We start from the raw sequence: 288,358 nt of genomic DNA, 5'->3' as shown, positions 1-288,358 counted from the left end.
ATTTATTCCATTTCTTTTTTAAAGGGTGGGGCTAGGGGCAGGGTTAGGTGGTGAGTAGATTTTTTGGTTCGGCAAGTAGATTTTTGGTTAATTTGTCAAGCACTGCTTATTTGTACTGTAATTTTTGTATCTGTATAACCCTGTACTGGTGTGTGGGTACTGCTGTGTATTGTGTCCCTGTGTGTGTTGTGTCACTGACTGAGTTTCACCCACCAGCCCTAACTTAGCCTATCGGCAGCCTACCAGCTGCGGGACCCGCCCGTGCCATACCACGGGCCCCTCCGTAACCAAACCCCCCCCCCTCACCGGTCCCTAACCGAGCAGACAACCAAACCGCCCCCCCCCCCCTGTGTCCTACCTTCCCAGCACGCTACCCTGTCCACTGCGGACCATCTGGAGCAGGTTCCTCCTCTGTTGCCGCCTAGTACAGCAGGCTGCAGGCCCCCCACGTGCCTAACAAAGTATATCATCCAACTCACCCCCCCACTGGGCTCTGCTACTGGCAAACACCGGTACAGGCTGCGACCCCACGTATTACAATAACAAGAAAACAGTTAAGTAAAAATAAAATTCATGGTATGTGCGCTATGGGTTGAGGAGGGGGGCTGCTCCTTTCATTTGTCCTGGGCCCCATGATTTCTGTTGGTGGCCCTGCTTGAGACCAAGTGGATCCATACTATCAAATCGTTGGTTCCACTTGGTCTCAATGTAGATACAGTATAGACCTGGGAGATTTTTTTCGTGTAAAGCACCTTAAGAGCTTGCTGTGATTTCATTTCTGACTCATACAGTAAATATCTATTAATTGTCTCTTCATTCTGATGCACAATGTATAAATGTATTGGTGAATTTGCCCAGCTTGTTTCACACATATCTTTTCTCGTATTGAAATCTGTTACCCATTTGTGTTGATATTCTTTGCACTACTTATTTTAAAATATTTTATTGTATATTATTGTGTCTATTTTATAATATAATGTATAATGTAATTATGCTATTTTCTATTTTATGTATCTTTTTTTTGTTCAATTGTAATGTTATCCAGTTTAATCGTAATGTTATGTATTTGCAGTGCAAGTCATCATTGGTCAGACAATTCACCTATCAGTGGTTGGGCTCACCTATATAAGATTTGGATTTTTATGTAATGTTATACCCCTGATGAAGTCTTTCTACAAGACGAAACGCGTAGGGCTGAGGCTATTATGATACAGTTGGTATAGCCTTCCATTTATAACTCTTTAAAGTCAGCTATACATAGCATTCAACTGGAGAGGACATTGTTTCCTACATGCTCTAATAATCTGCTACTCTGTAAACAGCTGTATTTGTTTTGCATTGTAGCCTAATACAAACATAGTTCACCATACCTGCTTCTCTGTTTTATTTTATAGGATCTTCATCAATTTGGTCATCTTATTATTGATACAATCATCGTTGTGTCTGTATGTATTGATTTAATCATAGTCAATTTTTAACCATATCTGCGCCTGTGTTTTCTCTTTCCCTATCTACCCTTAACTATTGTGTATAGTTTGTGTACTGTGGCAGTATTTATTGTTACCTTCTAACACCTATTTTGTTACATTTTGTGCACTTAAAGCTGCAGTTCAGTCTTTTTTTTTTTTTTTGTTTACATTTATTTTTTTACTTCAAAAGTTTTATGTGTGCAATCTCTAATTACCTAAAGAACTGTATAGCTGCAGGTCAATTCGTTCTCCATGTATTGATAGGTCGAAATGTGGTGACATAATTAGTGAAGGGATCTGTTTATATTCTGCTTGTCTGTCAGTGGAAGCTCATGAATATTCATGAGCAATTCTGCACTGACATGTGCTAGAGGGAGGGCAGGACTGACAAAGGGGTGTGCCAGGGCTTGTGACAGGACATGAAGGGGCAGTGCCTTAGCAAATGGCTGTTAAAATAGAATACAAGAAAATTGGTCTTTCAAAGTTGTTTTTTTTAAAAACAGAAAATGCTAAAAGTATTTTTTCTTACTACAGAACTGATTTATTTAAAAAAACACACATGCAGGATATTGACTGAACTGCAGCTTTAATTATCTTTTCTTGCTATATACTATAATACTCAGTGGGGTGACAGCAAACGTATGTTTACGAAACACGTATCTTCTGAGGGAAGATAATGACTTGGCGGAGGTGCTGAATCCACTCCCAACGATGACAAGTAGGATATCTAAAAATATAAAAGACAAAATCGTTCAGAGTCATTAACAACCAACTGTAAAGAGGACATGGTTAGATCAGAAACCTCAAGGATCCTTCCCACGTGGAAGGTGTAAGGCATGCGCCTTTATGACCCGACGAAATCATTTTCAGACTCTAAAAAACAGAATATATTGTGTGAGTAAAGGTGTTTTCTATCTCATCCACAGCAAATGTGCTAAACTTTATGTGAGAAAAACGCATAGACAGCTAAAGGTTTGTGTGTTAGAGCATATTGGGACAGTAAGGAATAGCCACGATACACCAGTGGCAAGACATGTTAATGGCGTCCATCATGGGAATTGTAATGTATTGCGATTCTCAGGTATCGAGCAGCTACCTTGGGGACCACGCAAAGGGGACTGGGACAGGCACCTGCTACAAAAAGAATACAGATGGATTTTCAATCTGCAAACCCTGAGTCCCCTTGGCCTAAATGAAGGGTTCATTTAATCTCCATTTATTTAATCTAAATACCGGTCCGATTACCTTAGACAATGAGTAGAATAACCAAGTGGTCTGTATTGTCTCTAGAGGCAGACTATTCAGCTATAAGGCACTCCTACACATAATACACTTAGGCAGAGAGATTTGGTTAATCTAAGATGGACCGTATTGACCTTAGGGGTGGCCCACCTAGTGATAGCACACACCTACATATCAACATCACACTTTTATACATTGGAAGTACCCTGATCATAACTCCGATTTATAATATAAGGAAGAAAATAATGAAATCCATGGGATAACCATACATTATACATTTATATGTCAGGTGCCCCATGTATCTTTATATTATCTATTTCTTTCCAATTGGCACATACAGTATATGTGCAATACAAATGTTCTGTCGTGGCCGAGTTTATTCTTGCCTTTACCCGGTCTCGGCCGCGACAGTAACCGGGAGTAAGCCTCGGAGGAGCGGTCCTCCGATCGGGGCTTCCCCCTCCCCTCTCCGGGTCCGCCAGGTCCCCCGGAACCCCCCACCGCCGTCCCCCACATCGCGGGACACCAGGGCTCCCTCGGGGAGCCCTGGGCACGCGTGCATGGGGCGCAGGCACCCGATGAAGCGTGACCACGCATCAGTGACGCGCGGCACGCCGAGGGGATTTGGCTAGCAAGCCGGGAAATCTCCCGGCTTGCGGAACTAGCCAACGAAGATTAAAACGTGTCGCCAGTGTATGAGATTAGTTCTTTCACTTGCTCTCATGGAGTTACAAAAATGTGCTGGTATAATGGGCCGGACTATTCAACTTATTAAACTAAACAGATCCCTTGACTAAATAGATTTGTCTACATTCCTAAATACCAATAGATAGAGATGGAGAAGCGCTCAAATGCTAGGTATAATAACTAATGATAGGCAAAGCCAATGTCCAAGTGTAATCCAGAAACAATAATAGTGAGTAAAAAATAATAGCTATCAATATTGGGTAATAAACCTCCTGAAGACAGGTGATGGGCAGGAATAACCCCCCCACGATCAGTCTCATTGGAAGCAACCCTGTAGCAATAATTAAGTACTCACAAATCCTTGGTTTGGGGCTGGCAGGATGTGCAGCTTCCAGGGTAGTAGATGCAGGAAGTGGAAAGGAGCGCACGATCCAACGGAGCAAAGAGAGGACCTAATTCCAAAAAATATGAACTTTATTGTGTCATAAACCTAAAATCCAACGCGTTTCGAACGCCTGATAAACAACGCACCAGCATTCGAAACGCGTTGGATTTTAGGTTTATGACACAATAAAGTTCATATTTTTGGGAATTGGGTCTTCTCTTTGCTCCGTTGGATCGTGCGCTCCTTTCCAGTTCCTGCATCTAAATACCAATAGGAATCATCACGAGGTCCAACCAATTCGGCTGCATAACCTGTGCAATATGCCCCCCGCTCCACCTCTAAGAAGGGGTATTGAAACCCGACTTACCAGTAACAGGTACAACTTCTCCCCTTTGAAAAAGCGCCCTCGGTTGCGCAAAACGATCGTCAGGGTTCTTGCGGCATCTTGACGATGACATCAGCCGTATGAGATGAATGCCGCAGTGTTGACAGGTCCACTAGTTTCCCGCCCAATTGGGCTATTTTTAGTCCCAGTTCCACGGGAAATGTTAGCTTGTTGTGGGTTGCGTTTTTTTGGGCTACTTAATTTTCAGCCGCTATTTTTTGGGCTACTATCACGATGTCACCTGTACAAAAAACTTGACAGCTATAGTGACACCCAGTGGCCACTGTGAACATTGCAGAGAAGTGTACCAATACACTTCCCATACAGTACATCTCCCTACCTTCCCCCTCCAAGAACTCCGTTCTGTATCCTGCACAGACACAGTTAGATTGTCGGAGGAGTGCTTCTCTACATGGGGTCTGCATAGCTGTAGATAATCAAACTCTCTCACCTTCGCGGCGCCGCATCTGGAGGGAGACTGCAGGAGATCTGGGGGGGATGGAAGAAGCCGACTGGTCAAGCGTACTGTAGAGGGGAATACAGGAGGACACAGACAGTCACAGCAGGACAGGAGGAAACACTTCATTTCAATAACTTGCCCGCAGCTGTTCAGTTCCCCGAGTCCGACGGAGACCACATTTCAGACTAACAGGTGAGTTCCCTCTGCCCTGTCTCCCCTCCTGGCTTGCTAAACAGCCGGCACCCCCCTTTGTCCCCCCACACTCCACTCAGCTGATTGTGGTAGCGCTCGTTGGTTCACTCTGTCCTATATGTGTGTGTGTGTGTATATATATATACAGTCTGTCACGAAGCAGCGCCAAGATACAGTAGGTAAATCAAGTATAGTCCAATCCTATGCGTTTCATCAGATAAACTGACTCCGCGACAGACTGTCAGAGACTTGCACTCATTTCCATTGGAGCCACACAGAATTAATTCCCCAGCCGGAACCACATACGCTTGTGGTGTGTTGCTGGAGGATACCTATACAGAGGACTAACATCACAATTTCCAGTTTGGTGTGGAGACTCATGGTGTGCAGTTTTGATGACCAGCAAAGACACAGTCACTGATCGTTGGAGCATGAGTATATATTCATAATATGCCTGTTTTTAACGTTTGTTTGTGAGTGTTCATTTGTTATCTGGGACATTAAATTTACATATATTTTTAAACATATTGCACTAGGATCGGGTGCTTTTCTTTTTTGTTTTTATATATATGTGTGTGTGTGTGTATATATGTGTGTGTGTGTGTGTGTGTGTGTGTGTGTGTGTGTGTGTGTGTGTGTGTGTGTGTGTGTGTGTGTGTGTGTGTGTGTGTGTGTGTGTGTGTGTGTGTGTGTGTGTGTGTGTGTGTGTGTGTGTATACACACATACACACGCGCACTTTGGCTTGAAGAAGTATTTTATTTTGCATATATAGGATACAGTTCGGATGAAGGTTAGATTAATGATCAAATGTGCAAAAATTAAAGTGCGAATAAACTGAAGCAATAAAACATTCTGTTTGATGCGGTATTATTTATTAAGCTTCATTAGACGTTTAACACATTCGAACGAGCGTCAACTCCCATTCAAGTCAATGGGAGTTAACGTTCTTTGGACGCGTTAACCCGTAACAGATTTGGTAGCGCTGGTTCCCTCTGTCCTCCCTTCTGGTCTCTCTCCCCCCTCCTGTGAGGTGAGGTGCAGGCGAGTGATGTTTGGTGCAGGGGGGGGATTCAGTAGTCATTTATTATTGGGCTACTTTTGGGCTATTTCCGTGATGTTATTGGGCGATATTTTTGGGAACTATCTGGCAACACTGGAATGCCGACACAACTACAGACGCCAAGAACTGGTTGTATGAATCTCTTTCCTTAAATGAGGTTTTCTTGACTTTGCCCGAAAAACCAAAACTTTGATGCTGCATTTTGTCCTGCTTAAATTGTGTATGCAGTCACCGGACTCCTGAATGTAGTGAGTGATGGTTGCTATTACAGCATGGCTGCACTAGCAGGACAAGACAATTTGGCTATTATAGTGTGAATATACTCGCCATGTAATGCGATATTGCAGCCTACAATCATGATGCAATATATGTCATTTGTAAATATAGGCTACAATGTGCATTATCACTTAATCACATTAAGGGTGTTGTTGTAACACATTTGTACAAAAGCATAAACAGTTGCTAAATGTGCCATTCTGGTTGACTGCCTAGCTTCAAAACCACCCAGCTGATTTTGAGTGTGATTAGCCTATTTCTCTATGGCGTCTGGTTAAGGAGCTTGTGTATATTATCAGTATGTGAATTGATCACCTTAGAGAGGGTATTGTGAATGACTGAATCCCTATTCTATGTGACACCCTACTGAGGGTACTGTACACTTCTTATTTGATCTAATCCACATAGCTACCTTTAAGATCTGTGCTATTTGTGAATATATATAGGATTCAGTCCCATGGTACACATCCTCATGTATACCAATCGGCATTCTATCTCATCGTGAGATATTTTAATCATTTTTACTCTTAGCACTTATTATGCACCTAGAGGAGTTATTTAATAAAACTTTTTTTTTGTTTGGGTTTTACCCCTCTTAGAAAATAATTCTGTACACTCAGTATTTGTTTAAAATAATTCAATGTTCATTACTTATCAATGGCAGAGTGAAATTATCTGGGGTTTCTTTTATGATCATCTCTGATCATTTGGTATTGCTGTAAAAAGTGTAATAAGAGTTTGGAACTACACCATATTGTATGGATATGCTCTGCTGTGTTAGAGATGTTTGCTGACATAGATAAATGAATTACTACATTCTATTATGATTAACGCCCTTCGGTAACAAACTGGGACAGAAGGATATATTTCCAATACTAAATGGCTACCAACACTGCTCCTACTAATCACCGCCATGACAGGATATTTTTCACTATTGAGACATCAATACTGACATAATTTGAACTCATAAGATTATTTATCTGCTTACCTTGATACAAACAAGCAGTTTGTGACTATTACTCTCAGGGGATATTGTTATAAAACAGGTGATTTTCTTATATCTATCTGTATACTGACATTGTTTCAATATATCTTTGTATTCCATCACCAGGGATTTTTAACCATTGACACGGCGTGTATATATGTTGCACTTGTGAGTCTATTTGGTTAATAAAATGTTATTTTTTTGGTGTTTTTAAACTTTTTGTTGTGACCACATAGTTTTTGGCTCTCAGTCGTATCAGACAGATCTCTGATTTATAGCCCAGGTGTATTAAAACCAATTAAAAACAACATTATTTGAAGACTATCTGTCTGCTTTATTGTATTATCAGTTATTTATTATTTGGTTGTCTGGGATCAATTCTTGCCACTCTCACCTTCTCTCTGAGGTACCATTGGAGGAATTTTGCAGTGAGGAGACCCTAGAAGATTCGCAGACACAGTCTACAGGAGTATCCACACTGATTCAAGCATCCCAGGAAGAAGATTTGACGTTCAAGAGTCGTGAGTACAGCAGTGACGATATCAGAGACAATTACAGTATACTCTGCAACAGATGTGACTGTCACTCACATTTGGCCGTGCGAGTGTCTATTTATACAGTATGATCCTTTTCCAACACCCTATTCTAACATTTCATTTATTTTATCACCAACTCATTATCATTATTATCATTTTGTTTTTTTATGTGCGCTCGCTGTTATCTTGTGTACATCTTTCATTCGAGGATCCAGGGAAGGTTCCAGGGAAGGTTGTCCTTCAGCTGAGCAGCAGCGACAGTTTGGGCCAGTATAATTTCTAATACTTTCGGCCTCTCACTGCCGTTCACCCAATATCATTTAACTGCGTATCTCACGCCCTGTTATATTTTATGTGCACATTTAGGTAGCGCCCCAGTGCCCCCACTTTGAAGTGTGGAGAAAGCATGATTGTAAATGTAGCACTACTGGGCATTATAATGTGTTTCTGAGCCTGTGCTCCCTCAGTAAGGCCCCAATCTGCACCTTAGCATGAGTGGTAAAGCTGTCCATTACAGCAGGAGCTTCCAAAGTTTCTCCCCACAATGCTTTGCATCCACAGTTGCAAGGAATTGTGAGGTGTACCTATGAAAGCATCCGCAGTAATTAACAGCTATACCACCCATGCTGTCTGCATACATTGAGGTGCAGTTTATGGCATTATTAAGTATGTGTGTCCCCCACAAGCTCAGGACACAAGCCTGCCTTGGATTTGTCACACAGTTTTCTTAGCAATAGTCTGATGAGTAGGCAATAAGATAAGGGGGCATAGATAAATACATTGGCAGTCAATGGGCAAGCAAAAACATAAAATTGAAAAAATACAATTAAAAAACCCGAAAAAGAAAAATTGCATACATTCAATGTTTTTCTTACCTTTAGATGTCTTCACCCTCCTATTCCCGATGTATTAAGAAGCTCTCGATCAGCTTGAGGTAAGTTCTTCTTTTCTTCTTTCTTCTTCAATCTTCTGTACTTGTAATCCATTAAATACATCGGGAGATGTTGTCTCGTTGTCTTCTTAAGTTAAAATGAGACGGGAAAGGCCTTATATAAGGCCTGTGATGTCACATTTTAGTGTCAGATGGTACAGCTCCAATCCGATTGGATGTGACAGGCTTCATTTTTTTTTTTTGTTGAAGAATGTGACATCATCTTCAAGGGAGGTACGTCACAACCTTAAAACCACATGGCTGCCATCACATGGTCTACAACCAATCAGATTGTCCACAAAGGTTGAAGTACCATGTGACGTTCCATTTTTTTTAAAGGATATGACATCATCTTTAAGGGATGATGTCAGGTCCTTTGAAAAAAATGGCTGCCATCACTTGGTGCTGGAACCAATAGGATTGTGAGATATACTACTCCCTCTCTCTGCCCCCAATAAGCAGGTCTAACCCCTTCGTTGCTTTAGCGGCTAGCCACTAAGGTAATGAAGCTGATATTTTTATTTTTATTTTAATACTAGTGTGCAGGAGCAGGGGGTCTCCGGAACTGAACCGCATTGATTTCAGGTCCAGGGGACCCCCTGCTTCCCGAGTTACAGACCCCGTTATGGGGTGCCGGCGTCTCCATGCAATGTTTAAATTTCCTGTGTCACGTGATCGGGAGATTTAAACACATAGGAGATACCGCACTCCATACCGGGGCCCGTATCCCGGGAAGCAGGGTGTCCCCAGACCTGAAATTAATGCGGTTCAACTCCGGAGACCCCCTGCTCCCGCGGTGTTCAAATTAAAATAAAAACACTGCGATTGCCTGTGAGAGATGTGCAGGGAGAGGCGGCTCTCCATGTGCAGCTCAGATTGCGGGAAGATCGCATGGGGAGAACTTAGAAAAAGGCTGAGATCACTTTGCTGCTATGCCGAACGGTATTAGCATTTTCCTACCTCACGGTTTGAGATGGTTTCAGATTCTTACTGAATACTGTGATAAACACACAGATACCCAACAAGCTCTCCGAAACCCCCCAAAATTACCACAATATATATATATGTATATAAGTGTCGAAAGGAGTGCTCCTGGGCGAGGCTAATTGTATAAAACAAGAAACAAAGAAGTCCAGAGCAACGTCCAATGTGACAAAAATACACAGTTAAATAGCTATATATCTCTTGAAAACAGGGTCATTTAGTTAACCCTTTGGCCAAAGCATATAAGCCTGCGAGCCACGACAAGGCATGACCATAATATCGCAGGTCTGGACTTCTTTGTTTCTTGTTTTATGAATACTGTGATATGAAAAACCATTCGGCGGGGTCATGCCAAGCCATTAGAGATGGAAGTACAGTCATTAAACCTACTAGAAAAGACCCCTTTATTTCCTAAGTCATGCTGGAAGCTATTTGATGGAGGAGCACTGCTTAGACAATACAGCTCATAGTGAAAAGATTTGAGAACTTTGCAAAACGGTGGCAGCATTTTATTTCTTAAATATATATGTCCTATACAGACAGTCCCCGGTTATCCGACACAATGCGTTACTCAAAATGGCGTTGAATAGCGAAACGTTGTAAAGCGAAACACGTTTTCCCATAGGAACACTGTTTAAATTAAAGGTTCCATTCCTGAAGGCATTTTTAATGCTAAAATACACAAAATATTTTACGCAGACAATAAGATATGCAGTACACACATAAATTATATAGTACTTATATACTGTATTATATATAATATAATATAAAAATATAATATATTATATAGTATAATATATATATTATATACACATAAACAACTTTGCAAAGCGCCGTAAGAGCGTTGGATAAGCCGTTTTGGCGTTGTAAAAATGAACATAGGTATGCATTGCATAGCGTTGGATAAGCCATTCGTTGTAAAACGAAGCATTGTAAAACGAGGACTGCCTGTACTGTAGTGTAATATTATACTGTATACTGTTTTCACCGTCGTATTTTTTCACTGCTCTCTGTTTTTTTGTTATTTAAACTGTATTTAAAAAAAATAATTTGCCCCAAACCTAAATTAACATGGCATGTGATCCCTCTCAATTAGTGACATTATTAGACTTTAAAGAACCTTATTTGAGAAGAAGAAAATAGGAATTTTTTTTCTCCGATAGAAGCTTTTGTACTTTGCATGCAAAACAGCTTTATACTGCCTGGTGAAGTGAAGAAAGTGAGAATAAACAGCAGGGATGGTTATCTAAACACTTTACTGCGGGCTTTGGACTTTTTAAATAAAAATCAAAGACATCAAAATGAGGTTGGTAATCTGTTTTAATCTGTATCACAGGAAGCTCACTTTCAAAATAGGTCATGACCTGCACAGGCCAGAGAGCCCCCTCTCCTCTCTGTGAGTAAAATAAACACACAACACTCCTTTGGGAAACAAAGGCTACCGCTTTATTAAATTATATCAACAACCGGGTGACCTTGCTGGGCCGCCGGGCAATGATCTTGAGCCCTGTAGCTTATGATCCCAGATCTGCAGAGTGGCAAATGTATTATTGATCATGGGGGAAACTCCACAAACCGAATAGACCCTAAGGGGGTTTGATCCAAGGAAAGCAGTGTCCAGTGCTGCTACCTCGCCAACCTCTCTACATCAGCTGTTTCACTGTGCAACGCCCTACACTGGATAACCATGTACAGCAGAATCAAATTCAATATGGCGGGTTTCGTGTTTGGGTCTCTGGCAGAAGACCCCGGGTCCCTTGTCTCACCGGGTCAAGGGTAGCAGTTCCAACTGCCCCCCTTATCAGCAGCCCTGCTAAATATGTATGTGTGTGGATATCTGGATACGTCATTGAAGTAGCACCGGACACAAATACAACTGTATAAAAAATAAATACACAGGCATTTAACTACAAAGAATTATAATACAATACTGGAAAAAGAACACCCAAACCAAACAATAGATTGCCTGTTTCCAAAGTGCATTCAGTTTAAGAATGTTAAATATTAACACAATAATATATTCCAGCCTTTCAAAATGTAATTTCATGAAAAGTTCTTAAAGATCCTCAATAAATATATCACATCAGAGACCAAATATAGTTATTTTTTTTGTTTTTGCATCTATTCTTGGCACCATGTTGAGATTTTACCATGGAAACAGAAACAGTTTGAGACAAATAGGCTTGCTTCTTTTTTCTGTAGGACTTTATCAGTTTGAAAGGCATATAAAAGCTACAGGTTGTCTGATTACTCAGAGCGGAATCTTACCATTTGTTTTACTGTACCTGAGAATAGCTTCAGGGACTGAAGATCACAGATATATAAGTGGATATTTCTTAAGGCAGGGGTGCCCAAATCCAGTCCTCAAGCTCCTCCAACAGGTCAGGTCTCCAGGATATCCCTGCTACAGCAAAGGTTGGCTCAATCAGCCCCTGCATCAGCACAGGTGGCTCAATCACAGGCTCAGTTTTCGACATAGCCTCTAATTGAGCCACCTGTGCTGAAGCTGGCATATTCTGAAACCTGACCTGTTGGGTGGGCTTGAGGACTGGAGTTGAGGACCCTTGTCTTAAGGATCTGTCATTGACAAATGTCTTTATAGACTCACTAAATGGGGGGAAAAAACATTTGCATGCTCCTTGTTCGCCATGGCAAAATTGAATCCATCTATAGAGTAGAAGTAGACACATACGAAGCATTCACCAAACATCATGATTTAGACAAAATGTGCCCTTTTAGCAGCAGCGATAACAACCTCGACCCACAGTAGTCAGAGTTTGCAAGCGATCTGCCAAGTATTCAATGTGCATTGCAATTTTACTGAACATGCTCATTTTCTAAATTCACTTAAATAACTCAGTGAAGCATTGAAAATATAAATATGTGCTCCTCACCGAGGTCGCATTGACTGACGAGATTGTCCGCGGGTCACATGATCCATGGAGAGTTGCGCCGACTGGTGAGATCAGCTCCGGAGAGAAAGGAGACTGGTAGTGAGTGATCAGCCACCAGTTAAAGTTACAGGTTCTGAGGAGGGGAGCTGGGAGGGGAGGATACAGGACTACATAGACAAATAGATCTTGCCATATCTTACCATAGCCTCACTTTGTGAGGTGCTCTGAAAGTAAAACAAAGTATTATCAGTGACAATCTATTGATCATAGATTTTTTTAAATAAAAAACCCACAACCCATTAAAATTATTTGGAGTGGGATGCGTGCGCGGTCGTTGATAGAAACAGAGGGGAAATGCCATAGCTCTGCTGTATCCAGGACAATGGTAAGCACAATCCTACAGTTCTCCTGATTCTCACCCCAATAGTGCTGATTCCAACTGCGGATCCACTCATGATGGCTCCAAAGTAACTGAAAAAAAAATATTAGCAATGTAGGATCTTATTTTAAGAAACAGGAAGAATCCCGTTCTTCTCAGGCCTCTGAGACGCTATCACGGGGAGGTACGGACTCAAAACAAGAACTCTCTGTGAGGATCATCAATCAACTCTCAACCAAACAGGATATATTAGACTTGTATGGAGGCTTGAAGACCTTACTACAGGCAGCGTTGAAAGAAATGAAAAAAGATATCTCCTCTTTGGGGGTCAGAACGAACGCCCTAGAGAGGAAACTGGATGAAACTATCACAAAACAAAAAAGCTCCACTCAAACAACAGATTTCCTCAAGACCCAGATGGAGGAGCTGATGGAATGCCAGGAAGATAGGGAGAATTGGAATCAAAGGAACAATCTACGTATCAGAGGGATTCCCAAATCCATCACGGAGACTGAACACTTTATCTCAAAAGGCTGACGGTCATGCTCCCAGACTGCCAAGAGGAATCCTTTATGCTGGATCACTGTCACAGAGCACTGCGCCCCCAGCCCCAGCCAAACTATCGTCCTCGAGATGTCATCATAAGAATACATTATTTTGTTCTACGCGGCGGCTCTAGTGTCAGGAGAACTTTCTTTTGAAGATATCAGACTTCAGGTGTAGCAGGATCTCTTCCCCTCCTCCCCCTCCACACTATCCAGACACCGGAGCCTACAGCCCATAACAGCTGAACTAAGGAAACAAGCCATAAGGTACCATTGGGCCTTCCCATTTCGATTGCTTGTAATTAAGGGTGGAACATCATTCTCACAAAAAAAACTAAAATGACGGCCCGGCCTTCCTGAGAAAACTAGGGCTCATCCCAAATGCTTTGCTAATCTACCATAGATACAGCAGACCCAGACAAAAAATAAGAAGAAGGGAAATAAAGGTACATGACAAACACAAACGGTAGCAGTGACACCGCCCTCCCCCCCCACCCACCTATTGCTGACCGGTGCCTCCCCCCTGGTCTTCCTGCTCCCCCACCTTCACCTTTCTACCTCCCCCTGGCTCTCGGAAGGAGGGAATCTTCTCAATCACATTCTCCATAACCTTGATATTCGGAACAAAGTTCTATCCTGGATCTCATCCTAACTCTCCCATCGTACTTTCAGTGTCTCTTCTGCTAACACCTCCTCCTCTATTGATCTCTTTGTGGGGGTACCCCAGGGCTCTGTCCTGGGACCTCTTCTCTTTTCTCTGTACACACTTTCTCTAGGTGACCTAATAGCATCTTTTGGGTTTAAATATCACCTCTATGCTGATGACACACAAATGTACTTTTCAACACCCGACCTTACACCTGCTGTACAAACCAAAGCTTCTGAATATCTCTCTGCTATATCATCCTGGATGGCCCTCCATCGCCTTAAACTCAACATGGCAATAACAGAGCTCCTCATACTTCTTCCCAAACCTGGCCCTACTACCTCCTTCCACATTACTGTTGGAACTACGGTCATTCACCCAGTAGCCCAAGCACGCTGCCTTGGGGTCACACTCGACTCCTCTCTCACATTCACCCCTCACATTCAAAACATATCTAAAACTTGTCGCTTTTTCTTCCGCAATATAACAAAGATACGTCCTTTCCTCTGTTGCTTGACTGCTAAAACTCTAACTCCGGCTCTCATTCTCTCCCGTCTTGATTACTGTAACCTCCTGCTGTCCGGCCTTCCTGCCTCTCACCTGTCTCCCCTACAATCTACCAGAATCACTCTACTCTTTCCTAGATCTGTCTCAGCATCTCCCCTCATGAATTTCCTCTCCTGGCTTCTGATCAAATCCCGCATCTCACACTCCATTCTTCTCCTCACTTTTAAAGCTTTACACTCTTCTGCCCCTCCTTACATCTCAGCCCTAATTTCTCGTTATGCACCTTCCAGACTCTTGCGTTCTTCTCAAGGATGTCTTCTTTCTACCCCCTTTGTATCTAAAGCCCTCTCCCGCCTTAAGCCTTTTTCACTGACTGCCCCACATCTCTGGAATGCCCTTCCCCTCAGTACCCGACTAGCACCCTCTCTATCCACCTTTAAGACCCACCTTAAGACACACTTGCTTAAAGAAGCGTATGAATAGCACTGGGGTAATACTGGACACATGTTACATAAAGCTTGGCCCCCTGCAGACGCACTTACCAGAATTCCCTCCTACTGTCTCTGTACGTTCTCCCTACCTACAAATTAGACTGTATGCTCCTCGGAGCAGGGACTCTTCTTCCTTAATGTTACGTTTATGCCTGTAGCACTTATTCCCATGATCTGTTATTTATATTATCTGTTATTTATTTGATTACCACATGTATTACCACTGTGAAGCGCTATGTACATTAATGGCGCTATATAAATAAAGACATACAATACAATAGTCATAGGTAAGAGTCCTGGATGCGGCCGAGTATGCTGTGTTGTCATTAGTGACCCACAATGCGTCCCATAGAGGGCGGTACTTCTAAAGGTGCAAGCCCTATTTTGTCTCTTGACCCCTATTTCCTACATTTTTTCCAAAGGCACCTGAGTTTAGGATTTGTAGTAATCCTAATTGCTCTCCCCCCCCCTCCACCACCGCCCCTTAGCCCCCTTTCATTTTCTTTCCCAGGCACAGTTCACATGCTAAGTACAAACTGACAACCACCTAGGCTGAGCACAAAAGACCCCCACTGGGGTCAACGCGTATTCACGTTTCCTTTTAAATGTCATTAAAAATCCTCTCCCACATTATTAAGGGATTCAACAGTCCCTAGAAAAAACGACTTTCCCTGGCTGACTACAAGAGACTGAAGTTGACAATACTTCTCCAAGAGAAACACTTTAAAAAAACTGAGAACGCCAAATTACTTTGACAAACAATGTAATCAAGATCACCATTCTACAGCTCTGGTGAAAAAAAGGGGGTTATCAACAATAATAAATAATAAGATTCCCTTTAAGCCAGACAACACGATGGGTCCACCTAGAATCATCCTTGGTCCACCCAATTCCACTAAAAAAATCTGATTTGGCTCCCGCCAACACAAAGAGCACAGGCAAATGTAATATTACCAACAATAGCACATACATTAAAATTATGGGAATTAGTCAGTATTAAATCTTCTCTCACTTCTTAGAATTCTCAAATGATCCCCTTCATGGACAATCCAAACTTGAAACCAGGTCTCTCAAATAAGAGTTTTGACAGTTGGATCACAGCGGTTCTTATCCCAGCTTTACAGCCTCTTAATTAACTCTACACCCATATCTCAACAATTTTTTTTTAAATATGTTACAATCGGAACAGGACTTGGGCGAGGAGTTGGAGAAGGAGGACAGGGAAGATATCCTAGAGGCAGCGGCCAAATGCTCCATCAGTACCACAATAAAAGAAAACGCTTACAAGGTACTGATGCGATGGTACCTAACCCCACTAAAATTGGCAGAGTTTATACCGGGTTACACCCCAGTCTGCCCAAAGAGGTGCGGAGGCTTGGCCTAATCTATCCACATGTGGTAGCCATGCCGTGAGGTCTCGGCCATGTGGATTGAGGTGAGCTCATGGGTGGGGAGGATACTAAATAGGGATATTCCCCTAGATCCTTGGCAGATTCTCTTAAACAGATCCCACCAGGACCTGTCTAGGTCTGAGAATAAACTGGTGTTTCGTATCTCAACAGCCACAAGATGTGAAATCGCTGCAGTCTGGAAGAAACATTTCCTGCCCTCCTTCTCCAAAATAAAAAATAAAGTCTGGTTTATTTGTCATATGGAGAAGCTGACCAGTCTCCTGAATGATGCCGACCCTAAGTTAGAGAAAGTTTGGCTCCCATGGATTCTAAAGTTGAAATTCAGGGATTAAATCCACATACTGTACAATTATGATATGAGGGCTCTCTAGACATGTCGCCAATTAAAAACCATAAGACTCAACAAAGATTATTAAAACTAAAATATTATAAAAATAAGGGAAGGTAGCCTCTCAGGTCGGGTCCTCTAGGGCCCATTTATTTAGAACTTGGAGATACATGATGTACTAAGATGTCTTAATTGTATTGTATGTCTTTATTTGTATAGTGCCATTAATGTATATAGCGCTTCACAGTAGTAATACACATGGTAAACATATAAATAACAAATAATAAATAAATATAAATAACAGGTCATGGGAATAAGTGCTTCAGACAAACGTAACATTTAGGAAGAGGAGTCCCTGCTCCGAGGAGCTTACAATCTAATTGGTATGTAGGAGGAACGTACAGAAACAGTAGGAGGGCATTTTGGTAAGTGCTTCTGCAGGGGAACAAGCTTTATGTATCGTGTCTAGTTATATCTACGGTGCTACTCATATGCTTCTTTACGCAAGTGTGTCTTAAGGTGGGTCTTAAAGTTGGATAGAGTGGGTGCTAGTCGGGCAATTAATGTGTCGGCCTGAATTCTGCTTTTTTTCCTGCTTTCAAAATGTTAATGCGTCAATACATTGAATTGTGCCCCCCACCCTCTTCCCCCACTCCCTCTTTTTCTTTTGTACCCCCCTATCCATCCCTTGAAAAAATGAAGTGAAAATTAAGTGCAGTATAGCGCTCGCATGACAACCTAAATAAATTAACTAATTGAACAAAATGTGACAATACTATGAACCTGTGTGGTAGAGTCCAAAAAAGAGGCCTGAGAGCTGCCCAAAAAGTTTCTCTTGTTATTTCACAACCAGTGATGGATACGAGAGTGGTAAACCTCTTGTGGCGCTGAGGAAAGGAGTGGCCTAGGAAATTCAAATGGACTGTGGAGATTGTCCTGTTTCTTGAATTGTTACCTCAAGAGAAGAGAGACAAAACATGGAGAAACACTACAATAGTGCGTTACCCAAGAACCATAAACATAAACTATGTAAACTGAGCAATTTAATAATCCAAAATGGAATAATAAAAATGTGTACAACTGTACATCAAATTAGTAAAACATCTGAGTGCTGGGACACTCTGAAAAACTTTGCTCCGCCGATAAGAAAAATTGGAATCCTACTCGAGGAGATCCGCCTTCTGTGCTCAAAGTCAAATACTTCCAGAGTCTCACCGTTCGGCTCCTCTGCTGACGTCACCGCTGGTGTCCACTGCTACGGTGTCCTCGCAACGCCAAAATTGTCCAACGCGTTTCGAAACTCCTAATTGTGGGTTTCTTCGTCAGGGATGGATACTAGGTGGGTATGTGCTCCTATATATACCCCCAAAACTTTAGAATCAAACAATTAATTAAATAGATTATTGGTTAACGGCCATTAAGACCGTTATAGTCTTAAGAATCATGAAATTGATGGAGTTAAGAATAATTATATGTACGTGCATTCATATTTACAACAAAGGATATCATTAATAAAGTACTTAGAATCTAATCGTCCTGTTAACAGAACCCGAGCGTATATCGGTTATAGGATCACTTACATCTTCCTTGTCACAGTTTATTGATCATCACTTGCAACAATATGTAATTCAATTACGTTCCCACTTACAGGACACAACGCATATCTTGCAGATCTTAAGAGACATTCGGTGGCATCAAGACTTTATTATGGTAACAGCAGATGTAACATCACTTTACACTGTAGTATCACATGAGAAAGGTTGTGAAGCAATTGCCTCAACCCTTGAACAGGACAAACCAATTTCTGTCCAACTGGCTAAATTTTTAATGGAATCAATTAAATTCATTTTGAATCATAATTATTTCTTGTTTAATGAACAGTTCTATTTGCAGATATGCGGTACCGCCATGGGACCAGATTTGCCCCCAGCTATGCAAACCTATTTATGGGTAAGTGGGAAGATGACGTCATCAGGTCTGATTTAGAGCTGGGGGTGAATCTGGTGCTATGGCGGCGCTACATAGATGATGTAATATTCATATGGAGAGGTACTCCATGTGAACTAGAGCTGTTCAAATTACATCTAAATAGGAATGATATAAATCTAAAATTCACATTTAAAGAAAGTAAGAACTGTGTTGAATTTTTAGACCTGCAGCTGTACAGTACATCGAAAACAATACCCTTCAAACAAAACCTACTACAAACCAGTACAAGCAAACAATTACCTCCTGGCCAGCAGTCATCATAATCCCAATTGGATTAAAAATATCCCCAAGGGACAGCTGGTCAGGGTAAAACGGAATTGTTCAGACCCTCTGGTTTTTGATACACAGGCAGAAACATTAAGGCAAAGGTTTATTGATCGAAATTACAACAGACATCTGCTTAATAGAGCCATTGATACAGTAAAGTTCATGACAAGATGTGATCTATTGGAGTATAAGCAAAAAGAAACGAGTGACAGCAAGACAGACACAGTGGCTTTTATTACACAATATAGTTCCCTGGCACCACAGATAACAAAGACATTTGGGAAATACTGTGGTCTTCTGAGGCAGGATGAACTTCTTAAAGGTTATCTGAAAGACAAACCAGAGTATACTTTAGGAAAGCAAATAATCTCAAAATTAAATTATCACCTAGTTGTCCTTTTAGTAGAAGCCCGCCGAAGACAAGAGAGGTAGTTAAGGTCTACTTCCCCTGTGCTTAATGTATAGCGTGTCAGCATAGTATTAAGAACAATAGGTTTATACCCAATGTCTCAAAGAAAGAGTATCCCATCAGAACACTTATAAATTGTCATAGCCAGTTTGTGATATACTTATTAGAATGCCCATGCGGCCTACAGTATGTAGGCCACACGAGCAGAACATTGCAAAGAAGATTAGGAGAACACATACAGTATACAATATCAAAAGGGGATTTATGTCCCACAATGTGTCTCTCCATTTCAAATTGGAACATTCACAGAGCCCCGCAGGGCTCAAATGTCATGCCATCGAATGTCCCACCTTCTGCAAGAGAGGAGGAGATAGAATTAATCTGATCTCCAAAAGAGAATCCTTTTGGATTTTCGAATTTAAAACTTTGAGCCCCCAAGGGTTGAATATAGAATTTGACTTGTCAGCATTTCTAAAATGATCAACAAGGTATATGTTTGGACAATAGAATTGTAGGTCAATAGGTATTATACATCTGACTGTTAGTGTCCATCACAATATCTTGATCTGCTTGTTTCCTCTAAGATCACCTTCTTCTATGAAGGTTTACAGTATATTGTGACCATATATGAGGTTCTACATAAGTCACTTATTTATGTCATTTTAGTGGCTTCATTGTTTAATACTATTCACTTTTAGATTTTTATTTATACAGTAAGTTATAGATATTATTAAAAATTATTTTTAATTATTTTTGATTATTTTTGGTTATTGTTGGTTATTATTATTCCTTTGAATGTATTATACAAAATCATATTGTATTATCGTTATATTTGTATCTGTTCGCCAATTACTAATGTATAATTCTGTCTAAAATTAATTGATATTCGTCTGACTCAGATGAATTTAGCCGTCTGTAGTTGGCAATCCGAGCAATATATATATTGGATACTGTTTGCCATGTAATTTATATTATATTGAGGTGGGTTAAATTACCCTGCCTCTCTTAGATTGGTTAACCAATGAGCCATCAATAATTAATGTCTAGTGTAATTGTTACGCTCGGGTTCTGTTAACAGGACGATTAGATATCTAAGTACTTTATTAATGATATCCTTTGTTGTAAATATGAATGCATGTACCATTTAATTATTCTTAACTCCATGAATTTCATGATTCTTAAGACTATAATGGTCTTAATGGCCGTTAACCAATAATCTATTTAATTAATTGCTTGATTCGAAAGTTTTGGGGGTATATATAGGAGCACATACCCACCTAGTATCCATCCCTGACGAAAAAACCCACAATTAGGAGTTTCGAAACGCGTTGGACAATTTTGGCATAGCAAGGACACCGTAGCAGTGGACACCAGCGGTGACGTCAGCAGAGGAGCCGATCGGTGAGACTCTGGAAGTATTTGACTTTGAGCACGGAAGGTGGATCTCCTCGAGGCACTGGCGTGTTGCACCTCACTGCGAGCGATGTTGATCAGCTAAAGACCAATTCATTTATGGCGTATGTCCTAGTCACCTTTGGTGAGTAGGATTCCAATTTTTCTTATCCGTGGAGCAAAGTTTTTCAGAGTGTCCCAGCACTCAGATGTTTTACTAATTTGATGTACAGTTGTACACATTTTTATTATTCCATTTTGGATTATTAAATTGCTCAGTTTACATAGTTTATGTTTATGGTTCTTGGGTAACGCACTATTGTAGTGTTTCTCCATGTTTTGTCTCCCTTCTCTTGAGGTAACAATTCAAGAAACAGGACAATCTCCACAGTCCATTTGAATTTCCTAGGCCACTCCTTTCCTCAGCGCCACAAGAGGTTTTACCACTCTCGTATCCTTGAAAAAAGGAAATAAACTTTGAGTTGAAAATAAATAAATATATAAATATGTTTAGTTGTCTTGGCAAAAGAGGGGGTTGAGGAAATAGTGCATCAGCAATTGTACTTGACTCCCAGCAGCCTTTTACTACAAAAGTAAATAAAGCTTCTATAACGCCACATAGACCCTCAGTAGCAGCAAAATGTAGCCCTCTCTCACAAACTCCAGCTGTTGTATGTGGCGTGTTATTGCGAGACTGGTGAAAGCAGGGGCTCATCTAGGTACCCCTTTATTTATTAGGCACAATAACAATTATCATGGGGAAGACGACAGAAGGGAACTAGCAGTAGGGGGGCTCAATTCCTAGTAGTCCCAAAGGCAACTCAGAGGTTTTTGATGGTGGGGAAGATCACTGTAATGATTATGATCTACTGATGGGGGATACTCTTAGTAATAGTGACAATAATGATGGTGATGAGGCTGTGGGTGCTGTGAAAATAACAGTGGGCAGCTTAGACAAAGGAGAAAGGTGCCCTCTAGCATTAGACAATCGCAGTTGATTTTCTATCCTTTATCTTTGTAGAGGGAAAAGGATTTAGGGAGCAACTCAAATTTGCTGAGCCTCTCTGGAAAGCGCACGTTTCTCCTACTACTGCTGCACCGCACCTGTACCAAGAGGTCAAAGCCAACACACACCCAACACAGAGGCAAATGCATTCGGTCACATAACTGTTTATTCTTGCCGTTTCATGTAATTACAGATGCAGCGGCCGTTATTCGAACATTTCACGCGATGTATACCTCGGAATACCCATGTCATCGTGCGGGATGTCTTCCAACCTTCCCGCCTTAAGACGCGAGTGCAGAAAACGGCATTTTAGTGTTCTTGTTTTTAAACACCTGAAATTAACACAGTAGCACAGTAGCACAGTAGCACAGTACTGTACACATTAGAATTCATTCATTTCTGCCACGGATACGAAACAGAATCCTTGAAATTCAAACAAAGCAACCACGATAAACACGAGTGCCTGGGGTGATTGGCGGCGTGAATGCCGCGTGGAATACAGCAGAACACAAGAAAACAGCTCCATGAAATGTTCAAATAACGGCCGCCGCATCTGTACTTCATTTCGCATAATTACTTCCGTTTTGGCAAAATTCCTCATGCTGCCATTTCTACTCACTGACTGGCGAAATAAGACAAAACTTAGCATTTTTATAAATTCTAATACTGATTTTAAAAATAAAAAGTAATGAATGGTCACTACTCCTCCGCATCAACACACGCTTGTAAGGTTAAAAAATAACTTTTATTAACAAAAACGAATGGACATCGTAAAAGAGACCACTCTGACGCGTTTCATCCCGCCATGGGACTTTATCATGATTTTAAGATATTCTTAGCCCATTGGGTGTGGCAAAATGTTTCGCAAGAATAAGGAAGTAACCATAACATTATGCACTTGGGACAGTTTTGCACATCTGTAATAGAAATGTTATCTTAAGTGATATTCACCCAGTCTCTTTGAGGATAAGCAAAGTCATATATCTCTACAATGTAAGTAGGTACTAGTAGGGAACCCCCGCAACTGTCAAAATATAATGTAATATAATGGTGATGTAGGTGCTCCCTAGGTAGGTAATATGAACAACGAACAGAGAAAGAAACCTGGTTTTGGGCACTCAATACATCTGATTGGTGAAATATGAGGAAATTAAAACAAATTTTAATAAACCACTTTAAAATGTTGGGGGATAAACGAGTATTAAACGCTTGGATCCTAAATTCTGAACATGCAATGCAAGGTTCTGGTTCAACAATAAAGATGACAGGAACACTAAAGGAGTGTCTTGCAATCAGGACAGGTGGATATGATGAACCACCTGTAAGAGTAACCAGAGGTGTGAAACTCAACTGTCGTTGTAAGTATCGGTGCACATACCCTGAATACACAGTAAAACAACGGCCACAGAGGTTGACCCTAGCCTGGTCTGCCAGTAGCCAAGAACAGTAATCGTGGTACTGCGACACTGATGACTAGCTAGGTAAGTACTACAAGGAGTAGAGCAAGTGGTGGTAGAAATCCTCCCCCTCTTACTTGCCTTGAGGAAGCGTTGTTACACGAAACGTGCGCGTCGGCATACGGGCGCACGCGCATGACTCAGACGCTCACACGCGAGTCAGCTGGCGGCACTGTCAACCAGCATCTGCAGCGTGCTTACAAACTATTAAGTGGCTTCTATATTGGATTAATGAATAAAATAAATTACATTGCAATAAAATAAAGATTAATAATGCCAATATTGGATAATGCCAATAAACCAATTGATTGGCACAGTCATATAAGGCCTATGTCATCACATTTGAGTGTCAAATGGTACACCCCCAATCCGATTGACTGGTGTACCATTTTACAGATTTTTTTTTTTTTAAAGGATATGACGTCATCAAAAGGAAGGGAAGCCAATCAGGAAGGATATGTGTCCCTCCCTTTAAGATGACATAAACAAAAAAATGGCTGCCACCCCATGTAACGCCAACACATGGTACACCCCCAATCTGACTGGTTGTAGTACCATCTGACAGCTTCCATTTTTTTTCAAAAGATGTGATGTCATCTTAAAGGTAGGGATAAAATACTGGTAAAGTAAGTCACAATTTTGCCGCCTACATTTATACAGTATGTTATTTTTACTATAAGCCCCTGATTTTTTTTTTTTATAAACTCCCATCGTCCCTATCTCTATGGGGTTTTTTTTATCAGTATCGAGAGCAGCGACATCAACCTTACAGAATAATAAATGGAATATCTCCCACTTGGAAAGTTATTTATTGGTGATCACACCTCTAACTGCTGTTGTTAAGAGCAAATACAATGTGAGCAAGATTTCTTCAATATATAGAAATACTAGCCTTACTATGAAAAGTCTCCATTAAATATGTAAATATATATCTACAATACTGATGTTGTATTATAGATAGTAACATTGGAGAGAGAGGGAGTAGGTGGTGTGATGCCTTTTATTAGACCAACAAGTAGTAGAAGAAAGGATCAACACGACTACCAACCCTTCTTACTGTATAGATAAGCTATATATATAGCTATATGTAGCTATATATAGCTATTGTATATGTATAGCGCCAACCTGTATTACTGTATAGATTTAATGTAATTACCAATTGCACAAAAGAGTGCGCATGTGCTGTACATGATAGAAATGAAGAACACTAAAATACTATGGTCTAATGTGGCAAAATACACATTATTGCTCATTCACTCGACCATATGATGTCTTCTGGGACAAAATGTGTTTTATGGCTTAGCAGTGCATAGAAAACATTGGGACATATACTTTAGTTGTAAAAACAAAAAGCCCATTCAAAACATTATCTAAGTGGACATATAAAATATAAGATAAATTAAACTATGCATGTTTAGGAAAATGTAACCACCAACTTACTTATATTGTTTAATCAAAAAGGATTATGGCCCATTTGTACTAAGTGTGGTATTCCGTAAGACACCGTACAGCTCTTTCCCTTGAATGGGCCTTAATGTGTCTTCTGGTGCCAGAAGCTGTCTTTTGGAGTAGAACAGCTTGGTAACGATGGGCCTACAGTATGTCTTTCAGTCCTGTTTACAGTTAAGGCCGGAACTGGGATACTACTGTACATTCTGGGTGATGGACTATTACTGTCAGTCATTTTTACCACTTGTATCCCTTTTTATCTAGTGTCACAGTTTTCATACGGACACATACGATTGTTGTTTCTACACAGACCATTTTGCTTTCCTGTGTTCTTTATTATGTTTTTAAGTTGAGTAATTATGTGATTAATATTGTTTAAAAAAAAATGGAATTAAGTGTAATGAAAATGACTAAATTCCAAACAACAAATATGTCCTTTAGGTAATTGAATGTGTTTAAGCTAATTAAAAGGGCACACAGTAAGAAGAATAGAAAGTTATACGTCGACTCTTTACTTTGATTTAATAAAAGAATTATAGAAAGATTAAAATAACCATTCTATAAAGTGGCCTTCTTAATTTAATATATGAGATGAGTCATCATAAAAAGCTAAGAGCTGGATGTGAGGGTATTTATAAATGTTTCGTTGCAATTTCAACTTGTGCAAAAATATAATAAATTAGTAAAATGTGCACAATCAAAACATTTGTATATCTGGTGTTTAGAAATCATGATTTGTGTCTCACAGAGATGTTTAATAGATAGATCTGACTTAGTAGATACCATAAATAGTTTCCGTAGTCCTACAATGATCCTGTTTTTTTTTATATCACAGAGATTTTCTCATCTATGTACAGTACCTTGTCCACATTTCTACTAGCTCTTTAACTTTGAATGTGTCACTGTGGAATACAAGCTCTGTTTATCACACAGTTTGGGTTTCAACTACTGTACCGTTCTTCCCTCTTGAAATTCTTAGCTGTATCTTAAAAGCTGATTCCTCTTCTCAAGTTGATCACATCAAAAGCCAACAACTATGATCTAGCTTGATGGACCCAAAGACATGGCCGGATTGGCTACAAGCTAGCCAATTATTTAACATTCAGACTTTCTTTGTCTTATCCTTTATTTTTTTTCTCTCTCCTGACTTTCAGCATTAACAAATAACTTGTCAATGTCTGTACAGCGGGGTAATTAGAGGCTGAACTCCAGAATCGGATCAAAGTAAAAACAGCTTTGCATTAGCTAAGTAGACAAAACAACAAAAAATAAGTATGTAGCCCTGGCTGGCTTTAGGCTATAGGTTTGCCCTCCTCCTGGCGGCAAGCCCTGGTAAGGGCAGGTTAGCCAGGAGTAATCATGGGTTTTCCCCACACCTTGCAGCTCAGTGAGTCAGAGAAGGTAGTGTAATCAGGCCTGCTGTCAAATCAGGAACAGGGGGCTGGTTCTTACTGGAACTGACTTAAGGAGCTGCACATCCTCAATTTAGTAGAGCAGGGCTCTGCTTACTGAGGCCTTCCCTACGGGACAGGTGGAAGACTATTCCCCTTACTCCACAAGGGGGTAAGGGAAGAGCAAGGACTGCTCCTGGTGGCTGGTGGCCGAGAGTGAATTTCCAAGGACATCCTAAAGATGAAGACCTGAGTGATAAGAATGGATTCAGTGTAAGCTGTGCAGGGCTGTGATTAAGAGTCAGAGACTGAATAAAGATCACCTGTTTCTACGTTCTCCTTGCCTGAGAGTGAAATCTATCAGGGAGGAGAAGAGGTAGGTGTCCTGCAGAGATTTCTCCCCACACATCTGGGGGATGCAAGAGATGGAGGCGCTGTCACCGTGAGTACGATTCGGGCAAGACCCAAGAAGCCTGTCCTGACATTCCCCATACCACCATGCGTTGTGCTTTTCAATTTTGAAAAAATAAATAAACTTTATTTTTCCATACATTTGTATTATATGTTTATAATCAAGTACAGTACTGTATAGAAGTCTTCTGAGGGTGTGATCTGGTGTAGTGGGGAGAGTGATGGAAAAGAAACATTCACAGCACAAGTAATGTTTATAACGACCACATAAAGTTTAAAAAATACTTATGAACACATTAAATAAAGTTAGTGTACGTATACATTACTTCCTTTAGTTTAAAAAAAACACCTCGGTATGTCAAAGTTATTAGGCAATGTCTGCCGCTGTGTCAATAAAGCAATTAGTTCCCTAATCAATGTTGATTAATTGATCACACATCCTGGAGCAGTCTCCCCTGCCCCACACAAACATTCAGGCAGAGTAAGTGGTACACGGAAACATTTCGAAGATCTTCACTCTGTGAATATGGATGATCGAGGGTGTGTCGGTGTATAATGATTTAAAAAGTAAGTAAAAACGTATAAAGCACAATTTTTTTATTGATTGAGTGTATGCTGACACGCATGCGCACAAAACTGTTAAAGCCAATTATGAAAAGGGCGCAAAACACTGCTCGGATAATACATGCAGTACATAAAGCAGTTACGCATTTCCCTGGAATTTACAGCCACTAAACATATTCACAGTGCAGAGCCATCAAGTACAGAAACATCAACTAACCATAGAATGACATGTAGCTGCCTTCTAGAAGCTTCCCACAAAGTTTCCCCGTGGGTGGACTTTCACTCATTGACATGGCACTGGGAACAGTACGACTTGCTGCATCTGTAGGTACAGAATTTATCATCCGTAGAGCAGCATGGGAGACCTAGGATATACAGTTTGTCCCATAGTTTATTAGAAGTAACAAAGACCTGAATTGGAAATGAGACAGGTGGCTTATTTTTATATACAGAACAGAGAGGCTTCTTTCTGTCTCAATATAAAAAAGAAGTTAGAAATGAAGAGAAGTTAGAAATAGTGTGTAAAACATATCTTTTTATTTTATCATTATTCTGCATACTTTGCTATAAATGTATAGCATTTCAGTGAAATTCTAAGTGTAGCGCACTTTCTCTCACCCCCTGGGAGATATGGTGGCTTCTGTGTATGTGGTGTGTTACCTGCGGCTCACAAGAGGCCTGTGCCTCCGCTGCTGGGAGCCTGGGGTGTATCTGAGTCTTCTGATGCCAGCGCCTCAACCTGCGTGTTGGATAACCCGTCACAGGACAATATAAGAAATATACACACTGATGATAATAACAGTTTATTGCATGCATAAAAAGAGTAAACATATACAGACCCCACCAACTAGACCACGCACGGTCATACCCTCACCATGCCCTCCACCACAATGTTCACACTAGGTATATAGTCCCCAAAGTACTGAGCGTCCCTTGGGCACCCAACCACCCTGGTGTCCTAAAGGAGTAACACACCCAATGTGTGAGACAGTGCTTCCCCCACTAATGTGTGTAGCGTTGGTGCACTTGTTGGTACCTGCCGGGTGCTCCAACACCCAGTGAAGCAGACTGTAGATAATGTGGCCTTCCGGTCCCACATCGTCGTCGTCAGCAATGAGTCCGCCTCCGCGTTGGATGGTGTCCAGCTGGAGGGTACCACACTGAAGAGAGTTTCTCATATATAGTTGATGGTCTGGTCCCAGACCACCAGAGGCCAGGAAGCAGCTGTGTCCTGGCTCTGTCCCTCACACTGGTACTACAGGGGCAGTGTCCCTAACAGATGGGCCTGTCCCTGCAGAACCAACAAGCTGAGGTGAGTCGGGGCCTAGCTGGGGCCTAAGGGGGTCTCTGGGGCCTAAGGGGGTCTCTGGCCTAGTGCAGAAGTCACAGACGTCCTATCCTGGTCCCAGCTCCAACTGGCGTGACTGCAGGCGCGCCAAAATTAACAATATCAGGGAGCAGGGGATTGCTGCAGCCCTATTGGCTGGTTCGCGCCCTGTGACTTACAGCCCCTATGCACTATGGGGCTTGTAGTTCCCCTTCAGAGCATTTTGTGTAATGGCCGCCGCTGCTGATGAGCCTCTGCGTATGCGCTAGGTGAACCAACATGGCCGCCACAACTATTGGGCCATTTCGCATGCGCCAGAGTACAAACATGGCCACCGGGCTCTTCTGCACATGTGCACCATCTCGCCCATACGTGGCCGTAATGAAGATGGCGGCGCCCTGCAAAGGGAGCCGCCGGGAGCCTCCAGCGACTCGGTCGCCCACCGCAACTGCCCGCAGCCCTCCCCTTCCTCCGCTGCGTACGCAGCCACAGCGGAAGGTAAGGGGGGGAAGGGGGAGCCAGGGGCGGCCAGGCCACATTAGTATATTATATTACACTTTAATTTTTATCCTTTTTTACAGCTATACAAATACTATAAGTTTAAAGTAGGCATATTGTTATTTTATCTCTAACATTAGTTACTATTTGAGTGGAGAAAGATTCTGATTGACAATTCGTTTTTTTAGTATTTACGTCAGTCAGATCCTCCTTGACAAATAATGTCACTGAAGGCAAAGAAAGGTAAGTAGCCACAGAATCTATCTTAAAAACAAGACTGACATACAGTAGAACAAACAGATACATGCTCAGATCATGCCAGGAATATGACTGGAATAGAAGGATGGTTTTGGATAGTTAGTCGGTACAGTTCCGATGTAGCCAATGTTATTACAACCGTTGGTGTGTCGCTGTGCGACATACACAACGCACTAGCAAGGAAACGGCCATTGTTTTCAATTAGCCCCATGTGAGATGGAGGAGTAGGAGTGATGTGCCATTTCACCCATGGGAATGGCACATCATTACATATTACAGTGGGTGTAATAAGGTTGGTTACATATATTGTATGTACAGTATGTATATCTTTATTTATATACAATACAATGAACTCAGAATTTTACAGGAAATTATCATTCATTAAGTCAATAAGTGCCACAAACAAAATCCTACAATAGGATATGGCAGGCCTCTCTTTCGAGGAACTGGGGGATGGCTGGAAGCTAAAAGTAATGTCTTTCTGTTTGTCAGTTTATGATATATTATAGGGCCAAGATGTGTATTATCTTTGAAAATAGTTAAGTCAAGAAAATTGATTTATGAACAGCTGAACGTGGAAGAGAATCGAACGGTAGAATCAATACTGTTCCGATTATCAATAAATTGCAATAACTCTTGTAAAACAAAACATGTTTTGAAGATTCAGTATTACATTTTCATAGTAATCCATGAAAAAATTTGCAAATAAAGGGGCCATTTTTAACGCAGCTATCACTACGCTGACTGTTACTGGTACTATCTTAGGCCGCTGGTGCAGGTTACAGACTGCTCACCACACACATTGGCAAAGGCCTACAGACATCTACGGTAGAAAAAAAGATCCTGGCACTCGGTCTTAACAAAATGAAGATTTAATCACAGCCAAAAGGTCCAACGTTTCAACTGCACATGCAGTCTTTCTCAAGGTGAGGGCTAGACACCTACAGCATGCCAAAACTCAGACCCTCACAAGACGGTCTGACCCTCATGCATCAGATTGAACACGCAGGTGTTGTGTCCTCTACACTACCGCAACTGACGCAAGAGATTGTAAGGTCTAAACAGACTGTCACACTTACACAGAAGTCCAGGTTTTTTTGTCGGGGATTGCAGAGATATGTGAACCAAGAAGAAACTCACAAAAATAGTGCAATATGTTTCAAATAATTAATGGTTCTTGGTGTTTAAATCCTGCAGAGTTTGTACTCACAGATTCCCAGTTCTTTAAAGCAAAATAAATTGTGATTTATTTCCTTGCTAGGCAAACACATGAGAATTTCAGAATACACTTAATACAACACTTTATTAAAACATCATGTTCTGGGTGTACCACAACTGTGTTTTATTTGTGTATACTTGCACACCAAAAATTAGGGTGCTGGGTGCCTCCGTTCGCGAGTTAGCCGCCTTAATTGAAATGCTTGCTGGTGGGAAGCCAAGTTCACCTACTTCCCACGTCAATTGACACACTTCCCACGTCAATTGACTTTCTGCCTTTCAAGTTACGCGGCAAACAAGGTACGGATACATTTTATCGGTAAAAGCCCTTCAAGTCTAACCGCAAGCCACTTATTCAATTGACTTGCGGTTATGGTCAAGAGCTTGAAATGGATACCCATATGATACAGCAGACCTCCCATACATAGCCCTGGCTGTGGCGCTCACAACACCATCTTGTGCCTTAAAAGAATATAGCAGACATTGCATTTACTTCTATTACAGCAGGCAGGGCATAGCCTGCAAATGGGGGTTAAGAAGGCTGGGACAGGGCAAATACAGCAGTGCAGTGCAAATACTTTTAACCCCTTCATTCCCAATGCGAGTTGGGGTTAATCAACCGGTATAATACCTTTATTTAGGCCTGATTAACCCTCTCCTTGCCACATACAGATGTAATACCTTTGTGGGATAAGGCAAAGAGAAGCCAAATAGTGCAGACGGTAAAAAACTTTTTACCCAGATAATTAAAAGTAGGATACTCACATGGTGTCAGATACATAAAAGCACATCTCTACACGTCTGTCCTTATTGTCTTTGGATGGGACATCAGCTTTCAGCAAAACATACTTAGGTCCTAATCTATGAGTGGGTTTGGAATAATCGTTATTAGTTAAAATAATAATAATGTTTTAGATCAAACTGATGTTTTGTTTTATCGCTGTTCTCAGGCTGTAATAATTTCCCATAGATTTGGTTCATGGGCAGTCACCAAACTTTATTCCAATTCTATGTATGACTCAATAGTAATTTGAAAATTAGTTTTGACATGAAATATGTGGGGATGTAGTTTTATAACATGTACAGTAGTAGTGTCTGAATTGTTTTAGTAGTATTGAGTTATTTTCATATTATTTATGTTTACTTGCTCATATACCTAAGACACTTTTATTGTTAAGATTTATGACTACAGCTGAGTTTATATACTCGTGTATATATATACTGTAGTATTACAAAAATAATTTAATTGCATGTGTAGCCAGGTCTCCCCAGCGCTACCGCACCCCCCTCACCTGACTGCCGATCGCGGGGGCCGCCGCGTCCAATGGCGGCTCCGTTCGGCAGTGGCAGGGGAGAGGGCGGTCAGGTCCCGGCTCGGGGGTTGCCGGGGACGCGTGCGGCCGGTTGCCAAGGCCGCACGCGCATCTCAGGGCCCCCGGCGCTCCCGGAGCTGGGCGGATAGGGCGCCGCCATTGCGCTTCAACTCGCGCATGCGCAGTGAGTCCCCGGCGGCCCAGTTAGCTCGCGCATGCGCAGGGAGGCTGCGAGAGACAGGGCAGAGTCGCGCATGCGCAGGGAGGCTGCGAGAGGCAGGGAACAGTTGCGTGAGGGCAGGGAAGGCGCAGGAGAGTCGCGCGAGAGTAGGGGAAGTTAGTGAGAGGTTGCGGCGGCCATTACAGGTTTGTGTAGGCAGAGGGAAGGCACGCACGCGGCCTCAATGTTATTGTAGGGGCCTCGGGACTACAATTCCCATGAGGCATAGCGAGGCAGGCACCAGGTGCTTGATAGGAGCCAATAGGGTTGCAGGACTGCCCTGGAGGAAAGAGATACATTTTCCCGGGCTTTGCATGAGTCACGTCAGTTGGAGCAGCGGAGCAGAAGGGGAAGGAAGGATGCAGGGAGTGAGTGCAACTCCTGCATCCAGATAGGTACCCTCACCCTCCAGGTAGGCCCCAACTCCCCACCAGGTAAGTGGGTAACTGATAAGGGACGGCCCCAGTTAGGGACTCTGCCCTTAGTGTGAGTGCTGTCTTGTCAGAGTCACAGCTATTAGTGCTGTGAGGTCTGACAGGCAGGCACTGTGTTTGTGCAGCACGGTTGCTGCACGGACCAAGTAAGTGGCTGTGCGTAGTGCAGGTAGCTAGTTATAGGGAGGATTAGGGACTAGGGTAGAGGTACACCCCAGGGCCCAGTTAGTCCCCTATGACACCAGAGGAAGCTGTATGGTATAGGGTTGGCCTTAGGACAGAGAATCCTTCACCATAGTTAGAGCAGCAAGAGGGTTGCTGTCTGATCGCGTGTTCAGAGACTGTGTTAAAGAAGCACTCCGGCTGGAGATTCCTTTCGTGTGGATGCAGAGGTGCACCCACTCCTGCAGAGAGCAGTGCAGCACGCCGTGGGATCACTGTGCGGTGTTGCAGAGCTCCAAGGATTTTCCTGACCAGGACTGGTCAGGGAGGTATTATATATATTAAGTGCACCACCGGGCCCCAACACAGGGAAGCGCTATCCCTCACACTCACACTGGTCTTTATTGCTATGGACACTCAAGAGACTGAGGGGAATGTGATGATGGACATGTGGGTGGGGGATGGTACACAGTTGTATTGATGCACTGTTATTGATATAGTGTTTTGAAGTAAGGTGTTGTCATTGTTCATTCAGTAAACCTGTTATCCATAATACTGTGTATGTGGTTTCTGAGTGGGTTCCTATGTTAGGGTCATTCTACACGTCCATAGAATCCTAAATAGGTGGAGGCGCTGAACGAAGATCCGTTCCAGAGGATTCACCCCAGGCTCTCATTAGCGGAGGCTCAGACTGCCTGTGAGCCTGCAGGTATACGCACCACACCGGTAACAATACATGTTCTACTCACCCACACTACATATGAGATTGGGTGGGGTGGAATACCCGTTACACATGCTTTTATTCCGTTCCACAGTGATAGATATAATTGGGGTGCTCTGGATAATATAAGAGTTCATTCAGAAGTGGAAATTTGGCAGAATCGAGAAGGTCAACCATTTAATCTATTAAGTCAGACAGTATTTTTCTCATTGGCGTTGTGCTAATAATATTTAATATTAGGAAAACTTAAGTTAATTCCCAAATATCATTCATGTCAAGACCAGACAGGAGAATTAAGATACACATATCCCCACACTTACATCCTGCACCATTCCATTTTTCCATCCACTTCATAATTTAGTAGCATTATTTCACTCTTCGCATAACTTTGTCAATAAAAGCCTTTATTGTAATGCAAAATATCTTTTGTTTAATACATATCTTTTTTAACTTACATTTCAATAATAAACCTTTTTTTCTGTACAGTGAAATTCTGCTTGTATATTCATGTACTGTATATACATAAACATATACAATATTGACAAGCCAAGGGGTAACCTTTCAACAGATCTGTATAATTCTATATAGTGTATTTACATATGGGCATTTATGTGTATGTACATGTATATACAGTATAATCACATTTTCTTCAGCATCTTCAATTGTTCAGTTATCATTGTTTTATGCTACTTAAAAATAATCTGTTGAGGATTTTAATGTTCCCGTAGAATTGTACAGGGAGTTGGCATTTCTACATTCAGTTACAAAAGAAACAAATATACATTTGAAGACATGCCATAGGGTGTTCTTTTTTAATGAAAAAAAAAATACAAAAGTGCATTATTATACAACACTGCAACAAATGATTTTCCTCTTTTAGTAAATATATTGTAAAATATATACAAGGTTGCTTAGTGCACTCATTACAAAAGAACAATGCAATCCCTTGTATATTTTACACATTGCACATGGGTTAAATATCTAGTAGACTTGTAAACATTAGTGGTAACGTTTTCATTCATTTACTGTATGCTGAAATATCTTTTCATTCCCTTTCATAGCGATATATTGCTACAGGACTACATTCCAAAATCAGACTGATGACAACATTTTAGCAGATCAGGCATAAAGACTATAATGTACCCCGCATTAACACACGCGATGGGTTCAGAGCATGTATGTAAAGCGAAAATGTATTTAAAGTGAAGCACTAACTTCTCCCACTTATCGATGCTTCGGTGCAGGTAGGGAGCCGGTTTTGCTGTCCAGGACGTGCTAACAGGCACATGCGCAAGCTGCCGTTTGCCTATTGTGCGTCACATGAGTGCGTCACTACTACGGCGGCCTGTAGGGCAGAATAAGTGTCCGTACTCGCGAAGCGAGCGTACGGACACAGGGGTATGGGGCAATTGAAAATATGTCCTTACTCGCGAGTGAACTTAAAGTGAGTGTCCTTAAACTGGGGTATGCCTGTATAAGGATAAATTAGTCAGCAATCTCACCTATCTCATGTATTATTCTATTGAGTTGATGTAAACTTGTAACCAGCCTTTTTATCATTTCCATAGTTATTCTTAACTGTCTTTATTAGCCCACTGTTGTGTGACGATATTTTGCTTTAATTTGTTGTGTTCACTTTATGCTGTACCAACTCACAGAAGAATAGAAAAAAACAAACAGCACATTGCTGAATATATAGCAGTGTTTTCATGCTGTGCTTTTCCTATTCAAGGGACTTTTTGTTTTTAGCCCACGAGAAAATGCACAATACTAAATGGAATATTTAGTGCTGACAATTAACCATTGTTTTGCTAGATCAGCAGAGCAACAAACAAACACACAGGCTTGGCAGCATGGTGATACAGAATGTACAAGTGGAAAAAGCAAGGGCTTACACTGCACATAGCAACAGTTTTTACAATATTATTGGCTTGCTTCAGACAGACATTACTTACAGCAGGTCATTGATTATTAATCGATTTATTTTCCTTTACCTACATACTTTGAGGCCTATCAAAAAATGGCCGTTAACTACAGGATTAATTTGAAGCATGTGTTTGTAGCATCAAATGACTTCATACCCTTCTTTCTCCCACCAATCAGCAATTTGAGAGCCATCTGATACTACAGTAGGTGTTTAAAATGGTAATCTGGAAAACAGGTGTTTTTCTGTCATGTATTCCCAGTCTTGCTGTATCAATAAAAAAAAAAAAGTATGTCTGAAGTGGGGTAAGCCAACAAGTCTGTGTCAACCGTAAATAATTAACGTGATTAATAAAACTTGGCTTGCATGCATATGGGCAGTGTAAGAAATACAGATGTAGCAGACCTTGCCGCTCACGGAAAGATGCCCCATTTGGGGATATGTTTGCAAAATCACAATATGTTGTTACCAGTAGCTATTTGTTTGAATGAAGCCACGGTAAATCTCACGTTAAACATTGTGGTATCGTGCTACAAACAGGAGATGTAACATCTGCTACAGTACATGCGTGAAGTAGTTGCTACAAGCACACATTTCTGGAAATGTATTACTTATGTATACACTACACAAAGTGCTAAATATAATTTAAATGCAATGACCATACTGTAGCAATTTCATGTATTATGATTGAATTTTAATTTGCAGAAAATAAAGCAACTGCTGACATTAAGTCTTTGTTTCACACATTGCCTGCTGCCTGCAAAGTCATTCATTCCAATACCTGCTGCCTGCTGCCTCAAGGTCACACATTGCATCGCCGGCTGCCTGCAAGGTCACACATTGCATCGCCGGCTGCCTGCAAGGTCATACATTGCATTGCCTGCTGCCTGCAAGGTCATACATTGCATTGCCTGCTGCCTGCAAGGTCGTTCAATGGATATCCCTCTGGCAGGGCATGGATTAAAGGAGTAATGTTGTTCAAAATAAAGAAATATGATTGTTTGGTGCTTGGAGGAACAAGAGACCTTGGTTCAGTACTTTTGCAATGCATTGTGCGGCATCGGAACAAATTATGATTGACTATAAAGTGTAATCCCTGATACTACAGCTTGAAAAGTTCTAAATCTATCCCAGCACTTGCTATTTTAGGAGCTGGCTTTGTAATGCAGATACAACATTCTTATCAAATTAGAAAAAAGCCAATGTTAAAGTCATTGAATTCGCTTACAGGTAAATGTACAGTTTGTAAGTCCCCTCTGATGATTTCCACTCTAGTTACTTGCATAAAGAGCAGCATGTGTGGCACATTGAGTTGTAACCCTGAGGATTACATATTAGGCTCTGAATAAAATAATAGTCTTAAGTGCACTGCAGCTACAGTAACTTGATGGAATTTTTTCTCTTGTCCTTGTATTTAATACACAAAGAGCGCATTTTCAGGAAACATACTTTTTTCTCATTACACTATAGAAATGAAAAAGTATGAGCCCAAATATGTGTCATGAAAAAGATATACCACATACTGTACATTATGCATTACTAAAGATGTGAAATTAAATGGACCTTTTTTACACGTGTTATGTACAGTATGGACATTACTTTTATAAGGGGTCCACAGGTTTGCCACATTGTAAATGTAATTTGGCAACCTGCTTAAAATGTAATTTACTTCACATCATACAGTATCTATAAATACCTTAAGAATGCTGTTATTGTCCTTATCACATACTTGGAAGCAAAAGATTATAAAAGCAAAAATAGGTTGAGATATTCTAAATAATGGTATTTAATAGTTCTCTTTGATATATATATATATATATACATATATGGTGGTTTTGATATATATACATATATAATATATATATATATATATATATATATATATATATATATATATATATATTATATATGTATATATATCAAAACCAGCTTTGCCATTACAACCAACCTCACACTGATGATACCCATCAAGGTTGAAACATGTCTGTGAGTGGGTTTAATGGCTTTGCATCTCATCCCAGCCTCTGTCTAAAAGCTGTGTTTAAAGCAGCATGCATTGGCTTGAGGATCTGCTTGTGTAATACGAGCTTGAGACAAAAGGTGGCACTGAGTGCTCATTTGCATGTCATTTCCCAGAATCCCTTGCTGCAGTGGAAGCGCTGTATGCTGGGCGATAATGGGGAAAGACAGGGTTGCAGACCTGTCTAAAACACGCAAATGAGTGTAGATAAAGGTAAAAGACAGGCGCTACTAGTCAGATGAAACCAATATGAAGTAAAGTAAATGGAAAAGTGATTGAGAGAAATGGGTAACCCAACCCCTTGCTCAAACCTCACTGGTGGGACCTGTTTCACGGGTTCCAAGGATTAAGTATCGCTCAAAACATCCAGGGGGAGCATAGGGGAAGATAAGAGAACAAAATATACATATAAGTGCAGACGTTATGTGATTAAATGAGTATTTCAGCAGTGTCTTGGCTCGTATGGCTATTCTACTCACAGGAGCAAGGTATATTCAAAGCAGTTGGCAAAGCCGAGAAACAGTTTGGTAGCTGGGCGAAACGCGTAGAGTTTACCTGCGGACCAATTTTGGTCTTGGAGAGGATCCGTAGAAACCAGCTCTGAATGCAGTGACGTCACACCTTGCAGACGGGCGCGCAGAAGGAAGCTCCGGTCCAGGACACAGAGCCGCGGAAGCCAGCAGACTGACCTGAAGGAGGCGGTGAGCTGTTTCGGGACATCCTCCATTCACATTATGTGATACATGCTTTTTATCTTTGTGCAAATTGTAAGTGCGCATTTTTATTGTGTTTTCTATATATAAACTTTTTTCATACTGATCGCACTATGTAGTCTTTCCCTCTCTCTATACACATACCGCTGACGGAGTATCGCCAGGGGGGCACAAATCACAGACATCTTCAAGGGTGGCAACCCAATTTGACAACTGCTTTGAATATACCTTGCTCCTGTGAGTAGAATAGCCATACGAGCCAAGACACTGCTGAAATACTCATTTAATCACATAACGTCTGCACTTATATGTATATTTTGTTCTCTTATCTTCCCCTATGCTCCCCCTGGATGTTTTGAGTAAAACATGCAAATGAACATACAGTAATATTTACAGTTGCTATATATATATATACACACACATATATATTATTTTTAATTGAATTTGTGCTAAACATACCTTGTCTATTCTATTGCAGTAGATGGGTTATGTTATCATAATTGTATACAGCTTAAGCATAGAAGAAAGACATTGCACCTTTAAGAGACAGTATCCTCATTCAGTTGACTTTCTGGCAAATGTTTCAGGAAACTGTACCAAATGTTCTAGATATTAAGTTCATCAGATTGGATGATACTACAAGGCCGATGACAACATACATAGGAAAATAATTGAATGAAGCGAGCTTAAGAATAATAAAAAATGAAATGTATGAATTATGAAATGAACTTTTATAACTTTGTTACATTTTTACTTTGTTAACTTTTGTTACTTTTATAGCTTTGTTACATTTTTTGCTCTGAATAAAGAATTTGACTGGCAATACGTTATACCTTGCTATTGCAATTTATATATTTTTTTCCACTATATGGAGCAGCTGGTATATGTGATATGTGTATATATATATATATATATATATATATATATATATATATATATATATATATATATATATATATATATATATATAAATAATGTTTTGTACGTGGGGCATCTCATAGCCATTTCTATGACCTTTTAAACCAAAAGCTAATAGCTATGCTTCTAGATATTTGAATAATATAAGGATAGTAACCACATAACATATAGGAAAAACATCAATTTGACCTGCAAACAGGCACCGGGCCTAAGGTTCCATCAGAAACGGTTTATAGTTTACTATCATGATCCCTCCACACTTACTAGTTATACAACCCCCAGCATTGCTTGTGATTGACTCAATGTCCTCTGTTTTTGAAAAAGTGGTATAGTTCTGAGATATAGCTACAATGAAGAAAGTGATTGATCTAGACTATTTTTCTTATTCTTGTTGCTAGTTTCAGGTAGGTAGGAACATCGCAGAGTGATGACTTTTGCACTATATAAATGGCTTCCTGCCAACAATACCTACACATTCAATTTCCCAAGTGTTCCCTCCCAAGTATGCAAAAGTCATATTGGCCCTAAGGCCGCGTACATAGTACTGGTGCGACCACGTGTGTGGCTTCGTACACGCCTGGACTTGCCGCCGATCTGTGTCCCGCAGGTTTGCAAGATGGGGGACATGGCAAGGGTGTGCCGGTGCGTGCCCGTGACGTCACATGAACGGTTCGTCCTCATTGGCTGAACCGCACACGTGACCGGGCCATCACGTAGCAAATTCAAACCTGTTTTAACCATGAAAACTCAGTTATTTCAGTGTGCTCAGGTACAAGACCTTCAATATCTGAGTGTTAAACATTGTGTGATGACGGTGGAACAAGCATTATAGACATAGTACAGTACTGTAGGTACACTTCTTGATATATATTTTGTGTTTTATGCCTTATTTACTTGTTCAAACACTAACATTTTGTCAACCTTCTCATTGTTGGCTATCAGAGTAGTGAGAACTTCCGCAGGCATCACAGACATCAATCGCTTTGCTGTCATTACCAAGCTGTCAAGGAACTCTACTCCTATACCAGGAATCACTTTACAACTCTCAGTGTTGGATAAATCCATTCTGATACACAGTTAGAAAAATCACAACAGACATAACTTTTTTTGACAGCTATAGTATGAACACATATATGCTATATTTTGAATTCTGCTGAATGACAAGTAGGTGGGGATATTTTGTCAGGAGTCAATCTAATGCAGATTTAGTAAAAATTGGTACTGTACAAATTCCATCTATGTTTAAATCATCCATCAATTAAAGATCTAAACTCCCGAAAGCCACATCACTGCCAAATAGATAAAACATGCTCATTTTAATGCATCAAATACTACAAAAACCTAATAATCTGCGACATTTCCAGCCTACAGTAAATGGCTCTTTGTCAAGCATATCAATTACAGATCTCCCATAGTAAGTGTAAGGAATCGGGGGAACACGTCCTTTGCGATGTGTTCCCTCTTTACCGAGTGCTGCTGCTTCCTCTGCTCCACTCTCCGCTCATGCACGCAACCCCGCTCTGATTACAGAGCGCGCGCGCACCCGCAGCTCTTCAGCCCGTGCCACGGAGCTTGGCTCTGCCTCCCGGACACGTGACGATGTGCAACGATCCCCAGCTGCGTGTCAAGCATCATTTGTTCCTCTTGTCTCCTGCAGCCTATCCCAGCTTCCGCTGGGGCCGCGCCTCTGCTCCACCCCCTGTCCCATTGGTTCTGTGTGCCTACTTATACCCTGTTCCTGCTCTCAGTCAGTGCTCAGCATAATTCGGTGTAGCCTCGCTGCTTCCTACAGTTGTGCCTTGCCTTGTTCCAGTCTTGTCTTTCAGCTTAACCTCTTGTGTACTGACCCGGCATGTAAGTGAACCCCTCTGGATATTGACCTCGGCTTACCCTCGATTACGATGACTTCTCTAACCCCTGATCACGGCTAAACGGACCTGGACTATTCTACCATCTATAATCCCAGACCACGGCTAACGGACTTCTACGATTCTACTCTCTCCAATCCCAGGACCTGCAAGTATACCGGTTAACCCACTCTCTCCAACCCAGACCCGGCAACGCTAGACAATCCGCCTTCCAGACACGCTTCTGCTGCTGTGTGTGCGTGGTTTCATACCTTTGTTTCCTCAGGGTAGGGCAGACCCTGAGGAAGGTCCCGTTTGTGGGTCCAAAACGTTGGTGATTTGTGTCTTTTCTACAATATATATTCTACAAATCTTAACCTGAGTGCTGTCTGCTGATTCCCATGTGAACAGTATCGTATGTTTATCTACTTATTATGGGACATGCACCTACCCTATTGTGCTTCATTGGAGTGCCGGCTGTTCATCTTTCTCTATACATATATACAGTGTATATATATATATATATATATATATATATATATATATATTTATATATATGTGTGTGTGTGTGTGTGTGTGTGTGTGTGTCAGGGGTTCACCCCCCCACCCCTGCCTTTTCTCCCTCACTGCTCGCGCCCCACCCTCAACTTGTATCAAGCGTCAAATGACGTTGCGAGGTCATGTGATGCCACGTGACCCCACTGCATCATTTCATGCGTCATTGCCATGGCGACGGATCACACCAGCCATCTGAATCAAGGTAAGGGAAGTTACAGAGGCTTCACGCGATCCCTCGGCATTTCATTTAAATGCCCTGGGGAAGAGCACAGTGCCTCTGTAACCGCTGTGCCACCCCACCCCCAAAATGTCACGCCCCCCTGGCCTAGGTTTCCATCTTCCATGAGTTAAAAACTGCAACTTTATTTGCTTTATAGCATAACTGTTACAATTCTAAATGAATAAACAACCTACAGGCAGTCCTCGGTTATCCAACGGAATCCGTTCTGGAAGTAGCGTTGGATAGTGAAACCGTTGTAAAGTGAGTCCCATGTTAATCAGTGGTGATGAGTGTTGGATAATGCATTCAGGCGTAGGATAACGCATTTCGGCGTCGAAAACCACCCTATAGGGTTGCATTGTAAAGCGTTGGTATGCCATTCGTTGTAAAGTGAAACGTTGGATAGCGAGGACTACCTGTACTATAAAATATTATTGATGATTATGATTCCAAATCCTGATTCTTGTGAAGATATTAGTACAGTAAGTACAGTATGTGCGAATTTCTTGGGCCGCATTTGCAAACCATGGGAAATATACAGTTTTTGTGCTTTGTGAACGATCTAACTATCGCATGCAATTTGAAAAGTAAAAATCTCTACCTTCTGAAGTATGACTCTTCCTCTCCCTCTACAGTATCTTGCTCTCCCTTATCCCTTCCCCTCCTCCTCCTCCTCCTCGTGTGGCCCATCTCTCCCTTTCTCCCTCCATCTCTGCCTCCCTCCTCCCCTCTTGCTTCCCCTTCTTCTCCTTCTCTCTCATTCTCTACTTCTCTCTTCCCTCCCTCTCTCCCTCTTTCCATCATCCTCTCTCCCACACCCTTCTCTCCCTATCCCTATCCCATCTTCTCTCACACAAATACTTCTCACCTCTCACCACTCCATGCTGTTTCTTCCTCTCTTTGGCCCCAACCCCAGGCTCCTGACATCTCCTCCTGATTGTCTGCATTACTCAGCAGCAACCAATCAGGATGGATGAAGTTGCCCAGCCCCCTAGCAACAGCCCTGCTCTCTCCCTGCTCTGGGAAATCCTGCGGCCCCCCAAGCCGGACAGGTCACTAAGTCCAGAGAGGTACTACCGGACATGTCCTGTATTACCTCTATTTTTTTTACTGGACAGAGTGTCTAAATACAGGACAGTTGGGTTCAATACTGGAACGGGTCCCACCAGGAAACAAAGTCTTGAGACGAAACGCGTAGGGCGTGGCTAGATTGCGGCCGCCATTTGCCATTTGCCCACGAACACTGCTGTTACTTGCACAGAGATTTTGGGCTCCCGTGTGCGCTTGTTGCGGCCATTGCTCAGCTGTACTGAGGACTCTCAAGACTTTGTTTCCTGATGGGACCCGTTTCGCTCTATACATTGAACACCAAAGGCGAGGGATTCTGTTTCCGGTTCCTGCTGCATGAAGGAGGTCCACGTGACGACGCCACTGATCTAAGCCGGACGCTGTTGTGGGAGCTGCTGGCACATGAGAGCCTATCTCATACACGCTTATTATTGCTGTACCTTTGTGAGTGGGCATTTTATAGATTTTATGTTCCTTTAATACATTTTTATTATGGTAATGCACTAGGTGTGCGCCTGTTTCTTTCTTTTCTTTTTTCTATATATATATATATATATATATATATATATATATATATATATATATATCATGAGTAAATCTGTATGTCTTCCACAGGTCCCCAGAACGGCATCATTCACCCCATTTTCATGTCATGCAGTCGTTACGTTGCAGATAAGGACCCTGGGTAGTGACGTAAATTAAGCGACAAGACCATAGTTTAAATGCATACAATATTTTAGTTATAATTCTAGTTTTCAGGGTACATATTTGCCTTTTGCTGATCCAGTGTGGGCTTGTTTGTTATGCTATATGAAATTGAAAATTGCCCCTCTTGTCAGAACAATTATAAATCAATTGTAAACCACAGTTAATGTATTTGTTCTGTTATTTCTGTTTCAATTAGTCTTCTTGACTGAATGAACATTTCTAAAGGCAATAATAATGTATAATTCGTAAGCTTGTACTAGTTTGATTTCCTTTTGGCAGCGTGAGAAGCCTGCTCGGGTTTTCGGGGGAAATCAGCATCAATACAAGTCTAATTATTATTTGCAAAATGCTTCTTTCTAATCACAATACACTATCTCTTTACAACAAAAGGAACGGGTGGTGATGTAAAAGTATAAATGAATACAATCCGGGACACTTCTGCAGGGGTTTACTTTCGAGAGAAAAAAATCATGGAAATTAAAAATGTAACAGCAGGCATTAAAATGTAAACGAAGATGGCAAATCTTATTTACATACATTTATAAATGAAGCTAAACTTGGTTACCTATACCCTATTTTATATTGCGGTTCAATAAAGTGAACATTTTATTTTATGGACATTTGTAACGTTTCATCATTGACGTCAACATTATTTTCACTTTATTTCCCTTTGTTGTTTTAACATTATTCACATTTTGGCCCAAATCCTACTTTCAATAGAGCAATGAAAAAAAAAATCAACAGATGTACATGGATATATATATATATATATATATATATATATATATATATATATTGTAAATAAATGTGCAGTAACAGTGGCACTACAGTAGATTAACTGTCTGGGTGCCAACTGCAGCAAAGATTAGCACAAATAGGTAATAGAAAGCAGGCACATCGGGTTGTGTAGAACAAATATAACATTTATTTAAACATATTAACGTTTCGTGACATGAGAAAAGGTTCCCAATGCACAGAAACATTGATGTGTTTAAATAAATTTGATATTTTTTATTGAATCCCTGGTATGCCTGCTTCTTATTACCCTAGTATTAATAAATATATATATATATACTGTATAGAGCACAGGTGCGCTAACTTTTCCCCTGCACAACCCTGCCTGCTCTCCTCCCCGGCGTCGGATGACACGTGGGGTCATGTGACGTCACACTGCCACGGCAACGTGACGTCTTGAGACCCTGTGGCGTCATTTGATGCCGGGTTACCATGACGATGCGTCGCTGAAAGCAAAGGTAAGTTAGTTGCAGAGGCCACGCACGGTTCCCCGGCATTTAATTTAAATGCCTTGGAGGAGAGCGCGATACCTCTATAACCTCCACTCCCCCAGAAAATCTTGCGCCCCCAGTTAGCGCACCCCTGATATAGAGTATTTGAGCAGGGCACTCTCCAAACTGCAGTAACGTTCAAAGTTACAGTTTAGCGTGCAATCTAGTTCAATACAGTACATTAACTATTCAGAACAAGCTGAAGAAGCAGGTACTCAATGTTAGAAGGAATATGTTTTTATTTAACATTTTGGCTCCCGACAGGGACTTTGTCAAGATAAATACACTTTCCTTCTATTCGCTCTGAAAGTCTCCACTAAATGTTACTTTTGTTAAAGTAGCATATCAATTGTTTCAAAGATCTGGTTATTGGAAACATTCATGCCTTTGTCCCTGAGTTTTATAGTGTTTGCATAGCAATTATTTCTTCTACTTGATGTATAAAAAAATATATATACATAATCACACAATTGAATCCTAAAGCACTACATTACTAAATTAACATTAGTGTAAGTATTATTTATTCCTGTACGTCATTCTAAACTATCTCTTCTGCTCAGGACTAGTGAAATATTGATACCTACGGCCTTACTTCATGTATATCCCCACAAGGACCTATATACAGTACTGTATCTTGCTCCAATGGTTCCAGCAAGCTTGCAGTAATTTGAAGACCTGACCAGTAAATATTGCTTAGCAATGGTCCTAAAGCAATTATATTTAGATTGCTGGATTGTAAATTATTACAAGAACAAAGACAGCAATTTTGTATTTAGCAATATTGTATGTAGAGCTTTGCCTGACCACATAGGTGCCTAGAGTAAGTACCAAAGATATTTTTGAACAATGTGAAGTATATACTATATATATATTTCATCTATTAGGCTAATGGGGGGTGGGGGGGCGTATCACGGTGTATTTTGAGTGAAATTGATGCATTTTGTGTCATTTTCATTTTGTGTCTCTTTGCATCAATGTATCAACGTCTTTGCTCCATTTGCATCAGCTTGTGATTTGGGTAATGACAATAGGAGGAGTTAGCGAAGAGTGACATGAAGCATTGTAATGAGATGTAGCAATTTTTGCGTCTCTGTTGTGTCGTGTTTTTGTGCCAAAAAAATCAACCAGGTCTTTGGAGGGGTTTTTAATGTGCGTCAAATATAAGAAGCACTTTTTCATACATTTAAAGCAACCAGAAAATGGAGCAATGCGTCAAAACAAACTTATATGTGCACTTTCTTTATATAGCCATGGCTGGTCCTGCTATCGTTCTGCCACCCTGTCATGTAAGATCTGATAGCTACAGACAGTGACAGGCTATCCTGTGGAGTTTACCCCCCTCACACAGCCTCCCTGAGTGGCAGGAGAGGTGGTGATACTGGGTTTGTGTTGCAGCCAATCATGGTGCAGACCTTGTGCCCTCCCCTTTCGCATTAGGAAGGATGCCTTCCAAATTATTAGTCTGAGTAAGTGTGCCTTCCCACCTGGGGAAGGGAGAGGAGCTCAGACTCTCCTGGGGCTGAGGGAACCCAGATCTGTGCATAGCACATGGCCTCAACATTATCTGCTGTCCAGCACCATCCAAGGGCCTGAAACCCATTCTTCACTATATGCAATACTGTTATACCATCTGCAGTGGTCAGATCAAATAAAGATCCTTTTATATATTTCTGGCTAAGTCGCAGTCTATTGGACAGAAGTATACGAGAAAAGAACTATCATGGTAGGGACTGTCTGCAGCTCTGCTGTAGCCTGCTATGACTGGAGGCGATGTCTCCGAATGAAAAGAACCTGAGGATCACCTAAAGCCTATCCTGGTCCCCACAACATCGAGGACGCTCATCTCTCCTGGACCCTCACAGATAACCAGCACCACATGTACCTGTAGCCTAGGCAAAATCTCCCGGGGAGAGGGGGGGTTGGAGGGGGGAGGGGGGGGGGTTAAGCAGTGGTACATTTACATTGATATATCTTTCAATATATATCAAGGGAAGAATTCGGTGTTTCTATGCATTATTTTGTTTTGGGGATGGTGGTGGGGGGGGGGGAAGTTGTTCTTACATTTCTTGCTAACTTTGATCAAAATTTTTAGCATCCACTTTTCAAGTAGAAATATGTGTGTGTGTGTGTGTGTGTGTGTGTGTGTGTGTGTGTGTGTGTGTGTGTGTGTGTGTGTGTGTGTGTGTGTGTGTGTGTGTGTGTGTGTGTGTGTGTGTGTGTGTGTGTGTGTGTATTTGTGGAATAATTTTTATGGTAACACTATATTTGGCAATAAGTGCTTCATGAGTTAAACTGTTATTAGCTGTCATTTGCTGTTTACACCTAAAGGATAAATAGAATACTCTTGCTTATCATATTGCTATCAGTCACTGTCCCCCATCCACCCAGCTGTGCCTCCTCCAGGCACCCAATACCATCCCACTGATCTTTGACATACTAATCTTTTGGTCCCACACTGATTGGTTGGCCACTAGGTTGCCCCATAATTCTAGCATCCAGATACCACTCTTTATGTGGCCACCTTAATCTTACCTTTGTTGTCTTCACAAGTCTACAGTACTCTTAAAAGGAGCAAAGAGTTTTTCTAATTTTCTCACATACTGTACAGTACGTCCCTACGCACACTATACAGAGAGACAAACACACAGACACATATGTAAATGCACGCAAACTCAAAATATTAACCTCTAATAAATTCAACACAAACTGTTCATACTATTCTGTAATATCTTTAAGTGTGTCATGAATATGGTGATATCTGTTTTTCAGCAACATAAGCCAGTATCACTTTTCAAGTAAATTCGTGTAGACCAGGGGTGGGGAACCTTTTTTCTGCCAAGGGCCATTTTGATATTTATAAAATCATTCGAGGGCCATCCAAAATTATCAACTTAAAAATTAGCCTGCTATTTTTGGTCAAACATTTAATGAACTCACCACTAATGTGATGGCTGGAACTGCTTCTCTTTGGGTGACTGACTGACTCTTGGGTGGTGGGTGACTATGACTGACTGTGGGTTGGTGTCTGTGCACACGCACACGCGCACACGCACACGCACACGCACAGAAATCGGGCAGGGGGTAGGGAAATCAGACTCTCAGACCCACTCTCTCGCTCAGACTCTCAGACCCACTCTCTCTCTCAGACTCTCAGACCCACTCTCTCTCAGACCCACTCTCTCTCAGACTCTCAGACCCACTCACAGACTCAGACCCACTCACAGACTCTCAGACCCACTCTCTCTCAGACTCTCAGACCCACTCTCACTCAGACTCTCAGACCCACTCTCACTCATACTCTCAGACCCACTCTCACTCAGACGGTCAGACCCACTCTCACTCAGACTGTCAGACCCACTCTCAGACTGTCAGACCCACTCTCAAGACTCTCAGACACACACTCTCAGGCACACACTCTCAGACACACACTCTCTCAGACACACACTCTCTCAGACACAAACTCTCTCAGGCACACACTCTCTCAGACACACACTCTCTGAGACACACACTCTCTCAGGCACACACTCTCTCAGGCACACACTCTCTGAGACACACACTCTCTCAGACACATACACTCTCTCAGACACACACTCTCTCTCTCTAAGACACACACACTTTCTCTCCCTAAGACACACACTCTCCCTCTCTCAGATACACACTCTCCCTCTCTCAGACACACACTCTTCCTCTCTCAGACACACACTCTCCCTCTCTCAGACACACACTCTCACTCTCTCAGACACACACTCTTCCTCTCTCAGACACACACTCTCCCTCTCTCAGAAACACACTCTCCCTCTCTCAGACACACACTCTCCCTCTCTCAGACACACACTCTCCCTCTCTCAGACACACACTCTCCCTCTCTCAGACACACACTCTCACTCTCTCAGACACACACTCTCCCTCTCTCAGACACACACTCTCCCTCTCTCAGACACACACTCACTCTCTCTCTCAGACACACACACACACTCTCTCTCAGACACACACACTCTCTTTCAGACACACACACACACACTCTCTCAGACACACACACACACACTCTCTCTCAGACACACACACACTCTCTCAGACACACACACACACACACTCTCTCTCAGACACACACACACTCTCTCAGACACACACACACACACTCTCTCTCTCAGACACACATAGGGGGAGGGAAATCTGATCTGGCGGGATCGGAGCAGGTGCCCTCTGCAACTGCTGCTCGGTGTGGGAAGAAGGAGGGCCGTGTAAGTGCGCAAGGGGGGGGAATCTGAGCAGGGGGGATCGGAGCAGGTGCCCTCCTCCGCAACTGCTACCCGGTGTGGGGAAGAGGGCCGTGTAAGTGCACGGGGGGGCGGAGCAGGGGGGGATCGGAGCAGGTACCCTCCACAACTGCTGCCCAGTGTGGGGAGGAGGAGAGGCGGTAGTGAGGTGTCTCTCCCACCGCAGACTCGTTCTTCTATCCCCCAAGTCTCTTATACCCCCTCCCTACCCCATCCCCCACTCCTCTTATACCCTCTCCCCCCCGGAGCGTTGCTTACCCGCGCCACCCTGGTGATACTCAGGTCCTTAATCACCTCAGGCGGCTGCTGCCACACACAGACAGTGACACACAAACACAGTGACTGTGACACAGACAGTGACACACACACACACACAGACATAGACAGTGACAGTGAGACACACACACAGTGACAGTGACACACACACACAGAGAGAGAGACAGTGAGACACACAGAGACAGTGAGACACACAGAGACAGGGAGACACACAGAGACAGTGAGACACACACACACACAGTAACAGTGACACACACACAGACAGACAGACAGGCAGAGACACACAGTGACAGTCGCACACAGTGACAGTGCCAGACACAAACAGTGACAGTGACAGACACACACAGTGACAGTGCCAGACACACACACACACACAGTGACAGAGACAGACACACACACAGTGACACACACAGTGACACACACAGTGACACACACACACACACATACACAATAAGCCCACCTCTGCAAACACACACAAAAATAAGGCCTCTCCCCCCTTGGGGTGGGTAAGGTGCATGGGAGGGGGGTATAAGAGGGCATGTGGGTTACCTGGGGCCCATGATGGGCTGCTGGAGCTGCATAGGTAGTCAGTGCAGCTGAGAGACTGGCAGGCCCACGGAGCCTAAAGGGAGGGACAGAGGGGTGGAGCCTAAGAAGCCAGCATTACTGGAGGAGAGAAGGGAGGGGGGCAGTGCTGTAGGAAGAGACGGGCCAAAAAAAAAATATCTTGGCAGAGTGACAGCACGGGCAGCCAATCAGGAAAGGGGGAGTTTTTTTTTTTTAAATTATTTATTTATTTTATTTTTTATTTTTTAAACCATTCATGCAGGCTTGCTTCCCGGGGGCCGGACCAAATGATTTCGCGGGCCTTGACGCTGTATAAAATTGGACCCTTTTAAGCCTTGAAGACGTTTACTGGACTAACGGTGATTTTGAAGGTAGCAACATACAGTATCTGAATGGAGCAACATAAAGAATCCTTTATAAATACAGGTGAAGAACATATGCTGTCGAGACCACATGTCTTTTCTTTAGACTATACTATAATTGCACTATCGTCATTATTATTGGCATACTGTATGTCATTCTATTTAATTATTTACTTTCTTGACTGGTATGGACACAAATACAGTGTGCTTTGATACACATGTACAATCAATAGCTTACGGACCATGGTCCATATGTACTACTAACCAGTCTTTTGAATTTTATTGAATTGGCTGTAAGGTACAGTAGATGATACCTTTAGATTAGAAGGTTTGGACAATGTCTCTTGGCAGAACACTGCTTAATAAATACAGTATGGGCAGTGATTCTTGAAAATATGGCAAATAAGGGGCATATCTTTATACATTGTAGAGATTCATGAAAGATCCATGTGAATATGCATAGAACATTGTTTCAAAAAGTATGAATTACCATAGGAGAGAATTTAAACCAATTAGTCAAAACAACATAGGTAAGAAAACAAGTAAGTTAAGCAAGATAACCAACACTGGCTCATAACATGTAGAAACCGCAATATTTCCAATAGGACCTGTTAAAGATTACTCCAAAGTCTTAATCTATGGGGGTGGTTCAGTAAGTCCATTACAGGGTAACGCATCTGATGCAATATTGACTGTCATTGACTTGAATGTCAGTTAATTCTGGATCGGAATTCTTCATTACCCGAAACAGACCTTTTGTGGATCTCCTCCTTAGAGTTATAATGAAATGTTGTCTTATCTTGACCCCTTTTCTGTGTCTTCACCCCACTGTTGCACTTGTTAATGAAGTTGGTAATGCTGAGCTCAGCTCAAGATTTCGCTGTGTGCTCATTATTCAGCACTGGGTCTAATTAATTGTCTGCCGAGTTCATAAGAAAAACCAAAGCCTGAGCTGATAACCACATAATGTCAGAGCAGTCACTGAGTAAAAGTGACTCTAATTGAAAGGGTCAGCAGATCAGACCGTGGAGTCAAAGTAGTTAGAAAGAATACAATGCATATTAATGCTTAACAAATATACATTGCATAAAATGACACATATTTTAATAGTATGGCTTATTGCAAGCTGTTTGTTTTGTTCCACTATCTTCCCGTGAGAGGCAAACTAGTTCCAAGTTATATAGTTACATAGTGACACAGTAGATGAGGTTGAAAAAAGACATGCGTCCATCAAGTTCAACCTATGCTAAATTTAGACGTGGCAATTACTGTAGAATCAGCTTTGCGAGGATGCCTGCTGCAGGAATGCAGGACGTTTACCACTGTATTTGTAATTAACTGGAGCAGAGGGAGGGTGTCATTTATCTGACGTGGTCAGACACAAAGATTAAAAAGTTGCCCTTCCAATTTCCTACTAAAGTTAAATACGCGGTCACGAAACGAGGTCATGTAGATGACACTGCAGACTCTGCTGCTTTCATCTCTGGTTTTAGCCTGCCGTGTATATGTATCTGCAAATTAATACTGTGCCAGGAAGGTGTTCTTCACTTGCTATTATTAAGCATTTAGATACTGCCGCTTCCAGCCCTGCTGTAAATTATACTGCATACTTTGAGCAAGTCTACAAGTCTGTGGACTCCACTAAAATTTTAATTAAGTGTCTGCAAAGTCGTTTATAAATGTAATAATTATCTTCCAGTTTTGTACATACAGTATTTATTTTATTAAATGGCGGGCACATTTCGGAGAATTCACATATCTTGGATTAGGTTACAACAGATTATTTCCGACACACATAAAATAAACCTGAAAGCTACAACACATATATTGCTTTTATTCTTAAAGTTTCAAATTACCTTTCTACTTTTTTTTTCTCACTCAATAATGATATAGATGTTTAGGGGGATATTCCAGTAGCCGTCTGTTTGTCCTTGTAAAATTGCATGGCCAGACATGGGCATAAGTCACGGAATAAGATTTGACCCCTTCCCGCATTCTGCATTTCCAATCGCATCGTTTAAACTGCGTCTTTAAAAAGTGACAAATCGCATGGATTGTACTAGGGGGAGGGGAAATGGAGAGAAAGGGGAGTGGAAGGGGAGTGGAAGGGGAGGGGGAAAGGGAAGGGGAAGGAGAGGGGGAAGGGTAGAGGAAGTGGAGGGGAAAGGGAGAGAAAGGGGAGAGAAAGGGGAGAGAAAGGGGAGAGAAAGGGGAGAGAAAGGGGAGAGAAAGGGGAGAGGAAGGGGAGAGGAAAGGGAGAGGGAGGGGAAGGGGAGAGGAATATGAGAGGGAGGGGAAGGGGAGGGGAAGGAGAGGGGGAAGTGGAGGGGAAAGGGAGAGAAAAGGGAGAGAAAGGGGAAAGGGGACAGGAAGGGGAGAGGGGAGGGGAAGGGGAGAGGAAGAGGAGAGGGAGGGGAAGGGGAGGGGAGCAGAAGAGGGGAGGGGAAGGAGATATTAGCATATGTCACAGGTTCTCAAGTGTGCTCTATGTTGTGCACACGGCACATTGAACTGGCAACCATGAAGTGAAAGGCGCCTGCTTTTAAATGAAGCCAGGGCAGGAGGGTACAGGTGTGAGCAGTAGAGCTCAAACTTATGTTGTGACAATAGACCTTCCCAGCACTTGGTTAAGTTCAATGCTAGAGCTACTGCCATGAATAGCAGAGGCTGTGGATTCTAGTCCTGTTGAATCTGATACCAGGAACCTGTTCATTACAAGGGGCCTTAGACTTGTCAGTATAATTCTTATAACAATCTTTTAGGAGGAGTGGAGCGTGAATCATTGAAATAGGCTTTTGCATATTCTATTAGCATATCTCCCAGACGTGCTCCTTTTTCAGCACAGGTGCCTCTCCATCTGTTATTTCTAGAGACGTTTGAGGGGATAGATGTAGAATTTGGAACACTACTAAAGTTGGTCTCTCAGTCGTCTTATTATTTCAGGCTCTGGAGGAAGTTGGGTGTCGAGAACAAAACAGTGAGTTATTTGAAGTGGTTTAGGCTTTTTGAGTTAACGGAACTACTAGAATCAATGGGAGTTTGAGCTCTTTGATCAATCCGCTTGGATTTGCAGAGTTGGAATGGAAGCGCTTCTAAAAAAACAAAAATGTTTCCACATGGTTTGGACATGGGAGACGGGCTTACAGAAAACCTGCAAATCTGGGCGGAAAGGGCCCTTTATGCACAGATATGCACAATGGCAGCTACTAGAATAACCCGCTGAGTGTTCACTAAATCTATTAATTTAATTAAGGAAGTACTGGAGTCATTATCTCAAGTGCAGAATGACTATGGCTCCAAATGACCTGTAACCAGGCCAAAAAATATTATGTTTAAGGTGAATTTAAGTATAGGGCAGATGTGGCTGGAGTCGTGGAAAGCATTCAGTTAAATGAGAAGGTTGTTGGAGAGGGGTGGAGCACAAAAGAAAAACGAGACGTGAGGAAGTGAAAAACTGTGCTTAAGTTAGGAGAGTGGACAATTTTAGAGAGAACTGTGTGAACTCATTAATTGCCACCCATCAATATAAATGATTTGTTCCTGGAGCTGAGCAGTTGATAACAGTCAATTGGAGGCTGTGGCACCTCCCCCCAGAGCTCACTCCTCCTCCTTCACCTTTTTAACTTGGGAGGTAATTTCATTTGCTGCAGGAACAAGATCTATAATGGTTCTTCCCCTCTTACAGAGGTAAAAGGAAGGGTTCACAGTGTAGTGTAGGACCTGCATTTATTTGATTATACCTTGACGTTGGTAGGCTTATGACGCTTTGGCCAAAGGGTTAACTAAATAACCAAGTATTTAATATTATTATTATTGAAGTATTTTACTTTATACTTTTCATCATATATGTTTTGTCAATTGGATGTAGCATTGGGCACCCCCTGTCTCTTGTGGTAACACCCTCAAATCTGCCCTTAAAATAACAGAATAAAGGTTAGGTAGGATGTGGTAAGATAGGGAGTAGCAGCTTTTATGGAACAGGGACCTCTAGTTTGGCAAGCATGTTTCTTCCTTTGTACAGATGTACAGTAGCAGCTGTTATTGCATTGCAGCGAGATATAAAACACACAACACGCGGAGCAGCTGACACTGTAATGCAAGTCCAGTAGCTGTGGGCAAAAAAAGGGGTGGGACTGGCATGGCAGTGCGTGCAATAACGCCTGCAACATCTGTATACTACGTCATTTTGGATTAATGGCTACGTTTCAATGTTTTAAATAATGAAACCAAAAAAGTGGAGACAAATAAAATAATAATAAATAAAAATAAAATGAAATGCTGGGTGTTTTGATTGATGTCACAGCAATAGAAGGAACTTGCCAGATGAAGGCACTAATTTCAGTGGGGGAGAAAGGAGGCTCTGTCCCGCATGGACTTGGTGCATTGGGAGAGACACTGCTATGGCCCACGCCAGGTGACAGGGTGTAATGATGTCTTCTCATGGTTGGAGAGGCGGTGCTAGAGTCCATGCTTGATGGCAGAATTTGGTGCTGCCCTCTCAGGTAGATTCGGCGCTAATACTCCATGGGGGTTGACAGGGCATGGTGTTTTCTTCAAATGGGGGGAGAGGCGGTGTAACAGACCACGCTTGGTGGCAAGGTGTGGTGATGCCCTCTCATTCAATGTTAGTAATGTCTTTTGAATTAAACCACGAGCAGGTACAGACGGTGGCTGGTGTACAGTACATGTTTGTTGGAACTCTCCATAAATGTGGTGCTGGCAAGGTCCTCAATGTATTTATAAAACTATGAATAATATTAGGTGGCCATGTTCACCCACAATTGTGTTGTGGTGTTTTTTACGTAGGAGTAAATCACGGGAAGGTATGTGGGGTGGTATGGCCATAAATTAAAGGGGTAATTGTGGATTCCTCCAGTTAATATAGTCACTGTTTTGCAGACTGGAAGCTTACTTTGTAACTCTGGTTCAACTTTTTTCTCAACTGCTATAATAATACAAGTCCTTTTACCTAATATGTGCCAGGTATTGCTTTGCCCATTTTGGATGTAGAAAGAGTTCCTGTACTGCAACTGTCCCATTACATCCGAGTACAGGATATTCTCTTGCTTGTCACTTTTCATTGCTTGCATGTCACTGCACTAGAATGGTATCAGTTTTCACAAAGTCAAACCAGAGTACAATTATTGTATGAATCACAACTGGAAAATGATCCAATATTTTAGAGTTTACACAGATTTAATTTGCCAATTATCTCTTTGCATCATATTTAGCAAATAACAAGGTCGGCAGTAGAAAAATTAAAAATATTATTTCTACATCCCTCCTTATGTGTGTGTGTAGAGTAACGATTGTTTAATACAAGTCTACAGTATGTATGCTGTTTCAAAAAAACATGTTATCACATCCTTTAACCAAATGTTTTCATTCTTCGCATCCTTCAGAAACCTTACACAATTAAATATTGTATGTCCATGACAAACTACATTGTGTCCTAACATCATGACAGTATAGGCTAGTCGGATAAAAGGCACCCTTTGTTTCAATTTAAATGCATGTCCATTGAAGCACAATTTTATTGTTCATAAGTCAGAAGAGTGGACAATTTCAGAGAGAAATGTGTGAACCCATTAATTGCAAACCCATCAGTATAAATTATTTGTTTTGAGGTATGTAGCTCAAGAAATTAGTACTTAATTGCTAAGAGTACTGGACTGGCCTTGTGTACATACAACCAGTTGGAAATTCTGCTACAGTATGTTCGGACCAGCTTTTCAAAAGCAAACAGGCGGCATCTATTATAGACACTAATCAGATCCATGGAATCTGCATTCTAAGCCTCGCTTTGCTCTGCAGTTCCACCTCCAGTTTAAATTCAGCAATGAGGCAAAAAACAGAGGACTCTTCCCCAATTTACCAATATGGCATCTGTGGGATATGCAACCTTTGCCAGTTACTGAGAAGGTCAATAGAGAGGATACTGTCCCTTGAACTCTTCATGAGACCAACAAAGGCTTACCATTATTTACACATCAAAAGCAATTAGAGACAATCTTTTGTAATACATATAACACATAATGTTCTGTCACTATTTTATTGAAAAAAGAAAATGTACATCCACCGTAGTATAGCCATCTTTTGTCAAGCATTCCCAAAAATATAAATCTATTCATGCTGGTGGTTGCTGCACCAAAAATATGTTTTTTTTTGTTTGTTTGTTTTTTTAATAGAATCTCAATTTAAAAAAAGAAAGATCCAATTTAAATCAAACAATTGCCCCAGTTTCTAAGTGTCCCGGCAACGTGCCAAATTCCTGGAACTAAATGGTAAAAGAAAAGAATTCTGGTAAGAAACTGAGAATATTATTTGCTTTTGATTAATTCCATGTTGTGTGTGTGTGTGTGTGTGTGTGTGTGTGTGTGTGTGTGTGTGTGTGTGTGTGTGTGTGTGTGTGTGTGTGTGTGTGTGTGTGTGTGTGTGTGTGTGTGTGTGTGTGTGTGTGTGTGTGTGTGTGTGTGTGTATGGGTGTGCGTGTGTGTGTGTGTGTGTGCGTGTGCGTGTGTTTATAATGCATACCAGTTTGACAAAGTGCATGCTTTTTAAAATTTGAACTGGCAAGCTAGAAAGATCCATTGTTTCCAAAAAAAAAAAAATTTTATCATCATTTTATTTTTTATACAATCTATCTAGCGTTAGAAAAATGTATCATGATATACCTGGCATACAGGCTGCCCAAAGCACATGCTTAGTCTGCCAAAAAAAAAAAAAAAATGATATATATAAATAAATTTGTTATTATTATTTTCTTTTGTTTATCTCTCTTCTGGGAGCAATCTAAAGATCAAAAAGCAATACAATTGCTTCAAGAATATAATACCTGATATTTGAATTTTGTCACATTGCACTTGTTGTGGGATTGCACAAACACTCGTATGCACACCCATGATCTGCTCCTTTTTGTAGGACAACAAAGCGTTCATAATGTCAGAAGTGTGAGCAGAACACCAATGCCCCCCTGCATGTGTGCAACTTTGGATTTGGTACCCACTTCATATCATTTAAACAAGAATCCTCTGAAATCCACCCAGGGGGTAATGTAAGGCATACTTTGCTGGAGTAGTAATATTCCATGCTTCATGCTCAGTAATGAGTCTCAGAGAAGGCAGGCTGTATACTGTATTTTTTTTTTTTTTTTGTGTCTCTCTCTGTCATAGTTAAGAAAATGAGACTTGAAGGACAGAGAGAGAATGATGAGCCGGCAAAAGAATAAAAGTGACCTTAAATTGACTTTCGCCTTTTCATTAGCCTGTGGTTATCTGTAAAGCTGTGCAACCCAGGGGACATGGAGCTAACAGGGGATGGGAAGAGACTGTTTTTTAATGTGCTTGGTGAGATCTCTTCGATCTTGTAGGATATGGAATGAAAGTACTGAGGGTTCAGCTTGGAGCTGAATGAATTCTGGTGGGACACCACCCGGCTGGTGTACTCGTGGGATCTGTAGCACATGCAGGAACAAACTGACTGAAGATCTGTTACTTCGGCCTTGTATCGCGGCCGACCGTGTTGTGAGTCTTCTTGGATATGAATGATCATGCTGTTCCGATTTCCCGCTAGGGATGCCCGCTCCTCTGCATCTCTCCTCTCATCCTCACTGTTCATGGTCAAGAACCTGAGAACAACTAGGTTTAGAAATGCCCCAATTACTGTCAAACCGACTAAAATGTACATAAAGCTAAAAGCCACATATAGTGGCCTCCTTTGGAGGGCCCTGTTTTTTTGCAGTGCCACGTAGTCTCCAAAACCTATTGTAGTTAAAGTTATAAAGCAGTAATAGTACGATTGGAAAAAACTCCAGTCCTCATAGTGGGAAAAGGCGGCAGCTCCAATGCAAAGGGTACCCATGCAAGAAAAGAACCCCACTGTGACCATATTCTCCATTGAGACATCTGTGCTCCGCATTCCACAGCATTTCTTGATTCGTTTCAGGAGGTACTTTACGAAGGTGTTCATTCGCTCACCAAGGCTCTGGAACATGACCAGTGTAAGAGGGATTCCAAGGACGGCATAGAACATGCAAAAGGCCTTTCCCGCATCAGTGCCTGGAGCCGCATGTCCATAACCTAAGGGGGAAAAAACACACTTGAATTACAAACTGAAATGTCAAAAGGTATCAACAATAAACCATTGCTAACTATCTCCACTATTACTCAGCATGTGCGAATGTTTGCAAAATTCCTTGTGAATGTTCCTTACATTTTTCAATTATTTGCAAAAATGTCCCATTGATTGAAAATTTGCAAAACGTTGCCAGAATTGTGTAAATAGGGCTAGATTTGCAATGATCCCATTCAATCTCTGCTGGAGGGGAGATAGGAGAGAGAGACCTATTTAGTAACAGGCCCATTTACCTACTGTATATATAACTACAACAAGTCACCTCTCCATCGCTCTCTCTCATACCGTATACAAACATTTAACTTCTTTTTTTCTCACATTATCTATCTTCCGAATAGTTTTTATTTGTCCCGATGTCACAATAATAATAATAATAATAACTCCTAATGTCAGACAATAAGAGTAGCTACATAATGCACTCACTGACCCCCATTAAGCTTGACCCCAAATAATAATTGACACATTTCAGATAATTCCGAACAAGCATGGCTGCTGTTACCGCACAATATTGCTTTGTGGCAGATTTGCAATGAATGCTCCATTCAAAAGTTTTCTGATATTATGAATCTCACTGTTTAGTCAGCTCAATGTTTTTTTTTTTCAATTAGGAATAAAGCTGCCTGAGGATCCAAAAGTCTCTACTACTGTGAATGTCTCTACTCAACCATTTATCACTTAAAATATTGGGGCCACCACCCAAACACTTCCATCCAACGCAGGTTAGGAAACTAGGATGATTGATGTAAAGGTCCAGTTGGCTCAACCTTTTCATTGTGAAATGGAAGATAGATTAGCCGTCGCAGTTTCAAATGTTACACTGTCGGACATCTCCATGTAATCAGGGGCCACCTGGCAACCATATTATGTTCATCGAGGGCGAAAGCCTACAAAAGGAGACACTATTTCAAGACCCAGTTGCAAGTCACTGAGTTGCTTTATCTTTCTGTTCTTAAGATACCATCATTATATTGTTAGCTATTAAGAGTAGATATTCACATTTTTATCAAATAGTTTTTTTTTTTAATAAATATTATTCTTAAAGTTGCAAATGTATAAATGTAGATGAATCATAACTTTATAACAATAACAGAATATTGTACTAGGTCAAAGTTGGAGAAAATACCTGTCTTTATAACACTAAAACTAACACTGCTGTGGAGAAGTACTGTAACATAGCAAGGAATCTGGATCCATGCAGAAAATGCAGATGTCAAGACTTGGAGCTTAGATGACTCGGATTTGATAAAAAAATGTCCCGTCCCCATAAAAGGTTGATGAAAATCATGAACATTTTTAACTTATTTTCTTCGCAAATTATATAATTTATATTTCATCAAGAGACAGCTGAACAACATTTTTGTATGTGAAACTACAGTATAGCCACTGCCCCAAAAAATAACACATGTAAGCAGATATCTTATACTACAGTATAAAAGGCTGTCTATAATGAACCAACAAAAGGTGTTTTATTAGCTACTGTACAGCTCAACCCCGTTATAACGCTGTGCTTGGGGTCCAAAGAATCACATCGCGTTATAAGCGGATCGCGTTAGAAAAAATGTACAATTGTATGCATTGTACAATAAAGTATTTAATATACCAATAATCATATACACGAAAATTGGGAGCCACGCTTGCATCTCGTTATAAGCGGTTTCGCGTTGTAACGAATCGCGTTATAACGGGATTGAGCTGTATTTATTGGTGACCATTTTTTAATTTTTTTATTAAACGTTTTAAATAAACTTACCAAGTTAATTAAACTACAGTATTCAATTAAAGACAGTTTCTGTTAAAGTACGAATATGTATTTTATTTTATTTATTCCATGGCACCAAATCAATAACAGGTTATAATGTAACCAATCCAAAATTCTGGCTCCCAAGTCAAACATCTTTTCTAGATACCATACGATTATGTTAATTGCGGGATTGATGTTATTGAGATCATCAATTTCAAGTTCAGAGAAAGCGTCTGTGAGTTTAAACAGTGGATTATGTCTATGGAACAATATTGTGACTTCCTTGTCCTTGAAAAGAAACATGCTTCACTATTTAGTGATCCTACTGTATGTCTCGCCAAGCATTTTAAGACCAAATGTTATTTCCTTTAGAGAATGTTCATATTTACTCAGTACATCAGTGTTACTCCATAAGACAAAGGTGGCCAACTCCAGTCCTCAAAGGCCACCGACATGTCAGGTTTTAAGGATATCCCTGCTTCTGTACAGGAGGCTCATCCAGTGGCCCAGTCATTAACTGAGTCATGGACCACTCATTGAGCCACCTGTGCTGTAGCAGGGATATCCTTAAAACATGACCTATTGGTGGCCCTTGAGGACTGGAGTTGGCCACTCCGGCCATAAGACACCTCCCAGAATATCTGAGTAAATGTGGCCCACTCAAAAAATTGGACTGTAAGGTGTCTTCCAACCCAGAAGGAGTCAGAAGCCAGGGTTGGCTGAGATGTTCGCAAGTCTCGATGCAGGGAAATGTGCAGGGCTTCTTACCTGCAGCATCTCCTCTTCAGCGTCCCATCATCATGGTGCTGTGCTGCCACGATGGCGCGGCATCATGTGGCATCACATTGTTTTTGCCACAGGGCGTCCCGTTGTCATAGCAATGTAGTCATGCATGGAGGTGTGATGTCACATGGTGTGCCATTGTCACGGCAATACGATGCCATTTGACGTCGCAGCATCATGATGAGGAACCCTGCAGCAGGAGATGTCGCCGGAGAAGGTAACTGTGTTACAGGGGCCCAGCGCTCTTCCCCGGCAATCAGTTTAATTATTGTTGGGAAGAGCGCAGGGCCTCGGTAACCACGGGGCTCTGTACGACTGCACCGACGGCACCGCAATGAAGCTGGCCCTGATTAGTGAATATCTACAACACAGACTCTTGCACAACTTTCCAAATTTATTTTGTGTATTACACACCACTTTAGGCCACAACTCAAAGTAAGAAACAGGAGAGTCCTTATGTACAGCAACCCTGAGGCCAAAGCGAGGGGCCATTATGACCGGGGGAACAGGCTCCCAATTCACCTTCTAGTGCCCCCTGCCCTCCTGGAGGGGCAGGGAAGGCATAAAGTCTGGCTGGCAGGATGCACAGTCAGTTGGCGCCTGCCACCAATTTCCCGCCCACCCGTCCTTTTTTTATGAATATTGTTAATGATGTTGTTGTTACAGTTTGACGTTCAAGATATACAATTTACGAAGAAATATATGAAAAATAAAGACTGAAGTTCCTTGAAGGATGTTCCTTCAGGTCTCTTCCTTGAGGGAGGAGACTTATTACAAAATAAGTCTCCGTTTTGTTACACCTATGGGGTCGAGTTTTGAAGGTTGTTGCCTCTTTCGCGGCGGCAGTTGCGGGGTAAGTCTGCTTATCCTTGCCAGATGGGGCTCCGTGCTGGGTCAAGACTAGTGGGGCTGGGAGTGGCTAGTGGGCAGAGGTCATTTAAACATGACTTCCGGGAACCCACTCGTATTAACGGCCGGGTCACGTGGGCCCGGCTCGGGGGTCACAGGGTCATTGTTTTAAAGGACCTTTGACCTTTCACCCTTTGAGCGAGCACTCTGGCAGGGGGTCGCAATTACCCAATTATTCAATGGTTAAATAAAAAGCAGAATACCTGCAGACCTGGGTTTTGTCGTTATTTATTTGTTATTTATAGGGGGTACCGGATATTTAGGGGAGGAGAGATCTCTCGCAGTCTCCCTGGTCAAGTAGTAGATTATATTGTTGGAACAGTGTTGAGGATAGAAATGGGGAGAATATGTCGTACTGTATTTTATTGTTAGGGAGTGCCACTTACACTTCATATTCTTTTATTCTGTGGCAGTTTTGTGTTCAGTCGTTATTGTGGAGGCCCGAGTATAAACTATTGCAGTCAGATAAAAAGTATTCTACACACACTGAGTATGGAGAAAACTACAATTTTCTGGTAAATTCTTTAAAATCCTGGAAATGCATATACGGTATTATGACTCACAAATATGACTGTCTTATTATTTTTTCCAGCATGACGTGAGCTCAATATTTTCTAAATAGCTATTATCCCTAGGGATATAATAGTAACTAAATTATAGTGTGCACCATGTAGGTAATGGCTAAATTAACGCTGATATGCTAACAGTCCTTTCTGTCTATGGCGGTTATACATTAAACTGCACGTTTCTGTGCGATAGTGCCCTCACGACTTTGAACCAAGGGAGTCTTGATCAATTCCATATTTCAGCTCCGTGTGACCTTGCACAAGTCATTTTATCTCCCGGTGCCTCAGGCACCAATGTTACAGATGCAACGGCCGTTATTCGAAGAAATCACGGCGCCGTTTTCGTGTGCGCTGCTGTACTCCACGCGGCATTAACGCGGCCAATCGCCCCAGGCACCCGTGTTTATCGCGGTTGCTTTGTTTGAATTTCATGGATTGTGTGCAATTAAATGCAATGAAATGAATGAATTGTAATGTGTACAGTAATGTGCTACTGTGTCAATTTCAGGTGTTCACTACCCGGTGCCTCGCCGAAACAGTTGGGCGTGACACTTGATCTACGGACCAGGAGCGGAGAATATCGTACATCAGAAAGGATTCCTCTGCCCCCTCCCCCTCCCCCTCCCTCCCACCCCCCCTTCCTATCCCCATACCCTCCTGTCTCCCCTTTCCCTTGTCGGTATGAATGTCGGTATGAATGTTGTTTGTCCCATGGAAAGCTTTTTTATTCTGATAATGTGACAACTGTATGTTATACTTTGAAAAACACAATATACAGAAGGTTGAAAAAAAAAAAAAAAAAAAAAAAACCAGAACACTAAAATGCCATTTTCTGCACTCGCCTGCACTCGCGTCTTAAGGGCGGTACGGTTGGAAGAAATCCCGCGCCATGACATGGGTATTCCGAGGTATACACCGCGTGAAGTGTTTCAAAAACGGACGCTGCATCTGTAGATTGTAATCTCTATGGGACAGGGAGTTTTTGTGCTGGCAGAATTCTATGTACAGAACTGCGAAGACTGTCAGCGCTATATACCGTTAGAAAAAAAGGTTATTATGAAATGACACAAAAAAATATTTTGAGAGCGGCCCCTTCCACTTTCCCCGATATTGATGGCTCATGTAAACCTGTCCTGAATGAGCCTTCCCAAAATTTGGTAGCCTTATTGTAATTTTCTCTGTGCCTATATTATATTTCCACTACACAGCGCTATGTCTATTAAGAGCACTAGTGTTTTAATAGTCTTGTTCCCCCCTTGAGTGCCTGACACGACATTCCGTAAACATCACGAAGACTCACACTTCCGGTGCCCGCGTGACATTCAAGGAATGTCGTTGTACAAGTGGAGATCGCGTTCACTGCGTCACATCTGTTCACGTCACTGTGCGGCTGGTCGCACCTGTTTGATCGCTACCTCAAGCGGACAGAAAATCATTTGTAAAGATTTAAAGACGCAGTCCGCGTCGCACTTTAAAAAATGTTTTATATATGTTTTTGTTTTGATACATGCAGCCTTTGATTACCTTTAATGAAAACTAATTACCTAAGTTGCCCATCGTTTCGTTCTCCCGTGATCAATCAGCAAAGATCCTGCTTCCCAGGGTTCACCAAATGGCGGCCTTTCAGTTGCAATCCTTCAGTCAGTGTAACTCTGCAGCTACAATGTATCCGGATATTACTAAGGTAACATTATCTATTGTTACAGTTTGCAGCTCACACCGCTGGGAATATTGGCAACAAATTATCTCAATTGTCGCACGGAGGAAACTTACATCTTCAGGCGCCTAAAGTTCAACGCAAGACAAAAAGCAACGTACTGCACCGTACCCAGCCCACTAATCTCTGGATATCAATGCAAGAAATGGAAGTCATAGATGCACATCACTGTTTCTCATAACTCTTTCTGGCAAACATTAACTACAGCAGTAAACACAGACGCCCCATGCACCGCCAATATGACAAATTATTTAATTTATTTCTGTATGTTTTTCTTCACATAAGTATGGGTCATTTTGTTCAATCCTTTGGCCAAAATATGTCAACCCTGCAGCCATGTCAAGGTCAGACCCTACCAGCAGGGCCTACACGACCAATTGTATAGTGTGTCCTTTTGTACTTCCTCCACTGCTGAGAGAAAAGAGGAAACAATGACATAGCCAATAGCATCGGATGCATGACATGTACGGTACAGTATGTGGTGCCTATGGGGTTAAATTTAGGAGCACTATATGTGCTATGTGTATATTTGAGGTCACCTTCCCAGTAACACACAAAGTTGCATAATTCATTCTACACATATATAATACTGTGGGCTTGTGATTTGAGCGTACTAAGATTGTGTACCTCTGAACATTAACTACTATTTGGAAGAAGTACCCGATTACCTTTCATGTAAATGACACGCATGCTCTAAACAGACACCCGTTTAAACAACCGTAATACATTATTTAAGTAACAACAATATTCTATTAATATGTAATTAAGCAGGAAAACTCCACCGTACGTTCAGACAACACTCAATATATTGCATTTAATTCGTGTCAACTTAAAATAGATTCCTAACAAGTTCTTTATTCGGTGAAACTATGCAGATGTGGCCCACAGGACTGGGGCTCATTCATTCAGTAAGAAGTCTTTTTGAAGTAGTGACTTTGTTTGGTCTTTGAGATTCTATGTGATATTCCAATGTATGCAAATGAGTAACTCAGGCTACATTAAGTAGTTACATCAGGGGCGGCCAACGCCAGTTCTCAAGGGCCACCAAAGGGTCAGGTTTTCAGGATATCCCTGCTTCAGCACAGGTGGCTCAGTCGAAGACCCCTGATGTAAATAATCAGTCGAACACTGAGCCACCTGTGCTGAAGCAGGGATATCCTTAAAACCTGTTGGTAGCACTTGAAGACTGGAGTTGGCCACCCCCTGATTTACATGGGATTCAATAAAGTGGCAGACAGGATTAGAACGCCAGAAACATGCTCATCTCTCACCTCCTGGCTGGCAAGAGTGACAATACTCGCCTGTGGGAGTGGGCGAGAAGTTCATGCAAATTAGCTTATTAGTGGCAATATCTCATTCTTATTGAATACACCTAGAACTCCAATTTTATTTTACAGCTGCAAACAATCATGTTTAGGTGCATGTGCATGGCTAATCTGCCAGATTAATGAGTGGGCAATGCAACCCTTGACCCTTTTACCCAAGTACTGTAGGGCCCCGTCCGTACGGCAGATTCCTTTCCAGGCCGCTGCCATAAAGCGGAAATCGCCGTAAAGCGTGGCCCTTACTGTATTGTACTTTTGGAAATGGAGATGCAGAGCTGTAACCCGACTGTTTAGCTGACAAATGATATCTGACAAGGAGTTGCGCACGCGCTGAAACTGTTGCTTAGTGACTGCCGGATACTCAGCTGCTGAGCGCGTCATGCTGAAAATCGCCGGAAAAGCGAAACAAGCGTCAAACCAAATGATTATGGGTATACATTGGGAAACGCTGTATGAGCGGAACGCCGTAAAGCAGAGCGCTGTAAAGCGGGGCCCTGCTGTACTGTAGATACCTCAATAAATTGAAACCAGTGTTTTCCTCAAAATGTGATGGAACGTTTAGCAAGTCTCTATTCAGAAGCAGTTATTTTCATACAGACATTGGGTTAAAGATTCTAATTTTAATGCTGCGTTTCTGTCATTGTGCCATGTTCTTCCTTAAAATGTTAAAGGCTGGCACAAAACAAAGGTTTCTTCTGACAGTTATTACTAAAATGCTAATAAAAACAGCTGCTTGCTGGTTCAAGCCTGAACATTTTCCAGTAGCGTGCATGTACTGTGCACTTCAATGCAGGAATTAAAAAAAAAAATAATAATAATAATAATAACATTTTATATGTCTAACACAGCCCTGCAAAGAAATGTGTCACCTGCAGTTGCTTCAAAAACACGACCACACTGCTGAATCCTGAGCTGTTGCTATGTATGGAAAAAACTCAAATGATGATGCATTCTTGGGGACGTTGCATCAAGCTCCCAAAAAGTATTTCGATATTATTATCCATTATAATGCCTTATTATTAGCCAGTCCTAACTGTTAGAAGTTGCGGAGAAAGTAAAAAAAAAAAAAACAATGGCAGTCGCATTGGTAAAAGGCGATATTCAGTACATTATATATATTCAGTATTATGGGCGCATCGTGACACTCCCCGTGACTCCCATTTACCAACGTCACTGCTCGCAAAAACCCCACAACGCTCTGTTAACTCAGTGCTAATAACGGGACGTTATCAAAATCATTACTGGACATTATTTTTTCTAAAGGAAAATAAGGCGAATAAATAAAGCTAATTATATGCAAAAATAATGACCATTGTATATCTCAGGGGTGTTTTCCCCCTGTGCCCTGTTGCCTGCTCTCCAGCTCGCGCCCCCCTCCCTGCTCGGCTCCAGTGTCACATGATGCCTTGGGGTCATGTGACGTCACGTTACCCCGTGGCGTCATTTGACACCGGGTTACCATGGCGACGCGTCGCCGAAGACAACGTACATAGGAGAAGTTACAGAGGGCTGGCGCGGTCCCCCTGCATTTAATTTACATGCCTTGGGGGAGAGTGTGGGACCTCTGTAACCGCCGCGCCCTCCAGTTTGCGCACCCCTGTATATCTCATTAGCATAAGCTTACTGCCATGTTAATAGCACTATCTTGCGTTAGCTTGAAATAACATGGCTTGTGTTACTGTATCTCTCACCTAAAGGTGGCCTTCTCCCATTCAGACCAAGACATGTGGAGAGACTCCTGTGCAAAAAAAAAAAAAAAAAAGAGCGCACCTGAGATATTCTTATTTGCATATGCAAATATTACAGGTATCTCAGGTAAGCTTCTTTCTCGCTCTCGCTCTCTCTATGTCACTATGTGTGTATATGTGGTACGCAATGTGACGTCACAATGTCCCGTTGGCATGGCATCGAGATGCCATGTGCCGTCACGTTGGTGACATCCGTGGCGTCATTTGACACTGCGATTCAGGAGGCGAAGGAGAGCGGCAGCAAGGAGGCGGCCGCCACAGGCAAGTGCGTTCCCATCAGGCCAAACAGACAAGAGAGCGCGGCATCTGTATATGGGGGTGGACATTTTTGCCGACCCCAAACTTTGCCGCTCTAGGCTCAGGCCTAATGGGAAATCCATCACTGGGTACTCCAGAGGTCCAGCCTCCCAACTCACGTCATCATGGAATTTGTGGCGATTATTCAGACTAATCTAGAGTCTAAAATACACATTATTATAGCTATCCCTCCAATGATCAAACTACTCTAAACTTCCTTCCCATTTTTAAGGGCGTATTGCGGATGCATAAATGTTACACAGACGTAATTATTACGCACAGCTGTTTGACTGTAATTTAAGACACGTTGTTTTGCGCCCAACTCTAAATCGGGGTCCTACAGATGTAGCCAGCCTTAGGGTTCTAGGTGCCGAAGGAACCCACAGCCCAGATCTCGTGGCTTCCCCCCCCAACAGCAATACATTCTTTGTTTGCCATGACGTCCAAAACCTAAATCCAGCCCCAAATCTCTACCCTACTATTTAAATCAGCAGTATTTTAATTGCTACAGTACTTTTCATATAAATCATTTATTTTTTTTACATAGCAACAAGGTCTATAACAGTACAAGACAAATGTCATTTTACATTCTTCTCACAATAGCTAGGTGACACAGGGTGAATCATTCTTTCTACATGAAATTCAGTTTTATCTGCCATCATAAATAAATAAGCACTTTTCTGTGCGATATTTCCTGAAAACTCCTCATATTACCGTTCAAAATGACTCTATTTTCTAGGAAGTTTCTTTAATAATGAAGTGACTAACAAAGTGAGCGTTGACTTCAAAATTGCAATTCATATACAGTATACAGCAGGAGATGATTGGCTCGTTATGGATGATTTTGCTTTATTAAACCAGTGGTGCTCGACTTCAGTCCTCAAGACTCCCCGAATAGGTCAGGTTTTAAGGACATCTCAGCTTCAGCACAGGCGGCTCAATCAGTGGCTCAATCGATAGCCTTAAAACCTGACCATTGGGGGAGTTGAGCACCCCTGTAGTAAACTGAACATTTTGCAGCAATCATTCAACCCACATTCAGTGGAATGGAGCTCAAACATATCAGAGCAAGTGAGAGACAGCTTGACAGCTTATTTAATAGGGTCCTTGATGTCACTTTCTCATCCACTTTACCATTTTTATTTCTACTATCAAATGCGATTCTTTTTAATTGAAATAAATATGTTGGGAAAATGTGTTTCTGAGATTTGGAATTTGGGGCAAATCTGTGCTTGTGGTCTGAGAAAAAATAAACACATCGCACCTTATGCTCCCTGGGTTTGCATCTGGTTTTGCATCACAATAAAGTTCTAGTTTGTGCATGTTCTATACAAAATTAACAGAAGCCAAACATGTAACATGCTGTATTTTAGCATCAATGCTTTTAGCATTTAGCTTGTATTTTAGCTGTATTATAAATTAGCCACGCTGTGGAGATGCAATTATACTGTTTTCTGTAGATCATTTGATTTTTAATATTAGTCCCTCATGGTCAGTCCCAGACTCTTTACTATTTGACACACGAAAATAGGTACACTTTATTTGCTATGTTAATGCAGGATAGAGGAGCATAAAAAGCAAGTGACATGTTCTATGGGGGCTCTGTAACACGTGCAATAAAGGATATGCATGGATCATATTATCCATAAATTGTGTATTTTTAAAATGTACTTGTACTGTATTTAGTTATAGACACACACACAATATAAAGGGTTTTAAATCCCTCACGAAAATTATCCGATATGTCATCAATTTCCCAGCTGCTTTAATTAGTTGAAAGTTCTGAGCTCCAACCACTGGCAGAAATAGATACAATAGGTACAGCGAAATGAGTAGGTACAGGGCAGTAGTACATGTAGGTACAGTACAGTAAATACATGTAGGTACAGTTGTAGGTTATGCAGTCAGCCAGCCAGCAAAGTCCTAATTGTCTTTGCTGTTCCTGCTGCTCTGTTACCTGGTTGCTAAAACACTCACTTGAATTCGCCTAAAACCATAACTGAAACTGAGGGGGTAAATCATTAAACTGTGACAGTACCACTCAAGGCTTTAATTGAAGCCAATGGGAGATTGTGTATGAAAATGTCCTGATTATCATAGGTTCATGGGTGGAAAAAACCTGAATCTGAATCTCTTAGGCTTAGATTAAGTAAACTTCGATATTGATATCGCTGTGCATTAATGTTAACAAGATATATATTTTTACTGCTGCATTTACTAGTAGTTTAATACATAAATAACAAAGTGATAACTCTCATATAATGCAGCTATAAGTGTGGGCTACATTTGATGCCAGCATCGCTAAATAGCATGCAAATGAGTATGCACCGCCTAATTGCATCTGCAAGAGCGTTACCTTTAACCCCCGTATCTCAAATGAGCATGCAAATAACATGTTAAAGACTAATTACCTGTTCACATGCTACTCAGTAAACTCCAATATCTGATAACATCGAGCTACACCAACAAATATTGCCAATTGTTATAAACTACCCATTGCTAGCCTTAGGCCTACCTTGCCCATGCATATAATGGCTACTGTAGACAGGGGCAAGATAAGACTAGCCAACCCAGAATGGAAAATAAGAATACATAATAATAACAATGTAGAACTTACTAATATATTAACCCCTTAGAAACTCATGGATAGCCACAAAGGATATTCTTTGTTCCTTACTACCCATTGCCAGTAATTGTACTGTACACTCTTTTTGGCTCATTATCACTATAACCGGATTCATCATTCAGTTATTGCAGACATAACATGCACACGATATCAATGAAAACTTTTATGATAGACAATCACAAATGCAGTAAAAATCCCAGTAGGTCCTGGAAAAGAAATGCCCCCCCACCCAGTGGTGTAACCTATTAAAATATGTTAATAGTATATATTTGCGCTTTTTCCACCACTACTAAAACCGCCTGGTGTTCACTGTTGGAGACTTGCATTGTCAGCCATTAGTTATGTTAGCGTGAGACAAACATACCAGGCGGTATGTGCAGTAACATGCCCTGCTTCGTGCTTTTAACAGAAACAAAATGATATCTACTTTGTGCGCGTCATTTTACTCTAATACATATTCAAAGAAAATGTATACCCTGATTAACAACAGTATTTTGTTCTGTTAGTTTTCTAAATATTCATGATACATTACAGACCAAGCTTTAAAGCACTACTAGGATTTTCACAATCCACCTGTCAGATCTGCGACACACTTTCTCATAACACAGAGAATTTATAAGTATTTTACTGTGTATTTTTGTCATATTTGATGTAGCATTGGGCTTCTCTGTTTCTTGTTGTATACATTTGCCACGCTCATAGCTCTCCTTTTTGACACTTATATACATATTTATTGTGTGGGTGCTCAGGGGTTCCCAAAAGAGCTTGCTGGGGTTCTGTGTGTTGTTTGTTAACTTATTTTCAGCTGTCTCAGCTATTGGAGGTTAGTGGCTTCTCCTTCCCAGGGTTTTAAGCCCGCCCCTCCCCACTTCCCAAGTCAGCAGGTCCTTTTCATTTTACTGGATATAGATCCAGGGTTGGTCTTTCTCCCTCCTAATAGAGGTAAATGAGAATTTTAATCCTAATACAGGTATATTAGTAATTTATCTGGTAGTGTTAGGACCTGTGAACTGGGTCTGCCTTTTCGTGGCTCACAGGCTTACAATGCTTTAGCCAAAAGGGTTAAACTAAATTACCCCTTTTCAAGAGAATATATAAGTATTTTACTGTGTATTTTTGTCATATTGGATGTAGCATTGGGCTTCTCTGTTGCTTGTTGTAAAAAGTAAAGAGCATGTCAAAATGGAGGGGAGAAAAAGACTCCTCATAACTTGCACTTAAACCAAGTTAAAACTTAACTTTTACTGTATTTACAATTAAAATGAATCATTGAGAAAGTGAAAAAAATGTAAAACTGAACTTTTACTATATTTGCATATATAAAAACATGAATGAGCAGTCAAAACCAAAACAAACAAACAAAAAGAAATATATATACTGTAATAAGTTAGATACAATTAGGGGTGTTAAAGCGTAGAAATAAAATCAATGAGTCAAGGGTTCAAAGTAACAGGTGAGTTTATCAGCACCATGGCACCATTGAGAGAAAAGAATTCCAACAAGGAACTCAGGCCTCTGAAAACATATTGCTTGGATCACATTTTTATACATTTCAAAATGAGTAATACACCCCTTAAGGGGGCTGGCTTAGAGATAAATAATAATATGATGACATACAAAAATACATATTGGTTGATACATAAATATGCTGCATACGCTATATTCTTTTCTATAATTTACTATAATGTGGGCCTCTTAACCTTGTGACATAAGGGAGTTACTCTGTCCAGCCCTGTGTGTGTACTGTAGTTGTCAGATAACAGATCCTACGGTCAGCAGAAATATCTAATGCAGGAGAAATCGCTTACGAATGCTATTTCAATTTTTTACATGTCTCGTAGGAATTACACAAGGGTGGGTTACATCCAGAAGCGATACTCTGCAGAATCAAACATTCACAGTTCATTCATTCACGAATGAAACAAATAAACATTCATATAAGCAAACACTCAAAATGGCGGTTTAGGCCAAAATGGAGGTGATGATAGCCACACACATCTCAATCTTCACAGGGGACACAAAAATAGCCACAGCCCAGTTATAAGGTCTCTATCACCACTCATAGTGACTACCAAGTGACATATATAGATAAAGTACACTGTAGCTTAATAGGCAAAAAGTGGTAACAGAGAAGCTAGCAAAACTCGAAATCATCACACTAGTAGTAACAGTGTTTTCAGCTCATAATCTGCAAATGATACAACACTATCAGAAGTCCCTTAATACTTCCATTTCCTCTGTAAGTTGTAACAAAGTAGTGAAGAGAAATGTGGAAATTTGGGGACTGGGGTAAAAGTGATAAAATTGCTAGAGAGAGATGGCAATAGATATACAGTAGGTGTAAAGAACACCCTATGTTACTGTGCAAAAACCTCAGAAGTAAAGAGCAATAGCTAGTTATACAAAGTGATAACAGTCTGAGTTGCCCCATGCACCTTTGACTTAGTACACCAAGTACCTAAATGGGTTGGTGCAGCCTCATAGGCAGTTAGTAGTAATAGGGCGGCTTGACACGATTCATTTAGTGTACAGTAGCGACATTGTTTATTGAAGCAAAAGCCGCCGGCTCCATGCGGCTGGGAAGCGGGTAGCCGCGGCGCGTGGCGGCGCACTGTGACGTCACAGTAACATGCGCGCCCGGCTTCCCCGTCTTCCCCGGCTTCCACAGGCTTCCCCGACACCCCTGGAGATCAAATGAATGTAAGCGGGGGTGCGGGGAAGCAGAGGGGCAGAGCAGGAGCCGGGTACGGGGTCGGGAAGGGAGGTAAATTGCGCGCGAAGTGGAGGGGGGGTGCGTGGGGGAAACGTGGCGGCGCGCGGTTGTTACTGGCGGCAGCTGGGGTAGATCTCGGCGTGCCGTCGTGATTTAGTGCAATAAACAATGTCGGTGCTGTAGTACTCAGTTGTTTTCTATTTCCCTTCTGTAAAACCCATAATTGTAACACAAATCCCTTATAACTATCCCTTGTTCTGTAAATAGTAACAAAAGGGTTATGAGAATTGTGGAATTTGGGGGATTAGAGTTGAAATCACCAGAGAGAGAAAGTAGCTAAATATATTATGGTATATGAGTACCAATTGGGAATCCCCTATTGGTCTCGCGAGGATCCTAGATTTTCTCTAAGTCCCGCACCTCGGTCCTGTGTGAATTGAATAAAAACGGAGTCAGCGTATGACTCAAAGTGGGGGGAGGATGTATACAGTAGATGCCTAGCATATAAAAAACTTGGGCGTGCTTCTACACACATGTCCTCTGTTGATAAATGATAGTCATCAAAATAAATCATCAGAATTATTAATGGTGACCAGTGTATAACATTGTTAGATTCATTGAAAAAGACTATTGTGACTCTGTGCAGTGCAATAACATCCAATAAAAATGAACTGAGATATCCCAAATGTAGCTTTTCCCGTAAGATAAACAAAAGGGAAAGACATTAAGCTCTCATTTAAGCCAGCTGGGCAAAGAGTTATCAAGGCATAAATCTATTGGGACTGTTTCCTCAGAAGTACACTGTCCCAGTCACTCTTCCTAGCTGTACGTGGTGACTATCAGCCTGCTGTTTGTTCTTATGAAACTCTCACTATTACGTGAAATCTTCAGGTCCAGGAAATGTACTTCATCCTGCCCTATCTCATGGGTTAGTCTGAGGTTGATATTGTTGTAAATTAGCTTTTCCCACAAATTCACTAAACAGTTCTCTCGTGCCCCGTTACAGGATGTATCTCGACCATAGTTCAATGTGGGAGGTGTATGGGTCACTATGTTCAGTGCAAGACACCTTCTTTTTCCCACCAGCCCAGATACAGATTGGCATAGAAGGGGGCACATGTGGTCCCTATGGCGATACCCGATATCTGGTGGTATATTTGGCTGTTAAATAGGAAGTCATTTCTAGGGAGTATGAAATTTAGAAGTGTAATGAGGAGCAGTATAAATCTTGTGTCCCTAAAAACAACTAAATGGATGGGATGCCTATGCTGTGGATAATGCTTGTGTATAGGGCATCGACATCCATACTAATCATGGTAATTTCATTGTAAATGGTGACTCCCTCGAGGGACGATGTCTTTTGTACCCTTCAAATACTGTAGGAGGGTAACACCCCCACGAATGGTGTGAGATTCTGCAGTATACAGTATATTCTAGCTGTGTCTGTAATGCTGCCGATTTCTGAGACAAAAGGTTGTCCAGGGGGTGGAATCCTGTTCTTGTGGATTTGAATGTCACTATCTTGGGTTTAGTAACTAGCATAAACACATATTCACTTTGTGCAATCACTGTATTATTTAGGCCTGACTTCACAATACCGTTAAGTTCTCTAACAATATGGTGGGATCATTTTCAAGTCTTTCATATCATGTTTTGTCGGATTTTCGGCAACATACAGGTAGTCATTACATTCATAATAATTAAATGACCTTCTTTATCAGAAGGTTTAAAGACTATGTTTTTTTTGTAACTCTGAGAGAGCTTTGTGTTCACTGATCTCCAGATTGTCATGAGCTTTTACATGCCGTCATTTTTCAATGTCCGCAGTAAAGTAACTATTCTGATAAAAACCTCCACGTTAGCACTGGTGTGAAATGAGATCTGGGTTTGAGGTGAGAAAATGGACCTTCCCTCTTAATCTCTGTGGAGTCCTCTAAGAGTGACATTAGGTCTTGTTAACAGTTGGCATTGTGTGGCTCCAGATTACTAAACCCTAGATTCTTAATACTATAGTGATCTCTCATATGAAATATTTGTGAAGAAGTTGTCTTTTACCCATTCAATAATGTAGAAGTCCATGGGGGGTGGGGGAAAGGACAGACCCCTGTCCAATACAGGAATATGAAACACATATAGGACAAATTGAGACAGGTTAATTACCTGTGGATTAGTGTCTGAATTCTCTAATTGTAGGACATGTCCGTCTTTTTCCAGCGACTGCAATAGCCCCACTCTTCTCTGTTTCTTAGTCCTCCCCACTTTTCCCCTTCTGGTTTTCTTATTTTGTGGGGAAGGGGAGAAAGGAACCTGCCTGGGTCAATACAAACACTGTGTTCTCTCTGGGCTCAAGTTGGAGTAGGTCATTCTTTCTCACTGTCCGAAGCTTCCTACTTAGTGGAGGAGTGATCAGTGCCTGGTCTATGTCTGTTCCTAACAAATGTGTGCTTTATAGATCCTGCTTTCTCTATAGTCTCTCGAATCTCTCAGAAACTATTTCTGTTGCCTCTCCTTGAGTTCAAACATAAATGTATCTATATTCTACTGTAGTTTTATGTTTAAGTCTTTACATTTAGGATGCACCTTCCATTTATAAACTTCTGCCAGTTTATTGCTGAGATCATCATTAACAGCTTTTATTTCTATCAAAAGTTTCATAATGTCTCTTGAGCACTAGGATAAAATAGTATCCTAAGCTTTAACAAAAGTGTCATTGTGAATTTGATGTGAAGGGGCTAGATGTACTCTGTGACCTATGGGAATGAGTTTTGTCTTGATGTAATTTTCCAAGCTAGAAATTCCCCACCAAAGTTTCGACTGTTACTTGTATAATTTATCAATAATTTGGAAATCATTTTTTTTTTATGTCACTTGGTGATGGATACCTTTTTACTAGGCTGTAGATATTTTTGTGTCCCCTATTTTTATCTAAGGGTATGTATATATAGATATATATAGTTTTGACTAATCATTCATATATTTTTCATATGCAACTATAATAAAATTTCAGTTTGATATTATTTTATCTTTCTCACTGATTCATTTTAATTGTAAATACAGTACAAGTTAAGTTTTCACTTGGTTTGAGTGCAAGTTACGAGAAGTATTTTTCTCTCCTTCCGTTTTGACTTCCCTGTGTGTTATCCGGCTTCTCACGTACTGTATTATGCTGGGAGTTTCATAAGTTCCTAATACTAAATCATGACAATTCAAATCAGGACAACTTTTCACATCTTAAATTGAGATTTGCTCACCAGTTACTTGCAATTTGATCACAAATGATCCCATTTGGGGGGCTAGGACATTGTCATGAAAATAAGTGTTCTGGTTTTTAAACACCTGAAATTAGCACAGTAGCACAGTAGCACAGTAGCACAGTAGCACAGTACTGTACACATTACAGAAACACTCATGAAAGGGTAGAGCCCCTTCAAATTTCCCTGTGCTGCAGAGATTCACTCCAGGTATATGAAGTCCATTTAAATCAGCCACATGATAACAGACCATAAGGGGTTAACACATATGATGAACTTACTCAGTTCTTTCATTGGTCTGTTCCAGTTGACGTGCTCCAGGCTTGTGAGCAATAAAGTAGCAGGATATCCTCTCCATAGGAAAGTAATCAGCGGGCACAGCTTGGACAAAAAATGGCAAGAAGGCTGGACTGTGCAAAAAATATATATAAGCCTTTATTGATTCACGGCAAACATGGATAAAAAAGGGGAGAAGGAGTCCCCCCTCAGCGCTCTGACGCGTTTCGTCCGCACAGGGACTTTGTCAAAGAGTGCTTTCACTCGTGTTGCATTATCCTGATATAGAAATCAAAACAGGAAGTGACGTCACGCTACTCACTCAGTTGTCCCGCCCACATTAATCAGTGGGGAGTGTATTGTGCAAGAGAGCCGACGTCACGCCCGATTGAGACTAATATATGCACCCACAATCTATCACAGAGAAAGGGAACATGTGTAAAGAGTGATGATTAAAAAAAAAAAAAAAAGAAGAAAATAAATAAATGATAGGGCTCTATTGGTAAATATGCTCACCCACATGTATAAACATATGTGTAAGAACACCAAATAGCAACGTTCCTCTATCTGCAACAAATTCATGATGAATCATGACAAGTAATGTTTTTAATGTTTAAAAATAATGATAATAATGGATAATATTAAAAACAATTAAATGCTAAAGGGGACAAAAAAATATATGTATATATAGAAAATATATATAAATAAATAACCATAAAAAATGAAAATAATAAAAATCATATATGTGAAAAACGATAATGGTAGTAAACAATATATGCATTATAACAAATCAAAAATGAAAAATGAAATAATATATCTGTATTCATTTAAAATACATATACACAAACATAAATGATGAATAATACATATATAAATAAATAACACACATATGTCTCTAAATACCTTAAAGGAACCTATAGACATGATATGTAAATGAAAGGTAATAATAATCTTATTACTTATGACTACTGGAGTATCCCAATGGGTGATAATCAATCCGAAGGAATCACAAAATATCTGCAAGATGTTGAAACAACCTTTGAAAAATAGCTCTATGCAAAAGCTCTATATAAAAAGCTCTGAAGAAAGCTCTAGGAAAGTTCTGAAGAGAGTTCTAATTAGAATCTTTCCCGGAGGCGCATGCGCGGCAGGAGCAGAGATGGCAGCCTAACCTGAACGCTCCGAGCCCCGCCGGCATTAAAACCACACAGCGCACCGCAAAACTCAACCAATTCAAAAAAAAACTACAGGAGCTGTTGGCCCTACACATCAGGCATACGGACATATGGCGGCCACAAGGAAAAAATCTAAGCAGAAAGTGGACGTGCGCACATATTTTGTGGGAGCAAAGAAAGTGCAGGAGACAGATAGCATGGCGGCATCTGATTCCGACTCCGCTCAGGAGCCAGACCTGACAGCGGTAAGCCAGACGGGAGCCATGAAAAAAGAGATAGCCAAACTCCTTACAGATTTAAAAACCTTCTTTCGTGGGGAGGTGGACACTTTGCGTAAAGACATACTCAGCATTGGAACACGCACCAACGACCTGGAAGAGAAAATGGAGGAAGCTGCCCGCTGTCAAACAGAGACAGACTCCAGAGTTACCGCCCTGGAAAGGAAAGTGGCAGACCTGGAGGAACGCAACGAGGACAGCGAGAACAGAGACAGGCGAAACAACCTGAGGATCCGGGGGATACCTGAGGAGATTTTAGACCCTGAGCTCCTCATCAACCGCTGGATGTCATCTATAATGCCAGGAAAAACTGAAGCAGAACTAGTCATGGACAGATGCCATAGGGCACTGAGGGCACGACCACTTCCCAATAATCCTCCCAGGGACATAATCATGAGACTGCACCACTTCACAACAAAAGCGGAAATATGCAAAATTACAAGAGCCACCCCCATAATAAAATTTGAAGACATAGAGATGGCCGTTTACCAGGATATCTCACCGATCACGCTAGCAAGACGACAGGCCCTCCAGCCGATCACCAGGCTGCTCAGGGAAAAAAATGTCCGATATCGCTGGGCTTTTCCCTTCGCCCTGATTGTGCTGCAAAATGGCAGGTCACACGCCATCAAACACATCGCAGATGGTCCTGAGTTCCTCACAAGGCTGGACCTCCCTAATACCTTACCGCAGCCTGAAGCCATGGACGGTCGTCTACCCCGCCGAACCGAATGGGAGAAAGTGAGACAGCCACCAAAACAAAGACACGCTAAAGCGGGCCCCTCAGGATCTGGATGAAGGCCTCACGAGACGGTCCACAGTTACTCCAGAATAGCCAGTTATTGTTGTTCACCGGTTTAAACTACACTGTCTACCCTAACACGCTGCGGTCCCATGCAAGAAAGACGCTACAACGCCGCCCCTCGGAGATTCTCTACCCTACTGAGCCGACAAAACCGACAAGGGAGGGGGGGGAGATTAAGTAAAGAAAAGACGCGGCAAAAGTTCTTCCCTCTCTTTTTTCTTTCTATCTCGCTCTCCACTTACCAAAATGGCCTCACAAGACGACGGGCGGGAGAATCCGAAAAAGAAGCGCCAATTCAGCATGGCGGAGGACGATCTGGCGCGCACTCGAGCTGAGACGGAGGACTCCGCCCCCGAGAAACACCAGCCTCCTCTGCTACCACCAGCAAGAAATGCGTGCGACTCGCAGAGGATGTCGAGAGACAAACTCTCGCGAGCACTCGACACCAAGACTCTGACGTCAGCGAAAGCGTCCAAGTACAAGGGCAAGAACAGCGCCAGGCTGAGAGGCGACGACAGCTACCGGAAGATACACAAAGAGGACCAGAGCTCCCCAGAGGGGTCCGCGCATTCCCCTACTGGGGAGAAAAGCTAAGAATAGCACACAGCCGCAGGGTAGTCACCTAAATACTTCACCATTGAAAGGTTTAAACTAACCAAAGTTTTCTGTTTCAGAGACACAAGTTGAGTTGCAGTTGAGTTCTGTTATAAGTGCATACGCGCTGTTTAATAAAAATTAACGTGTTCGCTGCCGGCGGGGGGGCGGACATCTGCCCTACCTGTTGCCTGTTGGCATGTACCTCTCTGGTTGGACGGTGGCCTTAAGCCACGGCCTAACCAAAGACCTGGGCTTCCGCGACTTCAGTGTCCTCCCACAGCCTTATTTGGGGCACTGGGACGCGCTGGACTCGGAAAAGTGTCCCCGGGCAGCAAACCATGGGTCTTCTCAGACCAAAGTGGTTTTCCTTGTTAATATAACAAGGCTATATGTTCCCTGTCACTCCCCTATGTGTTTCCCTCCCCCCCATCCAGGTATCCCTAGTAGAGACGACTGGGCAACAAAAGGCCTGCAGCTCTATCTCCAACACCCTCCGCAACAACATGAACCGGGTAAGCAGAGAGCACTTGACATCCATGAGAACTCACAACACACACAAAGATGGCTTTAACGTTCATCTCCCAAAATGTAAAGGGATTTAACTCCCCCCGAAAGCGCAGGATAGCTTTCGCTGACTTCAAACGCAAAAACACTGATGTTCTCTTCCTGCAAGAAACACACTACTGTCTTAAAAACAACCCAAAATTCATAGACAAACACTTCAGAAAATTCTACCTAGCCTCAGCCAAGGATAAAAAAAAGGGGGTAGCCATCTTGATCCACAATAGAGTCCCATATGTGCCAGAAAAAATAAAACGTGACCCTGCAGGGAGATATATCATACTAGTAGGCACAATGCAGCAAACCCGGGTTACCTTAGCGTGTGTGTACGCCCCCTGCGATAACAATCCCCAGTTCTTTACAGAATTCTTTCTGAAACTACAAAAATGGGCAAGTGGCAACGTGATATTAGCAGGGGATTTTAACAAAGCCCTCGACCCTCGTATTGATAGATCTCCGAGACAGGAGAAAGGGAAACAGGCAGGAACCAAAGAGCTACTAGAAGGGCTACGAAGGGGAGGCCTGGTGGACATATGGCGAGAACAACACCCTGGCGAACACACATATACATTCTATTCGCACCCACACGACAGCTACAGCAGACTTGACCACTTCTTTGTATCGGGTAGAATGGTCCCACAAATCTCCAACACTCTGATTCATGACATTACATGGTCGGATCATGCATCGATCGAGCTACGATGCACACAAATTAGGCAGGTTAGCCCAGGAGCAAACTGGAAACTAAACGAATCCCTTATTAAAATACCGGAATTGGCACAGACAGTTAAAGACGAGATCAGGAATTTTTTTATTACAAACACAGGCACTGTGGATTCCCACACTACATTGTGGGAGGCTCACAAGGCCACAATAAGAGGAACTTTGATTAGCCTCGCAGCAAGACGCAAAAGACAAAGGGAGGCGAAATTGACACAACTATATAAGAGGTTACATGAGCTCTCTGCACTACATAGCCGATCAGGCGGAGAGGACATCCTTAAGGAGTTGAAAGATGTAAGAATTGAGCTTAATCTCCTCCTCACATCCCAGGCCGAGAGAGATATCAGTTGGACTAAGCGGAAATTCTTTGAAAAAGCCAATAAGCCGGACACTATGTTAGCCAACAGGATCCGAAATAGGCAGCCGAGTTATAACATACAAAACATAAAAACAAAAACAGGAGAGTTGACCTCCAACCCCAAACGCATAGTGGAAGAGTTTAGGCTTTATTATGAACAGCTATATAATGGGGAGAAAGTATCACAAAACCCAAAAACAAAAAAACTTTTACAGTCCTTCCTAGACGAAGCGGCCTTACCAGAGGTGAGCAGGCTGGAGAATGAGGCAGTTCAATCTGACTTCACGTTAGAAGAACTGACAGCGGTAATCAAACATCTCAAACCCTCTAAGGCCCCAGGCCCAGACGGGTTTTCAAACCTATATTACAAGAAATTTATAGGGGTGCTAGCGCCACACATGCTCAAATTATTCAATGGAGTTCTAGCGGGAGAACCCTTCTCGGACCGGATGCTTCAGGCGTCGATATCCATAATTTATAAAAAGGACAAAGATCCTACAAATTGCCAAAGCTACAGGCCAATATCCTTAATCAATTCGGACGTAAAAATTTACTCCAAATTATTGGCCAATAGATTGAGTACGATCCTGCCACGGCTTATACACCCAGACCAAGTTGGCTTCATTAGAGACAGACAAGCGGCCGATAATACAAGAAAGATAATTGATATTATTAACTACATTAACGCCAACGGGATCCATGGAGTGATTCTAAGCTTAGACGCAGAAAAGGCCTTTGACAGGATCGACTGGCCATATATGGAGTCCACGCTTGAGGCATTCGGGTTCGAGAACAAAATTATAAGGGCAATAAAAGCATTATACACTACCCCGACCGCCAGGGTGTTACATCAAGGCTTCCCATCAGATCTGTTTAAAATTAAAAGCGGTACCAGACAGGGATGCCCACTTTCTCCCCTGTTGTTCGCCCTATGCATGGAACCGCTGGCAGCACACATGCGGCGCAATCCAGATATTACGGGAGTGCAAATAGGTTCCCAAGAGCATAAAATCGCGCTATATGCAGATGATATTATATTATCTTTGACAAAACCGCTCACCGCATTACCCAATTTGTTCGCTCTACTGGATAAATTTGGCAGAATCTCCGGATTTAAGATCAATCAATCAAAATCGGAGGCGCTGAGTCTAAATATCCCAAAGGCGACAGAGAAACTAATCGAGATAAATTTTCAGTTTAAATGGCAGACCAGAGCTATAAAATACTTGGGAATTTTTCTAACCAAACATAGCCATAATCTCTACCAGGAGAATTACCCGAGACTTATAAAAACCCTCATAAAGGAACTCAAAGACTGGTCTGCATATGGGATATCCTGGATTGGTAAAATCTTTTGCGTAAAAATGAACCTCCTCCCCAGGATACTATACTTGTTCCAAACTCTTCCGATACCCGTAGTAAGATCAGATATTATAGAACTGCAGAAAGCAGTCACAAACTTCATTTGGAAAAACAAAAAACCACGGGTAAAAAGGTCAATCATGCAAAGGCCTAAGGAAACTGGGGGACTGGCAGTGCCGTGCTTGATGGCTTACTACAAAGCGGCCCAACTATGCCAAATTACACAATGGCACGGGGTTCCGGAGTAAAGGCAATGGGTGGCACTGGAGAGAGAGGCTTGCGCCCCGCTGGAACTGAAAGACCTTATATGGTACCCTAAATCCAGACTAAAAGATCTCAAGAACCCGCTTCCCTCGGTGCTGAGCTCTCTCTCGGTCTGGGAGACGGTTAAACATAGTTACTCACTAACCTCAAAACACACCCTAATGACTCCCCTTTATGGAAATCCGGATTTTGCTCCGGGGTTAACCGACAGAAATTTCACACTCTGGCAAAAAGGGGGATTAAGCAGACTAAAGGACCTGGAGGGTAGAGACACAATCAAAACATTCGCTAATCTACAGTCAGAAACGGACATACCTAATACAGAATTTCTTAGATACCTCCAGGTCCGGGCATTCTATACCAAACACCCAAATAGACCACCCCTAACCAATTTTGAAAAGCTCTGTGATCGGGGAACCGATACACGGGGACTCATATCTGCTCTGTACAAAGTGGTGGCCAACACAGACTCCGGTGACGCACACAGACCAAGCTTCATGATACAATGGGAGACTGATCTGAATGGACCGCTAGAAGACAAAGACTGGGAAGCGATTTTTAAAGCTGCGGCTAGCAGTTCGATCTGTACGACGCTGAAGGAGAACTCATATAAAGTATTATTACGGTGGTACCTCACCCCAGTTAGACTGGCAAAATTTGTCGCGGGCGCTTCCCCGCTCTGTCCTAGGAAGTGCGGGGAACGGGGAGATCTGGTACACATGCTGTGGTCTTGTCCGCGAATCATTCCCGTTTGGACTCAAATTAGAGATTGGCTACAAAGGGTTTTCTTGGGCCTCAAAATTCGACTAGATCCTTGGGTTTTCCTACTAGGTAAGCCCACAGAACAGGTGTCTAGATCGGGAAACAAACTTATAGCACATTTTGCTACGGCAATGAGGTGCGAGACCGCAGCACTGTGGAATCAGGATGCAATTCCATCAATAGATAAAATTCGGAATAGAATCTGGTTCGCTTGCCAGATGGAAAAGTTGACAAGTCTAGTCAACGACACTGGCCCAAATTTCCAAAAAGTCTGGTCATTATGGCTTGCACAGACCGATATCCCAGGGATGAGCAATGCCGCCATCTGGCTTTGATAGTGGCAGGTGGGTTCTCCTTCGACGGCGGAACAGACATAAGAGAGATAGAACAATAGAGAACCTGACGGACAGGACCAGTTAAGGAGAAATATCCCTTTCCCTGATTATTAAACTAGGTGGGACGTTGGACGAGATAGTAAAGAACACACAGAAAAGAGCCAGGCCTACGGGAATACGCGGAAAAGTCTATACTCCACCCAGTCCCCTATGCCCTTTCCCCTAACCCCCCCTTACCACCCCCTTTCAAGTCTCCCCCCCCCATGTTTGTTTTGATGTTGTATGTCACAATGAAAAACAAGTGACATTACTGTGATACTGGTATGTACTATCATTGAAAAACCCAATAAAAGAAAGTTATAAAAAAAAAAAAAAAAAAAAAAAAAAGAATCTTTCCCAAAAATATTTTCTAAAACAGACGTTAGAAAATAACATTTGAAGAGAACATGCTTTTAAAGATATATGTTAAGAAAACAAGATATCTACAAAAGATATGAAAATAATGCAAGATGTTGAAACAACCTTTGAAAAATAGCTCTGTGCAAAAGCTCTATATCAAAACTTACTCTTTACACATGTTCCCTTTCTCTGTGATAGATTGTGGGTGCATATATTAGTCTCAATCGGGCGTGATGTCGGCTCTCTTGCATAATACACTCCCCACTGATTAATGTGGGCGGGACAACTGAGTGAGTAGCGTGACGTCACTTCCTGTTTTGATTTCTATATCAGGATAATGCAACACGAGTGAAAGCACTCTTTGACAAAGTCCCTGTGCGGACGAAACGCGTCAGAGCGCTGAGGGGGGACTCCTTCTCCCCTTTTTTATCAATGTTTGCCGGGAATCAATAAAGGCTTTTATATATTTTTTGCACAGTCCAGCCTTCTTGCCATTTTTTGTCCAAGCAGTGCCCGCTGATTACTTTCCTATGGAGAGGATATCCTGCTACTGTACACATTAGAATTCATTCATTTCTGCCACGGATACGAAACAGAATCCATGAAATTCAAACAAAGCATCTGCGATAAACACGAGTGCCTGGGGGTGATTGGCCACGTAGAATACAGCAGAGCACACGAAAACGGCTCAGTGAAATGTTCGAATAACGTCCGCTGCATCTGTAAGATTCAGCATTCCACACACTCCAACCAGTTCTCTGGGACCTGTGAAAAGCTGTTGTCCAGCCTAAATAAGTTATTCTCAAACAATTTATATTTAATAATATCAGAAAAATAATTTATCAATACATGTTTTATGTTGTAACCCATAATACCCTATTTCACAAACTAATGAAGGCTTCCGCTGCCTTCCTTTGCTTTTCTATATGTGTTGTAGGACTGTAATTATATCGGCTTGCCATTTGTAATGATAATAATAACAACTTCATATAGCAGTTTTCTCCCAATGGGACTCAAAGCAATACACAATTACAGTATAGTGCACAGTAAGCAGCATTGTACATAGAATTATTACGGACACTGTCCCTGCCCAGATGAGTTTACAATCTATGTTTTAGGGCCAGAGGCACAGGGAGACAAAGTGACTTGCCCAAGATCACAAGTTGGATGCTGGGATTGGAACGAAGTTGCCCTGCTCAAAACTCTGTGCTGTTGTCATGAGTCAGTGCCTTTTTTCCTCACTGAGCCGCTCCTTCTTGCATTTACTGTAGACTTTCCAGAAGTGTGTAATGTCACTGTTTTGTGTGTACTGACAGTGTTTTGAAATTCCATGTCATTGAAAAACTTGGGGCTACTTACACCACTATTCTTAAAAACAAAAAAACACACCAACTAATATACAGATCTCCTATTTTTTTATATTGCACATTAAATCACGCAGAAGAGGAATCATCATCACAGCACTGGAATTTTTCTATGGCAATATACAGTGCTGTTGTGCTTACTTATTAAGTACAATTACAGTAGAGGAAACACTAGACGACTGCTACAATTTTACATTTTATCAGCAGGTTGGATGAGTAGTGGGTCAAACAGCACCACTTAACATTCGCTTGACCTTGAACCACGGTTAATAACCCCTTTGCCTCTTACGATCATTTCGTAATATCCGTTCTTTATTCTTATATCTATTTATAGCGTCAACTTTCTAGGTGCTTCACTAGATTAACTCACTAATAATTGACCGTTTAAGGAAGTAAAGCTTTTAAAGGAATACCATTTCTTGTAATTATTATTAATGTACTGTAATGGCTCGTTTCAAGCCTATATCTGCTGAAAAGTTGACAAGAGCTAGAATTTCCCAGGGCTATTATGGTATTAACATTGGAAAGTGCAATTCCTCAGTTCTGACTTCCGGCTGTTAAAGCCTCCTTTCAAAAGCTTTTAAAGAAAGAGTTTGCCTAGTTATATAATTCTTCGCAAGGCCCATTGTACTAGACCTCTATTTATCAATGCTATTGTATCTACAGTCTGTTTAAAGTAAGAAAGGTTCAGGATAATTAGCAACAGTGTCAATGCTCTACAAGGTGACAAGGGAGTAATTTGCTACAATAAATAACACATTCGCTTGCCACTTTCTTTGTTTACAATGGTAGGATAACAAGGTATTAAAGAAAACAGTGGGTGGTTTATTTTAATAGATAAGGGGACATATTTTTCAAGAAGTGTACCCATGAGATACCTTCCATGCTGAAAGACACAACTGAATGGGTAATAAAGGGCCATATTTACTAAGTAGTCTAACTCCATAAGACGCCTTCCATGGTGGAAGATATCTTGCAGCCCAGAGCCATACCAGGCCATGATTGCTACATGTACGCTGTGCTGGAAGAAGTCGTATGGAGCCAAATGGCTTAGTAAATATGACCCAAGGTGTGGTGTAGGGCAGGGGTGCGCAAACCTCTCGAGCTGCGGCCCCCCTGCTGGGAGTCGCAGCGTTCGTGCCCCCCCACCCCCACCCCTCTCCTAGTGGGTCATGTAACTTAAAGTCATGTGATCCCGCCGCGTCATTTGACTCACGTTACCATGGCGATGCGTGATGTCACATGACACCACGTTGCCATTTAAATGAAATGCCGTGGGGAAGAGCGCGGGACCTCTGTAACCGCCGCACCTGCCCTAGAGATTCCCAGGGGGGGCGCGCCCCCCACTTTGCGCACGCTGGTGTAGGGAAGAGTTGTGGGATATTATTATTATTATTATAGTTTATTTGTAAAGCGCCAACATATTCCATAGCGCGGTACAATGAGGGTACCATCAATTACATAAGCAGAATGACATAGCAAGGAAGGACAAACAAGTGCAAACAGATACATAAGGAAAGGAGGGCCCTGCTCATCGTAAGAGCTTACAATCTAGAGGATAGGTTTCAGATATATCTCAAACAGGGTTTTTATGTTACCCAATAGAGCCATTAGGTTTACATTGTAATTTTAAATTGAAAATGTATTAGTATCCAGCAATTTGTACAATTTTATAGAAACGTTGGGTTGAATCAGAAATTGGATCGTACAGTATACATATCTTTGCTGGGAAGAGAAACATTGATTGTTAGGTGTTCTTCTGAAACACACACGCTTTTTGGTTTGATTCCATCTTCAACCTTGGGCTAATCACTTTGGGCCATATTAATACTTGAGTGGGCTGTAAGATACCCTGCGTCTTATCACTGCTTATTAAAGACCCTCTATCTCCAAGTGTCTCTTCTTTCACCAAGGAACAGATATTTGAGGATAAGTATTATGCTTCAATTCTCTGAATATACTCATTGTTCACTAGTAACACTATATAATATTAATGTAGTATATTAAATTATGACACAGTGTCCTTATTGTAGCGTATCGGTAATAGTATCAGCTTTCAGCAAACCTTAGGTAAAGTCCTCATTTATTATTGACTCATTCAATGACTGCCAACATGTAATTTGTCTAATTAAAAATCCCAATATTCAGGAAAAGTAAGTGGAAATTTGACATGGATTAGGGCATCCTGCAATAAATACATTAAACACCATATTTACTAAATTGTGCTAATTAGAATGGGTCATTAGGTTTTCTGTGGCTTACCGCCAATTAGTAAATCTTGGTCTCAACCTTACAAAGCATGAGTCCTGCAGGCCGCAAGAACCGACATACTGCCAGTTACATATGTAGCCAACAGGACATTCCCTGGAGCCTCTGGGGGGGAAATTCAATCTTCCGCGGCTCTGTGGTTTCTCCACTCGGGCGGGCCGCTGTCACGTCTTAGGAGTCATTTAGGTATTTTACAGTATACAACAAACACAATATTTCAAAGCTGTCTTTTCATTCCATGGCCCTTATTCAATATCGCCAGAGGTGGCATAATAAACATGCAACAATGCACTGAATTCCATTTAAGTGTTCCATCTATTAGACTCCACCTTCTGTAGATGGTAAAAACGTTGCTAAAAGATACAGCTTTAAACCATAGATTCCATTCAAAGCAGTAGGATTTTCCTTAAAAATATAAAGCTGTTTTGAACCAGCCTGGTTTCTGCTCTGCTGAGCAGTTCCCTGGAGGTGTAGGGACCCTCCCTTCAGGACAGAGCCACTACCAATTCTCCAATTAGCATAAAGGTATAATACACATCAATATCAGCCTACACATCACCATCCACTGAAGAGTGCATGAGTGGTTATGGCTGACACATGTGTGTACGTTTTAATATTTTACACTAGGGTATTTGTGCACCCACAGTTCACCTTTACAATAAGGTAACTCTGATACTGGCTTTGGCCAGCTTTTAATTGCACTAAATCACAAAAGCATTTGTTTCGTTTATTTAACCCCTTCATGGCATTTTCACACATTTCACAAAGTTTAGTCCACAGGAGAATAAGAAATTACATATATTCCGGCAGGTTTAGATCATGTTTTTATTTAAAAAATGCAACCAAATGACTCCATTGTTACACAGACGTAGGTTCTAAATGTAAATATGGCACTAGTATATGCACTAGTATATTATAGCCCAAATTGGGAGGAGTGCAGGACCTCACCTTTGGTATTGAACCAATGATGACGTAATTTTCCAGTAGAGACATTCACTGAATGATCCCCTTAGTGACCAGCAATCCAATGAAAGGTTCACACCCCAGAATCAAAGAAGTCTAGCGCCTTAAAAAATCCATAAGACATTCGGGGGGGGGGGGGGGGGGGGAGAGATCAGAAAGTCATTGCACTCTGTAAGCAAGTTACAAAATCAAATAAATATTTTTTTATACAAAATGTAGAAAAATTCCCTCAGCAGGATTTTGTTTACATACGAACATTATTTTTAAAATATATATCATTTACACAGATAATGGAACTCCCACGTGTGCCCCAAATTCCTAAGCTTCATGGTAGGTTACAGCATGAACAGGAAACCAAATAAATTTCCAAACAGGAAATAAAGTGCTCAGTGCCGGCGTATCTCCATACAGAGCTTAATGCACGCTCTGACGCATGGGGTGGCCAACTCCAGTCCTCACGGGCTACCAACAGGTCAGGTTTTTGACCGTGCCATTGATTGAGCCACCTGTGATGAAGCAGGGATATCCTTAAAACCTGACCTGTTAGGAGCCCTTGAGGACTGGAGATGGCCAGCCCTGTTCTGACTCCTATTTTCTAGAGGAGAGTATTCACAGCTACAATGCAAGAGTATAATAACCCCACCTAGCCCATAAATAGACAGCATGTACAGTATGACCCTTTCCCTTCTATCAGCATTCAAGTTTAACAGGCAAACGTGGGGTACAGAAACTGCACAAGATGTATCAAAGAAGAAAATCAAATCCATTTGAATGGGACTTTTTTTCTTTGATACATACTGTATAATGAAGATATTTTGCACTAGAATTGCATTATTTTTGCCTTGATACACATCCCTATGCAAATACTTTGCAGATGAAATGCCCCTGTCACGTGTGTGCCAGTTTTGCCATTCTCTTCATACTGCAGCTATAACATGATATAATGTCTCTGCTATGACAGAAACCTTGACATCTTTTTCCAAACACAGATGTAAGAATTGAAAATCATATCAGCTACAGTATATCTCCATCAGTCATTACATTTGTGCATCACACCCGGGGCTTTATCTGATCAATGGACAGGTTCGGCAGATAAAGGTTCCGATGGCTACCTGGGTTCTCAAACAGTGCAGCATTTTTGGTGTTCCCTTATTGAAACTATGTATTAGTGTTTGTTAATACTAATGCTAATATAGAATGTGTCGTTTAAAAGGGTGGCTGCTTGTAATATACATTCGGCCCTCTAATTTCTATGATGGCTGCCCGTATATAGAACAAGAGAAAGGTATAGATGTTATTAACCCCTTCAGTGCTGAAGGTGTCTCCCGTTCATAGCAGAGCAATGTCACAGAGGATGCTTTTCCAGTTAGATGGAGCACTTAATATTTAGCTGTTACTTTCACACTTATTCACGTGTTGTTGATGTAATCAGTTGCGCTATTCCATACGCAAGACTGTAAACCTACCCCTGTTAAAACAAATAAATCATTTGGTTGTATTAAAGATAAGTAATATTGATCTGCTTTGTTAATAACAATATAATCTGCTACAGTTAATATTTAGATGCACCGATAAATGTTTTTTTTATTATGGGTTCATCTTTCTTCGAGTGCTTTTCATAGACACATTATGAATTTGGTAGCATTGTGACGTCTTTATACTGCATTAATGTTCCGAACATGCTCAGTATGATTAATGACACGTCATTTAGCTTAGTTACAAACGATAGGAAACAAACTCTTGCCTCTAAGCATATTTCCTGACAATTCATAATTGCAGTATGAATGCAACACACAATACTTATTCTGTATTCAAGTTGAGAATTGTAATATACCGTTAAAACGGTAAGTACTGTACGTATCAACTGAATAATCCTAAAACAATAATTTTCCATACACTGGGGCAATTGATTTTAAGACATTAGTGCTGCTTCTTATATGAAGACCAAATAGAACTGTGGGTAGAAGAAGTTTCTGAATGAGTTGTGGACACAACTTTTTCAGGTAGCTTCGGTAAGATCACTGCCATATCGATCGGATTGACATGTTACTACTACATGATACAGTACTACAAAATGAGTGTGAATCGGCACCAGAGACCCCCAGATTCAATCCGATGTAGTAAAGATACGTTGATACGCACATCACGATTCCAGTCTCGCAGGCCTTTAGGTAGCGAGATCAGAATGTGGCAGGTTTAAGCCGCGATGTGCATATCAAAGCTACCTGAATAGCAGTTACTGGCAGCAAAAAATGCGACTTTGGACAGCTATCGCTGGGTTGGTCTGAGCGGGAGCGCTATCGATTGGTAAGAAGCTGTTTTAAAGCGGGGATGACATGTTATCGGAGCTCTCTGAATAGCTACACATGCAAACTCGCTTAAAGTGCTCTTACCAGTCGATAAGTCACTTATCGACGTTTACTGAATAGGCCCCAATTGCTCATAATAACTAAATTGTACTATTCCAAAAGACCCCTGCGCTTCTGGAAGACAATTTATGGCCCATACAAGTAAATGGTAAGATGTCTACGGGCACCAGAAGTTGGCTTAGGAAATCACACATCTTAGTAAAATATCTGTTACTATCTTGGTACCCTATCCGTTTTAAATTGTAAATGTCTTCTTACACTTTTTCACAATACTTATTTGTATGCAGTGTATACATCCCATAAGGTACACTAAAACACTATTAACTTATAAAAGGTACACCTACTTTTTTGTGCACTTAAAAATATTTTGAGACGTTCATCTCATTTTCTAGTATACAGTATGCTGGGGTACAGTAAAAAGATAGAGACAGCCCTATAACTATAATCAACAGTTCAACACATGTAACTCGGACAGAAGAGAGATCTTGAATTGCCTGTGCAGCCCTTGGAATTGTAAGTAGGACAGGCTTGTGTTGATCACTGTTGGACTCATCTTCAGGAGATTAAAATATCAATTAGTGAGCAGTGAAAACAAGACACCTACTGTACAGTGTGGTGAAGAAGTCTTTAGAAAAAATGCACAGGGCGTACTGTGTTTTTAAAATAAATTGCTTGGTACTTGTGTGCACTTTCATGAATCTTTTTGGCACTTAAATGTCTCAGAACCAGAGTACTAATCAGTAAACACATTTCAATTACTCACTTATATTGTTTGCGCGTCACTGAACCAGTAACACCTGTTAGCAAATATTAAATAGTTGTAACAAAATATTGAAATCAAATTAAAATGCCTTTTCTAGCAAGACATGATGCTTTAAGCTTTATAAGGTGAGCAATGAGTTTGATTAAAAGTATGTGATACCAAAAGTGACCCCCTGTACAAGAGCCCCAAGCTCTCTAACAATCTACTTTAGATCAAGGGATCAATCAGTCAGCAGCAGGCAAAAAGAAAGAGCACGGAATGCTGACATAGCTGTAATACATCGAACAAAATGTACAGTGCCCTTCAATGCTGGTCATTTAGTTTGGCTAAACGGTGTGTAGATACAAAGATGTTTATAGAAGGCAGCTGTTCTTCTATGGATGGATTAACATGGTTCCACAATAGAATACAGTCTAACCCCTACCAACCTAGAGTGGTCTGATCGTATTCATTTACTAAGTATTTTCCATCCTTGTGCCCTTTGCCTGGCAGTCACATTTTACAATCTGCCAAATGTATGTATGTATGTATGTATATCGTTATTTATATAGCATCCACAACTCCTCTCAGCACTTTACAAATAGACAATAGACAAATAGAGAATGATATTACAGTAAGTGCAACAAACAAAATCAGACGATATTAAAAGAAATTTCTGCCCCGGAGACCTTACAATCTAAGTAGTATTGTGGGAGACTTACTGAGTGTGAGGGCGTGCCACCGGTAAGGGGCAGTGGAGAAAAAAGTTTTAAGGCGAGAGACAGCAGTACAGTTGGAAGGGGTGCAAAGGAGACAGTTATGGGTAGAGCGCAGGAGACAAGCAAGGGCCCAACAAGAGATCAAATCTATTACATCTAGCCAAAAAATTAGAATCAGAGTAAACAATCATTACAATGAAGGACGTATGCTGTCTTCCAAGAACATTTATGTATTTTTAAGGCTCAATAAGAGTGCATATCAAGTTTTCACAAGTATGACTACTAGAGCAAAAGTAATCTGGAATCCCAAATTACTTTAATCTCACTGCGGTCATCTTAAAGAAAGGATGGCCAACATGAAGGCAACATGTACTTCCTTACCTGTCTCATCCTACACACCCTCATATGTTTGATACATACAAATTGGTATACTTTATTTGCTAGTCGGGTGGGATAGAGGAGCTTCCACCCAAGTGATACCACAAAGGCAAAATAACACGTACTGTACAATTTACTATCAATGAAATATGTGTATTTATAGATTCATTTGTATATACTTATATACACACAAAATAGAAATGGTATTAAATCCCCCCCAACCCACTGATCATTAGCAGATTAAATTACCCGGTTGCAAAAACACCTAGTGACTCCCCTGTCAGCCAGACTTACTTATTCTAGTGACATCCAATCTATAACACAGCACATTAACAAAAACAAATAAATAATGCTGACACCTTGCTTGTGCAGTGCCTATTATTATAACCGTGTAATACTTGCCTTTTGTAAGACGTTATGAGGATATGTAACAGTGCCCAGGACATACTTGAAAATGAGAGGTAACTCTCAATGTATTACCTCCTGGTAAAATATTTTATAAATAAATAATGCATACATAAAACATGCCTTTTTGGGATTCCCATTTGCAACCCTATTGTTATTAGGTCACCTAGAGAAAGTGTGTACAGAGAAAAGAGGAGAGGTCCCAGGACAGAGCCCTGGGGTACCCCCACAGAGAGATCGATAGAGGAGGAGGTGTTAGCAGAAGAGACACAAAGTACGATGGGAGAGGTAGGAGGAGATCCAGGATAGAGCTTTGTTATGAATACCAAGAGTATGGAGAATGTGAAGGAGAAGAGGGGGGTCCATATTATCAAATGCTGCAGATAGATCGAGTAATATGAGCAGAATGTAATGACCTCTGTCTTTGGCAGCATGGAGGTCATTAGTTATTTTAGTGAGGGCTGTTTCCGTGGAGTGAGCAGAATGGAAGCCAGATTGTAGAGGGTCTGGGAGAGAAGAGGTGTTGAGAAAATGGAGCAAGCGAGAGAATACAAGATGTTCAAGGAGTCTAGAGGCAAAAGGCAGGAGGGAGACAGGATGATAGTTAGAAAGACAAGTAGGGTCAAGCTTGCTGTTTTTGAGTAATGGTATAATTGTTGCATGTTTGAAGGAGGAGGGAAAGGTACCACAGTGGAGGGTGGAGTTAAAAATGTGTGTGAGCGTAGGGATTATAGTAGGAGCAAGAGGTTTTAGGAGATGGGAAGGAATGGGGTCAAGAAGGCAAGTGGTAGAGGGAAAAAAGGAGATCAACAGTGACACATCCTCCTCTGAGACAGCGGAAAAAGAGTCAAGGAAGGCAGGAGTCGAGTTAGGAAGTGGTGTAGGATGGGGGGAGGAAACAGAGGGGATGTTCTGACGTATGGATTCCACCAGGAGATGGAGGAAGAAAAAGATGCAGCTGAGGGTGGTCTGAGTAGAGAGTCAAAGACAGAGAAGAGTTGGCGTGGGTTACATAGTTACATAGTTACATAGTAGATGAGGTTGAAAAAAGACATAGGTCCATCAAGTACAACCTATGCTAAATTTACACAACAGATACTTTATCCTATATCTATACTTACTTATTGATCCAGAGGAAGGCAAACAAAAAACCCCAGTGTCATATCATCCAATGATATCTCATAAGGGGAAAAATAAATTCTTTCCTGACTCCAAGAATTGGCAATCAGATTAATCCCTGGATCAACATCCTTCCCATGTATACAGCTGAACCCCCTTATAACGCTGTGCTTGGGGTCAAGAATCACATCGCGCTTTAAGCAGATCGCGTTAGAAATAACGTACAATTGTATGCATTGTACAATAAAGTATTTAAGATACCAATAATTGTGTTGTAAAGCATTTAGAAATACAAAAATTGGGAGCCACGCTTGCATCGTGTTATAAGCGGATTCGCGCTGTAACGGATCACGTTATAACAGGGTTGAGCTGTACTTATTTGGTATATCCCTGTATACCTTTCCCATCTAAAAAGATGTCCAACCTTTTTTTGAACAAATCTATTGTATCTGCCATCACAGTCTCCATGGGTAATGAAATCCACATTTTAACTGGCATTACTGTAAAGAACCCTTTCCTTTGTTGCTGGTGAAATTTCCTTTCCTCCAACCTTAAGGGATGGCCTAGAGTCCTTTGTACTGCCCGTGGGATGAATAGTTCTTTTGAAAGCTCCTTGTATTGTCCCTGAATATATTTGTATATAGTTATCATATCCCCTCTTAGACGCCTCTTTTCTAATGTAAATAAATCTAATTTAGCTAGCCTCTCCTCATAAGTTAGATTGTCCATCCCCTTTATTATTTTGGTGGCTCTTCTCTGCACTCTCTCTAGTTCCATAATGTCTTTTCTTAAGATTGGTGCGCAAAATTGTCAATTGGGTTAGAGTTGTGCATATTGATTAGTGAAGAAAAGTAGGTTTCTTTAGACTGAGAGAGATTAGAGTTGAACAGGATAGCATCAATTTTTAGTGAAGGAAGTTTGCGAGAGTGTGAGATTTCCTTCAGAGGCTTTCAGAGGAATGAGTGGAGGAACGCAGCATGCGCGTGTGGGAATTTAGCCAGAGTCTGGGGTTAGAAGGGTGAGGACGTCAGACAGAAAGCGGGCATGTAAATCAAGAGAGGAGGATAAGGCAGAGTTGTAGTTCCTGACCTGGTTGTCAGGGTCTGGAGCAGAACTGAGAGAGGAGCGGGAGGCACGTAAAGTGGAATCAAAAGCTGGTAGGTTAATAGAGCGCAGGTTTCTGCAGAAATTAGGGGTAGATGGAGGTGGAGAAGGGGAAAAGCGAGAGAGAGAAAATGAGATGAGGTGATGGTCAGTGAGAGGAAATTGAGAAATCAGAGAGAGAAAAGTGTTTAGTAAAAACCAGGTCTAGGTAGTGGCCATCCTTGTGGGTGCTGGCTGAAGTCCACTGTTGAAGGCCAAAAGAAGAAGTTAGAGAGAAAACAGGAACCCCAAGGGAGTGAGGGGTAATCAATGTGGCAGTTGAAGTCCCCAAGGATAACAGGAGAGAAAGAGAGAGGAGAGAAAGAAAGAGAGCCAGGATTCAAAGTGAAAGAGAAAGGCAGAAGGGGGATGAGTAGAGGTAGGAGGGCGATAGATGACTGCCATGTGGACAGGGAGAGGAGAGAAGATCTGGACAGTGTGAGCCTCAAAGGAGGGAAAAGCAAGCGAGGGACCAATAGGAAGCCTATGGTAACAGCAGATAGAGGAGAGGAGGAGTCCCACGCCTCCAACCCTGCCATCACAGCACAGAGTGTGGGAGAAAGAAAGGCCACCATAAGAGAGGGAAGCTTACAGCGCAGAGTCAGACTGAGTGAGCCAAGTCTCAGTTATAGCAGAGCAGAGAGTGAGAGAGAAAGAAGTCATGCATAGAGAGGAACTTGTGAGAGAGGGAGCGAGCATTCCAAAGGGCAAAGAGAAAGGGAGAGAGGAGGGAGGGTGGCAGGGGATGGGTATGAGGTTGGAGGGGTTGCCCTATGCTATCTTCAAACACTGCAGATGCAGCTTCACGCAATAGACTAAATGTTCCTTTGAGGCATCATTTGTATGCCAGTGTAGCCAGGTCATCTTTTTCCCCCTGCGACCCCCCCGGGCGCCTCCGTGGCCACGGACGCTGTCGGGTACTGCCAGCGGCAAGAGGCAGACCCGACGGCCATTCCGGAGGGTGGGGGCCAAGCAGGGAGCAGCGCGGCTTCTCCTGCCTGTGGCCGGTTGCCAGGGACGCGATCGGGCCGTTGCTAAGGCCGCGATCGCATCTCTAAGGTCCCGGCGGCCGCAGAGCAGGGCGCCGCCATTGCGCTTCAAGTCGCGCATGCGCAGTGATCGCGCGAGGGCAGGAGAGCCCCAGATAGGTCGCGCATGCGCAGATAGGGGTAGGGAGCTAAGGCAGCTCTTAGGAGGTCGCGCGAGAGTAGGGAAGCATAGGGAGAGATTGCGGCGGCCATTAGGAGTTAGTGTAGGCAGAGGGGAGGAGCGCACGCGGCCCCAATGTTATTGTAAGGGCCTCGGGACTACAATTCCCATGAGGCATAGCGAGGCAGGCACCAGGTGCCTGATAGGAGCCAATAGGGCTGCAGGACTGCCCTGGAGGGAGATAGATACATTTGGCGGGCTGGAGCTGCGTGGCAGTCAGGAAGAAGCAGGGCAAGGAGACAGACAGAGGAAGGAGGTAGGGTGCAGGAGCCGGAGACTCCCTGCACTAAGGCCCTAGTTAACCCTGTATTACCCCAGGTTAGGGAGTGTTGCCAGGGATAGTCCTAGAGAGGTTCCCTGTCACTCATGGTAGTCAGAGCTGGGGGATAGCAAGGGATAAGGGGTTTGAGGTTAGTCTGCAGAGCGTTGCGGCAGGCGTTTAGGTGAGTTAGTGGCACGAGACAGCTGGGGGGTTCATAGCGGTAACCAGTCCGGGGAGCCATAGCCCAGGGTCCGTGTTGCGAGTGGCGAGGCCACTGGGGGGGTTTCATAGCGGTAACCAATCCGGGGAGCCATAGCCCAGGGCGGCGTTGCGCGTAGTACGAGGCAACTGGGGGGGCTTCATAGCGGTAACCAGTCCGGGGATCCATGGCCCAGGGCCCGTATTATGAGTAGGGTGGGTACAAGACCTACCTATATAGGATAGGCAACCCCGAAGGCCCTAGGAGATTGACCCTTAAGCCACCATAGGTTGCTGTATTTATAGGGACGGCCTATAGTGCAGAACGTGTCCCTTAGGTAGGTAGGGACACAGAGAAATATCGTTGTTCCCGGGAAGCGGTGGGACCCTCGTTGGGGTCCCCGGCGGAAGTACCTGAATAAGGATCAGACGGACGTCTGACCCTTTGAGAAGTGTGTTGCGGGCCCGAGCATCGGAGTGCTCGGAAGGTATTTCTACACATGTGCACCAACAGGCCTAATAGATAACTTAGTGACTGCGCAGTCACCCACGACCTCCGTAGGAGTACGGGACATGTGGGTGGGGGATTACAGGACACTGGGTGGGAACGTCAGACATTGGGCCTGAGATGCATAAGGTTATGTAATGTGTTATATGTTCATAGTAAAGCCCTTAGTATATATATATAATCACTGTGTGTGTATTTTCTTATTGGGTTCCTATGTAGGGTCATTCTACATTTCCATAGAATCCTACATAGGTGGAGGCGCTGAACCAAGAAGATCCGTTCCAGAGGATTCACCCCAGGCTCTCATTAGCGGAGGCTCAGACCTCCTGTGAGCCTGCAGGTATACGCACCACACCGGTAACACTACATGTTCTACTCACCCACACTATATATGAGATTGGGTGGGGTGGAATACCCGTTACATTTGGAGGCGCTGCTGAGATAGACCTGGGGTGCCCTGTTCCATTTTTTTTTCAAATTGTCCAATTCCCATTTTTCACCATGTGGGCGCTCTCCAGACAGGAGGTCTCCACCTGGGCCTCGAAGCTTAGTGCAACTCCTAACCACATGGTTGCCGTGGGGGCAGTCCCTGCTGGCGTGTCTCTGCTGGACGTTCAGGCGCAGGTTCGGAAGCTCCCTGGCCTGGATTGTACATGGGTCAGAGGACGAAGGTATGATATCACCTGGCAGTGGAGTACTATACTGATGTATGTAGACCATGCCATAAGCGAGGAAGATGGTCCTCAATTCTTGAGTCTGTCCGAGGGTCCGAACGAGGGGTGCCCCTTTATTTACCCTGAATCGGCCGTTCCTGCATGCAACGAGAGCCCTAATGTAGTTAGCAGAACTGTGATCAAAATGGAGGCTCCTGTAGCAAGGGAGGCTAATAGTGAGTCCCACCTAACATGGCGGCTCCCGCCAACTCAAAATGACACACGTGCTTCTGACTGCCAGGCTGCTCAGAAAAGGGTTGCAGAAAACCCTCCTGGACTGGCGGGAAAACCAGAGCCCCGCCCCCGTAATGTGAGTGACTCAGTGCAGAGCCAGAGCCACTCAGTGATAGAGCACACCCCTCCTTTAAATTCCACCAGGGGGAGTGAGCACAGTGAACAGCCATTAGACCCTTCTGTTCACCAGGAGGAGGAGGGCATTGTCGTAGACATAGAATATTTTATTTCTGAGCAGGAAACCGAGATAGACTGTCAAGGGATACACCCTAGTGTGTATGTGGCCTGGCGCGCGCCAGGAGTAGATTCTCTTCTCTTCATATGCTCCTGCCTGCAAGAAGCCCACGCTCAGGGAGCCAACGTGGCTCAAGGACCCCTCGACTTCAGTACCGTCGAGGTGGAAGGAGAAATGGGCATACAGTGTTTTAGCCCCACTTGTGACTGTTCTAGAGAGACATTGACATGGTGGTCCTACTGTGAATGTTGCGGTGTGCGGTTATTGAAGTCTATTGTACCCCAGCCTACAGAGCCAGCTAAGGAGCCAAGTGAACCCTTGGCGGAGAAGAGCGCGACTGCAGTGGAGGTACCGGAGCACACCAGCTTCGTACCCACAACCACTGGCTGTATTACAGAAGGATCTGGTGACTACCTTGCAGAGGATACAGAGTCTGCTGTGGGTCCGTGTACCCTGGAAAAGGTGTATCCCGATGTTGCGGACCCTGCTGTGGGCCCGTGTGCCCTACAATGGTCAGTCCGACCTACTACAGAGGTACCATCGGTCCTAGGCATGGGACCAGTACCAACAGACGACCAGGGTGAGTCAACTGCCCCAGGGGTGTCGGGGGTGAGACTCCAGGTGACCGCGGAGCACGATGGCTCCTTAAGTCTGGTCGCCCGGGCGAAGGGCTCCCCTCTGCATCGCGTCCTGGTGGAGGTGTCCTCATTAGAAGGTAGCTGTCCAGAGATGAGAGTGGACCAGTATCTACCGTCGATCCTTCCGGAAGAAGGGAAGCCCATCGTCAGCCAGCAGAATGGTAAGGAACCCTCTTGTTCCCCACCGACTCCGATGGAGGTGGCCGTGGAGAAGGCCCAAGCTACGGTTCCTGAGCGGAGTGTGAGCCCGTGTGCTCCGACGCAAGTGGTCCCAGGACTGGGATCCAACGCTACCGAGTTTTCAGCGCATAAGTGGACTGCTCCAGAAGGGCCGGGGGCAGGTCCCGATACCACCAAGGTGGGAACTGACAGCGTCCCCGAGGACCTGTTGGCCACCGTGAATCACCGCAGGGGTAAGGTGTCTACTTTTTCCCCCCTGCCAGGTGAAACCGAGACATTGTTCAGTGCTCGCTTCTCAGTGGAAGCCTCGCAAACTTATGTGGACAAGGACTGTGTAAAGGAAGATCCAGGGAGACTGGCCTCCTTTAAGCCCAGAAAGGAGCGTGCCATTCGCCAGGTGGTGGACCGCGGGAAAGGTCCTGGCCTCCTGGTCTACCGCATCCCTGCCGCGGATGACCGGGTAAAGGCCAATTCAGAGACACTGTGCTACTCCTTCCACCAGGGGGAGGAAGTAGCGAAGAGCCAGTAGCTGTCGCTTTAGGGTGTACTCTCCGAGAGATTCACCCCGGGGAGGCTCACGGACGCAAAAGTGAGGTACCCCCATCTGATCAGTTAGGGGCACCCCACAAATGGTCTCAGCAAGCAGCTGATACTCAGCTGGCCTCGGGTAATAATGGGTGTGATGTGTCCGGTTTCATGGATGTTGCAGCCGATCTGTTAAGTGTACGGGTTATGCCATGTCATTTTTCACTGTGTAAAATTGTGCCATGTGATGCCGTTCCCCAAGCGAGGGCGTTGGGTTTTTCACCAGGGGGAGAGTGTAGCCAGGTCATCTTTTTCCCCCTGTGACCCCCCCGGGCGCCTCCGTGGCCACGGACGCTGTCGGGTACTGCCAGCGGCAAGAGGCAGACCCGACGGCCATTCCGGAGGGTGGGGGCCAAGCAGGGAGCAGCGCGGCTTCTCCTGCCTGTGGCCGGTTGCCAGGGACGCGATCGGGCCGTTGCTAAGGCCGCGATCGCATCTCTAAGGTCCCGGCGGCCGCAGAGCAGGGCGCCGCCATTGCGCTTCAAGTCGCGCATGCGCAGTGATCGCGCGAGGGCAGGAGAGCCCCAGATAGGTCGCGCATGCGCAGATAGGGGTAGGGAGCTAAGGCAGCTCTTAGGAGGTCGCGCAAGAGTAGGGAAGCATAGGGAGAGATTGCGGCGGCCATTAGGAGTTAGTGTAGGCAGAGGGGAGGAGCGCACGCGGCCCCAATGTTATTGTAAGGGCCTCGGGACTACAATTCCCATGAGGCATAGCGAGGCAGGCACCAGGTGCCTGATAGGAGCCAATAGGGCTGCAGGACTGCCCTGGAGGGAGATAGATACATTTGGCGGGCTGGAGCTGCGTGGCAGTCAGGAAGAAGCAGGGCAAGGAGACAGACAGAGGAAGGAGGTAGGGTGCAGGAGCCGGAGACTCCCTGCACTAAGGCCCTAGTTAACCCTGTATTACCCCAGGTTAGGGAGTGTTGCCAGGGATAGTCCTAGAGAGGTTCCCTGTCACTCATGGTAGTCAGAGCTGGGGGATAGCAAGGGATAAGGGGTTTGAGGTTAGTCTGCAGAGCGTTGCGGCAGGCGTTTAGGTGAGTTAGTGGCACGAGACAGCTGGGGGGTTCATAGCGGTAACCAGTCCGGGGAGCCATAGCCCAGGGTCCGTGTTGCGAGTGGCGAGGCCACTGGGGGGGTTTCATAGCGGTAACCAATCTGGGGAGCCATAGCCCAGGGCGGCGTTGCGCGTAGTACGAGGCAACTGGGGGGGCTTCATAGCGGTAACCAGTCCGGGGATCCATGGCCCAGGGCCCGTATTATGAGTAGGGTGGGTACAAGACCTACCTATATAGGATAGGCAACCCCGAAGGCCCTAGGAGATTGACCCTTAAGCCACCATAGGTTGCTGTATTTATAGGGACGGCCTATAGTGCAGAACGTGTCCCTTAGGTAGGTAGGGACACAGAGAAATATCGTTGTTCCCGGGAAGCGGTGGGACCCTCGTTGGGGTCCCCGGCGGAAGTACCTGAATAAGGATCAGACGGACGTCTGACCCTTTGAGAAGTGTGTTGCCGGCCCGAGCATCGGAGTGCTCGGAAGGTATTTCTACACATGTGCACCAACAGGCCTAATAGATAACTTAGTGACTGCGCAGTCACCCACGACCTCCGTAGGAGTACGGGACATGTGGGTGGGGGATTACAGGACACTGGGTGGGAACGTCAGACATTGGGCCTGAGATGCATAAGGTTATGTAATGTGTTATATGTTCATAGTAAAGCCCTTAGTATATATATAATCACTGTGTGTGTATTTTCTTATTGGGTTCCTATGTAGGGTCATTCTACATTTCCATAGAATCCTACATAGGTGGAGGCGCTGAACCAAGAAGATCCGTTCCAGAGGATTCACCCAAGGCTCTCATTAGCGGAGGCTCAGACCTCCTGTGAGCCTGCAGGTATACGCACCACACCGGTAACACTACATGTTCTACTCACCCACACTATATATGAGATTGGGTGGGGTGGAATACCCGTTACACCTACAACTATAACTAAAACATCTGCACTGTTCACCCTGTTTCATGATAAACATATTGGAACATTAGTATTGTAAATACTACTGGCTTGTTTCTAAACTGCATTATACAGGAAAGAGTTTCACACATTTTTAGTCAATGATACTGTATACTCTTAATGGTTTGAATTAAAAAAGTTAAAACTTAAAAAGTTTCCCAAGCGTGCATCTAAAATGTGAAATTGGTAGTGTGAAGCAGTAGTCCAAGCCGCCGGTTTTTATTTTTTACTTTTAATATGTGTATCAATTCAATCCACACAATGATAAGTAATTAGCCAAATTGACAATCGATCAGTTCTCCTGTGATCGATCGCCGAGGATTCAGCTTGGCGGTTCAGTAAATAGCTGTCAGTGCAGCAGAAAAGGACCAAAGATGCAAAGTTCTGTGGGAAAGATCATGTGACCAGGCAGTCACAAGATAAGGTGCATGGCTAGAGAGAATGCAGGGCTCAAAAAGGGGTGTGACAGAGCCTGTTCCAGAAGAGGAAGGGGGTGTGACTTTGTAAATGGTGGCTATAGCAACAAACAATTCTTGTTACATTATAATACATTAAAAAGTCACAAAGTTGTTTTAAAAAAAAATGCTACAAGTATTTTCTCATAGTACAGAACTGATTTCTTAAAAAAAAAAAACATGTAGGATATTGCTTGGTCTGCAGCTTTAACCTTCACATTGTTTACAACCACGATTTACAATAGTTTATTTTTTATTTTTTGGTCGCAAAACCATTTAAAGAAATTCCCTGCTGTATTTCTACCTGCCTAGCTGTGGAATAATATTACAACGATATTTCCGTAGGCTATTAGTGACTGAATGTAGAAAATGGTGCCCAATCAATTAGAAGGATTCTGGACTCTTAAATTATTGACAGAAGAGCAGAGTAATGGCTTGAAATGCTTTTAGCTTAATTGACTAACCTTTTAATAGGCCTTTAAAGTTGGCATGTTTCCATGATTCTTATAAAAAAAAATTTAGAGGAAGAAATTGCTGAGGTGATCAGAACACTTATGGAATGTTAAATAAAAGTGGTGCTGACTCCTTTCAATGGCAAAAACATGACGAAGTAAAAGTAAAGTATGTTACACGCACACAATCGAAGATCCACAAAGCTCTGTTAAGTCCGGGCTCATAACATCACGTTACCTAAACCGGTGATGGACATTATTTTCACTAATGTTAACTCCTATAAACAAAGCAGATTATATGCAAAGACTACTACCATTTTTTATCTCGTTGGCATAGGCTTACCATCACATTATTGTAGCACAATGTTGCGTTGGCTTCCAATAACATGACGTTATGGAAGCGTTACTCCCATCCAGACCCTGAACAAGAGCTCTTTCTCACTCTCTCTCTCTCTCCTCCTTCTCCTCCAGGTCCTCCTCATCTTCTAGATCAAGGGTGGGCAACTCGAGTCCTCATGGGCCACGAGCAGGTCAGGTTTCCAGGATATCCCTACTTCAGCACACGTGGCTCAGTCTTTGACTGCACCACCTGTGTTGAAGCAGGAATATCCTTAAACGGACCTGTTGGTGGCTCATGGTGACTGGGGTTACCCACCCCTGTTCTAGATCATCCACCTTCTACCCAAGTACAACCTCCTTGGCCTTTTAAGATGCATGTTAAGGCATAAGGTTAACTTAGGTTACCATCACGTTAAGTCAGTTAATGCAGCTTTGTTGAAATGGCCCACTGAGAGCAGGTGGCCCATGGACATTTCAAATTAGATTCCTATCCGAAGTACAAGATAAGAGGTTGTGAGATGGATAAGGCATATTAAGGTTTTCCTTGCCTGCAATCCCATTATTTCACTATCATGCACTGTACAGAAGAAGTAACACTCTGTGGCTCATACAGTATGTATCAAAGCCACATTGGTGGGTGCAATTCTGGTGCAAAAACACTGCCCCACAAAACAAATCTATTGGTGTTAATAGTATATTTTTCTTTAATATGTATGCTGCTGATTTTCTTGCCCCACAATTGCATTTTCGCCATGATATGTAGACCCCTGTACATTTGAGGAAAACTCATACATTATGTAGCTGTGGAGTCCACCTGGTAGGATAATCTTCCATTAAGATGAAAGTGATATATGATCACGACACACATTCTACTAGTACAGCTACCTGACGTAAAGTCCTACTGTGTACTAACATGATCTTGGATTTTATATCTTTTGTGTGTCAAGATTGTAGAGCTAGCATTGTCATTTGTCTGGTACGCGTGACTTTTAGTTTGTTGTCTGAAATGACTTTTTGACGCATTGTGTCATGTTGCGTACCTGGTACAATTTAAATGAAAACAGAATTACAGTATGTGTATTTTTTATTTTCTGAACAATATTATTAAATATCAATTTGCTAGTTTAACATACTTTATAATAGTAACAATGTAATCCACAGTGGAGAGATGCGGTACACAGCATGCATGGGAGAAAAAATGGAGTACAGCACCTCCAAAAGGAATAAAAATGATTTATTTTGTGGGTGACATAGGAGACATCAATGGCAGATGTGTTAAGGAAAAAACTCTGACGCATTTCGGGCATAGCTTGCCCTTTTTCAAAGAGTATATTGCTCCCTTATGTAATCACCTGTTTTATACATCACCGGATTCAAAGTGTAACCCAGAACTGGAAGTGACGTGACGTCCGAACGGGAGCGCCTCCAGGATCATGTTGCAACATGGCACAGAGCCTGGAGACAATCTATCCATCGGTAACAGCACAACCTACAGTGTGGGAGTCCACATGAAATGTATAATAGCTGACGCTATTTGGAAGAAGCCACACCACGATCAGTGATGACATGTCCATGGAGAATACAACTCATCAACACATTCCCCCCAAAAGTGGGAGTGGTGATTGAGAAATATCAGCCACTAGCAGGTCCCCTACAGAAAATGGCTAGATAACGTATAAAACAGGGTGCATGACATCATACTAAATAGACACTTCTCAGTGTCAAAAAATGGTTACAGTAATAACTGAAAAACATAATGAAATAAAAAAACATAACAGGGAGGTAATTAAAATACATAATCCAATGTATATAGTTCTAATTGAATATTTGTATGATCCGATTATTAATATATATATATATATATATCTTATAAACATAGTGCTAATCAACAGTAAATATAATGATATATATATATCTATATATATAATATAAAGTAATAAACCGGAAATAGCCGTGTTAGTCCAGTTGCGATAGTGCAGAATAAATGAGTTTTTCAGTATTAGGTGATACCTTTTTTATTGGGACTAACAATTTATGTCATAGGACAAGCTTTCGAGAGTTTTCCTCTCTTCTTCAGGTCTGCAATACTGATATACAAAGGTTTCTACGACTCAGACTAATATAAAGTATATACAATATAGCAATAAAAATGTATAACTGAACCATGGGTGATGGATCAAACATGAATAAGGCTTGTATGATAAATGTCACGAGGTATCATATTATTGCACAATCAAAGGGATACTAATGTGTGAAGTTATTATAAACTGTTCTCAACAGTATATAGATACAATCAGACACGAATAAACATAAGCCTATGATCATGTAGATATAATATGAAGAGAAACTCATAGTTTAAACAACAAGTAAGAGAATCTGTATGACAAACATTCCACTCAAAATCACTCTGTTGATATCCAAGTTAACATTAGATGAATAGTATATATAATATATCTAAGATGTTAATTTGCCCAAAGCGAATAGTAATCTAACGTCTAGGATCAGGAATCTATCATCTTCTAGTAAGAAGAACTGGCATGGATTTGTATAAAGAGTGGAAATTTGCTTGAAAATAATGACCTGTGAATACACATAAGTGACTATACATGAGTGAATATGCAGATCTATTACTTTGAAGTTTTGTAAATAAACCATTATAATGAACTGAAATGACTAGTATATAAGTCACAGGAATGTCTATAAAAATAGTAATAATAATAATACATGTGGAAGCGAGCAGAAGTTACATGATGGAAGCTTAAAGCCCAAGGGAAATCAAACAAGAAAAGGCTTGAGTTCCCAGTCAATATTCATCCCTAGAGGGGGACAAAGAACCCAGGGTGTATATCCAAAACATTTCTCTACGGTTTAGTATAGTTTCTCTGTTTCCACCTCTAATCTGTACATTTGTCTGGTACGCATGAGTTTGTTGTCTGAAATGACTTTTTGACGCATTGTGTCATGTTGCGTACCTGGTACAATGTAAATGAAAACAGAATTACAGTATGTGTATTTTTTATTTTCTGAACAATATTAAATATCAATTTGCAAGCTTAACATACTTTGTAATAGCCATACTATTTTGTTGATGAATATAATTAAAAAATCTGTGCAGCATCACATTTTTTTAATAATTGTTATTAATGTTGTGGATTTGATTTGCCCGTTTTCCCCCGAAAGGCTGTTTATTGTGTCTTTATTGGGTAACAATGTTAACGCCTGTAATATTTACTGTGTTATTTCTTGCGTTATTCCACATGAATGGGGGAAATAATGCTTGATACATCTGCATGAAGCATTCATGGAAGGTCTTCTCCAGCTCTTGTACATTGCATATAGTACTACAATTTTGCCTCGCCTTTTTCTTTGCCATAACTGGATATTTGTATTGGTAACCTTTGCAATCTGTTTGGAGCAAAACTATTAATATTTTTTTCCTTCTGTCTCTCGGTTGCTACTGTATGTGACTATGCTAATAAAATTAAAATATTCTTTGAATATTACTCTAGCTATTGCAATTGGATAACCACACTCTCGAATAAACACTATGCTGAATGACGATCTAATTCTTCTCCACATGCATTACTATCTAAGCTGTTCGATCCCACACTAGATACCTGATTCTTTACTTTAATGAAGAAGCACATTGAATAATGAGTACGTTGCCCGACACTCAATCACTCAGCAGGATATTGGTTGTGATTTCATAAATGCAACACAGTCAATTCCAATCAACACTTACTGGCTACTATTCCTCTCTGTACTGACAGCAATACAGCAAAACCATTCCTACAAGTACACTTAACATCAAGACATGATTACAACACTTACCAAGCATTTTAACACTTATCTGAGATGTAATTGTACTGATGGACTGATATTATTAATGACATATTCAAAAATTACATAATTACATTATCACATAAATAGTTGCCACGGTGTTGTAAACTTTCCAGTTTTCTTTTAAATCTCATAGCTAGCGCTTCATATATCTAAAAACTAGTCGTTGGTGTTCTGTCTAGTTCAGTATATTCTTTCCATTCATTGAATACATCAGAGTTGCTTCTATTTGTCTTCTAAGTATTAACCATTAAGAACCAAAGCATTGCCCAGCCTTGTGTGTCCACTTCCAAACTGAGATGCCAAAATAGACTACTATGGAATTACTACCAAAGAATGACTCTTAAGGACCAGAATTAAGTTAATCCTGTACATGGTCACACTGTCCCTATTATTTATTTATGGACAAAATGGGTTTCATTTCACTCCTCGGAAAGTTCTGTCACTGTATGTTCCATCACTTGTAAACCCGGGTCTTTTTCTTTGTAATAAATGACAATTCTGCCTCTACGGTAGTTCTGAATGCCATAATGTGCTGACATTTTAAAGCCAAGCCAATCAGCAAACAGACAGATATTCCCTGAATGCCAATCATCTGAATATCCTTCTCAATGAGATGCTGTGTTATGTACAGTTCTTTGATTTAGTACCAAATCTATAACGGTTTCATTTTGGCATTTTTTTGCCCCAATATTCAGTGCCCATATAAGTACGGTTTGTGCTGCTATGAGTGTGCCCTGTATATAGATCTAGACATATGATCTTTAAAACTTAGATGATACTTTGGTCAGTCATCTCTTTTATGCCTAGAATCCTAGTAGTGTGACTTGAAAATGTATAGCAGTACACCTTGGATATAGGGCCTTTAACACACACATACAGGCATACACTACATACATCTACCGCACTCACCGCTCCACTTCTGCTGCGCCATTATGCAAATCCCTACACTGGCTTCCCATATCCTGTAGAATATAATTTTAAATCCTAGCTCTGATTTACTGTACAAAGTTCTCAATAACGTTGCTCACTCTTAGATCTCAACCCTCTTAGTTACGTAGTTACAAATTTACATAGTAGATGAGGTTGAAAAAATACATCAAGTTCAACCTATGCTAAATTTAGATGACAGATACTCATCCTATATTTGTATTTTATAGTAGTTTGATCCAGAGGAAGGCAAAGAAAAACACCCCAGTGAAATATCATCTAATGATAAGGGGGAAAATAAATTCCTTCCTGACTACAAATATAAAAAAGACCAATAGCTGATAGTGAAAATATTAGGTACTGTGATAAAATAATGGATCTCAATAGTGGTATATTACCCTTAGGAAATCACATAAAATTCAGCCAGCACTCAAATCCCCACAGATTAACTAAAATCAATGTTCAAAGTATTTAATGACAATAATAAATGTTTAGACCAAAAAAATAAGTCCAAAAGATATGTAAGTATGCAGTCCAAGAGAAAAAAAAGTTAAAGAGCAAAAATATGATGAAAAAATATTAATGTTAGCAATCAGATTACTCCCTGGATCAACATCCTTCCCATGTTAACTTATTTGGAATATCCCTGTATACCTTTCCTTTCTAAAAAGAAAGATGTCCAAACGTTTTTGAACAAATCTATTGTATCCGTCATCACAGTCACTATGGGTAATGAATTCCACATTTTAATTGCCCTTACTGTAAAGAACCCGTTCCTTTGTTGCGGATGAAATCTCCTTTCCTCCAACTGTAGCTGGGTCCCCCTGTCCTTTCCTCGGAAGCGGGATTGGGGCAGGGGGAGGCTATGGGCGATCAGCGGCGCTGCGGCGGCTGAGTGCAGGCAGGGAGAGGGAGCTCCGTTAATCCGGAGCTCTGCGGCGGACGCCCAGGCAGGGCGCCGCCATTTATAATGTGCCGCGCCTGCGCAGAAGAGCCTCGGAGGCCATTGGAGGAAGCTGCGCATGCGCACTGGAGAGATAAAAGCGGCGGCCATCTTCAACATAGCTCCGCAGGGAACTACACTCCCCAGAGTGCTTTGGGACATATATCCACGTAGGCAGTGTTAGCCATTAGGGCTCCCCAATTCTCCTGAGGTAAAAGTGATCCATTTGGCGCACTTAGAGCGCGCGGAGGCAGTTGGAGCCAGGACAGAGAAGGGGAAGGTAGGGTCTGGGTGTCAGCGACCTTTCCCCAGTAGCTGCTAGTAGTGAGGATAGGTATCAGCGAAGACGCCACACGGTGTTTTGCGGCCTTCGTTCTGGGACGAGACCACCTACATTAAGAGACTCTTAAAGGTAGGACCCTCCTACCGGAGCTCACCCCACGCAGAGGCGGACGCCATCGCTGACGACGACGTCGCTGGATCAGCGGATCCCTGTTGCTAGTCAGCCGCACCGGATACTGGAGTAACTGGCAGGTACCTCAATAAAGTGCACCAACGGATCAAGGGTAGCGCAACCATACACACTTTTGGGTGGGCCTGGACATTGGGGAAAAGGACACCAGGGTATTGGTGCCAAGCACCCTTTGTACTGTGGGGACACTCATTTGGTGCATTGGGATTGGGTGTGCTATATATTCAGAAAAGAGTTATTATATACCAGCGTGTGTAATTACTGTTTGGGTTCCTGTGAGGGGTGTATCCTGCTACGCTGGGCACCCCGCAGGTGGTGGCACTGCACAGAGACGAGCAAGATATCACTCCTGGCTCCCAGTGGCGGAGGCTCAGGACTGGTAGCCAAACAGGTAAGGGCAGTACCGGTAGTCTCTTTAGTCAGGGGGATAGAGAGCTACAACAACCTTAAGGAATGACCCTGTGTTGTTTGTATATCCCAAAATATATCACTAAATGCCCCTTATGTTCTACCCATGACATCTGCCTTTCCTCCTGCCTTATTATCTTGTCTGACTGCCACATACAAGACTTCCCCCGTGCTGCACCCTGTATCTGGAATTTCCTACTAACCGCATACCATCAGACTCCCCCCCAGCTTTCCACATTTGGAGACAATGAGGAGTTTACTTTCCACACAAAACCATAAAATATATCAAGTTCTATATTTAAGCAGCACTGTGTACATTTCTGTTAAAAAGATCTGTGAGGTGTAAAATGACACAGAACTATCTTGCTCACACGTCCACAAGCTCCTTACAATGTATTAGATACCACTGCACACTAAAAGAAAGTATTACAAATGTTTGGAGAGCTTCCAAGGTGCCACTGCCAAAGACTTGATACAGAACACAACCCCCTTCATCCTAACATGGTAAAGTTAAATCATAACACACCAGGCTAAATTCACAAAAACAATATCAAAGGATTAATCTTGCATACAAGTAGATATTACCTTACATTGATTTGAGTGTGTTGCACATATTTATTTATTTAGCAAATGTTTTACCAGGAAGTAATACATTGAGGGTTACCTCTCGTTTTCAAGTATGTCCTGGGCACAGAGTTAGGCTAAGTCCCCGCTGGCGCTGAGCGCGCTCATGCTTGGAGAGCGCTCCAAGCATGAGCGCCGGGTGTCCGGCTTGTACGCGCGCGGGGGAGGGGCACTGCGCGTAGTTCAACTCGCAGGTAAGTATAGATTTTTTTGCTTACTTACACGCCGATCGCGGCTGAGCGTGTGTGCACGCACAACGCGCGCCGCGCGCACTGCGTGAGCAGGGACTTACATATATCTATATATGTAAGTCTCCTCCGCTAGCGCCGCTCGCTCAGCCCGATCAGCGCTAGCGGGTTCTTAGCCATATGATGACAAATACCTGGTCACAAATACGTAGTGAACTTAAAGTGATTTGTTACCGGCGCTAACCACACCCAATCTGTGATAAAATAGTGCACAAAATTAAAATTCAAAATAAAATGTGTCAAGGTGATCACTGATCAAATTCTCAACCTTCCAGGAATGTGTACAGATTCCTTTCAATAGTAGCTTGTCCGGGATGGGAAGGGAGCGAAGATAGCAGGGATACACCATGAAAAATAAAAAATAAATGCATACAATAGTGTAATAAGTTCTTTTCAATCTGGATAAAACATGTATGTCTTGGCTCTATAGCAATGCCTACTTACAGCAGGTCAAAAGGTAAAAAGCATTGATCTACACAGCAGGTAGAAAGGTGTTAGGATCTTCAGGAACAACAGCCGTTCCTGAAGATCCTGACACCTTTCTACCTGCTGTGTAGATCAATGCTTTTTACCTTTTGACCTGCTGTAAGTAGGCATTGCTATAGAGCCAAGACATACATGCTTTATCCATGCTTTATCCAGATTGAAAAGAACTTATTACACTATTGTATGCATTTATTTTTTATTTTTCATGGTGTATCCCTGCTATCTTCGCTCCCTTCCCATCCCGGACAAGCTACTATTGAAAGGAATCTGTAGAGCCAAGACATACATGCTTTATCCAGATTGAAAAGAACTTATTACACTATTGTATGCATTTATTTTTTATTTTTCATGGTGTATCCCTGCTATCTTCGCTCCCTTCCCATCCCGGACAAGCACAAATACGTAGTTACATTAAGTGAGCAGTGTTACACATTATATACAAGACACAGCATGCACAGTTACAGATAATATATATTATAGGCATATGTAATAGTTACAGACAGATTAAAATGTGAGACAGCTTTAGTTTTGAAAGAATTTAGACAGGTGACGGCTGCAACGAGAGTGTTATTCAGCAACTGTTATACAGAAAGAACAGCTTCTGCTCAGCTATAATATATTTTGTGTGTGAGGGGTGCATACAAGGATAGAATATGACAGCAAAAGGGTAAAAAGTATACCCATGAAAGAGATGCACTCAACCTCTTCAATTTCTGAACTCTATTTCATACTGGAAAGAGATGGACTCCACTAATACATATCTTTATTATTATAGTATTTAGCAACTGCTCCCACTACGGAGAAACACAGTCATTTTCATTCGAGTTATTTTGGGGTCAAAGGACCCCATTTAATAAATTGGGACAACATAATCCCTGCACTGCAGAAGATTTTAGCCCCATTGATTTGAGTTGAGCTGCACTTTTCCCAGCGTGAGGTACAGTAGACGTGTATTCACAGCATATTGACTAGGAGCCGAAGTATAAACGTTAGAAAAGTGCTTCTATGTGAACCAAGTTCTGTGAAGCGTCTGGTTGTAGGTTCGCAGAATGCGCAGACTGCAGGAAAGAAATGGCATATTGTTAGTCTGAGAGGTTTATGCCACACGGTTCTATTTGATGTTTTTCATTGAGAAAACTGAAACAATAACAAATATTCCGTACACAGAATGAAAAAAATCCAATGATATTATCTTGCGTCATTCATTAAGATTGGTCATCTTTGAAAGTGGTTCAAATCACTTTGGTTCACTGACACTATAGATCAGGAGTGCGCAAACTGGGGGGCGCAAGATTTTCATGGGGGGGTGCAGCGGTTACAGAGGCATTAAAATTAAATGCCGGGGGATCGCGCGAGGCCTCTGCAACTTCCCTTTCCTTGTCTTCGGCGATGCGCCGCCATGGCAACACAGCATAAAATGATGCATCGGGGCCGCGTGACATCACGTTGCCATGGCAATGTAACGTCATGTGACTGGCAGCATCATTCGACGCCGAGTGCAGGCAGGGGGGTGCAGACTGAAAAGTTTGTGCACCCCAGCTAAAGATGATAGTTCCATTGGGAGCAAATTCTACTTACTAGTTATTTACTTACTTACTTGAGAGAGAGACTGAGGAGGGGGCATGGAAGAGAGAGGCTGAGGAGGGGGCATGGAAGAGAGAGGCTGAGGAGAGGGCATGGAAGAGAGAGGATGAGGAGGGGGCATGGAAGAGAGAGGATGAGGTGGAGAGAAGATGAGGGGGGAGGGTGAAAGAATGGAGCGATAGAATGGGGGGGAAGGAGAGAGAGAATAGGGGAGGGAGGTAGAGAATGGGGGGGGGGAGGGAGAGAGACAATGGGGGAGGGAGGTAGAGAATGAAAACAAAACTCGAAGGTTCAGTGGGGAGGGGACGGCGCACAGATGAAGGTTAGCCTAGGGTGCCAAGTACCCTTACACCGGCCCTGCTTATTAGTATAACATTACCAGCATCATCCAACTTATCGAGGGGTTCAAACTAGCTGCACACTGAAAATATAATTTTTTGCCCTAATATATAGTGCCGCTCATATTTTTACTCCAAAGCTCTTTCTCCCAGTAAGATTATTTAACAAATTGGAAAATTAATACTTATTAAGTAACCCTAAAGAACTAAACACTTTTTAGATATTTTAATACATCATTATTTATATTTTATATATGGTATTAAGACATCCCTTTTTGTGCTGCTTCAAATCTTTACTGCTGTGATGAAATGCTCAGTAGTCATTACATTTGTTAGAAAAAGTGTGAGTACGGGTATGGCTACTGTAAGTAATGCACACAGTGCCTCTTCCTTTCTAGCATTACATTAGGAATATTTACTCAGTCATGTTAAATATTAAATCAGGAACAAGCATATGATTCACTTCTAATCATTTCAATTAAATAATATTTGTGTCCCCTTTTCAGCATGTATAGCTTCCAGGCTCATTAATAACAGGTCATATACACAGGGACATAATGTAGCTACAGCTGTGCATAAAGGAACTTGAGTTCTTATCACTTATTACGACACTGGCTGCTTTCAGTACTCAGAATGCTGTGGATCAAATTGACTAGAATTTTTATGGGATGTTAACAAAAAGTCTCGGAACAATCAAGATTCCCCCTTTCTTCTCCTCACCAATATACTGTACCAACCATCATTCAACCAATAAGATAAACACAAAGAACACCAAACAGGAGTCTAAACAGCTAGAGCTTTTACTATATCATAACTTAAATACACTTAAAGAATTTAACTCCAATTTACCAATCCATTTTACCAGGATAGTGGAGCACAACAGTGCCACCATCTACACTGCCAAGTACTGCCCCCACACTCTGGTTCATCCCAATTTAACCATAACCCAGCTGAGGAAGATCCATGTACCCACCACTTCCATCCCTCCTTCCTCCTCCCTCCTCCCTCCCTTCAATAGCCTCTCAGCAGCCCCCCTTCCCCCCACCCCCGCACCCCCCTCCCCGGTACGATAATCCTGGGCCCTGGGGAGAGTAGAGGGAGACCCCAAGAGGAAAGGGTAATGCTCCCTCTCCCACTCTGAAGGGAAAATTTCACAAGTCGCCATTGTTTGGTTTACAGAGATCAGTTTGTTAATATCTTCCTATACAACACATTACAACTACTATATGTTGTTTAGATTTCCTCCCCGGGGGATATTTCCTCTCTTCTCAGTCAGCAATAAGATAATGGTTTCATTGGGAGCATAAAACTTACTTCTGTAATTGGATGATATTATGGACATCTGTGTTCTCTCATTATTAACTGAAGAGCATGTGAAGGTTCTTTATTGTATTTTCCAATGTTCTTGTGATTCCTTTATTGTTTTTATTGACTAAGGATAACACTTCACTAAGCAAGCATTGCATGAATAAATAGTACTCAACAGGCACTGCGTATCAATGCAATGAAAAGTACGCTTCAGTGCACATCAATAATTATTTTTTATGTCCCACGTGGGTCCGTGTCAATTGTAGAAAGTATATTGTATCTAAGGTGTACAGTAGCTTTGCTGCAAGTATATTTGAGAAAGATTCATTCATAAAGGACTCCAAAGGTGATGCAAATTGAAGCTGCACCATTTTGACTGTGTTCCCTTTTTGCGTTGATGGGGATTATTTCTTAAACTGTAAAATTCTGTGTGATGGAGCCCCTATCAGCACTAACAGAGCATATTGTCATACAGTACAGTCAAAATGGTGCCATTTCTGTTTGCCTCATTTTCCAAGCAATACTTCAATTACCTACGCTTGATACAAATGATATGACCCCCAGATCCCTGCTCATGAATTCAGGTTTTGCATAAACTTTACAATATGGGTCAGATATACAGTACTAAGACGCAGGGTAAAGTGACATTCAAGTCAGTGGGAGTTAACGCTGGAGCAGTGTGTGATACCGTGCAACGGACCTTAGTGAATCCCGGCGTAAGTGGAGAATGTACCCCAATTAGGCGTATCAGCGTTCTATCTCGCATTCACTGCTCAAGTCAATGACAGGTAACATGTGATCGACCTCAGATACCCCTTAGTGCAGTGTTTTTCAAACAGGGTTCATAGTAACCCTTGGGATCCCCAGGTATCCCTAAAGGGTTCCCTGCAATTTTCTGGTCAATTGAAAATTTGTTTCAAATACAGAAGAATGTACAATGCAGCTGATCACAGAGACGCTATAAGAGATGGTTGGGGGTTGCTCAGAATTTCACTTAGGGTTCCTTAACCAAAAAAAGGTTGGAAACCACTGCCTTTGTGATTACTGACCTTAGTGCAGGGTTTCTCAACTCCACTCCTCAAGACCCCCCAACAGGTCAGGTTTTCAGGATATCGCTGCTTCAGCACAGGTGGCACAATCAGTGGCCGTGCTTCAGCGCAGGTGGCTCAATCACTGATTGAGCCACCTGTGCTGAAGCAGGATATCCTGAAAGCCTGGGGGGGGGGGTCTTGAGGACTGGAGTTGAGAACCCTTCTCTTAGTGAGTTATATTTCAAAATCATGTATCCAATAAATGCAATGTTATTTTTTTTCACAAGCTGTTTTTTGCCACAGTTAAGTGAAAAAATGAAGCGCAACAGAATGCTAACTATATACAGGCATACCCCACATTAACGTAATGGGACCGGAGCATGTATGTAAAGTGAAAATGTACTTAAAGTGAAGCACTACCTGTTTTCCACTTATCGATGCATGTACTGTACTGCAATCGTCATATACTGTACGTGTTTAACTGATGTAAATAACACATTTATAACAGGTTCCATAGTCTCCCCGCTTGTGCACAGTTTCAATACAGGTAGGGAGCCGGTATTGCTGTTAGGGACGTGCTGAGAGGTGCATGCGCGAGCTGCCGTTTGTCTATTGGGCGATATGTCCTTACTCGCGAGTGTACTTAAAGTGAGTGTCCTTAAACTAGGGTATGCCTGTAAATTATTAAAAAAAACAATAATACCAAGTGAACAGTGTGCTCGTGTGTTGTAGTGAACAAATCATTCAGATGGATGGCAATAGGAGAATAACTGGTCACTTGCAACTCTCTCTTAAAAAACACATTATGAGGACATAGCGTGACACAGTTTAATGCACATGCAAATGAGAATAAAATGGGGAAAGGACACACTCACATTCTCCCAAGTATCAAAAGCATTGAGTGCTTTAAAGGCACACTCTCGCCATTCTGGATCACCCGAGATCCTCTGGCAGGGAAAGTCCTTAGGTATACCGGCCCGTGAGTCAGACTTGGATCAGCCGATCCTCGTGGTCAATGGCGCCTTTGTCTGCACTCCGCATCTGCGCGCACATACAGGTTCAGTGACACGTCAGGGACAGGACTCTTTCTCACTGGCTACGGGATCCTCGGAGGGTCAAAAACCCTACGCGTTTCGCCTGCTTCCGTTTCGGCTTCGGTTGTGGAACCCCTGAGGAAGCCAAAACGGAAGCAGGCAAAACGAGTAGGGTTTTTGACCCTCTTTATGTATTTCTTGAGAGAGTTGCAAGTGACCAGTTATTCTCCTGTTGCCATCCATGTGAGTGATTTGTTTACTACAACACATGCAGTACATGCACTTGGTATTATATTTTTTTTAGCATTTTTATAGTTAGCATTCTATTGCGCTTCATTTTTTCACTTAACTTTACTGTATACAGCCCTCTAGAGACTGTTTTTTTGGAGCTGCACAGGATAAGTCTAATGAGATATATTATTGTTGCAATCTTGCGCTTTTATCAATCACTTCACAGTTTTTTGCCACAGGAAGACAAATAATAAACCTCCTTGTCCTGTATGAGATAACTAGTGCCTGACAAGCATATTCTCAGTCTGATGGACACCTTTTCTTAATTACTTTTTAACTACAGAAACCTTTAAGCAAGACACTCGACTACACATTAAAAAGACACAGCAAAGCAGACAGAGATTATTTTAATTCCACATACCAACATCTTGGTAGTTTGCAAACCAGGAAATCACTAACCAAGCTAAAATATCTTCTTAGGATTTTCTGTTGTCGATACATTTTTAACATTCTCTTTTATTTGCTCAGTGCAAAAGTACAGTTTTCAGCACTCGATGCAGGCTGAAAGAAACCAGTTCATCATATTACTGTTAATCTAAGACTAAATCCGGAGACCTGACCCCAACCCCTGCTCACAAACCAAGCAAGCTCTCAATGCACCTAACCATAATGTTCCAACCTCTACCCACCAACCAAGCAAGCTCTCAATGCACCTAACCATAATGTTCCAACCCCTACCCACCAACCAAGCAAGCTCTCAATGCACCTAACCATAATGTTCCAACCCCTCCCCAACAACCAAGCAAGGTCTCAATGCACCTAACAATAATGTTCCCACCCCTACCCACCAATCAAGCAAGCACCTAACAATAATGTTCCCACCCCAACCCACCAATCAAGCAAGCTCTCAATGCACCTAACCATAATGTTCCCACCCCTACCCACCAACCAAGCAAGCTCTCAATGCACCTAACCATAATCTTCCAACCCCTACCCACCAACCAAGCAAGCTCTCAATGCACCTAACCATAATCTTCCAACCCCTACCCACCAACCAAGCAAGCTCTCAATGCACCTAACCATAATGTTCAAACCCCTACCCACCAACCAAGCAAGCTCTCAATGCACCTAACCATAATGTTCCAACCCCTACCCACCAACCAAGCAAGCTCTCAATGCACCTAACCATAATGTTCCCACCCCTACCCACCATCCAAGCAAGCTCTCAATGCACCTAACCATAATGTTCCAACCCCTATCCACCATCCAAGCAAGGTCTCAATGCACCTAACCATAATGTTCCAACCCCTATCCACCATCCAAGCAAGGTCTCAATGCACCTAACCATAATGTTCCCACTCCTACCCACCAACCAAGCAAGGTCTCAATGCACCTAACCATAATGTTCCCACCCCTATCCACCATCCAAGCAAGGTCTCAATGCACCTAACCATAATGTTCCAACCCCTATCCACCATCCAAGCAAGGTCTCAATGCACCTAACCATAATATTCCCACCCCTACCCACCAGCCAAGCAAGCTCTCAATGCACCTAACCATAATGTTCCAACCCCTATCCACCATCCAAGCAAGGTCTCAATGCACCTAACCATAATGTTCCCACCCCTACCCACCAAGCAAGCAAGCTCTCAATGCACCTAACCATAATGTTCCAACCCCTACCCACCAACCAAGCAAGCTCTCAATGCACCTAACCATAATGTTCCCACCCCTACCCACCAACCAAGCAAGCTCTCAATGCACCTAACCATAATGTTCCAACCCCTACCCACCATCCAAGCAAGGTCTCAATGCACCTAACCATAATGTTCCAACCCCTATCCACCATCCAAGCAAGGTCTCAATGCACCTAACAATAATGTTTCCACCCCTACCCACCAACCAAGCAAGCTCTCAATGCACCTAACCATAATGTTCCCACCCCTACCAACCAACCAAGCAAGCTCTCAATGCACCTAACCATAATGTTCCAAACCCTACCCACCATCCAAGCAAGGTCTCAATGCACCTAACCATAATGTTCCAACCCCTTTCCACCATCCAAGCAAGCTCTCAATGCACCTAACCATAATGTTCCCACCCCTACCCACCGCAATGACATCTTAACAATTACTCAATAATCTAATCTATATGTAACCACAACTTTTGTTTTATTAACTAATGTACAGCGCTCTGGGTAAGAGCGCTATAATAATACCATTATAAATAAATATTATTCCGTATAATGTAAAATAGTGGTTTTAGTGCATCAAAAGGAATGGCGTAATAGACAGTATATTATCCCATATAATGCAAGAAAATGAATCCCCAGCAGGGGAAAAACGCCAAGCACTGCTGTAGTGGAAATCCCAAATGAAAAGCTGATGCTGCTGGGTCACTAAAAATGATTATTTATTAGTAGCTGGACATGTACAAAAAATAGCGGGCACCTCGCGGAGGCGCACTCTGACGCGTTTCGTACCTCTCGGGTACTTTGTCAAAGCCTTTTCAATGCCTTGATAAAGTGCTCTGTGTAGCATGTTGGTAGGGTAATGCCTTGCCCCCTTTTTTCCATGACTATTAAACCCTTTTATGAATAATGCACTTTCCTCTTTTTAATTCCTTTTTTGGATAAATTCCGGTTGTGCTCTACCATTTCTCTCTTCTATTGCAGGTTTTCAGGACAGCCAAACTTCAGCACAGGTGGGTCAATCAGTCCCTGCATCAGCACAGGTGGCCCAATCAGAGGCTCAGTCATTGATTGAGCCTCTGATTGAGCCACCTATGCTGAAGCTGGGATATCCTGAAAACCTGACCTGTTGGGTAGGGGAGGCGGGGAGGGGGGGGGCTTGAGGACTGGAGTTTACCCCCCCTGGGTTAGAAGGTATGTTATTTCCTGCCATGTACAGTATAGTGTGCTGTGCTCCAATTGTCACTTGCTTTTGTCGTGAAGAACAGGGATTCTCAACTCCAGTCCTCAGGAACACCCCAACAAGTCAGGTTTTCAGGATATTCCAGCTTCACCACGGGTGGCTTAATCAGTGGCTCAGTCATAGCAGCCATTTACCAATGAAACTCAACTTTTAAGAATGAGTTAATTAACACCCAAATATTAAAAGGGAGCACAGAGTAATAGATATTTGAGGTATAAGACCAATTTTCACAAAAGTGTGCTATGCTCTAGCACAGCCTAACTCCCATTAAATGTTTTATCTTCTGTGTTATATGCTTAAAGTAAGTTAACAATATACATATATATATACAGAGAAAAATAGAAAAAGGACGAGCAACCGAACTGAAAATTTAAAATTCAGGAACCTGAGAGGAAAAACTATATAGGCTGTATATTTAGCAAACACATGGTTAAAAGCCAACCAATTCTCCAACGCGTTTCACACCGCTAGGGTGCTTCCTCAAAGAGCATGAAACAGATAGGTCTGGTGTCCCATAAAGACAACACCTACCTGTGACATCACAAGAGGGTAATTACAGTAGTAAAACACACATACAGTACAAGGTGTGTAAAGAAAAAAAAAGCTGTGTGTGCTGTGCACGCGCACAGTAAGTGAAACTTCTTTGTGTGTTGACAGCAACATATAAAGTAACAATAGTTACACATAGTGTGTGTGTGTGTGTGTCTGTGTGTCTGTGTGTGTGTGTGTGTGTGTGTGTGTGTGTGTGTGTGTGTGTGTGTGTGTGTGTGTGTGTGTGTGTGTGTGTGTGTGTGTGTGTGTGTGTGTGTGTGTGTGTGACAGGGTGTGTGATACAGGGGTTGTGGGTGGGTGGTCTGCGATGCACTGCCGAGCTCCAGAAGCCTCTGCGCATACACGCCGGAGAACTGAGCGATGCCAGCCGCTTCTGCGCATGCGTGGTGTCCGTCATCGGCACCATCACTACTGCGCATGCGCGGCATGTGACAGCAGGCGTGTGGGGCGGCCGTTAGGAGCGGCACCGGCGGCCGTTAGAGGCGTGACGTAATTTCCGTTTCACAGTTTCGTCTCCATGAAGGAGTTTTGTTCCATCAAAATTGACTAGGTGCCACTTCAAAAAGCCTCACCATTGCAAGACTTGTGACCAATGAATCAATTACATAATAAAATAGATGAATGAAGAACACGGAATAAGACTTTGATAAAGCACAAATGACATATGTATACAACTGTATAGAAAAATAATGGTAGACTTTACAAAGTAATGTCAAATAATTAAATAATCAGTAGAGACTGCGTAAGGACCTGCTCTAAATGGATAACTAACTAATTATTACAAGGATAAAACTAGGAACTTTATGTAATTGCGGCAAAAGAACAAAGCGCTAAAACCAGGAAAAGAGAATCAAATGGGACGCAAATAACATCACCATGTCTCAGACTAATTCCTGGTTTAGCCATAAGTTAGATCAGGGGTGTGCAAACTTTTTTGCCTGCGCCCTCCTGACTGCTCTCCACCCCTTCTCGCGCCTCACCCCCTCCCCCCTTTCCTTTTCTCTGGCATTTTCTGACGTTGTGATGTCATGTGACCCCGCGACATCATTTGCCATGGTGACGTGTCGCCTGAAGCCGCCGGAGACAAGATAGGAAACGTACAAAGGTCTCGCGCGCTTCCCCGAAATGTAATTTAAATGTTATGGGGAAGAGTGAGGGGTCTCCGTAAGTGCCACGCCCCCTCCCCCCCAAATAAAAATTCACGTGCCCCCCAGTTTGCACACCCCTTTGTTAGATGCCAAAATATAACGAATCATGATGAGTAATGAATGAGTCGCATGCAAACAGATGGAGAGGGATTATAAAATGTAGTAACAATTTGGTAACAATAAAGTAACCAATTAAAGTAACCAATAAAATATGTTACTAAATCGGTGTGTCCCAAAATAACAACAGAGTAACTGGGGTTATTGAAAAGCATCATATATAGAATTAAGGAAAATATTGCATATAGAAAAATCCCTGTGCATAATGTAACTGTTAAAATAGATAATCACAAGAATATATGTAGTTTGGATTAACACGTGGTGCAAACTACAACCAGAGAAACCCACAACATCAAGAAATTACAATAAATTGTAACAATATTAGGTTATATCACATAATGCGCGACGGACTCACAGTCGATGAATCCCTAGGTATTCAATAACAAAGTATTTGTCATCGTGAATGTGTATCACATTTTTGGTAATAAATTGTATACTACTACAGCAAAACAAGCACTGGTGAGGAACAACCTCAGTAATGACAATATAGGTCCACTGTTCGATGAGGTAAACAACCACATATCGATCCACACTTGGGAAAGAATGCCTCTAATAATATGTCTTATATCTAGACATGAATGAACAATAAACTAATATATGTAGATAAACAAAAATGAAACCAATAATGCGAACATAAAAAAACATAAAACATATACATAAATCAATATGAATAGGAATAAACATAAAGATAAATATAAACATACATATCGATGGAGACCTGTATTTGCACTCAAGAATTTCCGGTGATATTGCCCCATGAGGTAAAGAATAGTGGTCTAATAATTCTGTAAACTTTATTAAAAAAATTTGAGATCCCATTCAGTATTGAGACCCTTGGGTAGAGGGTGTCAAGCGTGAATATCCAAAAGGCTTCGCGCTGATATAATAAGCTTGTCCTGTTACCACCTCTGCATGGTAACTTGATATGGTCAATGGCAATGCATCTAAAGTTCCTAAGGGTACCCAATGGGCAAAAGGAGAAATGTATAAATGCAGGATACATAATGTCTCTATGTACAATTAATCTCGTGTGTTCAAGTATTCACACTTTCAGGGGTCTTGTGGTCAATGCTACATACTGTTTATTTCACCCACAACTAAGGAGATACTGTATATGACAATGTTCGGGTTGAATGTTATAAAATAATTAATTCTAAATGATTTATGTCCATCTTTATCATGAAAAACTGTTTGGTTTTTTTGTACTGTATATGAGGGCAAATTTTGCAATGACCACATTTAGAGGACCCTTTTAGTAGAGGAAAGAGTCCCCTTGTTCCGTTCACAGTGATAGCTCTCCGAAACATGCTCAGAGAAACGATGTTACCTACAGTATAGTTTGCGACTTCCTGAAAAGCAATTTGAGATCAAAGCCGGTAATATTTTGAATAAGTGGATTCAGTGAAAGGATGGACCAATGTTTTTTCACAATGGAGGAAAAAGTGACAGCCTGTCTGCTGTATTGGGTAATGAAATATGGTAAATCTACCTGTAGTGCGTTGCCACCAAGTCTACCACTGCGGTACTTATCCCTGCCCATCCTCCTCTTAATGTAATGAGTTTCAGTTTTCAGTTCGGTTGCAGTGCTCCGTCCTTTTTCTAATTTTATCTGCTTTTCACCTTCCAGACGCACACACACAGGGATGGTCTCCTATCCATTGGCTTCCAGCTGCAGCCAAGCAATTCTGCTAACAGCCGCGAGCAGCAACCAACAGTAGAAAGTCCTTGACACCAGCAATCGAGAGATTTAATGAAGTAAGCAGATTCTAATTGCTCTCCTCAATACATATGTCCAGGATGGGTGCCTTCTTATTGAAAGGACGACCATATGGCCTACAGTCCCGACCTATGATCATTATATTGTTATATCTACTGCTCTCGTTTGCTCCAGTCCCTTGAGCACAAAACAGCGATTTTTTAAATTTCTTACATATATTTACAGTCTAAACCTAAAGACGTAAAGAAAATATAGTACAGGAACCCGAGAATTACTTAAGTGTATGTGATTTAAAAAATAAATAAAAAATGTTATTGTAATACAGATTTAGCTTATAGTCCTCAATTAAAATTGTACGGTCCAGCAAGTATGCCAGAAAAACTCATCCGGAACACAGAACAAGTAACTGTTATTTCTAGTGGCTTTAAAAATACATTAAAAAAAATCCTGTGGCATTCATTGTATGTGAGGAGACGTGTGGAAAATGGAAAAACTATACTAGGGATAAAATACTACAGTATATAATTTTACATGGATATATATGTTATATTTACATCTTCAATAAACTCATCATGTTGCACATTTAAAGATGATATATATATATATATATATATATATATATATATATATATATGAACAACAAAAAAAGAAAGCGCCCGATCCTAGTGCAATATGAAAAAAAAACACTTTTAATACAATCGATTAGGTCCAACAAAAATACACTCACAAACAAATAAAAGGTAAAAGCATGTTATGAGTATACTCATTCGCCTCCACGTGCTGCTGTAACTCCGTTTGTAGACTGCTCGGGTGTAGACTTCCGGGTCACGGTTCCAGAGGCTCTCACAGTTCCTGCACCGATAAGGGCTACTGGAGAAGCAGACACTTCACCCAAGAGAGAGCAGTCTACAAACGGAGTTACAGCAGCACGTGGAGGCGAATGAGTATACTCATAATATGCTTTTACCTTTTATTTGTTTGTGAGTGTATTTTTGTTGGACCTAATCGATTGTATTAAAAGTGTTTTTTTTTTCATATTGCACTAGGATCGGGCGCTTTCTTTTTTTGTTGTTCGCAGATTCCTGGGAGGTCGTTAGTCCTTGTGGAGAGCTGCCAGATCCTATTTTTGAATCCCTTTTTTCATTTTTCATTTTTTATTTTCATTTTTTATTTTTAATTTTTATTTTTATATATATTTTTTCTTTCACAGAAATTTGTATTTTATTATATTATTATATCACTTATTTCATGTATTTGTATTAGTGATTTAGGGTTTTAGCTATTTTAGTTTAATTATATACAGGTCCACAATTACACCCATTGATTTTAGTTTAGCATGTATAGAAAATACCAGTAATAATTCAGCTATTTTATTAGAATTTATTTTATGTATAGTCAATCATTTATGCTAATCAATACTGTTTATTAACTACATTTAGATCTTTATTACCTGTTGAGCGCAGTCTTTTTTCTGTCTATATATATATATATATATATATATAACAAAAAAGAATATATGAAGTAGCGCCTGTTACTGTAGGTACTCAGAATATAAAGCTGTATAAATATAGAGGACTAGCTAACTATAGGCTAATTGAATATATACCTATCAGGGCAATGCAAGATTAATACAAGGTAACGTGTGAATATAACCTCTAGTCCCTAAATTACATATATTAAACCATCTAAATAATATAACTCATATATTTAATAAAAATAAGCATTAAAAAATCTGAAAAAATACATATTAAAAAAAAATCTCTTTAAAAGACCAATAGAGGAGTACAGTCCATTTCCAAAATGTATTCCACTGAGGCTTCTGCAGCCCGAATAAGGGATCACCGATCCCTGACAAAAATCCGTAGAGAGATAAGAACAAACAGGCGCACACCTAGTGTATTACCAAATAAAAAATATGTATTTTAAGGAACATGAACTCATTCAAATGTCCACTCACAAAGGTAGTATTAAAACAAGCGTGTATGAGATTAGATCTCAATCGCCAACAATGCGGTCCTCTCAGCATAAAACGAGATCCCGGCGTTCTCCTGCGTCGCTCCTCCACGTGAAACGGAAGCGGAACCTGCTACCGTGAGCACCCGGCAAAGGTGTTCCTCCGGACACAAGTAATTCAAGAGTCCATACAGGCCAATGTGACTGTGAATCAGGCAGTCAATACGAAATCCACCACGGGATCGGTCTGAGCATGCGTGTGCTCGCGGACGCCTAGCAACCAGACATATGGGTGATCAGGATTAACACAGCGGGGGTCCCTGCTTCTGAATGGGACTCATGCTGTGTGAATCCTACCGGGCCTCATCTGTCTGGAAGAGATGCGCAGTGAGAGTAGACAGAAGCAGTCCCTCTCCCTGCGCACCTCCAACAGGCGATCACACTGCTTTTATTTTACTAGCACAGTATTGAAGCAGAGGGTCTCCAGAGCTGAACCGCATTAATTTCAGCCCCCGGGGACCCCCTGCTTCCCGAGTTATAGGCCCCGGTATGAGGTGGCCTGTAACTCGGGACCATGAAAGGGAAATAAATAGTTTGGTGTCATTTTTGTAATACATATATATATATTACCCCATGGTGTGATATCCCCCCGCCCCCCCCCCACACACTCTCACAGTTGCATCGCAAGCAATGATTGATGTTTATTTTAACAGTTAGCTTATTTACCTCCTAGTTAATGCATTTTTCTTTTTGCCGCCCATTTATAATGAAATAATTCTAATTGAATACAGCGGTTTACATTAATATTTATGCGTATCCTTTTATTTTTACCGGGTGCCATATTAACATTTATTAACCTAGGGCTATGCTCGGATGTAGAAAGGGATATTTATCATTTAGATTTTGTAATGGCCACATACCTGTATATCTAAATATTATTCGGTGCGCTCACTCCAGGACTACAGTATGCATTATAGTAAACTGTCTTAAGATAAATGCAATTCCACTTTTTATAGCCTTTCCTTAGAAACTGGAGACTAGAAGTCTGTAACGATAAAGGTCGGGTGTTCTCCCCACATTCAATAAGAATGATCTGTTCTGAAATATTGCTAAAGAAAAATTATTTGAATGCCGGTCTTGTATTAAATTAAATCTGTGTGACTCGATTTGTCTTTGTATACAGTAAGTTGTTGCCACAAGCAGAATGTAAGGTAAGGTAATGTAGGTAAGCCAGTGTCGGCGTTAGAAATGTAAGAGACTGGACATTAACGACTTTCAGAACATTGTATTACACCTACAGCATCAATGAAGAGCTCTCCTGCTGGTCCACTAAAAATGTTCAATGTCTTTAATAAATTCACTGGAGCAAACTGTTCCCTTGATCACTATGACGCAGTACAATGTAATTGCCTATAATTGTTGGAGGTTATGTACTTACTGTATATAGTGTCTTTACTGCAACTACAAAAATTGTCAAAAACAAAATTCAGTTTACGTAAGAAAAAATCCATATCTTTCAATGGAATTTTCTTTTCTTTAATAAATCTGATACAATTCAATTGTCTTTTTTTTTTTGCAGCTGTGAGCTTTCATACAGAACCTCACAGGTCTGAGGCATAAATCTCTCTGGATAATTGTTTGCATCAAATCAGTTTTCTTGGCCTTGAAGAGCTTTCTACAACATAGGTTAAAATCCTTATATAATATCAATAAACAAAAAGACTTCTGGAAATGCCTTTTTGTTGTTTTTTTATTAGTCCCCAAAGTATGTTTCACTTTTATGGTTGAAAAACTAATTGATCGGTTCAGTATACAAATAATTGTCTAAAGCTAATATTAGAAAAGGAAGAACACACAGTGCCAAATCTAATACTTTTTATATGGCAGTGGTGGCTGCAGGCACCAGATGGCTATCTGACACATGAACAAATGCTGCCATAATGGGGTGGGTCTTATTCACCTGTGTGCAGATTGCATAATAACTTCATCTGCCCAAATTAGGATGTTCAGTATACTCTCGTGTGTTCCAAGTTGAGATTTGAAAAACTGTCCCAACTGCGTTTCGCAATTTTTTTTGCACTTTTCTTTTTTTTTTCTCCTTCAGATTGATTGTTTCATGAGATATTTCCCCAAACGAAAGAGGGCTAAAAACAAATCACGACTCAGTCTTAGCTGGTGTCGGAATCTGCAAAATTGAACAAAACTGAGAGAACCAGACCCTGGAATAGGGTTTTTTCAGGAGAGGGGCGAAAAGAAACAGAGTTTGCTTACAACATTTGTTGGGTAAAACCAAGGGCCAATTTCACATGGTTAGTGTTAGAATAATTTCACTTATTCCCTGTTCATAAAGATTCCAATACTTCAGAAGATTGTTGTTCAGCAGACAACGTTATGGTTTATTCATATAGCGTTACTTAAAGATAGATCAATCAATAATGATAACATGTTCTCCTCCTCTCAGATGGTAATGATAGAACAAAGAGACAGAGAAACTTTAGTCTCTCACGTTGCAGCTTAGGTGTTTCTTGCAGAGAGTGGTCTTAAGAAGAGAGAAAGCTGATCAAGATACAACTGTATTTATTGATCACAAACTCCGCCACCCTTTCACCTTGTGATTTCCAACACAGAACTTTACTCCATGTCAGACTAGGCCTGAAATCCTATCCCTGAGCCAACCTCCAACATCTGTTATGCATTGAACCTTAACTGCAATTCATCTCTTTTGGCTACATTTCAATTCTAAACCCTAAAACATATTCTCATTCAATTGTCTTGATATAAGTTCTCATTCATACATTTTAAAATAATAAACAGATTTCTAAAAGTTAGCAAAGTGCTGTAAATTGTTTGCACGTCTCTAGTTCTGAGTGCTGAGTGAGTTAAGTATATGGAACCAGCTGACTGAGGTCTGGACCTGTATTGATCTTCCCAAACTTCAAATCTGGGACAGATGCTACTCTTTGTTTCTTGTGTGCGTGCGCAAATATAACTGAGGACAAAACTTGTAAACAGCTTTATATGATCCCTGCTTGACTCTACATTTTTAACTGCTGATGCTTGTGAGATTTTTTCAGTAGCTCTATGCACACTTAACAATCTTCATATACTTAATTTCATTCAATGGACTTTGCGGCGGGAACATATGTTTCTTACACATTGCTTTTTTCCAAAATGCATTGCATATACAGATACACATTATTATTACCAATTTACAATATTTACTCATTTAATCTGAAATGGTATAAACCTATGGTTATAATTGATACAGTTATGCATCTCAAAAGGGTGACGTGGGTTACTTTGTAGGGTTAGAAATGTTTTTCCAATGACTTTTCCGTTTTAGTTTATATTTTACCAACTGAGGAAGAATGCACAACTGAGGCAATCTTGCAAAGGTCTGCACAGATCTAACCCATGTCGACTTTTATCTGTCTTTGACTCTCTACTCAGACCATCGTCTGTTTTTCTTCCTCCATTCCACCTCAGAACTTTGCTGACTATTTAAAGAAAAAGGTGGAATCCATAAATCAAGACATCCCCTCTGTATCCTCCTCCCATCCTACACCTCTTCCTAACTCTCCTCCTGCCTTCCTCGACTCTTTTTCTGTTGTCACAGAGAAGGGTGTATCGTTGCTGATTCCCCCTTGTCCCTCTACCCCTTGCACTCTTGATCCCATTCCCTCTTATCTCTAAAAACTTCTTGCTCCTACTCTAATCCTTACACTCACACATATTTTCAACTGCTCCCTCTACTCTGGTACTATTCCCTCCTCCTTCAAACATGCGTTATACCATTACTCAAAAACATCAAGTTTTACCCTACTGGTCTCTCTAACTATCATTATGTCTCCCTCCTGCCTTATGCCTCTAAACTCCTTAAACGGTTTGTATTTTCTCGCTTGCTTCATTTTCTCACCTCATATTGTCTCCTAGATCCTCTACAATCTGGCTTCTGCACTGCTCACTCCACTGAAACAGCCTTCACTAAAATAACTAAAGACCTCCATGCTGCCAAAGACAAAGGTCATTTCACTCTACTCATACTGCTTGACCTCTCTGCAACATTTGATACTGTGGACCACCCTCTTCTCCTTCACATGCTCCATACTCTTGGTATCCATACCAAAGCTACAGTATATACTGGATTTCCTCTTACCTCTCCCATTATACTTTCAGTATCTTGTTTGCTAACACCTCATCCTCCTCTATCGATCTCTCTGTGGAGGTACCTGAGGTGTCTGTCCAGGGACTTCTTCTATTTTATCTTTACACAATCTCCCTAGGTGACCTTATCACATCTCTTGGGTTCAAATATCACCTCTATGCTGATGACACACAAATTTGCTTTTCAACTTCTCATCTTACACCTGCTGTACAGACCAAAGTTTCTGAATGTCTCTATGCTATAGCCTCCTGGATGGCCCTCTGTCGACTGAAACTTAACATGTCAAAAACAGAGCTCTTCATACTTCCTCCTAAACCTGGCCCTACTGCCCTCTTCTACATTACTGTTGGAAGCACTATCATACACCCAGTATTACCAGCACACTGCCTAGGTGTCACACTTGACTCCTCCATCACATTCTCTTCTTACATTCTGCTCTTACATATTATTAATATTATTGTAATAATAATACTGATTATTATTATTATTTATTAGCTTTGAGTATAAGCATTAACCTCAGGGAACATAATGTCCGTTCCTGTTTTAAAATTAATTGGGCTTAAATGTGTATTCACTCAACAGAGGTGTGTTTTTGGATCAGACACTGGAATTCTCATATTTCCTACTCCAGTGACCACTCTAGGAAGAACCTACAGTAATACATGTGGTAACATATAAGGGATTTCCATTTAATTTTGTCACAAACAGATGTACTGTACACTTACAATGTGCAGTATCCATGAAATCAATTTTGAACAAAAACGTATAGCTGCAATGAATGCATGGTCTCACCACCGCTATCCGTTCTAGCATCTCCCTTGGTAGTCTTTGGGATAACAGATTTTTGTGTGGGAAGTGCATAGGTTTTCTTTAGTAAACAGGGACCAAAGACCCTGGCAAATATCGTTTTTGTATTATCTTTGGTGGTGGAAGTGGGTTAAAGAGAGACTCCAGTAATGGTAATCAGATTACTCCCAGGATCAACATCCTTCTCATGTTTACTTATTTGTTATATCCCTGTATACGTTTCCTTTCTAAAAAGATGTCCAACCCTTTTTTGAACAAATCAATTGTATCTGCCATCACAGTCTCCATGGGTAATGAATTTCACATTTTAACTGCCCTTACTGTAAAGAACCCTTTCCTTTGTTGCTGGTGACATCTCCTTTCCTCCAACCTTAAAGGATGACCATGTGTCCTTTGTACTGCCCTTGGTATGAACAGTTCTTTTGAAGGCTCCTTGTATTGTCCTCGCACATATTTGTATATACTGTAGTTACTGTATCATATCCCCTCTTAGACGTCTCTTTCCTAATGTAAACAAATCTAATTTAGCTAGCTGTGTATTAACCCTTTTCCCATATAGAGGTCAAGTGCTCACAGGTGTGCCGTATGTGACACTTACAAACATAAGATACTGCACCGACACACTTTATTCGAGCAAATACCCAGTATGTACCTGGCAGATACCTGGAATGCGCCGCTCCTCACCTCTGACAAGCCCCGTTGTGTTTGCCTTCCCAGCCTGGGTTCATGCCTGGCTGATGGGCGGCTGATCTGTTAAATGATAATGATTAGGATTTAATAGGCTGCAATGCTTCGCGTGTCTACCAGATGGCATAAATTCATGAATTGTAATGCAGTATATATATATATATACTGTGCAGTATTGCAGCCAGGGGGAATAAAATGCTTCAATCCCTGCATGGAAAATACCTCAATGCACTCGGGCAGAAAACAGTCACAAACCTCAATACACCCGGGTATACCCGAATTCGTGGGACTAGCCGAGCTCGAATAAAGTGTGTCGCCAGTGTAAAATAAAATGCATTAATTATTCCCATCTTATATGAATAGACGTACGGAAAATGCACAAGAGTTTATCCCTAAGCTTTGTTCAGAGTCTCGTATAGGTATTTGAGTAGCAGATATCAATACTACCATATCACCATTACCAATAATAATCAATGGTATTTGTTGTACTGAAGAGTAATCAGCCAATAAAGTAAATTAGCTGGAAGTACGAAGCACAGCAACCACTGTTTTGTTAGTGACCCTCATTACATTGCAGGTTAGCTATCGATGAAACCCCTCAAATTTCCCTTCAAGCCACTTGAAGCAGCTCTTCCCGGCAGTCCAGGATTTTCAGTCACTACTGGTACATTCCTGCTGTAGGATGTAATGAATACACATACATAAATGTATTGGTGAACACAGCTAATTCTGATGTCCTCACACTTGATTAATGATGCTGAACTAGACCATGATAAGAAACAAGAAGAACCAGGAAAAGGGGTAGTTCTTAAACAATGTATCAATAGAATTGACCTTATTATGGGGCTAAAGGAGCAGCTCAGTGAGTAAGGGCACTGCCTCTGAAAACAACGACACTGAGCTTGAAGCAGGGGAACCGGGTTTAATTCCCGGTGTTGGCTCCTTGTGACCTTGGGCAAGTCACTTTATCTACCTGTGCCTCAGGCACCAAAGTCATAGATTGTAAGCTCGTCTGGGCAGGGACTATGTCTGCACTATGCCTATGTACAATGCTGCTTACTGCATGCTGTAATGTAATTGTCAACGGGTTTGAGTCAGATTCGGAGAAAAGTGCTATATGCAATAAAGTTATTATATGAAATAAAGTTTTTATTCTTCGAGTTATCAATCATTCATAAAGCAAACGTGTTTGATTCTCACGTTAAAATGAGAATCTTTCAAATTCTCCCGCATCCGTTTGATGAAAATGTTATCTGATAGTTGTTGTTCTTCCCCAATATTTCCGTAAAGTATCTATGCCGCCCCACACTGATATCATTAGCTAAATAAAACAAGAAAGGGGGAAACGTCTAGATAAACAATTTGCCTTTATGAACAACAGTTTAAAACAGTCTTATTACAAACAAGATGAGATAATGATCGTAAACAGCCTCCCCAGCGTGTGGTTACATGGAAACACTAAGGACTTATTCTACGATATATACAGATGAAGTCTCCGGTTCCAATCCGCTCTCCAGGGGCGCGCTGTGGGCAGTCCGAGGCTGCCCGCAGGAGAATTTATGCCCCCGCTGCGCGTGTTCACCAACTACTGCTTGTGTAGAGCCCGGTGAAGCGTGCGCATGGTTCTGGGGATGGGTGGGGGGGGGGGAGGGGTTCCCACGCAGGAGCCTCGAGGAGGGTAAAACGGAACCAGAGATTTCATTTGTAGTCTGAAGTGCACAATCACACAGCGATTGGCCAAAAACTCCCATTGACTTGACTATATAGAATTAGAGAAAGAAATAACGGCAGGGCTGGAGGCAAAAATGTATAATACATCATTTATTGCGGCGTACCAGCCAAAAGACTAAGCGACAGAAAAAGTGGGTCCTTTGGCGCATTCCTTCCTCTGAGCACTTTTTCAAAGAGAGACCTGTGTTCAATAAAAAGCTCCCTTTATAGCAGCCTCCACGTCTATGCCAGCAAAAATCACCTGCCCCTAATTGATCCGATGGAATATGACCAGGTGGGGGATGACGGGAGCCCACAGGTGAGACCTGTCGACGAACGCGAAGAGCTCCCCACAAAGGGAGCTCATACATCTTAAAATCAATTAACAAAACATGCTTGTTTTTCTTTGGTGTCAGTATCACTGATGTTCTACCGTGCTCAAAACGCCGTTCATTCTGAAAGCCATATAAATCTTGTCATGTCAGACATCTATAATAACATTGCAGCTAACCCCAGCAGACTAGCAAACCAAGAAAGACACAAATGTTACATCTAAACACCAAAAAGAAACAGGACAAATATATAAAGGAAAAAATATGTAAATAGAAACAATAAGAACATATACAAATATACATAAAAACACACATAAATCCGAGGACACAAATGTAAAAATTAAATAAATTAAATGTGTATCAGGACCATGAAAATGTATATACTGTATATACAGTATATATAATATACTAGATATCATTTACATGTATAACTATGTGACAGATTTATTTACTTAGAAATCATATAAAAAAGCTATTCATATCAAATTCATATCAGGTCAAGACCTCAAAAAGAACAATTCTAATATAATATCCTGTTGGAAAATGCACTATATGAATGACCAAATTGTAAAGAAAATATAAATCTGGGATACCAAATATATAAACCAAACTGCCAAATAATATATACATTGTATGTTATAACCATAGAGCAAACAAAACATATGCAAACAAAATACATGCAAACATTCTCAGTACGTATATAGCCTCCATGTATAGAGAATATTTAGAACTAAGAGATATTGGGGCCTATGCACTAAAGGTTCATTAAAAAAAATCACCGGGCCATTTAAATCGCCGGTTTTATGAGCGTTGCTATCACGGTATTCAGAAAGCCTTCATCACCTGTCATATGAAAATTCACATGATCTGATGAACGAGCCTCTGAAAAGGCCTCACCTGGCGAGTTGTATCTGCTGCAGAGAGAGCTGCTCTGAGAGAGCCGTCTTTCCCTGTGCAAATATCGCCCGAAATTTATGTGTATACATTTTAATTTTGCAAATAAGTGGCTTATCACCGCTGCTTCGGTGATTTTTTCATGCGCAATTTTTTGGGGGCGATTCAGTCTTTTATCACCCACTTATCACCGCTCACTGAATAGCAGTAGGCATTTTCGGCGATAAGTGCTTGATAAGTCGCTTATGAACGCTTACTGCATAGGCCCCACTGTAGCCAATAGTGAAGATCAGGAACCCACATATAAGCTATAGTATGAAATCCGACCATCACACTGGGAATGCATACATAATGGCCTCATCCAAATATCAATCTGGTCTGGACTGATACCTCCTATGAAATAAAGACATCAATATTTACACTATCAGGAAAAAACAATGTTTTTATCATCAGGAGAAATGTGGTGAATTATCTTTAAATCACACGGATACATTTATAATGTAAACTGCAAAATATTTTTAATGAAACAATTAAAATAACAATTCTATTATTTGAGCAAAATACACTCAACTGTCCAAGTAGAGGTTTATTGAAAAAAATCATTATACAGTACAGGAAATGGAAATTGAGTATTTATTGACAACTACCGAAATCATGCATCTACATATGTTACAAAAAGCTAAATTAATAGTGACCACTGTGCATACTCCATCCACAAAGCCAATATAAATCTGAGTTTACCCCGTAAAGACCAAACTAATATTAAAACTCATTAAAAATGGCATTAAGAGATGTGGAAAGGTCACTATTATCTAATACTACTGAACTGGTGTATTAAAAAAAAAACATACGATTTCACGCTTGCTGCTTTAAAATGGTATCAATCACCTATAGTTATCCTACTAAAGTCTGTGGTCTAGTACTGAAGAAAGGAAACTAAGCGTGAGTTTAATACTTTAATACTCCCTAATACTTTAGACAATCCTATACCCTCTGCCTCAGTTTGTTCAGATCCCAAACACAAATTAAAATAAACTGCTTAAATTACCAGCAAAACAATATCCTGTTCCTTCATGTAACAATGTGCAACTGAAAGGACAATTTAGCAAAGCATAACAGAGGGTATATGTCCCCTGTAGCCTTTTCAATTTTATTTTAGCATGTGCAATAAATGGAGTGGATAATTTGTCACATTTCACTGCAGTTTTGCACTAGCATATAAGGAACGGCAAATATCTTAAAGCAGCCGTCCAAGCTGTCGTTTTTTTATTTGTTTTTTTTCCCCCTTTAATATGTGCATCAATACTATCCACACAATGATAAGTAATTAGCTAAGTTGCCGATTAATCCGTTCTCCTGTGATCGATCAACGAAAATTTGGCTCGGGGGTTCATTAAATGGCTGCAGAGAAGTATTCTGCAGTCAGTGGAAGGCATTTGCATATTAATATGACAAAGTTCTGTGGGGAAGATCATGTGACCAGGCAGTCACTAGGTACAATTGGTGCACTGTTAGGGAGAGGGCAGAGCTCAAAAAGGAATGTGCCACAGACTGTTTCAGAAGAGGAAGGGGATGTGACTTTGTAAATGGTTGCTAGAGCAACAAAAAAGGCTTGTTACATTATAATACATTAAACAAGTAATTCAGAGTGGTTTTTAAACAAAATGGTACGTGTTTCTTATAGGACAGAACTGATTCATTAATAAAACACACAGGATACCACTTGGATTGCAGCTTTAACTAACATATCTCATTGTTTTCAGTGAAATTATTACGATTTTAGTAGCTGTATTGGAGAAGATTTATGCAGATTGTGGTATCTTTAAAGGATCAGCAGACAGTACAAGTACACACGAGACGAGGCAACTTGTAGGGTTAAAAAAAATACTGTCCTGTATCAATTTTAGAGGAAACAAACACGGAAATGTGTGTTAGGGTCATTTGGACAGTCTATTCTGCACAATACCTTTTAAATATTTTTTTTGTAGTCATTAATTGTATTAATATTTAAAAGAAGTAACATACTGTAACAATAACAAAAACATATCATAAGCAAATTAACCTATATGGAATATACATCAGTCTCAGAGAAAATAACAAACATCTTATGTAACTATATAGGGCCATATTTACTAAGATGTACTATTCCATAAAACACCTTCGGATGCCAGAAGAGACCTTATGGCGCATACCCAATTACCAATTAAATCAATCAAAATTATATCAGAAAAAGAAAACCTTGGTTTCTGTATAAATAATTTAAAAAAAATCAAAGTGAGGAAATACTTATACTATAAACTGATAGATATTACTTAATCTTTCAGTATAATTCCCTACTTCTGCCTCGTCAACACTTTCCAACAGTTTCATTTATTTTGTTTATGTATTTGACCTCTTCTGATAATATATATCCAGTGCCCATTCAGCAGAGAAAGCATTTGTGAAAAATGAAGCACATTTTGAAATCCTCTCCATATTTTTCCTAATGTTTCAGTCAAGTTTAAAATGTTTTATTGTTACAGTGTATTCTATCTGACCTTGACATCACAGAACGCAAAGTCCTCTGTTAGACCCACGCAGGATCTCACGTGTGGCCTAGATTAGCTTCTTTTGATTGTATCTATTAGTGCTATTCCATACAGGAACTATTCCTGCCTTAATTATAGTAACTCAGTCTTCTAGATGAGACGTTGCAGACCTTAGGGAAAATAAATTCTACATCTGTACACAGCATTTTATTAATTAATCAGAAGTATTTTGGCCTAAAGTGTTTGTTCGACAAAACCGCTCGCTATTAAATTAAATCAACTAATATTATAAGAAATCTGTAGCAAGAAGGAAGACGATTCAAGGATCCTTTGAGTGTATGCTATGCCAAAACAGCATGAACTCCATACATATAACATCCTAAGTCTCTTGTTTCTGATAGTGATACGGATAATATGCGCTCACTTCCGAGCAAATGCCATTTTGAATTCCCTTCAAATTCATGTTGAATTTCGTAAAGATTTAAGCAGTGACATAACTATGAAAAAATAAGTATTTTTTTTCCATACTCTCCATATGCTGAAACATTCTTGCTAAGAGTATATTGATTCTTATTGTGTATTTTAATATATAAACTCAACATTTATAACTTCATTGTACGTAACAAAGAAGATCACAGTTCCCTTAAATACAACATGTGCAAAGTAAGAAGAAGTAGTTTGTTAACTATTAATGGACCAACATACAGTATAGCAATGAACTTTCCAAACCTCACAAGGCCGTTCTACACATACAGCAATTCGTCTAAAAATGGATGACATGTACAGTCACGCTTTGTAGACACCCATGCTCATCTGTTGTGTGTTATGAGCAGGTTTGATTACAGTTAGCTACCATTATTTATATTGTATTCTGGGACAAGAGCGTGGGTTTCAATAAATGCACTGAAAATATCTCCCTTTCTCAATTGCCTAAGCTCATTTTTGACAGATAGCTTCTTAAATATAAACTTGCGCCTGTTTGAGTTTATGAGTTTCAAACAGTTTGGAGTTGTTTACATAACAGAGAGCGGATATGTAACTTTGATTTTTGATTGAGTGACGATAATGGTGATAACCCATCACTCTTATTATCATAAGGATCCCAGACATGCTGGAGTCAGATAAGAGAAAGCTTAATAGATTGTAATTAAATCGGAGTATGCATGCAGTACTCTCTCTCCTTTTAAGTCTCTGGGAGATTTACACAGATATGTTGTATGCAATGCACATAGTTAATTAAGTTAGCAACCTAATGCATGCTGTAAGTTACATGGGAGCAACAGTAACAAGAGAAAAGTGGAGCTTCACTCATTAATATTCATTTTAACACAATATATCCAGTCCCTTCAATAGTATAATTTTACTACCCGTAAGATTTATTTTTAGCAATTGGAAAGACCACTTTTATTATCTCACCCAGTGGTTGATGACAATTAGTGCTTTCAATATACAGTTCTGAAAGAGTAGGATCAGCAGGACCAAATTCCCTTCATTACATACAGTATTGTTTTAGGCTGGTTGTTTTTATATGGTATCTGATATTTTTGCTAAGCGTTTAGGAGTGGATAATGTATCTGTGCTTTTGTAGACATATACGCACAAAAGAGTAAGCACAGCTCAATAATGAAATGATATACAAGCGAGTACCCGCATCATAGGCAGAAAACAAAGGTATCATTTAGCTAAACCCAAGGCATGGAGAAGAGACAGCACATCCAGATCTGTGGACCCCCTGCTTCCCAAAGTACAGACCCCAGTATGTCCCGGTCACTTGGGCCGTGACACGGGAGAATTAAACTTGCAAGAGATTTCGGCACCTGATACAAAGACCCTATATCTCAGGAAGCAGGGGGTCCCCGAATATGAAATTAATGCGGTTCAGCTCCGGAGACCCCCTGCTTCAACACAATGTAATTAAAATAAAATAAAAACACTGTGATCGCCTGTTTGAGCTGTGCAGGGAGAGATTAACGAAGCGGGAGTCCCATTCAGCAGCAGGTACCCTCACTGTGTTAATAGCCTCACTTGACATACAGTATATACCCTTATTATCTAAACACAAAGTGACAACATTTTAGACAACACATTTAAAATCAGTTTTGAGATAGTGCACCAGATTGTGAAGGGTAATACAGAGCATGTATAATTTGCATAAAGTCATTTTATTCATGAACAATATTGATGTACTATAATGTAATTAATATCTGTACTATTGCAACTTGATTAACCTTTTCAATGATGGATGTCCAACCGCTAAGAAATTAGCATATTTTCCATGACGTACTGTAAGCGATGTGTGCAGAGGTGCATTACATGGAGACCGATTAGGGTGAAATTAAATCTTGGCTTTGTTGCGCCTGTTCCTTTAACAGGGTAAAACATACAAAAAGAAACAAAAGAAAGGCATACTCCACTTTGGAGAATAACTAAACCTTTACTCCAGCCCTTTCTAACTGCGTGGCTAGCTAAGCTGGTTACCACCTCAAACATATATATATATATATATATATATACAACAGTCCAACAAGAAAGTCTCTTATCTGTTTCTGTTGTTGTAGCTGTAGGGCAAGGCCTCTCCTGGGTCAGCAACCTTGTGTGCTATGGAAATGTCCATATCCAGGTACAGAGGTCCTGTTACCTTGGCTTGCTGTCAGCATACTGTCCTTCTGTGTGCATCAAGGCATCATCTTTTCCTCAGGTCAGCCCAGTTGTGGGCTAAGGAAAATCTCTGCAGTCCTCCTTCTCCTTATGTCAGCCCAAATGTGAGCTAAGGAATCCCTCTCCTGTTTCCAAGAGGAGGCTTTTCTTAGAGCTCTAATGGGGCCAGGTGGAGTCTAGTTAATTGCCTGTCTGCAATTAACCAGCTCACTGCTGGATTTAGAGGCAGTTTCTCTCAAACAGTGATAAGTCCCTGATACACATACCTACTGTAGTTTGTCAGTAGAGCCTCTGGCGTGCCGGGGCCAGTGCTGTAACAGGTACATCACAAATGGCACTCTAAAGGTTAAATAAGGGAGTCACATTTCAGTTGTGTTACCACTTTTAAGTGAGCCTTTATTAACCCCTTCAATGCAAGAGGGCTCTGCCACTTCCAACTTCGGAGCAATCACGTGATCCCTTCCGGGATCCGGTCACCGGAGCGGAAGATAAGATTCCGCTCCTTCAGTGTAGTGTGAGATCACAGGTCACGATCACAGACAATCCATAAGAAATGAGCAAATGTTGATGATACCGTTTACATCACATGGGCCTCCGGGGGGGGGGGGGCACTTTTAATGATGTACGCAATACATCACTAGAGCACTGAAGGGGTTAAGGAACTAAAAATATCTACGTTTGTGGAGGTACTGTAGTGATAACATCAAAAGCCTATAAATAGCTAACCTAACAAATGTACCATGTCGTACCATGCATGAGTAGAGAAATGCTGTATGCGTATTATTATTTCATGGACTTAAGCAAAGCCCAGCGCTGGGGAGTTCATGGTAAATGTCAGTTTTCACTCCATCTACAGTATATCTTGATCACTGAAGTCAAATCCTGAAATGTGAACGTTTTACCATCAGAAATTGTATTGCTTTGAGCACAAATATGATATGGGAAAAGCGAGGGGTTGGTACAGAAGCCGGTTAGTGTCTTTCCACATAAATTAAATAGTTTATCTAATTTTTTTTTAATCAATTTCAGTCAAATGTAGTACAGAGAAAGCTCGAGGCCTTTTCACCAAAATGATCCAGGTTGCTCAAAGAATATCTGTAAAATGTCAGGTTTTTGTATAGTAACAGTTTTCATAGATGTAGACTTAAAATTCAGATAATGTGTAATATGCTTTCAATTTTGAGATTGTGAGATTGGCACATTACGAAGGCGAAGATGACGTGATTTCAATTGTATTGTCCTTGCAGCTATACCGTACGTATAATAGTGTGAAAGCACAGTAAAAAGCATCCCTTTTAAAAGAGTGAAGGTCAGAAATGAATTACATGACGCTAATCATCGTTAGAACTGTCGAGGTATACTGTAGTTGAGGGTGATTTTACTAATACAAAGTGGTCACTGGCAAATCCCTATGAAAATGTGTTTTTATGCAGAATATTAAGCCGATTAAAGCAGCAGTTCGCAATCCTTGATGTATGTATGTATATCTTTATTTGTATCGCGCCCACAGTGTACTCAGCACTTAACAAAGATAATACAGTAAAAGGAATTATAATACAATAGTCACAACAAAGTCAGACAATAGGAAATGAAATCCCTGCACCGGAGAGCTTAGAATCGAAATGGTTTGTTGGGAAATTTACAGAGACAGCAGGTGAGTGAATAAGTGCAGTAGATGGCAGTGCTTGGCAGGAGTCCAGACAATTGGGATGCTTCTTTTAAGAGGTTATTTTTTCAGGTTTGTCTTAAAGGTAGGAAGAGAAGGTGCTTGGCATATACTGGGTGTGAGGGAGTTCAACAGATAAGGGGCAGTGAGGGAAAAGGGTTTACGGCGAGAGAGAGCTGTAGAGATGAAAGGGGTGGAACGGAGACAGTTATGGGTAGAGCGTAGGAGACGAGCAAGGACATAGTGAGAGATCAGAGCTGATACGTAGGAAGGAGCAGATGAGTGGAGAGCCTTAAAGGTAAGGCGGAGAACTTTGTACAGTAGGTGATCCAAAATGTGATGGAAAGCCAGGAGATGGATTTAAGGAGTAGATGATCGGATACTGTTTTGGGAGAAAGTGAAATTATAATAGCAGCAGCATTTTTGACATATTGCAAAGGAGCAAGTTGTGAGTCAGGAAGGCCTGTTAGCAGTATGTTGCAATAATCCAGACTGGAGAGAATACGGGCATGCATTAGAGTTTTAGCAGTAACTTGACAGAGGAAAGGCCGGATCTTGGCAATGTTACAGGGAAAGAAGCGACAAATGATGGCCATGAATGTGAATGAAAAAGGAAAGGGAAGAGTCAAATGCCACTCCTAGGCAATATGCTTTTGTGACAGGATAGATACAGTAGATGGAAGAGTAGTACCGGTTAATGTGATGGGGAAGGGGAGTATCAGGCTAGGTTTATGGGGAAATATGAGGAGATCAGTTTTAAAAATAGATCAGCGTTTGTTGATAACCTTTGACAGTAGTTGTCATTGCATCCTACTGTGTACTTGATTTTCCCTGCCACTTTCCCTGCTATTTCACACACCCTCGCAGATGTATGTTCAGCACAAAGTGCATCTTTCCCCAGATAGCAAAAACCTGCCACTGGATCCAAGAGCAAATGCTGGAATTTCAACCACTGTTGACTTCTATTACTCATCTGCACATCATAAAGACATTGAGAACATTATTAATGCGATGGCATACCGTACACCAGGGGTAGCCAAGTCCAGCTCTCAAGGGCACCCAACAGGTCAGGTTTTCAGGACATCCCTGCTTTAACACAGGTGGGGAGTTCATGGTAAATGTCAGTTTTCACTCCAGCTATATCTTGATCACTTGGCTCAGTCATTGACCGAGTCGTACCCAACTTCCTTACTTGTTGACTGAGCCATTGATTGAGCCACCTGTGCTGAAGCAGGGATATTCTGAAAATCTAACCTGTTGATAGCAATTCAGGGCTGGAGTTGAGCACCCCGGCCATACACAGAAGGAAGGTATAGTTATAATGGAAACCAACATCTTGCTGGAAATCAGTACAGAAGTAAGGTTACAGTAGCTAGCGTTTTGATTGACCCTCTATTGGCAGGCTGTCATATCTGTATTAAATTCCTCACTGCAATCTAGAAGTACTGTGTAAATAATGCTCATTGATTTTTCTATAGTGCAGAAAAAATACAATCCATCCTTTTCCCAAAAGAATTTGCCTTCTGGCCAACGATGCTCAACGACAGGTACATAAACCAACAGGGACATAAACTAAGGTGGCCAAATTCACAAGAAGTGTCAGTGGTATGAAAGTAGACATTAACACTTCAAATGCAACACTTCAGTCTCTTGCGTTGTCAGGTATTATTGTGTAATGTGTAGAACACAAGGTGGCCAACTCCAGTCGTCAACGGCTACCAACAGGCCAGGTTTTAAAAATATCCCTGCTTGAGCACAGACTGAGCAAAGACTGAGCCACTGATTGAGCCACCTGTGTTGAAGCAGGGAAATCCTGAAAAACTGACCTGCTGGTAGACGTTGAGGACTGGAGTTTGCCACTACTGGTGCAGATGCATCTTAGGCCTGGGACATAGTAAGTGCTTAGGTGCTGCTGCTCGCTCTCGCTTGCTGCCGCTCGCTCTACCAGGAGCTTTTTGCTGTCCTGACAGAGGAGACAGCAAGCGCTTGGGAGGCGGGTACCACTGTGTGTGTGTATGTCACTTGGTAGCTGTCAGTGTGTGTGTGTCACTTTGAAGTGGTCTGTGTGTTTGTGAATCACTAGGGAACGTGTGTGTGTGTGTGTGTGTGTGTGTGTGTGTGTGTGTGTGTGTGCGTGCGTGCGTGCGTGTGTGTGTGTGTATTATATAATATTTTAAAAATTAAAAAAAAAAGACATGTTGTGAGAATAAATTATTTATTAACATTGTGCAACTTTGATAAATATATTCACGCACGCGCACGCACACACGCATACACATACACACACACACACACACACACACACACAAAGGCACACACACATGCATACACATACACACACACATGCATACACACACACACACACATGCATACACATACACACACACACATGCATACACACACACAAACACACAAAGGCACACACACACATGCATACACATACACACACATGCATACACACACACGCATACACACACACGCATACACACACACACACACATGCATACACACACACATGCATACACACACACATGCATACACACACGCACATGCACACACACACGCACATGCACACACACACACACACGCACATGCACACACACACATACACACACACGCACATGCACACACACACATGCACACACACACACACACAGGAGACATGGATCGGGGCAGAAGGGAGACGTGGATCGGGGCAGAAGGGAGACAGGGATCGGGGCAGAAGGGGGACAGGGATCGGGGCAGAAGGGGGACAGGGATCGGGGCAGAAGGGGGACAGGGATCGGGGCAGAAGGGGGACAGGGATCGGGGCAGAAGGGGGACAGACCGTCAGGGGGCTGGCCTGGTGCGAGCGCGTCACTGGCCGGGGGCGGGCCAGTGACATCACGGAGCTGGTTCGCCCTCATTGGGCGAACCGCCCACGTCACCGGCCTGTCTCGCCGGCAAGCGGGGGAATTTTAAATCCCCCTAAGACCTGCGCTTCCGCAAGCGTGCGGAAGCGCAGGTGAGTCCCTACTAAAGCCGCTCTAATTGCGGCTGTAGGGGCTCAGTGCTTAGCGGGAGCACGGTTCAGCAAGCCAGCGCTAAACATGGCCAAGGCCTAAGTGTGGACTGACTCTCTGAGCTGCAGGAACTTGCAGTGTTAAATCCTGGGATTATATCTTTGGCATATTATTAGACAGAGCTCTGAGCACACAGTAGTTGCAATTTTCACTCAGTATATAGCATAAACTGCGGTGCTGCTTCTCCATACAGACCCAGCTATACTCTACCAGTATATATACTGGTAGTCTCTCTCTCTCGAAAAAGAGAGGTGAACTCTCCTAGTGTAATATTGCTTGAACAATTCAATACACTTTAAAAATCATCAATGGTTCAACTCACAAACAACAGCAAGTCAGTCGCATTTCTGGTTATAATACTCCGTCCGTCCCCAGCTACGCTGTACACGCTTCACAATATCTTCCACTGGCTCCACACGTGAGGTCTGTGTTGCCTGTCCTTCGCTCCATTCGCAGACCGGAAGAGTATCAGAGCACACTGAATTCAATCCCCCTGCTACGCTGAGACAAGAATCGCAACAGTTGCTCCAGATTTTCACTGAACCACAGTTCATTAGAGGAACAGAATAGTCTCAAACCTCACAGATGACCTGTCCAGTGGCTAAAAGCGCGGTGTCACTGGGGATTAGGACCGCCTTATGCGTTTCGTCATTAAACAACTTCTTCAGAGGCTATATATATAGATATATATTGTGTGTGTATATATACATATAAATATATTTTTTTGCACAATAATTCAGAACCAGAACCAAAGCCAGTGGTCTTATGGGCCGTTCTATACTGTTTGCGGCCGTGCGCGCGTGCGTGCATATGCGAACATGTGTGTACGTGCCGCATGCTTTTCATGTATATAGAGTCTCAGTGCTGCCGGGAACGACAGGTACTGTGTGTGTGTGTGTGTATGTGAGTATATGTGTGTGAATAGATTGTGTGAGTGAAATAATGGCTTAAATAAGATTTTTTAAAGAAAAAAAAACGTTGAATAAAGAAAAAAAAAATTATTTGTGCACTCATTGACACATACACACATATCCATATAAACACACATACATACATACATACACACACACATTTAATCGGCGGTAGAGGCGCAAAATCTTTATTTTCTGGCCTTCCCCGCTGTCTGTCGGCTCCTCCGCCATCTATAACTGCCGTGTGCGCGCACAGCGTAGCACGCGCCCGCACTATAGAACCAGCCTTAGGCGAAAATGAAAGCAAAACACAGGGCCAAATGTGTATCTCTAAGACGGTTGCCTAATAATATGAAGAAGCTATAAATGCCTTTTTGAGGGAATTGCTGCTTTAAAGATATTATATAATGCCACCACTTTTATGTTGTTATTTCAAGAACATTTTAACGGCAAGCAAGGACAACTTGTATGGAAGAACTAAAACATCACTGATAAGTTTAGTACAGTTCTTGGCGTACTCGGCTACTCCACTATAATCTTTCATAATAAAACTATCAGGAAAGGGTGGACTAAAACCTTTCAAACAATTTCCAGTGATACCGTTTTATTGGACTCGCTCATGGGAAGAGTATCTGAAAGCCACCTCAGGTCAGGACAAATAAGCAACGGAGCACGCAAGAAAATTGTTCTTAGATTACTTGTTTGCTTAAGCTGTCGTAAAGAGACTTAGTGGATGTACAAAAAGGAGTATAGGATAATGGAAACTCCTGGGTAGCTTCACAATAATAACACTGTACCAAGGTGTATTTCTGTGTTTTCCACCTCACCTGATTTAATTATACCCTTAACATCTGGAAATATAGCAAAAGGACATTGTAAACAAATCCTGTTATTCCAGTAGTATGGGCAGATTTGGAAATCTGATGACTCGGGCATCCTACTTAATACAGATGCAACCTGTGGAATTAATGCGGTTTACATGGTAACTAAATTTTTTAGAGTGTGTTTACAGTGTAATCTCATTCCTAATAAGACAGTTTGAGATATGTTGCACTTTTGGGGGTTATTTATTTTCACTGTTTCCACTAAATGCAGAATAGTGCAATGTTTATTTCTGCATATCGTATTCTTTATTCTTAGTAATCAGGGGACCATGAACCTTTTTGTTATGGGTGTGATTTGCCGTTTTTGTTTACTTGTCATTGGGGTTCAATAGTTTTTAGAAGACAATGTATACGTTTTTTACTTTCTCACCCTGAAATAAAATACCATTACAGTATTAGACAAGAAGCTGAAGTGGCCGGTCATAGGTGTCTGATTAAAAATGATTTTTTACAGAATCTGCAGAAATTTTTTTCACTTTAATGGTGATTTAATCTTTCGAAGGAAGACCGTTTATGTAAATCTGCTGTTTTCTTTTTTTTTGTTTGTGTGGGATTTCCCATTAGATGATCCACCCCTATTTTATATAGCTACAACCAGTGGTCAGTGGCTGTAAAAAGTAGCAGTCCTGTGTCGGACTTGTAAGGACTGCAAATGTATCCAACACTGAGAGAAATGCTATTTTGATGATATTATCTAAGAACTACAGCAGTTATGCTTCAAAGGAACAATGGGAGAGAGGTTTCCTAAAATAAATGAGATGTTCTTTAAATAGAAAGAGGAAGCATGTATTGCTCAATACATAAGTACTGGGTACCATGGGTTGTAAACAGGGCTGGCTTGATGGCGTTGCATTCGATGCGACTGCACCTAGCCCGGCGCTCTCTCACAAAACATTGAAACTTTAATTGACGTGGGAAAGAGCGCGGGGCCTCGGTATTTGCCGGCATCTCCACCTGCTGTCATGTGATGACGTATTGCCATGACAACGCGATGTAGCAGGAAGACATTCCGGCAACGGGGAAGGTAACGGGGAGGTAAGACATTCCGGCAACGGGAAGGTAACGGGGAGGTAAGACATTCCGGCAACGGGGAAGGTAACGGGGAGGTAAGACATTCCGGCAACGGGGAAGGTAACGGGGAGGTAAGACATTCCGGCAACGGGGAAGGTAAGAGGCCCCGACACACTCCCACTGCACCTGGACCTGCCAAACACCCAGCCGGCCCTGGAAAAAAAAACAAGCAGTGGTACTATTTACTCCTGAGCACCATCACACTTCAACCACTGACTAGCACTGGCTACAGCTGTCTTTACAATGCAGGTCTAGGTTCCAAATGAAGCATTGGAGAGTACGAGGTGGTCAGTAAAAACTTTGGTGGGGATTTTGGAAAAAGTACAGTACAGAATAATAAACACTAAAAGAACTGGGCCCTGAAGAGGTACTGTATATAACTTGTGTAGCCAGCTATTCAAGTCCAGAGGGCTGATCACCGCAATGGAAGGAGTAGGACACCGAGTAGAAAGGACCCTGAGTGAATAGACTCTTGCCTCAATAGAGAAGGATAACCCTGGCCCAACCTACCAGATACATCTCCACTCAGCAATCCTCAAACACCCTTAGCACTGTGCCCCTCTAACGAAGAAGGCGAAGGGACCACATTTACTAAGCATCGTTAGGTCCTCCTGTGCCTGCTGAAAGATGAAGTGATGTACATTGTTTAAGAGTTCATTAAATGGAAATAGAGAACTAAAAGCCAGAAAAGATTAAAAGGTCCCATAATGCAACTTCCCCTGGTGGATATAATAATTAGAGTCTCAATTTAAAGCCCAGATCCACAAATCTCTGTTAAAGAGACTTAACTCAAGGTCCTATTAAGCCTTACCGCAGAGCTACAAATATGAATTAAGTTATATTCTCTCCCGTAAAGAGCAGTGTGTGAAACTATAATGGCTGCGGGTGAGAATTACAGGGGAAGAGGCGTTTACCCTAACATTGCATATACACTGAAGTCTGTTACGGGTGACAGAGAGAGAGAAAGCGAGATGCTGTAACGTGCCAGTGGATGTGACACCTGATAAATCTGTATCTCTCCACGTGTTGTACAGATGAGTGTGCTGTGAGGTCAAGTCAATGGGTACTTTACTAAAATAGACTATCTCCCTTCCCCACCACTCTCTCTCCCTACCCCAGCATTCCTCCCCAGCACGTTCCCTCCTTCCCACACTTTCCCTCCCACCACTCTCCCTCGCCAACCACTCACTCTCTCCCTTCCCCAGCACTCTCCCGCCCCCAGCACTCTCTCTTCCTGCTCCTGGGAGAAAGTCTAAGACATACTTTTTTGAAAAATAACACATGGTTATGCTACATACCTACGCTAATGAGATATTGACCGGTCGTTATGTTAGCATATATTTAGCTTTGTCTCTATGTGCAGCATTTCCCTCAATAAATGGTGATAAAGACAGACAACCTAGTTCAACAGAATTGAAAAGCAATATATATCTCCACACATTAGGAATGCAGGAATTTATTGACCCGTCTGGTTAAACAGAAACATTTAGCTGTATCAGGCAAAATATACACCACTTTTGCTCCATACAGTATGTGCAATCTGTTTTCAATTTAATTTCGAAGCCTTGGGGCATATTTCAGAAATAAAATCAATTCCTGCTTCTTTATAGGAAATGCCGCTGCACATTAATTTGCGCCCCGATGTAACCCCGATTCTCACAAAGTTACGGCATTTATGGAAAACCTTGCATCTTGGATGTACAGAAGGTAAAAGTTATAGGGTGGGGATATACGGCGACAAGCCCAGGGAAAATGATAGTAATCAATAACCTACAAGTCACAGCACAGTTTACTGGGACATGGTGTTTTAAATATTCCCAAGTGATGGAAATACTTATCAAATCTAAATGCTTGAACATATAAGTGAATTTCGAGACAACTGAATTCTTCCGAGGCCGCTGCCGGTTCTGACAATGTTACAAAATGACATATTCCAGTGCATAAAATAGTTGTTACTATGGACAAAGGTCTATGCATTTTTTTTTTATTGGGCTAGTGCAGTAATGGCCCACTCCAGTCCTCAAGGGTCACCAACAGGTCAGGTTTTCAGGATATCCCTGCTTCAGCACAGGTGGCTCAATCGAGTCACTGATTGAGCCACCTGTGCTGAAGCAGAGCCTTATTGAGCCAGCTGTGCGGAAGCAGAGACTGATTGAGTCACCTGTGCTGAAGCAGGGATATCTTTAAAACCTGACCTGTTTGTGGCCCTTGAGGACTGGATTTGGTCACCCCGGGGCTAAGGCCAATGTTATTAGGCTTGGCAGCAAGCAAATTCAAAGTGCTGCTCGTGTCTGCCAGTTTAAGGTGGTGCAAAAAGCTCGCACTATAAAACAACAATAAAAACACTCACTTTTTTTTTACGAATTAGTTTAATTTCATGGTAAATCATTCAGACGAAGAAGAGGAGGGGATCCATCCCTTTCAGGATTACCATTGTTTGCCGGTAGCTGGGTGATAACCAGGATTATTTTCAGCTGTAATATTTACAAGAAGTATGTGGAGTATTGGCTTAGACATAATAGAAGGTTTGAAGGGTATTACGTGTGTACAGTCACAATAATTAATATGTGCATCATTCACTGGGGGGAGTTTGGCACCAGTTTGACTTATCGACTAAAGATACAACAGAGAAATAGAATAGCCTCGTGTGAACAGTGACATAAAATATAGCCCTAGTATGTTATAGTAATGCCTCTTATCTTATACTTTCTATGCCAATCAAAACTTTATTTCCTGTTTACTTTATGTTAAAAAAAAAAAAAAGTCGTTGCCTTCACTAGCCAAATAGCTGAATTTAGAGGTCAGTATGTAAGGAACTTGTTATTAGCAAGTGCTGCGTACACAGTTCAATAAACAGCGTAGTTCTAATGATGTTGATAGAATTATATACAGTAGCAAATAAGAAGATTGAACATTCTGAAAATTACACTGGCACGTTACAAACCCAGAAAAAAGGAAGATTATATAGTTACACTACGTAGCGGGTGAGGTTAAAGACTTAAGTCCATTGAGTGCACCCTTTGTTAAATTCTAACATAGGGTGTGGTATATTCAAATAATGGTTCCCTTCATTAAAAAAAAAAGTATATTTAGATGGACACCCACACTGTTGAACTTTGGGTGTGTAGCCAAATGGCCCATAGGTTAGGTATACAACAGGTGAAAGATGTAGTGCTGCTGATTTCTAATTAGATCCACATCATCATAGAGAAGCCAAAAAACTGAAAAAAATACATCGCATAGTTTGTCTGTAACTCTATAAGGGATACTTGGGGAGGTCTCTGGATTCAACACTCACAATGTTTGTGTCTTTGGAGTCCAACTTCAGAGATATAGTTACATTGGTTTATCTGTATCTCTTTGGTGTTCTTCTAGGTCTTTTATCACTCTAGGTTCTCACTCAGAGGTTCCCAACTCCAGTCCTCAAGAACCACTAACAGCGCAGGTTTTAACAATACCCATGCTTGAGCGCAGGTGGTTCAGTAAAAATGATTGGGGTTCCCTGCGGAGTCCAAGGGGTCCCATTCGCTCCTGAGGAAGCTGTCTTAGCACAGCGAAACGCGTAGAGCCATCCAAAGCCTGTACAGCTGCTCCTGAACCGAAGACGCCGAGTTGCTGTGTTACCCTGCTGCCCGTTTCCCTGGTTACCTGATCGGAAGTCGTCAATCCCTCAGCGGATGTGACGTCAGACGCTATCCACCACGATCCGACGGGAGTGACTGGGAGGTGAAGCAGCTAGCGTTTCAACTGTTCCGGCACTCCACTGCCTCAAGTAAAATCTTATGTGTACATGTCCTATGTACTTATTGTGAGTACGATTCCTACATGTGTTCTTTTAAAATATACATTTTTATCTTCGATCTATACCATGGTCTCCCCTTGTTTTCCATGAATACTTACCTGTGGGATTTATCCTGTACCATCATCTGTCCGAAACCCTTTCACTGCTGGGCATAAACTCACCTGCTGTCCTGTCCAACACCTACCTGCTGTGTAGATCTATGCTGTTTTAACACTGACCTGCTGTAAGTAGGCATTTTATAGAGCCAAGATTTGATTACACCAATTTTGTGTTATTTTACTGCACCATCATTTTTTGTTCTTTTTTCCTGGGGTGTTCCTGAGACCATCGCTCCCTTCCTACCCTGGACCACATTATCTTGAAGGGAATCTGTACATATTCCCTGGAAGGTTGAGAATATTTTTAGGTCCACCTTAAAATTCACTATATACACTGTGTATACACTTTTTTATTCACTGGTGTCACTACTATTGGTGTTTTAGCGCCGTTTCAAATCCCTTTGGTTCACGGTTGATTCCAAAGGCACATACATTGTGAGTGTTGTATCCAGAGACCTTTCTTGAGAGAAATCTATGCGTTTTCCAGGCAGTACAAGCTTATTTTTGATTACACTTGAGACTTCTTTCTGACTATCATATATATTTTTAATATTTTATTAGTGTCGTATTTGGTTAGATTAATTATCCAAGTTCAATTATTCATCGTGATCCTGTTTCGATATTCGAATTGAAGTCTATTGTATTTTATTTCACAATGTACTATTTTTGTCACAGGGTGCTATTAATAACACGTAATAGATAGATCGGCACTTTATTTAGGTACAGCGCTTTTCTGTGTGTTTTCATTTCACATTGTACGAATTGTCAACTATAATCCACTGGCAGAAGGCGCTAATTAATCAAGAGGCCTATTCTAGTAACTCTAAATTGTGACAAACCACTTCTACTCCATGTCTAAAAGGATTTTTTAGAAGCGGTTGCACTTTGGCTGTGCCAAACCGATTGGTTTGGCAAAAAAGCCTTCCACTCGCATTTTTTTTTACTAAAACTGCTTTTCTAGTACAGTAGCTCTGTTATGCAAACCACTTAAAAAAAAACTATATTTTAGTTTTTAACACCACCTAAATGCTGGCGAGATTGACATTGCGAATTACATCCAGAAATTGATAACGCACACATATTCCCAGGTAACTCAAACTCCTACACCCACCACATCATGAATGTATATTTATGCCAAAATGAGTGCTACTGAGCGTGGCAAATGTATACAACAAAAGACAGGGGTGCCCAATGCTACATCGCTTTGGCCAAAGGGTTTAACTAAAAAAAACAAGTAATTACTATTATTATTGAAGTATTTAAACTTTATATTTATTACCATATATGTTTTGTCAATTTGATGTAGCATTGGGCACCCCTGTCTTTTGTTGAATTACATCCAGAGCCTGAAATATGGGTCTGGCTAAGAGAGCAAAGGCCATAAGTCAGACTGGGCGTGGAGTTAGTACCACCGATTCTAAAGCACATTCAATCCGGGCGGTTTGTCACTTTTAATAGAAGTGGTTTAGAAGAAGCAGTCTGTATTAGAGAGTAGCTTTTTCATTCTGCTTCTTCTGTACATACCAAACTGCACGGAGCAATGAGAATAAACCCCTTAGTGTGCTTAAAAAATGACTTTTGCAGTTGAGGAAAAACCTCTCCTTTTAATATGGTGTGACTTCTTAACAACCTTCATTTTTATTATGTCAAATTCTGGTTTTCCTTCCTCCGATTCCTTGTTTATTATCACAGAAAACAGTACAAAGGAAAACAAGCAAAATAAAATGAAAATGAAGACAGAAAACCATTGTATGTAGATACATGTCATATACCGAAGCCCATTCCAGTAATTAAAACACCATACACTTTTAAACTACAGGTATTCAGATTCTGGGGGTGGAAAGGCAAATGAGCACATTACTGTAATTGTGCCAATTTTTATCTTCCACAGTTTCTTTTAAAAAGCCTTTGCAGTACAGAGTACAATACACTGCTTTGGAGTGTATGTGCAGATCTCAATTCTGTTCTAGTGTTTAAAATAGCACAGAGTGTCTAAACAGCAAATATTTAGGCCCAGATCGACAATGCTCCATTAAGTCACTTAACTTTATGTCACGGTACGACTAACAGTGTATCTTCAAAGGACTAAAACATAACATTAAGCCATGTTTTGTCCCGTAAAGGTCTAACGTTAACACTAACACTAGTTATAGTTATCATAACATTGTGTACCTACAAAAGTCTGTTAACACAAGAACTTAATGCCACGTTAGATAATGTAGGTCATACCTAAACTTGGTGTTACTTTCATCCAGAACCTGAAATAGGGCATTTACATGGTCTGAATGGGTGTAGTCAGAGGAGGAAGAACCGGGACATACTGTATGTCATTGGCCTGGTGGCCCCAGCTGGTTGGATTGAAGTCGGATCTAACTTCTTGGAAATGTCCTCTCCAGCTCCTGGGCGGGCCATCTCTCCTTCTAGCTCCTGGGTTGACACCTCCTTTTCCAGCTCCTGGGTGGGCGCGCCTCTTTTTCCAGCTCTTGGGAGGGCCAGCCTCTGCAACCACCTCTCCTTTGGGCCTTTAGGCCCTCCAGGCTCCTCAGGCCACAGGTAGTCCAACTTGGTCCAGTGCCCTCCTCCACAGTTGGCTCCGGGCTCCCTCTTCTGGCCCTTTCTTTCCCCTGGCCAATACCTCCTTTTTCCTCCTATCCCTAGGTCCACGCATGCTTATCCCCCCCAGACCTGTCCCTACTCCCACTCCGTAAGGCCCATACTTACTCTGCCCCAGGCTCAAACCTACTCCCCCCCACTCAGGCTCATACCTACCCCATCAGAACCATATATATCTCCCTTCCCCCTTTCCCAGGCCCATACCTATTACCCCCTCCCAGGCATTACACCACCCTCCACAGGACAATACCTATTACCCCCCTCTGAGACCCATACATATTATCACACCCCCCAGGCCCATACCTATTACTCCACCCCCCAGGCCCCATCTATTACCACCCCAAGCCCATACCTAAACCCCTTCTCTCGGGTCCATACCTATCCCATCATTACCCCCTTCTCCGTCCCCCCTATAGCTGCTTCTTCCTCCCCACCATAGCTGCTTCTCTTCCCCACCCCCCTCCCCATAGCTCTTTCTCTCTCCCCTATAGCTCCTTCTGGCTCTGCATATAGCTCCTTTGTCCTCCCCCCCCCCCATAGTTCCTTATACCCACCCCCACCCAGGGCCCTGCTCCTTTCATTTGTCCTGGGCGCCAATATTTCTATTGGCAGCACAGGGTGAAGCACTACAGTTAGGCATAATTTAACTAATACAGAGTTATTTCCCGGTGTTATCTCTCTCACGCCCTCTCCACTTCAGCAAAAGCCCTATTGTGTGTTCTGGATAGGAGAAACATCAAGACTGGACTGATGTCACGGTATTGGACGATAATACAAACTCATTCTATGATAACGTGATGGCAATCCTATGCTAATAAAGTGTTGTTCGATCATTAAACAATCCATGATAAATTAGGGAACATACTGTATCAGCCATTATTATTTTAGGTAACTTCAAGTTATGGATTTCAAAGTACCGGTACTATCAGACTTTCAGTATCATAAATGAGATAACACGTGCAAGGTGAATACCTCCTGCAAAGAAAATACTGTCTGGGAATCTCACTCTTTTTTTTATTTAGATTTAGATTAAAAGTATGTAAACTTCTTTAAAATGGACTGTAACATTAAGCAACATTACACAGTTTATACGGCTAGAAGGAAATACCACGTAAAGTGCATGGAATAATCAGAAAATTAGAATGTGCATGTTTAAATATGATAACTCAAGCTATCTTGAGCTGCTTTCTGGAAAAGCTACACGCTTATCTGAAAAGGCTCCTCACCCTTACCACCTGCAGCACTTATCATCTGAGATCTGACTCCAAAAGACTGTTCATGGTCCAACAAAGTATCCGGCCGCTCCTCCTCCTCCTACCGTGCACCCCACAACTGGAACAACCTACCGGAGACTCTCACAGCCGCCAACAGTCTAAGTTCTTTCTAACTTAAAGCGGTCTCACATTTTAATCTGGTCTGTAACTGTTACATACACCTATAACATATTTTATCTTGAACTGTTCATTTAATGTCTTTAAATATAATGCATAACCCTGTTTATATAATGTAACCATGTATTATTTGTCATCATAACTCTGTGCCCAGGACACACTTAAAAACGTAAAGCAACTCTCACTCTATTATTTCCCGTTAAAACATTTTATAAATATATAAATAAAATCTTTCCTCTCTGAAGGTCAAACCATACTCTAGCACTTTCCATGTATGTCACCTCTTATTTTTTTGTAGCCCGCAGATATGATTTTACACTTCACGAACGTGATTGTTAATTGTCCCCTTCCTTAGAAATTCCTGATTTGACACCTCTTGCGGAGTGTTAGCAATGATCCAGGCCAGAGGTGCTCAACTTCAGTCCTCAAGTTCCCCCAACAGGCCAGATTTTCAGGATCTCCCTACTTCGGCACAGGTGGCTCAATCAGTCCCTGCTTCAGCACAGGTGGTTCACACAGTCCCTGCTTCAGCGGAGGTGGCTCAATCAGAGGCATAGTCGAAGACTGAGCCTCCGATTGAGCCATCTGTGCTGAAGCTGGGATATCCTGAAAACCTGACCTGTTGGGGAGGAGAAGGAGAGGGGCTTGAGGACTGGAGTTGACCACCCCCCCACCTGATCCAGCCAATTGTGCCAGCTGCAAAAGGACAAACTTCCTCACCCTAACCAGCTGTATTACGTCTGTTGACACAGCCTCCCTACAATGATTCCATACTGCTGCGTCCAAGTACAAAAATAATTAGCTAAACACAATTATACAACAAACACTTCTCTGTGTCATAAGAATTGTAGTTATGTTCTTAATCTTCTTCATTTCTTATTATTATTGCTGGTCAGCCTCTCCTTAACCTGCTTTCAGTGTCGGCCTCACATTTTCCACCGTTAAGATTTCAAACCTTGAAAGAAAAAATGTCCCATGGATTACAATAGAAAAAAAATCAGAACCCAAGCAATGGAATCGGCTAGTCCTTAATTTCCAAGACACAGGCCCTTTAAATATGTATTTTGGTATACACGGTTGCATTAAATGGTAATTACAGATGATTAAGAGCATAGATGATGCCTTTCATAGTGGTAGGATTTCCACATAGCTCCTGCTCACACTGAGACAAAGTTAGGAGATGTTAAAAAAAGCTGAACTGACCAAGGCCTCTTATTCTATACCAGCCAAAGTGGTCGATCGGGCACTTTTCGGGCAGAATTCCCTGTTGAATTCAATGGTGAATTTTGGCCAAAAACTGTTCACTCTGCCACTTTGGCTGGTATAGGATAAGACCCTATATTGGGTAGTTTCATAGAAGAGATCTGATTGGCTGTTAACATCAACCACCTAAATGTCAAAACATGAGCTGAATGAACATCTTAAAGGGAACGGGAGGCAGGTGGCAACCCAACATATATCTGCCTTCATTGTAATGTGAGTCAGCTGTAAAATGAGCACAGAGCAGCTGTGAACACCCACAGAGCTTTCCTCTTGTAGCCCGTAGCTGCTTGCTCTCTGTGACATTAGCTGATGCCTCATATTTCAGCAGAGGTCAACCCCCCTTTATTAATTCATGCTCCAGAATACTTTACAAATCATCCAGTTCTAATGTGGTGTATTAAAGAAAATCCCTGAACAACAAAAAGCAAAAAGAAAAACCTGAATACAGAAGAAAAAAAAAGCTTCCACGTTTCCATAAGCCAGTACGGTAAAGGAGTACAATAGCCACGAGCTGTTATATTTCCATTCACAACATTCTTTACATGATGTACTGCTGCAGCGGACGTTATTCAAACAAATCACGTGTTGTGTACATCGGAATACCCATGTCATGGCGCAGGATGTATTCCAACCTTACTGCCTTAAGACGCGAGTGCAGGCGAGTGCAGAAAATGGCATTTTAGAGTTCTGGTTTTTAAACACCTGAAATTGACACAGTAGCACAGTACTGTACACATTGCAATTCATTCATTTCATTGCACCCAAAGAAACAGAATCCATGAAATTCAAACAAAGCAATCGCGATAAGCGCGTGTGCCTGGGGCGATTGGCCGCGTTCATGCTGCGTGAAGTACAGCAGAGCACACGAAATCGGCGCTGTGATTTGTTTGAATAACGGCCACTGCAGCTGTGTAGGAGGTTTCCACATGTGGTTGAAACCTATTCCAGCTTCACATTGCAAAACCAGTATACCCAAGTTCAAACTGACAGGACCCAAAAGGTCGAAACAGCTGTCTGTGAGTAGGTTTTACTGACTATACACGGAAAGGCTGTGTAATATGGCAGACATATACTTATAGGAGGTCCATGCTAAAATAGACATGAAGAAAAAGGTAACACTGTGTGCTCATGTGCATGTCATTACCCAGAATCCCTGGCTGCCATTGAAACATTGTATGCTGAGATAATGGGGGAAAGCAGGGTTGCTGACCTGTCTGAGACATGTGAATCTGCTCACAAGTGATATTTTTATTTACTGCATACTGTACATGGAACTTCAAGTTCATCCTTCTTCCACTACCCCCACTTTTCTCTTTGTCTTTGAATCAAGCTGTCCTTCTTTCTTTTTCCTCTGACTCCCCAACCCTCCTCCTATGAGACTTACATTGTCATACTGATGACTCCCCCGTCTTCTGGGCTTTCCATATTCTCTCCCTTACTTACTAATGCCATTAGTAATGGCATTTACTAATGGACTACATCCAGAACCTAAAATGACTATCTCTTTTGGACCTTATCTTCAATAAAAACCCGTTATCTTTCCGACTTCTCTATCTCTCCTTTTCCACTTTCAGATCATCACCAGATCTCCTTTGCGATTTCAAACTTATCTTTAACTAAACCTCCTGCCTTCCTTCGCTATACCAGAGACCGCCACAATCTCTGGATTTTCAAGCTTGGGAATCGTTCCTGAGCTCTGCACTCTTTTCTCTTTCTTCCACTGACCCTGAAAATCTTGTCACCACCTCAAACTCTTTCCTTTCCAACTGCCTTCACTACAGAACTCTCACTGGTCTAACCCCCAACCCTGGCGCATTACTCAGATATGCTCGTTACTCTCATGCACCCTCTTCTGAGCATCTATGGAGGAAGTCTTGCACACTTGCTGATTTCCTTCCCTAAGACGTCCTCCTGTCCTGTTATAGCTCAGCACTAACAGCCAAACTAAGCTATTCTTCTGCATGTATCAACACTCACAGGTCTCACTCACGACACATTTTCTCTGGGTTTAACTATCTTCTTAAACCTCCTACTAACTGTCTCTCACCTTTTCTCTCTCCTCAAACATTTGCTGACTACTACAAAAACAAATTGGACACATGAGATCCTAACTTGCTCTACACCTATTCCCATGAGTTCCCTTTCATATACTGAGAAAGCTTTCTACTCTTCTGTACAAAATGCCGCTGTGAAAACTAATTCAGTCTCTGCTTATCTGACACTGAACATTTTATGTTGGATCCCTATAAAACTCAACATCCAGTACAATATTCTTCTCCTCTCCTTCATTGCTCTCCACACCGCTGCCTTAGCTTTAATCTTTCGTTATACCACTTTCCACTTTCTTTTTACATTCTGCTTAGACATGTCTTCTCTCTACCCCCTCACTACAGTCCTCTCCCGTCTTCTTTCTTCTCACATGCTGCACCAATGGAACTCTCTTCCTCCCAATGTCCAACACGCACCATTTATGTATGCATGTATGTATGTATGTATGTATGTATGTATGTATGTATGTATGTCTTTATTTATATAGCGCCATTAATGTACATAGCGCTTCACAGTAGTACTACACACGACAATCATATAAATAACAAATAATACATGGATACAAATACATAGTACATTAAGTGAGCAGGTTTATACATTATAAACAAGACATGGCATGCACAGTAAGAGATAATATATACTATAGGCGTATTTAACAGTTACAGACCAGATTAAAATGTGAGACAGCTTTAGTTTTGAAAGTACTTAGACTTATATAAAGGGGATAATATCAGTAATATTGGGAAGGGAAACGGAATAAAAAGAAACGTATATACAGGGTTCATCAATCTACGTAATTTGGCAGCAAAGAAGCATTTTTTTGCGCTGGTACTATCCCTATTTTGCAACGTATTGCTAATAATAATGATCAGACTGTATGATCTGTGTGTAACCCCTTCCTGCCCGGCTCCATGTGCATGAAATCCCTATTAGGAATCAGGCATTTTTTTTATTTCTTGCTTCCACTAAAACTACTAGACAATACGTACAATATTGTCTAGATTTTCCAATAATTACCTCTTTACTCGCTGTTTGGTCCACAATAAATATTCACAGCAATGCAAAATATTGTGTTGACAGCTTTTACAGCAGTACATGGTTTAAAATTGAAAGGGGGCTAGGTATCAACCTCCAGAAAACTGAATGTGTCTGCTCCAAATGTAAGAACTCTATTACTCAGTATTTGAGACAGAATTGATGGAGAGTTCATTGCCAAGTCAAACTTGGCAAAGATATCCAACTATAAGAAAAGCGATGGACCCAGATGCAGAATTTGATGTATTTAATTTAATATAATTGTTGATTAACTACTCTTCTACCCATCACCCAATGAGCAAGTTAAAGCACATAGCAAAAAAAGAGATGAAAAATAGATATCTTGATGGTTGGAGACACAAGATAATAAGGCATATTATGCTGTTGTAAAACGCGAGAGGGGTCTGGCATATTGGAAGTCTGTCCATTATAGAAGCAGTGCAAGTCATTTGTAAGCCATGTAGTACTGTGTGCTATGCTGTTTTTTTATTTCTACCTAAGAATCTCTGGGACATAACACATGGGTCGCCCCAAAGACATCTCCCTTAGAGAGGCTCCCCAATATGTCTTCACTGCCCCTGTCCACTAAGCCAGCATGGATGGGGTTAACAGCATGAGGAAAAGAGACACTTAAAAGACCACCTGGATGGAGTTCATCAGCCCTTCCCCCCTGCATGCCTGATGTGAGCCATACTATGCAAATTTTCCTTTCTACCTAAAAATCGTGGGGACATAACACCCAAGTCGCCGCAAAGATGTCAACTGAAGGGCAGCCAAAGGGTGTCGCCATTTTCTGCCGTTCACCGCTGTTATAGCTGCTCAATTATTGGGGTGAGTAAAGTACTTCAGATGTATATTGAAGCATTTCCATCTTCACGCATTACATGTTCTCACAGTTCTACCACCGCATAATCCCACTTCTTCCCCAACGCCAACTACTTCACACATTACACAAAGAAGAATCCCTGTCACGCAGACTCTCCCTCTATTCAAGGGGTAGAATGGTGTCTTGTAGACAGAATCACCTCCTCGCTGCGTGTATCGAATCGACACTCCATTCGCTCAAGAATGAGACCCGGCGGACAAAGACAAAAAAACAAAGGACACACAGGGCGCCGGAGGTGAATATCCAATAAATGTATTAAAGCACAATCAACGTGAATCCATAATTTACAATTAAGATAGATAAAACGTGCACCGTTTCAGAATCCAGTGAGGTATGAGTCCGTAGGTGGAATTCAGACAAGACCTGGTGCACCGGGTCTCCGGACAACAACTCAAGACGGAAGGAAGTAAGGGCAAATTGCATCATGCCTTTGACGCACAAACGAGATGATGTATGACGTGATGACATGAGATACGGTACCGCTGGCAATGATATCTCAACGCGTTTCGCACATTCTCCGAGCTTCATCACGGGGTAATGTTGCAAAAGAAGACTCACTCTTTTATACCCTCACTGGAAACTCAATTACTGAATCAATTAACCTGTTCATGATTAAAATCATCAGAAAATGAATCCATTAACCCTTCACACATTACTTGCTCTCAAAGCTCTACTTCCACATAATCCCACTTACTTCTTCCCCAAAGCCAACTCCTTCAAACAACAAGCACCTATCCGAAATACACCAACCCCTGTACTTTATGTTTCCACTTACCCTTCCTTATAGATTGTAAGTTCCTAGGAGCAAGTCCCTCTTTACCTACTGTAACAATGTATGTTTGTTACTTATTGTTTTTTCGTCCTCCAAACCTTTTGTACTGCGCTACGGAATATGTTGGTGCGCCTTAAATAAATAATAATAATAATAAATAATAACAGGACCAGTTGCATGCAGTTCTCCTGGCAAAATACTGAACATACTGTAGGAAGTTGCAATATAGTAAAAAGTAGTCAACCATGTAATGACTCTAGAAAGCTAAAAGGTTGTATCATAGTTATTAAACTGTCAAAAGCACACTAACAAAACATATACAGTATACGATGCCTTGTCCTTTTTTAAGGTAAAATGATGGGATTGTAACTGAGTAGGGCCGCGCTTATAGTGACGGCGATGCGACGTCGCCCGAAAACAAATACATTGCCGCTGCCGCGTGCGTTTAAAGTGCACGCGACGGCGACAAGTGACGAAGCAAAGTCGCCATCGCGAAAACCTGAAGCCGGCAAAATTTGATTTTTCAAGGGCCGTCGCGTCACGTGCCAACGACGGCACTATAGGCACGACCTAAGGCATGCTGGCATGATTACAGATTGGCGGTGATCAAGCTGTGGTTGTTGAGCAGTTTTTAGAGAAAGCAGTGGAAACCATTTCTATGCGTACAACGCCAAAATGACGTTACATCAATAATCCCCCCCAAATAAAAAAATAACAACGTGGCCAGGATGAAAGCAGAAAAATGAAGGAGACGTGTGCATTTTTACGGCGCTGGGGTAATTTATCGAAATGTCCCTGTCACAAACCCTGGTAGAATACTTGTACAAATGCCAGTAAATGTTGTGCATAAGGACTGCACCAGTTGCACACTACAGAGGCTTTGATAAACCACTAACTGTAATGTAAGTTTAAATGACCCTCGGTCCAACGACCTTCCTGCAGCATCTCTCATTAGAGACTAATGTATCAAGTACAAAGAGATTCCAGCAAAATGTCTATTTATTTTTTTTCTCCAGGCCAGGTGCAAAGTATCTGCAGGTCATTTGAGGTTTGCAAGATTATCCTAATGCCTCAAGGTGGTGCTCTGAAACCACAGTTCGGTGCCTGAGCCAAGATGACAATATGTATTTGTGTGTGCGTACATGTGTGTATATATATATATATATATATATATATATATATATATATATATATATATATATATATATATATATATATATATATATATATATATATATATATATATATATATATATGTGTGTGTGTGTGTGTTTTTAATTGACCTCTTCAGCTCTGTGTCCCGGGAACAATTTAGTGTGTGTGTGTGTGTGTGTGTGTGTGTGTGTGTGTGTGTGTGTGTGTGTGTGTGTGTGTGTGTGTGTGTGTGTGTGTGTGTGTGTGTGTATATATATACCATATCACATTTTAAGTTATGGTGGGTGATAAAGGCAACAAAAAACCTCCACTGTTAGCATATAGCCAATAAAGAATATCACTTGTGAGCACAAACCTACCCAGCCTAGAAATATTTCAAAGCAAGTATAAACCAACCTCACAATGATGATACCCATCAAGGTTGAAACATGTCTGTGAGCGGTTTGTACTTGCTTTGCTAGTCCCATGCTGTGCTTAAAAGCTTTGTGAACTGCGATGCATCAGCTTACTGCACCGACACACTTTATTCGAGCAAATACCCGGTATGTACCTGGCAGATACCTGGAATGCGCCACTCCTCACCTCTGACAAGCCCTGTTGCATTTGCCTTCCCAGCCTGGGTTCATGCCTGGCTGATGGGCGGCTGATCTGTTAAATGATAATGATTAGGATTTAATAGGCTGCAATGCTTCGCGTGTCTACCAGATGGCATAAATTCATGAATTGTAATGCAGTATATATATATATACTGTGCAGTATTGCAGCCAGCGGGAATAAAATGCTTCAATCCCTGCTTGGAAAATACCTCAATGCACTCGGGCAGAAAACAGTCACAAACCTCAATACAACCGGGTATACCCGAATTCGTGGGACTAGCCAAGCTCGAATAAAGTGTGTCGCCAGTGTAAATGGGCTCCATGTGAATGGATATTCCAGGCAAAAGGTCACTCATTGTGTGCTCATTTGCATGTCATTTCCCAGAATCGCTTGCTGCAGTGGGAGCACTTTATGCTAGGTGATAATGGTTGAAATCAGGGTCGCAGACCTGTCTTAGACATGTGAATGTGCTCACAAGTGATATTCTTTATTGGATATATATATATATATATATTTATATAAATAAATAAATACATTTTCCCGGGACACAGCTGGAGAGATCAAGATAAAAACCTAATACTTCACTGTTACTGAATATTGTAGGTATTTTACCTCCCGGGGAGATGAGGATTCATAGTAATATGTAAATGATAGTGTGTTGGTAATATTTTCAACTGCATATGTTAAGTGCTACCTTGTCTGATTCAGAAAGGACAACAACCCTAATAGGCTGTCTACACTCAGGTGCTAAAAGCTGCATTTTTTAGAATACCTACTGTACAACAGTGAATGTTTCAGTAGCTTCAGCTGGTTTATTTGCAAAGGATGCTGAGTACACACAGATCCCGCAGCCTCAAGACCTCAAAACTCCATGCTGACTCCTGTGACTCATTTTAAATAGCGATGCCCCCTTTATACATCTGTAGCCAGACTTGCTGTCTTTGAAGCCGCAACAAAAAACAAATCCACAGCTCCGGTAAAGGTAAAAGCCGCGACGATGTGTGGGTGGTACATACAGTACGTCTATACCGGACCTCCTGCTGTGCTAATCCCTGTTGCCGAGGGATGCCATGATTGCATTCTTGTGCAATGGGGACAGTACGACTGGCAACATCTGTAAATCTTAATGAGACCTAAGTCGGGGTTTAATGTTCTTTTCTGGAGGCCAGAGAAACAAAAAAGGACAAACTTGATATGATATGATAACCTTAGAAGTGGGTACAGGTTTACAATAAAAGCCTTAAAAAGATGGGGACATGAGATGAAGCTCACCCCTCTGGCAGCACTGAGGTTAGGGAAAAAGTGAGGAAACTGAGAAAAAATAGTTACATGTATCTGCCGCCCAGCAGAGGTGGTTAGAAGAAAAAAGGAAATCACCAAAAAACATTATATGGGGCCTTAATTGACAAAAAAAACCTTGATCATGTAATGTGTGTTTTTTTTTTTTACTAAACAAAACCTAAAATACAAACAAACAGATAGAATAAAGTATCTCTGGATAAAGACTTTTTTGAAGACATCGAAAAAAAAAATGTGGGGATTTAACGTTTTAGGAATCCACCTATAAAGAAGTGATTCTGGCTCATATTGCCTTGCTCGCATGTCTGTGACCGGAGGCATGTCACGTTATCTCTCTATATCCTCTGCCGTGTGACGTAATGCAGGTGAAATAGTTCTCTACCTGCTATAGTGTAAACGGTAAGAAGCTTTTCACCAGCTCCTTCCTGTACATTTTACATAGATCTATTTCCCCTGAGATTGACACAAGAAGAACACAATCACTACCCGAAAGGCAAACTGTGCTATATCGCTGTGTAGCCAGTGTACCCTTTAACCCCTTCCTAGCTGGTGAACATTTCTGTCAGCAGGCCTTTCAGATTACAAGCAGGGGGAGGCCAGGTAACACAGGTAAAAAGACAAGGTAAAAATAATTTAACACATTGATCTATCTTCAACATTGAGCATATGGAGTAACAATGGAATTGATACAGAGCCCCTGTCCAGCTCTTCCAGAGGCTGAATAGTCTGTGTAGTTACCCTGGAAACAATAAGGAAAATGTAATGATTAGTATGGGAGGAAACAAGGTACATGTAAGGCAGTGTTTCTCAACAGGGGTGCCATGCTACCCTGGTGTATCGTGACCCTCTGCCAAAAGTGGTCATGCCCCTATTGGAAACACTCAGCAGGCACGTTCTATGATGTCTGGAGACGGAGGGTCCACCTATACTCGCTCTCCTCTTTCAGCCTGGTACAGAGGAGAGACGAAAGGCTGATAGTAGCCTCCCCATCTCCAGACAGCGCGGGGCAAGCACAATGAGCATCTGAAGGTGAGCGGGGGGGGGGAAGGGAAGGTGTGTTGCTTGTTAAAGAGAAGTAGAGGGGGAGGGCTGAGTGTGATGTGCATAGGAGGTATGTGTGAGAAAATGGGGAAGGTGAGTGGGATGTTGGTGTATGGAGTATGAAAGAAGTGAGCTTAATGTGTAGTGAGTAATTGAGAAAGGAGATGAGCGTTCTTTGTGAGAAGTGGGTGGGGGGAGTGGATTAAATGTGGAGCGTGTTTAGAAAAAGGGTGAGTATGAAGTGTGACAAGGCGGGATGAATGTGGAGTGTGTAAGAAGGGGGTGAGTGTGGAGGGTTTTGTGCATGTGAGGAGTTTGAATGTGGAGCATGAGAGCAAGAACGGGTGAGTCAGGTCTGATGAGCAAGGGTGATTCGAGATTTTAAAAATCCACTAGGGGTGCCCCTGCTCCAAAAAGGTTAAGAACCACTGATATAAGGTACACGTCATTTGGTGCGGGCTTGAGGAGCAAACCTTATTCAGACAAGAAACAACTCCCTACAAATGCATGTCAGTTAATGTTGATTGTAATGCATTATTCAATCAGCTGAATACCATAGTCTTGTGCAAACTGCATATATCTCTACTGAATTCTATAAATGTTAATACCATTTGTAGTCAAATAGCTTTGGTCAGATGTTTTCATTATTATATACTATATATAATATATATAGTATATTTCTCTCTCTCATATATTTATTTATATATATATATATAAATATATGAGAGAGAGAAATATACTATATATATTATATATAGTATATAATAATGAAAACATCTGACCAAAGCTATTTGACTACAAATATATATATTGTAATTAAAAAAGAAATGTCCATAAAGTTCAATTTATCCTAAATATAGACGGCAGATACTTTATCCTATATTTGTATTTACAGTATTTCTCCCTGAATCAACATCCTTCCCATGTTTACTTATTTGGTATACCCCTGTATACCTTTCCTTTCAAAAAAAGATGTCCAACCTTTTTATTTAAGATATCCATTGTATCTGCCATCACAGTCTCCATGGGTAATGAATTCAACATTTTAATTATCCTAACTGTAAAGCACCCTTTCCTTTGTTGCTGGTGAAATCTTCTTTCCTCCAACCTTAAGGTTGACCCGAGTCGTTTATTGCTTTTGGGATGAATAGTTCTTTTGTAAGCTCCTTGTATTGACCCCGAATATATTTATATATAGTTATCATATCCCCTCTAAGATACCTTTTTTTCTAATGTAAACAAATCTAATTTAGCTAGCCTCACCTCGTAAGTCAGATTTTCCATCCCTTTTATTAATTTGGTGGCTCTTCTATGCACATTGTCTAGTTCCATAATGTATTTTTTATGGAGGGGTGTTCAAATCTGTACTCTATATTTAAGGTGTGGTCTTACTAATGCTTTATACAGTGGCATAATTATGCTTTCTTCCCTTCCATACTTCAGTTAATGCAAGATAAGATATTTTTTGCCTTTGCAGCTACTGCATGGCATTAGGCACTATTGCTAAGCCTGCTGTCTACAAGCACTCCTAAATCCTTCTCCGTCAAGGATTCACCTAATTCTGCCCCATTTCATTTGTAAGTTGCCTATTTATTCTTGTTTCCCAGATGCATGACCTTAATGAATATTTATCTGAATTAAACCTTATCCGCCATTTACCTGCTCAAGGTTCCAATCTATTCAGGTCCTTCTTGAGAGAAAATACATCCTGCTCTGATTTTACTACCTTACACAATTTAGTGTCATCCGCAAAGATTAAGACTTTGCTCTCTATGCCAAACTCAAAGTCATTAGTAAACAAGTTAAAAAAAAACAAGTGTCCCAGTACTGATCCTTGAGGTACTGTACTCCACTCACAACTTTAGACCAACCTGAAAAGGTTCCTCTCAGTGACATCCCTGACATGTATACCTAAACTTTCACTCTTTTCTTATCCACTGTGTGTGCTCCTCTTGGTTGTATTAGTGTCCTGTCTTCTGTCTTTTCCCTGCATTTATAATTTCCTGTTTTCTGTTTTACCTTTACCTTTGTTTTGTTGCTCTTACTATGTTCTGCCATGCCTTGCTTTCTGACCTGTTCTCTGTACCTGTACCACATTGAGTATTGGCTTCTGATTAAAGGTCCTTGCCTGTATCTGTCTTGTCCAGTTCTGTTCCTGCATCCAAGCCCTGTTCCTGCATCCCAGCCTTGTGCCCAAGCCCTGTTAGCTGTGACTCAGTCCTGTTCCCTGTGTATTGTGTTCCTGTGGTTCCGTCCTGTCCTTGTGTTCCAGTCCTGTTAATGCCTTTTCGCTGCCTGCCTCTGAACTCTGCCTGTGACCCGACAATGCAACTTTGTCACCTGCCTTTGACCTCTGCCAGTGACCCAACCACACTACTTCCCCTGCCTGTGACCCTGTTACATCCTTGCTTCTTGGCACAACCTATCCTTCATATATCCACGCTGACTATTACTAATAATGTTATTATCCATTAGGTATTCCTGAATATTATCCCACACTAAACCTTCAAATAGCTTCCCCACTATTGATGTAAGGCTTACTGGTCTGCAATACCCGGACTGTGATCTAGCTCCATTTTAAAATATAGACACCATGTCTGCTTTACGTAAATCGTGTGGTACTGAGTCTGTGGAAATGGAGCCCTTGAATATTACATAATGGTTTGGCTATTACTGAGCTTAGCTCCTTAAGAACCATTGGGTGTATGCCATCGGGGCCAGGTGCTTTATTTACTTAAATTTTATCAAGCCGCCTATGCACTTCTGCCTCAACTAACCACTAGTTCGTTAATATAGAGGTTGTGGCTTCCTCCTGTGGCACTATTTTTACAATGAATTACTCAATGTTAAATACAGAGGCAAATCATTTATTTATTACATTTGCTTTTTCCTTATCTCCAATAACGTGCCTGCCCATCTCACACTGAAAGAGTCCTATATTTTATTTTCTATTTTTGTTTTGTTATTAAGGTACTTAAATGAACTTTTTAGGGTTGACCATATGCACACATATAATGTGACGAACAACATAATAGTATACTGAATCTGCTACTTAATGTATGAACAAAATGTACATATATTATGTTCAGAATTATATACTTGCATATAAAGCTATTTACATTTTGGAACCATGTAATATTACAAATTAGATAATGTTTGAAAAAAAACCACAGACAATTATGTTTAAAAAGTAAATAAAAGGAACGTTAAATTGCAAAATTGATTGGTCTCCAGTTTCAAACAGTTTTCCACCTTCATGTTTCATCTACAAACTTCACGTTACACACTATATACAGTAGTTAGAATTAGTAGTTATCCACATATTTATTCAGTTACCGTAGTTGGAGGCTAATTCTATCCGAAGCAGCCATTTGGGATGTTTGTGGACAAATATTTCCATTGACCATATAGCCAGGTCCCCTCTGGCTCCCCGGGTCCCTGATCTTTTCCTCCTTACCTCTGTAGGTGAGAAGGCAGCTGCGGTGGCGAGCGCATCGCAGGGGGCTCCCGGTGGCGTCAGAGGCAGGGCGTCGCCATCTTTGTTATGTCCGCGCATGCATGGAGGCTTGCGCAGACGCGAGGCGGCGGCCATTATAGTAAGGGAGATAGGCTCGCACATGCGCAGAATGCTAGCAGCAGCCATTTTAAGAGCGCAGGGACTGCCCACAGTTGCACAGGCTCAGTTGAGTGTAGCGGCGGCCATTACATTGTCGCACATGTGCAGCAGAGATAGCGCACGTGGTCCCAATGAGAAAGAGGTCTGCAATGGACTACATGTCCCAGAGAGCTTAGAGGCAGAGATACACCTGATGCCAAAAGCCAAAAAGGCTTGCAGCTTCTCCTGCTGGAGAGATACATTTTTGTGCACAGACCATGCGAGTCAGTAGGAGCTGGGACACAGAGAGGGGAGGGTGTGTTTGTGCAGCTTGTGGCTGCTGCAGGGACGCCCCCAAGGATAGGGACAGGGTCCTGAGGAGCCAGCTATACAAGTGAGGGTCACAGCCAGGAAGCGTGGAATTCCTTGCCACTACTGTGTAAGGTGAATCATTCTCTGCAGTAGCAGAGACAGAGACTGTCTGGGTGGTGAGGTCATCAGAGGGAGACCATCCACCAGGAGGAGAACGCCATCGCCGAGGCATCGGCGCTGGATACAGACGGGTCCTCTTCAGTTCTGCGGTACCCGGGTGCAGGAACCCCGGGCAGGTACAGTCACCAAGTGCACCATCATTACCGGTACCAAATAGGCATTGATCACGCCTAAGGGGTGGGTTGCCGAACACTTGGGACTCTGGGAAATAGGTGTGGGGTACAAAGCCCTGCGTGGTGACCGTGTAGTTGTGCCTATTAGTGTTATAGAGGGACACTGTTAATGTCATATGGTTGATGTATGTTGTGTTGTGTTTATCTGCCCCTATAGTAAACCTGTTTTATATATACCTTTGGTGTATGTGGTTAATGTATGTGGGTCCTGTGTCAGGGTCATTCTGCCTTTAGAATCCTACACAGGTGGAGGCGCTGTTTATGTAAGATCGTTCCAGAGGATACACCCAAGGCTCTCACTGGCGGAGGCTCAGGCCTCCTGTGAACCTGACAGGTAAAAGCACCCCACACCTGGTAATACATATAGGTTCTCCTCGCATGCACTCTATCTGCGATTGGGTGGGGGAAAACTGTGTTACACCCGCTTTGGATAATATAGCATAAGGCCCTTAAACTTTTAACACAGTAGCTGCTAATAAACTGCAACAAGTACAACAACAAATCATTCCACCTCAAATATGAATGCGTAATGTTGTATCACAAATGAGGAAAAAAGAGAGATCCAGCGCTCCACAAATTTCAAGATAAATGAATTTATTGTGCCACACGACGTTTCGACCAACAGGTCTTTTTCAAGTGATTAGGCCGGTAAACTGTATGTATTTATTTATATTGTGGTGTGCAGCCTTAAACCCCCTTTACATTGGTATCACAAATGAGAGCATTCATTTGGGATGCTTATGTCATTTTCTTTATAGGAAAGTTGTATGCATAGTCAATTTGAGTATAGATGTAGCATAGGTTATTGCTCCCGTGGACGCGTTATGGTGGTATGTTCTGTGATATTATAACTGCAATAGAATCCTGTGGAAACTCTGTGATATTCTGCGTTACCACGTGTTGTTGTGTTATCAGCATTAGCAATGAAGTCTGCCACATTTATACATTAGCCCAGGAGTGGCCAACTCCAGTCCTCAAGAGCCGCCAACAGGTCGGGTGTTACAGATATCCCTGCTTCAGTACAGGTAGCTCAATCAGTGGCTCACTCGTTGACTGAGCGAGTGATTGAGCCACCTATGCTGAAGCAGGGCTGTCCTTAACACCTGACCTCTTGGTGGCCCTTGATGACTGAAGTTGGACACCCCTACATTAGCCCATTTGCTAATGTAAAAACCTACATTTGCTGCTCTGCAAAGAATTATTCACCCATCTGTAAGCAAAAGGGGCTGATATACCCTGTAGATTCAATTTTTGAGCCAGCTTGGTTAACTGGAATAATCACATGTGTTTACAAGCAGTTAATCACAGTAAGGATGGAAAGTAGGTCTGTGACCCAGTTCTTCTGATTCCAATGAAGAAAAGAAAGTGTAAGCGCAAATAACACTACTCAAGGTGACAAACAAAATATATACTGTCCTTTACAGAAAGTGCAGCTCCCAGAGCAGGACTCAATCCCAGTCCAGATAGCAAATGGTGAAAACAACAGGGGCGCAAATTTCATCCAGGACATGAAAGAAAATATAAAATACAAAATAGTGCAACACTGTATATCAAAAAGAAACAGTATGGGTTAATCTTTAAATGTTAGACTTGCATGTTCCACGTGATACACAGGCAGTTTGGTTATATAGAGTGGCCAACTCTGAATTCATCCAGGTGAGTGCACAGATGATGTCTCAGATAATCCATAGGAGAATAGAGGGAGGGGGACCCCACATACAAAAGGAGAAAGCCAAACGGTGACATAGTTTTAAGATCGTGTATCATTTTACCCTCCCTTCCCCCCTCCCCTTTTATTCCCCCCTTTCCCCCCTTTTCCTGTTGTCCTTTTGCCCAGCCGTGATGTTTGCACTTTGGTGGTTTTCTATGCATTTTTATTGTTTATATGTTATGCTGGCTGCTGCCTCTATATCCATGTGCTCTCTAGCTTTTTTCACGGAGCACTTCGCCCCCCCCCCTCCTCCCTCCCCTCTCCTTCCTGTTGCCTGTCATTACGAGGCAACCTGGGACTTGAGCGTCACACATGCGCAGTAGAGGCTGATTCTTGGCTGATGGGGTGTTCCCTGAGTTTCCCCAGTTACTCATGATGCTCCTTACTGCTGTGAGCACATGTGATAGACGCGTGGCGATGACGTCATCGGTTCCTCGCCGGAGATGGCTCCAGTCACACAGGTGTGTGCAGTTTTGGTTTTAATTAGGTAGTTAGTTATGGGTATATATAGGTGGTGATGGTCATTTGTGTTGAGCACTCCCTTGATAAAGGTCCTGTTCCTAGGACCGAAACGTTGGTGTATGTGCCTGCTATTTAATACAATTTATTTTTTGTTACCAAGTGTGCTGTCTCTTCCTTGCTGTGTTTACTTTGGATTCTCTGGACTCTCTGGTCTGCCTGGTAAGGAGCCTTTGATTATATTTATTCATATGGGACTAGCACCTGTCTTCATCTGTATCTGTGTGCCATCTGCTCTGTTACACTATATATATATATATATATATATATATATATATATATATATATATATATATATATAACACAACTGGAACTAATTAATAGGAAAATTAACTATATAGTATAGGACAGAAGGAGTGGCTAAGTGAGTAAAAGACACAGACTCTGGCACTGAGTTTAAGCTTGTTCAATTCTCTGTGTCAACTTCTTGTGACCTTGGGCAAGTCCCTTTATCTCCTTATGCCTCAGGCACCAAAACATAGATTGTAAGCCCTATGGGGCAGAGACTGTGTCTGTAAAATGTCTCTGTAAAGCGCTACGTAAAACTAGCAGGGCTATATAAGAACAAATAATTATTATTATTATTATTATAATATATATATATATATATATATTGACAGAGAGTAGGAGATAGGTCAGATAGTTATTGCTATGCCAAGAGATTAAAAATGTACTACAGTAAATACAGTGGCAAGAATAAGTTTGTCAACCGCAATGATAATTACAGAAATTCCATAGTTTTTCCAAGATAATCTTCTTGAATATTGCAGTTTAATCTTCTTCAGTCTTTCTTAAATATCAAATAGGGTTTATATTAACCAATTCCATGTCTTTTGAAACAAAAATGGCATGAATTAGACAAACAATGAGTAATTAAGAGTCAGGGTATGTGAAAAAGTAAGTGAAACCCTGGTTTTATCAGCTAAATCAAAAGGGATAATAAGAATCAGGTGTTTAAATAATTAGGTAGATATTCAGGTGTGAGACCCCACTCTATATATAGATCAGAAAGCTTGCAAGTTTGGTGTTCAGTACACAGAGAGAACCAAAAGAAAAGGCTCAAAGAACCCCACTATTTGCACTCATTGCCATAAGTCACAAAATAAAGTCTAAATAGCCCTCCTGTGATCCAACAGCCAGATCCAAAACAGGGTTAATAAGAGCAACCAAAACAAAAAAGTTTTATTACATCAATAATTACACACTAAATGGTTAAAATGATAAAAATATCCCCACGGAGGAGGTATGGAGAAAAGAGAGTGAAAAGCTTCCGGATAGCTATATTAGGACTACTGCTGCGGCCGAGTTTATTCGAGCATTTGCCCGTTCTCGGCCGCAGCAGTAACCTGGCGCGCGCCGGAGGGTGCCGGGCGCGCGCCGAAGCCTCGGAGGAGAGGCCCGCCGATCGGGGCTTCCCCCTCTCCTTACCGGGTCCGCCGGGTCCCCCGGAACGTCCCGCCGCCGTAAGTAGATCCACGCGACACCAGGGCTCCCTCGGGGAGACACAGGCGGCACAGGCACCCGATGATGCGTGACCGCGCATCGGTGATGCGCAGCACGCTGAGGGAGTGCGGCTCGCAAGCCGGGACATTTCCTGGCTTGCGGAATGAGCCGCACTCGAATAAAGTGTGCCGCCTGTGTAATAGCAAAAACACTCTTTTCTCCTGTGATCCACTCGGTTATACCATAACTACTATCTCATAGTAGTGGGAGTACTCTTGTACTCTAAATGCAGACTAATCACTCAGATTTGTATTCACCCAGTATTAGCTCTGTATATGCAAACAGGCTTGGTTCACAGTGTACCGGAATCAAAGCTTGATAAACCCCATAGCTTACACTCTAAGAATAGGTATGTCTCCCAGGGCTGCAATACAATCTATGCTGGGTTAACTCTGATTCAATTAGACCAAAAACGTGGTGTACTAAGGAACAAATTACTATGATGTATAGTCACCTGTTGGTTTTCACCATACATGTGTGTGGGAACACATCATGCCATGATCAAAAGGAACATTTGAGGACCTCAGACAAGCAGTTATTGATGCCCATCAGCCTAGAAAGCCTAATTTCAGTCAAGTATCATACCCATTGAGTGCCCCTTTTTTGAGCTTTCACAACATCTGTCTTTGGGTGTTGTATTTTCTTTGTTTTTTGTATTCACTCCTTGCTCTTGGGTGCACCACCAATTTATATTATTTACCTGGTTAAATGGGTTGGTTTACCTCATGGGCTCTTCTCAGTTTTCTTTTTCTACTATCTCTGTCTCGCACTCTCTCTCTCTCTCTCTCTGTGTGTGTGTGTATATATATATATATATATATATATATAGACCATACGATACCGGTTGCAACACGACATCAAGGGACAGCATGCAGGTAAGTAAATCATAAATATTCGATATTTGAAAGAAGACACAAAAACCGACGTTTCGGTCTCCCAGTGGGACCTTTCTCAAAGTGGCTGCACCACCTTGAGAAAGGTCCCACTGGGGGACCGAAACGTCGGGTTTTGTGTCTTCTATCAAATATAGAAGATTTATGATTTACTTACCTGCGTGCTGTCCCTTGATGTCGTGTTGCAACTGGTATCGTATGGTCTGTTATTGCTTTATGGGATAAGCACCAAAAATGATTTACTTGCAAATGGTGTGCCGGCTGTGCATTGGATTATATATATATATATTCTGAGTATTACCCAGTCCCAGTTACCAAACCCAAATGGAACTAGACTGGAACTGACTGACCGAAACAAATAATAAAAAGAAAGGTGGAAATACAGTGATATTTGAGTTGAGTCTGAAACAAAAACAGGGGTTTTCTTGTTTTTTGTTCAGCTCAGCACATGCGGGTTAGGGAGGGGTCTGAAAATCAAGAATTTGGACTTGCTCATCTCTAATATATATATATATATATATTAAAGATGAGCAAGTCCAAATTCTTGATTTTCAGACCCCTCCCTAACCCGCATGTGCTGAGCTGAACAAAAAACAAGAAAACCCCTGTTTTTGTTTCAGACTCAACTCAAATTGTGGAAGATCACAACATTTTGTTTTGCGTAAAATACAATTATTTTTTAAACTGCAGTATAACCACATTCCAGTAATGTACAGTGTTTTCAAGTTATATAATGCATTGTGTAAAATATATATATATATATATATATATATATATATATATATATATATATATATATATACAGTGGTTGACAAATCACCAAAAAATCTACTCGCCACACAAAAAAATCTACTCGCCACCTAGTACCAAACGTGTGCTGCTTGGGCCAATATTTACTCTCCCGGGGGTTAAATCCACTCGCCCGGGGCGAGCAAATGTATAGGTTTGTCGAACACTGTATATATATATATTTTACACAATGCATTATATAACTTGAAAACACTGTACATTACTGGAATGTGGTTATACTGCAGTTTAAAAAATAATTGTATTTTACGCAAAACAAAATGTTGTGATCTTCCAGATCCAGGTTTCTGTAGCAGCAGACAAACGTGTCAGTTTCGGTAAGAAGGAGTATCGTCCGCCGTTAATTTGCCAACAGTTTGGAGGTAATCTTTCAGCACTCAGTGAGTCATTCCTGCAGAGTGTAATTCCAGGAGATAGAATAACAGTATAATCCCCTTTTTTCTGCATTTCAGGTTCCTTAACAAAAGGTGAGATAATCATGGGAGTTTAGCTTCCAGCAGGCCACTTCACACCTACAGTAGCTAAAATGTAAACACTAAGCACAGATTCTCAGATTATAATGTATTATAAATGTTGGTGAACAGTGGAATTACAATATTCATAGTGTGTGTGTGTGTGTGTGTGTGTGTGTGTGTGTGTGTGTGTGTGTGTGTGTGTGTGTGTGTGTGTGTGTGTGTGTGTGTGTGTGTGTGTGTGTGTGTGTGTGTGTGTGTATATATAGATTGTGTGAGTGAAATAATGGCTTAAATAAGATTTTTTAAAGAAAAAAAAACATTGAATAAAGAAAAAAAAAAAATTTGTGCACTCATTGACACATACACACATATCCATATAAACACACATACATACATACATACACACACACATTTAATCGGCGGTAGAGGCGCGAAATCTTTATTTTCTGGCCTTCCCCGCTGTCTGTCGGCTCCTCCGCCATCTATAACTGCCGTGTGCGCGCACAGCGTAGCACACGCCCGCACTATAGAACAAGCCTTAGGCGAAAATGAAAGCAAAACACAGGGCCAAATGTGTATCTCTAAGACGGTTGCCTAATAATATGAAGAAGCTATAAATGCCTTTTTGAGGGAATTGCTGCTTTAAAGATATTATATAATGCCACCACTTTTATGTATGTGTATATATATATATATATGAAAAAAAGAAGAGAGCGCACACCCCATAGCGTAAAAAGATAACATTTATTGGAAAGGTAAGGAAAGGAGGGAATGGGGGAGGGGAAGAATCGCACTCACAAGAGTCAATACAATTTAGGCATTTGTGAAAATCAATATCACCGCCAATCCAGTATGTCCATAGCAGTCCAAATGTGTTCTCCACAATAGAGATCTTGCTCTGTAGTTACAGGAGATGATTGACTGCTGAATGACAGGAAGCGACCCATTGACGAACTCATGAGAGCTCCGCAATAAGCCTCCAAAGGATCCTGGATATCACAAGGTCTACAATCTACTCCGTGCGCGATCCGACCTGACCACGCACTTGCGTGATGACGTAGTGTCTTAGCGTAGTGACGTCCCTGACGTGTTACGTCGCACACGGGCGACTTTCTCAAAAGAGGATGGTCTAGAGTTCAAGCCAGTGACTCTGTGGGGGTGCACTTCCTGCCTGCTCTGCCCGCTTTAGGTCCCGTGATAATATCTTTTATTATATTTAATATTACCACAGGACCGAAAGTGGGACCGCCCGTGTGCGACGAAACACGTCAGGGACGCCACTACGCTATGACACTACGCAAGTGCGCGGTCAGGTCGGATCGCGCACAGAGTAGATTGCAGACCTTGAGATATCCAGGATCCTTTGGAGGCTTATTGCGGAGCTCTCGTGAGTTCGTCGAGGGGTTGCAAGATCTCTATTGTGGACAACCCATTTGGACTGCTGTGGACATACTGGATGGCGGTGATATTTATTTTCACAAATGCCTACATTTTATTGACTCTTGTGAATGCGATTCCTCCCCCCCACCCCTTCCCTCCTTCCCTTACCTTTCCAATAAATGTTATCTTTTTACGCTATGGGGCATGCGCTCTCTCTTCTTTTTTTCCTCTAGGTTCAAATTGGATGTGGATAATCCTATTGAGAGCAGCCTTGAAACCCTCCTCCAACTGGAAACAACAATTGAACACTTTTCTGAACTTTATCTTAAGGATTGGTTCTATACATTTTCCTTTTTTCTTTTATTTAGTATTGTATGAGTTATTTGTGTATTGATTGCATCTATGTGTCACTAATCACACATGTTCACTGATTGTGTGTTTAAGAATTTAATTTTATATTATCACATAATATTTATAATCACACTTCTCTTTTTACTTCATTTTAATTATATATAATTCACATTGCACTAATTGGCGCTACTTTATATGTTTGTTTACACACACACACACACACACACACACATATATATATATATATATATATATATATATATATATATAGATATTGATATTGATATTGATATTGATATTAAGAGCTCTCATACTGTAGCTTACAGTACTGTAACAGTGTCATCGTCCCACATCACTGCTTTCACTGTGTTTTTATAGAAATCTTGTTAAATATAATAATGTTTTACATATACTGTTAATGTAATATATATTTTTCTGTCTACATATTATAACAGTATAATAATCCCCTTTTTTCTTTTTAGGGTTCCTTAACAAAAGGAGAGATAATCATGTTCAGGGGAACTTTAATGCAATTTATTATAAAGTATTCTTTCAAGTTATGTTAAACAGTATAACCATTTTATAATCCCCTTTTTCTGTTTTCTGATATATTAACAAAAGGTGAGATAATCATGTTGAGTTTAGCTTCAAGCAGGCCATTTCACACCTACTGTAGCTACTGTAAGATGTAAGCACTAAGCACAGATTCTCACGGGAACCTTAATGTGTAGATTTATTATAATGTATTCTTTCAAGTTATATTAAACAGTATAACAGTTTTATAATCCCCTTTTTTCTATTTTCAGGTAGCTATTGCAGATACAATGTTTTTATTTCTGTTAAAAAAACACACTGTAGTATAAAAGTATAATAATGTATACAGTATCTCTATGCACCCACTACGATTAGAATATAAAATATTAAAAAGTAGAAACCCCTGTATTACAAGGAGTCACTGTGCATTGTATTTTCAATACTTTTTCGGTAGCCACAACTTTATTCAGTGAAACTCCCCTTGTATAAAAGTTTCTAAATAATGTATGTCTCTAATAATTCATACAGTATATATCTAAATTCCCATGATTAGAATTTTTTCAAAATTACACCAATTACACCATCTATTTGACAGCTTGAATTAATAATACAAATAATAATTTACTTTACCCTATTAATAAACAGAAAATAATTAAATGCTTAAAGTACAGTATGCGCATGCATAGTCTATGGAACTCATATGCAGGTATTTTATTGTAGGTGCATATGTGGTCTATGGAATGCATATGCAGGTCATTTGGGAATGACAGTTCTACTGTATGGTTGTAAACTTGTGTTCATTTATATTTACCTTGGTTAGACACCTTGAAAATTGGGTGGCAGTGACCCATTGTTGATGCAAGGAGTGTGCTATACATAGAAGTTCAAATCGATCATTTAGTGGGGATGTAGGTTGATCTAATTTTCAAGTTGGTTGCTCCATACTGGTAATGTTATTGGGTTAGGCACTCAGTTTGGAGCAGGTACTCAAGTGGAGGCAGTTTGGAGGGACCAGTTCGGGAAGGTCTATAATTCAATCTCTTGGTCCCAACCGATCTATTTCTCCTTCAAATGTTGCCATGATCAAACATACCCATCGATGATGTGTGCAGTGCCCAGCACCCTCACCTCTTGCTGGGATGTGGAGATGTTCCAAAAAGCAATTATTCATGCTTAAATTGTGTCTAATAGAATTCCCCCACACTTCTTGGTTTGGTATTTGTTTGTAGAATTCATCAACAATATATTTAGAGATCTGAGATAGAGTTGCACTCTTATCTGTCCTGACTTGAATGGTGCAATATATCATAAAGGCAAAACTATAATCTGATCTTGTGTGGCAAGCAGAAAGCGCCATGTCCCATGCTATGCACAGTACAAAAGTTGACACAGTTTCCGTAAATGCATAGAGATCTATCTATAAGCCTAGATAACCCACTTATCGAGGCCTTTTCGGACAAAAAGCCTACTGCTATTCAGTAAGCCTCGATAAGTGCGCGATAAAGGCATGAATAGCCAATTTTTGCAGCCGTCCAAAACTCATCGCCTGGCGATAAGCCACTTATCGGCAGGTTTTGAAACTCGTGCAATTCTAGTATCCTCGATTACTTTATCGAAGCTAATTGTGACTCTAGAATTATGAGTTTCTCCCAAAATCTTCACGCCAGGAAAAGTTGGCGTTAGGCTGGGGAGAAGCTGCTGACAAGGCGGTGAGAGAGTACTTAGAAAAGAAAATGCATTTTTCCTGCATCGGATTGATGCCGGGAGTCTCCGGAGCTGAAACCCATTTATAATCAGCTCCGGAGACCCACGGCATGAATCCCATGCAATAAAAATGCATTTATAGGCAACTTCATTACCTTAGCAGTTAGCCGCTAAGGCAACGAAGGGGTTAACTACCATTGCCATGTTTATTGTGGGTAGCGGGGGTGGGTAAAGATGGTATTTGGCCCTTGGTGGGTTTTTAGGCCTTGCGGGGGGGTTGTGGGTGGAGGTAACCCCTTCATTATCTTAGCGGTTAATACCGTTAAGATAATGAATGGGGTTAACCCCTTCCGCTACCCACCCGATAGGCCTAAACATCCATCCTTGGGGCTATTACCCCTTTCACCTAATCCCTCTAACCACAATAAACAAAAATGCACACAACAACCCTAATACCCACCTCCTCTACCCCCAACAACCCCCCCCCCCCCCCCCCCCAACACATACTGCTGCGGCAGCTTTTATTCTAACAAATCAACGTTTTTTCCCTGGCTTTTTCCTGGAATGCGACGCTCTTCAGCTGGCGCATGCCGCATTCATTTTGTGTTCCCAGCCACGGGTCATGCGCGGCTGACGCGCGGTTGATGCGTTTATTGAGAATGGTTCGGATTTAATAGGTTGCAATTCTTCGCGTGTCCGCCAGATGGCAGATATTCATGAATTGTAATGCGCATGCGCTTCAGTAATGTGTCGACTTGCAGGTGTTTCGTTTAAAAAAGATACCACAGTGTGCTATTGTAACTTGGCCTTGAGACTGAAGGAAGAGGTTGCAAAAATGTATCAATTTAGGCTTTTCATATTAAAGAAAGACAAAGACCAGTTTCGGTTACAGTATTCTCCAGAGACCCGCCCGCCATGAGTGCTCAAGTGCAGCCCGCTTTCCAAAAACCCGGCAGAAGTTACGCGTATTTGATATGGGCCGCGATTAATGCAACAGAGGATAAGATGGCAACAGTTGTTCAAATTTATCAGTATTTTGTTGAAAACTATGACTTTTACAAATTTTCGCCAACTCCTCATACAGTACGTGGAAGCGTGCAATAAGGAAAAGGTTATGTAGCGATCCCTGTTTTTATCGTATTGAGCCACAATTTGTTGGAGGGTATTGGTGTGTATCACCGGCTTTTTCCTGTATTTATGATCATGATGACGGCAAAAGGCAAAGGGTCGTGTTAAAACCAACTAAGAAACGACAGTCGCTGCAATGCACCAGCACCGGCTTCCAATGACGGTCCCGCCGTCAGTGACAACCCTGAGCCGGATTTTGTATTCAGTTTCGATCAAGCTTGCATGTACCTAAGCAATTTCCAGCCTCATCAGCTGACTACAGGTGGACTAGTCCCGCTGCAAACTATCGACGTGGATGATCAAGAATGCTGGACTGGCAGTGGATCGGCGCCGGCGCAAGCTGAATGGGAAATTCTATGGTGAGTATTGTTGCTGTATTATTTTCTGTGTTTTTTTTATTTTGACAATACAGTATCAATATCGGTGCGATTCAAAAGTCAAGCGATTCTCCTGTAATAGAAACAAAGGGTGAACTGCGCTCTAATAATCGTGATTAGTGTTATAATGTGATATTAATGTGATATTAATATAATAAAAACCTGTTACTTAATTGGTGAGGATATGCTGCTATATTCAAGGAATGGCTCCACAAACCAGAGCTAGAAATACAAAGACAAAAGAAACAGCGCAAAAAACCTCATAGTGTAGTATATAAAAAATTATATTGTGACAAAACAGGTGAGTATTGCACGTACATCAAATTCAATAGTTACTAGCAGTACATGTTTTGGACATGTTACCAGTCAGCAACAGATGGTGGGTAAAGATCACCGGATGGCTCCCCTTCTCCTCTCCCGTTTCGTTCAGGATGCCGTGATGCAGGGCAGCAGCCCCTCAGCATGAATACAGCAGTCCGTTCGAATACTGCTGTCTCTCCACGTGAAAACCGTGGCTGTTTGCGGTAGGAGCAGGCTCTCAGTCACTGACTTCAGGCGTGCGTCTGCACGTGTGGCGTCTGCTTGCAGCGCGCTTCGGATGACGTCATCAAGCGGCGCCGATCATTCTGCAGTCTCAGCCAGCCACGGAAGTTTAGATGGCATAGATTGCATTAACGGAGATGGGGCTAGGTGACAGAAATAGGGTACTGGCACACTGCAGGTAGTATCAGAATGCGCCCTCTTATCCAACGCGTTTCGTACTTCAAAGGTACTTCGTCAGGGATATCGGAGGTCTAGAATGGGGCGCTTCTTATACCAAAACCCTCTCCTCAGCCAACGTTTCGGTCTGCAGAGAAAGACCTTCCTCAGGGCTGTGTATAAGAAGCGCCCCATTCTAGACCTCCGATATCCCTGACGAAGTACCTTTGAAGTACGAAACGCGTTGGATAAGAGGGCGCATTCTGATACTACCTGCAGTGTGCCAGTACCCTATTTCTGTCACCTAGCCCCATCTCCGTTAATGCAATCTATGCCATCTAAACTTCCGTGGCTGGCTGAGACTGCAGAGTGATCGGCGCCGCTTGATGACGTCATCCGAAGCGCGCTGCAAGCAGACGCCACACGTGCAGACGCACGCCTGAAGTCAGTGACTGAGAGCCTGCTCCTACCGCAAACAGCCACGGTTTTCACGTGGAGAGACAGCAGTATTCGAACGGACTGCTGTATTCATGCTGAGGGGCTGCTGCCCTGCATCACGGCATCCTGAACGAAACGGGAGAGGAGAAGGGGAGCCATCCGGTGATCTTTACCCACCATCTGTTGCTGACTGGTAACATGTCCAAAACATGTACTGCTAGTAACTATTGAATTTGATGTACGTGCAATACTCACCTGTTTTGTCACAATATAATTTTTTATATACTACACTATGAGGTTTTTTGCGCTGTTTCTTTTGTCTTTGTGATTCTCCTGTAAGCAATATTATTGGCTGAGTGTCTTCTACAGTACTGAACTGCAGATACTGAACTATTGGTGAAACGCTAGGCGCATGCGCATTGGAACCTTCTTGAAACGCATATGCGTGTCATTACATCGACGGTAGGCGCATTCGCATGTGAACAGGAGACCCCCCCCTGAGAAAATTATTGGTGGGACTGGCTGGGAACTTCTTTAGGGGGCTGACCATTACAGTAAAACTTTTCTTTTTGTTTTTCCTCAGAAAAGAAAATGGCTAATGGAGGGATTTCGATGGATAACATCGCTTTGTGTAACAATGCCTGCTGAATCGGATTTAAAAACTCATGTACCGGAGTCTACAGTTTAGTGGCCGTTGTTATTGATTAGGATAGAATACTGTACCTGAAACAGTATGCTGATGTTTTCCGGCCGTACAGTATACTGTACAATACTTTTTTATATACAGTACAGTATACTGTGTAATAAACCCGAAAAAATAAAAACTATGCATTTATTCTACATGTATCACATACATTGTGTCTTCTACAGTATACAGTGCCAGTACATACAGTACAGTTTGTGTCTTCTATTTTTTTTAATACTCTTATACTGAGCATGCCTACAGTATACAGTGCAGTATGCCTCGACATTCTAGAAACACTGTATTTTGTTACAGTAGCAAAGGAGCAAATGGAACAATGTAAAACAAATCGACATGTTCTTTTATTGGTGGAGTAAGTACAAAAACATTTATTTACAAATACTGTACAATGTAGAAACATTTTAAGTGCACAGCAATTCAAAACATCAACAGGTGTATGGTTTACTGCTACATTTGTGAAAACATTTATGTCAGTCAGTATGGTTTACAGTCACATGTTTTAAAAACAAATTCTTTATTCATAAAATAAGCAAAACGCAACATCTCCTTTATTAAAGAACGACAAGTCAAAACATACAGTAAACTGTACAGTGGGATGGTGTGCAAAACAGTCTGCAACAGTACAGTCTTTGAGGGCAGTAAACAGGGCGGATTTTCAGGGTAACCTTTAAAGACCCTGCCTGTTTGCGGCCCCCAGGGACTGGAATTGTGCATGTCCTGTGTGTGTGGACAGCAAGTTAAAACATTTCTGTATAAATACAAGTAAAAAAAACACAAAACAACATCTCCTTTATTTAAGTACAGCAGGTCAAAACATGGAGAGTACAATACAGTTCAGCACAACAGTATGGTCTTACAGAAAGTCCTCCGCATTGTCCGTCCATGGCCGATTCCTTGTATGGCGCAAAACGCCATTAATGCAGTCTCGAACACCTTTCATTACAGGATCTGTAATTGGATAAAAGCGCCGCATTTCATCCCGAATGTTCCGTCTTAAATTGTCAGGAAGCGCCTTTTTTACGCGATTTCCGTCGTAGTTCACTTTGAAGGCCCAGTCGCAGTACAAAGAGTAGAGAACATGGTGCTTAAAAAGTAACAAAGCATACTTGTGGGGTGCACCAGCACTCTTCACCCTATACTTCTCCCTGAGCGCCGGTGGCAGATCGCACAGGGTGATGTCGGGCACCGTATCGATGCGAGCGACTGTAGGTCTTTTGGGAGCGGGTGTGCTTGAGGCGACGGGCGATGGTAGGTGGTCTGGGAGGAAGCTTTCCTCCGGTCTTGGTCGCCGTGTTGTCTCCTGGCGTGGTCTTGACGGGGTTGTCATGTCCTCCTCAACGGCATACATGTACACTACATCTTCTGGTGGAGGGGGTGCGCTTGGTAATGGAAGGGGGTCGAAGGTCCCATTCATCACATCCATGTCACCCCCCTGCTCCAGCGTCGGGGAAACAGGGGCATTAACACCGAGCAAATAATGTATGCCCGCTATGTCAGCCTCTATCTTCTCTATCCGTCGATCAATCCGTTGATCCATATGTTGCATCCTTTGATCCATATCTAGCATCCGTTCATCCATATGTATCATCCGTTTATCCATTTGTAGCATCCGTTGCTCCACATTTAGCATTGTCTCCAGAAGCAGATCTATCTTTGCTAGCACAATAGTTCCCGGGGAGATCCACACTTATCCCATTCAGCATCCGGTCTAACGAGCTGCTTCTTGTGCATGGTGTGTGAACATCTGGGTGGATGGGTGCAATGGAGAATGAGATGGGGTTCCCATGGAGAGAAGCGGCAGCAACGTCGAAGAAGAGTGGAGGAGGTGACCTGTGGATATCCGGTAGAGGAGAAGCGGCAGCGTCGTCGAAGAGGGATGGAGAAAGTGACCTTTGGATTTCCGGCCGAGAAGCAGAGTCGTCTAAGAGCAAAGGAGAAAGTGACCCGTGGATTTCAGAGGCAACGTCGTCGGATAGAACTGGAGAAGATGGCCTGTGGGTTTCCGTGAGGGCGGCGGCAGCGTCAAGGACGAGAGGTGGAGAAGATGGGCTGAAGATTTCCGGGACAGCGGGCGGCAGAGTCGTCGCAGCATATGTGAGGAAGTGGTCTGCGGGTTCGATGGGTTGGCTGCCAATCGTTTTGCGTCAAGAGTACATCACCGTATATATTCTTGACATAATAAGGCTGACGTCTATGAAAACCCTTAGCCTTTGGGGTCAGCAGAAGGTTTTCTTTATTGACCTTAGCCTGTCGCTTTTGCCTTGGCGTGGAAATGGCAACCGCCTTTCGCTTTTTCTGCTTGACAGGCACGGCAAAGGCGAGTGGGTTCCTGCGTCCGTAGAATTGGGGTTGCTACATGGAAGCAGGTGGCACAATGCAGTATTTGGACAAGGGCAAGTTCAGATAAAGATCATCGAGTGGTGGGCTATGCAAAGTGTGTAACCTTTTATGCATGGCGACCAGGTACAAGTGTTGAAAGTGGGCATACGCTAATGTGAGTCATTACCGTATAAATACACCATCCATTTTGTGGATTCACTGCACATTGAATACACATCGACTAAACATCGAATATACATTCTTGTGTTTGTATTTCTTTCTATTCGCAGCAATGCCTGTTAAAAAGATTTCCAAGGAGCTCAGCATGCGAATTAAGGAGATGTACACGAGCGGACACCGAATTGCTGCTATCCAACGCTGGTTAGCTACTTCTGGCATCGTTGTGCCAGCAACCACCGTGAGCTATCATGCACACGGAAAAAACAGAGACCGCAAAAGGGCACCAAGGGTAACTATCGCGTAAGTATATTTATACAACTTAAAAATAAAATTAATTTTTATTTAAATCTAATATTTTTGTTATTTCTGTTGATTTATATTACAACAGTATATATATTTTGTATATTTATATTTATATCAGTACAGTATATATATTTTGTATATTTATATTTATATCAGTACAGTATACAGTATATATTTGTATATTTATATTTATATTACAACAGTATATATATTTTGTATATTTATATTTATATTACAAAAGTATATATATTTTGTATATTTATATTCATATCAGTACAGTATATATATTTTGTATATTAATATTTATATCAGTACAGTATATATATTTTGTATATTTATATTTATATCAGTACAGTATAGAGTATATATTTTGTATATTTATATTTATATTACAACAATATATATATATTGTATATTTATATTTATATTACAACAGTATATATATTTTGTATATTTATATATAAATTTTATATTGCTGCATATTAATAAAACAATATATTTTCTTTACATTGTAGGGAGACAACTCTTCTGGTGGACAAAATAAGTGAGGAGAATGATGAGAAGAGTGCATTAAGGGTCAAAAACACTCTGCAGGAAAAGCACAATCTGACTGTATCTGAGAGCAGCATAAAGAAGATGAGACGCAGCATTGGATGGAAATATGGACGTGTGAGGTTAGTACTGGACAGTACAGGAGGTAAAAGTGTTGTTTAAAAACTGTACTGTATCGCTAAAATTATTTATTCCTTGTCATTACAGAGCGTACCCCATGATACGGGACGCAAACAAAATCAAAAGAGTGGTCCAGGCCCAGGCATGGATCGACAGTGGGGAGACTTTCCAGGATTGCATCTTCACTGATGAGTCAACTGTGTCGCTGGAGAGATTTGCAAGCTTTGCATTCCACAAAAAAGGCCGCATATCTTTGAAGCCGCGGCCAAAACACCCTGTGAAGCTGCATGTGTGGGGTGCCATCTCTAGGCATGGACCAGGATGCATTGTCATCTTTGAAGGTAAAATATATCAAATATAATGTAGCCTTATGCACTGTACTTTACTAGTGTAACCTTATTGTATGCACTGTACTGTACTATTGTGCAGTTTTTTGAGCACTTTTCTTTTGTTGCTATAGGAATAATGAATAAAGCTTTCTTCCAAGACAACATTGTCCCTGGGATAGTGCAATATACCACACGCGAGTTCCCGGATGGTCACTGCTTCTACCAGGACAACGACCCGAAGCACACCGCGTCAACAGCGCATATCCTTGAGCGCGGTATCAACTGGGTGAAGACGCCAACGGAGTAAGTGCAGTAGACCGTGTCTCATTTTTTCCCCCACTGTTTTTACTGTGTACTGTATCTCTTAAACTAATTGTCCTTTTTTTCCAATGACAGATCGCCAGACTTCAATCCGATCGAAATGGTCTGGCATCAGCTGAAGGACCATATCCGGAAAGTGGCGAAACCCTCCAAAAAGGATGAGTTGCTGAAATGCATAATGAGTTTTTGGAACGATGTACTCACCGTGGAACGCTGCAATAAATATATAGACTGTGTTGCCGATTGTGATCGCGCGTAATGGGCAAGCATCAGGAAAGTAGTACTGTGCAGTAGTATTGTAAGTACAGTATGATACAGGTAAGTATGGCACAGATTTTTCTTTCCCAATAGTCAGAGTATACAGTACAGAAGTTACAGTTTTTTCTTTACAGAGAGAGCAGCACCAGCCATCAGGTTACATACAGTTGTATTTACCAGTAGTCAGAGTATACAGTACAGTAGTTCCGGTATACAGTAGACTAGTTTGACAGTAGTACAGTAACTGCCTACTAACTGGTCATTCTTATTCTTTTCAGAGAAAGCAGCACCAGCCATCTAAAGTAGTACTACATATCACACAATGCCATAATGCAGTACGCACATACAGTAACTGCACTCATTTTTAGTATACAGTATACATATATTATACATTACAGTGTATATATATTATGACATAATATTCTTATAAATGTGCATAATTCATGTTTCTCCATGTTTTTACAAATGTTTTCTAAATGTTTATCCAATTTCAATCTGCCAGAAGAACTTAATAAAGACTGCATTATGTATTATTCATGATTATTTTTATATTTGTATTTTTTTGTTCCTGATTAAATAAAATAAATATTTATTCACATTCCTGGTAATCATAATCATTGACAACCACCCCCACCCCCCCCCCCCACCCCCCCCCCCACCCCCACAGTATAAGAATGAATGTCAAAACAACATAAATCAGTAAATGGTTTTTTTTACTCTCAATTCTCACAATGCTGTGCAAATCAGCTTTACATTTCAAATTCGAGAAGGGATTTTCCAAAGCGTTACCATAAACAAAGCCTCAAAGGGTTGGGGGGGGGGGGTTGGGTGAGTCATGTGCAGTAATCAGCTAGCTCCCATCTCAAAGAGGCTTAGAGTACATGCAGGTGCAGTGAGGCGATTGACGCTCGGCTAGGGACGGATTAAAAACACAATGACTAACTTCAGAAAATGAATAACTCTGTGGAGGTGTCTGTCGAATGACTCTGTGGAGAGGGGGGGGTTGGTGACTCATGCGCAGTAAGAAGCTAGCTCCCATCTCAAAGAGGCTTAGAGTACACGCAGGCGCAGTGAGGCGATTGACGCTCGGCTAGGGACAGGTTAAAAACACAATGACTAACTTCAGAAAATGAATGACTCTGTGGAGGTGTCTGTCGAAAAGAGTTTGTGTGTGCATGGGGGAGGGATGAAGGATTAGTTGTGCTGCAGTTCAAAGAAATTACATACTGTAGAGTAGAGTACAGTAATTTCAAAAGGCAGTTCATCATAATAATTTGATCAATAAACCCCCAAATACAACCCCCAAATACAGTACATAAAAAGCAAGTCACTTTATCTCCATGTGCATCAGGCACCAAAAACATACAGTAGATTGTGAGCTCCACGGGACAGGGAGGGACCTGTGCCTGCAAAATGTCTCTGGAAAGCGCTACGTATACTGTAACTAACTAATACAAAAACATGCTATTATTATTATTATTATATCAAGGTGATGCTCTGTGCAAATCAAATTTGAGAAGGGATTTTCCAAAACGTTGCCGTAAACAAAGCCTCAAAGCTCCCGTCTCAAAGAGAATTACACGCAGGCGCAGTGAGGCTTTGTTCTGTACTGTAGCTCGGCTATGGACGGATTAAGAACACAATGGCAAGATTCAGAAAATTAACGACTCTGTGGAGAGGGGGGTGTTGGGTGACTCATGCACAGTAAGCAGTTAAGCAGCTAAATAGCTCCCATCTGAAAAAGGATCACACACAGGCGCAGTGAGGCTTTGAAACTCGGCTATGGACGGATTAAGAACACAATGGCAAGATTCAGAAAATTAACGACTCTGTGGAGAGGGGGGGGGTTGGGTGACTCATGCGCAGTAAGCAGTTAAGCAGCTAAATAGCTCCCATCTGAAAAAGGATCACACACAGGCGCAGTGAGGCTTTGAAACTCGGCTATGGACGGATTAAGAACACAATGGCAAGATTCAGAAAATTAACTACTCTGTGGAGAGGCGGGGGGGTTGGGTGACTCATGCGCAGTAAGCAGCTAGCTCCCATCTCAAAGAGGCTTAGAGTACACGCAGGCGCAGTGAGGCGATTGATGCTCGGCTAGGGACGGAAAAAAAACACAATGACTAACTTCAGAAAATGAATGACTCTGTGCAGGTGTCTGTCGAATTACTCTGTGGAGAGGGGGGGTTGGGTGACTCATGCGCAGTAAGCAGCTAAATAGCTCCCATCTGAACAAGGATTACATGCAGGCGCAGTGAGGCTATGAAGCTCGGCTATGGACGGATTCAAAACACAATGGCAAGATTCCAAAAATTAAAAACAGGCGCATGAATTTCAAAGCTAAAGACATACTTTAATTTCATAAGGCAGCTCATCATAATAATACACCCCCAAATACAGTACGTAAAAAGCACACAAATCAACCATGTGCAGTCCAACGCACAGGGTCACAGACAAAAGCTACAGTAAGATGGTTTTTGCAGGCTTGTGGAGAAAATATGGAAAATAGCTGAAGCGCTCAAATGCAGGTATATCTCAAAATGATAACAAGCCAGACCACTGTACCAGGGTACTAACAATTGATATAGTACCTATTGTGTCATATAATGGGTACTATCCTCCTGAAGACAGGTGGTGTGTGGTGCAACCCACTCACCATCAGTCTCATTGGCAGGTTCCCCTGAAAAATATACAAGTACTCACATCCTGGTAGGGCAGGCAGGCAGGCTGTGCAGCTACTCAATGCAATACAGGGAAAAGGGAGACCAAAAAGCGCACCAGCACAAACGGAGCAGGAAGAATCCAGGACAAAAAAATGATTAAAAGGGCACTTTAATGTGGCAAAAGACCCATCCAATGCATTTTATCCTTGAAAAAGAACGCTGCGACGTTCGAAATGCATTGGATGGGTCTTTTGCCACATTAAAGTGCCCTTTTAATCATTTTTTTGTCCTGGATTCTTCCTGCTCCGTTTGTGCTGGTGCGCTTTTTGGTCTCCCTTTTCCCTGTATTGTGGAGAAAATAAAAATAAAAAAATTACTATAAAAAAAAATTCTTAATTTTTTTTTTGATCACTCACTCAGGCAAGCAAGCAATGGTGGGCGAAGTTACAGGAGCATGCGCAGTAAATTCCTGCTGTCAAGCAGGAATGTGATTGAAACCAGACACACGTTCAAAGGAGTGGTGTGGGAGAGATGTACTGCATTGCACAGAAGTTAAGAAGTTGAAATACCCTGCAGTGCAGTTAATTATCCTGAGCGAGGGGAGAGCGCTGTATACTGTATGCAGAAATGTGACACTGTTACAGTACTGTACACGCCTATGCGTTTCAACAATTTTCAAATGAGACATACTTTACAGCAGAACAGCACCGCAAATGCATGTATACTTTAAATATGCAAATTTACAATTACTGCGCGCGCACACACAGACTGTGTACTAACGTATGTTGAACCGCGAAGGTATTAGACTTCCAGGACAACAGCTCGCAAACGCCCCCCTGAGTTTTTACACGGCATTGCAGTATTGCAGACAGCGAGAATAAAATGCTAATATCACGAGCGCGAAAATAACGCAGTTCACTCCAGGCGAAAACGACACAAAACCGCACATAACCGGGATAATCTGAAAATCGCGGATCTGGCCGATTTAGACTAAAGGTGGTCGCCACTGTACAGTACAGTAATGGGCAAAATAACTATTATCCAGATATGGATAATAGCTCATTTGCCCATTCAAAATCAATAAATAAAATAAATACAATTTTCTACTTAGCCCTGCCATCATGAAGGGCATCCTCATCTGCATACTGCTGGTCCATAGCTTCCGTGGGCAGCAAGAGTACATGAAAAAATACAATCGAATGGCCCCTAACCCGTTAATCACCGTAGCAATTAATAAACACTATAGTAATTAAGGTGTTTACCCCGTCCCCCGCTACCCACCCGGCAGACCTAACCACCCCCCCAAGAGCCACTTTACCCACCTTCTACCCATTGATTGGCACAGTGGTTTATCATACCCATATACTGCACCGACACACTTTATTCGAGCAAATACCCAGTATGTACCTGGCAGATACCTGGAATGCGCCACTCCTCACCTCTGACAAGCCCCGTTGCGTTTGCCTTCCCAGCCTGGGTTCATGCCTGGCTGACGGGCGGCTGATCTGTTAAATGATAATGATTAGGATTTAATAGGCTGCAATGCTTCGCGTGTCTACCAGATGGCATAAATTCATGAATTGTAATGCAGTATATATATATATACTGTGCAGTATTGCAGCCAGCGGGAATAAAATGCTTCAATCCCTGCCTGGAAAACAACTCAATGCACTCGGGCAGAAAACAGTCACAAACCTCAATACACCCGGGTATACCCGAATTCGTGGGACTAGCCGAGCTCGAATAAAGTGTGTCGCCAGTGTAATATGGGCATGGTAAGCCACTATAGCACTCAATGGTCAACCTAATAAAATTCATTAAGGCCAAAAATACACAATAATAAAAGAAATACACAAGCACCTAAACAGCCCAACAATGAAAGAATTAAAAAGCCTAATAGTACACATGAATAAAATGTATCTATCACCAAAATAGCAAAATAATTAAAATGATGTTATTCCCAAACATAAGAATAAAATGAAATACATTCTCTGTGCAGCTCTCTCTGCAGCTGGAACAAATCACCGGGTGAGCCCTTCAGAGAGAGTTGAACATCACGTCGCCGGCTACTAGCCCGTTTTGGGCATTTTGCTATCGAAGGTAATCGAGGCTTCCTGAATACCGTGATAGCAACGCTCAAAAAACTGGCGGCGTAACCGACCCAGCGATTTTCTTTTATGAAGGCTTCTAGACTAGGCCCCATAGCGTTTTTTAATAAAGTATCAAACTTCAACTGTAGATATGTACAGTACTGTACAAGTTAAAGAGACCTCTGTACATTTTATCTTGTCCTCAGACGCAATTGCAACAATATAATTAATAATTTTATCTGACCACAAACGAGGTCCGTGCGGGCTCAGTGTGGCGATTTGCACACTCTTCGGGGTAATTTCACATAAATCACTTATATATAAAGAAAACTAATAAAACATACAAAAAGCGCTTCACCTAATAATTTACCTTTGAGGTGAGAATACCTAATGCGTACTCGTGTGTAAATTAGTGAGTAGTTTAGAATATATATATATATATATATATATATATATATATATATATATCCAACCTCTGTGATTGATTCCATTCTAATAACAATAATATAATTTTGAATTTCTCCACAGAATCATCATAATCTGAATCAAGTGTTTGGACAATCCCTTGATCAACAGGACTGTTTTTCTTATCAAAATTTGGGACTGGTATCGTTACTGATTCAATTGCGCCAGGGATTTGAATATCTTTGTTCTGTTCACATAAATCATGCTTTATCTGTACATGCTAGACAAAGTGCACAATGCAGACTTTATATCAGTTTGAAGCAGAAGTATGTTTCTGAATAGGTAGGCAGGGAATTACTGCAGCGAATATATACTGTTCCTGTGTAGTTACCATACATCCGTTAATGATCTCAAATAATTTGAGTAATGTAGGCAAAAAAGTTTAGTGAACAAAAGAGCAAGTACATTTTTGCAATAGCTATTTATTGTTCAAATACTGTCACCACACTGTAAGAAATAGCCTAAATAGTCCAGAAAATTGAAGTGAAAAAGCGGCTGTGTTAATACTTAGCCGACCAGGGAGTTCCGGATTTATTAAAAAACAGAAGGGATCTTCACAAAGTCAAAATCGGAACATAGGTACTTCCGCACGAAATTGATCACCCCGATGTACGTTTTGCCTGAACGCTTCTTCCGGGGGCCGGAATATATATATATTTACATGAAAAGAAAAAACAGATGGCACACACATATTGCAGGTGCTTATCCCACCTAGACAGTAGGTATAAAAAAGCTCCTTACCAGGCAGATCCAGAGTTTGTGGGCCTGGAACTCTGGATCTGCCTGGTAAGGAGCTTATTTATTTATTTATATATATGTGTGTATGTATATATATATACACACAGTACATACACATGCACACACAACATACCTGCAGTGAATCCAAACACAGTGTACAGATATATACATGTGTGCTGGCCTGTGCCGAAGCTGCGCCCCCCCCCCTCCTACCTTCCAGTGATGTCAGGTCACATGACCCGCGGCGTCATTTGAAGCTGCGTTGCCATGGAGACGCGTCACAGCGTCTGAATCCCATTAAGTGTTTTTTGTTGCAGAGGCCTCATGCGATCCCTCGGCATTAATTTAAATGCCTGGGGGAAGAGTGCGGGACGTCTGCAACAGCCCATGCCCCTAAAGAAAAATCTCCCGCCCCCCTGGGGGGCGCGCCCCCCATTTTGCGCACCGCTGATATAGACACTGTAAGGAATCGGGGAACACGTCTTGTGCAGCGTGTTCCCTCCTTACCTGCTGCAGCGCACTCCCCCGCTCTGTTTACAGATTGCGCGCGCACCCGCAGCTCTTCATTCCGTGCCACGTAGCTTAGCTCCGCCCCCCGGTCGCATCGCACATCTGTCACGCACGTGCGCGTGATGTCGTGCACCGCTCCCCAGCTGCGTGGCAAGTTCCTAAATGCCCACTTGTCTCCTGCAGCCTATCCCTGCCTCCGCTCCACCCCAGCCTCATTGGTTCCTGTGTACATAAAAGACTTTCCCTTTCACCTTGCTGAGCATAAACCTGTGTAGCCTTGTGTTCCTGCATTTGCTGTGCCTTGCCTTGTGCCTTGTTGCTGTCTGTCTGTTGCTTTCTTGTGTACCGACCCGGCTTGATTATAGGAACACCTCTGGATAATGACCCTGGCTTGACTATTGGACCTGCTCTGGATAACACCCCTGTCTTGCCTCTGACTACCCGCACCTCTCCATCCCTGATCACGGCTTACGGACCCTCTACCAATCTCCTGGCTCCAACCCCCGACCGTGGCACAACGGACTCCGACCATCCCACTGGCTCCACCCCCAGACTCTGGCAAGTATCTGAACTACCCAATCTCTCCAATCCAGACCCAGCTACGCTGACAACCCACTCTTCAGGTGTGCCTCCGCTGCTGTGGGTGCGCAGTTTCATACTTTCCCACCTCAGTACCGGGGTCCCGCCTTGTTCGTGGTGAGCGCAAGCGTTACAGACACACATGCACAAATAAAAGCAAGCACACAAATCATGCATACCTATGCACAAAGACTGGGACATGGAAGCAATGTGAGTGTTGATGACAGTACATAGCAAGTGCATACACATACCTAATATGAGGGCATGTTAGTAGTGTGTCATAAAACTCAAATCTCGGTTCAAACCATTATTTTTGGAATTAAAACGGTGGATGAATTTCAGTTCTCAAGTTCTTCTTTCTAGTGTATTTCTGAATTGTCCCTTCAGGGTCAATACAGAAAGGTGGAGTGACCTGGTTGTGAAAAATGTTCCTCTATTGGTTTGTGTTTGATAGTAAATCTGTGTGCATTCATCCTTTTGTGCAATGTTTGTTTGGTTTAACCTACAAATCTTGTATTGGGACATTTCCTGTATTGAATGTAGTACACTACGTTGAAGGATTGGCACGTGTATGTCCCTTCGATTTTGAACTGGCTATTTTGTGGTGTGTGGATGGGGTTCCTCTGTGGAGATATTCTTGCATATTTTACATCGGGGACTGTTGCAAGGATTTGTGCCTTGTGTTGCTTTCCAGAAGGGGGGAGTTGGTTTTTGATTATTAGACTTGAGAGTTTAGGAGGTTGTTTGTATCAAAGGAGAGGTGCTGTAGGAAAAATCATTTTCGAGATGTTGTCCTTATTGAGTCTTGGTTGGAGTTCTTTGGTAACATTCCTTATATAGATAACCAGGCATTACAATAGTTATAGTGGGTTTATATATAGATTTGTATACACATATACTCTCCTGTCTCATTCCACTCCCCACTTATGTCCCCTGACTGTCTAGGCTGCTTTTGAATTTCAATAGAGTAAAGCCTTTTAAGTTTCTACTGTTAATTTTCATACTAGGCTACCTTTTTCTATATTATCTTATGTCCCACTTCCTCTCAACATCCATTGCAACCAGATATCTCTCTTACAAACACTGTATATAATAATTTTGTTTCTATATTTCTGCCATACCTAAGGAAGGATCCTGAGAGGTTTGAACATATCAACTACTTGTTGGTCCAATAAAAGATATCATATCCCCTCCTAAAGGACCAACACGGCCACCCACCCTTCTTTGCTATGTATATACTAGTGATCATTATAAACAACATATATGTTGGCTAAGATACATTGATGATATATTTCTATTGTGGAAGGGTGATAAGTCTAATATACAGCTGGTCCTATCTCAATGGATACCATGCACAAGTAAGTTCATGGGAGAATCATCCAAGGAAGCTATGCAGTTCTTTATGTCTGTGTGTGTGTGTATATATATATATATGTGTACATATATAGACATACATTACCGTTCCAAGGTCTGGTAAAGCAAGAGACAGCACTTAATTGTAGAAAACTTCACAAAGTGTATTGGTGAAAATAGTGGTACATCAAGAAACCCAATGTTTCGGTCCTCCAAAATGGGACTTTCCTCAGGGGGATACGTATACGAGTGCTGTCTCTTGCTTTACCAGACCTTGGAACGGTAACGTATGTCTATATTATCCATATGGGGCAAGCACCTACAGCCTATCAGCACCTAAGGAGTGCCAACTGTTCTATTTGACTATATATATATATATATGTATGCAAATATAGCTGTGTGCTCATCTGCATGTCTTAGGCAGGTCTGCAACCCCCGGCCTAAGACATGCAGATGAGCACACAGCTATATTTGCATATTTGCTTTCCTGTGAAGGGTTTTTGTCACTTTTTTTACTCACCATAACTTAACTCAGTATTATGGTTTATATATATATATATATATATATACACATACTGCATATATTTACATATATATATAATGAGCTAAGCACTAAATAGTTTTTTTATTTTCTTGTAGAAACTAATTTTTTTTTTATTTGATTTTATTTTTGCAGAAATACATCAGCAAATAAACATACATGAACTGTGAAAGCCTATTTAATTATTTGCTAGAGTAGACAAACCATAACCTCAACTTGCACTTGATTCCAAGCGTAAGGAGAATAAACTTCTGAAATCCATTGAGGTCACAATAACATACTGTAACTGACAGTCATTATAGACCATGTGTAGGAAGGCTTGCTTATGGGCTATGACTCCTCTAGTTTCATCTTATGAGAATCCTATTATCAACATTTCCTTCTGTTCTAATAGTAATTTCTTATTTACACAGTGAAGGCCTGTGGGAATAAATATATATCTTTATTATTTATAGATTCATTTTTATAGTATTTTTTTCAAAAGAGTCCAGTCTGCTATCTCTATAAAACAGCCTGGGGAAGGTTGTCAATAAGTTATAACAAAGATACAAAGCTTAAAACCACCAGTCCCACTAAGGAGGTACATAAAACAGACAACATATAACAGTATTCAGACCTGTAACACCTTCTGTGCCAATTTTAAAATTGTAGGTATATACTCTTATGCCCCTGAAGAAGCATACAGTGCAGTACGTCTGTAAAACGCATAGGGCATGGCTAAAAGAGAAGATGGGTCCCAGTCGGAGACTCAAAACACTGAGGCATCTTCATGACGATATGGCATCGCCACCGAACACCCGGAAGTAACACTGCGCGACAGGTAGTAGTGTCATCGGCAGTGTTTTCAGAGGGGGGAAGGTGAGAAAGGAATCACAAAGAAATGTGCCTATTGAAGGAGCATCTACCCCATTGGCCTGAATGCCACATCCTTGTGCTTGACAGCAAGCACCTTACTTGTGAGTGAGAGGAATTACTTTGCGTTAAGTATTGGCATCATAGAGTGGTGTGTTTGTGCTTTTGTACCCCATTGCAGTTTTAAATTTGGTTCTGGGCTTTGAACTACAGTATTATTTCTTAAGTGGGATATGTGTTTGCTTCAACATAGATCATTATCTACCTTTGAATAACAACACTATATTTTTAAGAGTGCTTCAATTTTCAGCGTTATCCTAAATGTTCTTCTTTGCCAGGAATAATGATTAAAAAAAAAGATTCTTCGAAAACTAATAATTCTCTGATGGCAATACAAATGAACCCACATTCATTTGATAATAATCTCTAATAAAATTCACATACAGTACGCTGGTTCAAGCGTTGAAAACCGAAAGTTTTTACAAAATCACCATTTATGTTTTGTCCTACAAATGTACAATTGTATACACTGTTAACTGTTAACTGTTTATATGCTGTATAATATATTGTGTACTTACACAATATACAGGTATGTTTTTAACATTGAGGTGTTTCTGTTTTTTCTAGCCCCTTCTCCACTATCTACCCCTTCTCCTTCTGCCTCTCCAAACCTTTTGGCAATTTGGTTAAAATAATGTTGTCCATTGTCTGAAAATATGTATCCCCTCAACATTCAAACACAGTTGCACTTTTCAATTTGGCACCTTTTGTAAGTGGTGAATGATCAAAGTTCACATAAAAATAAGAGTTGATTCCTAAACAAAGAATGAACACAAAGTCATTGTTGATCTCTCCTTCCCTGCTGCAGTGGTGTGGCTAGATGCCCTTTTACTGCACAAGAACAAGCTGCACAGGAAATAATAGATCATGGAATATACAGCCAAGTGAGCAATTGGATTGGCTGAATTCCATCTAGTACATTATAATGATGTTTCAGATAAGTACCAGTGTGCAAGTGCATGACAAAACCCCTTCATAAGCCCGAAATCTAAAGCAAAAAAGCATAGAAATCATGAAACCTGCGGTTGATTCAACCAATACATTGTCATACTGTATTCCCTGAGATGCATGCAACCCAAATAGGAGAACTTCCACGAGTTAAGACTACATACAGTAGACAACTCCTGTGTTGTGGCCTCAGTGTTTACACTTAATGCAAAGCAGCATGTAAGTCAGCATACCCGATGCAACACAGCAAACTCAGGGAAGCAATATTAGAGGGTAGCCAGATGCAAAACAAATACAAACTTTATTAAAACTTGCTCATTAACAATCCACACACAGTTTATATTTTTTACATATATGGCAAACCTTCAGTGTCACTGCCCCAGGTTTGCTCTGGTGAATTGGGATTGCTGAGAATTCCATCTCACAAGATGCTGGACAACAACCTGGCTTCAATTGATCAAAAGCTTGTGATGTTAAATATGGAATTGCATGTTTGTGCAGTATATAGTAAAGAACTTTACTGTGTATTTACAGTAGTACATCTTACACGGATATACTGCTTTTATGAACTTGTAATTATTTTTTTCCAGGTTTTGACACTTCCTGGGACTGAGATGAGAGCTGTTCATAAATTATGTTATAAATGGAGACTTTTCTCAGAGTCATTCATAGGCAACAAGAGGGGTTACATGCAGTAATTAAACTATGTGAAAAAAAGAGCTTATTCTTAACTTAAAATAGTAAAATAGAAAAAAATCCTTACGTAAATACGTATAATAGTTCAGAGAGAGATTATAAATACTAATTAATTAATAGCCTTTTGTTTTACCTAACTTAATAATATTTCGTATAAATTCAGCTCAACCTGGGGACTACTGTAAGTACTGTGTTTTCTACCTGCTGTGAATCTAAACCAAACTTCCACTATTGATTGACTTGTTTGCCCAATTACTTAACCAGAGAGACAGAACATGGTGATCATTGAACCAGTTCCAAGGAATAGGGAGAAACTTTGTGTTATAAACTATTTCATTTGTTTAAAAAAAAAAAAAACTCACAACGTGGCAACTTGTGCTCTCTGTAAGCTTTGGCCTCGCTCCACATTACCAGCTCTGAAACTAGTGTTTGATTGCGTTAGGTTTAAAGGCTAGACTCGTCCTGTTCACCTTTCCTGTCTTGCCTTTAAATTCTTTATGGGCAAGCTACCCAGCTATCTGAACAAGCTCCTCAACCCTACCACATGCAGCACTTATCACCTGAGATCAGACTCCAAAAGACTGTTCATGGTCCCAAGGCTCAACAAAGTATGCAGCCGTTCCTCCTTCTCTTACCGTGCACCCCTAAACTGGAACAACCTACCAGAGACTCTCACATCCACCACCAGTTTCAGTTCTTTCAAATCTAAGGCTGTCTCACATTTTAATCTGGTCTGTAACTGTTTCATATGCCCATAATATATATTTTCTTTAACTGTGCATGCAATGTCTTGTATACAGTATCATGTATACCCTGTTCATTTATGTAACTCTATTTGTAACCATGTATTATTTGTCTTAACTCTGTGCCCAGGACATACTTGAAAACGAGAGGTAACTCTCAATGTATTACTTCCTCGTAAAATATTTTATAAATAAATAAATAAATAGACTAGCACAAACATTTAAGTATGAGAGTTTGTGGTCATTTGTCTTTTGATGGCTAAAATTGGCTCATCAGTGATTTATTATTGTTGGAGTAGATGGGTGAGCATGTGAGTGGATGTGATTATTATATCCAATATACAGGATATAATATAGGATATAATAATATATCATTTCTACCCCACTATATGGTGCTTTTTAAAAAATGGAGTCCTAATTTATTGATGTTTCCATAAAAATTGAATTAATTGGGCTGCTAGAGTTTTCTGAACATTTGAGATTTTGCTAACAAAAGTAAATGGAATGCATGTTTTCCATACCATTCATGTGACCTCATCAATGAGGTGTGATTTCACAAGTGTGGAAGGAGTTAATAAGCATAACATGTACTGTATAATCAACTAAAAATTGGTCTAAATTCTGGGCATTAATGACTTTGAATGGATCTCTCCACCAGGCCTTTTCCAGGGAAAGCAGCTGCTAAAAACATTGTTACCCCATACTGCTTTAGCCCCATTACACTTGTTAAAGAGAGTACAAATATATCTAACTTTTGCTCTTTTAAAATGCTGGTAGCTAGATACGATAATATGGCGATAGAGTGGACCAGTATCAAACTGATGCCCACAACAAACCCTTGACCATATATTATTGTCCATTACATCATGCATGTGCCACGATACAAGGACCAGAATTCACTCTCTCAGTTTAACTCTGCACTGGAAGCTGCTATCTCTTATGGTGGCAAGGGTGGATGTGGGGCTTCTCCTCTCCTCATTCTGCAATTACCAGATCCTTCCTATGCCTCCCTCGCTTTTGTTTCCTAAATTTGAAGCTTACACTGTTCAGATTCTGTCTCCTCTCACTCTCCAGGTAGCTACCATCTATTGCTCAATCTACTCATGTCCCTTCTGGCTTTCTCTCTGACTTTGAATCCTGTCTCTCTTTCTTTTTCTACTCCAACTCCCATTCGCTTCTCCTTGGGGACTTCAACTGCCATATTAAGGGACATCTCTCCCTTGGGCTTATCACTTTCTCTCTCTTACATCTTCCTTTGGCCTTCACCAATGGCCTGCAGCCAGCAAACACAAGGATGGCTACTATCTGGACCTGGATTTCACTAAAAACAATTCTCTCTATGATATCTCTATTTCACCCTTTCTTCTCTCTGACCATCACTTCATCTCATTTACTTTTTCTCAGTTCTTCACCTCCATCTACCCCTAATTTCTGCAGAGACCTGATTTCCATTAATCTACTGGCTTTTTACTCCAATTTGCGCTCTCCCTCTCTTCTCTCTTTTCCTCTACAGACTCTAGAACTACATACTCTCCTGATTTACATGCCCCTCTCCTTCTCCGCAATTCTTGTCATTCTAATCCCAGATCTTGGCTAAACGGCCACAGGCGCACAGTGGTGGAAGTACATTTTTAGTCTTACATACTCACCCCCCTTTTTCGGCAACATTGTGAGCCTGCCCCCGTCCCCTCTTTCCCAGCTCCCTTCTCCCTCCCCCCTCTCTTCTCTCCATGTATTTCTCTCGCCACGGCTGTCTCCTTCTTTTTCTCTCTTTTTTCCTCCCGCACTCTCTCCCCCTCACTCTTCCTCTCTCCCACCTACCCCGTCTCTTACATCCCCTCTCCTCACACTCTACCCCCTCTACGCTATCACTCAATGACCCCTCACACTTATTCCCCCCTCCTCACAATAACACTCTTAAACAATACACACTAATACCCCCCACAAAACCCACAATATAATAACACCTACACAATGTAACCGCCAACAATATACACAATACCCCCACAAACAATATACATAATATAATGCCACCCACACACACAATATACACCATTTAATACCCTCCCACCCCCACACAATATACACAATATATTAACCCACACACACAGTATAATACCCCCCTCCCCGCACATATACACACAATATACACATTACCCCTCTCACCGCATAAAATACAAACAATAATACACACACACATACTTACCTTGGGGAAGTTGGGCCCAGATCCCGGGGTGCATCGGCAAGAGAGAGAGAGAGGCCCGCAGCAGCTGGGGAGAACTCCCTGTCTCTCTCTCCATGCCTCCCTCCATTTTCCCTGCGTCTGTCCCTGAGGTCTCTCCCTGCCTCTCTCTGCGCCTCTTTCTGTTTCCCTGCATCTCCACGTATCTCCCCATACACAGAGCCAGCTCAGGTCAGTGACGTAGTATGCCTTATATGGGCATATCCATATATGGGCATCCACATCACTGACCGGAGCCGGCTCTGTTGGGGAGATAAGTGGAGATGGAGGGTGGTGTGGAGATATTGAGAGACATCAAGGAGACAGCGGGAAAAGACATCAGAGAGATGGAGAGAGAGACACAGAACTTTATATCCCTTATAATTCATACCAGTATGCAGTTCCGGCACTTATTGTTTTACCGGCACTATGTACCAGGCCTACCTTCACCACTGCGCACGCATGCTCGGCTCCTGCACTCACTCCTCTGAACGCCTCTGGAAGAAATCTCATACTCTTGCTGAGTTACTTCCCTACAAATGTATCCTATTCTGTTTCAAAGAGACTGTAGGAGGAATGTCCTCCAAACCAAGTGCATCAAAGTGTGAGATATGATAGTCAAACGGAGAATAAGCAAGCTTAAGCGGACCCTGGGATAGGTAAGTAAGCACAAACAACTAGGAGTGTCTTGATTGCAGAGCTCATTAACAGCTTAACTGCTGCCAATGGTATAACAAAAACCTAATCTGAACTAACCGGTGTATATGAACATCAGTGTGAACAGCAGGTCTCTATCTGGCCGCAACCTTAGAGCAAGATATGAATATCCAGTGATATAATGATGTAGTTCTTACTCACATGAGTGTTGTTTGTATGCCGCCCCAGAGGCGTGCGTCCAGCTGGTATACAATGCAGACAGGAATCCTTGTGGAAAAAGTGAAGCACAGCCGGTCAAAGAAGAAGGTATCCTATCAAAGGTAATGGTGTTATGCTTTTAAAGCATAACACCATTACCTTTGATAGGATACTGTTTGAGGAAGCGCTATCTCAGCGCGAAACATGTCAGAGGCATATCCCCTGCCACCATGCTGTGCACCCCCAATAAATAATACTTTTAATTAATTCGCTTAGCCCCGGATTGTTTTCTTCTTGCACCGGCTGTGCTTCACTTTTTCCACAAGGATTCCTGTCTATTCTGTTTCAACTCTGCCCTCTCCCAGACTAAACAAAGCTACTTTTCTTTACTAACCAACACTCACAAGTTTAACCCACGCCGACTCTTCTCTGTCTGGTCCTCTACTCAGACCACCAGCTGTTTTTCTTCTCCATTTCTCTTGGATGTTATCGCAGGATTTTGCTGACTATTTCAAGACTAAGCTGGATTGCATTCGTCCACGCATCCCCTCTGTATCCGCCTCACATTCTACACCTCCACTTCCTAAATCTCTTCCTGCCTTCCTTAACTCTTTTTTCTCTGTCACAGAGGAACTTGCTCTCCTCTCCCTCTACCATTTGCCCTTTTGACCCAATTCCCTACCATCTCATCAAATCTCTTGCATCCACTCTAATCCCTACACACACACACACACATTTTAAACTCCTCCAACTGATACCTTTCCCACCTCCTTCAAGCATTCAACAGCTATACATAATACTCAAAAATAGCAAGCTAGGCCCTACCTGCCTCTCTAACTATTGCCTGTCTCCATCCTGCCTTTTACCTCTAAACTCCTTGAACGCCTTGTATTCTCTCGCTTGCTCCATTTTGTTACTTCCTATTCTCTCATGGGACCCGCTACAATCTGGCTTCCGCACTGCTCACTCCACTGAAACAGTCCTCACCAAAATAACTAATGACCATTTGCTGCCAAAGACCAAAGTCATTATGCCCTGATTATTGTATATTACTCCACTTTTCTGCAGCTTTTGATACTGTGGATAATTATTTTCTCCTTTACATTCTCCATACCCTTGGTATCCCTAACAGAGCTATCTCCTGCATTTTCTCTTACCTCTTCCATCGTACTTTCAGTGTCTCATTCACTAACACTCCTCTGTTGATTTCTCTGTGGGTGTACGGCAGGGGTCTGTCCTGGGACCTCTTCTCTTTTCTTTCTACTCTCTCTAGGTTAACCTATCACATTTTTGGGGTTCAAATATCACCTCTACGCTGACGACACACACATTTTCTTTTGAACCCCTGACTTTACACTTTGTCCAGACCAAGGTCTCTGAATGCATCTCTGCTATATCACCCTGGATGGCCATTCGCCAACTCAACATATCAAAGATGGAGCTCCTCATACTTCCTCTCAAGCCTGGCTCTACTGCTCCCTTCTATATTACTATTGGCAGTACTATCATACACCCAGTATGACAAGCATGCTGCCTACTGTAGGTGTCACATTGACTCCTCCCTCACATTATCCTCTCAAATTTACTATGTTGCTAAAACCTGATGATTTTTCCTCCATAATATTGCAAAGATATGCCCTTTCCTCTGTCGCTCTCTAACAGATGCCCTAATTCTCTCTTGTCTTGACTATTGTAATCTTCTGCAATCTGAAAATTATGAAGTCCCAGCACTCAAAGATCACAATAAGGACATATTTTATAATTCAATATTTTTGTATACATGATCCCAAGCAAGGACAAAAAAAGAACATTTTTCAAGGACAGCTGGTACAAAATGAAAATCTTTTCACTTGAACTGAGAGATAATAAATGTAATATACCATATCACAGTGTGACTGTTGGTCAGTTTTATCTGGCTTAATAAAGCCCTATACAGAGAATCAGTGGTCCATACAGTGAATACCAATGCTATACAGTGAATAACAGTGCTATAACGTGAATAACAGTGCTATAATGTGAATAACAGTGCTATAACGTGAATAACAGTGCTATAACGTGAATAACAGTGCTATACCAGGAATAACAGTGCTATACAGTGTATAACAGTGCTATAACGTGAATAACACTGCTATACCAGGAATAACAGTGCTATACAGTGAATAACAGTGCTATACAGTGAATAACAGTGCTATAATGTGCATAACAGTGCTATACCAGGAATAACAGTGCTATACAGTGAATAACATTGCTATACCAGGAATAACAGTGCTATACCAGTAATAACAGTGCTATACCAGGAATAACAGTGCTATACAGTGAATAACTGGGCTATACAGTGAATAACAATGCTATACCGTTAATAACAGTGCTATGCAGTGAATAACAGTGCTATACCAGGAATAACAGTGCTATAATGTGGATAACAGTGCTATACAGTGAAAAAAAATGCTATAACGTCAATAACAGTGCTATACCAGGAATAACAGTGCTATACAGTGAATAACTGTGCTATACAGTGATTAACAATGCTATCACGTGAATAACAGTGCTATATAGTGAATAACTGTGCTATACAGTGAATAACAATGCTATACCATTAATAACAGTGCTATGCAGTGAATAACAGTGCTATACCATGAATAACAGTTCTATACCATGAATAACAGTGCTATACAGTGAATAACTGTGCTATACAGTGAAAAACAATGGTACTGTATAACGTCAATAACAGTGCTATACCAGGAATAACAGTGCTATAACGTGAATAACAGTGCTATAACGTGAATAACAGTGCTATACCAGGAATAACAGTGCTATACAGTGAATAACAGTGCTATACCGTGAATAACAGTGCTATACCGTGAATAACAGTGCTATACAGTGAATAGTGTTTTTAGGATAGCCAAAGTCAGAGAGAATCCCTGCAGCTGAATACATTTTCCAAATGAGCAATGTACAGTAACATCAGAAAGGCACTATATAAAAATGGAACCAAATACTAAAGGGAACAAAAGAAAAAAAAGGGGGACCAAAAATAGGATTCTAGAGTTGTACAGAAGAAAATCTGGTATTATTATATCATAAGTGAATTAAATCAAAGCGATATACAAGGCACACAATGGCAGCACAGAATGCACTAATCTTGGCAAAATGTGCGGAAAAAAATCCAAAGACTGATAGCTACAAAGCACAAACCTTTGTGCATGACATCATTGAGTAACCACCATTCTTATGCATGACATCTTTAGTACCAACCATTCTTATGCATGACATCATTGAGTAACCACCATTCTTATGCATGACATCATTAGTACCAACCATTCTTATGCATGACATCATTGAGTACCAACCATTCTTGTGCATGAATTTATTGAGTACCAACCATTCTTGTGCATGACATCATTGAGTAACACCATTCTTATGCATGACATCACTGAGTAACCACCATTCTTATGCATGAAATATTGAGTACCAACCATTTTTATGCATGACATCATTGAGTACCAAATAATTCTTATGCATGACATCATTGAGTACCAACCATTCTTGTGCATGACATCATTGAGTACCAACCATTCTCGTGCATGACATCATTGAGTACTAACTATTCTTATGCATGACATCATTGATCGCTGAACTTTAGGACACTTCTGAACTTAAATCTGAGTGTTTTCTGATGACTCTAAGCCTGAGATTACAAGATATAGCAGGGTGAAAAATTGAGTTTGAAAAATAATAAATAAGAATTTTGGACTATGTGGAAATGGGTCTTTAATGAGACTCTGCAGCATTACACCACGTGGAAGTGTGGGGAACAGTGGATGATACCAACTGTTAACTATTTCGATTTATTTTATTTAAAAATATATATATATATTTTTATATATATATATATATATTCCTTCTTCTTCTTCTTTCTTTATTTTTTATATTCCCAGATGATCACATTTTAATAAAACTTTAGCGACAGTTACTTTAAAACTCCAGTGATTTCGTCAACATTAAAAAAATAATAAAACTGTCATGTTTTTGCAGTGGATTTGTACACTAGCAAAAAAAATGTGCCTAACTCCAGCCGTGAATGGAAAGCGTTACCTTGGAATACCCTGTTTTCCAATGCCCTCAGCCCCTCTGTTGCTTAGCAGAGAAATTTCTCCCCATGTCCTCCAGTACTTTCCACTTTATAGTTTCCCTAAACAAGGCAGGTGAAGCAATTACAGTAGCACTGCATTCTGGCATCCCCTGAATGCTAACATTTGCTTCTGTGTGGTACAGTAGGTGTAATTGTTATATGTTCAAAACAACTGAATGTTTACTGAGAAATAACAACCAAAAATACCTGTGCCAACAAGCTCCAGAGTGGTATTTAATAAAAGGATGGTAATTTCCTCTACAGTCCAGCAAGCATTGCTATGTTGTTAGTACTTGGAGAATTGTAGCCTAGCTTGTTACACACAAGGACAACACGTTCAAGAGTATAATTTTCTTAGCTCTCTTAGAAACGATGCCAGATTGGTCTTGTGCCAAGACGTTTTAAAGCATGAAAATGGGATTTTGAAAGCACGCAGGTGACTTTTACATCTGAAGGAGAGATTTAGGTGATCTTAAACACTTGAGTTCAATGATATATCTCAATAACGTTTGTTGTTGAAATACAGTAAATAAGTGCAAAGAATCCAGTTTTCATTAGGAAAACTACAGTAGATCTCTCCCTGTCACTGTAATCAATGCAATTTTCACATATACTTATTTGTACACATATATGTTTGTCTGTCTCTTGTGTCCTTATAGGGGCGGTCTCTTAAAGCATGGTAGCTATTACAAAGCAATATCAGTAATTCAATTGCATAGCATATAATGTCAGGTAACTGCTATCAAACAATTACTTCAAAGTGCAGGTTTCCTCAAAGATAGAGATACAGAATAGAAACGTTGTGGTAAGACAACTTTCCAGATCCCAAATGGACCTTTTATCCGTTCATTTGGGACCTAAAATGTTGTTTCTCCTCTGTTCTTGGCTGTAACATTAAATGGAGAACTTCCTTATGAACTTGTGAGTAGAGCTCTACTTTGTAACGCTATTTTTGAGGGGACCTGCTCTTTGAAGAGATTGTTTGTCGGTGTTGTGTTGGCTACACAAGCAGGATCCTCCTCGCCTGAGGCTGTTACCTGTACTTTTGGAAGGTAACTGCTATCAACACCACAGTGATTGAACTCTCCATGTCAGCGTTTAGTCTTACTGTCAGTCTTTCTCATTCCAACAAAGCCTTAGTTTCACCGGGATCATCCTAACTATAATGTTTTGATAGCTCAAAGGTGGAGGCGCTGCATCCGGCACCCCAAGATCCCTATGAGTGGAGGCTCAAGCCCCCTGTATCCCCATGCAGGTTAGCACAACAGAACCAGTAGCACCCATTACCACGCAGATCTCCCTTGGGGGGGATAGGGGTGCTACATATATTTTAGGCACCATGCAAAAAATTTTTATATATATATATGATCATATACTTGGTAACATTCAAACGTATTGCACTGTAGCACGTATGTACAGTATATACGTGTATATATATATATTATATAATATGTATAGTATAACATGCAGTTTATAGTACAAAAATGTAGATCCCTTGTTGCTTTTCTTTACCGTACTAAGGCCACATTACCAATCTTCAATAGATGTTTATCTGAGCTCCTAGAGTGGATGAGTGCCAGTTGGTTGAGGTCGAATCCTGGTAAGACAGAAGTGCTCATGGTGGATGCTCACCGTCAGAAGAAAACAAGACTGCAGCTAAGTCAACCAATTGGCCATAAGCTTGGGGTTCCCAGTTGCTAAACTCTGTCCCTGTGCGGAATCTTGGTGTTGTCCTTGACTGTAACTAGCCCCTTAAACATCAGGTGTCTGCCATGATTCATTCTTCCACCTAAAGAACATAGCCAGGATTTAGAGCCTGATCCCCCCCAGAGAATCTTATTACGCTTGCCCATGCCTTTGTGTCCTCACGCCTGGACTACTGCAATGCACTCTACTCGGGTATTCCCGGAGAAAGAACTACGCCGCCTGCAGATGCTGCATTACGCAGCGGCCAAGTTGTTAACAAACCAGACCCATTCTTGACACGACACAAGTTTCTTTTCTCTGCACTGGCTACCTCTAAAATGGCAAATTTATTTAACATTTGGCTTGGTGACATTTAAAGCACTAGATGTTCAGGGTACGAGCTATCTGAAAGAGCTTCACATTCCCTACACTCCCATTTGCTCATTTCAATGTACAGATGAAGGACCCCTAACAGTTTCCAGCATCTCTTTGACTTCCTTTGATGTCCGAGTTTTTAGCCATGCTGCTCCCACTCTTTGGAACAGTCTGCCTCGTACAGTTCCAGAAGACCCCTCTCCGGGAATCTATCAAAACAAGTATGTGCTTTGAGTCCCAGTAAAAACAAAAATTTGAAAGCACTAAAACACCTTAACAAGTATAGATATATATATAATCGATGAAGAGTAAATGACACTCAAGTTACTATATGACAGTGTATCAACAATTGATCTCAAAACCTAAGATGCACAAATATGGTAGTCCTGCAGCCAAAGTCCAAACAAGGGGGATTCCCAAATCCCCCACAAAGTCTATGGCAAAGAAAATGTGGATGTTCCGTGCTGAAAAGCATTGTATTCAACCGCTCTCTATCAAAGAAAAGTTTGTGAGTTGGAAATCTCTACTTTTATCTTTTTAATATTAAAAACGTAATTATGCCATATATTTTTCTGTACTCCTTTTACCGAGATGCAGTTCCACACCATCTGAATACTGCTAGAGTAGAGTTTATACCTATCATCCTAGAGGATCACTCTGACCAAGCTAAGTGTATATTATATACCACAGCTAGTATCAGTATACAATTTCCAGTGTTTTATCACTAATTTCTATTCTCTTCTTTTCTCACATTGTGTATTGTCCATGCGCCCTGGAACGTCCACATTTTTGCTGCCATGTGCTTTGAGTCCCATTGGGAGAACAGCGCTATATACAGTACAGTAAAGTTATTATTACTTTTTCACTATTGCTCTCATTTGTTTTTCCTCAATTCTATCAATGTTTTTGCTATTTCTCTCTCTCTCTCTCTCTCTCTCTCTTATCTCATTTCCCACAGCTGTTAGCAGACCAGGAAGGTTTAACTGCTGGAGGGAGGAGATCTGTTGATTTTAGGTCTGTGATTGGGAAAAGTTGAGATAATTACACATCTATTCTCCACTATAAAAATAGAGGACTCCAATTTCACCCTTCCTTTAAAATTACAATAATCTTAATATTTGTTACTACTATACAGTATGTGTGGTAGACCTGCTCAACTTTCCAACTGCATTTATCTACTGACATTGTTCTCGGTGTTGTTGCTATCTCTCTATTTCTTTTTTTATTACAATGGGATTGCTTTAGTAAAATTATGTCACTGTGTATTACTACATAATATAATAATAATGTCTCTACTACAGTACGTCCTCCCCTTATTTCCTCCTCATCACTTCTTGGTCGTCTTCGCCTGCTTCACTTTCTGCTTGATATGGCTGTCTTCCTACTCTTGACAAAGCTATAACCATGCCACTTAAAATATGTGAATGTGTCACATAAGGATGGGGTCCCCCAGCTTCCCTGCTGAGGATATAGATACAAGTGGAGGTGGGTACACAGGAAGGATTTCATATTAGTTAGTGTGGGGTTAAGTCGTATGTGTTCTTATGTGCATATCCAGCAATTCCTGTGTAGAGAGAGAAATACAGAGTGAGACCGTATCCCCTACAACCACAAGTAATATTCTACAAACTCCTTTTTACACTCCAGGATATGGAAAAAATAGGTTAACCCCAATTATCGAGGCCACTACCAGGCACTATGGAGTGTGTTTAGGAAAGAAGGTTTGACGCCGGTATATAGGTAATGCAGGTAATAAGGCAATATATGGGTATCTCCGATACTAACAAGGGGAGTGGGGTACTGGAAAACCGGTTAGAGGTACAAAGGGGACACCTCCCAAGGGGGCGCCCCCAAGTAAATCACGGCCCGGCTACCAATATATCCTCACCTGTCTCCCCTGTGTATCGCGTGGAGGTCCCTTGAAAGCCGTTCCTGTTTGCGGCTGCAAGCTTGATCCTGGAGGTCCCTTGAAAGCCGTTCCTGTTTGCGGCTGCAAGCTTGATCCTGGAGGCTCTGTGTGCTGGGATTCTGCTTGCTGGCATCTGTGTGCCCCAACCGGATATGACGTCACAGATGAAAAAAATGGAGATTGCTTCTGAGGTTCACAGCACCTTCACTCAGCCAGTTGTATGAATATAAAAAAGTTTATTAGTAACCAGCAATGTACAACAGCATGAACACTCTTACGCGTTTCGTCCAAGCCAGGACTTTTTCAAAGGTGCTGTGAACCTCGGAAGCAATCTCCATTTTTTACACTCCAGGATAACCTAGCCTCTCTAAAATGGATGGTGACATTCAAATTGCTTCTTGGAAAACAAATCTCATGCTCTGTAATGGCCTTTACTATAGCTTAAACAATTCAACTTAACCCCAGACCTTAGCAAGGACATAGTTAATTTATGCCTATCTAAAGAGTGAACAAAATACCTTAGTAACCAAACTATTCCTTCCAATTCTATCTAAAGCCATGGGAAAATGGATCCACTCCCAATTAAGCCATTACTATACTGTACCAAGACAAATTTCCTTAGCAAACTCCAATCTGGCTTTCACCCAAATCACAAATTGTAACTACCCTCTTAAAAGTTTTCAATGAGATCCAATGTGGAATGAAACTGGGATAACTTAGTGATGCAATATTCCTAGATTTTGCAAAGGCTTTTGATACTGTTGATCATGTTATCTTGTTTAAAAAGCTTCAGTGCTCTATAATAGGGGAACTGGCTTCCCTCATACAGTACCTATCAGGTAGATCCCGATGTGCATATCTTGGGCTCTAACTCTAAATGGGGACATACTGTAGTATATGGTACAGCACACCAAACTCACCTTAGCAAACTAGACACCCTCTACAACTCAATATGCCGCTTTGTCCTACAATGTAATTACAGCCCTAATCACTGCGAAATGCTCCAAGAACTAAATTGGCCATCACTTGAGTCCAGTCGCAAAGTAACATTTTCCTGTCTTTCCTTCAAATACATTGTGGGCAAGCTACATTTCACTGTATCTGAACAAACCCCTCACACCTACCACATGCTGCACTTATCACCTTAGACCTGACTCTAAAAGGCTGTCCATGATCCCAAGGTACAACAAGGAATCCCGTGGCTCCTCCATCTCTTACCGTGCACCTCATGACTGGAACAACCTTCCAGAGACTCTCAAAACCGCCTCCAGTTAAAGTAATTTCAAGGCCTCATCTGTCTGCCATTTTCCCCTTGTCTGTAACTTTTACATACACCCATAATCATATATTATCTATAACTGTCCGTGAAATATCTGTATATTGAATGTATAACCTCTGTTCATTTAATGTAACCATGATATCATTGTAACTCTGTGCCCAGGACATACTTGAAAATGAGACGTAACTCTTATTGTGTTACTTCCCGGTAAAACATTGTATACATAAATTTAAAAATCAGGCTAAATCTTAAAACCTAGTAATATAAAGTATACAACTTAAGACACACAAGCATAGGCTTGATCTATTGTGAAATGTTATGATCCCACTGAGGCAAGTTGCACAGGTCCCATCAGTAAGTTTCATGCTTTCATCACATCAGTATTCTTTGTTGGTTCATATAAACCCATCTGTGCATATTTGTCTACTTCCCCCATCTCTGCTGAATGTCTTCTTTAGCCGGTCTCTCTTTAATATCCCTTTTCCCGGCGGAAAACTTACTGGATTTCCAAAATATTTATAAAGCTAAGTGGATGATAACATCAACTGCTTCATACGGATTGATGCCAAAGGGCTCACAATTCAGAGGTGCAGAAATTCAGGTAAAGATTGTGCGTATTATTTTGCTGGCTTTTTGATACTGTAAACTTATTTGCAGAGTGATGTTTGGGAGACTTCCCTGACAATGAAGGGGAACATTTTCTGTTTGTAACGCATTAGATATGGTTCAAGCGAGTGAATGAAAAATGGTCAGAAAAAAAGCACATTGTTCGTTAGCTACAGGAATTTCCCATTTGTCTCATGAAGTCAAACGAAGAAAAGTAAGGTAGAAGTGATACCTTTAATAGCTAACTCGTGGCTACATAGTTACATAGTTACATAGTTACATAGTAGATGAGGTTGAAAAAATACATATGTCCATCAAGTTCAACCTATGCTAAATTTAGACGCAAAAACACACAAAGTGACCAAGAGAGGTCACAAAAGTCCCTCACAACTGCACTCATTCCTTAGTCTAATATGTAACTTTAAGTGCCAGTTAAATTAACTGGTACCAATAATATACTCAATTGACCAACAGGAAGAAGAACCACTAAGCTACTCTATGGTAAAACAGACAATAATGACAACTTTAATACAAAATAAAACCCGTCGAAATGCATAAAATTACAACTATTGTACATAAACTAAAAAGATCCCCTAATGGGCAAATAAGGAGCAGTCAGGTGATGACAGGGGTTAATTGGACCTTTATATAGTATTATTCATCCCCATAGAAAATATCTAAATGAGGAGAATTCCGAGCAGATTAAACCCTGCAAAATCACTTCACCTGACTCAATTGCAGAATAGTAAGTATCAGGAGGTACAATACCACATAGAAGAACACTGACCACACTTAATAGTTAACACTGCTGCAACCCAACAGGAATACACACTGCTGTGATCATAATAAATCACCTTAGTAAGAGCCCCACTCGTGCGTAATGCATCACTTAAATAAGCAAACAGGTAGGTATTCAAGGGCTGGTGTGCAACAATAGTAATATATGCAGAAACAATACAACCTGTAAAAACGGCAGCATGGTTAATGCCCGATGAGTGTAACTGAGTGTTCAGCGCTACTAACGACTCTCCCAGTAGTGGGGGCTGCCAGCAAGCTCCGTTAGCGCCCACGTGACCGTCAGAGTGATGACGTCACTTTAGCCCTACGACCGTTTCGCGCATTCATGCGCTTCTTCATGGGGAGGTGGGATTAGAGAACCATGGTAGCCTGTGTGATATATACACAGGAGGAACGGGTCCCATTGGTCCTGGCTGCAGCCTATGGCCATGCTGCTGGGCTGCATGGGGAGGGGCATATTCTCCTATGCAGTAATGTTAAATGCCAAATTGGCTTAAGGCTACTGTAGTAAGTAGCATGGTGAACAACACCAGAAACATACCCTGACACTAGTGTGTTGCACCTGACAATAATACATAATGCTGCAAAGGCACAACAGCCACCAAAGGAGGGTTATTGTTTAATGAATATATATAGCTGATGATACTCAATAATGTGAGTGACGATGGATATTAATGTTATAGGAATTGGCTGAATAGACAAAAAAAACAAAATAATAATGTGTAAAGAAAGGAAAATAAGCGTAAATAATAAATAAATAAGATTAAAATTAAAAGTAAAAATAAAAATAATAAGTAATGATAAATGCTAGGTCAGGGGTATATGGTGTAGGAATGTACTACACTGTCGGGTCCGCCTCATAAATGTCAAAACGGACCCTTCTAAGATTAAACTATATACCACAGAGCCCCTAGCCCCAGAAAAATAATAAAAGAATAAATAAAATAAATAAAATTAAAGAAATTAGGAAAAAATGAAACCCTCATTTAAACCATGAGGAGATAACGTGTTGAGGGTATATATCCATCTGCACTCACATTGGAGCAGTTTGCGGTCCCAGTTGCGCTTGCGTGGGCCCCAGGGTATATGTGTGATACCCATGAACCGCAAAAACTTCATATCCCCCCGATGTAAGCTGTTTACATGCCTTGCTACAGGAGTGTCCTGTAAATTACGGATTAAGCCCAGGTGTATGCGTATTTTGATATGGTTCAAGCGAGTGAATAAAAAATGGTCAGAAAAAAAGCACATTGTTCGTTAGCTATAGGAATTCCCCATTTGTCTCATGAAGTCAAATGAAGAAAAGTAAGGTAGAAGTGATACCTTTAATAGCTAACTCGTGGCTACATAGTTACATAGTTACATAGTTACATAGTAGATGAGGTTGAAAAAATACATATGTCCATCAAGTTCAACCTATGCTAAATTTAGACGACAGATACTTTATTCTATATTTGTACTTACAGTATATTGATCCAGAGGAAGGCAAACAAAAACCCCAGTGACATATCCAATGATATCTCATATGGGGGAAAATAAATTCCTTCCTGACTCCAAGAATTGACAATCATATTACTCCCTGGATCAACATCCTTCCATGTTAACTTATTTAGCATATCCCTGTATACCTCTCTTTTCTAAAAAGATGTCCAACCTTTTTTTTGAAGATATCCATTGTGTCTGCCATCACAGTCTCTATGGGAAATGAATTCGAATTCCACATTGTAACTGCCCTTACTGTAAAGAACCCTTTTCTTTGTTGCTTGTGAAATATTCTTTCCTGCAACCTTAAGGTATAACCCCATGTGGTTTGTACTGTCCTTGGGATGAATAGTTCTTTTGAAAGCTCCTTATATTGTCCCCGAATATATTTGTATAAAGTTATCATATCCCCTCTTAGACGCCTCTTTTCTAATGTAAACCAATCTAATTTAGCAAGCCTCTCCTCATTAGATTGTCCATCCCCTTTATTAATTTGGTGGGTCTTCTCTGCACTTTCTCTAGTTCCATAATGTCTTTTCTAAGCAGTCGTGCCCAAAATTGTACTCCATATTCAAGGTGTGGTCTTACTAAAGCTTTATAAAGGGGCATAATTATGTTTACTTCACTTCCATCCATTGCCCGTTTAATTCAAGATAAGATCTTGTTTGCCTTTGCAGCTACTGCATGACTTTGGGCAGTATTGCTAAACCTGCTGTCTACAAGCACTCCTAAATCCTTCTCCATCAAGGATTCCCCCAATGTATCCCCATTTAATTTGTAAGTCGCCTGTTTATTCTTGTTTTGCAAATGCATAACCTTACATTTATCTGTATTAAACCTCATCTGCCGTTTACCTGCCCAAGTTTCCAGTCTATCCAAGTCCTTGGTTAAGAGTGCAAGCTTTCAGGACCACAAAGCTCCCTTCTTCAGGCAGACTTTTCTTCTTCATTCAAACCATTTCCTTTAACCAGGCCTTCCCTGGACATTTTTTTACATGTCACTACCTTATATGTTTAGCTCCTCTGATTTTTTGTGTGCAAAACAACTGCATGGCAACGAATACATTATATGCATTACAGCAGGCGGTGGGCCACATTGTACATACAACAAGGGTAATCCATGCCCTAAAGTTCCAGCTCAAACAGAAATATGCTGTGTTGTAAACTTGCATACTGTATACTAACATAACACACAGACTGTATGCAGTAAGAATGTATGTACTATGTTAGAATGTACTGTATAGTGCCATTCCATTAAATGTGTTCGAAATGTATGGGAACATAAACAATATATATTACTCAGTTTGGCCATCTTCATACTGAGTTATGTTATTTATTTATTTATTTCATAATAATAAGCGTAAGTCAATTACTGTTCATAAATAATTAGAATCAATGCTAAAAAATAAGTGTTACATGGGTGAGTGTTACGATGTTGGACTTACTGTCGATGGAGGATACAGTTGATGTAAAAACTCAGTTTACTGTAGGTAAATAATGCATCTTTTTAGTGGCTGTTAAGCTTAGGTAATAAGGGGGCTCATTTACCATATGGCTTCCATGAAATATGCATGATAAATCGATTAGCACTATTTCATTAATCTAACCTTTATCTCGCTATGGAGAATCAAATGCAAAGCTAAATTGCAAGCACTTGAAGACGTGATTTATTTTCCTTGTAAATTCTACTATCTCCCGAGCTACCTACGCTGTCAGCATTACATAAAACTAAATTGCCATTGTTAAATGGATGGCAAACGGAGCTCGTAATGGTAAAATCCTCAATTAACTCCCTCAGCTCCCGGTCAAAAATAAAATATAATGTATTTTACATGAATTGTCTTGCTGTACCATCAATAATGTAAATACCTGATTATTATTTTTTTTATTGACAAAAACAGCACGTGTAGTGGATAATACAAGCTTACAAAGTAGTGCGCAAGTGTAATCCCCCACTGATCTGGGGAGGGGTGGGAGAGGAGGGCGTGGGCTCCGTGAGGAGCCATTGCTGTCCTAGACTGCCAGAGCATTGGGATTCTCTATTGCAAATAGGAGTGTGTTCGCGCAGTCTCTGAAACTGCGTTGGGTTGCTATGCCAGCCTCACACTGGTTTTCTTTAAGAGTGCAATGTTGCTTCAGAGTGCAATCATGCGCCTGGGGAGAGTTTAAAAATGGGTTGTGACAGGTAGTGACCGTTGCGACTTGTCAGTTGGGAGTTAGATAGGGAAGGCTTCCTATTAAATTCTGTATCACTTACAAAATTCTCCTTCTCTCTTTTAAAGCAATACACTCCTCTGCCCCTCTTTACATCTCAGTCCTATTTTCTCGCTATACACTTGCCCAACTCTTGCGTTCTCCTCAAGGATGTCTTCTGTCTACCCTTTTTCTATGTAAAGCCCTCTCCTGCTTAAAAACCTTTGTCAATCACTGCCCCACACCGTTGGAATGTCCTTCCCCTCAGGACCCGACTACCCCTGCTCCACCTTTAAGACCTATTTAAAAACACCTCTTTAACGATGCATATGAGTAGCACCGTGGCTGATACTATACATCTCATACATAAACCTTGGCCCCCTGCAGACGCACTCACCAGACCACCCTCCTACTGTCTCTGTAAGTTCCCCCTCCTTACCACTTAGATTGTAAGCTCTTCAGGGCAGGGACTTCCTTTCTTATTGTTACTTTTATGTCTGTAGCACATTCCCATTATGTGTTATATTGTTGTCAGGTGTATAACTGCTGCGACACGCTATGTACATGGATGGCGTTATATAAATAATACAAATATACATACTGTACATACATATATACATACATACCATCTTTTTAACTGTGGCCACCAACAACAAAAAAAATCCAATAGTTTACTCAAGGAAAAGACACCTTCACTGGAATTAACAATAAGTAAATGTCTTTCTTTTAACACGGGTGTTATTGTGGGATATCACACACTCAGACCCGTCCCCAGGTGGTAAGCAGGTAAGGCGCTGCCAACGGGCGGCAGGTCTCAGGGGGCGGCGAGAGGGAAAGTGTAGCAGCACTGCCGCTTTCCTTTTTTTTTTTACATAGATGTGGGATTGAAGCAGGAGGTCTCCGGAGCTGAACCACTTACATTTTGGCTCCAGAGACACCCTGCTTCCTCCTCACCTCCTTAGTGGGTGCCGGTATCTCCTGCCCAGTTTTAAACCCCCGGTCACATGGGCCAATAGGAAACCGCCTATGATGTCACGGCTTCCTATTAATATATTTTTATCGGGTTTTTTTCTCACTTCAATTGTTATTGTTGTTTTCGTAGAGAGGGATGAGGGGGACAGAAATTTAAAGGTGGGGAGGGGCAGGGGGAAAAGGTAAGTCCACCATTCTACAAATACATTATGTTAAATTACTAGGTACATTTCTTAGCTGAACTTGAATTTCAACACCAGTCAGATTTTACTGTGTCTAGCTCTTTGTTTTATTTATAATAATAATAATAGCACGTTCTTGTATAGCGCTGCAAGTTTTACGTAGAGCTTTACAGAGACATTTTGCAGGCACAGGTCCCTGCCCCGTGGAGCTTACAATCTATTTTGGGTGCCTGAGGCACAGGGAGATAAAGCGAAATAGACAAACTTATCAATAATGGCGCTCCAGGAATATCATATAGCATACAACCTGCCTAGAACACAATCTTACTGTGATAAACTTAATAATAAAAAAATGTGATACCAATACAGACAAATCATGGATGCCGCTATAACCCAGTGAGTGACGCTGACCTGTGAGATCCACAAGCGACTGGAGCCCCTGCGAGCGGATGACGTCAGTTCCGGTTTCCGGTTTGGGTGAGACGCACCAGTGACACGCACGCCGAGAGACGGGAGGCTAAGGAATTACTCTTTCCACTGCTGAGATCCATTTCGCTTGATTTAAACGCTTTTATATTTTTAACACAATGTGAGTGTATTACTTACCCCATACCCTTTTTATAAATTGTTATACAGTCTGCACTATGTTCGTTTCTTCTGTACTTACTAAGGTCACTAATCCCCTTGAGAGTACCATCCTTGACGGGCTGCTATTCAAAGATACCTTTATGTGAACAGCACTCACTTTATGTTTGTGAGTATTTTGCACACAGATTCCTGAATATAATTTTTTCAACATTTATCACGTTTATTGCACTAACAGAGTATTTTTTCTGTTTTACATGGTTTGCGCTTCCTGCTGATCTACACCTCTTCACAGGGAGATAAAGCGACTTGCCCAAGGTCACACAGAGCCGATACTCGGGAATTGAGCCAGGTTCCCCTGCTTCAAACTCAATGCCAGTCAGTATCTTTACTTCCTGCGCCACTCTTTGAATCCTTATAAATGTTTTTACCAGGAAGTAATATATTGAGAGTTACCTCTCGTTTTCAAATATGTCCTGGGCATAGAGTTATGATGAAAAATACATGGTTACAAATACATAGTTACATTAAGTGACCAGGGTTTTACATTATATACAAGACATTGGATGCACAGTTAGAGATAATATATATTACAGGCGAATGTAACAGTTACGGACCAGATTAAAATGTAAGACAGCTTTAGTTTTGAAAGAACTTAGATTGATGGTGGCTGTGAGAGTCTCCTGTAGACTATACTACCTGTCATTTAGCCTCAAATGGACAAATGACGCAAACTACAGTACAACAAAAAAGTTATTGCTCTTTGAAATCCTGGTATAAATAGTTCAAATAAGCACTATACTCATTTCTCTTCTCAGTAGCCTTTATTGGAAAGGTAAGACCCAATGGTTTAGAGGTTTATCCTGTCTCTAAGTTACTAGGCTACCAGTGAAAGACAAGGCACTGGGTGAAGGTCCTGGAGACATGAGCTATAATTTGTGCTATTAATAGAAAACCTTGACAAGATTTCCCTTTGTCTTTTCACACCGCTTTCTTTTCTTTCCTACGTTAGCATGAAGTTATTTGTAGAATCTGCCTATTTCATCTTTCTTATATCTCCCTTGGGTTCATGAATCGGCAACAGACCATAGAGAAAGACATACGTTGACAACATTTTGCATAACTAGGACTTCCTCCAGCAGTGAGAGCGTTAAGAATCCTGTTACTAGGTAGTTGAGGAGGGAATTTGTAAATTGAGCACTATCAAAACATGCTTCATGCCTAATTTCTATAGCAACGTGTGACATCTGAGCTCGAAAAGGCTATATTTAAATTTGCATCACTTTGCCTAATACCATGCTTTTTTTTATTATTTTTAATTTGCTCAAGGTTTACATTTTGACATTAAATATATTGCAAGGAATATTCTTCCTCCAATATCTCACACCAATGGGTCAGGTGTGAAGGATACCCCTGCTTCAGCACAGGTGGCTCAGTGAGAGATAAAGAGGGAGAGAAAAAATGAGAGAGAGGGAGGGAGAGACGGAGAGAGAGACGGAGGGAGAGAGACGGAGGGAGAGAGATGGAGGGAGAGAGACGGAGGGAGAGAGACGGAGGGAGAGAGAGAGAGACCTGCTTCAGGACAGGTGACTCAATGAGCGAGGGAGAGAGAGAAAGAGAGGGAGAGAGAGACCTGTGAACACACCTTAGACAAGTGAGGTGAAAAGTCTTTATTCACCTTCCTCTGTATTCGTCTATTTAAGTTAACCTAAATTAACAATATATGGTTGTCAAATACCAAAGTTTACTTCATTTGTTCTAAGGGGTAACAGGTGCAGATTTAGCACCAATGAAGAACCACCTTCAAATCAAATGTAACTGGAAAGGAGTGCACCATTGATAACTTTATTAACTGTAATAGCAGTTTTGTTATCTACTTGTTGGAATGCCCATGCAGACTCCAATACGTGGGGAGGACCAGCAGAACCATCAAGAGAAGGTTCAATGGATATATATATATATATATATATATATAATGGTGTTTCCCCCCCCCCCATCTCACATTGGCCCCTTACGTGAGGAAACTGCCCCATGTTACATATAATGTAGTGTGGTGCACCTGCTGGCTGGCAGAACTCCTGAGTCTTCCGCGGTGATATGGGGAAATACATCAGGACTGGCTCATGAGGTAATGCTGAGAACTACTCACTTCTGGTACAGCGCCTCCATCTCTTCCAGGTCCCCACGACAGCAGGGAGGAGTCTCTGAAAGAGAACCTCTGGGTGCAGCTTCTCCCTGAATGACTCCACTCTCAGGCAAGAAGGTTCTTTCATGTTGGACATTCTTTATTAACATCATTAGTGGCAGACTGCCCATCATTGCGGCCGGTCTCTAGCCGCTCATCATAAAGGTTGCCCACCTCAAGGAAGTCCCTGGATATGACTCCTAGTCAGGGCCCTAGAAGCTGTCCTTGTTCTTCACTTACTCCCTAATAGAGTAAGGGGAATAGTCTGCCCACCTCTCCCCTAGGGGAGGGCCACAATCCTTACCAGAGCCCTGGCAGTGTGTTGAGTCAGACAGTCTCATTCAGGTGGGATGAGACACTGCCTAAATTGAGGAAGTGATGCATATTATATAGCTTCCGTAGGCACCACCCCTGTGTCACTGTAAGTGGACACAGAGCATGATGTCACTTCCTTCATTACACAATACACATCACAGGGGATGAGGGAAAACCTCATGATTACTCCTGGCAACCTGCACTTATCAGGGATTACTACTCAAGAGGAGAAAGACATATAACCCATAAACTTCACAGGGTTACACTTAAATATATATATATAGTGTGTGTGTGTGTGTGTGTGTGTGTGTGTGTGTGTGTGTGTGTGTGTGTGTGTGTGTGTGTGTGTGTGTGTGTGTGTGTGTGTGTGTGTGTGTGTGTGTATGTATATATATATATATATATATATATATATATGAAAAAACAAAGCAGCGCCTCAAGGGTATTAAAAGAATAAATATAGTGAAACTAATATATGTATAATGTAATCAAAATGTAAAAGTGTCTGTGTATATAAATCAATGAAGTATATTGGATGTGAATACACAACCTATTCTGACAACAAACAGTGATTAACCAAAAAGTGATTAACCAAAAATGAAAATACAAATAAAATATAAGAAAAGAGTTAAACCAGTCCTTTGGGAAAATGTCCAACAATGGAATAATGATGCTGGTAGAAGGGGTCTCCGGCAGCTCTTGAAGGGATTAACCACATCCGTAAGGAATCTGTAGAGGAGAGAGAGGAGAGAGCGCACGCCCCATAGTATCATACCGTAAATTTATTGATGGGAAGGGGGAGGGAGGGGGAGAAATTGCACTCACAAGGGTACAAGAATAAAAAGCATTTTGTGATAATATCACCACCATCCGGTATCTGTGCTTGAATCAGAAGTCCCTCGATCACAAGGATGAAGGATCCACGATCCATCAAGATGTCCAGGATGTGTGGATCAAACCGCAAACCGTTCCAGAGATCCAAGAAAATGTCTTTGTGCTGGAAGGCCTCTGTGATGTTATAGCGCTCGAACCGGCCTGTTCTAGCGAAATCCGTGATGACGTAGTGTCTCTGCGTGTTGCGTAGGGAAGCGTCATTACGGGCGTCAAATGCGGGCGAGGGGAGCCCGGCTACATATATATATACACACATACACATTATATTTACATATACACAGATACTGTATATGTTTACATGTAGTATGTATATATACTGTATACTGTACATTATATATATATATATATATATATATATATATATACACGTACATACATACAGTGCTACAGTGTGATGTGTTTGAATGTTACAAAGTATATGATCATATATATATAATTTTTTTGCATGGTGCCTAAAATATATGTAGCACCCCTATCCCTGATCTGTGTGGTAATGGGTGCTACTGGTTCTGTTGCGCTAACCTGTTTGGGGATACAATATATATACAGGATATATATATACACTAACATTAAAAAAGGACTACAGACACACAGTGCCTCAAATCATTTTAGACTGGTGCAAAATCAAGATCTCAAAGGGTTGAAATGTGTAGAAATAAAGTGCCCAAAAGTACACTGGAGAGGGGATAGTAGAATCACTCAGATAGCCAGAAGAGAGACCTACTGGATATACAGCTCAAAACATTGGCACCAAGTGGCTTAAATATAGGTTTGGATTTGGGCTCATTTCTGCGAGATTGACTCACCTTGAAGATCACATTATCAGATTATTATCATTTAGATACAGTAGGTTGGCCATTTGATTATTCTAATTAGAATTATCATCACACATACTTTTTTATAGACGGTAAGAACCAAAATATGAGATTTTTTAACCATATGTCATTGTTTTAATATATATTTTTCATTTTGATGTTTTTGAACTGAACATATTTTGTAGAGGTTATATATTCAGTTGTTTATGTTGTATTTTCTTTTTAGAATTTTAACTGTTTATTCCTTTTTCCAATACCCTAAGAATTGAAGACTAAAAGGACCATTATGGGGTTAACAGTTCATCATCTGAGGGACTATAAATAAACCCCCCGCTGATCAGGTAGAGCATGATTCCTGAGGAAGCGACCGGATGTGTTGTGAAATGCATAGGGTGGAATTTGTGTGGTTTGGAGCATCACAGCTTGAGGGGACGCTGGTAAGAGTTCCAAAATATATCTGTGGTGTCATTAATAGACACGAACAGGGTCGCCGACAGGGGGGGACAGAAGGTACAGGTGTCCCGGGCTCCGGCTCTCCATCAGCTGCCTGCAGGCCTCTTCCTCTGTCTGTCCCCCACCGAGATTCCAATGCTGGTGGCACGCAACGGGCCTCTGACATATCAATGCGCCGGAAGTAAGCTTGGCCTAGCTTCTTGCGCAAGCTGGCATGGGAGGCCCGGCGTTTTGAAGCTCAGCGTGGGACTGAGTTAGGGAGAAGCCTGCAGGCAGCTGATGGAGTGCCACAGCCTGGCCGCGACCGGCAGCTGGGCCTGGCAAGATGTCGGGCCCAACTTGCAGCACCAGCCGGGCCCCCAGCAGACACCGGGCCACGAGACCGTCCACATGGCAAGTGTATATATTATATGCATTTGGGGTTTTTTGTATGTATTGGGGCTTTTTATATATCCATTGTTTTTTTTTTTTAATATGTGCATTGTTTTTTTGTATACAGGCATACCCCGCATTAATGTACGCAATGGGACCGGAGCATGTATGTAAAGCAAAAATGTACTTAAAGTGAAGCACTAACTTTTTTCCACTTATCCATGCATGTACTGTACTGCAATCGTCATATACGTGCATAACTGATGTAAATAACGCATTTGTAACAGGCTCTATAGTCTCCCCGCTTGCGCACAGCTTAGGTACAAGTAGGAAGCTGGTATTGCTTTTCGGGACGTGCTGACAAGCGCATGCTTGAGCTGCCGTTTGCCTACTGAGTGATATGTCCTTACTCGCGAGTGTACTTAAAGTGAGTGTCCTTAAAGCGGGGTATGCTTGTATATGCATTGGGTTTTTTATTTGTATGTATTTGTATTTTTATATGTATTGGGGCTTATTATATATGTATTGGGGCTTTTTATATATTTAAAACCAGAGACGAACATGAAACACAGACAGAGCTCAATGCACATCCAGCGAAACTTTATACACGGTACAGTGCCTAAATATACATGTATTGATATCTATTAAATAAAATGGTCTTTTAGTTTAACATTTTGGCCAAATTGTTGTAAGCCCCTGAGCCACTGCACGGCAGACCAAAAGACTTTGCAACTAATTTTGACAGATTTATTATAAATCATTCTTCCTGGCAATGCACAAGTTATTAAGCATTTATATTAGTGTAGGGACCCTTGAGATTTGGTCTGCCGTGCAGTGGGAGAGAAATACATGTGAGGCGTGAAGGGGTGAGTGAGGAAGAGGGAGTGGGACGGAGGGGAGAGAAATAAATGGGAAGAGGAGGGGGGAATAGAGGGGGCTCGTGAGATGTGAAATGAGGGTCGGGGGCTCGCAATACTGCAACACGAGGGGCTTGCAATACCGCCGACACATGGGGGGGGAAGGGCCACGGATGTAACTCTAGTCCTGGGCCCCATGAATTCTGTCTGCGGTCCCGGACGCGACGGTGTATCAGTAGGACACAACGTCCCTCTGCCAGTGAGGAGAGGCTGTAGGAGGAACGTAAGCAACAATAGATCACGCTGGATCGCAGCAACCAGGAACTCAACCCCACAAGCTGTCACAGATATTCACCACCCGTAAAGCCTCAAACGAATGTGAGAGTGCATTTTTGTAACCTTTCATATCTTTGCCTTATTAAAAAATACCTGAAAGGGGTCACACCAGATCCTGTTTCATTTCTCCATGTGGAGAGTGATTCTCTAAGCAACTCTCCGATTCTATTATCTGGGTCAGAGGCCAAGAGAGTGGGAGTAGTGGAACCACCTCAATCTATATCCACATGCTGATTTAAAGACACAGTAAAGGGGAGTTCTGAATATTTAGATCTCACAGGCAATCACTGTTTATTCTGGACAACATTGTGCTATGTTTTCCATTCCACTTTTCTTTCACATATCACATGTGAGAAACTAATTGGATGACAACTCCGCTTCAATCACATGGAGCACACCTTCTTTATCCAGGCGCATGCTACGGTAATTGAGACAATATTGCACCAAGGAGAACTCCACTTTTCAAACTTTCACTCAATCAAAATACTGAGAATACTGTCCACACAAATATATTTATAAACACAAAAAATGCCTATCGCTCTCCAATAATGTCAAGGGAAACATAAACTCCCTTGGTGCATAGGGAATGAGGTATATGAGAATACAAAAATATAGTCAGGGCAATACAATACAAATATATTATTAGTATCTGTCATCTAAATTTAGCATAAGATGAACATGATGCACATATTTAGTCCTGATAGAGTTGGAATCCTTTGACCGTGAGTGATTCTATGGGCTTTTTCAGATCATACTTCCTGTCAGTACATCAACAATAGATTTCACTGAACGAGCACTGAAAATATTACACTATATATTATTTTGTCTCCATGTTTTTGTGCTTTTGGGGGATTTATCCTGGATTATGTTTTTTGCACTGTGGATATTAAATGTGGACAGCACTAGGATATTTATTTTTCTATTCAATATCAAGTATTTTTTTTTATTTGATTATATGGTATTTAGATCCTTTGCACTTCGATTTATTTGTAAACTTGAAGACATTTCTAATGTTTGATGCAGATTTGCTGATTTACAGCTTCATCTTGGCGGTTTATGTAAAGCATAAAAACTGGGAGAAATGATATTTCGAGACACACAATTTAACAGATTCCTTTACAATTTGGGAAAAATAGAAATATACAGAAGAAGGAAGTCCATAAATATTACCAAACAACATTTTAGGATTATTTACTTTTAATGTGACACTATCCAGTCATTTGATTCGTCATACTCGACTCCTTTCTTTTCAATGAATGTTTAAATACATTAATAATAAGGAATTAGCCCCAATGACAGAGTTCTGCAGATCACTTACTATACAGTACTTCATTTTTATTCTTCATTGTTCATGATTCCCATTGACCATAAGTCTACTCTATGTCTGCTATCTGCTACTCTATCATCCTCCAATGCAGTACTTTTAATGATAGAAATGCTTTCAATGTGCAACTGTGACTGGTGCCATAGAAAATGTGAATAAAAGTATGACATCTATCTGGCAAGCGCTCACCATTTCTGTATCCTGCAACGTCTCTTGGCTACTGAGAAAACAGAACTGCGTTTCTGTATCACTCCAGCAATTTCATTTACTGTACAATGCTCTAGTTATCCATAAAAGTGTCCAAGGGTTGTGAGATCACTGTGTTTTCCTCTCTCACTCCCGTAGTTGTTCTCTATAATGAAGGAGGCTGCTGTAGTTGTAATACATCATTCAGTGGATAATCACTCGCAGTAAGATCAACCGTGTTAAGGAAGGTAATTCAGTCAAAGTAAAGATACCGGTCATGCCCAATGTATTGGTGATCGTACTGGATCATCTACTCATTACGTTAAATTCATTCAATGAATCGCACTTGTAAAATAACAAGGGCTTCATTTTTTAAATTCTTTTTTACAGCTTCCTACAAAATAATCATGGATTACACACACACCACACACTAGATGTGCTGAAGAAAAGACTCACAGGGTAAGACTTCAATACCAGTCAAAGTAACAGATGGGCACAATTTGGGCCACGTCTGATTTTGCACCAGCTTGTAAATCCCATCTACCTGCTGCTTAAAAGAATAAATCATAATGCAATTTCATCAAACACGGAATGGAAGGGTCTTAAATATAAAGCAAATGTGTTTGGTAAATTGATGGAACTGGAGAGTAGTTGCAGCAAGTGTTACAGTATCACGGAACCTTCATGATTTGTGTTCTATGGTACCTTGTGTAGCCCTGTGTAATTTTGGGGTTACATGCCTCTCTCCTCCTGTGCAATAATCCCTGTTAAAAGGGCAGGTTTGCCAGGAGTAATCATGAGGTTTGCCCTCATCCCCTGTGATGTGTATTGTGTAGTGAAGGAAGTGACATCATGCTCTGTGTCCAATTACAGTGACACAGGGGTGGTGCCTACTGGAGCTATATAGTATGCATCACTTCCTGAATTTAGTGTTGAAGTGTGTGAGTGTCTCATCCCACTTGAATGAGACTGTCTGACCCAATACAGTGCCAGGGCTCTGGCAAGGATTGTGGACCTCCCTTAGGGGAGAGATGGGCAGAATATTCCCCTTACTCTATTAGAGAGTAAGGGAAGAGCAAGGACAGCTTCTAGGGCCCTGACTAGGAGTGGTGTCCAGGGACTTCCTTGAGGTGGGCAACCTTTATGACGTGCGGCTAGAGACCGACGGAAATGATGGGCAGTCTGCCAGTAAAGATGACAATAAAGAATGTCCAATTTGAAAGATCCTTCTTGCCTGAGAGTGGAGTCATTCAGGGAAAAGCTGCACCCAGAGGTTCTCTTTCAGAGACTCCTCCCTGCTGTCGTGGGGACCTGGAAGAGATGGAGGCGCTGTACCAGAAGTGAGTAATTCTCAGCATTACCTCACGAGCCAGTCCTGATGTATTTCCCCATATCACCGCGGAAGACTCAGGAGTTCTGTAAGCCAGCAAGTGTACCACACTATAGTACATGTAACATGGGACAGTTTCCTCACGTAACGGGCCAATATGAGATTGGAGGGGGGGGGAACACCGTTACACTTGGTATACATGAAAGAAAATACATCTAACAGATTTTGGGCATTGAACAATTTTTGTATAGGTTTGTGGAAAACAATACACTTCCTTGCATTATATATAATATATAAAGTCCCCTTAGGCCTAGATTCACTAAACAGTGATACATTTAAAAAAAAATTACTTTTATCAAAACAGGAATGGTGATTATTTTTCTCTATGTTAACTCCATATTCACTAAGACAAATATATGCATAAATATCTCCTGGAAAATAAGTCATTACAACAGGTTTTTTTTTTATACTGTACATTGTGATAAGTTTTTCTTGGTGATCACTTTTCATAGAGTGATTTCAAGTGATATCACTGAATGCCCTGCACTGAGGCAATTACTTCATAAACTTTGTATTTTTTAGCAGAGGGATATTTGTGGGAATGCCTCAGTTCTCTTTACATTATCTTTCTTTTTATATTTATGCAAAGCTTTTCTTTAAAAAAAAAAACAAATTGTTCTTTACAGAGATAAGTGTGTGTACACAGCTTAAAAAAGTGTACAGATCCCTTCTTCATGTGTGCACAGTTTGACACTGCATGTGAGGAATATGAAGACGTTTGTGAGGCGTTGAATGCTACTGTATAATTACATGTACTGCACAGTTATTATATCTATGAAGAGCTAATGCCAAACTTAAGTGTGCAGGTGTTAAATAACAAGGCAGTGTTTTCCAGAACTAATCATAGTGCTGCTTAGTAAAACTCAGATAAATATGATTGTGCCCTAATTAACCCATTTGAATCCCTTTATGTCAGGCCTGCACAACTCATAAAGTGAGAAGGGCCGAACTGCTCCAAGGAAAAAAAAATTGGGCCGCACGAGTAAAATCATCATCATTACCATCATCATCTCTCCTCCAGCACCTCATCATCATCCTCATATCTCCCCCAGCACCCTTCATCATCATCATCCTCATATCTCCCCCAGAACCCCTCACTATCAACCTTTGCGATACTCCCCATCTATCTCTCATACCCCCATCTCTCCCCCTCACCCACACACATAATACTCCCCCTCACCCACACACATAATACTCCCCCTCCACATCAAACACACAATACCCCCCGGCACAGCACACACATGACACACACCCTTAACCTCACATCCCTCTCCCCCCTTGCACCTCACATCGCTCTCCCCCCTTGCACCTCACATCACTCTCCCCCCTGCACCTCACATCCCTCTCCCCCTTGCACCTCACATCGCTCTCCCCCCTTGCACCTCACATCACTCTCCCCTTTGCACCTCACATCACTCTCCCCCTTGCACCTCAAATTACCCCCCTTGCACCTCAAATCACCCCCCTTGCACCTCAAATCAACCGCCTTGCACCACAAATCACCCCATGCACCTCAAATCACCCCCCATATACCTCAAATCACCCCCATGCACCTCAAATCACCCCCCTTGCACCTCCAATGACCCCCCCGGCACCTCAAATCACCCCCCTTGTACCTCAAATCACCCCCCATGAACCTCAAATCACCCCCCATGCACCTCAAATCACCCCCCATGCACCTCCAATCACCCCTCTTGCACCACAAATCACCCCCATGCACCTCTAATCACCACCCCTTGCACCTCCAATGACCCCCCCCCCGCACCTCCAATCACCCCCCTGCACTTCCCATCACCCATCACCCTCCCCCCCTGCACCTCACATCACCCATCACCCTCTCCCCCCCTGCACCTCACATCACCCACAGAGCCGCAACAGAAATCATGGGGCCCGGGACAAATGAAAGGAGCAGCCCCCCCCCCCCCAAACCCATAGAGCACCCCCCCCCCCCCCGAACCCATAGCGCACCTACCACGAAAAAATATCTTTTAGCGCGCAACTTTTACTTAACTGTTTTCTTATTGTGATACAGAAAAAAACATTACAATGCAAACTGTTTATTTTTTATATTTTCAACAAAAGACATGTGACTGCCTGACTGGGTGGGTGAGTGAGTGGGTTGAATGACCGTTGGGTGAATGATGGTGGGTGGGTGAATGGCAGTGGGTGGGTGAATGGCGGTGGGTGTGTGGGTGAATGGCGGTGGGTGGGTGAATGGCGGTGGGTGGGTGAATGGCGGTGGGTGGGTGGGTGGTAGACAGTGACTGGGTGACTGGGTGACAGTGACTGAGTGACTGGGTGACAGTGACTGGGTGACAGTGACTGGGTGACAGTGACTGGGTGACTGGGTGACAGTGACTGGGTGACAGTGACTGGGTGACAGTGACTGGATGACTGGGTGACAGTGACTCGGTGACAGTGACTGGGTGAAAGTGACTGGGTGACAGTGACTTGGTGACTGGGTGACAGTGACTGGGTGACAGTGACTGGGTGACTGGGTGACAGTGACTGGGTGACAGTGACTGGGTGACTGGGTGACAGTGACTGGGTGACAGTGACTGGGTGAAAGTGACTGGGTGACTGAGTGACAGTGACTGGGTGACAGTGACTGGGTGACAGTGACTGGGTGACTGGGTGACAGTGACTGGGTGACAGTGACTGGGTGACAGGGTGACAGTGACTGGGTGACAGGGTGACAGTGACTGGGTGGGTGGGTGACAGTGACTGGGTGCTTGATAGTGAGTGTGTGATAGTGACTGGGTGACAGTGACTGGGTGACAGTGACTGGGTGACTGGGTGGCAGTGACTGGGTGACTGGGTGGCAGTGACTGGGTGACAGGGTGACAGGGTGACAGTGACTGGGTGACAGTGACTGGGTGACAGGGTGACAGGGTGACAGTGACAGGGTGACAGTGACTGGGTGACAGGGTGACAGTGACTGGGTGACAGGGTGACAGTGACTGGGTGCTTGACAGTGAGTGGGTAACAGTGATTGGGTGGGTGACAGTGACTGGGTGGGTGACAGTGACTTACCTTGACCGGGTGGGTGCAGCTTGCCGCTGGACACTTTCCCCTCCTGCCCCTGATATCCCTGCGGCAGCTGCCCGGGACGGGAGGTGGGCTTGGGGGCGCGGGGGGTGGGCATGGGAGGTGAGCTCGTGGGGGGGGCCACGGGGGGACGCGGGAAGCTGGCCACGGAGGGAAGCAGTGGGAAGCAGCTCGCAGGAGGAGCTGGCTGTTACTTCCCCCTCCGTCCCACGTTGCATGCGGGGGGGGGGGAGCATGGGGAGGGGGGAGCGGGCCCTGCACATGCGCGCCGGGACCGCGGGGAATCCACGCCATTTTTTTTTACTTTTTTAAAAAGGTATTTATTTAATTAACTGGCGCCCGGCCGGAGTCATCGCGGGCCGCACAGAGAGGCCAGGCGGGCCGCACAGAGAGGCCAGGCGGGCCGCACAGAGAGGCCAGGCGGGCCGCACAGAGAGGCCAGGCGGGCCGCACAGAGAGGCCAGGCGGGCCGCACAGAGAGGCCAGGCGGGCTGCACAGAGAGGACAGGCGGGCCACACAGAGAGGCCAGGCGGGCCGCACAGAGAGGCCAGGCGGGCCGCACAGAGAGGCCAGGCGGGCCACACAGAGAGGACAGGAGGGCCGCACAGAGAGGCCCGCGGGCCGCACAGAGAGGCCAGGCGGGCCGCATGTTGTGCAGGCCTGACCTATGTATATCAGGAGAAATAGCACTTACCATTGTACAAAAGCAAAAAACTGTTTAATGATGTATGTGTGTATGTCTTTATTTATATAGCGCCATTAATGTACATAGCGCTTCACAGCAGTAATACACGTGACAATCATATAAACAACAAATAATACATAAAGGGGGAAAGTGCTTCAGACATAAAAGTAACATTTAGGGAAAGGAGTCCCTGCTCCGAAGAGCTTACAATCAAATTAGTAGGTAGGAAGGACATACAGAGACAGTAGGAGGGTGTTCTGGTAAGCGCGCCTGCAAGGGGCCATGGTTTATATATGACGTTCAAAATATCAGCCACGGAGCTGCTCATATGCTTCGTTAAGCAGGTGTGTTTTATAGTGGGTATTAAAGGTGGATAGAGAGGGTGCTAGTTGGATATGGAGGGGAAGGGCATTCCAGAGGTGTGGGGCATGATACGTTATTTGCTTTGGTGAATACAGCACCAGGTCAATTAGCAATATCATGAGAATCTGAGCTTACACTCACTGCTATATTAAGCATTTTTTAAACAGCATCAAACAGGGACAGACAGAGCAATTTTTCACCAGGATAGATCAATGCCTTTGCACTATATCAGGAGTGGCCAACTCCGGTCCTCAAGGGCCACCAACAGGTCAGGCATTCTGGATATCCCTGCTTCAGCACAGGTGGCTCAGCCCTTGAGCACTGGAGTTGGCCACCCCTGCATTATACTTCCCCTTTTGTTTAAATCCTTTCAGACACCACGGGGAGACATTTACAGAAACAAGCTGCAATGGACACAGTTTTCTCGACGACATCAGTCAAGCCAACAGTTACTTCTAAAAACCAACGTCATAACACATGTGCAGTCCCATTGTTTATTGACATGGCAATCCTGGAACATTTCATTGTCATGATTGTGTCAGTTCAGCTGAAAAAGTACAATCCGTATACTTTAAACGGTGCTGTTTTGCTGCATACAAACATGACACATACAATACACAATGCAACCACACTGGCAATAATTAATTATAATTAAACAAATCTCTCTCTCTTAGGTTCCAAAGTGTAATGATCGTGAAAGCTTATACATTGTAAATCATTGATAATGAAATAAAAAAGTGATTGCTTTTCCTATATGGGGTTCACAGGATGTGTTTAAACCCACAACAAGCTTAATTATATTTTACTACAAAATGATACTATTATACTGTTTGAGTACTTTAAATAATGAAAATGCCAAAGTAAATCATTTTGAAGGTGTAGTTATGATGTCGGGTAGCGTTTTATCACTAACCAGTGCATGGTTATGCTTCTGTGTTGCTGACAACTGGGAGGTTATCCGTGATCATGAATGAGAGGTCTATAGCAGCTACTCAGAGCTGCTTGTAAACTCAATATAGCTCTTATAAGCAGCCTTCTTGGATGTGTGGGATGTGACTCATTTAAATATACTTTGCATATCACCCAGACTACCTCAGGTGTGCTCCATTTTCAGCACAGGCACAATAGATAATGTTACCTTAGTAATATAAGAATACATTGTAGCTGCTGAGTTACACTGACTGAAGGATTGGTTTGAAACTGAAAGGCAGCCATTTAGTGAACCCTGGGTAGCAGGATTTTGCTGATCGATTACAGGAGAACGAATCGATCGGCAGCTTAATTAATATGTTTTCAATACAGATAATCAAAGGCTGACTATAATAAAACAATAAAAAATATATATATTTTTACATTTGAAGCTGTTTGGATTGTTTCTTTAATGTAGCAAAATATGTAGATCAGAGTCACTTATCATCATATCTCTTTCAAAAGGAGCACAAAAAAAAACTAAATGAAGACTTAGGCCCAGATCAACAGCGGTCTGTTAATTCAGAGCTGGTAACGGGTCGTTATCAAAATCAGTGAAGGCTGTTATTTTCTCTGAGGTTAACGCATGTCAACAAAGCTAATTATATGCAAAATCAACAGCCATTGTTTATTTTATTGGCATAGGCTTAAAGGCCTTAAATGAGCACTGCCTTGCGTTAGCTTTAAATAGCATTGTGTTAAGAATGTCTTCCCTAAAGTGGACCCTGAGATGTGGGTTTCACTGGGGGGGTGGGGGGTGGATGGGGGGTGGATGGGGGGTGGATGGGGTGAAGGGGGGTGAAGGGGGGTGAGGGGGGTGGAGGGATGGGGGGGGTGAATGGGGGGTGGAGGGATGGGGGGGGGGTGAGTGGGGGGTGGAGGGATGGGGGGGAGATTCTATTTTTGTAAAGTAACAAGTGACTTATATACCTATCCAAACACTCCTTTAAACAACACGGGGAGAGATACATGAATGAAACTGAACACACATGAGCTAGCTGGTAACATATTCTAATTTGTAAAATGCAAAGCATATACAAATTAGTTAAATTAGCATATTTCTCAGGTCTCTCATATGTGTTCAGTTTTGTTCACAGGTATTCATCTACATATTGAATAAATGAATGTTTGGGGAGGTATAAATGTCCCTTGGACCTTTACAAAAATATTCTCTCTTTCCAAATGTACCTATAACTTATGTAGCGGAGTCCCCCTACCCTGCCTACGGCGTGGTGCAAGCAGGAGGCCAGGATCTTTAGGCGAGAGGGGATTGCTGTCAGAGGCCCTGCTGCACGGGATTTGTCTCAGCAAATCTGCAAGCTCCCCCTGGTGTACTGGAGTACCCAGGCAGGTATCGCACGTGCACCAATGGTTCACACAGGGGTAGCTCTACCTCCCATAGGGTGGGACTTGTTCTGCGGATACCAGGTGTTTAGGTGTCCAGGGCACCCTTAGTACTTTGGGGAAGACACACCGGGGTGTTAGGGTATTGCATCAGTGTGTTATTGTATTGTGTTGTTGCATACTGTGGGGATACAGTAAAACCAAGTTATACTGCTGCGGCCGAGTTTATTCGAGCATTTGCCCGTTCTTGGCCGCAGCAGTTACCTGGCGCGCGCCGGAGGGTGCCGGGCGCACGCCGAAGCAGCGGAGGAGCGCCCTCCGATCGGGGCTTTCTTCCTCCCGCTGCCGGGTCCGCCGGGTCCCCCGGAACCCCCTGCCGCCGTCCCCCACATCGCGGGACACCAGGGCTCCCGACGCGCGTGCAGGGGGCGCAGGCACCCGATGACGCGTGACCGCGCATCGGTGACGCGCGGCACGCCGAGGGGATGCCACTAGCAAGCCGGGAAATCTCCCGGCTTGCGGAACTGGCCGCACTCTTATAAAGTGTGCCGCCAGTGTATATATGGTGAGGTATTATTATTTCTGTTTGTATTGGTTCCTATGAGGCGTCATCCCACCCACGCTGGGTTTCTTCATAGGTGGAGGCGCTGCACTAAGAGAGAGAGAGCTCATCCCAGGCTGCCAGGAGTGGAGGCTTCGGCCTCCTGTGAGCGTCCAGATATTAGCAGCACGCGCAGTCGCCCGCGGTTTCCCTTAGGCATAGGGAAAGGGGGCTACACTTACCTAACATCAGGTTAAATAGCTGTGATAACACAACTTAACCTAACGTTACTGAGCTTCGTGGAACTGGGTCTTAGTCTTTTAACAACAATATTGGTAGACCAAGAATGGTGGTAAATGAATGGGCAGAAGAAAATACGGTCTCTAGTCCTGACGTTTGGTACAAATCCTCTACAGAGGCGGTAGAGAAAAGGTGTTTAGTCCTAACTAACAAAACAATGGTAGTAGTTGAACTACCATTAAAGCTGCAAAATGTGAAAAATCCTATGTGTTTTTTTAAAATCAGTTCTATATTATTAGATCAGGGGTGGGCTAATTTTCAATGTAGCCACAGGTGGGGCGAATGAGAAGTGAAAATAGCCACCCCATATAAAAATGGAGTTATTCTGTGGGGAGGTATGTTATTTATATACATAATTTATATAATTATATAATTATAGTTACATAATTTTTTCTAAATTTCACTCCACGTATGCACCAATTTGCACCATTTTTGTAAGACATTCTGGGACAGGTTTTGAGATTAAACACCCAGCATTTTTACGAAATAGAATATCAAATGGTGCAAATTTGTGCATACTGTACATGGAGTGAAATATAGAAACAAATGACATAACGGTCATATAATTTTTAAATCACTGACCTACAGGGCGAGCTATACTGATTTTAATGCTTCTCTCCCACTACTTCCAAGATTGTTGCAATCTCCCCCATGCTACCTCTCAACCCCCCTCATCTTCTCACACCCCTCCTTATCCTCCTCTCACACCACCACCCCCTCCTCATCTTCCTCTCTTCACCCCTCTCCTCATCATCTCATCCCCCTCATCATCTCATTTCCCCCATCATCATCTCCTCAACACCCTCATCATCATCTCATTCCCCCTCTCATCATCTCCACCCCTCTCATCATCATCATCTCCTCATCACCTCATCATCTTATTTCACCCCCTCATTATCTCCCCCCCTCTCATCATCATCTCCTCATCTCCTCATCACCTCATCATCTCATTTCACCCCCCCCCCTCATCATCATATTTCCCCCCATCATCATCCCCCCCAATATCATGATCATCTCGAGCCAGCTTCTTGCTTCATACCTTGCCTAGCACAGCACCGGAACAGAAGTCTGTGGTGCGGTTGCGGTCGGGGTGTGTGCTCTACCCCTGCCGTTCTCTCATTGGTTCTCTCTCCTCCACTCACCTCCCGGCCACCGGCCACGGCCCATCCCTTCAGCACTAGCGCCGCCGCCGCACTCGCGCTTGACGGGGACTCGCGCTTGCCGGGGGACTCCCGCTTGCCGCCACGCTTGCCATTACCTCATGCTGGGAAACTACAATTCACCACACTTTGATTGCCAATTTGCCACGTTTTTCATCCATTGATTGCTACAGCAACCCTTTAGAAAGTCACATCCACTTCCTCTTTTGAAACAGCCTCTAACACGCACCTTGTTCAGCTCTGAGCTTTGGCAGCAAAGTATCACAAACAGATCTGTTGCTGTGTTGCAAACAGCAGACCGTTTACTACTCTGAAAGCTGTGACAATAATGTGTTACACTTAGTAATATAATGTTACATATCAGCTGCAGCATTTCACAGACTGCAGCACAGAGTAAGGCCATGCGTACAGTGGCGACGCCGCCCAAAACCAAATACATTGCCGCCGCCACGTGCGCTTATAGTAAGCGCGACGGCGGCAATGCGACGGGGCGACGGAGCGTTGCGGACTTTGGAAGCCGGGAATATTTGATTTTTCAAGGGCTGCCGCCTCATGTGACAGACCCCTGAGCAAATCAAAAGCATGGAAGCCTGCGCCGCCGCCGCCGCAAAGTGAAATATAACATTCGCTAACGGTGACGACGACATCACCCGTCCCGTCGCGTCGCCATTCGAAGGCACTATACGCGCGGCCTAAGAAGGCGGCCATTTCGTTAGGCACACAATCAGGAGTGTTACAGATTTCTAACAGGAGCAGCAAATGATTGCCAGCTTAGGTAATAATTATAATAATTATACATTGTCACACCCTTTACATATAACAATAAGAAAAGAAAGGAAGAAAAGGGGTAAAGTAATATTGCTGCTTTAACCTCCTTCACCTCAATAGCATAAGCACCCAGTAAGGCCCATATTTACCCAGCAGGATTATTCCTCTAGACACCTTATTCCCCATTAACTTAAATGACTGTAAGGTGTCTTGAGGCACCAGAGGATTCCTTATGGAATAGGCCAGTTTAGTAAATATGGACCACAATAGTTAATCTTCAACACACTATGAATACGATTCACAATAACAATAATAACTATTGCACATAATGTGCTGGACATAGTATGAAACGACACAAATAATGGTTATGCAGACTAAATTATTGCAGAGATAGATAGATAGATAGATAGATAGATAGATAGATAGATAGATAGATAGATAGATAGATAGATAGATAGATAGATAGATAGATAGATAGATAGATAGATACTTCCTGCTGTCCGGCTTTCCTGCCTCTCACCTGTCTCCCCGTCAATCTATCCTTAACGCTGCTGCCAGAATCACTCTACTCTTTCCTAAATCTGTCTCAGCGTCTCCCCTGCTGAAATCCCTCTCCTGGCTTCCTTTCAAATCTCGCACTCAATTCTCCTCCTCACTTTTAAAGCTTTACACTCTTCTGCCCCTCCTTATATCTCAGCCCTAATTTCTCGCTATGCACCATCCCGACTCTTGTGTTCTGCTCAAGGATGTCTTCTCTCTACCCCCTTTGTATCTAAAGCCCTCTCCCACCTTAAACCTTTCTCACTGACTGCCCCACACCTCTGGAATGCCCTTCCCCTCAGTACCCGACTAGCACCCTCTCTATCCACCTTTAAAACCCACCTTAAAACACACTTGCTTTAAGAAGCATATGAGTAGCACCGTGGCTAATACTATACACATGATACATAAAGCTTGGCCCCCTACAGAATTCCCTCCTACTGTCTCTGTACGTTCTTCCTACCAATTAGATTGTAAGCTCTTCGGAGCAGGGACTCCTCTTCCACAAGGTTACATTTATTTCTGAAGCACTTATTCCCATGATCTGTTATTTGTATTATTTGTTATGTATATGATTGTCACGTGTATTACTACTGTGAAGCGCTATGTACATTAAGGCGCTATGTAGATAAAGACAGACAGACAGATACCTGTAGATACTGTTTAAAGAGGCACAACATTGATTTTCAAACTCTACCCTATTTGAAATGGTTGATTTAAAAAAATTATTTATATCCAGTCATCCCCTTCAATGCCCAAGTGAACAAATCATACAGTAGCAATATTCATTTTCTTTCAAAAATATTCACATTTCAAGTTAAAACTTGAGGTTTTTTTTACTGTGACTGAAATTAAGCAGAATATTCTGGTCCACATACAGTACAGTACAGGTACTGTAAAGGTGTGAGTCAAGGCAGAGTGGTCAGAACACTGAACTGTAAACAAAGACAATATATCTCTTTATTTGTCTGTGCTTCAAAATATGTCAGAGGTGCGCAAACTGGGGAGGGGGACGCGGCGGTTATAGAGGTCCCGCACTCCCCCCAAGGCATTTTAAATGAAATTCCGGGGGGACCGCAAGGCCTCTGTAACTCACTTACCTTGGCTTCCAGTGAAGTATCGTCATGGAAACCTGGCGTCAAATGACGCCGCGAGGGCACGTAACGTCGCGTTGCCATGGAAACGTGATGTCACATAACCCCGCAGTGTCATTTGATGCAGGAACCGAGCGGGGGGAGGTGCCAGCAGGGAAGGAGAGCAGGCAGGAGGGGGGTGCAGGGGGAAAAGTTTGCGCTCCCCTGGCCTAGGTGATACTTTTCACTTTACTGAGGCAAATTCATGGGGCATCATGTTAGCCAATGAAAATAGTGTATCCAATTAGCTACAAATATTGTGTAGATATTAAGTCATGTTGAATAACTAACTCGGTCTGAGGTTTCTACTTAAATGCCGGCCTTAATTGTGCTACAGAAGAAAATTATTTCAGTTGACAATGCAGTCCCACCACCTTCACTTGTAACACATTCCTGAAGAAGAGAGACTTGAGAGCATGCACTAAACATCAACAGTGATAGGCAAAGGTTTGTGCAAGTCACAAATGTGACGCATTCTGTACATTGAAGGCTGTCAATAATATGTGAAGATATGAAACTTCGCCAAAACAAAATAACTACTGTGAATATCATACTTATGTGTAGAGATGGGCAAACTGGTCCAAATCACCTTCCCAGATTTTTTTTTTTTTAGACCACATCCGATCCCCCCACCAAAACGTATATATATTCTGTATATATCCCCTCAAACCTCCCTCCAAATAAATGAAGACGAGATGCCTGAGCTGAAACGGAGCACACATGAGGTACCCTGGGAGATATGCAAATTTGCGACTCTCAGTGCACGGTCTCTCTTGTGTGGTCTGGGAGCAATATTGGTTGATTGTTTACAATAGAGAGACGCTTTAAGAAACAGCTTTTAATCACCAGCAGGTGTCATTGCTCAATAGCTTTATGAGAAGCGCTGTAACATTCTAGATACATTAAGAGGTTCATGTTAACACTTCTAATCATATCTGAAAGGATTTCTACATTTTGACATAGGCAGAAAGATACAGTGTACTGTAATTGGCATTTTTTGGTCAATGTGGGGTTTCTATGTTTTTTATTATGAAGTGGTTGCACCCAACTGGAGCAGGGATATGTATTCACACAATGAAATGATGTACAGGTAGTAAAGAAGGCCACCTTTACATGGATTTAGTCCCTTTACCAAACTACTATTACCCTTAGTGTTTTGAACTCTTCTCTAATTAATATTATTTTAGTTGTATGTGTCATTTCTCTACTCATAAGTACCACATTGATCTAAATACGGATGTTTTTAGCAGAGAATAAAAAGGGAAATACTTAACAAGGCAAAAGAACACCAGATTAATTAGTGTACTGTCCACTTTCCCATTATTTTGATGAGAAAATGACCCGTGAAAAAACATTAACTCCATCCAGTCATCCCTTAGTATTACAGTTAATAACACTGCATCTTTCAATATGATTAATATTGCATAAGCCTTATCTGGTAAAAGTGCAAACCTTAATGAAAAACTCTCATTTGATAAGCCCCTTACCTAAAGTCTGTATAATAAATGAATAGTAGCTGAGTTTACTATGTACAATATACTATGTATGACGGAAGTGGTTATTATTGCATACCAATGAAGTGTGAACAGTAAAGAAAAATGTTCCATTAATAAAAGTACCTTTAAAGAAGCAGTTCAAGCTGTGCTTTAAAAAAAAAATATATATATATATATATATATATATATATATATATATATATATATATATATATATACTGTGCACGCAATGTCTTGTATATAATGTATACCCTGTTCATTTATGTAACTGTACTTGTAACCATGTATTATTTGTTTTACTCTGTGCCCAGGACATACTTGAAAACGAGAGGTAACTCTCAATGTGTTACTTCCTGGTAAAATATTTTATAAAATAAAAAAATAAAAAAATAAAAAATATATATTTTTTTGTCTGTTTGTTTTAATATATACAGCCTTTGATTACCTTTATTGAAAACTAATTACCTAAGCTGCTGATCGATTAGTTCTCCAGTGATAGATCAGAAAAGATTCCTAGGGTTCACTAAATGGCTGCCTTTCTGTTTCAATCAATCCTTCAGTCAGAGTACCTCAGCAGCTACAATGTACAGTAGAGGCAACTCTTATTCTAACAAAAACCAGTGGCAATTCCCCAAAAGACCCAGGAAACACCCAGGTACATTCTGAATACATGCCTTAAACTTTCCTTAAACTAGCCCCAGCATTTCTGCATTGATTTATGGCCTATCAGATTAACAGCGGGGGTCCCTGGCAGTCCCATTCAAACTGAATTGGACTGCCAGGGATCCCTGCTGTGTTAATCCTATGGGTCGTTAGTCAATGCAGAAATGCCTTAAACGTGCCTCAAACTAGCCCAGAACATACCCAGCACATACCCAGCATGTAACCCGGCTAGTTTACAGCAAATGTTAGAATGAACGTTGCCTCTACTGTATCTGTATATTACTAAGGTAACATTATCTATTGTTAAAGTTTGCAGCTCAAACTGCTGGGAATATTGGCAAGTTATCACAAACAGGAAACGGTTGCAAAGATCTTGCACTGCTGGGGAAGTGTGCTAAAGCCAGATATAGAAATCAAAGAATGCTCAGTATATTAAATCTAATCAAAATGGCCTTAAGATTTGAATTTTAAAAAATTTAGTAAGTATTATCTAATACTACAGAACTGGTTTATTTTTTTTAACACTTGAGATTTAGCTTGGATTGCTCCTTTAAAAGAGCACAAAACACTGAACAGCTGCAAACATCATTATGCAAAGTCCATCAAGAAGTTTGTCACAAGTTTAAGGATTTGTAGACACATTTTTGTAACATTTGCATCAAATGCAAATCAGCGGAGGAACTCTCAGAGGCACGTTTACTGTGACATCAAATCAGCATGCTCACGCTTTTACATTGCATCACTAAATCCTTCCAATGCCAGAGGGCAAGCAGCACATTGCAAGGAAATACATGGAAGAGTATAATACATAGCAGAAGTGCGCTGTATAACGAGAGTATCACTACACATACCTTTCTTTACGCTTAAAGGCTGTTAGGTTGTACGTCGTTCCTAATAAATACAATGAACCTTCAATACTACTGAAAACAATAACTACAGACCACACAATGGAAAAATAATCGAAATTGGGTTTTTAAGGGCTCATCACTGCTCTCTGAGCCTTTGGGTATTTTCCAATCTCATATCTGACTTGTCTGTCTTTAGTCACTGTCACAAAACAGTCTGCAGTTATATCTTTCTCTTTATTTAGAGAACACTGGACCATGTGTGTAGCACTGTAGTTATATTTAAGCTATCACAAAACAACATTTCAGTCTATTCCCAAAAGCCAAGCCTCCAGAAATACAGTATGTACCACTTACTATAACTCTGTAGTATTAAATCAAGTATGACTATCACCCTGTGGTGCCTCAGTGAGGAGGCCGCGCTTTACTGTGCATGCCTACGTAGCATGTGAGCAACTAACCAAAACAATGACTTATAACATGAATACCTTTGCCCTGATATTACTCATTTTGATAATAATGATTCAATTGCAATTATGGCAATTAAATCCTACATTTTGTTACTGGCCACTCTGGTTCCCATTTCCAATGGTTACTATGAAACCATTGATGCCTTTTGATCCTCGATTCCAAACATATCTATATGAAAAATGTTTGTTGGAGAGCTATATAAGGGAAGATGAGGGAAGTGGCTATTCAATAACTTCTGTCATTTCAATAACCACACATTACCTATTACATTAATATAGTAAGACATGTTCTATATTTTTTGTTTTTTCATGTTTATGTTAATATCTGTTCTTTAACCGATACTAAAGTAAACATTAAAAATGTTGAACATACAAACACAAATAAGTATACCCGGCGCTAACTAAATCAGTCCAAGATCCCGTAATCCAACAAAGATAGTCTCTGATATAAGGCTCCTTCTGGATGGATTGATGGACTAGTTGGTTTAAGTTCCAGATGGGAGGGTGTCCTTAATGTGAAATCCTCACTGCTTCTGAAATAACAGAAAACAAAAGGCACACCAATTGCACAGTATTTTTCAGCAACAAGTCCCTGTCTAGAACTGCAGAATCCTACTCACAGAATGAAAACTTGCACATTCAGGGGAGAGAATCTGTATACACTTCCCGGCTACACACGACTTCCCACGGACCCCACGTGGTCTGGCTTGTAGAGCTTCCCTCAATAGGCGATGGTGATCGTGGATGTTAACGATACAGCACCCCCACGGGTAGGGAAATAGGGAATAAGACAGTACTGGTGTAATACGTAACAACTTTTAATAACACAGTTAAAATATAAAAAGCCCACACTCACAATGTAAGGGGGTGAGTTGCAAAACTCACGGATGCCGTCCGCAACTTGAAAGTCCCCCAGTCCGCAACGGAGAGAATCACTGAGCGCAACACCTGCTACCGGCAAATCGGGTGAAGTCAGCGGTACAGGAAACCCTCCTAGCGTCAGGAACTACGGATGCCGGATCAGCTCAAAACAATAAGCTCCTCCTCCCTACGCGTTTCATGACTCTAGGTCACTTCCTCAGGGGATATCAGAGCTTAGTTACTGAGGCATTTATTTAAATGCAAACCCGAGTGGAGAGGCCTTCCTACAAAGGGGAGGTACTAGAGATTGGATAAGGGCTAATATCACACATAAGTCAGCGATCTCGTATCAGAAGGCTGATGGGGTCAAAAATGATAAGGCAACCGAACAATCAAACTAAATACCACATAAAATGCATAAAAATGATACAGAATAGTAAAAGTGAGTAATAAAAAGGGAATAATAAAAATTCAATCATGTACTGGATGAAAACATAACAGACTAATAAAACGTATGCAATAAATTGTTTAAGAATCTATCAAAAAGGCCGCTAGATCAAATTCAATATTAAGACCAAGGGGGGACAAAGTTTTTAACACATAAATCCAATAACTCTCGCATATGGAAACTGTGTTTAACCTGTCCCCCCCCCCCCCCCCACTCCAACTGCCCTTAGGATTGTCAATTCCTATTAGCCCTTATCCAATCTCTAGTACCTCCACTTTGTAGGAAGGCCTCTCCACTCGGGTTTGCATTTAAATGCCTCAGTAATTAAGCTCTGATATCCCCTGAGGAAGTGACCTAGAGTCATGAAACGCATAGGGAGGATGAGGGAGGAGGAGCTTATTGTTTTGAGCTGATCCGGCATCCGTAGTTCCTGACACTAGGAGGGTTTCCTGTACCGCTGACATCACCCGATTTGCCGGTAGCAGGTGTTGCGCTCAGTGATTCTCTCCGTTGCGGACTGGGGGACTTTCAAGTTGCGGACGGCATCCGTGAGTTTTGCAACTCACCCCCTTACATTGTGGGGTCCATGGGAAGTCGTGTGTAGCCGGGAAGTGTGTACAGATTCTCTCCCCTGAATGTGCAAGTTTTCATTCTGTGAGTAGGATTCTGCAGTTCTAGACAGGGATTTGTTGCTGAAATATACTGCGCAATTGGTGTGCCCTGTTGTTTTCTGTTATTTCAGAAGCAGTAAGGATTTCACATTAAGGACACCCTCCCATCTGGAACTTAAACCAACTAGTCCATCAATCCATCCAGAAGGAGCCTTATATCAGAGACTATCTTTGTTGGATTACGGGATCTTGGACTGATCACGTTAGCGCCGGGGACACTTATTTGTGTTTGTATATTGTTTTATCAGATTTGGAATGATCTGTCCTTTGTTGTTCCCCTAGGATGCTTTTTTCACCATTATTGTTTATCACTTCACTTATGTTTGATAATTAATATTCGCCTTATTTCACATATATTTAAGTGTAGGTTAGCGCTTTTAGAGGGTCTATATTTGTTTGTTTGCTTATTAAAAATGTTGAATATAGAAAATTATATTCCATTTTTACTAAATATATTCACTACGCAGGGCTAAGCCTACAGGCACCTTATCCTTTACAACAAATAGGCCATTACCATCAGGCTTTTCTCCACTTAGTAAATCTGAACTTTTCTGTGTTCTTTCTGCAGGGTCACTGTGCTTTTCGTTAGTACTGTAGCGCATGTCTGGCTGTTTGATTTCTTATTCTTCATTTGCTGCAGACATTAAAGTTAGTGGGTTATAAGTGGTTGCTAGGAATTTTGGGTGGTTTTGTTGTTATTTTGGCTGGTCAGAAACTGTGTGAAGTTTTGTGTTAGCGCTTCCATTTTTCATATTTTTATGTGTCCAATCTGTAAAATAAAAATAAGTGACACTTTCTATCTGTCTTGATGGTGCCTCATTGTTCCTTGCTGTGACTGTTATACATGTAAATCTGAGGAAGGGAAATTAAATATTGAGGAGCGGGGCGGGGGGTTATCCTTCCAAAAATTTCTTAAATACTTTTGTCATTTGATTTGTGTAACTGGTTCCATTTGCCTTTGCTTCCATTTCATGTAGTTGTTAATTCCTTTATTTCTATGCTGTTATTTTGTTTTGCTCGATTTGTATGTCCTTTTATAAAGCATGTGTTTATGCTGAGAGAACTGAGAAGACTCACCAACAGCTGATAGTAATAATAATTATAATAGTAATAGTTTGGGCACTTTGATTATGCTCTAACTATAAGTGGCTGTAGCATACAGTAAGGATAAATCACATTTACCAATACAATGCAGCAGGTCAAATAAACACTTTCAAATAAACACTTTCATCGGAGCAAACGTATAATCACATTGTACTAATACCTATCATTGTGGCACTGTTGCAACGTGCACATTTTAGATACTTTCACAAGAAAGCTGTCAAAAAACATCTTTAAGTCTTTTCTATAGCCAAGATTAGCAATGTACTGTGAATATATTGTTCAGTGGTCTTTCGTTGCCCTACTTAAAAGGGCAGATTTACATACAGTCGCAGACAACTTACTAATATAACTACCATCCTTCTATTTTCCTTTCCCCCAAGGAACTCTAATCTTATTTGATGCTTGCTTAGCTTCCCCTTTATCTGTTCAGCTAAACAGCATAACTGGTTTACATAAAACAATAAAAGAAAATATTGTGGATAAGCTTTCCTGAGTATATATAAGTACAAGTCTTATCGTTAAAATAAAAGAATGGAGAAATAAGATATTGTAAAACACTTGAAACCACGTAATACCCCCGGAAATCATAAACATTAAAAAAAATATTCAGATTTTGTTTTACGACAATGCTGCCAATCTTTAGCCAATTGAACACATTCCTGCAGTTAGTTCACATTGGTTTCAGGAAGACTCAAGGATGTTGTCAGATCCCAGACCAAAGTTAAAAATGTGATTGGTCCTAACAAAACAAGAAAACACTTTGTGAAAAATTGTGGCGCACTGACGTAGAAAAGTTATTATGAACATGAGACTCTGCACAATTACATTATCCAATCCCTATCACAGAAATGTGCATATCATTTGAGATATTAGACAGTGGAGAATGCCAGTTCAAAACACCAGACACCACATACAGTATTTCAATGGCTTTCTATCATCTACATTGTAGTGTTACTTTGTACTAATAAAATACAACATATTATAGTATACTTTAATTGATATTTAATAATGCATGTAGTATTATTTAATTACAAGTTATGTATCTATTAATGTTATGAAAATGTGGCCAAGCCACGACACCGTGTCATTTCCATCTGCTCACAGGGGCAAAGTGTTAAGGCACCCTATGGCCAATACAAATGAATGAGCCATAGGATGCCTTGAAACTTAGCATAGCCTGGTAAATATGGGTCAATGTCTCTATTATCCCTCCCGGTTTTATGATTGCAAATTAGTATGGTGGTTTACTTTGCAGTATATCAGTAGGCTGGCCTTCTGTACTCACTAATGGCACAAAGTACTTCAATACTGTATACTGTTTCACGAAGGAATTAGTGCACTCACAGTGTTTCTTTATCATGCTAAAGGAACCTTGTTACTGGCTAGTTCCACCTTTTAATTGCATCATTTAAATCACAGCCTTATGCTTCATTAATTATCCCGTTTGACACATATTTTATTAAGTTTAGTCCAAAGCACAATAAGAAATGTTATTTATTTAGCATAGGTACCTGCTATATTTTGAGTTTACCTTGACAGGGTTAGCAGGCTGGAATAATTTTTTCATCAAAAGATGTAACTAAATGGCTCATTTGTTATTAGACCTAGGGGGAAAAAGTAGAAATCTCACTAATATATTGGAAGTCAACTTGGGAGGAGAGCAGGATTTGTGTATTAGTTTTCCATAAATGTAAGGCCAATCGTTTTCCCAGCTGTATACTCCAGAAAGTGAGGAGCACAAGTTCTATGTATTTGTATATTAAAAAGACCTGATCTTAGATTCTTACAGGCACTAACTTTTTTCTTTTCTGTTGTCTTCTGCTTTCCATGAATCTCCTCTCTCAATTCTCACCTATCAATAATTAGATACAGTATATAATTAAATTGACAGATGGACTGGTTGATAGATACACAGAAAAAAAAAAACAATAGGTAATTACATGTGATTTATAATGCGAGACGTAGGTAAGTACAGAGAGAAATAAGAAGGAAGATAGAGACAGTGAAACAAATATACGGTAGAAAAAATAGATGGTTTACAAAAATTTACACAAGTTCCTAGGTATGTATGGCAAATAAATGATTGAAGAGGAGATATGTGCAAAATGTATATATTAAAAATTACATTTTATATTTTGATTTCTTATGATAAAAACAGAAGGAAAAGACTCAAGACAAACTATTTACTTTAAAGTAATACACACCCATATGAATTTTGCATTTGTTTGTGTCATAAGCTTGGAGCGTGGCAGTGTAATCTATTTGAAAAGAATAACGACTACTGTAAGACATTTGTGTTTGTTTTCGCAAGTATAACCATTGTCAAAATGCAGAGGCAAGTTAGCAACTTCTTGCAAAACAGGTAACAGAACAAGAAAAGATAAAGACTAAAATCTAAGTGTAACATAACTCATGACGTGATGATCATGTTGGACAAAGTCACTGGAGAATCCTTTAAGGCTTTTTCAGTTAAGCCACCACTTCTGTACATTATTGTGGGAAAGCAAACAACCTTATTTTCTTATGCCACCTTGACAGTTTGTCTTGCATGTCCTTCATGAATTGAGAAAGTTTTCTTCCTTTTACTTGTGGGAACTTACTGGATGCTGGAAAGGATGTTGCACCGCATGGGAAGATTGCATTAAGTTTGTGTTTCCTTCAATATACAATTAGGTGAGTAAATGTCTTTGTATTCTGCATTCAATATTTGTAGCTATAATTGAGGGTGCCAAAAAGATATGGAAATATAAATGACGACTTGCTATTTGAGAAAATACAATAATGTTCCACTGTGAAATCCTACTCTACTACAACAATACTTATATTCCAGTTCCACCACAATAAGAAATGTATTACAAACATTTTTTCAAACATTTGACATTACTGAAAAAGCTTCAGACCACCCTTTACCCCCCCACCCCCCCAAATGCACACCAAATTAGATTGTCCTTCTTGTATAATGCCTTGTATTTATATTTATTATTGTAGACTACACGTCAACATGAGCAGTCACCAGACACAATTAATCAAGCCAGACCAGTATGAGTATAAATATACAGTGCAGTACTTTGAGGAAAATTTAAGTTTTCCTCTAAACATGAATGTTGTCTCACCAAACTTAATAAAATGCTACAATATTAACAAAATTATTGCTGTCAAATATCAGAAGAAGCGCACTGTATTGATGTGTAACTGGTTATAACAAAGTTGCTCTTTCCAAGAATTATAGCTCAAGTAATTGTGTTTTAAGATCGTCTGTATTTGTCCTATTTTATGCTAATAAATAGGAATCATCAGTGAGAGTGTAGTTTGGTTTTACTCATTGTATGACAGTGATCAGGCATCAAGACTCATTTTTTTTTCTGCTACTACTGTATCTATAGAGTAATCCTGTGTGCTGTTGTCTTCTTTAATGGTTTACACTTCGCTTTACAGAAAGATAAGCTGTGCAGTAACAGTGCAAACTGCTATTATTGGCAACCTGAAGGCACTGCAGGACTGCTACAGGGAGCTGTCCCTTCAGCACCATTCTCTCGGCTTGCGAACTGAATACGTACAGTATGCAGTTAAACCCCATTATTTGCACACCCTTGCTGTTAGTGTTGCTTACTTATAGGGTGGTGACATGTTCCACAGCACGCAACTATGGAACATGAAATAAAGTAGTAAAATAATAGGAATATGGCCCACACTTTTGTTATCATACAGCGATGTATCATGTAGCAGACCCCTTGCTGGCAGGATTTTAAGATGTAAAAGGATATTAGGGAATAGTGGGAGCTAATGTATGATGTTGGTACTCTGGCTGAGTGCTTGCCCTGCATTACTGTCTGAAAATTGGTTGTATTTTACTAATATATCAAACCAATGTATTTTTCTCAACATGGGGGGTTACCCGAAACACATTTTAATTGTTAACACTGTCACATTATTGGGATTGCTATACTGTACATTTTTGGGGGACGAGTGGGGACATTAGTTATAGTTATGATGACAAATAAGATTCATTGTGTGGAAAAGTATCTTATTCCTATTAACATCGAGGAGTAACATTCATTAGTCACACTCATTAGTAATCTTCTCACATATAAAGAAATGTGCTACACTCTTCTCTGATAAAAACTAAAGACAGAATGGTTGTGACAACAAAAGCTAGCATTGTTCAGTCAATAGTAACTTCAGCATGGAAAACACCCACGCAAAACATGTGTTTTTATTTCCAGTGGGTCAAAAACTGGAGCAGATCCTTACAATACATGCACATAGCTGAATATATGACTTCTGCCATGCTGGAAAATGGCATCAAGTTTAAAGGTTAATATGAATAGAAAACACTGTGATAATATACCCAGAGATGTGTAAATGTCACTAGGAGAGAATAAGAAATCACTTTATTTGCCAAATATGATTTTTTTTTAAAGATATGATTATTATTATTATTATTAGATCATTCCTAGATAATAAATCATGAATTGGCATTCTGCGTGTTGCTAAAATAAGATGGATGTGTTTACCCCATTCGCTGCCCACGTTTCTATTATCAGTAGCCTGAAGCTGACTGGCCAAAAAGTTGTCATCTAGTAGTGTTTCATTTTCTGATGTGCTCTTGCTTTAATGTAATCTATGCTGTAATATATATATAATATATATATATAGTGCCCCAACGTATAATTAGATATACTGTACATATTTATTACATATTAACTCAACACCATCACTAGGCAAAATAACTAAAGTGCTCCATTCACCACCGAGGTAAAAGCTTGAGAAAAAATAGTTTCTAATCCAATAAGGTAAAAAAAGAATAAAATATATATATATATATAGATATAGATATAGATATAGATATATATAGATATAGATATAGATATAGATATAGATATAGATATAGATATATAGATATATATAGATATAGATATATATAGATCCTATGAACTTAACTTATTGGAGAACAGAATGGTCTAATCATGGCCTTTGCGTGGCACTGTATTTTTCCACACGTGTGTATATTGCTACGATTTCCTCAGTAGATAGAATACTATAAATAGCATTAACTGTATTGTCAAACAATATGCCTGATCCGAAAGGCAAATGCATGAACAAGTCCTCCAGGGGAAGCATGAACTCATTATATTATGGAAAGACCCACTTACCAACCATCCAATACATTTCCCTGCAGTTTCCAAAATTTGATGAATGTATCACTCAAGTGCATAGGACATAAGCCTATTTTTGTCACAAGTTTTGTTGTTCAACAACATTTTCAAACTAGACCTAAAACTCAGAACAATATTATAAAAAGCACAAATGTAATTCTATTATAAAACGTTTCAGGGGGATATTGTACAAGTACATTGGCTTTTTCTGCATCCATACTAAGAACAAAGAGTAATGCATAATGATGTGATGATATATGCAATGTCTGTTACCCAGTACAACGTTTCTGAGGCCAATGCAAAACTGAAACTAACTTAAAACAGTTATCCTACTGTATACCCTTCATACCTAAAGTAAAGAAAGAATCAAATACGTTTTAGGAACTGATATGGCCTGGGTGCTGGTGATAGGACATGCACCAGGTCTTGTCAAACCCACATAAGGTAGTTTATATGTACTGTCATTCTGGTTTGTTGATTTGCCTATGTTGGTTTCTAAATAGAACATTTTTTTATTTCCGTCTGCTCCTTTGCTGGTATCAGATGGAACTGTCCAATCCAAATACATTTCAGGGAGAACAAAATCAATGATCGCTTTGAAAATTACAAATCTGTTAGTTAATGATCTGTGTACAGAGTCAGCAAGCCACACACTTCTGGTCAGCTCAATAGGGATCTGCTAAATAGCCACAAGGCAGAAAGATCCAGTTACAGTAAAGATAAAATCCTAAATAAGGACGTTGCACACTTTCTAATTCAGATAGCTGTACTCAATATGGACTGTAGCCAACATAACATAATATATTCCACCAAATGCAGTATAAAAATGCAGCTACTGTAAAGCACAGATTGTGGCATATCCAACGGTGATACAACATTATCCCACAAATAGCAAAACTTCACATATTATGTGCTGAACAAATAACAGAACATTGTGGTTCCAAATTCTAAAAGTGCATATGTTCTAATTACCGTATGTTTATTCATAGTGTCTACAGAATTTAACACACTGTCAGCCTTTTACACTTACAAAGTTAAACAGAAAAATTGGGCAAGCAGTCTCAACTCAGGGGTTAACAAATCTCAAAGTGGGGCCAACACTTAAACCCCCCGCCCCCAAAAAAAATATCTATATATAGTAGATATTAAGTAGCCCTTGAAAAAAACTTAGCAGAGTTCCACTCACAAATGTTGCAGCGTGAAGTTTATTGATGAAACAGCAGAGACGTTTCTCGTCCGACCTGGTCACCTGAAGAAAGGACTCACCAGAAACGTTGTATTTTCTGCTGTTCCATCAATAGAGTTCACGCTGCAACATTTGGGAGTAAAGCTCTGCTAAGTTTTTTTTCAAGGGGGGTAATATATTAGATCATAGAATATATTAGATATTGATTGTTTAGCCTTTTACACTATTTGAAATTGATTTACATAGACATCAAGAGAGAATCAAAATATGCACAGCAAGCATTGTCTAACACTTCCCATGCTGCCACCTGCTAGCTACATTTGTCCCTAGTAGCCATGATAGTACTTTTGCTCAGGTTTTAATACAATATGTCCGTACTCTATAAATAAACTGCGTTGTCTGATATTCCCTTTGTAAGACTGACTACATCGAAAGAGCAACAGGAGCCAGCCAAAAAGCAAATAATGATACTTTATAATATTGTAGGCCGTTTCATATTTCCACACTCGTTTCTAATTAAACCCACGCACAGCACGCCACTGACTTCAACATTACACCAAGTAATGCATTACACTATGGTGTGGCCAAATCCAATCCTCAAGAGATACCAACAGGGCCGGTTTTCAGGATATCCCTGCTTCAGCACAGGTGGCTCAATCAGTGGCTCAGTCGTGATTGGGCCACCTGTGCTGAAGCAGGAATATCCCGGAAACCTGCCCTGTTGGTGTCCCACGAGGACTGGAGTTGGGCCACCTCTGCTCTACGGTTTCCTTTCCCATAGTTTATTGCAGCTGGAGAGAAGAGAACCAACAAGTGCTGTGAGAAGATGCAAGTTGCAGTGCACAGTTGGGTTGAGGTCCCTCACTGACACCCCCCCCCCCCCCCCAGATCAGGATGACTTCACCCCAACAACATTTACCCCCAACCATGGCTCCCCAGAGGTAACTTACCAATAGTGGTGATGACAGTAATGGCAAAGTAAAAAGAACCGGCAAATTTCCACTGGACCCCCGCCCGGTGAGGCTCAGACTGCATGATGACCAGCTCCAGCTGCCTGTAGTCCTCGTTGGTGATGTTGTACTTCCCCTTGAGACGGATCTCCTCGGCTTTGAGCTTCTCTTCCTCTCGCATCTCGTAGTCGGACTCCAGGGCGTCAAAGACAGCGGCCCCGACCAGCAGATAAGTGAACGTGCAGATGATGAGGGACAGAGTCCTCACGTTCTGCCGCTTCATGGCCGCCAGCAACCGGCTAGTGAGGGGATCATGTCCCCCCGTCCTGTCTGAGAGGACGCAGCAGCCGCTGGGAAGTTGTAGACAGCAATGGCTTGGCTGGGCACCTGGGGAGTGAGAGTGGTGGAGGGGGTGGCTGTGATGGGGGTGATGGATGCAGGGCTGGTCGCCTCTCCCCACTCCCTGCTCGTGTTCCTGGGAAGTAGAGAGACACAGGAGGCTGCTGGATCTCCTGGACCAGGTGCCCTGCAGCCTGGAAACTCTGCGCAGGACTTGCCCAAACCAAGCCGTCCCAGTGCGCAGTGCCATCAACAACGACACCCCTGTGACAGAACGCCTTCTTTTCCGGCTGGATCTCCTGCCCTTCTTCTTCTTCTTGGCCAACCTGATCCAGGAGTTGGGTGCTAACACACTCGGGGAGTAGAAGGCAGAAAAAGCAGGAGGACAGGGTGGTGAATAGGTTAACAAACTCTATAGCTACTCTCTATCTCCACCCTATCATGCTGGTGCTAGGATGGAATAATCAAGTATCCCTCATAGAGATGTTGGGACAGGTTACATGTAAGCATCATTGGGAAAACCTATGCCTCACGCAACTGAAACAAGAAAGAAGGGCGTTTTTTTTCATGTCATCTGAAGGGAAACCTAGCCACAACCGACATTTGCTACCGACTTAAGTTTTGATTTCCATTTGCTGAAGTTTGCCAAACAAAGAATGGATAACGCATACAGATCAGGGAGAGAAGGTAAAATTGGCCTGACCTAGAAATGGGAAGAGGGGAGGGGGGGTGGGGAGGGGTAACTAGGAAGTTATATGGTGCTCGAGTAGTTTTTTTCCGTTTGCCCATAAAATGTTGATTGAGATGCTGTCAGCCACAAAATCTCAGCTGATTTATTCGGAACTGTTGAGTGATCATCTCAGCAAACTCAGACATTTACTGTATTTGGGTATGAACCAGCAGTTCCTTGGGACCAAGAGTGACATCAAGTATAGTAAACATGGATGTCTCAGAGCTTCCTCGGGTTCCATGTAGACATGTCCAAAAGTCCATATGTGTGGCAGTGTTATCGGTTAAAATAAATATTCAGTATAGTCCAGTATGAAGCGCAGAGGCATGGTGTATACCGATATTTTTTTTCTTCTAGTGACCAGACACAGGTTGAAAAGACATTCCAAGTTAGAGGCAGCTCGGATAATGAACTTTTCCTGATGGTAAAGCCACTTCAGCCGGAAAGCCAATGTTAAGCAGGGTAGCACAATAAGCAGTATTCATGAAAATGATCTGCAAGTGGCATCCAAAGGTGATCAGCACTGTGTGAGATGTCAGGCAGGGAGTTTTAGGCAGGAAACAGCACCACAAACTGGAGGCTCCATCTCTCTGGAAAACATCGCATGGTGTGTATGCAATGTGTGGCTTTAAAGCAAATCTCCTGTTGAAGTGAAGGCGTTCTCAGGTTATACTGGGAGACAGCCAGAACACATCGGAGATGTCTATTTGTCCGCCTGCATGCATCAAACACAAGAATGCAGTATTCCTGGACAGGGTGCATTAATAACAGAACAAGCTGGTTCTGGGAGCTGATAGCAGAGGGTGGTGCCCGGGCAGCCAGAGCATCAACTACAAATCAGAAAATAAAAGGAATACCCCAGAAGCAGTCTTCCAATGCGCAGGCATGACTGGGAGAAATCAAGTGAGAACATTGTGCCAAATCCTCTCCTCTCAACAGAGCCCAGCACCTGTACTCCGGATTTACACAACTGCAGTGGGTTGGTTTAGACTGAGTTGCTGACTGTATTAATTTAACCAGATCTTTTCCGTGACACTCTCTGTCTGACTGCTGTAATATTTATTACTTCTAAATCCCTTCCTCTTTGCTATAAATAGACGTCCCTTTCTTTTTCTTTCTCCCTCTTTCTCTCTCTATCATCATACCCTTCTAACTCTCTAACTGCCTTCTGCTTCTTTCTCTCCCTGCCTTTCTACCCCTCCTCCCCCCACCCCCCTTTATCTCTCTATCTCTCTCCGTCTGTGATCACTCCCCCAGAATATATTAATTCTTCAGGGGATCACTGGGAACCAACACCACGTGGTTGAATGTTTGAAGGCTGGGATGGGCAGGCTTTTTCAACGTTTGCATCAATGATGATGAGGAGTAGAGAAGGGAGGGAAGAGGCAATGTCATACTGTACATCCCTTAAAATACTCACAATGCCAGAGGGGGTGGGGGGAGGAGGGGGGGGGGGGAGAAGACCGTGCATCAAACTAGGACAGAGGAGGTTATGCCTTTGCAATCTGTGTGAGATTATCTGCATCTGTTGCCTAGAATTTAGGAATACATCTGTTGCTCTGAATGGCAGGATCTGGTGTGCTGCAGACATTAGTGACCAAGTTAGACTTATAATACTGCACTGTGTAGTGTGAGCGTTTTGACAATTCCATTTTGATATCACAGTAGTTTTCCAAATCTCTGAATGGGAATGGATTGGCATTCACTTTGGAATTTTCAAGGTTTTTGCTGTCTCTATATACAGAATACGTACATAACAAAGACATTTGTTTGAAAGCATGTAAGTAGCTAAATGAGTATAATAAATTGTTGAGGTCTTAAGCTAGAACAATGTCCCTTGTGTAATTAATTAATGTAACTACTGCGAAAAGTACAACAATGTAAACCACCAAGGTAACATTTATGCACATTCAATGGAAGAAAGTTTAAATATAATTTAGTATGCATCAAACATGAACACTCAAATTTACTTCCCATTATGTTATAATATTATGTCATGTGTATTGTAAAGCGCTATATACTTGGATGGTGCTACTGTATGTAAATAAAGATATACATACATACACACATACTGTACAAAAGCAGTAAATGCAATTTAGTTGAAATTGGGGGAGGGGGTTATAGATTTAGATCTTTCACCCTGTTATTATGTACAAAGAGAAATTACTTGCATAAGGGTAGACATACGATATGCATTGATTACTTGGAATCTCCAAATAATATCATACATTAAACATAATTCATACTGTGTAAAAACTGTGGCTTCGAATTAACGTCACATACTGTATGTATTTAAAGATATTTTATTATTAGAATTTTTATTTATGCATTCAACCTGTGTTCCCGCCCCCATTTCTCCTCCTTATAGACAAAGGGTATATAATTGGAACTGACAAGGAAAGGAGGCATAAATGCTATAAGTCGGTTTTATGCAACATACATTTTTAACTAGAAAAACCCTGTGCTCAGATTTCTATCTCGTCTCCAAGGAGATTGTTGCAAAAAGGCTGTGAACATAGTGTATACCTTCCAATAATAGCCCTCCTCCGATAGCAATACAAATGGAAAATATATAGTGTGATATAGATTTGTTACACAAGAAATAGTAACTTCTGTCAAGTCAAATACATTTAACTGCTTCACTCCCAGGGGACCTAAAGTGGTTATCAAAGTTGCAGTATTATTTTAATCTTCTATACAGTAGAACTTGCCATATACTCAGTGTTTTCAGTATGAAATATATGACCTCAATATTATATATTGCATCAAAATGTGCAAAATGTAATGGAATCATTACAATAAAAAAATTAGTCCGACTATAATCATTACTTTTGGAGAGAGATACATTTGATATATTTCATAAATTCAAAGGGCACTCTAAGACAAAAGCATAAGGAATAAGGTGCAAAATAATTAACTAAACTACAGATGCAGCAACGAGTATTAGAACTCTGCCTGGGTAGATTCTGGGGCAGTCTCACAGTAAATGCCTCAACATTGTTGCAACATTGCCTCAACATTTCTATGAGATTCTTAATGGCCCATAGGATTAACAGCAGGGGGTCCTTGCAAACTGAATGGGACTGCAGGGACCCCCTGCTGTGTTGATCCGATGGGAAATTAAGAATTTTACAGAAATGTTGAGGCATTTACTGTGAGACTGCCCCAGAATCTCCCAGGAATTTCTCCGGTAAGTGTTCTAATACTGGTGGCTGCATCAGTACATGTATGGTAGAGCTAAAGAAAATGGTAATATCTGGATCACTGGAAGACAGCAACAACATGTAGTCAGTGTTTTGGCCTCTGATGGGACCCTTACCAAGATAAACAGACTGGGTGGAGCAAATTCCATTTTTTTTATAAGGGCAAGGTTACAATAGGGTTTTGTTGTACTTTGTTTATTTTGATAAAGGTTCCATTGGGGCCCAAATCTTGAATATACAGATGCAGCGGCCATTATTAGAACATTTCACGCGTTGTATACCTAGGAATACCCATGTCATGGTGCGTGATTTCTTCCAACCTTATCGCGTGTTGCCTCGTTTTTATCGAGTGCAGAAAATGGCATTTTTTGTGTTCTGGTTTTTAAACACCTGCAAATGTACACAGTAGCACAGTACTGTACACATTACAATTCATTCATTTCTGCCACGGATACGCGAAGAATTGCACCCAAAGAAATCATAATCCATGAAATTGAAACAGATCAACCACGGTAAACATAGGCGCGAATTCCGCGTGGAATACAGCAGAGCACACGAAAACGGCTCCATGAAATGTTCGAATAACGGCCGCTGCATCAGTAGAATTGACCGCATTATGGAGAGTTCCTACTTTTGCAGGTTTATCAAGAATTTCATTGCATCTGAGATGGCAAGTTTGTAATGTATACCAAATACTTGAATGTTTATTACAATAGTTTTGAATTGGTGTGGTTGTTACTCATTAGGTGTATTACATTCAGAAGTTTTGATCATAATCATTAACATATAACACAGTGATACTTCCCTTACAGCTGCAATGATTACGCAGTTCTTTACAGTATATCTAATCTAAAGCATAATTTAAGATAACACAATTTTTCATTCTCCCACATCATGTCAATTGCCAAATTTATCCAGTTACCACATAATAACGTTGCCAAAACTCAGCCCGTGCAGGGAAAACTCCCAATAATTGTATTTTCATTTGCCCAACCACTCAATTGCCTTTCTTCATTCTACGGCACATTTCTTCAACCTCTCTATTTTCTCTGGTGCTTCTCCATCTAACTAGAAGCAATACAGTGATGCAAGGAAACAACACACTCTTAAAATGATCCCATAATATTATTAGTAATCATACTGGCTGAAAATTTTCCCTGGGGTGGAGACCATGGCCATGATTGATTTTAACACATTCAAGTAGTTACAGTATATGCACTTCTTCAGGATTAATAACCAACATACTGTAGACATTTCTATCACATATTACATTAACCAAACTGTAACAGGGACTTATCCCTGTTGAAGAAAATGCCCCTAAATCCAGCAGAGAGCTGGTTAAGTGCAGTCAGGCAATCAAATAATCTCCACCGGCCTAATCAGAGCTCTGTGAAATAGCATCATGTGAAACACAGGAAGAGGACTCCTTAGCTCACAATTGGGGCTGACACAAGGAAAGATAGAGCAGAGATTCCCCTAGCCCACAACTAGGCTGACCTGGGGAACAACAGATGTCTTGAGCTGCAGAGGGATTGCAGGCTGACAACAAGTCAAAGGGGACAAGACCTCTATACTTGGATACAGACATTGCCATAGCACACAAGAGTGTGGACCCTAAAGAGTAGAGAGACCTTCCCCTACAACTACAAGAAACAGATAAGAGACTTTCTTATGGGACTGTTGTATATGTGTATGTATATATATATATATATATAGAGCCAATAAAGAATATCACTTGTGAGCACATTCACACGTCTTAGACAGGTCTGCAACCCTGCCTTTCAACCATTATCACCTAGCATACCATGCTCCCAATGCAGCAAGGGATTCTGGGAGATCACATGCAAATGAGCACTCAATGTGTCACCTTTTGTCTGGAATATCCATTCACATGAAGCCCATTTAATGCACCAGGGATTTTCCATACTTGGTTTAAACATATCTGAGGCTCTTCTGTCTATTGCACTATTTTCTTTGCTTGGGAATAAAAGATTTATGGAATCAACAATATTATTATTTCTTTCTGATGCGCCAACATAGTCTCCAGGGCCGTACAATGGGTTGAGAAGACAATAACAATATAAATTACAACATTATCAAACACTGGCACAGTAGGTAAGGACCACCCCCCTGATCAAAGGATCTTTCAATCTAAATAGACAGAATAATGGAATAATAAGGTACAAGGGGAAAAGGAATGTTATGTGTTTCTAAAGGCTGTGGGCCAGAGCATCGCCGTGGATATTTCACATTAGAATATTTTAAACTAATACTATGTTTAAATTATTTTGTATACAGTCATTTAAATTTGACAACATACTTCTCTAACTATAACCTTTATTTAGTACGCTTGGAAGCTGCTTTCCTGTTCTGGAGGAGATTTTTGTACCATTCAATTGAGCACTTTTCCATCAGATTCACACCATGTTGAAGAGAGGGCTATGTTCGCTAGAAAGTACAATGTTAAAGCTGCAGTTTAAGCTGCCGTTTAAAAAAAAATTCCATTCAATATGTGCATCAATACAATCTACACACTGACAAGTGATTAGCTAAGATGCCGATCAAGTCGTTTTCCTGTAATCGATCGCTGAATCTGAGGTTATTTAATTCACTAATCCACAAGAGTGGGTGCAAAGTTCTGTGGGGAAGTTCATGTGACCAGTCAGGCACTAGATACAACAGGTGCACTGCTAGAGAGAGGACAGGGCTTAAGAGCCAGAGCGTGTTTCAGAAGAGGAAGGGGATGTGACTTTGTGAATGGTTTCTATAGAAACAAAAATGCTTGCTACATTAGAATACATTTTAAAAATTCTTCTTTTTTTTAAATGCTACACGTATTTTCTCATTGTACAGAACTGATTTATTTAAAACAAAACATACAGTACATGTAGCATATTGCTTGGTCTGCAGCTTTAAGACGTATGTCAGGGGTGGCATACTCTAATCCTCAAGGGCAACCAACGAGACAGGTTTTCAGGATATCCTTGCTTCATGATACAGATGCAGCCACCAGTATTAGAACACTTACCTGGGAAATTATGGGAGATTCTGGGGCAGTCTCACAGTAAATGCCTTAACATTGCCTCAACATTTCTGTGAGATTCTTAATGGCCCATCGGATAAACACAGCGGGGGGTCCCTGCCATCCCATTCAAACTGCAGGGTCCCTGGGACTGCAGGGACCCCCGCTGTGTTAATCTGATGGGCCATTAAGAATATCACAGAAATGTTGAGGCTTTACTGTGAGACTGCCCCAGAATCTTCCAGGCAAGAGTTCTAATACTGGTGGCTGCATCTGTAGATGGCTCAATCAATCGTTGACTGATCCACCTGTGCTGAAGTAGGGATAACCTGATACCTGACCTGTTGGTGGTACTTCAGAACTGGAGCTGGCCACCCCTGACTTACTGTATCCGAATAGAAAGGGAATGCTATGCTTGAATTCTTCCCAGTTATTACTGTTTACTAAGCTAGCTATTTCATTTAACCACCGGGAACAGGCACAATATGCACGAGTTCATTGGAGATAAGCTCTTACACACAGTAGTTTGCTCAACAAAAAAATGCATTGAAAGGAATTGAAAGCAAAATGCACCTTTAGTTCCTGGACCAAATTTGCCATTCTTACAATCAATCACTAGCTTTTTAATTCTACAGTAATGTATACTGTACTTTATGAGTTGGGTGGCATACTGTAATTTTTATTTGGGGGTGGGGGGGTTCAAAACATTCTTATGACCTGCTCAAAAGATTTCTTTGAACTAATAATCCTGCATAGACATGCCCGGTCTGGCAAAGCTGCTGTAAACTTGAGTAGTAGCACATCTCCCCCCCCACCCAAACACACACACACATATACACAATGCCTAAAGTATTTCAACTGCTTATCGACACCTCCCCAAAAGCCTTTAATTAGATTGGAGGCTTTGTGTAGAGTCTTCTTGAGGTCGATTTCACACATGCACGCGCATGTATGAAAAAAGCCCTTCTTGGGGATTTGGCAAGAATGACTTCTCATTCAAAGAGAATTTCGAGTCTGAAAAAAAAATAGACATCCTTTTGTTTTTTCTCGACCTAGGCTTAGCAATTTTTGCCATTCTTACAATCAATCACTAGCTTTTTAATTCTACAGTAATGTATACTGTAATTTATGAGGTGGGTGGCATACTGTAATTTTTATTTGGGAGTGGGGGGTTCAAAACATTCTGATGACCTGTTCAAAAGATTTCTTTGCTCTACTGTAATAAAACATACAGAATACCTACAAGCTCAAATTGAACCCCCAAAATACCCACAACATATATATAAGCATATAAGTTTCACAGAGGAGTGCTACTGAGCATGGCAATATATATTTAAAACCAGAGACATAACATAAAACACAGACAAAGCTCAGTGCACATCCAGAAAAACTTATATGCGGTACAGTGCCTAAATATACATGTATAAATAACTAATAAATAAAATGGTCTTTTAGTTTAACATTTTGGCCAAATTGTTGTAAGCCATTGAGCCAAACTTCACGGCAGACCACGTTTCAAGGGTCCCTACGCTAATATAAATTCTTAATAACCTGTGCATTGCCAGGAAGAATGATTTATAATAAATCTGTCAATACTGTATAAGTTGCAAAAGTTCTAAGTCTGATTGAAGCTTTTATTAACCTGTACATTACCAGGAAAAGCACTCTGTAATAGATTTGTCACAATCACACTGCCAAGACCATTTTATTTATTAGTTATTTATACATGTATATTTAGACACTGTACCGCATATAAGTTTTTCTGGATGTGCACTGAGCTTTGTCTGTGTTTTATGTTATGTCTCTACTGTAATAATCCTACATACACACGGCTGGTCTAGCAAAGTTGCTGTAAACTTGAGAAGTACACATGCAGCGGCCGTTATTTTAAGGCATCACAGCACCGTTTTCGTGTGCGCTGTTCTACTCCACGCTGCATGAACGTGGCCAATCGCTAAGGCACACGTGTTTATCGCGCTTGCTTTGTTTGAATTTCATGGATTGTGTACAATTATATGCAATGAAATGAATGAATTGTAATGTGTACAGTACTGTGCTACTGTGTCAATTTCAGGTGTTTAAAAGACAGAACACAAAAATACCATTTTATGCACTCGCGTCTTAAGGCGGTACGGTTGGAAGTAATCCCGTGCCATCACATGGGTATTCCGAGGTATACACCACGTGATTTGCTAAAATAATGGCTGCTGCATCTGTAGCACACCTCCCCCCCCCACACACACACACAAAGCCTAACGTATATCAACTGCTTATTTACACCTCCCCCAAAGCCATTAGATTTGAGGCTTTGTGTAGAGTTTTCTTGAGGCCAGTTTCACACACGCATATGCACGTGTGAAAAGCCCTTCTTGAGGATTTGGCGAGAATGACTTCTCATTGAAAGTGAATTTCAAGTCTGAAAAAAAAATAATACATCCCTTTTTTTTTTCTCGACATGGGATTAAATTTTTTTGCCATTCTTACAATCAATCACTAACTTTTTAATTCTACAGTAATGTATACTGTACTTTATGAGGTGGGTGGCATACTGTAATTTTTATTTGGGGGTGAGGGGGGGTTAAAAAAATTATTATGACCTGTTCAAAAGATTTCTTTTAACTAATAATCCTGCATACACATGCCTGGTCTGGCAAATCTGCTGTAAACTTGAGTAGTAGCACACACCCCCGCCCCCCTCCCCACACACACACAAAACCTAAAGCATTTAAACTGCTTATCGACACCTCCCCCAAAGCCATTCATTAAATTGGAGGCTGTGTGTAGAGTCTTCTTGAGCCAGTTTCACACACGTATGTGCACGTGTAAAAAGCCCTTTATGGGGATTTGGTGAGAATGACTTCTCATTCAATGTGAATTTCAAGTCGGAAAAAAAAAATAGACATCCCTTTTTTCTCAACATGGGCATAACAATTTTTGCCATTCTTACAATCAATCACTAGATTTTTAATTCAAAACATTCAGATAACCTGTTCAAAAGATTTCTTTGAACTAATAATCCTGCATAGACACGCCTGGTCTGGCAAAGCTGCTATAAACTTGAGTAGTAGTACATCTCCCGCCCCCCACCCCACACACACATACAAACACACACACACACACACACACACAAAGAATTTAAAGAAGGAACAATTTTATTTGTACAAGATAATCATGGATAAATGAATAATTCTTCTTCCAAAATGTACAATCTTGTCTTTATCTTCTTTATAATGTCTGCATTACATTCTGTAGTTCTTTAGTTATTGAGAGAGGGGGGGATTCGTGTAAATTACTGACTGTTACTACAGTATAAACACAGTACAATACTTTTGCACATGCCCCCCCTTCCTGTAGTGATGCAGTTCTAAAAAAAGGAGTTCTACTGGGCGTGGCTAATTGTATAAAACAAGAAACAAAGAAGTCCAGAGCAAAATCCAATGTGACAAAAATACACAGTGAAATACCTATATATCTCTTGAAAAGGAGTCATTTAGTTAACCCTTTGGCCCAAGCATATAAACCTGCGAGCCACTTTCAAGGCATGACCATAATATAGCAGGTCCTAACACTAACTGATTAAAATCCTTATTTACCTCTATAATTAGAGGAAGGATGGTCCTGGCATTGAACCTGTCGCAACAAGCTGCATGAAAAGAAAACCTGCTTACCTGGACAGTGGGGAGGGGCGAGCTTTAAACCCTGCCGCTGCATGTCCGGGAGAAATACAAGAAGTGCTGGTCTAGCCCAGAAATATGCCCGGTTCATCTTTAAACAAGACGTCAGTTTTGAGATGTACAGCGAGTGCACCCACAATGTAAATTATGAAGGGAACAAAAGCAAGAATGGTCTGCTGGCAAATTAAAGAACACAATTTTGGAAGAAATGCGGAATTATTTTAATGTTAACACTCATGTTAGGAGAACCGTGAGACACACCATCAATGGCCTTTTGAGGCATACAAGGACTGTTCCCTGGAAGGCCAGCCAATTTTCGAACGACTTTTCTGTTTGATTGTAGTGTACTGTACTGTAGTTCAAAATTAATAGAAAAATGTTTTTAACAACAAAAAAAAACCTGTTAATTGTTTTAAATTGTTTCGTTGTTTAATGTTTTTACTGCTTGGTGCTGTATAATCATTTATGTCTATTTCTGTTTTGCAGGTGCATGTCTGGAGCTGGGCGAAGATAAATTGCAAGAAATACCATCCCCCCAATACTGGCAGGTAAGACACAGTGCTCCAATCCATAACTTGTTATAGTTATACTGTATACAGTATAGAGTTACAGTATATACTGTACAGTATACTGTAGTTATACAGTTATACTGTATATAGTTTGACAGTAGTTATAGTTCAATATTGTGAAATACTCAATGCTTTAAATGCACAAATTTTTTCTTTTCTTTTCAGAGCTGCAGCACTACAGGAAGGGGGGGGGGGCTGTGCAAAGTATTGTACTGTTGTGTATACTGTAGTAACAGTCAGTAATTTACACTAATCCCCCTTCTCTCAATTAGAAAAGAACTACAGAATGCAATGCAGCCATTGCGAAGAAGATAAAGATTGTAATTTGGAAGAAGAGGCGACCTACTGTACTGTATTTTTGTATTATTAATTTTTCCTTGATTATCCTATACAAATAAAATTGTTCCTTCTTTAAATTCATGAGAATCATTTGAACACCCACACCCCCAAACAAAATTTACAGTATGCCACCCACTTCATAAAGTACAGTATGCATTACTGTAGAATTAAAAAGCTAGTGATTGATTGTAAGAATGGCAAAAATTGTTACGCCCATGGTGAGGGGAAAAAAAAAAGGCTGTCTTTTTTATTTTTAAATTCCAGACTTGAAATTCACACACACGCATGCGCCTAAATGTGATGACACGCATATGCGTTTCAACAAGGTTCCAATGAGACACACACACATGCACCTAAATGGGATGACACGCATATGCGTTTGAAAGTATTGAATAATAAATAATACATATAGAATAAAAGATATACACTTTTATTTTTGGGGTTTCTTAGCAGAGTTAATTACGCATACATGTCTATTGTAATTATACTGCAAAATGCAACGTCAAACTGTAGTGATGATTACAGTACAATGTAAAAAAGTATTGAATATGAAAACAAAGCAGCATACTGTATAAGGTTTTCTATAAAGCTCACAATTATTCTATCCTAATCAATAGAAATTGCACAATTGCACAATTATTCTATCCTAATCAATAGAAATTGCACTGTAAATGTTTTGCCTAATTGGATTTTTAAATCAGATTCACAATGCGCAAGCAACGTTTAAAAAAAGTGATATTAGAGGTCCATCGAAATCCCTCCTTTGCCTTTTTCAGCTTGATGTCAAAGTTTATTTTCTGGGGGGGGGGGAAATTATGCTATTATTTCCGATTTTGCGCAAGTTGCGTCATTGGGAATTAAAGCAGCAGTTCAAGTAATATCCTACAGTACATGTGCGTCTGTACGATGAGAACAAACTTCTGATAGGCTCTGGCTCTTGAGCCCCGCCCTCTCCCTAGCTGTCCACCAATTGTATCTACTGTAGTAACGGCTCAGACAATCATATTGTAGGACTGCATTTTCAATAATTGTGCAAGAATTTAATTAAATAACCCTGAACATAGCGATTGATTACAAGAGAAGGGACCGATCTACAGCTTACTGTACTGTAGCTAATCACTTGTCTGTGTGCATATTGTATTGATGAACATACTGTAATGTATTGCTTTTTTTTAAAAAAGAATATTTTTTTAAACAGCAGCTTGAACTGAAGCTTTAAACTTAATACAGTACCGTACATTATATTTACCTTCATTATAAACTTTGCCAAATGGGTGGAGATGAGCCACTGGCACTCCCGTAGTCTGCATTACAGTTGACAGGTGATAGCTGGCCTGCTACACCTGTAGTTGACAGCTGATGAAGCTGGAAATCTTTTTGGCACATGTAAGCTTGCTGGTACCTGTATGTGAAATCAGGCTCAGGCTGGAAATTTTGCAGTTATTCTGGCGGGGATAGGTAGCAAGGATTGCCATTCACCAGGTTTTCACTGACGGTCGGACCGCTTTTGTAAGCCGGTGCTGGTGCTGGTGCCGGCGCTGTTACATTGCTGGATTGGGATTGACGAATCTTATATGGATTAAACCCGACCTTTCTCCTTTTGAAGTTGCCATGATCAAACATACTGTAAAAATCTGGGACCACACACCCATAACCTCTTGTATCTCCGTTAGGGTGGGCAATGCAAAAAAAAAGATTGATCGTTACTTAAGGTTTTTCTTATCGAACGCTTCCACCCACGAACGTCAGGTGAAAATCTGTAAAAATCGTTGTTCGAAATGAAATAAAATGAAATATTCATATATTTCAGCTACAGTCTCCATGTTATCTGCTGCAGCATTAATTGCAGAAAATATTAAAAATGCATAACTACAGTCAGGTTTTTTATACATAGAAAACAAAGGGAGGATTGGGGAGTGATCACAGGGCCACACTAATTGAGTAATGTGAAAAAATATAATAATAATGGTAATTGTAAATGTGGGTGCAAACTGTGAACTGATAAGTGAATCAGGCAAAAGAAGGGGGAGGGGAACACAAAACGAATGAGTCCCCCAAAGAATTCACCAACTGCACACCTACACAATATAAAATCTAACTTTTAATAAATTTACTTAAAACATATATTACCAAACGTAGTCGACTGTGTGTTTTTAAAAAAAATGAATTAAATGTCAATAGCGTGCAACCATGTCAATAAATGTATGATTGTACAAACCCAAATACAGTATTCCTGGGTTTGACAGGACAATGGATGCTGAAAGTCAGGGTGTTAACCCCTCTGGAATGTGTATGCAGACTGTAGGAAACCGTATCCTACTCAGTGAGCCTATGACTGGTCAAAGACGCAGCAGTCCTACAACGATATATATATATAGCAGCGAACACCTATGATTGAGTTAAATGCATATGCTTGAGAGGTGACGCTGACACAGACGCAATTAATCCACAATACCCCTCTGTATAGTTCAGCTGGTACTCGCAGTACCATTGACATAGAGTTACCCAGCAGGGAGGCTCAGATTGTGTATATATCATATAGTATATAGCGGGGAGGCAGACTCACTGTCTGTTGTAATATTTATCAAGCTAATGCCGTCTGCATAAATAGAGCCAGGAGACTAAAGGCACTACATTAAAACAGCTCCAAGTAGGAGACTGACACAACTGCGCGTCCAACACGCGTTTCCCTCCAGCAAAGGAGCTTCTTCAGGGACAAATTATTATTACTGGGGGAGAGGGGACTGAATCCTTTTATACCCCTGGCAGTACCTTAATTAGTCATTAATGATTAACAACTGTTGCACATACACAATGCATCATATACCCAATAACATCTCCAAAGTACACATATGGCCATAGTAAGCAATAAAAAACAAATAACCACATATTTAGATGATAAAGTGTCTTTTATTATGCTTGTGCAGTTGTTTTTAATGTTTAAAACTCACCTATTTAATCGGCGTGTAAAAGCTGTACTGCGCATGTGCAGGGGGTTGGTAAGCAAAGCAGATTCCCCCTAGTCCTAATGCGCATGCGTCGGCACTTAGAAAATATTTGCCGAATTGCTAGCAAGGTAGTAGGGGCATGCGCAGGGACTTGGAAGCCACTGATCATCAGCCCGTAAACTGCGCATGCCTGGGGACATAGAGATATTCTCCTGCTCGCACACCAACTTACTGCGAATGCGTGGGCCGTCTGTATTCGCCCACCTTAACACAGCGCCGCGCGCACGCGCAGGAACTTGGCAACTTGCCAGTTAAGCCGCTGGAGCTGAGTGAGCGTGCGCCGGGACTCTGAAAATTTCTCATCTTGTACATGCGGTCTCACATCGCACAGCGCATGCGTGAGGACTTAGAAATAAAAACAAATGTCCTTCACTGCAAGCGCTTGTGCGATGAGTCAGTTAGCAGTCACTGATAGCATTCACATCGCGCATGTGCAGACAGGTAGAGCGAGATGCTATGGATTTATTTCTATCAGTGTGATGCTTATTTAAAGTGACATGATATTTATATCATGCCACCAAACATAGGTACTGTATATAACAGGGGTAGAAAAGGAACAGCAGGACCTTAGTCCACTGTATTTAAGGGAGTAATAACTAGTGTTTGATTCTTTCTTTATGGTCCCCCAATGTTATTTACTCCACAGTGTGTCATAATGTAATGTAGTGATAAAAATGAAAATAAAACAATTTTTGAAAAAACAAATGAGTGTATATATGCGTGAATTTAATGTCTTTACCGGAACTAGTTATACGCATATACACATGAACACAACGACCAAACACCACTGAGGGGTATTCAAAGGTCTGGTATTATAGTCAATAATATAATAAATAATTAATAAATAATATGAATGATCCTATAATTAATATCAATACCTACAGCAGGGAACCAACACCCTGAGCATGGGAGATAGCCTGGCTGTTCGTGAAGTTTCCACATATATAAATTGTCTATCCACATCTAACCTACAGAAGATGAAGGATAAATATGAATATGAAGGTCCAACCATGGAGCGCTCTCGGATCAAATAAAGGGTGTGAAAGTAAACCCCTCATTGAGTCCATTAGGGCTCCTGGTTTTGAGTTTGTAAATCCATTCTGCTTCGATACGAAGCAGAGATTGGTCAATATTACCCCCTCTCATGGGACATTTCAATTGATAAATGCCCATGAACTTGATTACACTAATATCGCCGTTGTGATATTGTGTGACGTGTCTGGCGACTGAGGTCTCGGCAGAATGCTTGATGGAATTGATGTGTTCAAGAACACGTCTGCGGAGTTGTCTTGTCATTTTTCCAACGTATCTCTTACCACAGTTACATGTGATAAGATAGATAACGTTGGGAGTCCGACAGTTGATGAAGCTGTCCACACAGAATTGAGATGTATGGTCATGATTTGTGAACACTTTGCCAACGTCAATATGTCTGCATGCTTTACACCCTTGGCAGCGATACATGCCCTTCACAGGGCTCAGCCAAGTTGTAGTTCTTGGACGCTGGAAATGACTATTCACTAGTGAGTCTCGTAGATTCTTAGATCGTCTGCTTGTAATGGTGGGTTTAGAGCCTATAACCTTCGCCAAGTCATCATCTGCTTGAAGGAAATGCCAGTGTCTAGCAAAAATCTTTTTAATGGCCCACCATCTTTTATTGTAGGTGCCAATGACTCTGATAGTTTTGTCCTTAGATTTGACCTTGTTATTGGACAAGAGTGAACACCTATCACTATGTAGTGCCCGATGGTAAGCCTTGTTCAGTGTCTTGATGTTATAGCCACGATTAAGAAACCTAGATCTAAGTTCTTTAGATTGATTTGTGAATTCTTCAATGGTGGAGCAATTCCGCCGAAGTCGGAGATATTGCCTATAGGGATGCCTGTAATGAGGCTACTGGGGTGCTGGCTTTGTGCAAGCAGCAGACTGTTAGTCGCTGTGCTTTTTCTATAGACCTTGGTTTGAATATTACGGTCAGAGTCCACATAGATGTTAAGGTCTAGAAATGTTATCGACGTGGTACTCAGCACAGTCGTGAGCCTCAGGTTGAGAGTATTGGTGTTTAGTTTCTCAACAAATTCATAAAGAAGTTGGATAGGACCTTCCCATAGGAGCAGAATATCATCTATGTATCTGATCCACATGGAAACGTGGTCAGTATACATAGAGAGAGCCTCATTGAAGACGTGGCTATGCTCCCACCAGCCCAGGTACAAGTTGGCATACGTGGGGGCGCAAGCTGTGCCCATAGCGGTACCCTGGGTCTGGTGGTAATACAGCCCATCAAAGACAAAGTAATTATGTGTTAGAACATAATTGAGTAGTTCCAACACAAATGAGTTATTTGTGTTAAACCTACAGTCCCTCGTCGATAAAAAGTATTTAACGGCAGTGAGACCATTCTTGTGAACTATGGAGGTGTACAGTGACTCAACGTCTAAACTTACAAGAATGGTCTGTGGTGTAACATGGATCCCATCAAGTCTCTTCAGTGTGTCTTTCGTATCTTGAACATACGATGGGAGACTGATAACAAAATCCCTTAGGACCTTGTCCAGGTAAATACTGCTGCCTTCGGATAAGCAATTGTTGCCCGAAACTATTGGACGGCCTGGAGGTGACTGTAGCCTTTTATGTACCTTCGGCAGAGTATAGAATGTCGCCACCGTAGGTGACTTCGGGTACATAAAGTCAAACTCACTTCGGCTTATCATGTTAGTGTCAAGGGCAATCTGTAAGATGTCTAACAGTTCTGTTTTGTATTGAGATGTTGGACTGCAATCAAGAGTCTCATAGCAGTCTTTATCGCTGAGAAGCCGCATGTTTTCACTGACATAGTCTTCAGTGTTTTGAATCACAATGTTACCACCTTTATCAGATGGTTTAATGGTATAGGCTTTGTTAGACATCAGGTCTCTTAGGCCAGTTCTTTCATCAGCTGTCAGGTTATTATCAGACTTATAGTGTTTTGGCTCTGTTTCTAAATCCTTGGTAACGCAAGCGACAAATAGTTCAACGGCTGGACATATGGTAATTGGTGGGGTAAAGTGACTCCTTGATTTCAAATGTGTAAAGGGACCTGTTATGTCACTATCCGGTGTGGTATTTTGGTCAAATAATTGACATACTTCCTCGACATCATATTTTTCTTGTAAACTCAGATCATCAGTGAGTGCGTTCGGGTTAACTGCCGCACGCTTAGAGTAGAATTTGTGTAGCAGCAGCCGTCTTCCGAACAGATTAAGGTCCTTTACCCACTCAAATAAATTAAAATCTGAAGTGGGTGAGAAGGATAAACCTTTCTTTAACAGATTCAATTGGACCTCACTGAAAGAATGGCTGGAAAGATTAAAAACTTGCAGGGCATCATTAGCAGTCCCTTGGTCAGTTATTTGTTGGGTATCTCTTAGCTTTTCTTTGCTCTTAAGTTTCTTTTTTCCTCTCCTGGTTTTACGTTTTGGAGGGCCTGAGCTAAAAAACCCACATGCGTATCTTTATTACCCTTATTGCCTCTGCCTTTATTTTGGCCCTTTTGTCTGGAGCTCATCTGTTCTCCATCAGAGACATCTGTCTCTGATGATGAGTAATCAGAATAATTTCCCCTTCTCCTAGATCTAGTTGTGTGTCTGTAGACTACGCCCTGCTCATAATCATTGGTATCACGTACATATTTTGTATGTTTTCTATCCTTTAGTTCTTGCCTGAACTTAGTCATATTTGTTTCCAACTTTTTCTCCATTTCCTCAAATTCCTTTAGTTGGTTAAATTTGCTCAGGTCCTTGAGATTAACATCAAGGTCTTTATTGGTCGCGTCTAACCTTGTTTTTTCATGTTCAATCAGGAGACTCATAAGTTCATTAGAACATCTGGTTAGAGTATCTTCCCATTCTTTAATAAAATCCTGGGATGTAATGTAATACGCGGGGCTCAATTTTAGTCTAAGTCCACGTGGGATCATATTTGAATCAAGATAACTCTGCAAGCTCGTAATCTCCCACCATACTTGGGACTGAGTGCGTAATAATTGTGAGATGTTGCGGAAGTAATTTACAATATCTTGACCTGCACCAGATGTAACATGTGAAGTTTTAGTAAAAACATTTCTAGCCTCATCTTGCCAGCCAGACATGTCCATGCCACTTGTGAGGTAACCAGCCATGGTATGTGTGGAACCTGGATCCACTCCCTAGAAGGGGTTAATCAGAGTACCCCAAAAAATTACTCTTAGAAAACAAAGGGAGGATTGGGGAGTGATCACAGGGCCACACTAATTGAGTAATGTGAAAAAATATAATAATAATGGTAATTGTAAATGTGGGTGCAAACTGTGAACTGATAAGTGAATCAGGCAAAAGAAGGGGGAGGGGAACACAAAACGAATGAGTCCCCCAAAGAATTCACCAACTGCACACCTACTGCTGCGGCCAAGTTTATTCGAGCATTTGCCCGTTCTTGGCCGCAGCAGTAGCCTGGCGCGCGCCCGAGTGTGACGGGCGCGCGCCGAAGCAGCGGAAGAGCGCCCTCCGATCGGGGCGCTCTCCCTACCGCTACCGGGTCCGCCGGGTCCCCCGGAACCCCCTGCCGCCGTCCCGCAGATCGCGGGACACCAGGGCTCCCTCGGGGAGCCCTGGACGCGCGTGCAGGGGGCGCAGGCTCCCGAAGACGCGTGACCGCGCGTCTATGACGTGCGGCACGCCGAGGGGCAGCCACAAGCAAGCCGGGAAATATCCCGGCTTGCGGTACCGGCCACACTTTAATAAAGTGTGTCGGTAGTGTACACAATATAAAATCTAACTTTTAATAAATTTACTTAAAACATATATTACCAAACGTAGTCGACTATGTGTTTTTAAAAAAAATGAATTAAATGTCAATAGCGTGCAACCATGTCAATAAATGTATGATTGTACAAACCCAAATACAGTATTCCTGGGTTTGACAGGACAATGGATGCTGAAAGTCAGGGTGTTAACCCCTCTGGAATGTGTATGCAGACTGTAGGAAACCGTATCCTACTCAGTGAGCCTATGACTGGTCAAAGACGCAGCAGTCCTACAACGATATATATATATAGCAGCGAACACCTATGATTGAGTTAAATGCATATGCTTGAGAGGTGACGCTGACACAGACGCAATTAATCCACAATACCCCTCTGTATAGTTCAACTGGTACTCGCAGTACCATTGACATAGAGTTACCCAGCAGGGAGGCTCAGATTGTGTATATATCATATAGTATATAGCGGGGAGGCAGACTCACTGTCTGTTGTAATATTTATCAAGCTAATGCCGTCTGCATAAATAGAGCCAGGAGACTAAAGGCACTACATTAAAACAGCTCCAAGTAGGAGAATGACACAACTGCGCGTCCAACACGCGTTTCCCTCCAGCAAAGGAGCTTCTTCAGGGACAAATTATTATTACTGGGGGAGAGGGGACTGAATCCTTTTATACCCCTGGCAGTACCTTAATTAGTCATTAATGATTAACAACTGTTGCACATACACAATGCATCATATACCCAATAACATCTCCAAAGTACACATATGGCCATAGTAAGCAATAAAAAACAAATAACCACATATTTAGATGATAAAGTGTCTTTTATTATGCTTGTGCAGTTGTTTTTAATGTTTAAAACTCACCTATTTAATCGGCGTGTAAAAGCTGTACTGCGCATGTGCAGGGGGTTGGTAAGCAAAGCAGATTCCCCCTAGTCCTAATGCGCATGCGTCGGCACTTAGAAAATATTTGCCGAATTGCTAGCAAGGTAGTAGGGGCATGCGCAGGGACTTGGAAGCCACTGATCATCAGCCCGTAAACTGCGCATGCCTGGGGACATAGAGATATTCTCCTGCTCGCACACCAACTTACTGCGAATGCGTGGGCCGTCTGTATTCGCCCACCTTAACACAGCGCCGCGCGCACGCGCAGGAACTTGGCAACTTGCCAGTTAAGCCGCTGGAGCTGAGTGAGCGTGCGCCGGGACTCTGAAAATTTCTCATCTTGTACATGCGGTCTCACATCGCACAGCGCATGCGTGAGGACTTAGAAATAAAAACAAATGTCCTTCACTGCAAGCGCTTGTGCGATGAGTCAGTTAGCAGTCACTGATAGCATTCACATCGCGCATGTGCAGACAGGTAGAGCGAGATGCTATGGATTTATTTCTATCAGTGTGATGCTTATTTAAAGTGACATGATATTTATATCATGCCACCAAACATAGGTACTGTATATAACAGGGGTAGAAAAGGAACAGCAGGACCTTAGTCCACTGTATTTAAGGGAGTAATAACTAGTGTTTGATTCTTTCTTTATGGTCCCCCAATGTTATTTACTCCACAGTGTGTCATAATGTAATGTAGTGATAAAAATGAAAATAAAACAATTTTTGAAAAAACAAATGAGTGTATATATGCGTGAATTTTTATACATGTACGGTTTACACATGGTGTCCAGTCCAGTCAGCAATTGTGCAAGGATACTGTAGGAATGTAGAAAAAAGCACACAGCTTGTAGTTTTATACGTTTTTATTACAAAGCGCCTAAATTTGATAACGTCTTCAAGGTCGAATCACAATGGACCACTGTGGTACTGTAGACTTGGTTTTTATCTGGTTTTTAAACACCTGAAAATTGACACAGTAGCACAGTACTGTACACATTACAATTCATTCATTTCTGCCACCTGTAGGATACGCAAAGAATTGCACCCAAAGAAATCCGAAACCATTAAATTAAAACAGATCAACCGAAGTAAACCGCGGGTGCCTGGTGGCGTGAAGGCAGCATAAACGTGGGAATGCGGTGTGAATACTGCGTGGAATACAGCAGAGCAAATGAAAACGGATTTGTGATTTGTTCGAATCACGGCCGCTGCATCTGTAGTAAGGAGAAAGGCAGTGACCTGCTGCCCAGAATCACATAAATCAATCTGCAGCTCTCCTCCACACACAGTACAAACTTGTATCCAAATAGGTGCAGTGAATAAACATCAATATATTGAGGAGCTATTTTAAAAACAAGAACATTACTGTCCCCAGACTTTATTACGACTTTATGTCTTATGAGTGAGCCCTTAAGAGACTTTAGTACTATATCTGGTATCTAAAGGGTGCCGTGGATCCAAATAGTATTGCTAGACAGATATCAGGTCACTAAGTTACACTCACTACTCCTGGCGGCTCTCAGGGATACACCAAACCCAGAAACAAATACAAATAAAGAGCCCCAACGGAGCAATATTCCTCCCCAAAAATAGCATTCAAAAGATATTGCAGCAAAATTCCAATATTTTATTCCAGAACACAAAAATATTAAAAGTCATAAATAATATTATATGTAAATAAGATGACAAGATACTGGTATCAGATATAGTTTCACATAGATACTGTACAGTATGGATCAGATAGTGACAGCTAGAGAACTTTGATGTTTGATAAAGAGCTAGTATACTAACAGGAGCTGGGAAAATATTACACACACTCTCACTGGAAAGGATCAAATACAATAATGAATACAAAAGTTAACATAATACTTACCAGCCCACCTCTCAATGGGCGATGGTGGATGTTTATACTAATAATTCACAATGTGGGACTGCTTAAAGATCAGTTGGTGGGACTGTATATATGTGTGTTATCTTAACTTTTGGTTGCCTGCCGTAAAACCATTATCTTATACCAAGTGTGTATTTCTTATGGGTCCTGTAACAGGGTTATTCTACATAATAGAATCCCATACAGGTGGTGGCACTACCGAGCTTCACTCAGGTGCACCCCAGGTTTCCAGAAGCGGAGGCTCAGGTTTCCTGTAAGCCACAGGTATCGCACCGCAATGCAACATACACACCGTAGCCAGACATGCCCTAGGGGGCGGGGGGGAAGTGTGCTACACATGTATTTGTCATCATAATTCTGTGCCCAGGACACACATGAAAACAAGAGGTAACTCTCAATGTATTACTTCCTGGTAATGCAGTGGGTGGAATAATTAAGCGGTGTCTTGGCTCATATAGTTGTTCTACTCACAGGACTAAAGAGTATATAAATGCAGTTGGCAAATTGGGTTGCCACCCTTGAAGGTAGCTAAGCGCCGGACCCCATATCGATTCTCCGTCAGCAAATACCGCATGTATAGAGAGAGAGAAAACTACATAGTGCGATCAATATGTAAACTTTATATAAAAAAATACGGGTAAAAAATGCGCACTTACAATGTGCTAATAGAATAAAAGCATTTATCACACAGTGTGAATTGGAGGTGTCCCGAACAGCTCACCGCCTCCCTTAGGTCATCTGGCTGGCTTCCACGGCTCTGTATCCCAGATCGGAGCGTCCCTCTGTGCGCCCGTCTGATCGTGTGACGTCACGGCTGCAGGGTTTGTTCACTATGGGTCGCCTCCAAGCCCAAAATTGGTCTACTGGTCTACTCAACGCGTTTCGCCCAGCTACCAGGAACTGTTCTCGGCTTCGAAGCGTTGAGTAGACCAGTAGACCAATTTTGGGCTTGGAGGCGACCCGTAGTGAACCAACCCTGCAGCCGTGACGTCACACGATCAGACGGGCGCACAGAGGGACGCTCCGATCCGGGATACAGAGCCGTGGAAGCCAGCCAGATGACCTAATGGAGGCGGTGAGCTGTTCGGGACACCTCCAATTCACACTGTGTGATAAATGCTTTTATTCTATTAGCACATTGTAAGTGCGCATTTTTTACCCGTATTTTTTTATATAAAGTTTACATATTGATCGCATTATGTAGTTTTCTCTCTCTCTATACATGCGGTATTTGCTGACGGAGAATCGATAGGGGGTCCGGCGCTTAGCTACCTTCAAGGGTGGCAACCCAATTTGCCAACTGCATTTATATACTCTGTAGTCCTGTGAGTAGAACAACTATATGAGCCAAGACACCGCTTAATTATTCCACCCACTGCATTACGTCTGCACTTATATTTGTGTATTTTGTTTTCTCATTCCTCCATATGCTCCCCCTGGATGTTTTGAGATACTCCTAAACCTTGGAACCCGTGAAACAGGTCCCAGCAGTGAGGTTTGAGCTGGGGGTTTGGTTAATATACTCATTTTCATCATTTTTATTTATATTATTAATTTCACTTTTTATTAAGCTGTTCGCACCTCTTGTTCACCTGTTTACACACTTACTTCCTGGTAAAACATTTTATAAATAAATAAAATAAATTAGTGAGATGCAAACACATATTGTCATCCAATTCATTCTGGGTATAACTAGTTTCTTTAGAAATGCGTTTTTCCAGCTTTTTCATTGGTGTTAAGTGCTTATTACTTTACACTTTCAGTATACTTAAATAAGGATACTGTAGCACAGCAGTTTTTCAGCATGTCACCCCGCTGCAGGCGTAATGCTCAACATGCCACGACAAACTTTCTGCATCTTACAACGGTCGGCTAGCAGCTTTTCACCTTTTCAGTTTCTCCAGTGAATGTGTGTTGCCATACCTACAGGTCTTATTCCGGGTCACATAAGCAGGCCACCGATTGAGGGGGACAGTCCCAGCTGCAGTCCTCACTCTGTCCCATGCCGAGCATCCAATGCTGGCACGTGATGGGCCTCTCTGACGTCAGCGTGACAGAAGTAAGCTTGGCCCAGCTTCCGCCGCACGCCTGCATGAGAGGGAAGCCCAGTGCGTGCTGACGTCAAAGCTCGGCGTGGGACCGAGTGAAGGAGGGGCTGCTGCTGGGGGAGAGCCAGGACCAGCGACGAGAGGAATAGCCTCCCGTGGCCACCGGGCCTGGTCTGGGACCATCCCCAAGATAAGTCTCTTTTTGTATATGTATTAGGGAGGAGGGTGTATTTTTAATATGTATTGGGGTGGGTATATTTTTAATATATATTGGGGGTGGGTGTATTTTTAATATATATTGGGGGTAGGGGTATTTAAAATATGTATTGGGGGGTTGGTGTATTTTTATTATGTATTGGGGTGGGGTGTATTTTTATTATGTATTGGGGGTTGGTGTATTTTTATTATGTATTGGGGCCGGGTGTATTTTTATTATGTATTGGGGGTTGGTGTATTTTTATTATGTATTGGGGGTGGGTGTGTATTTATATTTTTTTATTGGGGGGTGTGGGTGTATTTTTATTATGTATTGGTGGTGGGGGTGTATTTTTATTATGTAGTGAGGGTGGGGATATTTTTATTGTGTAGTGAGGGTGGGGGTGTATTTTTATTATGTAGTGAGGGTGAGGGTACTTTTATTATGGGGTGGGGGTGTGTTTTTATTATTAGTGTGGCGTGGGGGTGTATATGTATTTGTTTTATGTTTGTTTTGGTATGTATTTGGAGCATGGGGGGGTTTGTATGTATTTAGGGGGTAGGTTTTCTTGGTATGTATTTTGTGGGGGGATTGAGTGAGAGTGGGGTATTGACAGAAAGTGGGGACGAGTGAGAGGAGAGAGGGGTGAGGGAGTGAGTGAGGAAAAGAGGGATTAAGAGTGAGACGCAGGGGAGAGAAATACATGCGGGAGGGGAATTGTGTGAGAGTTGGGTAATTGATGGAGGGGGTGAGTGAGGAAGAGGGAGTGAGACGGAGGGGAGAGAAATACATGAGAAGAGGAGGGGCTCGTGAGGTGTCAAATTTGGGAGGGGCTTGCAAGACCGCCGACATGGGGGGAGGACGTATCTCTAGTCCTGGGCCCCGGGAAATATGTAGGCGGCCCTGCACATTACGACACACTTTTAAAGTAAAGAGGAGCTCTTTAAAAAAAAAAAACATGTACTTGAACAGATAATGTAGACTGCATTGTTACAATACACAGGACCATCAGGGCTTCAGCAAGGAGACACACTGACAAGTCCATGCAAATCTGAAGTCTTGCCAGGAGTACAGTAGGAGTCCAGTCTACAACAATGAACACATAATTCCCACCTTGCTTGGCCATTCCGGTAGTCCCAGTTTTAAGGCATGTCCTTTGACCAGGTGTTTTAGCTCTTTGAGGAAAGGTGCAGCAACAAGCCGTTCTTCAACACAAAACCAGAGCTTACTGGCTTGGTCTTAGAGACTGCTAGAACTCTCCAACATTTGGAGGAGCTTGTACACAGTTACAACCTCTAACAATAAGCCAATGGGAATTTTCTTAGGCCCTATATCTAGGTTCTTTATCCGCTGTCTCTTAGCAATTAGCTATGCTGAATCACCTAACCCCTTAAGCTCCAAATTAAACTAAAAGCTACTGTAACATTTTATCTACACTAATATGGCCTACACATGCCCCCTGGGCTTTACAAACAATCGTGGGCCCAATCACCTGGCCAACTCTTAACATATCGTAAACTGCCGATTCTTGTCTACTGCAAAGTAATTCCAGCTATCATGCAATTTTCATTATACTGTAGCAGAGTTACCACACTAATTTTAAACAAACTACTACTACGTTATAGCTGTGCCGGTGTGTATCCCAGTACTGTAACATCATTTATCTGTGCTTTGTTTTGTGTCTGTGTACTAGGGGGGGATGACCCCTGCTTCAGCTAATAGGCATTTTGATCCCTAAGCATATAGTCTACTGTAACATCGTGCCTGTTCTATGTTCAGTCAATTCTAGGTAGAACATAAACCACCCCTTTTCCGTTTCATAGCTGGGTGTATAACACTAATAGGGTGCAGACATTTAGGAACACCTTGAAATGCTCGGCCTGCCCACAAGCCAGACGAGACCCCGGGACTGAGGTGGAAAGGAGTAATACCACACACCTAGCAGTAAATGGGGGCACGGCCGGAGTGTGGAAGTAGCGTAGGTGGTGCAGGTAACAAAAATAGAAAAGGTACCGTATTTAACAACACCAGCGTAGAAGGTAAAGTCCATAAGCCAATGGTCATGGGATGGAGAGAGCAGCGTAGTAGAGTGTCCATAAGCCTGGGTCATGGAGTGGAGAGAGCAGCGTAGTAGAGTGTCCATAAGCCTGGGTCATGGATGGAGAGAGCAGCGTAGTAGAGTGTCAGTAAGCCGTGTCCAGGGGATATAGAAGTCTGCAGGGTAGAAAGTCCAAAGCCAAATCCAAGGGGTTCCAGAGAGCAGCGTAATGAAGTCCAAAGCCAAAGGTCAAGATCCAGGGAGGTCAGCAGAATATCCAGGGACAGGAACAGGAACTGAAAGACAAAAGGGGCCAGGCAACAGCAGACAGCACCAAGATACAGAAGCTATGCAGAGCAAGGTGGTAATGGTGAGGGGAGACTAAATAGGGGGCTGGGACCTATGAGAGCAAGGGGAGGAGCGGAAGAGCGGCCCGGGGATGGATCTAATAGGGGAAGAGTCCCTGGGAAGCTGGAGCCTATCAGAGCAAGGGGAGGAGCGGAGAAGCGGCCCGGGGAAGGATCTGATAAGGGAGAAGGGCCTGCGAGGCGGCCTGATGGAGCAGGGGCAGGGAAGCGTGTGATGCGCGCGCAGCACCTGAGGAGGCGGAGTCAGGTGCACAGTGCCAGTAAATGGAAGCCTGGGTCTGCGCGCGCCCGTAAGGGTGCCGCGCGCGGCCCGGAAGTGCGGGAGCAGCCATGGTGGGGGCCATGAGGTGTGAGGCACGCCGCCAGGGAGCCTGGGTGGCACGGAGACAAGGTAAGGAGGTGCTGGAAGCGGGTGTACCCGCGGCGCGGATCCTTACAGTACCCCCCCTCGAGGGTCGGACTCCGGACGAACCATCCAAGGTCTGAGGGGAAAATTTTCGTGGAATCATTTGAGTAGAGACGGGTCGTGAAGATCCGCATGCGAGACCCAAGAACGATCCTGAGGTCCGTATCCCTTCCAGTGGACCAAAAATTGGAGCTTGCCCCTGGAGATGCGAGAGTCAATGATGGACTGGATTTCGAACTCCTGTTGTCCTGGTACAGTGGGGGGAGGAGGCCGAAGAGAAGGATGAGCGAATCGTTTGCCTTGGATAAACGGTTTCAAGAGTGAAACATGGAAGACGGGTGAAATTTTCATAGAGGGAGGTAAGCGAAGCTGATAGGCCACAGGATTAATTTGTCTCAGAATAGAGAAAGGACCCAGGAACTTGGGAGACAGTTTAGGGGTTGGGGCCTTCAGTTTGATATTTTTAGGAGAAAGCCAGACCTTCTCTCCAGGTGCGAACTTATGGGCCTCCCGACGAAGCCTATCTGCTTGTCTCTTCTGTCTTAGCACGGACTCCTGTAAAACTGTTTGAATCATCCTCCTGTAAGGTGGATACCCTATCATCTGCTGCAGGAACTCCGGACCTGGAAGAATGCATGGGAAGACGGGTAGGATGAAATCCGTAGTTTACAAAAAATGGTGATTCTTGAGTGGACTCATTCTTGAGAGAGTTAATCGCAAATTCTGCCCAAGGAAGTAACTCAGCCGAATTATCCTGAGAATCGGAAGAAAAACAATGCAAATACTGTTCGAGGGACTGGTTCATGCGTTCAGTCTGCCCATTCGTTTGGGGGTGGTAGCCTGAGGAAAAAAGAAAGGTAATGCCCAACCTCTGGGAAAATGCACGCCAGAATTTAGAAACAAATTGAGTACCACGATTCGAGACAATGGACCACGGGACGCCATGAATACAGAAAATTTCTTTTACAAAAATGTCCGACAAAGTACTGGAATTGGATAGACCCTTGAGGGGAACAAAATGAGCTTGCTTGGAGAATCTGTCAACAATTACAAGAATAGTAGTCATACCATTAGATGGGTGAAGATCCACGATGAAGTCCATAGCAATGTGACTCCAAGGATGGTCCGGGACCGGGAGGGGTTGTAGAAGACCGGAAGGCTTTTGATGGACAGATTTATTTTGTGCGCAGACTGGGCAATAGGAGGTGAAAGCTCTAATGTCCTTTAACATATTGGGCCACCAGAAGGTTCACCAAATCAGATCAGTAGTCTTCTTAAACCCGGGATGGCCGGCAGATCTGGAGGAGTGACCCCATTCAAGAATTTTGAGATGAAAACGTGGGGCTGCATAAAGACGACCATCAGGGACTTCTAGCCCTTCGGGGACCTGTGCTTGAGACTCAAAAATCTTATCCAGTATGTCAAAGGAGGTGGCAGAGATAAACAATTGGGGGGACAGAAAACTCTCTGGGACTTCCTGTGACTTCTTCTCAGTGATAAACTGATGGGACAATGCATCCGCTTTGATATTCTTTGTCCCAGGAATATAAGAGATGATGAAGTTAAACCTTGAAAAGAACAATGCCCAACGAGCTTGACGGGGCCCAAGATGACGAGCACCTTCAATGTAAGAAAGATTTTTGTGGTCTGTCAGGAATAGAATGGGTTCCTTGGTTCCTTCCAGAAGATGTCTCCACTCTTGTAATGCCATCTTGATGGCCAACAACTCCCTATTCCCCAAATCGAAAAATTTCTTTCTGCTGAAGAATTTTTTTTAGAAAAAAACCCACAAGGGTGTAGTTTATATTTGAGGGTGGTTCTTTGAGAGGCGTCAACTTCCAAGGTAAAGGGGAGGGTGGGGACGGGATGTCGCAGAATGGGAGCCGAGACAAAGGCTCTTTTAAGAGACTCAAAAGCCCGGCTGGCCTCCAATGGCCAAGAGGAAGGATCGGCCCCCTTTTTGGTAAGGGCCATATTGGCTGCTACCAAGGTAGAAAACCAGCAATAAATTTCCTATAATAATTTGCGAAACCGAGAAAACGCTGAATCGCCTTTAAAGAGTTAGGTTGTGGCCATTCGAGTACAGAATTGAGCTTCTCCAGATCCATGGTGAACCCTTGATCCGAGACAATGTATCCCAGGAAGGTAGTTGAGGATTGGTGAAAGACACACTTCTCCATTTTGGCGTAGAGCTTGTTGGCCCGTAAACGAGAGAGAACCAGCATGGTATGGAGAATGTGTTCCTCGAGGGTTTTGGAAAAAATGAGGATATCATCCAAGTAGATAATCACAAAAGAATGCAATAGATCACGAAAAACCTAATTCATAAAGTCTTGGAAGACTGCAGGGCATTGCACAACCCAAACGGCATCACCAGGTACTCCTAGTGACCGCTGCGTGTGTTGAACGCGGTCTTCCACTCATCTCCACTGCGGATCAGGTTATATGCCCCCCATAGATCAAGTTTAGAGAAATCGTCGTCCCTTGCAGCCTATCAAAGAGCTCCGGGATAAGAGGCAAAGGGTAGCGATTCTTGATGGTAATCTTGTTTAGGCCACAGAAATCGATGCACGGCAAAGCGTCCCATCCTTCTTTTTTACAAAAAATAATCCTGCTCCAGCGGGAGAAGTGGATTTCAGGATGAAGCCTTTTTGAAGGTTTTCTGTGATATACTCGGTCATGGCCTCCGTCAGGCAAAGATAATGGATATGACCTGGCTTTGGGAAAAGGAGCACCCGGAATTAAGTCAATCGGGCAGTTGAAAGGGCGGTGAGGAGGAAGCTCTTCAGATTAGGTCTTACTGAAGACATCCAGGAACTCCGAATAGACGTCTGGTAGGGTGGCGTCTTGCGGGGGAAAGGTTTCCAAGATGGCCAATACCGCAGCGGACGGAGAAGACGATTCCACCTGGGAGTATCTCCATTGAACGGGGAACTCGGCAGTCCAATCGATGATGGGGTTGTGTAGTTGCAGCCATGGTAAGCCCAGGATGATTTGTACCGAAGGGGAATGGATGACATCAAAAGAAATGAGTTCTAAATGTCCATCATTCATAGAAAGTTCAATGGGATGTGTCGCGAAGGAAATTAAAGCTGGCGGCAGGGGTCGACCATCTATAGCTTCCAAACCGACCGGAAAGGCCTTCTCCCAGAGTGGAATGTTGTGCTGAATAGCAAAAGCCTGATTTATGAAATTCCCTCTGGATACAGAATCGAGGAAGGCCAGAGCGGGGGTTTGAATGCTGGCATATTAAGGAGGACAGGCAGTAAGATGCGTTTGGGAAGACCCTGTGTGGGAGAGGGAAAAGAAGAGATGGTACCCAGTTGGATTCCCTCATACTTCACTGGGCGTTGGCGTTTCCCGGCCTCAAGGGGCAACGCAGCAGGATGTGCCCAGGAGATCCACAATAGAAGCACAGGCCCTCGTTTCTCCAACGTAGTCGCTCCATAGAAGGAAGTTGATGACTGCCCAGTTGTATGGGTTCCAGAGCGTCCAATGCTGGTAGAACAACAGCAGAAGACCTGGAATTAGAAGACATGGAAACAGAAGTACGAGGACGTTGATGTTCAGCCCGCCTCTCCAGAAGTCTTTGATCCACCCTGATGCACAAAGTGATTAGGGCCTCCAGTGAGGATGGCCTCTCACGAGCCGCCAGCTCGTCCTTTAAGGATTCTGAAAGTCCCTGCCAGAAAGCCGCGGAAAGTGCCCCATCGTTCCAATCAGTTTCAGCCACGATAGTCCGGAACTCCAGAGCGTAACGTGCCACTGATCTCTGACCCTGCGAAATGTGGAACAAGGAGGAAGCAGCCATATCACTACGTCCAGGGGTGTCAAAGACTAAACAAAATTCTCTTTTAAAGTTAGGGAAGTTGTAAGTGAGTTCAGGTTTCAGCTCCCAGATTGGTGAAGCCCAGGCCAGGGCGTCCCCGGTGAGAAGGGAATAAACATAAGCAACCTTGGTATGATCCGTGGGGAAGCGAGAGGGTGGCAGTTCGAATTGTATCTCTCACTGATTTAAAAACCCACAGCATGCAAACGGGTCCCCCGAGTATTTACTGGGCGTAGGGATACGCAACTCCGAAGACCCTGTTCCTTCATGGGAGACAGTGGGAGAGATAACGGAACTGGAGACATTAACGTGGGGAATCTGGACGGTTAAGGTAGCAACCTGTTGGTTAAGAGCGGTGACCTGGTTGTCCAAGAAGGTAAAGTGTTTGGAGATGGTAGTTAGGGTATCTTCCACCTCAGGGAGGTCTGGGTCTGATGGGCTCTGCATAATGTAATGCTCGGCCTGCCCACAAGCCAGACGAGACCCCGGGACTGAGGTGGAAAGGAGTAATACCACACACCTAGCAGTAAACAGGGGCACGGCCGGAGTGTGGAAGTAGCGTAGGTGGCCCAGGTAACAAAAATAGAAAAGGTACCGTACTTGACAACTCCAGCGTAGAAAGGTAAAGTCCGTAAGCCAATGGTCGTGGGATGGAGAGAGCAGCGTAGCAGAGTGTCTGTAAGCCTGGGTCGTGGAGTGGAGAGAGCAGCGTAGTAGAGTGTCTGTAAGCCGTGTCCAGGGGATATAGAAGTCTGCAGGGTAGAAAGTCCAAAGCCAAATCCAAGGGGTTCCAGAGAGCAGCGTAATGAAGTCCAAAGCCAAAGGTCAAGATCCAGGGAGGTCAGCCGAATATCCAGGGACAGGAACAGGAACTGAAAGACAAAAGGGGCCAGGCAACAGCAGACAGCACCAAGATACAGAAGCTATCCAGAGCAAAGAGGAAATGGTGAGGGGAGACTAAATAGGGGGCTGGGACCTATCACAGGAAGGGGAGGAATGGAGGAGCGGCCCGAGTGAGTACCTGATAGGGGAGAAGTGCCTGGGAAGCAGGAGCCTATCACAGCAAGGGGAGGAGCGGCCCGGGGAAGGATCTGATAAGGGAGAAGGGCCTGGGAGGCGGCCTGATGGAGCAGGGGCAGGGAAGTGTGTGATACGTGCGCAGCACCTGAGGAGGCGGAGTCAGGCGCACGGCGCCAGTAAATGGAAGCCTGGGTCCGAGCGCGCCCGTAAGGGTGATGCGCGCGGCCCGGAAGTGCAGGAGCAGCCGTGGTGGGGGCCGCGAGGAGTGAGGCACGCCGCCGGGGAGCCTGGGCGGCACGGAGACAAGGTAAGGAGGCGCTGGAAGCGGGTGTACCCACGATGTGGATCCTTACACACCTGTATACAGTGGTTTCTAATCTCTCTTCTTTCCGTCAACATACTTGTAGGGCTACACCTTTGGTATTTTGCATACTTGGGTAAGGTGTCTAGGACTTTATTGTAGTCCATAGCCCCATATCACCAGATCCCAGCACTTACCAGAATACTGATGATTGGATCTACTCCGCGCCGTTGTTCGATTTTAATACCCATCATTATAACTATTTTTGTAAATAAAGTTTATTAATTAATATCAATAATCATCCCGCAAGGAGGCTGAGTGCCCGCAACTGGGTTTACATTTTCTTGTTTAGTTATTTTGTATTGTGTCTATGCAATTACTGTACAGTCTGTGTGCATGTTCACCATTTAAATAGAAAATGATAATACCTATAGTCACTAATACTATTAGTGAAACAATATAGGCTCATTTCATCCCTGCTTTCCAACACAATCCATTTTTTTTTGCAGGCGAGGCACAATTAGATAACGGGGCTTTTTCGATATCTTTCATTAATTCACAATGTGGTCTCTCATCGCCATAACCATCAGGCATCTCCTTTTCCATATAAAGCAATTAGCATACATTTATTTCCCGCTGTAATATATTGGGTAAAGTAATTTTCAACTGTCTGATTCTCCTGAAATGTAATCAGTTTATTTATTGTGACCTCATCAATCTCAACTAATTTATGGTACAAAGGGGACTATGTTAAGGAAAAGGGCAGTTAATGAAGCCGTGCAGGCAGTTTTGATATCTATTTTTTTTCCCAAGGTTGGTACTACAGGGTACGATGTACTTCAGGGATCAAGTTCTTGTACTAATACTGAAAAAAGATTCTTCAAATCTCTATACACCATAGCTTGCAATAAAAAATCGTATAGAGAAGTTTCTATATGCCTGTCAATAGTGTGATTGGAGAAGGGCTCCAAATTACATCTCTGGGGAAAAGTGAGCAAGGTGGTGGATTGAATTGATAAATGAGTTGCAAGTGCTGCATGTTGTGTATCTAATTAACAGTGGGTGACGAGGATCAATACTTGCAAAGACGCTGTTCTAAATTTAGAAATGAAACAGGATTTCAACCCGTGGACAGATTTGATGAAAATATTCCTAGAGCGATGAACTTTTATTACTGTTTTTATGGGTGGAGGTGAGGAGGTAATAAAAAAAAGTGTAACTAATATTGATCTACAATAAGTCAGACACTTGACATAAAAAAACAAGTTTTATCAAAACGCTACGTGTAGTCTAATTACACATTAATATGACATCTGATCCTGACCTTTATTAAACTTTACACAGTTTTCTTGTGGCGAGAAAAAGAAAAGCATAGTTTTGCAAACAGTACACACTTATAATACAGTAGGTTGATCATTTCCTGTTTTGCAGAAATAAATCGTAACTAGCTGTTAACTAAATTTAAGGTGTTAGAATATTTAACCAACTTCTTTTTTTTTTTTTTTAAATGGAGGCTATTTAAAGATTTTTAGTATTTATTTTCTTGCTATAGAGCAATGATTAGCATATGGAACTCGCAAAGCTTTGCTTCATTCATCAACTCAAGACACTTAATAAATGCAGGCAGTCAAAGTATTCAGCAAATAATTGCCTTGCATCACGATGGCACCCCAAGTCTTTGTACTCCTAATAAACATTCATAAACATTCATCATCAGTGACTGAAATATTCATTACACATTGGGTTGCTGGAAGTCAGTCTGACTATGCAATGTTGCATTGATGTGTAACCAAAACTTGAAATGGTAGCAGTATCTTTTTTTTAATTGTGGAATTCAGAAGAGAAGTATGTTTATTAAACTTTTCAATGCCCTGACGTACCACGCTACGTCGTGGACCCTGTTAAGCCAGTGGGCCTATTGACGTTCCTGTTATGCTATGGAGAAATGCTAGATTTCAGGGGCTGATCCACACGAACGCTCAATAGAAACCCTCTACTTCCATACACGTCAGCCAGGGGGAGCAGGGATGGTCATGTGATTGCTGCTGAGAGGCTTTGACACGCTGGTGCCAAGAGATAATCCGGTTCGTGGGTTGATAATCTGAATTTTGTGAATTTAATTTTTGGGCTGATGTCTTAGACTCAAGTGCTTGTAAGTGAACAACGTGGGTTCAATTCCCAAGTAGAGAAGTTCTCTTTCAAATCTGAGCGAAATACTAGCCAAAAGCCGAGAAATGTTCCCTCATTGGATTTGTGTATTTGCTTTTTTTATTTGAATATTCTCTGCAAATTTGGGGCTTTTTGAATGGAAAACATGAGAATTTACAATATGCACAACCCTTTAGAACTTTCAAGTATTTTTTTCTTTCTAAATAAACTGGCTGAATGGTTGGGTTCCTGAACGAGAAACCCGGCAAACATTTAAAAAAAATCTATTTTATTAAAAAAAAAAAAAAAAAAAAAAATCTATAATTATTTAGAAATTAACCCCAAAACTAATTAGGCTCTCAAAAAACTAAAACTGTAACCAAAAAGACCAGAATGCTTTAGAACTAAAACCCTAGTGAAAGTGTGTATTAGAGCCATTGTTAGACAATACTGTATCTTTTGAAGATTGCTATGTCACTGGAGCAGAAAGCAAAAACAATGACCCACCACCATGACAGGAGCCAATTACATTTTAAGTCATTGACCAAGACTTGTACTGATTTTTGTAGCAAGCTGATCCCAGATAGCAGCTGGGCTGCAGTGAACATGTGGCTAGCAACCATGCAGTATTTTGGATATTGGCTGAGACTGCTTGGTAACCATATTGAACACACAGCCACTTGAATTGGTTAACATTTACTCTAAAATAGTCTACAGTCAAGAAGGATAACATATCCAAAATCGAGACTATCCATACAGTATATGTTGGGCAAACTGTATATACAGTATACATATATGTGTATGTGTATGTATGTATATATATATATATATATATATATATATATATATATCAGTACCGTGTTAGCTGAGCTTCAATTATCAAAAATAAATAGACGATACCGTTCTGTGGCTAACAGATGGACAGATGGACAGATGGACAGATGGACAGATGGACAGATGGACAGATGGACAGATGGACAGATGGACAGATGGACAGATGGACAGATGGACAGATACATTTTAAGTTATGGTGGGTGAAAAGGGCAACAAAAAAACTCCACCGTTAGCATATTGCCAATAAAGAATATCACTTGTGAGCACATTCACATGCTTGCTTAAATGGGCTCCATGTGTATGGATATTCTTGGCAAAAGGTGACACATTGTGTGCTCATTTGCATGTAATTTCCCAGAATCCCTTGGTGCAGTGGGAGCACTGTATGCTAGGTGATAATGGTTAAAAGGCAGGGTTGCAGACCTGTCTAAGACATGTGAATGTGCTCATAAGTGTGTATATATATATATATATATATAAACAAAGAGAAGTGCAGGCTCCATAGTGTTTAACTGTATAAAAATAAAGTCCATTTAATATCCCCTGAGGAAGTCACGTGATAGTGACGAAACTAGTTGGGACAAGGTGGTGACGTCAGCATGCACGGTGGTAAAGAGGAGGTCTCTGTACCTGACGGATAGCCTGGTTGCAAATGCTGCACATGCGGTCTGTGTCCAGAGCATTCAGCTGACCAGAAGACTGGCATTAATGTGCTGAGAGACTGGCTGATCGAGCGCAGCAATGTGGAAGTGCAACAGGATTTTCCAGCAGCTGTACCATACCAAGGTAGAGTATTACATTGGACCCCTCCAACCCAGCTGACGTACCCCTTAGAGATTTCTCTCAAATGTTCAGTGTTTTTTTTTTTTTAAATCGTGTTAGTGTGATTCCTAGGGACTGCGTGTCATATTAAATGGACTTTGTCTTTTTATACAGTTAAACACTATGGAGCCTGCGCTTCTCTTTGTTTTTTTTCTGTAGATTCTATTGTGGGTGGCTATACCACATCAAAGGAGCTGCAACGAGCCAATAGTTATCTG

At 41.7% G+C, this 288,358-nt stretch overlaps 1 protein-coding gene across 1 annotated transcript; it reads right to left on the bottom strand.

Annotated features, from left to right (window-relative positions):
- Positions 1-52,411: 52,411 nt before the first annotated feature.
- Positions 52,412-253,969, bottom strand: KCNK9 (potassium two pore domain channel subfamily K member 9). The gene is made up of 2 exons (XM_075581786.1): positions 251,683-253,969; positions 52,412-58,103 (listed from the first exon to the last, which is right to left on the bottom strand). Exons 1-2 carry the CDS (start codon positions 252,269-252,271, stop codon positions 57,262-57,264), a joined length of 1,431 nt encoding a protein of 476 aa, XP_075437901.1. The 5' UTR covers positions 252,272-253,969; the 3' UTR covers positions 52,412-57,261.
- Between the last annotated feature and the right edge of the window lie 34,389 nt (positions 253,970-288,358).

The sequence above is a fragment of the Ascaphus truei genome, chromosome 2 (assembly GCF_040206685.1).
Source record: "Ascaphus truei isolate aAscTru1 chromosome 2, aAscTru1.hap1, whole genome shotgun sequence".
NCBI classification, from domain to species: domain Eukaryota; kingdom Metazoa; phylum Chordata; class Amphibia; order Anura; family Ascaphidae; genus Ascaphus; species Ascaphus truei.
This window is presented reverse-complemented; position numbering and strand designations above follow the sequence as displayed.

Bases quoted from the DNA above. Each gene is read 5' to 3' on its own strand.
- KCNK9 (XM_075581786.1), bottom strand. From the start codon at position 252,271: ATGGCACTGCGCACTGGGACGGCTTGGTTTGGGCAAGTCCTGCGCAGA. The intron at 58,104-251,682 runs GTAAGTTACCTC...TTTCCCCCTTAG, and splicing joins TACTGTCATCACCACTATTG to GTTATGGACATGCGGCTCCA.